A 288,358-nucleotide genomic window follows, 5' to 3' on the forward strand; every position below is an offset into this window, starting at 1 on the left:
AAATTCTTTCTGCAGTATCAGAGAAATTTTTGAAGAGGAACTAATCTTTCTTCTGGCTCTTGTAGTAAATAGGAGATCATCAGGTGAACAAGTGAGCCCAGAGAGAAAGGAAGTACAAAAGTACTGGGGGGTGCATTAGGATTAACATTTAAAGATTGGCAAATATTTGCCGTTGGACATATTTGGTTTGACCTTCTGGTTTGAAATCATTGATGCCCACAAAGACTATAGAGGGAGATACGTGGTTAGACTCCGGTCTTTTGTGCTCCTTGAGAATAATTGGTCTTTTTCCTGTGAACAATGGGGACTATTGAAGGATTTTAAGCAGAGGTTAACAAACATGTTTAAAACATCACTCTGATAGATGAATGACTTGATTAAACATTTTTAAAGATGTGTATACTGTGTATACATCTTTGTATACACAGATGTTTCCTGGGGGAAACATCTCTGTATTTGAGGAATAGCCTATATACTATATAAATTTTTTAAAATATTTTATTTATTTATCTTTAGAGGGGAAGGGAAGGAGAGAAATATCAATGTATGGTTGCCTCTCTTGAGTCCCCTGCTGGGGACTGGCCTGCAACCCAGGCATGTGCCCTGACTGGGAATAGAACCACGATCGCGTGGTTTGCAGGCCTGCGCTCAATCCACTGAGCTACACCAGCCAGGGCTAAATATTATTTTTATTTTATTAAATTAAATTTTTTTAGCATTACAAAATACACTTTAGCTTTATTGACAACAATCTCTGGTGAGCAAGTTTAAGCCATCCTGTATACCTGAGTATAATGTTATCTATGTTTTCTTTGAAATAATTTCAGGTTTTTTTCAACATTTTCTCTCTTTAACTATACAAAAAGATTTCATAATTTTTCTTTTATTATTATTCTTTTCAGAGGAGAACAAGGAGTTCTGTGGAAACTAATATCACAGAGTGATCTGATCAGGAATTTCTAACTGCAGGTCACTATGTATAGTCACAACCCAGGCATATAACTTCTTCAGTAAAAGACTTAGTTTTGCTTTAAGCAAGACCTATGCATTCTCTCTGTGCCTTTAGGTTAACATACCTTTGACCATACTCAAGAGAGAACATAACCTTAACTGTCTTGTAATCAAGATATCTTCCTCCCACCTTCACTTAATCTTTATGTCCCCACTCTGGAGGAGGAACCCCCCTCTACACTCAAGGTTCTTCTGGCTGGTCTAATAATCAAATACACATGAAATTTTAAAAATAGACATGAAATAGATTAACAAGAGAAAGTAATCAAATTTAATACATGCGTATGTGTGGGAAGCCCACATACATGAAGGAGTCAGAGGCCACGTCTGCAGGAGAGGTTCAGAGATAGAAAGGATGATAGGTGATATAAGACACCCTGAGCTAGGGATGAGGTAAGGTGCCTTGAGGATTTTAAAGGACCATCACAGGATGATAAAGAGAGCAAATGTTTTAGTACATAAAAGTTTGTCCTACCCTATAGATGCATCAGAAGAGGTCATCTCTTATAATCTCCCACTATGGGCAAGGCCCTAAGTCAAGTTCTTCCAGGTAGTCACGGGAGAAGCAAAAGTTTCTTTTGAGCTTGAGCTAAAGTTGCCTGTAGCTCAAAACAACTTGTATACCACAGAGGCACATCTTGACGTGATTCTGAACCCCCAGATTTCCCACCTCTGGACCTTCTCTGGAAATTTCACATTGCAGAAGTTGGGTGGGTATATTCTTCTCTATCTCATTAAACCAGTCTCCACCTTGAGAAAAGTTCAGTTCAGTTAAAAAGCTGTGTCTCCATGGACATGAACTAAAGGGGAGAAATGGGGGGGAAGGGGGTACATAGGGTGGAGCGGAATGAAGGGGGGAAATGGGACAACTACAATGGCATAAGCAATAAAATATATATATTTTTAAAAGCTGCGTCTCATTTCAGGAGGCAGTGATGCAGGTCGGCTTCCAAAGTTAAGCCAATGGAGCAAGCAATCATATATTTAACAAGAGACATCTCTATGGAAGCAAAAGGAAACCAGTGGTTAATCACCGGAACAGACTGTATTCTCAGTTTTCAAATTCAGCAGGCAAGCGGTCAAGCAGATTTCTAGATGTCCATCTCAAATTTTCTTCAAATGAAGTGAAGGCAGGCAGTTACAGTCTGATAGGTTCTCCTGGTCTGAAGTTTGAATATTTTTGATGATTTGTCTGCATCGGTCATGAAGATTGTCCATAGGGGAGCTATTGTGGGGATTTCTCTGAAACCTATATCAAGTTTTCCAACTTCAGCATGCATAGCCTTGAAAAAGGCACTTTTAGCTCACAATTCCAATCACAGAATGAGAAAGTGAGTTAGTTGGAGAGTTTCAGGCAAGTATTTAAGAAAACTGGAAAAATTCAGGATCCAGTCAAGTTTGTAGGTAGAAAATTAAAAACAAAAACACTTCAGAAGAAATGAATAGCATTAGAATCTAATTTCCACAAAAGTATATTATAGTTTCTATCAAAACCATTTTTCTCTCTGAAATCACCCCCATCTTTACCCAAGATAAAAAATTAAGACTAATTTATTTGCAAAATAAGTCTAGTTTCAATAAACTTGACCTGATTATTTGTATAAGTCCAGCAAGAATAGTAATTAACCACATTGGCTCTTTTAAATCTACTTTGCTGTAATTTTTCATAAAGAATCTTCAGATTGAACCTAAAAAGTCCTCTTGAAGTTAAGAAGCTAAGCCACGCAGTGAAAGAAAAATACATATGATCTCACCTATAAGTGGAACTTAATCAACAAAACAAACAAGCAAACAAAATATAATCAGAGACATTGAAATAAAGAACAAACTGACAGTAACCAGAGGGGAGGGGGAAGAAGGATAATGGGGAAAAATAGGAGAAGGGTAATCAGGGAACATATACAAAGGGCACGTGGACAAAGCCAAAGGGGTAAAACTGAGGGTGGGAAGGTTGATGGGGAAAAATGGAGACAACTGTATTTGAACAATTAAATAAATAAATAAATAAGTAAATAAAATGAGGAATAAAAGCTAAACCACATACTTGCCTTCAGAATTCACCTATGATACCTATATATTTGAGGTTACTTTCTCTCTTCTCAAGGTCGCCACTGTATCCTTAAAACTGGAAAAGCCTGTGTTCATGTTGCCTGTCACCTACCAGACCCAATAAGCGGAAACAGTGATTGAATTTTTATGGGCGCTTTATCCAGAGGGTCGGTGATCTAAAAAGATGATGGGTTCGTACCCTAGAGGACTATCTTAAATTCCATGTTAAGCCAACCCTTTTAATAAGGAGAAGAAAAATGTAAGTAAGGGGCTTGGAATTCAGGAAAAAGTTAATCAGATAAAAGCTGCAGCGTTCTTTCATCAGTGTCAAGGGCGGTGGCCTTTATCTGTGCCCTGGGTGGTGGGCATCTCACCCTGGAGCACAATGGCTTAAATACCATCTTGACTGCTTTGCAGGCCTCCTGAAGCTCACAGGTGAAACTGCTTACAGTCTCCCAGAGTCAAGGTCATACCTTCAGGTCCTAAAATATAGCTTTTTACATGCATTGATTACTAAGCTTATTAACTACAACCTGAAACTAAAATTTTTCCAACATTTGAGTCCTCCATAATCCTGAGGTTCTTTTCTCTGTGTCTCCCAGGAAGCAAACTGTTTCTTCTCTGGAGAGATGGCTGTGAACTATGTAAGCAAGGTGCCAGGCTGTTTTTCCAAGGGGATTTTGTTGGTTTACAAAGTCAATCTTAATTCCTTAAAGCTTTCAGGTCATATCTGAGTCTGTGCGTGTTCCTCCCAAATACCCAGTCAAAGCATTACATCCTGTTATAAAGAGAACAGATTCTTACTGAACTTACGCAAACAAACGCTTTGCCATGAACTTAATGTACTCAGTAACTGAGAGTTTCCAAAGTCTGGAAGAAGCCATTGGAGGAAGAGAAAAATAAACATTTAATACTGCTTACAAAAGCACAGCTATGTGCTTGAGAACAAGTGATCTTCTTATTTGAAACAAACTTTTGCAATGTTTGGAGCAAATGCAGCTTCCCAGGCACTTTGCTTGGGAAGTAACTGATCAGCACGGGAAGTGCAAATGGGCAGCAGGGTTTGGTTGTGGGAAAGAAGAGAAGCACTCATAACAAAAAGTAGGTCAAAGTGAGGTAGCAATGGTCCAATTCTTCTGTAATAAGAAATGCCCATTTTTATTCAGACATTCAGCATTTCTAAAACTAGGAAGGCAATGGCATTTCAGGTCAAAAGAAGGACAGGTCAAATGTTGACATGAGTCAAATAGGAAACGCTGTGTGCAGTTAATGTGTAGGTATATATTCTAACTTCTACATGTGGATTCTTCTGTCTCTGGTTAGAATGAGAGATTGTAATGCTTTTGGAGATCTGGTATAAATTTGATCACATCTAATGTTTTCTCTTCATTGTGGAGATTTTACTACCCTTATCGCCACTGAATTACAGCTAATCAAACTGACCACAGGTAACATTTTGCTACAGAGAGTTCAGGGCATGGCTCAATTAATGGAGATAGATTTGCAGTGCCTCCACTTAGATCCAAAGAACCCTAGAAAGCAAGCCGAGTCAACCAATGTGGGTGTGAGCCAATGATAAGTGAAAATAACCCCTTAAACCACCACAGACTACCTGGCACTGAATAGCAGCAATTGCGTTTATATTGCCTTTGTGCTTTTTGACACGATCAAAACTTCTTTTTTTTTAAGAAAAAAAAGTTTTAAATGTACTTTGAAGAACAATGAACATTCTCTCTAAAATAACTGAGGAAACATTGGGAAAGGTGTGGTACCAAATTACTGAAGGCAAACAGCATAAGTTTTTTTTCTGCTGTTGACTTTTTCATGCTTTGATTTCAATAAGTCATTTAGTTTTCCACTTTTGTCACTTAGGTTAAAAAGGTTTGATGATGTCATAGTAAACAATATTCCTGCCCTCTTCCCCTGAAATTTTAAGATACAATTACTTTTCAATGTATTCCTCTTAGGAGAGCTAATAAGTTTGGTTTACATATGTCACTAGGCATTTAAAACAAGATGATTAGGGGTAGATGAGAGCAATTGAGGTCAGAATAATCTTCACCAATTCTTTTTCATCCCCAGTATAGTGTGACATGCATTCTGAGGAACTCTTAAAAGTAGGTATTATTTTATTGATAATATAGGAGCGTAGAGAGCGCTTCCACAAAATATTTAATTTAAAATCCAGGAAAAAGAGTTTTCTTTGACCAAGGTAAATAAAATATAAAGCAGTGCAACTGACTTTAAGGAGAAGGCAAAAGGTAAGGTTATATTTAGTTTCATTTATTTTTTTGGCAAGAAATACTGTATAAATTTTGAAAATTGTTAGAATTTTAAAAAATGTTAACTTACTATGTTTTAGTTAAAGTGATGTGTGCAAATGAAAAAAACAGGGAAATACTAAATAATAACCAACAGTCTTTTGCCTCAATATTCTTCTTACCCAAGTTTGTTCCTCAGAGAACACTGTCAAATCTTTTAGCTCTTTTTAATTCATTTTCTTTTGTATGCATAGATATTGTACTACTATTATTACATGATTACACATATATACATATATATGTGTGTATATAGAGAGAGAGACTACATCTTATTGTAATAATATTGTAATAACTATGCATAAAGCCAAGTGGGTAATCGATTTATTGGGACAGTCACTTTGTAAGTTAAATAAATGTCTAATCACTATGTTGTGCACCTGAAACTAATATAGTATTGTATGTCAACTGTAATTAAAAAATAAATATATTTTTTTAAAAAGTACAATACAAACTTAGCAATTTGGTTTTAGCCATAGAACATTATTGGCAATGCGCAAGACAACTGATTTTAACTGGTGAATCGTGCCCACCTATTTGAGGTGAACTGCTGTAAATAGCACTGGAGCCTGTGCTGGAGAACCGGGGTCTCCACATTCTCCCTGTCACACCCGGGGGGAGGAAGCGCCAAGGTGAATGTGCTGGGCAACCATTCTGCTCCGCACATTGCCAACCTTGTTAAAACCACTGTTCCGCGGCCTCGGGGCTTTGCACTGAAGTCTGTCTCCTGTTTTCTATTTTAAGCATTCCCTTTCTGATATGCTAGTTTGTGTCCTTTGTATGTCTTTTTAGTAGTCGTCTGGGATTTGGCTTTGCTTTAAAGCTTAAATGTTTCCTCTTTCTACGCCTCAGCTTCATGCTAGTTAATATTTGGGAGAATCTGAATCAATACCCACAGATCTTCCACCATCCTGGGCTCCAGGATTCTGTTTTTCAAGGATGCGGATGAAACAAAAACACTGTAGGACGAAGAAAGGAAGTTGCTATCTAGTTATACAACCATGGTGTTCTTCTGTTTCAGAACAGAGAAGCAAAAACTTACCACTGAGACTCCACCATTTATCATTATTACAAACTCTAATAATAGTAATAATAATGATACTAATTTTAAAATGTAATGTGTCATTGTTCCTGTTATGTGGCTGTGATGTCTGTTTGGTTGAAGACAGATTTCTAGTTTTCCGTTCTCTTCTGAGAACTCCCCCAGGTTTTACTATGATTGTTTAACCTAGATACATCCCTTAGCTTTGTATCCTCTCCATGACTCTTCCCTGACAGTCTCTAAATCTGAGTACAAATCCTTTGGAACACATCTTTACATGCAGTGGAAAGAATGCTTTGGAGTCAGACTTGGCTTTGTACCCAGTCTCCCCCATTTACTTGCTGCGTAAACTTAAGTGAGTTACTCCCTGAGCCTCTGCTAACTCTGATGTAAAAAATTACATTGGTATTTAGAGCATAGAGCTATGGTTTGATTATATGGAATATAAGGCACGTATCACTTCGCTTTGAGTACAACAGGCTTTCCAAAACTGTTAGTTCCTACCCTGCATCCTTCTCCACCCTGTTCTTCCACTCACCACTTAGCAGGCAATTCTTAAGTTATTGGAGCAAAGGCCCCCAAATGTGTCAATTATGTGATCATAATAACATCATCATGCCCGTAACTGCTTGAACATTCATTTCCTGTGGAAATGTCTTCAAATGGTAATCTTGGTCCATCTTTATTGAGTCCCACTCATGAAACATAAGTGAACTGCTGCTGAATGGAACGATGAGAGGTGTTGTAGAAAGACCGATCGCCTGGAAGATAAGGGATCGTGGGTGGGGTGGGGGAGAGAAGCAACCTAAACCTGGGAGAGTAAATATTCCCCTCAATTCTTGTTGTGAATCTTTCTGGTATAGTGTAGAGCAAACTTCCTGAACTATCATTCCCAAATGCTTTCCTTTTGCTTCCTCTCTATGACAGAAACAAGCGAAAAACTTATAGATACATACTAAATACTTACTTGTTGAATGACTCAAATAAGTGGGTGTGATAATGATTAGCACAATGAGTGTGAAATTTTGAGACAAGACAAAACAGGCCTACATCGATGACCCACCATTTCCTACCTACTTGTTGTGGGAAATTTTGATTTAGCTACATTGCCTAAGACTCAGCTGCTCAATGTGCCAAATGGAGATAATGGTATTTATCTCATAGGACTGTGCTGAGGATTAAGATGACATGTACGAAGTCTCTAGCACATTACTCAATAATGTTTGTTACTAATACCACTTGCAACACCATTACTGCCATTACCACCACTTTCTGTTTGTGTCTCATCCCTCTTATTTCTCACAGTCGAATACAGACTCGTTCTTCTATAAAGGGATCAAAGGCCTCTGGCCCGACTTACCAAATGACCCTAGGCTGTCCTTCAGAGACCGGTGTTCCCGCACCTTGCTGACTTGTTCCAGTGGGAAAGTCCTTAGAGTCACAGCCAGCCTCCTCCTCAGCCTTCTGGGGTTACATGATCACCCCCATCTTCTTCTTTGGAGAACTGGGAAGACCCTCCAGTTCTTTCATATCCAGTGTTTGCACCGATGACATAATGAATTTTGTGGCACTTAAATACTCTCTATACCCTTCAAACTGCAGATAAAGAGAAGAAACACTGGCAGGTCTCCGGCAGGTCTGTGGAAACACTGCCCCAGTCAACATTTCCCCGGGCTATCCAAATCGGACACGTCTGGTTCATTTCGTGTGAACAGGTTGTAGTTTGTTTCAGTGACGTAGCATCTTTGTGGCTGAGCCTCATCTTCTATCACATTTATATCGGTATAAGTTCAATTTAAAAAATGGTGATATTGTAAACAGACATTTCTGAAAGCAGAGTACATTTTCTCAAAATGTGTTATCTCCCCTTGATGGCATTTTCTGTTGTTTTTAACTAAAAAAATAATGCTGGAATAAACTCTGTCTACCATTTTATAGTATAAGCCTCTTTTTCCTCTTTTTATCCTTTCCATAATTTGAGATGTTTTGTTGGTGCTGTTGACAATGCTTATGTAACCAGTTTATAACATCAGCAAGCTTCAAATAGGCACAAGCATAAAACCACTTGTGTTCCTTCTCCTTAAATGCCCCTTTTGATTTCACATGTCAAATTGTTCTTCTCTTTTGGATGAAGACTCTGGCTTTTCCAGCACTTCTTAGGAATGAATAATGTCATTTTTCAGTGAGTGGAAAGTACAACCCAGCCCGATGGAGAGTCATGAATCTCTCATCAGATTTAAATCTCCTCTCCTCCCCCAGCTCAGTCCTGCTGCAGAAAACCCCTCCCTGCTGCAGGGAGGATGGTTCTTGCTCTCTTTTCCCACCCTTTCCTCTTACTTCTTCCCCTCCATTCACCAGTCTCTCACTCTGCAAGGGTCGGGTGTAAGAGTGGGGATTGGTAATGGAGGAGTGATAAGGACACACAAATTCTTACCTGACCAGGACAGTTACAGCGGAGCCCTCTGTTGTGGCAGAATCCAAATGCTGGTTGTTTCTCCCTAAGCCACCTTGTGAGTTCTCTGAAATTCCCCTGCTGGGGAGTCCCAAGAGCAGTTTCCTGAGGTGGGCGGTGCATATCTCAGTTGGCCCCCTTTGGCACTGGTTGCCTGCCCTGGTATCTGGCAGCCACCCCACAATGACCTTATCTACTAGGGTCACTTAATTCTAGCCAATGCTTCTGGATACCTCCTTGTCAGGGTGACACAAGCTCAGACCCATCCATACAGCCCTCGTCTGGTCTGTGGGAAACATGACCTACAGCTCTGGAAGAGCAGAGCATGTTCAAACTGCCCCCTGTTTTCTCTTTGCCAAGGTTGCTCTAGTGAGCTTCTTGCCTCCAGACTCCTTGAACACGAGGCAGGCACAGGATGCTCCATTTCTCAGTTTCCCAAGGTCACCAGGTCATCCCCAATTCATTCTTCTCACGTGGCATGAGGATTTGGGGCTGGGATGGAAAGGGAAGCATCTATGTAGTGTTCCCATACGGAGAACCCTGTCTCTGAAGAAATGAATTCTCTACTGTCTCTGAATTCTCAGTTTTCAAGCCTCTTTTCATATATTTGAGATACCAATGAATTAAGGATCATGGAACTTTTTTTTAACACTTGTTAACTAATTCCGCATAGATGCTGGAAAGTCTTTTAAGTGGTATGGATCCCTGACATCGTTTATTCTCTTTGTGCAGGCTCAACTGAGAGAGAGACAACAAAAATATACTGCATATCTATATGTAACAAAATGATATGCCGGTTGGCTGTGATCTGTGTACTGTTTTCTCTTTACGTTTTTCTTTATTTTTATCGTTAATGTTATTGCAGATGTCCCATCCCCTTTTGTCCTCTTCCTCTCAGCCCCTGTCCCCCTTCCCTCTGGCCATCACCACACAGTAGTCTGTGTCCTTGGGTTACACATATTTGTTCTTTGGCTAATCCCTGTGCCTTCTTCCATTCAGTCCCCTCCTCCCCGTTCCCCTCTGACAGCTGTCAGTCAGTTCCATGTGTCCATGCCTCTGTTTCTATTTTATTCACTAGATTCCACATTAAGTGAGATCATATGGTACTTATTTTTCTCTGACTGGTTTATTTCACTTAATAATCTTTATTTTTTAATGTTTGAAGATCACCCTTTCTATTAATGTTACCATATTTGTGTGTGGGTGTCTCATCATTTTCCTTTGTAAAGGGATAAAAAAACAGTAAGTCAAGGCTTCTATACAAGCTGTAATTATCAATCAAAACACTCATTCCTGAAAAGCATAAAAATTTAAAAGTTATTTGTAATAACACTTAAAGTAGATTTGATTATAAAAATAGTAAATGCAGACTGTAGAAAATTACAAAATAGAAAATACATGATGAGAAGATTGAAATCATCAAGAATTCAAAAAATCAAAGATAACTTTTTAAAATTTTTGATGTATATTCTTCTAAATTCTACTTTCACAATATGTATGTGTTTTGTTTCTGTTAATGTGGTCATATCATTTACATGAAATTTATTCTACTTTTTAATATAATGCTATATATTATCACTAATATGTAATAATTTAGGAAATAAATATATTTTAGTGACTAAAGAAAAATATGTTACATATTTGTAATATTATATATTTGATCACATCTTTATTATTAAACATTGGTGTAGTTATTGTTACCTTAGAATATTTACCTCCAGTGACTGGATCAAAAGTCAAAGAGTTTAAACATTTTGAGCTTCTTTATTTTCTAGATTCTGCTAGCAATGTATAAGTACAAGTAGTATCAAATTCCACTAGATTGTATATTGCTTTAAAAATTATTGAATCTATTGGGGTGACACTGGCTAATAAAATGATAGGTTTTAAGTGTACAACTCTGTAACACGTCATCTGCTCACTGCATGGTGCACTCACCACCTGAAGTAAAGTCTCTTACAGGCACCACTTGTCCCCGTCCTTCGCCCTCTGTCACCTCATGCCACCCCCCTTCCCCTCTGGCAATCACCATACTCCATGTCTCTGGGGGGTTTTTCATTTTTAATCCCTTCCCTTTTCCCCCCAGGCCCCAAACATTCCTCCCCTCTGACACTTGTCACTCTCTTCTTTATATCTGTGAATCTGTTTCTATTTTGTTTAGTAGATTCCACATGTAAGTAATGTCATATGGTACTTGTCTTTCTCTGATTAGCTTATTTCACGTAACGCAATATTTTCCAGGTCCATTCCTGCTGTCACAAAAGGTAGGATTTCCTACTTTTTTCTTGTGGTCAAGTAGTATTCCATTGTGTAAAGGTACCACAGAATGTAACACAGCTTTTTTATTCACTCATCTAATGATGGGCACTTGGGCTGCTTCCAAATGTTTGCAATTACAAATAACACTGCAGTGAGCATAGGGGTGGATATATTCATTTGAATTATTGTTAAATATTTCTTGGGATATATTCCCAAAAGTGAAATCACTGGGTCAAAAGGCAGTTCCCTTTTTAATTTTTTGAGGTAACTCCATACCGTTTCCCACAGTGGATGCACCAGTCTGCATTCCCACCAACACTGCGTGAGGGTTTCCTTCTCTCCACATCCTTGCTGCCACTTGTACTTTGTTGATTTATTGATGGTAGCCATTCTGAAAGGTATGCAGTGATATTTTATTGTGGTTTTATTTTGCATTTTTCTGATGATTAGTGACATTGAGCATTATGCTAATTGATATCAAGCTATATTACAAGGCCATAGTAATCAAAACGTATGGCACTGGCATAGATGAATGGAACAGAATAGGGAGCCCAGAAATAAACCCGTGCTTCTATGGTTGATTAATACTTGACAAAGGAGGCAAAAACATACAATGGGGTAAAGAAAGTCTATTTAATAAACAGTATCAGGAAAATTGAACAGATATAGGCAAAAAAAATAAAACTAAGTCACTTCCTTACCATACATAAGAATGAACTCAAAATGAATCAAGACTTCAATGTAAGTCACAAAATCACTAAAATCCCATAAAAAAACATAAGCAGTAAAGTCTCAGGCATTTCTTGTAGCAATATTTTTTTCTGATATATCTTCCCAGGCAAGAGAAAGAAAGGGAAAAATAAACAAATAGGACTTCATCAAACAAAAAAGCTTTTGCGTAGTGAAAGAAACCATCGACAAATGAAAGATAACCCACTGAATAGGCGAATATATTCACCAATTGTACATCTGATAAGGGGTTAATTTCCAAAATTTATGAGGAACTTCTACAACTCAACACCGAGAAAACAAACAATGCAATTAAAAAATGAGCAAAGGACCTGAATAGACACTTCTCCAAAGAGGATGGATGGATGTCCTATTGCTTTTTAAATTTCAATATTTTTACACATGAAGATGGTATTTTATTATTTGTATTTTTATTTCTCTGATAATCATGGCCATTGAGTGGCTTCCATTTGCAACACATAAAAGTCTGAGCCATTTGGAATGACATTCAACCTGAAGCTTAAAATACTTCAAATGAAACATTTAATGAGACTCTTTTCTTGTAGGACAAAAATATTGTATTGACCATTACAGTGGATAACTGTGCCTGGAAATCTGGGCCAAAACCATGTTAGTTTTGGCTTCTATTCTAGTTTTCTGTGGCCTTGACTTTTTATTTACTTTATGTGTGGAAGAAAACTAAGCTACGTTCTAAACGCGATTCTGGCCATATTGTGAGCCACCTTACTAAATCAATTCCATTCGAAGTCAACCCTGTATCTCCTGTTGGCCTTTCTTTCCTTTGTCACTCTGCTGACTGCCTTTACCCCAGTGACACCAGTTCTTCCTCAAAGCGGCAGCCGACTCCAGTGTGCAGCTTTTCCAAAACTTGCAGAAAGGAATCAGCTCATCACATCTCATGGCATGGATTGCAGCCATCAGGAGGCCGCTCTGCAGAAGCTGGAGTGCCCGTCCAGGAACTCTTCTCCAAGCTCACAGCTACTCCCTGAGTCAAGTCACAAGCTCCGCTCTTTCAGAAGTTTCACCTTCCTGGAATGTTGGGGTGGTGGGTGATGTGGGTGTGAAAGTACTCACAAAGAGAAGAAAGTCTAGAGAATAATGTTTTTATTGCTCTCCAAGAAAAAAGAGGGGCACACCAGCACTGAAGGGTGGGGACTTTGAGCATTTATTGGATTATAATTGGATTAAGAAAGGGTTGGGGGTTGCTGCTGTCTCACCCTCTGGGTTGGGGCATTGCTACAACAGAGGCTGGAGTTTGTTCCATTATCTTCTGCCTGTGGCTGTAGGGAGTGGTTCATTCTGTTCTTGCTTCCACTCATTTCCAGTCCTGGGGACATAAACTCAGAAGAGTAAAGTGCCAGTCATGTTTAACAAGTTGAAGGTCATAGGCCTGCTAGGCAAATGGGGCTGACTTTATCCTTTGATGGAACACCTACAGTAAACTAAATTTCAATAATATTGATATTTTTAAAAATTTTCTCAGCCCTAAGGATATTAGCTTTTTCCTGCAGCCATCACCCTTGTGGTACCTTCCAATTCCCTTTTTACTCTTTTATTAACTAGTTAACAGTTTCATCTGTAGTTTAAAATTTGGGGACTTAATAATTTATCCTTTAAATAATTGGCAAGATTTTTCTGTTGGGAGTAGACCCTGACTGATGCACTCAGAAAAAGGTGGTAGTAGAAAATATGGACATATTCTCTTTATCAAAAATAAAGGGCCAAATGTCTACTTCAAAAAAAAAAGGACCAGAGACTTGATATGTACCTTTGAGTTAGGTTTGAATTTCATAGTTTGAGACATATAAAATAGTACAACATCAATTTAAATATATTATTCATTTATTTTTAGAAAGAGAGGAAGGGAGGGAGAAAGAGAAGGAGAGAAACGTGGATGTCAGTTGCCTTTCACATACCCCCAAATGGGGACACGGCCTGCAATCCAGGCATATGCCCTGATAGGGAATAAAACCCGCAAGTTTACAGGCTGGCACTCAACCCACTGAGCCACATCAACAAGGGCTATAACATCATTTTAAACCTGAGAAGTTGAAAAAGGCAAAAGGAAAAATTAGGATTTTTGTAGGTGTTATGGACTGCACTGTGTCCTCCCCAATTTGGGACGTTGAAGCCCTAACTCCCAATGTGATGTAGGAAGAGATAGGGCCTTTGGGTTGGAATTAGATTAGATCGAGAGGGTGAGATCTTCATGATGAGATTAGTGCCTTTTGAAGAAAAGGCACTGGAGAATTTTCCCTCCAGTCACATGAAGACACGGCCCTAAGGCAGCTCTCTGTAAACTGAGAGCGCTCACCAGAACCCAACCACTGCCGACCCTCTGATACTGGATTTCACCGCCACCAGAACTGTGAGAGAATAAATTTCTATGGCTTGAGCCACCCAGTCTATGGTATTTTGTTACAGCAGCTTAAATGGACTGTTATGATAGGACAAAACATTTCCCATTCCACTTAAAAGAAATTATTAAAATTTGATGGCATGTGAATGAAGTAATGAATGAAAACATTTTTAGGGAGAAAACCAGAGGAGAGCAAAAATTGTTCATGCTCACTGTTCACAGGAACTGTGTGGTCTAGGATGCCAGAAATCTGATTCTCACAACTGACAGTCTTTAATTTAAACACACAGTGACACTTCATTCACCTATAAAACTGATACCACTGACCTCCTGATACAGTTTTCCAGGGATAGTGTTGAATTTTCCCAGACCCAGTTCACTCTCCAATGTGAACCATCTCAGTGACTAAGATGCTATAACTTCTTGAAGAACAAACGAGAAAAAAATTCCCTGGGCTTTGGAAACCCTCAGGATCCTGGTAGGCTGAGGTAGGAGGGCAGGATTACATCATGGGTCAGGGAATGCATAATAAATACAAGAATGTAAACGTCAGGCCTGATCGCCAGTTGCTTCTCTAAAGCAAGCAAAATGCATCTTACTTACTGAAAACTTCTGTGATTATCCCTCTTAAATAAAATTGTTACCTATTTTTAAAAATCTGATCTATAAAAAAATAAAATGACTTGTGCTTCTATTTCTGTATTTGCTTATTTCTAGTAAAATAACACAAAAGAATGCTTAAAAGTGAGGGGAAAAATTTCCTGCAATCTCAGGAAGTAACCTGTCATTATTTTGTCTGTTCCCTTCAGGTTGCTTTGAAATATGTATTTACAGAATTGTAATCTCAGTGAAAACAATTTTTTTCATTTTAATGTTTTAAAAATTATTGAATAAACACTTTACATAAATATTTTAATGAACATAACATACCATAACTGTATATTATATTATATTATATTATATTATATTATACATATAGTATATGTAGTATGTATTCTATAATAATTATATACCGTAATTCAAATACTTTTGGTTAGAAAATAATGTTTTTTGCTTTTTTCTAACAGAAACAATGCTTCTATGAATATCCATGTCCGCACACCTTTTGGGTTACACTATTGTTACCAAAGACAGCAAAGACAGCCTACACTTGCAACTCATTATTGCAATGCTGAAATTAGCCAATATAAATTAACCAGATTTGCTCCTGTATTCTTCATTAGCTGAACTGGTGCTTTCTTTAATATGACCTTTGAAAAATTCTGGGGAAAGAGCAGGGGGCACTTCAGGGTGGTCCGACTTCCTGACTGCAATTTCTGACTCTGGATAGTGTCACCTGTGCCTGGTTGGAGGCCCCCGGGGTTAATGTGCTAATTTGCTGCTGTGCAAAATGAAAACGTGGCGGTGGTGGGCTCTGAAATCCGTGGACTTGCCAGCGAGGGGAGGGTGCAGGACACTAGTGGGCTCATTGTGAGAGCTCAGTGTGATTGGGAAAAGAACATGTAAACAAACAAAACCCAAGAAACCCAGGAAAGGGAGAGGGGGCCTGAAGTAAGGAAAACAAATCCAATGCCGTTTTCCCTCCGAGACTCTTGGATTTCAACCAAGATGGTGTTAAAAGAAGTGTAAGGAAGAAGACATTACTGGTTGCATTTTAGCATCTCCAACTGTATTCAGAGTCTGGAAAAAAGTGTCTTTTGTCAAGTCTAAGAAACATTACTTTTGATGCAGTATGGACTGTTTCAAACAGACATTTGACTACTTTATAATGACCTGGAATTAACAAAATCTGTTTTGGCCAGTTTATCATTAGCTCAATTTGAATCTAACTGCCAAAATGTTATTTTCACAGATTTTGTTGGTCAGCTTCAATTCTAAGTTAAATATAAACATATAAATACATTTAACTTCAATTTAGTCTTAAATATGATATACATATGGCCCACACAGACAAAAATGTCTTCCAGTTACTAAACATAGTTTTAAGATAAATTGAACTTGTCGACTAGATCGTTCCAAGAAGGGTTTCCATGGATTTTTGAAAATAAACTTAAATGTGCCCACAAAAATACAACATTATTAAGATACTCTTCCTGATCCTCCTCCTGTTTCCAAAACAAAAGTGGAAATTTAGTTTGACCTCTTGTACCATGGTGTTTTCCATGTATTCCAAAACCAAATTACATTATCTTTGCAAATAAAACACTCAATGAAACAGCTGCCGTGGAAAACCAATTTCAAATGGGGCATTCCAGAGCTCAGTGCTATCTCCAACGTCAGCATCAGATGAAACTTGACCTCTCATAGGCTGTTTGGTACTCTGACTGGCAGTACTCCAATAACCATTTATAGAACTACATATGATATATTATAACTATATATATGTAATATATATTATAATTTTCATGCCAATTAAATGAATATGTTAATAAAATACTAAGTTACATCACTTTGTTACCTAAGTGGAAGCTCCACTGAAATACAGTGTGTCAAGAGTAGGTTTACATTTGCTCACATGGACAATAATCATTAATAAATAATAATACAAAAATAAACTCTGTGTTCCACATGCTCACAGCTGTGTACACACTTTTGGCCAATGCTGTATTTTACTATGGAGAAAAACCTAACAGAAATCTTTTTTATTCAACTGACAATACAGAGAAGGTGCTTTAAGCCATCTCAGTGCACACCTGCAAACCAGAATTTGATTCACAGAGGAGAGTCCCTGTACTGTTATAACACATACTCTGTGTTGATTTCCCCTTCTCCTCCATCTTTTCTGCCACCGCAGAAAGGAGATTGTTCGCGCTCTAGCATTCACAGTGCCCTTGTGGGTGGACTGGTCAGTGATTCAGACACCTGTCCTCCTGGCCACTCTCTACTGATGTCCAGTCCAAATCCAGGGTGGAGCCATGCACACGGGCGGGATTGTATACTTTCCTCCCCCTTTTTAATGATGGGGTAAAATGGTGAGCAAGAGTGTGTCTTGTCTTTTAGGCAAACTTGGGAGAGCCATTGATTGGAGATTTCTTTTAAGATTCTAGTATCTTCCTAGAATTAGCCAGATTAGCCAGAATTAGCCAGATGATCACTATCTCATCAGACGTTAGAAAATATTACAATAGACACTCATTTAACCCATGAGAATTGAATTTAGATGATAGTGTAGCTATTCCAAGCAGCTAACACTTAAGTAACACTGTATTATGTCAAGCGGTGTCAGATAGGTCCATCCCCTTACCCTAGGTAGGGAGCATTTTTACCTCATTTTGCAGATGAGCTACTGAGGCTCAGCTTACAGAAGTTTCAATAACTTTTCCAAGGTCCACTGGGGGTGAGCATCAGGGTGGACGTGCGAACCCAGGCCATCGAGCTCGAACCTAACATGTGATGACCCTCTGTCAAAACGGAGTTTCTTAATTTTTCTGTCTGTGTTTTTCAAGAATTTAAAACTGTAGACTTTGTTTGTCGGGGCTAGTTCAGTCTCTTAAACAGAAAGCATAGTATGTCCAAGGACATTTGAAAGCTGTGTGTTCCGCAAGAGATTATTAATCTCTTAATAATGTGAGGTCATGTAAGGTCACTTAAGAAGCTGTAGCTGAGAAGAGGAATGAAGAGGCAAATGTGGTATCTGGTCTGTGACCCAGTCCAAAAGAACAGATAGAACAGCCAAAAGAACATTTTTCCCTGTTTTCTTGATAGAATAGTAACAATTGACCGGGTGCCAGGCATTGCAGTAAACACTTTCACAGTAAGGTTACATTTAATCAGCATCACCTGCAACTTATAGATGAGACGGCAGAGGCTCAGGGGGTTGTGCAGTGTGTCATGTCGTACACAGCTAACGAGCGGCATCATCAGGATTTGAACCCTGGGCTGTCTGAGTCCAGAGCCTGTGCTTTTAATCATTCCACAAAAGGTTTCCCAGTGTAGACCTGGGTGAAGGAAGAATGAGTGTAATGGGCACTTTGGCCCATGCAGACCCTGCTGCATTATAAGCTATGGGATGTCACACCCCTGGAGGGGTGCTATTTTCCATAAGGATGTTGGCAACATTGGCATGCAGGCCACCATCCCTATGTGCTTTGCAATAGTAACAGATGCCAGTGTGTTAGAGGAGGGAGGAAAGCATATACGGAACACTCCATGGTAATTCGGCCCTTTCAAAGCTTAATATATTGAAGTGAGAAGAAGAGTGTGTATAGTCCTAGATGGATGCAAAGGAGGATTAGCAGTAAAATGATAAAATCTTCTTTATTATTCCAATTTGGGGGGATTTGTCACATTCACATATTGTTAAGGAACAAGAATGATATAATAGTACTTGTTCTTTGTCAGTAATCTGTTATTTAGAGGAAATCTGGAATACAGAGGCCTTCCTTCCCAGTCCGGGAGGTTGACTAGAGGCATTCCTCAAAATGAACAGCATAAGCCTGGATCAGAGGCTGGGGCCGCCACTAACTAGGTCAACTTCCGATGTTTATTTTCAGGACATGACTAGAACCACAACGTTATGTTGTAAGCCTGGGTGGGTCACGGTTCATCTAGAACTTTCCATCCTGCAAATGTCAAAATTGCTGTGCTCAAAAATCCCAAGAGATTTAAGAATGAGTTCCCAATGAAAGCTCAGGATTTTCATGGATTAACAAGAGAGGAAGTACTCTCCAGAGAACTAAAACGCTCACATTGGATAAAGTGTGAGCAGTCTGAGACAAGCAGACGTGTGCCATTTTCTGTTTGTTTTCTTTGTGGCAAAGTGTTAAGCCTCAGTTTATAGTCAATATCCAGATTGCCTCCTTCCTAAGTCTGCCATATGAAATCATTTTCTCTTTTATCTTAAGGGGCATTATATTTTACGGAATGTGATTCATATTTTTCATAAGAAAAATTGTATTGTTTAAGATACTTTCTCTCACTTGAGTGCCTCTAAAATAAAAAATCACTACTTTTTAAAGACATTAAGATCTTTCAATGACTAACTATGTTATATTTAGTCATCACATTAATGATTAAAAATAGCTTCCAGATCATTTACTAAGTTATTTGTTGTATTCAACAACATTTACCACCTATGTACTTTAAGCCCTGAAAGAGACAGACATTTACATTTATAAGCTTGTGCTAAAATGCCTGTATTATTCTCCAAATAATACAAACTCCCTAATTCTTATCTTTGACCTTGACCAAAAGGTTTTATTGATTTATTGCTCACGACTGTGGAAATATTCTGGTTTCTGGGTTTCCTTCACTCACCCGTTTTAAGTACTTCATTTGGTCAGGAGAGATAACCTTAACAACATGAAAATACTTTGCTCAAGATGCCAACACTGGAAAAGCCAGCTCTGCACAAGCTGTCAAGTTAGATTTCATAAAGTCACAAGCGTAAGGTCCCTATATTTGCTGGGACCACCAGGAGCAACATGGAATGTTGAACTCTCTTTTGAGCTCCTGGGAAGACCTCCACATTCATCAAAGTTGACTCCTTAGAAACAAATCAGAGAGAGAGAGAGAGCAAGATGGGTACACCCTGTCCTGTAGACAAAAGGGTTACTTATGTCTAGTTGGAACTCAGGCACTCTTCGCAACTCCAATGTGGCAGGTAAAGAGGATATAAACTTTTCTTCCTATGTTTTCTGCCTTTTCTCCATTTGTAGTATCTTGCCAGGTGCATGCCATGGACATACATGGTTGTCCATGCACAGCCATGTGAAAGTCAAGCTTCTCCAGAAGAAACCCTCTCCCTCTCCCCCACTCCCTCACCAACTGCATGAGAGATGAAGATCAATAATTTTGAACATGATACATAAAAATTAAAATCAGAAGGATATCTTCTCTGGGTAAAGACTCCATAAGTTATATACATATCTAGTCACTATGTTTTATTTGTGAAATGCATATGATATTGTATATTAATAGTAATTTTAAAAAAACAGAAGAATATCAGTTTCTCATTCATTTCTTTAAAAATTAATATTAAATAAATATTTTATTATAAAAATAAAAACAATTTTGTCAATAAACTAAACTATCCTAACTAAATTTTATTTTCACATCCATTTTCATTATTTATCCACATGCAAAAATATTATACATATTATAAACAAAATGAATACTTTTATTCTATAGAGTTTATAATTTTTTATATGCAATGTTTTACCTAATTGATGAGCCATAATTTATTTGAACATTCTCATAGTTTGACATGTAAATTTTTAATGAGATTTTGCTTTAATAGATACTGCTAATACTAATAGCTTTGTGCATAAAGCTCTTTGGCTTCCTTAAAATAACTTTCCAGGAGAAAGGTTACTAAATCATTAGTGAAGATAATTTTAATTTCTTCTGATACAATTTTGAAAAGAATTTCTTCAGTTTACCACGCACCCTAGTAGTGTGTGAATATTCTGGTTTCACCACATGATAATTAATATTGCCATTTTGCAGTCATTTACCAAATTTTATTTCAGGGGTCTGCAATATATCAATGAACAAAAGCAAACCAAACATTCTGTCCTATTTAGCATGAGCTAAAATCGTGCATTTAAACATTTCAAATTTACAGTCTATTAATTTGTCATGAGGATGGATGCTTATCTCTGTGTTTATTTACAGTTTCCATTTCTTCGTGTGTGAATCTTCTGCTCCCATGTTCTAGTCAGTCTTCAAAGCAGATACCCCACAGCCACGTGGCTTCAGTGACCTAAATAAATTGCGTTCACATTTGAAGCAAGTCAGGCTCATCGACAGTCATCTCAGTTTCTTATGTTCTGATTCAGGTGCCTGGCGACCAACATTTCTAATAATGTCTCACAGCCAGTTATCATTTCCGGAGAACAGGTGCCAAAGCACTGTGATGAGGAGTGTTTGCAGCTACAGCTAACAATCACCCAGAAGAATCCATAATACCAGGTTTTCATAACCTGTTCCGTCAGCCCGTGGAACTCACCACACGTGTAGAGTGGGTTAAGTATGTGATGTGGACTTTGACAGCTTCAAAATACCCTTTTCTGCTACCTCTCCTACTTGTGCTGAGTTACTTAGCATGTTAGGCCAGCTTGAGCTATTCCTCCACTGAGTCAGAATAGAATCTGGGTGTGGCTGGTAAGAAAGAGGCAGTGCTCCAAAGGCTGCGTTGTGCAATACAGGGTCTGCGTTGACTGCCGGATGGCAACAATTCCTTGTCAGACTGAGGTTTTGCCTCAGTCGATTAGACTGTGAACACTTAAAGAGTAAGGAGTGAGTGCCCAGGGCATAGAGCTTAAAAATAGGTATGTTATATGCCATCATTTTGATGACAGGAAAAAAATGGGAGTAACTCTAGGGGCCAATATTCAAGTGAAGGGAGATGATTTTGCCCGACGCCTCTCAATCTTAAGTATCCTCAGGCTTTTATATCATTTATGAAATAGCACGTCCGTGGAAAAAATCCACTGTGGCCTCTATAATCCATTTCTTGCAGAAATGCAGTGATCATCCCCATGAAAAACCTCCTGCAAAGCCAAGGCAAGAAACCAATATTGAGAATATGAGTAGATTTTCATAGGATATTTTGGGAGTTGTGTTTACACTGGATAGCTGAACATTGTTCAGGTTTGTTTTGTTTTTAATTGGCAAAGTGGGATCTTTTAAAATGAAAATTTGATAATGTCTCTGTCCAGCTTCATAACTTAACATTTTCTGCCTTGTACCATGTCCAGTGAGTGGTGATTCTCTGCTGCCCCTCATTTCCTGGGCCTCTGCCTGTCCTTCTGGCTGGAAGGATGTCCTTTCCTTCGTTTGCTGGACAGCGCCTCATCATTCTCAAGCATAACCTCCACTGGAAATGTTTGTCTTCCTTTTCCCTACCCTACCCCCAGCTTTACTGGATATAATTGACATAACATTGTGTAAGCTTAAGGTATATAATGTGATGATTTGATATATGTGCACATTGCAAAATGATCATTACAATAAAATTAGATAACACACCCATCACCTGACACACTTACCTTTTTTTTTTTGTGGTGAGAATTTTAAAGATTTAATTTCGTAGGAACTTTCAAGTCTACAATACAGTATTACTAACTGTAGTCACCATGCTGTACCTTAGATCCTTAGAGCTTCCCCATCTTACATTGGAAGTTTGTACTTGGATCAGCATCTCCCAAACTCCCTCAACCTCAACCCTGGTAACCACTGATCTACTCTCTTTCTATGAGTTTGGCTTTTTTAGATCCCAGAAAGAAGTGAGATCATACAGTATTTATCTTTTTCTTTCCAACTTATTTTACTTGCATGTATGAAAGCATAAGCTTATTTCACTTACTTCACTTGCAGCTTATCCATGTTGTCGCAAAAGGTAAGATATACTTTCTTTTTTTTTTTCTCCTTCATTCAGTGGCTCTATAGTACTCCGTGGTGATATTCAGAAGTTGCTAATTGATGGGCATTTATCATCTTGGTCACCACCTCTCCTGGCCAGTCTCTGTAATGGAGATTCAGATTTAGTGGGCATGTAGCTGTTCCACCCAGATTGCTTGGACATCTGTTTTCTCTGGGAGGAGAAAGAGCACACTGTGAAGTGCATGTACCATGTCCTCTCTAGAGAATGTCCCTGAGGCTCCTGGAGATGATGTGTTAGCAGATGCAGAGAGCAGAAGTGCTTGGAATTTTACCCCGGGCGCCCTGCTGGCTGATAAAAAAAATGACTGTTGGGTAGAAGACTTTATGAAAGTCCGACTTCCTTCCCTCTTGTTAGAATACCTCTGAGGTGTAACTTCCTTCCCGTTGGTAGATGAGAGCAGGCAAAGCCAGTCCAGGTGCGAGACCCCTGCCTGTGATCACATCTTTGCTTAGCAGATGCCACTTCACATTAAAGCTAATTGTAAACATTCTTGGATGTTCGTGTCTGAATCCAGGACTGATGATTTATGCTTCTCTGCCTGACCCACGGAGCAGCAGAATCATTTACACACAAAAACAATTTATTCCACAAACGAATAACTGCTGGAGTAGTTCTTGTTTTACATTTTTTTCTTTTTTGCCAGGGGTAGCTGGATGGTTTTTGTTTTGTTGCAGTTAGGGGCATTTTTTTTCTTGCTTATTTCTTTCTGTAAAGTATGGCCCCGATTTGCTGGCCCACTTGCTAAAGGGAATGGTGCACCACTTTGCCGCAGGTGAACACATGACCTGAAGCTGGACCTTAGCCTAAGTGGTCTGCCCTCAGATAGATGGAGCTACACAGTTCGGAATACTGCAACAAAGATGGTCTCCTTGACCAAACTCGAACCTGGCATCTAGCAGCCTAACAATGTGGCCCTGGGATAACCCAGGCCCCTTGGGTCCCTGTCCGGAAAAGCTCAAGGCTGCCCAGTTTACCCCTTGTTCCCCGCTAACACCTGAGGATAGGCCTCAGAGCTCCCTGTCTTAGAGCATTTATTGACAAAAACAAACAAACTTACTCTTGTAAATTCTTCCTCTGTCCCTTTGAGCTGAGAATGTAGGTCCTAGAACCAAAGTCAGTCTTTTTCAAGGACTTGAAAGCCATTCCTTTGAAATGCGATCATTAGGAAGGATAGCACCCCTGTCTCCAAGTCTCTGTGGGAGGTAGGAACCTAAGCAGTGTTAGTTAGCAGGCGTAGATGGCTTAGTGGCATTGATATTGACCTCTTATCCAGTTTTTTGTGATTTCTCATCAGCCCCCACCCTCACGCACGCACACACATACCTACACTGCCAGGGCCTCAGCTCTCTTCTCTCTCTCTCTGCTCACTTCCCCTCCCTGACTACCTCTGTGCACATTAAAATAAAGCTGAGTTTACACTGAACTCTCCCCACTGCAGTGGTTATCACTAAATGAAACCCATCTTTATGCCTTTAAGTAGCGTCCAGCTTTATCTTTGAAAGCCCATCTGTAACTTGTGGACAGCAATTTGCTTTATTGTTATTTAGCGTAAACTATAAGATCCTTTGAGAGATAATCCACATTTTTGCATTCAAGTTATGGTCCTTTGCAAATAGCAAGGGTCCATGATTCCCTTAGTGTTAGATTTGTCCTGTTGCCCAAACATTATTAATCTGGTTACCTTCCATTTACGGATTTGTACAACTCTGAACCATTGGATTTAAAAATACTTTCTCTCCTACTGAGTGTGCATCAGGACCACCTTCTGATATTATTTAACAACTTGTTTTATACATGGTTTTAAGGTCTACAAATATTTCTTATTTTAAAAAACAATTGTTTTAGCGCTCATAATATGTCTGTCATTTGTCATGTAGTTACAGGATATTTAGGATGACTATTTCATCTGTAAAACCCAATATTTCTAAATGTAATAATCATAGATTTCTTTTATTTGTATATTTGTTTAGATTTTGTATATTTTTATTTGTTTAGATCAATATGTGATAAACACTATTTATAAATGGAATTAACTTAGATTTGCTTTGCCAACATAGATACTTGCATTTTGCAATACTTAATAACATGATCCAACCAGAATTTTTATGTAGCATTATGTAGGTGTATATTTTTTATTGTGTTTCATTTTGGTGTGGAGGTAAGCAGCAAAGGACGTAAGTATTGGGATTTATTATAATAACAAGTCTATTTATTGTTTACCCGGTATATGTCAGAAAATTTATGTGTTATTTAATCCTTACCACAGAACTTCAAGGTAGGCAATATAGTTCCAATTTCAGACTAAAGGAAATGAGATTCCAAAAGGCTTTGTAATATGGAATTTGAACCAAAGTCTGTGCCATTCCTAAATCTGTGCTCTTTCTACTACACTGTGCACCCTTCCGATTTATGGAAAGTTGATAGTTTGGAAAAGAAAACTGCTTTTCCTGAACTATTGCTGTCCAGGGGAATCAGCAACACTGCGACATGGATATGGAAATCTCCAACTCAAACTTCTGGGCTGTAGCTTAACAAACACAACTAAAATCATCTCAAAAATAATTTAACTAGATTCTGGGATGACATCGTGTACCCCAAATTCAGAGTTCCCAGGGCCTGTGGAGGATGTTGCAAACATGCTTTGCACGTTGAGTGTGAACACTTGTGTGCTATTTTTTCATGATATAAAGAACTTTTCCTGGGAAGTACAATGAAATTATATAAACAGAGGAGAAACAGCTGCACAAAAGGAAATTGGCAGGAAAATATAATAAAAACAAAAATACCCTCCATAAATACAAGTTAAATATTCAAACTTGTTAAATTGTAACTCCTTTATGGCTTTTATTTATCTTCTTGTCCAATTTACTGCTAGGGTGGAAATGACTCTGCTTCTTTTTTTAGTGTGTTATTATTTTGGCCTCCGCTGTGACTTCCAACTCTCTGCAGTTAAATTGCACTAACATTTCATATGCACTGTATTAGAATTTAGTATACAGTGTATAAGGCTAACTGTGACAGAGACATTTTTTCAAATCAGGAACTGGATTTTGTATCTCTGAAGACTTCTAAATTACTGCTAGAGAGGGTGTAATCTTACGGTTCTGATTATATTTAGAATCCATAGTAAAAACTCTTTTTGACTCTAAAATTAAACATAATTCTGTATGATTGTGGAACTTGTTATTTTGGCTTTGTAGAGGAAGAAAAAAGTCTTTTTCTTCCACTCATCCTAGATTCATTGACTGGGGCCCTATACATTAGCCTGGCAAAACACGGATTATTACCAAGAGAAAAACAAACAGAATTTTATTAACATGTGCATCACACATGTGCACTTGGGAGCACCTAGTGATGAGTAGCTCCAATGGATGGTTAGAATTTGTTTTATATACCAGTTTAGACTAAACAAAGGGAAAGAGGTCTGGGGAGTTGGGGCTTCAGTGTAAGGGACAAACTGTAGGAAGGTGACCAGGAAAGAACTGTAAACAAGGGCTGTTTAGCAAGTTCCATTATGCAGATTTAAGTCAGAGCCCTCTCCTCTGGGTGGGAGTCCTTCCTTCTGGGACTGGAGAGGAAGAGGCCTGTATACATGTAAATTTCCTTTTGAAGTTTTTCTGAAGTTTGCTTGTTCTCCTTGGCTTTCAGCTCTAAATAATGAATACACCAAGGAAGTATACTTTGGGCTGCATGTTTTGGGACACTTCAGTGTCTACTTGTCATGCTAATTTCTTTAGGTCTATCTTTAGTCTTTCAACATTGGGCCACAAAAAGGTTTTAGTATCCCCAATTATTTAAGAATAAATCCTTAAGTAATTAATATATATATTTTTTTCATTTGGACACAACAGTACCATTTTACAGTTTCAGATACATACAAAAGTGATCGTTAGGGAGTGATCTTAAATCATCCAGAAAATCCAAATCAGTTGTATTTTCTGACTGCCTGTAAAGCCGGAGCCCTGGAATAATAGGGCTTAATGATGGGCCCGTGACACGTGTTCAATGCTCCTTACTATAGTGTTCATGGAATAGGACATGTAGCTTTGGTTTGAGACCAAAAATACAACTGCATGCTTTTTGGCCTCTTATTTAAATAATATTTTTAAAACTTTATTGTTAATAAAGAGCTTCTGCTTAGTTTCAGAGTTCTTTATCTAGTGTTTTCTTTGTTTCTTAATGGTTTATATTTTCTTACTAGTTAATGCTGGGGAAAAAAAGCCAAAGAGCTTAAGTGATTTTCACTGTCAAGAAGGTTCTCAGTCTTATTTCTTCCAGCCCTACTTGCCTTCTTTTTCTCTTCCTCTCTCCATCCCTCTTGCTTCCTTTTTTCTTAATCCCTTTTTTCATTCCTTGCTTCATTTCTTCCCCATCCCCACATTTAAAAAATATATTTCAAATACATCGAATATTAGCATCTTTTGGCCTTTTGACCCTTCTCCCCAGGAATCAGTTTCCTCCTGCAGATTTCTCCCATTTATCTTATTTCTCATCATTCTGTTACCAAGTACATGTTCAAAACTCAAGAACTAAAAATCAGAATAAGAATACAATAGACATTGGCACTTAGCTACTGTGATATATGTAAAAAAGCATCAACGATCAATGTTAATATGATTAAAAATTAGTCAGGTCCTCTCATCTGATTACTTAAAATATTCTCATTTATCCCTGTGCTTGAAATGTTTTCTTTCCCACCCTTGATCCTATTCTACTTTTCTTGCTCTATGATGTTGGATATAAAACTATTTTAAGAATAAAACCAGGTGTTGCTGATTTCTAAATTATGAAATACGGTTACTTTGATAAGCTTTCTCATTAGCGTGGGTTCTCGAACACGCCTTGTTTGTCAGTACGAGGGCAGCAGACATCTGGGAGTCTGCAGACACGCAGGGAGAGACATTTGACAGAGTATAACGAATCATATTCCTTTTTCTTCTGTTGAGTTTCCATGGAAATTTGTGCTAATTAATTCCTGGTCTATCCATTTCAGACTGTGCTTTCTTACACTTAACAGAACATTGAAAATAATTAGAGATGAGAGGGAGAGGGAAAGGAAAGCAGTAATAAGAGAGATTAGAGGTAAATCAATTCCTGAGGGAAGACAGTGTGTGGAGTTTCATGGTATGAAGAATTTGCCAGAATTCTATTGATTTTAACAGTTGTAGTTTGCTTATTTCTTCTTTCTCAGAGTTTGAGAAATGATGTAATTTATTTCTGCTGTGTTTTATAAGGCTCCTTCAGATATATATTTTATTTCTTATTTTTCCTTTACTTATGTTTGAATTTTTTTCAATGGGATATATTTGACTTTACAAGGTTTCTGAATTCATCTGAAGATAGTTTTCTAAGCCACAGAGGAATAAATTTTGGTCATGTCAAGTTACTTTGTAGGAGGCAAGTACCTAGACACCCAACTAAGGCCTTTATGGACCTTCGAAATCTGACTTCCAATCATACGTCTTTACCAATTCACTTGCAGAAAAATGTGCTATCTGTTTGAAGAAGCAGATATAAACACAAACAGAAGATAAATTTTTAAACTCAGACTGACTAAGAAAAAGAGGTTATATTTGAACTGGGCTTTAATAGGTGACTAAAATTTCAATAAGTGTTGGTAGGTGAATATCATCCCAGTTGGAAACAATATGGACAAATTTCTGTGTGATGTTTTGGCAAGATATAAAGTTTCTGTGTCTGGTTTGTTTTCAGCATGATTTTGGAGGTGGGGTAAAGAGAGGTATTACTTAAGGTTAGTCATAAAGAGCCTTGAAAACATACTCTGACATTAAGACATTATTCTGTTGTTTCCAGAAAATCATCATATATCTAGAATGAAGAGAATAATAAGACTAAATCTGCCCTTTAATTTTTTCTTAAGCACTATCACCTTCTAAAAGACTATACAGTTTGTTTATTTTATATATTTATTATTTATTGGCTGTCTCTCTATCCACAAGAACAAGTTTTTGTCTGTTTTTTCAAATAATGTCTCCCAATGGCTAGGATGCACCTGGTACAGAGCAGATATTCAATAAACATTTAATAACTGAATGACTGGATATATGCATTAACTCTGGGAAGTTAACTCTGGTGAGAATATGAAAGACACGTTGTTGGAAGATCCTGCTTTTACGTAATCTCAAACTTAACTGGTCCCCTTACTAAGTCTTACACACACATTCCACATCATCTTTTTGCAAATCCCGCCACTTTTGCCCCGGCTATTTTCTGTGGGCCAACCCTTCTCTTCCCCTATTTGGATCTCACCTGTGAAAAGAAACGGCATGAGCACCAGAGACCGAGATCCAAATTACACTTCTTTGGCTTCCTCGGGACAGTCACCTCACTCACCTACGTGTAAATGTGCATAAATACTACTTCACAGAATTTCTGTTAGAGTAAAATGAGAAGACTTATAAAATTCCTAAGAAAGCATCCAATGTATGATAGAATCTTACTAAATGTTAGTTTCCTTAACTATCTATTCTTCAAGAACTCAAGTTTTTATCAGATCCTAAAAGTCTATTCTAATGACTAGAGCCCATAATTATTTCCCCCATTTCTGAAGTACACACTTTTTCACTCACTGAGTTTTTTTGTATTGTCGCTTGACTAACATCTGCACTGTCCTTCTGATTGTACAGAATTGTCATGCACATATTGTTTCTGAAGGTGTACCACTTCAAGGTGTTGCTACATCTGGTTCTTACAATGTCATAGAATAAAGTTTTATTTTGTAACAACTTACTCCTGATGCAGTCACTTTGCACTATACACAAAAGATTGTCTGGGTACATGCCATGATATTCCGACAAACTTGAACCTCAGAAGCTCACTGAGTTTTTATCTGAAGGACTCTGTGACAGTTGGATTGTACCATTATAAAGTTTTTTTGCATCTGTTTGCTGTCCTCATTATGTAGATTTTGGATCTTTTGGGCTATCATACAAGGATTGTGGTACTGATTTTATTCTCTCATAGATGTGGGATTGTTATGGCTTTTATTAACCAAGTCATAAAACTATTTAAATAAGAGTATTTCCCAAATTAATTCTGTCATAGGTAAGTTATTCTCCTTATTGTAGATAAGTTAGCATATGTATGTTGCTATGTAAACATGTTTGTATTATATGAATTTGTGCATTTACATATTTAATATTGCATGCTTATGATTTGCTTTTTCTTTAAATTATGAGTTCTTTTGGAACTCTATTACTTATTTTATTAATTATTTAATTTTCTGCATAATGTCCCATTTGACATGTTTTGTCATTTTCTCTTAGAAGTTGCTAGTGAAAGTCAACAAAAAATTATTTTTCTCTTACTTCAGAATCAGTATTTTAGTCCTGTACATGGAGGAAAGAACATGAAGATGAGTATGAGTGTTTATTCCAAAATATATATTTTTGGTGTTCATTTAGAATTCTATATTCATAAGTCTCATGTACTCTATTATATTTCTGGATATTTGCAGAAATTAGAGAACCAATCAAAATTTTTTCAAAGTTAAATTAGCATAAAGTGGAAATGTTTTCTCATTTTTAATAAAAGAAGAGAAATGCATCTCTGTTCTTTTTAAACCAAGTTATAAGACATAAGAGACTAAGTTTTGAAATATCTTATATGGTAGTGTTAATATCCCACTTTTTCCATTACCTTTTAATAAATCCAAATCCAAGTATTACTTTAATACTTGCATTGTATTTTTAAAACAAGGACTGTAAAAATTTCTAAGGAAGAATGATGGTTAGGTATTTTTAATCATAACAGTATGCATCTTTTGATATATATAAGTACCACTTATTTATGAAAAAGTTAATGTAAGACTACATTTGATGACATTTTATATCAAATACCTTTTAAACATTTCAAAAATGGCTGAGTACCTTAAAAAACAAATCCTGTTCATTGACCTCTGAAAATTATACATACATGTCCTCTGTGTATGCACTGGTGTGTGTATTCCCAGGTCTATCTGCGTATCTCTGTAACAAGCTTGTCTGTGGCTTTCGTCAGACCCTGCGACAAATTACAGCTTCTCTGTTTTAGGAGAAGCTGGAAAAGTTGCCAAGGTTAAACAATGTTCATACCTAATATTTAACATTTGAGATAAGAAGATTGAGATGATTAATTTATAAAGTAACTGATCAGGTGAAAGTCGACCAAACGTTTTGGATATTTATTTATGATCTCTTTGATTTTTATTTCACCTGGAAAACAACAACAACAAAAAAGCACAGAATTATAAGAAAAAGAAGTCATGTGAAATGACAAATTTCTAAACGTAAGAGAAAAAATCCTTCTTGGAAAATGAATTTCTGTTAAATCTAATCACAGCAGAGAGATCTAAGGTAGCAAAACATGTTTTCAAGTGGGTATGAATAAAATTTGACAGACTTCTTTGCAATGAGAAGAAATTAAAGATTTTTTTCAATTAATGATACAGATACCTGGAGTTACACTCATCACAACTCTCAGGAGCCATTTTTTGAGAAGATAATAACTCATTCCTGGGCATTTATGCAGCTATAAACTTAGCTATGAATTAGATATCACAGTTTTAAACAAAATTGGTATTAAAGAACTTTTAATCTTATGCTATTAAAAAGCAGACTAGACCAGATCAAAAATTCAGACTTTTAAGACCTATTTTCCACTTTCCAAGTTAGTCTGCTCTGATTTGGCAGGTGGTTAGAATGATGTGGGCCTGCTCACCTCTCTCTGTGCCTTCCTGTACCCTCCCTCCAAGAGACCTTTCCCGAGTGCTGAGTGGGTGCCGGGCATCGGGCTCACAGCTGTGCTGTATCACTATTGAACTGTTTCCCACGGTATAAAGTTTTTTCTTCACCACACCCAAAACCAACGACCATTGATTAACAAAATAAAAGAGACCCTTCAGCCCTCAGTCCAGGGCAGACAGGCCAGAAAACCTGCAAGTACAATGCATTACTGTAAGTGCTAGAAGAAAAATTGAGGGTAATTGCAGGGATTGGGGGGAACCTGGAAGAGAGAACTGTAGCCCCCAGGTAGAGGACTCAGGGACTGGGAGAGGGAGGGTCATGGCATTGACGAGTTGTCTTCTCTTAGTGAGTGATAACAGTGATTAGTTGCTAGAACATACAAAATGGTTTTCTACTTCAGGCAATTTTCACATACCATTTTTTTTTTCTGCCAGGCTTCCTGTTTTGTCCATATTCTTCACAACTTTTTCCTTCAGATTGTCCATGCCAAAGCTTAAATATCACCCATGAATAATTCCTGACTCTTTCATGAATAATGGTAAAGAAACCATTATTCATGGAACCATAATTAAGTAACGTGGAAACTATAATTAACTCTAGTAATGTAGAGGCAGTTTCTTGGCCCCACGCTGAAATGTGCATGGGTGACTGTGCCTTTAGTCACAATTGGATTTGATGTTGAGGACTCCGTTTCTCTCTCTTGTTTCTTGATGAGTCCCCTCTATGTTGTAAATGCGACTGGAGTCCTTACAAGCTTAGCGACACCACAAAGATGGGAACTTCTTCCATGTTAAAGTATCAGATTCCAATTGCCCTCACTTAGGGCTCATCTTCACAGCAGTCACTGATAGAGAAGAATGGAACCACAATCTCAACTCTACGGTGGGTAGAACAGGTTCTATGGACAAAAGTCTGCCCCAAATTTCTCGGTCTGGAAAATAAAATAGCTCACAGATCATGGAGATGCAGGCTGGATAGACCAAAACATCGGAAGTTGTCTAAACTCACTCAGAAAGGTCTTTCCTGGCACCTCCATCCTTTAATTTTCTATCTAAGCCCTTTGTGACATTTGTATCATTGATCCTGATTTGGGATTATTTCATTTAGCTATGTTTCCTGAACTAGGACATAAGCTCTGTGACAGAGAGGACTTCCTGGTGCACTGGTGCACCTCCAGGATGTAGGGTGATGTGTGCCACATGGAGAGATTCACTAAATAATAAATATTAAAAGAATAAATAAATAATTAGAATCAATAATTGTGAAGGATAACATTCTAGTACTTATGAGGTGATAGTGATATTCAAAATCATAGTCTTAACTTTTTTAAAAATTTCAAGAAAACATTGAATATCAGCCCTTTGGTTCTCTTTGTTTAGAAAGTATGTTGCCAGGCAGGCCTTACTCACTGCTAAGCACATCTGTGAATAGCATGATAAGCCTAATGAATGAAATCTTTGAGCTGATCTTAATGCACAATTAAAATGTTTTTATTACTATACCTTTCCTTTTACACATATAAATTATAAATATATTTTCATATATGTTTTTTCTGTGGTACGTTAGGCATTTGTTACTTCTCTAAAAAGCCTTAATTTTTTTGTCCGTAATGCTAGGGTCTTAATATCTACCTCACAGACTATCATGAAGATTAAATGAGATACTGTGTTTTCAAAAACTAGTACAATACTTTGCAATAGTAAGAATTTTGATATGGTCACTATCGTCAGTGTTCCTTATCTTTTGGTGTAGAATGTTCTTAAGGCAGAATTTATGCCATTGACCATAGAGGTGGCTGAATGCCCTTAGAAGCTGTCCCTGATATGAAATTACTTTCGACAAGTATAGTATATATAGAAAGTTCTTAGTACATCCTTCTATCTTTAGGTTAACAGTTTCTTTCTTTTTTAAAAAAAAAATACTGTATTGCAGAGACCATACTAACTAAAGAGAAGGGAGAAAAAAATAGGTGGGGCCATTTTCTCATAAAATATCAGAGCCAATGGCAGGTACCTGGGCCTCGTGAGCTCACTGATGTTCATGTCATTGACAGAAAGATGGAAGGAAGAAACATTAGAAATTAAACTGTTCTCCAGTAACCATCCTAAAGTCATTCTTTTCAGCTGGCTTGTAACACATTTCCCAGAGTTATTATATATTAATATATTAAACGGGCTTATCATTAAAGACATTGGCTCACATGTACAGCAGTCTAAAATATACCAGCTGAAATTTTTTAAAGAATTATTTTGAGCAGCAGAGATAGTCTGAGATTTCCAGGTCTCCTTGGGGGAAGCTTTCCCCAATTTCAGCAGGCCCACTTCTTCCCCTGAGCCAGGTGCTCTGCTATTCTTGCTCCTATAATCATGACTTAGATTTCCCCTTCTAGAACTTCCCAAGAGAAGGTACTAGAAGCAGAAGCAGAAGCAGAATGGAAGGGGAAGCTCAGCCAGTAGGGGACTGTGGGAAGTCTCTCTTTGGTTTCAATCACAGTTTACACACAATATTATATTAGTTTTGAGTATACTGTGACCACTTTGGTGACCACAGGGTGACTACTTTGTGAGTTGTATAAATGTGGGAACTCTCTTTTGAAGGGAGAACTTCATGGGATGTCAAAGCCTGGGAAGGGGAAAGATAACTGGAACCAAAGAGCCGAAGAGAAGTGAGTATTATCGAAAGTCTGGGTTCAGGGCCAAGACTTGCAGGACAAAGGTCACACCAACAGAAGCAGGTTAAAGTGTCCCAGTCTATTTCTTGGAGCAGGTTTTGTTGTTTGATTACTTACTTTTACGCAAGAAGCCGTAGGCATGTGTGTGAAATGTTTGTCGGAAGGTGTTGTTGTGTGGGTGTGTGCATTGAAAGCACCACGAGTGAGGACACTTACCCCAGCAATCGTCGAATAGGGTAAATCAGACTGAAGTGGACAGAGAGCCATTTCTATTATTTTTTTAACATTTAAAAATATTTATTTGTTTGTTTGTTTGTTTTTAGAGAGAGAGGAAGGGAGGGAGATAGACAGGGAGAAAAACAGCAAAACACAAGAGAGAGATTAACCAGTTGCCTCTCAAATGCCCCCAACTGGGAACCTGACCTGCAGTCCAGGCACATGCACTGACCAAGAATTGAACTGGTGAGCTTTTGTTTTGTGGGACAACACCCAGCCCACTGAGGCATGCCGGTCAGGGTATCTCAGTTATTAAGACCCTGATATTGGTATTACGTACTTGTTTGCTTTTCCAAATTTCGTGGATTTCCATTTTACTTTTTATTTATTTACTTCTTTCATTTCTTTTTCTGTGCTTAGCTACTCTATTACTCTATGCCTGAATGTTTGACATATGTTCCAGGGATCAACTTTGTTTTATGTTTTGTCCTGGACCATTGTCCACTCATACTATTGCCTGTTTTTCAGTTTAGCTATTTTCTCATTTTCTTTTGTCCTCATGTTTATCCAGATGCTGACTTCCTGTTCACCTGAGATGCTGGTTTCAGCCTGTAAGGTTCACCTGAGTGATGACTCACTTCCTGGATTATGGGACAGGGATGGGTGGAGTTTTCAAGCCCTGCAGTGGGCAACCCAAAGGAGTCAGGACACAGTGTGCCTAGTTCTTAAGGGAGGAACTAGAAGGAAGGAAGTGCCGAAGGGAGTAACTGCCTCCACAAATCTTTGGGTCTTACATAATTTTATCCAAATCCAGCCTGGCTGATGATTTCGTATAATCATGCACTAACCTCTTCAGTGACTTCTCTGTCACCACTCTTTCTAATTCGTCCATCCATCACAAATAAGGCCCAATGACAAAGCAAGTTATGGTGCCCCTCTAACTATATATACATAAATGTGGTGCTCCTTTAAACCTGTATGTATGCACATATATATAAATGTACATGTACAGGGTTTGGCAAAATTGGGTTTACAGTTGTGAATATGGAACATACAAAGTTTATTCTTGTATTATTCGTTAGTTATTTTCCATGTGAACAACTGTAAACCTGTTTTTGCCCCACTATGTATGAGGTCTGTGTGGAGAAAAGTCCAGCTATTGTTATGACAGTGAGAACAGTTGGTGTGACATTGATGTAAACTGGCAGTCAAGGAGAGTGGACTGGAATGTACATATGTGAATAATGACGACTTCACTGCGCTAGCCAGTGGGAGTGGTAGATGCCATTGACTAAGCCTGTGTCCTATGGCCATCGCATTCAAAATAGCTGAGTAAATAGGGCAGCAAATCTGCATCAAATTTTGCATTAAGCTTGAACATTCCTCTGCAAAAACTATTCAGATGATTCAGAAGGCCACAGCTGTGGGCAGCTGGCGATTGGCAGCTTCATCACAACAATGTGCCCACTTATGCATCATGTCCTGTGCAGAGTTTTTTGGCAAAGTATCAAATCACCCAGGTGATTCAGCCCCACAATACCCCAGATTTGGTGCCCTCTGACTTCTGGCTTTTCTTAAAATTAAAATCACCTTTGAAAGGCTGTCAATGAGATTGAGGAAAATACAATGGGGTAGCTGATAGTGACTAGGAGAACTGTGTGAGGTCCCAAGGTGCCTACTATGAAGGGCACTGAGGTGTCATTGTCCTATGTGCAGTGTTTCTTGTATCTTCTTCAATAAATGTCTCTATTTTCTGTATTATATGGCTGGATACTTAATGGATAATATATATATATATGTGTGTGTGTGTGTGTGTGTGTTTATGTATATGTGTGTATATATATTGCTCAAAGAACAAAATATTCCATATGTTTTAAACAATGTCCTTTGCTCTTTGACTTGTCATTTCAAAACATTAAGTAGGCTACAAATGAGTATATGGCTTTTATTTACCTTTCTAGCCAAATGGAAATCAAATTTAAAGAGACTATAATAGAATGAATTGCAACACCAATCTCCCAGTGCTGGTATCTCCACAATACCCGACCTCTACTGGCAGATATTTATTTTATTTCATAAGGTTTTTGTTGTCATTAGGACACACCCAGGGGGTGTAAGCCTGCAGAAGCTCATTACTTCAAGCATGCTGGCAAATAATTGTGAAGTTAATTGTGATCCTGTTTGAGAGGTACAGTGGGAACATCTTGTGCCAACTCTGATGTATACCTTGGAAGGGCTGATGAAACTCTTGTTTTCAATATTGAAATTAAATGTGTATGTTCAGTACCAGAACATTCCATGTTATTTGTTTTTGAGATAAAAGTTGTGTTTCCTAAAAATTGTGATACCGTGTGTGAACATGAGGCCATTTGAACTTTAATGGATGAACATGAAAACAAAAAAGCACCTTTATTTACTACAGTTCCAATGGTTACAAAGACCAGAAGACTGTGCCTGGAGACAGTTGAAAGAGCGAACGATAAGAACTCAAGTGCTAAAGTCCACCAGGATCCGCACAGGCCTCAGCTGCACCATTTAGTTAGTAGCTCTATGGCCAACCCTTCCACACCTTAGCTTCCTCAGCTATAAAATAGGGTTGTGAAGTAGAATGAGATCATACACACGTACTGAGCTTGATCCAAAGTGCCCAAACGGTAGTATCGTTTTTGTTTGGTTTGGCAGATACTGATTATAGAGGCAAACTACATACATCATAAATAGAAAAATAGGTGTTTTATTTCATATCTTTATTAACTTATTTGTTCATTCAAAAAACAGTCCTGGGGGCCTGTCCTATGCCCTCTGTGATGCCAAGTGTTAGTGAACATTTGGTGACAAGACAGCCCCTGCCCCAGGTAGTTTGTGACTAACATGGTCACAGGTCACAAACCATTAGATCACACTGCAAAGCAGGGCTCCTTGAGCACTGAGACCATGCATTTTCACTCAACACCCTCCCCAGCACAGAGCCCACTGTCTGAAAATATTTGTTAAAAGAAGGAAGGAAAAGGAGCAGAAAGAGAGGAGAGGGTGAGAACAACTATTAAAGACATGTTTTAAACTGCATCGAATGAACGTTTCAAATTGCCTGAGAAGGAGAGATGGTATTTGAAAGTGAGTTTTAAAAGGTGTGGTAAAGAATGAAAGAAAACTATCCCAGGTCAAGGGAATAAATGTAATGTTGAAAAATCATGAAGTAATAAAAAATTGAGGAAATGCTGTTGGAATGGAGCACAGGTTCACAGAGAGGAAAACAAAGAGTGATGGTGTTGATGCAAAATTGTGAAGATCCTCCTGGTCAATTTGGACTTCAGGAGAATGAGGTTTTCTTTTAGGTAATATATATAAACACACACACACACATATATATACATATATATATATGAATACATGTATATATATCAGAGAATATATATAAGTATATATATCAGAGAATTATTGAGTATTTTTTTAAGATTTTATTTATTCATTTTTAGAGGGGAAAGGAAGGAGAGAAGTATCAATGTATGGTTGCCTCTTGTAAGTCCCCTGCTGGGACCTGGCCTGCAACCCAGGCATGTGCCCTGACTGGGAATCGAACCGCAATCTTGTGGTTCGCAGGCCCATGCTCAATCCACTGAGCTACACCAGCCAGGGCGAATTATTGAGTATTATTAATCATTAGTTGATGTGCTAGTCATATGTCTACAGAAATTTTTAAAAATTATCCCAAGGAACTCACAGTAAATTTGGGAAGACAGTAAAGAAAAAAATACAATGATAGCAAAAGGAATAACTCTTATGACAGATGTAAAAATAGAATATTTTGGAAGGAAAAAGAACCCAGAATAAAAGCCTGTTTATCATATGTAGTGTGTTTTCATAATCTATTTGATAACGTTCTCTAAGGGAAACATTGTAAAGCTGAAACATAATGCTAATGTTACTCAGAGAAAATGCCATGTACAAAAGTTCCCCTGAAATAGGGTAATATTTTGAAATTTGTTCCCTGGCTGCTGTGGCTCAGTGGACTGAGTGCCAGCCTGTGAACCAAAGAGTCTGATTCCCACTCAGGGCACACGCCTAGGTTGCTGGCCTGGTCCTCAGTAGGGGGTATGGGAGAGGCAACTGGTTGATGTTTACCTCACACATTAATGTTTCCTTTCCTCTCTTCCCCTCTCTCTAGAAATGAATAAATAAAATCTAAAAAAAAGAAATTTGGAGGTAATGTAATATATTTGGAGCCAAAGCTATTTATAGGCTCCAGGTAAGAGACAGGGCTGGAGAGGAAGGATTTCCAGACCACACAAGGTCTTCTAAGTACTTTGCCAACAATAGAGTTCCACTAGAGAATCTTAAGCAGTGCTGTGATATGATTGAAGTGTGTCTTTCTTTTTAGAACTAACCCTTTAGAATGACTGAAGGGTGACTAAAACCAGCAGTATGAAAACAGCTTGGAATCCATATGAGAAAATATCAAGGTCTGAACTATTACAATACAATGGCAGAAGGAACAGAAAAAAATTATTAATCAGAACACACGGTGACCAATTAAATTAAAGCCTGGAGGGTGAAAGAGAGAAGTTTTCAGATAACCTGAAAACACAGCATAACCTAGTGATGCTGCTGAGAGAGAGGTGCAGGGAGTCATGCTTTTACTTGTGCTAAGTCTGGCATAAAAATGAGTTGAATGTGTCTGTGGGGCCTCCAGGTGGAAAAATAGGAAAATAGGAATCTGAAACCCAGCTCAGGGAACTGGGTTGTTGATATTGATTTAAGAGTTGTTGTCACATGGTTGTAGTTGAAACTTTTTGTTTGAATGAAATTTTCTGAAACTAACATGTAGCATGAAGAAGCTAAAATTGAAGATAGTTGTCATAGAACGTTCCATGAAAATCAAGACATATGTTTCCTCAGGTTCATTGGTTATAAAGTTGCCTTCAAGAGATCAATTTATATAGAACAAATTTATCAATAAATTTATAGGTTAAAGCCAGATATAAACTTGATATAGATAATAAGGTATTGACTAATAAAAACCATCCTAAAATCTTTGATTGCAAAGGAATCTGATGTCATTTTAATAAATGAGTTAAGTTACATGAAATAAATACACCAATGATACTGTTTTATGGCTTGGAGAGCACCCAATTACTCTCAATGAAAATAGTTCAATAAATCTCAAAAATATTAGTGATGTGGAGTCAATAAGTTCTCTCTTTTTTTAAGGCTGGTGTGTTTGATTGGTTAAAAAAACATGAATGCAAACTTCACACTTATCACATGGTAACTGCTCAATAATTATTTAACAAACCAGATCCATGAGCCTATAGTTTTTTCTTTTTAATTTTTTTAAAATTTAGGTTCAATAAGTTTTCAAACCTAGATATAGGAATGGTGAACTCAAGGTAGCTAATTTGGAGCACCAAAACATGCTTTTTTCAAAGATAGTCTTTGTTATAATAAAAAGTGTTTCTTTACAATTCAAGAGTTCTCCTAAGAAGTTGGATGGACTAAGTCTCCGCACCCCAAAGAAGTAGATTTTTCCCAGAACAGCTAGTTTTATCAGCTTTCCTGACCAATGAAAAAGTTATTACGCTTTCAAGATTTCTTTCCCCAATCATAGAATTAGATTGGAGTTGCTGGCTGTGTTTTTTGTTGAGTTCAGCTCTAGTTTTTCTTCGTGAGACATCACCTGAGAACAAGAATTATGTTGTAAGCCCTAGATTAATTTATGCCATTAGCTTTTTTCTGGTTTTTTTAGTCCTCTTGTGTCAAGATATCTTTTCATAGTTGACTTTAGCATGCTTGTTTTCATGTAAACGTGTACTTTCTCATTCAATGTCCAATACCCTGAGAGTCATCCATCATTTACTTACTCTGCCTTTTCTGACTTCGGACATTATTTCTGAGTGGTTATATGAAACATATCTCTCACAGAAAAACGTCTTTGCAGCCACCATATCATGAGCAGCATAGCAAAAAAGGGCAAGGAGACTAAAAACAAATTAAAAAATTTAATTAAAAAACCTTATGGGATCGCAGACTGGTACAACCATTATGGAAAACAGTATGGAATTTTCTCAGAAAACTAAAATTGGACTTGCCTTTTGACCCAGCAATTCCACTGCTAGGAGTATATCCTAAGAACCCTAAAACACCAATCCCAAAGAACCTATACACTCCAATGTTCATAGCAGCACAATTTACAATAGCCAAGAGTTGGAAGCAACCTAGGTGCCCGTCAGTAAATGAATGGATCAAAAAACTGTGGTACATATACATAACAGAATTTTATGCTGCAGAAAGAAAGAAGGAGCTCCTACCTTTTGCAACATCATGGAGGGAACTGGAAAGCATTATGCTAAGTGAAATAAGCCAGGTGTTGAAGGACAAATACCATATGATCTCACCTTTAACAGGAATCTAAACAACAAAACAAACAAGCAAGCAAAATATAACCAAAGGCACTGAAATAGAGAACAGGCTGACAGTGACCAGAGGGGAGAGGGGAGGGAATTTCAGGGGAAATAGGGGAGGGATTTAGAAGAACATATATAAAGGATACATTGACAGCAACTGAGAAGGGTAGAAATGGGAGGGAGGCGGGGAGCATAGGGGGGTGGGGTGGGATGGGAGTAATAGACAGAAAACTGTATTTGAAAAATAATTAAATTTTAAAAAACCCTTAAATTGTAAGGTGCATGAGTATGTTAAAACATAAAGTAATCTGTAAGTAAATAATGAGAAGACTTGATGAATGGGGTATACATGGATTTACTTTTTTGGATTTAATATTGAAGACAAACAGTAAATTAAGCATTTACGTTTGCTACCTGTATACTTCTGTATCTGTATTTCTACACAATAAGAGTTGTATTTAGAATTATTGCCCTATGATATTTAAATTCTCATCTTTGAAACAACATAATTTTGTACTCTTACTAGATTATATTTATTACAAGAAAGAAGTACCAAGTTTTTGAAAACATTTTCATAGTAGGACACAAATTAAATAGGTTCTTATATTAGTACCTTATTTAAAACAGACCACCAATTCTCCATGTATTTAGGTAGATTGCAGGGGTTTTAAATTTTTTTTTTATTTATTTTTAGAGAGGGGGAAGGGAGGGAGAAAGAGAGGGAGAGAAAGAGCAATGTGTGGTTGCCTCTTGTGCAACCCCTACTGGGGCCCTGGCCAGCAACCCCTACATGTGCCCTGACTGGGAATCAAGCCAGTGACTCTTTGGTTCTCAGCCTGGCACTCAATCCACTGAGCCACACCAGCTGGATGCTGATTGCAGTTTTATGTCATATTTACAGAACGCCCACTTAGTAAATTATGTAATAATCTTAATATATATCTATAATGTTACTACTTTAGAATGGCCATACCAACTACTTCTATTTACACCATGGACAATGCTAATATATACCAAGAATTCACTAAACAGGTCTTAATATAGCTGAATATATCACAATTTTGTAATTTGACGAATGATGTGGATATGACTCCGTTAATCCCAAAGAATCTGAGAAGCATGATGCCTGGATTGTTTTCAAATTAAAGTTGGAAACACATATGCAATCCACAATATCTTGCATTATATTTTTATCAACTAAAAGGCTCTGTTTAATGAGGAAAACAGACATAATTCTCAAAAATATAAGGAAAGGAAGAATCAACTACTATTGAAGAGTTTACCTTTTAAACACTTTATACCTGTATTGAATGCTTTTCTGAGATAAGTGTTTGGGTAAATAAAATTTAATTTGAGTCTTATTAACTGCACGGATTGACTGTTTTAGCACAAACTATTGAACCATGTTTGCTCATAGCTGGCATTCTTACCTACATATTTTGCACAGAAGAGTGCTCCGCACAATATGGTCTCAGCAATTCTGTTTATTGCCTTTCTGAGTGTTATACCAAACAATCAACAAGAGCTGTTATATTCCTATAATGAAATAGTCTGCCATAAACAATAACATATTGATTCATACTACAACATGAACCTTGAAAATGGTATGTTAAGTGAAAGCAGCCAGACATGAAAGGCCTCATATTGTGTAGGACTTAATTTATATGAAATGTTCAGAATAGCTGTGAGGGTGTGAACAAGGAGCTCTTTACTGCTCGAGTTACGAGGCCTGTTTTGAGTGACCTCCCAACGTTTTGTGACACTGTCTCTGCAGTACTTCCTCCACTACTCCTTCCACAAATACTCATCAAGTGCCTGTGTGCCGAGCGCATGCTCATTGTGGGGGATTTGTCAACGAACAGGAGAGCTCTTCCCCTGTGGAATTTATATTCCATTGGCCAAGGTTGTTTTTGCAATTTTGTCCATACGTTTATAATAGACCTTTATCACCTGAGTGAATACAAGTGTGCCTTTGTTCCTTGCAGTCTGAGAGTCTAATAAAAAATACTCTATTTCATTTCACAGGCATTATTTTAACGTTTTTCTTTTCTACAACTATCAATTCATTAAATTTGTATGACTATTCTAAAAATATCTAAATTTTACAGAACACGACATGAAGGCAAAAAAGACTTTTAAAAATTGCCTAAAGTCCATGGTACCAATAGTACTCTCTATCACTCATAGACGGTGCAACCAAGTTTCCAATGCAGATAGACTGTCTGGCTCCCACATCCATGCTTCTCCCCACTATTCTGCTTCCTGTCATGACACTTGTAGAATTCCCTTTGTGTTCTGTGTAATTACTGGTGCTCATCTTGCATCTCCTAATTCATTTTACTTCTCTTGAAGGAAGCTACCTCCTCAGTCTTTAACATATATCCCACCAGTATCTACATATCATGGGATGATGAAGTGATAATGCTACTAGCTACATTGGTTATCACTTATATCAGAAGATAGTAATTATTCTTCCTTGAAATCTTCAATCAATCATTGTAGAATCACATATTACCGTATACAGTAACATCATGATGAATCACAGTAATTGTCAGAGGATGTACATGTTCACATATCTTTTATATGCCATAAACTTTGAGTTACACGACGAATTGGCATAACACAACTAGCCTCCAGGTACTACAGTGATGGTTGTGAAAGATGCCTTACATTGTTTGTTATATAATGTTAAGAAAGTGTTCCACATTTTTCTCACCTTGCTTCACAGTAAACCTTTATGGATTTCGATACAATTCTCTTTGCATCTACTTTATGTTGTGTGGAATTGTGCAAAATGGTTGAATATCTGTAGAAACTGGAAATCTGTGTACAACATCCAGTTAACCTCACTCTACCCCCTCAATTTACAAGTGGTGGACCCTAAACTACTCGTAAACAAAATCTCATGGTCACACTAAATTACTTACAAACATTTTAAACACGATCTATCTTCTTATTTTTAACACATTGGATTTTGATATAATTCATCAAGATTCCCAAATCTACCACAGATGTGTTTGATATTTACCCAGTAGCCCCACTGGAGCAATGTTTGCTAAGAATCAAAGTTGAACTTAGCCAGTTGAAATGCACTCGTGCAAAAAAATTAAAATGTTCCAAATGCTGCAGGTGCTCTTTAAATTTATTCCCTGAGGTATGAACCTGTTACCAAGGAAACGTTCTGCAAATGTTAGTAAATCTCTCACTTGCTTTTTTCATGTCCCTGGAGTTTGCGTGGGCACTAAGCCCATTTTGCAGAGGGCTGCTCACAGCTTCCATCTCTGTTATATTTATAAAGAAATATATTACAGCCCCACAAAGAATTACACAGACTCGTCTGGGAGAAAATTCTTCTGGTTTTCTTTCTTTTTGTCCCCACCTGTTTTCTTCCCTTTTGCCCACCCCCACACAGCCTCTGGCCCCTCTCCCCTGACTTTCATCTCGCTGTTGTCTGTGTTCACGAGCTACACATATATGTTCTCTGGCTCATCTCTTCATCTTCTTTTATCCAGTCCTCCACCCTCACCTCTCTGAGATCTGTCCGTCTGTTCCATGTGTCCATGCCTCTGGTTCTGTTTTGCTCATCAGTTTAGTTTTTATTAGATTCCATATACAAGAGAAATCATATTACATTTGTCTTTCTTGGATTTATTTTGCTTAGCATGTTAGTCTCAGTGAGGAAGGATAAATGAGGATAACATTGATGAGAAAGACTTTCACGAGTTAAAAAAATTTGAAGTGATAAGATAGGAGGGAATTAGAGAAAACCAACCAGAAAAACAAGCAGTCATTGTAATGGTAACAATGTTTAGGCTATACTATAATAAATAATCTGAGTAAATGTGAACTTGAATATTGATAATTTTGAGATTAATAGATTAGAGGTCAGAGTTAAAGTTTGCCTTACAATATTACCATTTTCTGGGACAAATAAAAGAACATTGTATATTTTTATACTGTCTTTATAACCACATTGAGTGTTTACTGTGAAAACTTACTACTATCCTGTGACCCAGACTTTCAACTTCCCAACTTCAAGGCATTAATATGGCCATAAATTACGAATGTAGGGGCTACACTGAAATGTATTATTTATCTATTTTGAAAAGTTCGTTTAACTCCATCTAATACAGAGAAACATAACCATAAGACAAACTAATATGACATCCACTGGATTACTGCTTATATCCAGGCAGAATATTCATATTTAATTTTCTAAAGGATATGTAAAAAACATTTTCAATTACCATTGACATTTAATATTGTATTAGTTTGGGGTGTACACTACAGCAATTAGACATCTATATCACCCCCAAGCCCCCCTCCCAGAAAAGTTTGTTTTCTGNTTGAGTGTTTACTGTGAAAACTTACTACTATCCTGTGACCCAGACTTTCAACTTCCCAACTTCAAGGCATTAATATGGCCATAAATTACGAATGTAGGGGCTACACTGAAATGTATTATTTATCTATTTTGAAAAGTTCGTTTAACTCCATCTAATACAGAGAAACATAACCATAAGACAAACTAATATGACATCCACTGGATTACTGCTTATATCCAGGCAGAATATTCATATTTAATTTTCTAAAGGATTTGTAAAAAACATTTTCAATTACCATTGACATTTAATATTGTATTAGTTTGGGGTGTACACTACAGCAATTAGACATCTATATAACTTACAAAGTGGAGAAGTCTAGCAGCCACCTGACGCCGGGTATTGTACAGTTATCCCAATATTGTTCACTATATTCCCTACGCTGTACTTTCTAGCCCGATGACTATCGTGTAACTACCAACTTGTTCTTCGTAACCCCTTCACCTGTTTCATTCACCCTCAAGCCCCCCTCCCAGAAAAGTTTGTTTTCTGTACCAGTGAGTCTGTTTCTGTTTTGTTTGTTTATTTGGTTCTTTAGATTTTGCCTATAAGTGAAATGATACAGTATTTGTCTTTCTCTATTTGACTTGTTTCACTTGACATTGTACCTCTAGGTCTACCCACACTGTCAGAAATGCTAAGAGTTCACTGTTTGTATAGCTGCATAATACGCCGTTGTATGTACATACCACATCTCCCGTATCCAGCTGTGTATTGATGAACAATTAGGTTGGTTCCATACTCTGCTTACTGTAAATAACACTGCACTCAATATAAGGATGCATATATATTTCTGAATTAGTGTTTTGGCTTTCTTCAGGTAAATACCAACAGTTGGAATTGCTGGGCCTCTAAAGAAACTTCTAAGAAAGCTAGGCTATGAGCATACTGGCAATCCGTCATATGCTTCAGTCTCTGCAGTGAGCAACATTCGGTAATTTTCTATAAGTCTTAATTTACCAATAAAACAACCATGTATTGATTGATCACTTAACTTATATAGTACCTCTTGATGTTGAGGTTACAAAAATAAGGTTCCTACTCTAAAAATTGTGGTTCTAATGCATGCATGTAAACAGAAAAATTATAGTCATGTGGTATTAGAGATTTAAATTAGGGATGACATGTGAATTTTATATCGATCCCAATCCTCATTATGCAAATGTTAACTCCATTAACAGAGAGATTGTAAAAATATTAGTCCTGCCACATACGAAGGACGGCCTACTCGTGGTTGCCTGCATGGAGTGACGTTTAGTAGGACGAGCAAAAGGTGTGGATGGCTAAGCAGGTGTTATACTAGGTAGAAAGTCACAACTTTCAGAATTTATGACAAAGGAGAACCCTCAAATTTTTGGACTCCAACACTCTTTTTTTCACTCCTGTTTTTTCCCCACTGGAGATCACTAGATAAGATTAATGCAGCTCAGAGGTAACTGGACAACTGGTAGACCACCCCCAGGGTGCAGGTTGCCATTGGGTGGACCGACGTGGCACTAAGTGTGCCTCGTTGAGCAAGGCCCCTGATGGTACTCATCTCCTCTAAATTCTAAAATCTGATGATGAAATAGGGCAGGTATGAATGTAAAAGAAGCAAAGGGATACAACACAGTTTTGGAACATTTTGATTAAACTTAACCTGACTTTATTGTAACAGTTTCTAACTTGTCAGAATCACCTAAAAATTATTTTGTTAATTGAAAACTCTTGTGATTTATTCCAACCACAATGGCAGTTTGATGTATTTGCTGTTTTTCAGGTTTTGAAAATGTCTGCTAAGCAGAGTTTATAAACTGCAACGATATCTTAAGGACTTTTATTATAAATACATGTATATAAAAAATGAAAGTGAATTTACAGTTTCAACTTTTATATGGGACACCAAACTTACAATAAAATTATTATAAATTTAGTGAAGAATTAACACAAAGAAAGACATAAGGGTAAATAGTCAAGAACACAGAGGCACACAAATTAACCTTTAAACATTAGTTCAATTCAAATAATTTTATGTCAATTTCTCTGATTCATAGTTCTCTATAATTTTAGCAGACTCATCATTGTCGTTCAAGGCTGAGGCCAATTCCTATATTTTTCACTTATTCTGAAGATGAAGGGGTAGATTAATTATTTATAAATGTGTCCCTAGATTATGATTAGACCATGTATGATAGTTGATTTATAATATATTTTATTTTTCTTTGGAATGACATAGAGCAGAGATGCATAAAGAAATTCTATCCAACTGCTTTTAAAACTAAATATTCATGAATGAGATGAAAGTTTTAAATATGTAGTAAAAATAGTTCTATTTTTATTATTAAATAGAAATTAAAATTAAGAATGAAACATAGCCATATATTGAAAGTCAGAAAGAAATAGTAAAAGAAAATATCTAAGTTATCAAAGTTTTAGTTTATGGTTTAAATAGCACAATTAAGACAGTATTGCTACTTTGAATATATAGATTTTAAATCATAATACTGAAATAGACAAACAATGTGATGAATATTTGGACTGAAACTTAGTCATCTTGACAACCTATTTTAATTGCCCATATTTTACCTCCCTTAAATATTTGACATGTTGGGACTGTATATTCTACAGTATTAGAAGCCAGTTAAACTAGTCAAAGAAATTAAATCAATTAGCATTAGCAGTGTAAGTTGGAGGTTTTTCATATGTTGGGATGATGGAGAGACTGAGTAAAAACTCTCCTTGTCTCTCCTTTCGTGTAAAGTTGTCTGTACATCAAGCATTTCCAACCTTTTGGTCTCCAGTCAAATGTGATAGAGTTAAGTTGACAAAATAAAGCNTACTGAAATAGACAAACAATGTGATGAATATTTGGACTGAAACTTAGTCATCTTGACAACCTATTTTAATTGCCCATATTTTACCTCCCTTAAATATTTGACATGTTGGGACTGTATCTTCTACAGTATTAGAAGCCAGTTAAACTAGTCAAAGAAATTAAATCAGTTAGCATTAGCAGTGTAAGTTGGAGGTTTTTCATATGTTGGGATGATGGAGAGACTGAGTAAGAACTCTCCTTGTCTCTCCTTTCGTGTAAAGTTGTCTGTACGTCGAGCATTTCCAACCTTTTGGTCTCCAGTCAAATGTGATAGAGTTAAGTTGACAAAATAAAGCACAGAGAAGTGGAATGTGAACTTAATGTTAGCATGTAAATGAGGATGAGACCATGGCACATATTTTCTTTCTTTTTTTTTTCCTCAATTTTTTTATTTAATTATTTTTCAAGTACAGTTTTCTGTCTATTATTCCCATCCCATCCCACCCCCCATCCTCCCCCCTCCCTCCCATTTCCACCCTTCTCAGTTGTTGTCCATGTATCCTTTATATAGGTTCCTCTAAATCCCTCCCTTATTTCCCCTGAAATTCCCTCCCCTCTCCCCTCTGGTCACTGTCAGCCTGTTCTCTATTTCAGTGTCTTTGGTTATATTTTGCTTGCTTGTTTGTTTTGTTGTTTAGCTTCCTGTTAAAGGTGAGATCATATGGTATTTGTCCTTCAACACCTGGCTTATTTCACTCAGCATAATGCTTTCCAGTTCCATCCATGTTGTTGCAAAAGGTAGGAGCTCCTTCTTTCTTTCTGCAGCATAAAATTCCATTGTGTATATGTACCATAGTTTTTTGATCCATTCATTTACTGACGGGCACCTAGGTTGCTTCCAACTCTTGGCTATTGTAAATTGTGCTGCTATGAACATTGGGGTGCATAGGTTCTTTGGGATTGGTGTTTTAGGGTTCTTAGGATACAATCCCAGCAGTGGAATTGCTGGGTCAAAAGGCAAGTCCAATTTTAGTTTTCTGAGAAAATTCCATACTGTTTTCCATAATGGTTGTACCAGTCTGCAATCCCACCAACAGTGGACCAGAGTCCCCTTTTCCCCACACCCTCTCCAACATTTGTTGTTTATTGCTTTGTTTATGATAGCCATTCTCACCGGTGTAAAGTGGTATCTCATTGTAGTTTTAATTTGCATCTCTCTGATAGCTAGTGATATTGAGCATCTTTTCATGTGTCTCTGGATCCTCTGTATGTCCTCCTTGCAGAAGTGTCTGTTCAAGTCCTTTCCCCATTTTTTAATTGGGTTAGTTGTCTTCTTAGAGTGAAGTCGTGTGAGTTCTTTGTATATTTTGGAGATTAAACCTTTGTCTGAGGTATCATTGGCAAATATGTTTTCCCATACAGTTGGTTGTCTTTTTATTTTAATGCTGTTTTCTTTAGCTGCGCAGAAGCTTTTTATTTTGATGAGATCCCATTTGTTTATTCTTTCCTTTATAGTCCTTGCTCTAGGGGACATATCAGTAAAAATGTTGCTGCGTGAAATATCTGAGATTTTCCTGCCAATGTTCTCCTCTAGGACTTTAATGGTGTCATGGCTTATATTTAAGTCTTTTATCCACCTTGAATTTATTTTGGTGTATGATGTAAGTTGGTGCTTGAGTTTCATTTTTTTGCATGTAGCTGTCCCATTCAATATAGCAAAAAGAAAAATAAAATATCTGGGAATAAATCTAACCAAGGAAGTTAAAGACCTATATGCAGAAAACTACACAACACTGAAGACAGAAATCAAGGAAGACACAAACAAATGGAGACGTATACCAGGTTCATGGATTGGAAGAATTAACATCATCAAAATGTCTATACTACCCAAAGTAATTTACAGATTCAATGCAATACCTATTAAAGTACCAATGGCATATTTCACGGACATAGAACAAACACTTCAAAAATTTATATGGAACCATAAAAGACCCCGAATAGCAGCTGCAATGTTAAGAAAGAAGAACAAAGTAGGAGGGATCACAATACCGGATGTCAAACTGTATTACAAGGCCACTGTAATCAAAACAGCCTGGTACTGGCATAAAAACAGGCACATAGACCAATGGAACGGAATAGAGAACCCAGAAATAAACCCAACTCTCTACAGTCAATTAATATTCGACAAAGGGGGCAGTACCATAAAATGGGGTAAAGATAGCTTCTTCAACAAATGGTGTTGGGAGAACTGGGCACATATTTTCTTGATTTCAAAAATTAATATATATCTTCAGCAGTGCCAACCCTGTATTCACACTGCTTAAATTAGCTTAAGAGAGACTGCATTTTCAAAAAGAATCCTTCGTGAAGCTTTAATGGAATGGGAAAACAATATGAATACTTGTAGCAGATTTTCTTCTATTACAATGAAATGTCTTTTCTATTTCATACTCTTTACTCATTTTGACTTTACATTTCTTTTATAATATATTTTTCTCAAACTTTGTAGTAAAGTTGTCACTCCAGGAAGATGTTAATATGTATCATATAACTTCTGATCTCAGCAAACCAGGGCCCTCTACCTCCATTTGAAGATCGAGAGCCAGGACAAACTGAGGGTAGAGCCCTGGCTTTACTGGGTCTTAGGATCCAGAGTGTTGAGCAAAATGGCCTTACTATCTTTGGGTTCCATTTCATTACTTGTAAAATAAAAGTGTTGAGTAGGTTTGCCCTCAAAATTCTACTTAATAAAGCTGTTAAAGAGTGGAATTATATTGACATATTTTTTTCAGTTTCATACACTCTTATGCCACAATATTATTGCTCACAACCATTAGTGAAAGCAGCTTCATCATTCTAGAGACATTTACAATTCCCAAACCAATAAGAGAGAGACATCTTGTGGTTTAGGCCCAGAGTGACTTACATTTATAAGAGCATGTGTAATTTTTGAATAGCCTTATATGTGTTATGAATGTGATCTAAAATTTTATCTTACAGATAATTTAAGAAAAACTCCAGTTATTGGTATGAGTAATTTTACTTTAGACAATTCTAGGCACATGTTTGAAACTAAGGGTATGCAACACATAGCATGTTCTTGTTTGTGAATTATTTTCATATTTAATAGAAATCATTATGTACTGAATTAGTAGTTATGATGCTTATTAAAGACACCAAAAGTTATGCAATCTCAGGAAATAACTCAGAGGATAGAATAATGATAATAAAATAGACAATTGCATATTACCTTCTATATTCGGTAGTTATATTTCTGAGTCAAACCTTTTCATTAGTTAGGAAATTAAACATGTTAATAATATGTGAGCTCATTACATTGTATTGCATAAGAATATATATAACACATAGTAAAAAACACCCATGTTTATCATAAATAAAAACAATGCAACAGTTAATAAGAAACACAGTGACAATATTAAATATTATCACAATGTTACTTTTTAAAGTTTCTTTTTAGTAACTAAATTACATTGCCAATGACGTGACTAAGTCATGGACATATTTTCCCTAGATGTATGTTTTATAATACAAAATAACATCTTTTTCATTTATTCTAATATTTTGATTAGTTAACTCATGGACAACATAAAAATGATATTTCTAACCTAACCAATTCAGCAACAGAAAACAAGTTCTGATTTTTAGATTCAAATTAAATTACAAGTACATACTATCCTCTATTTATTTCTATTATTTTTCAATTCAAAAAGGAAAAAAAAACAAATGGAAAAATATTTTAATTTACTGAGTGCAGCACATCAATTTAAATTCCATAATTTCAGAAAAGATTGAGTATTGTTTAGAGATTATTGATGACCTAAAAATAGTTCTAACGTAAAGTGTGCATAAAATAAGCCCCTTTCCGTGACATATGGTTCCTGCAGATGTTATTTCCTTCCTTGCTTTGCTCCTGAATGTGGAGGAAGCCTTCCTGTTTGCTGCCCTTTAGGTTTTCATGACCTAATCAGTAGGTACTGAAAAAGATTTGTTGATAACAACGAGGAGAACAAAGAAAACACCCAGAGATAACAACAGTATCACCAGGTAGACTTGTAGTGTCCATTCTAGTGCTAAATGCAATGTAACAGATCAAAAGTACATGTCTTTCAAGCAATTTAGTAATCCATTATCAATCTTATATCAGCAATTTTTTGGCAATTCAAAATAATAAACCATGCTCTTGGATTTCCTACTCTATTTTAAATGATTTAGAAATTTGAATAAATTTACTTTCCTTCCTATTTATATTTTATTCGTTTTCTTTTAATTAGTCACAGAAAATGCAAGGTTACACTCATAGGGATAATCATTTGTAGAATACATATTTCAAGCATGGTCAATCTGTACAAAATTACTTTTCTTGGTAGAAGTACTTGTTTCAAATAAAAAGACCCTATAAATCTATAAAGACAATTATTTCTCTAACTGACCATTTAGCAGTTTTAGTCCTTTCCTGCCCCCAAGGAAACAGAATCTGACATCAATCAGAAGACTGAAAGAATAATTTTTTATGGGTGGCTTAAAAACAGAGACCTGCTTGGAAGACCAAGAGCCCTTGAGCTATGCAAGTAGACACTGTCATTTGATTTCTACCTACTGTTCATTGTTTCAAGAACAAATTCTCAGGCAACTCATTCCTCATGTCACAGAACGGACCATGAATGAGCCTTCTCTGACAGCCCAGCTTCTGGGTAACAGTGATTGAATGAAGCCTTTAGAGCAGTACACTGATGGGCAAAGAGCATCTACTGTGATAACTTGATCAGACACCACATGGGGGTCAAATAGAAGGAAAAATAGAAAACATTAAATGTTCATAGTATACTATTGTTCAGTAACTATACCTCATCCCAATTTAAGATTTCCATGGATGGGTAACTAACAATTTTGTGTATTTATTTTCCCCTTAATCTTTACTATTTTATTATCACTAAACTCCACCTTAATTGTGTAGAGGACAAAAGCTGAAATACCAGATTGAAAACAAAACAAAACAAAGCAACCCAACATTTCATTTTGAATTGCTCTCTATGGGCAAGTTAAGTAAAAGGTTTAGTCAATTGAGAGGTTTTAAGGAAAAGGCTTTCAAACAAACACAATACACTAATATAAATACACTATCGACATTATAAATACACGAGTGCCAAGTATCTTTTCTACATAGTAACACATCTTCTCTCATTCTATTCTGAGTAGAAAACTATCCTTATTGTACTTTTCCTATAATAGAATGAATATATTAAGTCTTCTCTGAATCATTTATTACTGGCTTGTAATCTAGATGTAATAGTTTCCATCAGAACAGAAATATAGTATGACTTTTGTCAAGTAAACAAGATGTCTTTGAAGATTTGCTTTTTATAAAAAATGGGACAAGAGAGGTATCTATATTATTGAAAAAAGTTAATTTTTATTGTTTTGGATGAAATTATTCATGGTTACATGATAAACACCATATACTGTACATGAGTTAATGACTGATTAGAGAGTTTGTTAGCTACAGAACTGAACAAAAGATAGTATAAGGAGAAACAAGTTGTTAAGATCATGCATAATTTTTAAATATACTTTCAGCATAATTTCCTAAAAAAATATGACATCATCTGGACAGGAAGACAGTAGACTCTGAGAGACATGTTTTAAATCCACACAAAAATAATTAACACCATAAAATAGTAATCTTTTACTTTCGGTAGTCTTTTAAGCATCTTGGCTCACTAGTAGTAAACCACTGTCTATAATATTACAGTGGTAGTACATTAAAAATGTATGGCACATTTTCTTTTCATTTTGTTTTCCACGGCTCATTATATAATAATGTTTACAGATGAGCGGGCTACCTCACACTCCCTTTTCCCCAGTACTTACTATCATATATTATCATCTATCACCATCTATCATACATTAAAATACAAATTCAAGGAATGGCCATTGTGTAACACATAAAGCTGAAAGTGAAGGATGCCAACTATTCAAGCATGTTCAAACACAGTCGTATAAAACAAAACATGTTCAAACACAGTCGTATACCCAAATCCTTTCCCGGCCTTCACGCCACAGTTCCTTACCTCTGCATTTGCAGTAATGAGCCAGGCCGAGTAAGGTCTGTGTCAGTAGCGATGCCTGAGGCACCATTGCTAAAACTACCCTGGAGAGAAACCAACGGTTAAGCAACTTAAATCATTGCATTTTTATTCGAGTTTTACTCTATAAATATAAATTATGGTTGGCTAATAGTTTTTGTAAATTTATATTACTTTATAGGGTTTTCTATAATCTTCATATTGTGAACTACCTTTTAAATACTTCGTTTAAAATTATTGCTAAGTTATACAAAGACACTTACAGTTATGTACTGAAAATAATGTCCATAGACATCTTTCATCGGTTTCTATTGATCTCATAGACAGTTTTATATTTCACTATTCTATCAACCTGAAAATCTCTCATCACCGTTTAACACTTAGAGTGCAAATAAGAATAAGAATAAAACTTAAATAAGAATAAAGCTAGTGATAAGGGATTTAAAAGGATGTTGACTGCCCTAAACATAAGCAACAGACATGAAAAAATATGGTATGCTGTCTTAAGGGAGTAGAGTAGACTTATTTGGAATTCATGGAGTAAAAATCATTTCTTGGTGAAGAGGAACTTTAAAAACATCTGAAGCTCTGCCACAGTGGGACAGGCTGACCTCAGATCAATGAGTTACCTATTGCTCTGAAAGTCCACATTCTTCTAAGACTCCTACCAGGAATGTAATGGTGAAGATTCTGACACTGAACTGAAACACCTCGCAGATTTGTAAGGATATAAATAAGAGACTGTTAAAATAAATTTAAAGAAAGAAAAATTGTGAAATTTTGAGTTAAGTCTTATCAGAAAATAGGCTTATGTATGTTCCCATGAATTGTTCTCTCTTGTGGAATTTTGTCAGCAATCCAAAACTTCATGTCTTACTCCAAACATACTAAAACCAGCATTTAGAAAAGTGTCAGGTATGTGGAAGGTTGTCTGCAAATATTTATCTAATTGATGATTGAATCATAATCTGCTGCGTTACACACCAGAATGTGGATGTTATATTTTTTTAAATGCATTAGGAATTCTGGTGTATAGGCAGGCTTCAGAACCACTATTTTTAAAATCACATTCCACCACCTTTATAATTCACTTCTTTTGCTTATAAATAAACCCTAAAAAGTACTGAGAAAACTGCCTGCGACACTGCAGAACCATCCAATGTGACTACTTTTTAGCAGCTGTCTTTCGGAAGAACTGTTTTGACAAATATTCAGTCATTCTTCAAAGGCAATCCAAGTAGCGTTTCAAAAATCTTTTGTTAATAGTTGGAGAAAAATTTGATCTGTGTAGCTTTTTTCATGTGTTGTCGAGGCAAAACAAGGCTTTGTAATTAAGAGATGACCAAATCAAATGACTGCACTCCTCATATTTCCCATTTATATTGCAAAACATAGCAAAGAATTATGGACCTCTGCCAAGAAAAGTTGAATGCCTTTGTATTTCCAATGTGAAGGAATTTATTCCATTAATAACATATGTGTGTGCATATGTATGGGTGTGTAAGAGAGAAAAAAGGAAAGTGATGAAGGCAGATTAAGCTGGAAAGTACAGAGGGAATAAGTAAGACGATCCTAGCTACTAGCTCAGGATTCCTCCGTCTTTTGGCCTGATTTCTGGGAGAAGCTTCTCCAGAATATTTTTCTGTCCCAATTATTTTCAACTCCTAGAAAGTAACATTTTATGCATGGGCTATAAGAATCTTCATCATAAAAATATACATACATCTACTTTTTAAGTATTTAAAATAGTAGGTACCTCCCTGTGGGAGTTTACTTTTATTTTCAGTACATTTTTAGAGAAAAAATTGGGGCTGGAATAAAAGTTTAATTTTAAATTTAATTAAATTAATATCATCGGTAATGTATGCTGCTTATTTATTCATGAAGAATTTATGTAACAATGAGAATAAAGTGGGATTGCTGTATTTTACCACCTTTTGTACTACATGGACAAGAAAATAAAATCAATATATCTGGTAAAGAAGGGATAAAAGTGCCGCTGGGATTATGGGTATTTCATTTGCACTCAATCAAGAAGGAAACTGTGTGTCTATAAACACTGTGTTTTCTAAAATACTGTATAAAAATGCACCAGATTGTCTTTGAGCAACAAGCTGTAATCCTTATCATTTCCAGCATCCCTTTAAAATGTCAAGGCAATGAGTTGATAAAGTTCAGAGACTCAGATATGACATGGAAACTGGAGAGAATGTCTGGGTGCGGTTAAAGGCTCTCCCATTCGGTGATCATTGAGATGGACGAGATTACCCCTGCGGTGCTGCGAGTGACACTGGCGCCCCAAACACAGAGGCAAAAAGGATCATGAAGGAGTGGGGAGAACAAGGCTGGGCTGTCAGTATGTTCCAAATGCCAGTCTTTCTCAGAATTCTAATCTTCATGACATCCCTTTCCACTGCCCTTTATTCAGATAAGGCTCAGTTACAGAAAGTCGTCTTGTCAAAATAATATGAAAAGCTGCACTAGAAATTTCTTTAATATTTCTTGAGCAGATTAGACAATTTTGGCGCATTTAAAAATATGTTGCAGTTTTTTGCAACTAAATTCTTCTCTGAATGCTCATGAAGCCACTAACCAATGATGCAAGTTAAGTTTATAGTCTGTCAGAGCTGATTGTGCTAAAAGTTTCAATACCTCTCCAAGCGTGTAACTCAGTCCAGAAGCCAAACACAGGCAATAAAAATTATCTTGTTCAATAATTACATATTCAAATTAGCAAGCAAGATGTAGCTATTATAACCGTGCTTAATAGGTGGGTATAATTCAAAAGATAAGCTTGCAATTATAAAGATGCAAAAATATTCTCTGGGTCACTAAGTCAATTCCCGACTGCTAGAGTTGATATTCCCATGAATGATGCTTGTCTTGAGTAGATTTTTAAAACAAAAATGACTTGTGGATGGAAACCATACTTATTCCCATCATGTGTTTTAATCACGCCCATTATTTTATAGTCTTTGCCTTGCCAGCATGAACGAATACTGGCCGACTATGTATAAGTCCATGCTGTATTCTTGGGATGACAGCTTTCCTTCGGTAGTTCATCATCCACCGGATGAGGAATTCAGACAATATATGCTGATAAATTCTGAGAGCTTTTGTTATTGTCTATGTCGCGCAGTATGTGCAATCTATTTTGGCATGGGAGACATGACCTCCAAGACAGACGGTAATTGATGGCGCTGGGACCACGGCACGTTTTCATTCTCAGAGTTCCTCTCTTCGAGTGCTCTCCAGTGTTGCTAGGGCACACCTGGGAATTAAACGTTGCCAATTTCTTACTTGCAATATTGAGAGTATTTTGCATTTTTAATACGGGCCAATCCCATATTCCTTCAAATCCATTTCATGGAATGTGTACTTTACAGATAAAGGAAAATTGAACTGCCACTGTTCAGTTCTCCGAAGTGACCAGCAGGTTAAGGGGTATCATGGTAAAAACAGAAAAGTATATTTTTTAAAATGGGATGAAAGGCATTCAGAAAAGATGATACTACGGAAGCAATCCCTATTTTTCTCTTAAAAGCACAACTACTTACACTGCACAGTGAGAGGGTGGTTCACAACTTGCTTTCTTCTATGAAACAGGTTGGCTTATTTTTCACATTGTTTTTCTAAAATTTCCATAATCTTCCATAAAATCCTGGCAATGCATAAACCCAGTATATGGGATATACAGATTTTAAAGCGGTAATAAGTCAAAATTCAGGTAAAGATGATCCAAATGCATCCACAGAATAAGCAGAGAGTGACTAGCTACAGCGATCCCTTAAAGAAAGGAGCTAGGAGTTGGGTGGGCTCTGCTGGTGAACAACTGGCATGGAGAACATCCAGGAAGGTTGAAAACGTTTTTAAGACCCTGGCTTTCTTGCTTCTACGGTTTCTTTCTGAAATCTATTTTAAGGAATGAAAAAAGCTTTACGTCCCAACTGTAGTTGAACTCCAATTCTAATGATTAGGAAAGACAGGAAAGGATGACACAATATATGCTAAGGTATAAGTTATCTTCAAAATCTTATATTAGGGTATCCATATATTTCAATGGTTGCGATACATAATTATTTTAAAAAGGAAAATAAATCTCATGTACTATACAAAAATTACAAACTTTCTAATGTGGCTATTTCAGAATATTTCAGAATATCCATATTAAAATTAAGTGTGGCTGGTTAGTGTGTATGAACACCTTTTTATTTCCTCTATATTAATAGTTTTCTCATTGGTTTAATTTGAAATATTAGGGCTTGACACGGGCATTGTTGAGGCACAGATTACCTCAGGATGCTGATTACAATGCAGATTTTTAGTTTGAAAGAATCTAGACAGGTTCACTAGGAGACTCACGTCCTTGTAAACATTTTGGATTCAGCCTCGTCACTGTTGCCATGTGAGTGAAGGCTGTCACATACTTCCTCAGTGTGGTAAGACACTGATAAGTGTACATACCAAAGCAAAATATCACCCTTGCAAAATAGATTTCTGCTCTTTCAGAATTCCTGCTGACAAGTTGCCTCATGGCTAGCCTTTTCACATTCCAAGTTACCGGTTTGAAAAAAGAGAGACACAAATATAAAAACCAGTGGCATCCGTGAATTTCTTTGGGGACATAGGTTCATTAGCAATCTGTTAGCTTCTGACAGAATTCACTTAATTTAAGTGATGATGGAGAACTTTTGAAACTATATAGGTAAAGTATAGAAAAATGCATTCAAGTATTTCAGAAACACATTAAGACACTGTAGTTGACCCTTACTTCGAACAACCCAATTTATCCTCCGGGGCCACAAACAACACATCTTGCTTTAATCTACCTTTGGTACAAGAATATATTCCCATGCATTTGGCTCATACATAGCAAATGAAGAAGTATATGCGCAGTCCTCAGAATAACTATGAGATGTAGTAGTAACTTTTTTCAGTTGTGGCATTTACATTTAATGGCAAACACATGATTTTTTTTTCTGACAGTGTTTTAAATTTTTATAAAGAAGTGGAATTGGGTCTTTTACTAGCAAAAAATTATTGAAAATACATTATTTTTTAAAAGTGATTCTTAAAACTACAAGTGGATAGACCAAAGTTCTACCCACTGTTTAGACCGAGAAATGTTTAACTTTACATGGCAGCTCTTGCTTAAAGTTTGAGATGGTGGTTAAAGGTCAGAAAAGATTAGCATCTCATTCAAGAATCGGCTTCTTCCTCTTAAATCTGAGTTCATCATTTTCTTAATGCTTAAGCCTTCCTCTGTTAATAATTTGGGAAACTGAATTTCCACGTAGTGAATCTGACCAACAATCGACATATCTAAAAAAGCATTATAAGGCTTAAAATAACACAACATTAATGATAAAAATAACGCCCCCCAAAAAAGGCAAAACTGAAAGGAAACAGAGTCTGGTTCATCTTAACCAAAAACTCTCTCACATATTTGGACTTAATTACATGGCACAAAAGGAGTTAATGCCCCATTGTAGTTCAAATAATTCCATGGGGTTGCTGATAAATTTTAAGTAAAAATGTTATTCAAAATTATTCACATGTAGTAAATGGCTTATATGCTAAAATCACTGATTCAGAAATATAAAAGTAGTCAACTCTCACTTTATAGAAATGACTTACTTTTATAATTAAAATCTTCCCTCCTTTACTTTTGGAACTAGGGGTTTGAAATCATATAACTTGGATGGGAAAACTTCTACTATTAAAAAAATCCTTCATATCCAAGTTTGTGTTCATTAAATTCATTTTTATCAAAATCTAAATACTATGATCCCATTGAATTTTAGAGTCCAATTCGAAGATACAAAGTCTTACTGAAGTTTGTTCAATTACATCAAAACATTAAACACAATTACATACAGACAATTAAGCAGCTACTAAAAATCTAACAAAACATGGGTATCAACTAGAACTTTTCAGTGTTCGTCAATAATTAAAATATATAGATATATAGCTAAAACATTTATTTAAACACAACAATATTTTTCCCAGTATTTTCACCTTTAATCATAGACATATAAAGTGAAGTAGGTATTTTATAGGGTATGATCTCTTAAGCCATTTGTTTTACATATCCAAAGAGAGAAATTTAATATTTTAAATAAAGTTAGTATCTAAATAATAAAATTTTGTTATATTAATCATTTAATTTAAATTTTTTGTTATTACATAAGTTGGTCTCATAGTATTTGTATGTGCAAATCTCCATTACTATTGGACAAGTTTTCCACTGAATGAACTGATTCTTTTTCTATTTTGTAGCTATAGTATAAGAAAATATTTTAAAGCTTCAAGCTAATAATTTTTATCTTTAACATTTCCCTGTTCTCTTTTTATAAAGTTTATTATGAAAAAGTCTTACTTTTGTCTGGTTTATTATCGTTGATTAAAAATGAAGGAATCCAAAGTAGTTTTCACATGTATTATTATATAACATACAAACACATTGGCAGTAATACTTCCACTTATGTGATTAACTATGAAAGAGCAGGTAAATTAATATGAAACAGAAATGTCCATTTTTACATATATATATACAGTATCCATTAAAGGAATCTTAATCTGCTTCACAACTTTGCATAGCAAATCATAATAATACCATCCCCTGTTTCATTTTAATACAATGACCATCATTTGTACACCACACACACACATACACACACACCTATGTTGAAGACACTTCTTTTTGTATTGACTGTTTGCACTTGCATGAACCCCCAAACTTAATCTGGTTGCTGATGTATATCCTCATGCCTAAGAATTTTATAGATAACCCAGTAGAAAATATTAAAAATCAAAAAGGCTAATGGGAAGCAGGCTCGGGAGATGGTGTCAATCTTCTTGGCCCGGTCGACGAAGACCTTCCTCATTTCCTCAGGGCTTTTTGGCACTCCCTGAGCAGGGTGGTTTGGGCCCCTGTGGGTCACGCCGTCTTTTGCTTGCAGACATGGTCCCATTCCATAGGCTGTGAAGCTGAACTGACTTTCCCTTACCTCATCGTCCTGTCATAGAATAACATATGAAGATACTTTCATCATCAAATTGAGCACATATAACCAATATTTCAGAGCCGTAACTTAAGCTTTATCGTGGCAAATGTCATCATTATTATAATGAAAAGATAACTTAAGCCTATAAAGATGAGTTGCTTTTCTTCCCTATTCAAGTTTTATTAATTGAATGAGCATCATATAGATATGTCTATTGAGAAATATGAAACTCTCAAATGATACATTTTAATGGAAAATCTAACCATTCTAGTATTGTCTACATATTAGAATATCTAAATAAATTGAACAAGAAAGAAATCTATTGAGATATTATGTTATATATATTCATGGACTCAAATTTTCTACATCATATGTCTAAATGAGTAAGTGATGTCATGCTGTCAAGGGGAAAATACCAGGATTATTGACTGAAGATTTATTTTTCATGGAAGCAAATTTTTCTCATTGTTAAGTCCTACAGTTTTATGCTGCTTTGTTGGAAAATACAGTTGAGGTCAATAATACTACTTGATTTTTGTTATCCTCACATAATGCTACTTCTATGTTCTACACTAAGCCATTTGGGAAACTATGAGATAGTCACCTATTCTGGTTTTATATACAATTACTTTACAAGTACATTGGCTTAGTTGAAATTAAGAATGAAATTTGGCAAAAGTTTATTTTATGTTTAAAAAATCATAAATTATTATGTTCTAAAAAGTATTCTTAATTTTCTCTTAAATGTTGCAAATTAAAGAGAGTTATCTGTGTATATACATAAAATGAAAACCTAATTTAAGAAAAATATTAATAAAAATATTAATAAAATTATGATAAATAAAAATTATTCAAGATAAGAAAATATGGCACTTATTTATAATGAAATTCAATAATAATATAATTTAACAAATTTATTTAGAATGTAACAGTAGATGGCTGCTAATTAATTAATTTTTTGCTACTAAAACTGCAAGTTTAAAAGATAACATTTTACAAATTTGTCATAGCTCACTTCTTATGGAAATAAATTTTTATGGTAATGTAAGGAATAAAAATAACTAAGTACTCAAACTCTTGGAAAATTATTCTGGGTTTGTCAAAGTAGAAGGTCAATGAACAGTATATTACAAAATATAAAAGTAAAAACTAAAATTTAAAATCGATTATAATATGAGATGATCAAAGTTAATGTAATAATGTATAAAATAGGTTTCTTGGGAATTATGAAGTAAGGCAATTTCATCTGAAACAAAAACATACAATTATTGGATTCTGGCCAACATGGAGGTGTAGATAGACACACCTCCTCACACAACCAAAAGAGGGACAATAATAATTTGAAAAACAAACAAAAAAAACCCCATAACTGACAGAAAATCGAACTGTATGGAAATCTGACAATCAAGGAGTTTAAGAAATATTCATCTAGCCCTGGCTGGCGTAGCTCAGTGGATTGAGCACGGGCCTGCGAACCAGACGATCAAGGTTCGACTCCCAGTCAGGGCACATGCCTGGGTTGCAAACCGGCTCCTTGCAGGCTAACTACCAGCAGGGGATGCACAAAAAAAGGCAACCATACATTGATGTTTCTCTCCCTCTCTCCTTCCCCTCTAAAAATAAATAAATAAATAAAATCTTTAAAAAAAAGGAAGAAAATTAAAAAAAAAAGATAACCCAGTAGAAAATATTAAAAATCAAAAAGGCTAATGGGAAGCAGGCTCGGGAGATGGTGTCAATCTTCTTGGCCCGGTCGATGAAGACCTTCCTCATTTCCTCAGGGCTTTTTGGCACTCCCTGAGCAGGGTGGTTTGGGCCCCTGTGGGTCACACCGTCTTTTGCTTGCAGACATGGTCCCATTCCATAGGGACCATGGAATGGTCCAAACCAGTAGGAGGAGCAGAGACAGGTAGCTAGGAAGAGAGGACTCATGGCAAGGCAGTGGCTGGAGGACCGAGCAGGCAAGGCTGTAGCAGATGGACCCAGCAAGGCAGTGGATTGCGGACTGGGCAGTCCCACATTCAGGCAGAGAAACCCAGAAGAACAACTGGGGAGCAGGATGGATTGCGCAACCCAGGGCCCCAGCATAGAGAAATAAAGCCTGATTGAAAACACCTGTGGGAGTTGAGGCGGCAGCAGGAGGAACTCCCAGACTCACGGGAGAGTTTGCGGGAGAGACCCACAGGGTCCTAGAATGTGCACAAACCCACCCACTGGGAATCAGTACCAAAAGAGCCCAGTGTGCTTGTGGGTAGCAGTGGAAGTGACTAAAATCCAGCAGAGAGTGGAGCAAGCATCTTTGTTCCCTCTCCAACCCCCTCTCCACATACAGTGTCACAACACAGTGACATGAGTTACCTTGCCCTGGTGAATACCTAAAGCTCCTCCCCTTACTACATAACAGGCATGTCAAAAAAAAAAAAATGGCCCAAACAAAACACCAGATCATAGCTCCAGAAAAAACACAACTAAGCAATGAAGAGATAGCCAACCTATCAGATGCACAGTTCAAAATACTGGTGATCAGGATGCTCACAGAATTGGTTGAATTAGGTCACAAATTACATGAAAAATGAAGGCTATGCTAAGTGAGATAAAGAAAAATGCTCAGGGAACCAATAGTAATAGGAAGGAAACTGAGTCTTAAATCAAAGATGTGAACCAGAAGGAAGAAAGAAATATCCAACCAGAAAAGAATGAAAAAACAAGAATTCAAAAAATGAGAAGAGGCTTAGGAACCTCCAGGACATCTTTAAACATTCCAACATCCGAGTTATAGGGGTACCAGAAAGAGAAGAGGAACAACCACAAGTGGAACACTTATTTGAACAAATAATAAAGGAGAACTTCCCCAGTCTGGCAAAGGCAATAGACTTCCACGAAATTCAGGAAGCTCAGAGAGTCCCAAAGAAGTTGGACCCAAGAAGGAACACACCAAGGCACATCATCATTACATTAGCCAAGATTCAAATGAAGGAGAGAATCCTAGAAGCAGCAAGAGATAAGAGGACAGTCACCTACAAAGGAGTTCCCATCAGACTGTCAGCTGATTTCTCAAAAGAGACCTTACAGGCAAGAAGGGGCTGGAAAGAAGTATTCCACGTCATGAAAGGCAAGGACCTACATCCAAGATTGCTCTATCCAGCAAAGCTTTCATTTAGAATGGAAAGGTAAATAAAGCACTTCTCAGATAAGGTCAAGTTCAAGGAGTTCATCATCACCAAGCCCTTATTATATGAAATGTTAATGGGGCTTATCTAAGAGAAATAAGATAAAAACTATGAACAGTAAAATGACAGCAAACTCACAACTATTAACAACCACACCTAAAACAAAAAGAAAAGCAAACTAAGCAAACAACTAGAACAGGAACAGAACCACAGAATGGAGATCACATGGAGGGTTATCAACAAGGCAGTCAGAGGGAAAGAGGGGGGAAAAGGTACAGAGAATAAGTAGCATAGAAGGTAGGTAGAAAATAGATAGGGAGAGGGTAAGAATAGTATTGGATATGTAGAAGCCAACGAACTTATATGTATGAACCATGGACTTGAACTAAAGGGGGGAATGTGGGTGGGAGGGGGAGTGCAGGGTGGAGGGGAGTGAAGGGGGGGAAATGGGACAGCTGTAATAGCACAATCAATAAAGTATATTGTAAAAGTATAATTATTGGAAAACAGCTCAACTGTAAGATGTGTAAGTAATTGAATTTGGAGGAAACACACATAACATAAGAGCTGATGATCCAAATAACATGTAACTACTGTTGTAATGTTGCAAAAAATTGGACATCCATCTTCCAGCAGTCTTCAATAAGAATGTTCATTTATTCTGGCAGTTTTTTTTTACCTTCTGTGAAAATTTTAAGGAAAATTATTGTTTGCTTTGAATTTTCTATATAATTAAAAAAGTAGATGTATTAAGAATTAAACTGTCCTTATGTAAGTACTGAAATAGTATCCTTATACTTTTGTAAATTATGCTGGTATTGCATTCCAGAAGGAAGACTTAGGTCACTGGTTTGCACACAAAATATGTACAATTTTGTGTGCAAACCAGCTGGATGCTGAAGTTTAGAATAGCCTTTAAAACCACAACCACCATGTCTTTAAAAAAATCCACCTCAAAATACAGGACAAAATATAATTTCTCAATGAGCATTTACAATGAGGTGTTGACATGTTAGTTAAACCAACTGAGAGATTGATTATAAAAAGGCTAAGATTTTAGGTTTCTGGTTATTGTGTTTATTAAAGCAGTATCTATTGACTACCTTTTCTCCCCAGTTGTACTGAGAAATAATTGATATACCTCACTGTATAAGTTCAAAGCATCCAACCTGATGGTTTGATTTACATATATTGTGAAATGATTACAGTTGGTTTCCTTAACATCCCTGCTCTCATATAGATAAATAAAAGGAAAAAATTTCTCCTTGTGATGAAAACTCTTAGGGTCAACTGACTCTCTTACCTCCTCTTCTAGACACCATACAGCCATGTTAGCTACAGTTGTCGTGTTCTGCATTACATGCCTAGTACTTATTTATCTTACAAGTTCATCACTTCTAACCACCTTCCTCCACAGACTACCTTTCTAACCACCTGTTCCGGAGAATTTATTATTTTCAAACTTTTAGAGAGCCTGATACCTCAAAACAGAAATGTTCCCCTAAAATTTACTGTATTTAGTGGACAATTGGATTTTTCTCAACTGTATCTTTCCACATCACTGACTGTGAGTAATGGGTAAACACCAGGCTGGGGCTGTTTCGGGACTGCTGACATTGACTTCTGATTGTTCCAGCATCACTTCCTTGAAAACAATGAAGTTAAGCTAAATGGAGAATGCAGAGTTGGCTTCATTCTCAGTGAAGGAGGTACCCCCGCTGGGGAAGCCATGCAGCGGTCTGAAGGTCTCTGGCCTACGTGGCCATGGTGTACAAGTTTGGTTGGAAATAAAGGCTGTGTCTTCTCTGTGTCGAGGTGACCACATACACATGCCTTGACTGTTGTTGGTGGCAGCTGTAGCTACATGTCCATGTGGGTGAAGGGCCAAAGAGGCTGTGCTCCTGAGTAACTGCCGGGCCTGCCCACTTGATGAAAATGCTGCATCTGATGTGAAGCCTGCTTCACAGGCTCCTGTAGGTCTGAGTAAGTGTTATAGTAGGTTAAAGCCCATTCTGCCTGATGGATCTGCTTGACAATTTGAACCCCAAACTTGAGCAGTGGTGACAGAAGCTGACCTGGCTCTCAGATCGTTTCAGACTCCAAAAGGTGGGAGGGAATTTCGACAAGAACATGACACTGATCAGCCCTGGGTTTGAGGCAGCAAAGGCTCTATGGGAAACGACTGGGGATCCATCTTACTACTAGAACGTGGGTGACAGTCCTATCTCTTGTTAAGTCGACAGATGGGTGATCAGTAAAACAAACTGAAAGGAACCAGGGTGATAAAACGGAGGGGAGAGTGGCTCAAGATACAGTTGATTCCTCATTTCCCATTAACTGATTATCTGTGGAACTGAAACCACTTGGGGGAAAGAGAAACAAGAGCAAGTAAAGCAAGCAGCTTCATGGCCTGTGCTCCAGATGAACACAAAAGTGCAATTGGGACTTCAAAGGACACTGCTCTTAACCTTGATGTCGCTTCTCCTAACCCGAGGCAGATGGCACTGGAAACTAGTAACTACTGAGCAGCCCTATCCAATACAACTTAAGCCACAAATAAAAGCCATCTGTGAAGTTTTAAATTTAAGTTTATGTTAGCTACAGTTTAATAAGTCAAAGGAAATAGGAACAATTACTTTTAGTGATACATTTTCTTTAATTCACTATGTCCTAAATTTATTTAAACATTTACTGAAAGTAATAATTAAAGAGATATTTTTACATTCTTTATTTCATACTAAGTCCTTGATGTCAGTGTACATTTCAACATTCCTCAACTCAGACTCCATATTTCTAGTGCTTTACAGCCACATGGGCTTGTAACTACCGCATCGAAAAGAACAACTTCAATCTAAAGAAACTTAGTCTTTATGCTTTCCAGGATCCTTAGGTTAACTGAACTAGGAGGTGATCATTTTTTTTTTTTTTTTTTTGCATGCTGCAGCATGAAAAACAACGTTTGGTATGAACACCTACTCCTAATTTGCTGCAGTGTTGCTATTCAAGAATTATTGGCAGGCATATAATCAATGACCCTCCTGGAGCAGGGAAAGCCCTGGGTGGTATGAATCCGTACTGAGGAAGGTAGCTGCCTGGTTCTCTCACTGTTATGAAATGGAACAGCCCTTTGGGGGAATAGCAAACCTGGGTTGACCATCTGATAAAAATAAAATGAGCGTGACCAAACCATATCCTCTGACCCAAACTCTGGTAGACACTATAATTAGGAGAGTCCCTCGGGCATCGGCTTCCCATGAGGCCCTCCTTCTGAGGAGGCAGGAGAGTGTATGTAATTCATGGGTACATCTGCTTTTGCAGCTGCCATGCTGGGTTGCAGTCATGGAAGGAAAAAATACCTGGGCTACTCAGAAGAAAGGCCGTGGCGAGAGGTGAACCTATTAGCTTTCTTTAGGTGGCTTTTAAGACACAGGAGAAATCTGACAGGATTCCTAAGAAAGATTTCCTGGCACATTATATTGCCCGCTGGGAGGAAGGAAATTTGTTCCAGTTCCGGCAGCTGCTTCCCTTAAGGACCCCTGTTAAATCTACTGCTTTCATCTCAGAAGTTAAATCCAGTGATGCCAGTGGGGAATGGAAACAAAGGCACTTACATGGTTGCTGAATTTACTCCATCTGTTAAGGCAGCTGAAACAAAGAACAATGACTTGAAGGCAGGATCTTCTTGCCCAGTTCTGAATGGGGCTCCAGGACTATGCTTCGGTTAAAGTTAAATATCTGGGCACAGTGAACACCGCTTTTGGGGATTACCAGATGTCAGTGTGCAATGTACAGAAATGCTGCTGGGGCACAAGAAGCCAATATTAGGGGCAAAGAGAAGCTGGTAGAGCAGAGAAGGAGGCAGAGTGATGCTGTGGTAGTAGGTACCATGGTCATAGTGAAAACTGAAGAGAGGGAAATACAGGTGGCATTGCCTTTGGCTAAATGTATAATAAAAAAGGACATGGTATGTGAAGCAATGATCTTGTCACATCTGGCTTAAACCTAATCTTGGGCTGTGGCTGGTGTAGCTCAGTGGATTGAGTGCAGGCTGTGGACCAAAGAGTCACTGGTTCAATTCCCAGTCAGGGCACATGCCTGGGTTGCGGGGCTGGTCTGCAGTGGTGGCCACATGAGAGCCAACCACACATTGATGTTTCTCTCCCTTTCTTTCTCCATCCCTTCCCCTTTCTCTAAAAATAATAAATAAATAAAATCTAAATTTAAAAATCCTAATCTTGGGCAGTTGTTTCTTAGCCTAGATGTAATGGGATATATTAAAATGAGAGCCCTTGCCTAAATCTTCTTCTGTAGTAACCATTAAACAGTGTAAGATTTTAGGCAATTAAAGGAGGCTCTCAGCTTTGATTAAGGGAATGGTGGCAATAGGGGAAAGCTAATCCTTTGTTACTTTTCTCTAGAACATTCTAGAACATTCTAAGACTTTGCCTTCTGGCCTATGTAAAACTAAATGGACCCTGAAGGCTACCTACTTGGGTTCACTGAAGAAGTAGACCCTACAGCCTCCACCATGATGGACATGGTAAAAACCATTTGGAAGTTTCAGAAGGACAGAGGAGGCTGCTATGCTTTGACAGGCTCAACTAAAGCTTTCCTCTTTACCCCAATCTAAAAGTCAAACACAGCGTGCTCCCTGTGGGGTAAACCCAGCTAAAACCTTACTGTTATCCATTAAGGAAACCCAAATTCTCCAGCATGTTGCCACAACATGCTTGGAAAAGTTTGGTCCAGATCACTGTCAAAAGTTAGTTGGTTAATGATAAACAATAGTTTTCCAATCCAAGGAGAAAGTCAAGAAAGGGTTTGGAAACTGCAGTGGCACATGTGGCTAGGTAAAGGTGGCGAACTGATCCAGAAAAAATTCAGGACCCAGTCCCCTAAGTCCAGTTTCTGGAAACAACCTAGGCAAACTAGTAGAGACAATTCACAAACAAGGGCACATTCTGTTTCTTCTGGATCCCACTGTGAGAAAAGCAGCTTATAGCACTATTTGAAATCTGAGAAATAAATTTTATTTTTCTGTGGGCCACATCGATCTACTACTAAAATACATGTGGACTGGAGTTTCTGGAGAAAGTTCAACAGAGACTCCCGAAGTTGGCTGCCAGGATTCCAGACTAGAAAACTCTCTGATGCTGCAGGCAAGTACACTCTACCTGAGTGATGGCTCCTGGCACTCTGTTAGAATCAGTTCCCCAAACTGAAGGACTCTGAAAGACGTCAGACTGTATTTAGGCTTAAGGTATCTACTACGTTGTGGGTGAAGTCAAGAAGGCATTGCAATTTAAGATCCTTGATGAAATGAAAATGGTATATCCAGAACAAATTAAGGGGAGTATCTCAGGCAAAGTACATTATATTCATGAAGAAGTAACCTATCTGACAATGAACCAGTGACAGAATCTCTGATTGAGCTACCAAAGTGGCCTAAACATCATGATTCTCTTTCCGCTGAAGAGAGGAAAAGACAGGCCACCTGGTTCACCAAGAATCTCCCACGAGGTCAGGACTGAAACCATACCTGCCGTGGAATGATAACTATAGTTGGAGAGAGCAAGGTGAGTCTGCACAATAGGCTGACTTGAGAACAGTACGTGTGGCCGTATCAAAAGAACTGGTTCTAGCTCTCAGAGCAATACCTGGATATTCAAAGACTCCTAAGGTGGGGAATTCAATTCCTTATATAAACTTCAAGGTAGAATTAAATTAGGCCATTCACTGCTCACCAAGTTGCGAGCTTAGTGGGGGACGGGAATGCCAAGGCAGGTGTCTCGGACTGGCCAGGAATGTAGCTATGGTGGCGTCAAGGCCACACAGCAATGGACAGAACTGTGACATATTCTTCTATTGCCAATGAAGCCATTGATGTGGTGAGAGTTTGCCTTGAATATTAACAAAAGAAAAAATTGCTTGAAAATTGCCTTAGGGTAAAAACTCCCAATGATAAGCACTAACACAGAGCTGACAGATGGGATACTTAGGGTCTTTGCCCGGGGCTCCCAGAAGATTTGATGGATTTTGGCAGAAACAGGCAGATAGTCCATCTCGGGCTTTGTTAACGCTACAACAAAAGCCACAGCTGAAAATACTATTAATGGCTTGGAACAAGGTATTTTGTATCAGTTTGGGCCCCTGGAATAGGTCTCATTGGACAAAGAAATACGCCAGTATTAAAACAAAAAACAAAAAAAGCAAAAAAAAACAAGAGCGCAACACAGGAAGGGCATAGCATACAAATTTCGTCCACCCACAGAGCAGTGGTTTAAACAGACATTGGAATGAGCAATCAGAACATTTATTACTAAAGGCAGGATGACAAGGACGTGACGGTTGGCTAGTTCACTCGATGAGTGTGTGTGAGAGAGTGGGTATGAGCGAGTTGAAGTAGGAATGCCTCTAGACAAGTGTCTGGTTTCGAGGGGGTGGAGGTGGCAGGGTGGGGAACAGCGCTGTGACACAACTCTGTCTTTCCCACGCACAGGTCTTTCTCTGGTGTTACCTGACATAATGGTTCTAAGTGTATGATTACATTTGCACTTTTCGGTTGTAGGATCATTGCTGCTTCTTGTTCCACATTTATTTCTTTAAACTAGGAAGCCATTCATGCCCTGTGCAAGTAAGGGAACAGAAAGTCTTGTGTGCCTGAGTAGCTGCGAAGCCTCCCAATTCAATGAAGACACCTTATCTGCTGTCTCTCTTGCCTTTTATCCTTTGAAAAAGTGAAGTCACTGACATATGAGATTAAAGCTTATGTCTGTCTTGCAAGTATGATTTTTCTCCTTGAGCCTGTAATCACAGCCACAGTGCTATACAAAGTAACTTCATATTTGGATATTGATTTTAATAGAAAATAACACATTTGGACAATTTAACCTTAACTGTCTTAGCATCGGCCCATCATAAAAAGTGGCAACAATTTGTAAAATTACCATCATTCTATGTGCGTGTGATAAAGGTAGCCCTGGCGAGCCAGTGTTGCTCGCACAGTGGTCTTCAGTAGCTCTTTGTCTTGCAGTCAGTCACTGGGGAACTTGCTGAGACCCATCCTGCTAGATTTCCACTGCAGAGATCCCTGCTCACTAGCACAGGCTATCCCCTTTCCCTGCATTTCCAACCAGGTCTTTATGCAGGTGCTGAGGAAGCTCAGTCGAGCCAGTGAAACGAAAGTTGCCCAGGGGCACAATGCAGCTGCCCTAGTCATTCTGGATTCCTAATGATGTGACATTCTTTGAATTCCTCTAACATTTTTTAATTTACATTTTAAATGTGGTGGTTTACGGAAGCATGACTTTTACATTAATATTACATTTTTATTTTATGTTTTTAAAATTTTTGTTCTTCAGTAAAGCTGTTTCTAGGTAAGGCTGTATGTAAAACTATACAACCTGTATCTCTATTAATTTTCAAATTAACTATGACGCAGGCATATGTTAGAAAATAGACTTGAATAGTTACATTACGTAATATGATTTAATGGATTATTGTCTTCAAAAGCATCTGGAATATGCTTTCATTTATGAATTCATCACCAATGGCTTTCCTATTAATTTTGGAATCGAAACAGAAACCTGTAATTTTCATAAAAACACTTTCTTCATTAAAATGTCTTGTTCAAACATGAATTTCCTGGCAAGCATAATAGGAAACAAGGTGTTGAGCAGTACTTATGTTCTAGAAAAAATAGTAATAAATTAGGTGTCTGCATTATAAAAATGTGTCTGATAGCAATTAGTTTTCAAATATTTTTATAGCCATAAATACATTTGAAGTTCCAAATTTAAAATCTGAGTCAAGATTGATATTCAAAATGAAATGTTTTACTATATAGTTAAGTGATTCCTGGCTTCATCATTTATTGCCAGGAGTCTGGATGGTCTTAAATTACTTAGCTCTCAGATTCTTGGTTTCTAGTTTCAAAAAAGAAGATTATAGCACTATCTAGCTATTTTTTTCTTTTAGAGTGAGTGAAAATATGTGAGAAACCTGAAAGTTACTCAAATTGCTGCTATTGTATCACTATTATTTTGTTCATTATAATTGTATTATTATGGAGATTACAGAATGCACAATATAAAATAAAATACAAATACGGACTTGAATCATTTTACTCTTAGGTAAATCTACAGAAATCAAACTGGCACTAATGTGCAATGAAAAACAGATCTACCCAGTTGCTTATGTTTGCAATGGCCTTGCACTTGTGTTTCCCTTAAAAATCAGCTGACAGCATGATACTTTTCACAGCACTTGGCCCTTCTAGCCCTCACTCTATTATTGTCTCCATCTATTATAGACGGGGTTGGCTACATAACTGTTAAGATTCTTTGCAAATCTGATTTCTGCAATCAAGCAGTCTTTAGCATTGTCAGTATGTTCCATGAAACAGAGCAACTACTTCAGGTTTGCCCATTCGATGAGGCACGTGGAGTGATGATACAGCTTTAGAAGCAGGATCTCCGCGGTTACACCAGATGGCAGTGTGGACCCTGGGGGCAATCAGAACATGACGGAAAGCACTGCTAAGACCTCAAAAAGGGCATGTGACTTAAAAATAAAAAACTGGCCTATTGGGTTTTTTTTGGAAATGCTCTACCTAAAGTATTAATTTTAAGCATGGTCGAAGCTTTCCTACTAGCTCATCATTAATGTTACTTTACTATATTAAAAGTGTATTGAGTTATTTTGTGACTAATTGCTTTGTAAACTCAGTGATAAAATTACTCTGTTATGTACATTTTGATAGGCAGTGATATTCTGTATTCCAAGTAGCACTCAAATATTTCTTTCAGAGAAAAATTCAGGTTTGAAAGATACTTTCAGATTGAGTTTCTAATGAACTAAAGGCCCCAAGAGCAAGGTGTTTAGACAGACATCTAGAACTTTGGACACTACATGTTAGCCAATATTTAATGTTTATAAGAATAAGGCACTTTGCAACTCAAAATATAGGTATTAATAAAAATTAAGTATTAGAATAAACTAAACATGAACTCAAAAAGGTGGCTGATTAAAAAGGTAAAATTCAAGAAATGCTTAACTTACAGACAAGTAAATCCTCCTAATATGCTTTTAGGGTAAGCCATGAAGAACGTAAAATCATTTCTTTCTTTCTACACAATTCTTTCTATAGAAGTACCTGTTTTCACTGAATTTGGGAATGAGGGAAATGTTTGTTATTAAGCATCAGTACCATGTTGTGGAACATTCTAAGTGCTTTCATTTCATTTAGAGAATTATGCCAAAGACTGATTCATGTAACATGCGCACTGCAACTAGAGATATTAGAGATGGACTGAACGCCCAAGCGCAGGTGTAGTCATTCCGTCGAATTGCTTCCTTCACCTCTACCATCGAACACAATACGCACATACGGTAAGAATTTCCTGTCCTCTTCTCAGTCCTCAAAAGTGAACAAAAAATTACCTTATGTGAGTGTGGGAGCGGTGAAGGCATGGAAATGGTCAGTGAGTGATAAAACACTAGGCACCAAAGAGCATTGGTAATGACCACATGGAGGGCTGTGAGCCACAGCAGTGACCCTAGGGTTTCTTCCTTAGCGGGAATTTTGGAGGTGTTTTTTAAATAAGGTCAAGATGTTAACTAAGTTATCCCAAAGGACATTGTGTTTAACTAGTTTTCTGTAACTTTCGGTTGCCAAATAGGAAAGTGACAGATGGAGAAAATGTTCATTGTCAGGAATTCCCAGTTACATTATTCTAAAGTGTATGGATTTTTTAAAAATTATTAACAACATGATGACTTACTTTTGTTGGGAAAAATTACCATCACTTAAAAAAATTCTAAGATAAGGTGAGATATGTGAGTGATTTAAAATTGTTTGTCTAAGCTCAGGAGTAGCCTAAAAGAAAATATTCAGTTTAATACATCTATGTATATTTCTATATTATTTAAAAATGGAAAGGTTAAAAGAATACAATTATAGATAAAGTTTAAAGTACCTTACAGTCTCAAGTCAATTGTTAATATAAAATTCTTTAAAATCTAGCTCCTAAGAAAACCTTGCATTTATTATCAATGACATATTGAATTAGTTATGAATTAGCCAAGTTTATGCTTGGTGTATTGAATTTGGATTCAGAAATGGCTCAGAGATTACTGACTGGAAAATGTAAGCTTAAAAATGAAGGTTTTAGATGAAATACTACGCAAATTCAATGCATGTATTTTAGGGGATTGATGAGAAATCAATGAAATAATTTTAAATTATCCATATATCTAGCATATTATGCTAATTTACTTCAGTGCTAACTCACATTCATGGAGTGACATAATGTAATGGACAGCATAAGTAAAAAGCACTACTATAAATCTATTTTACTCAACTTTGAGATGGAAGTCCCTACAATGCATATAAAACTAGATTAACTAAGATTCTATTACTTTGTTGAATTTTTTTAAACATGTATTCACAGGTACTATAGCTTTTTAAAATAGCTGTGTTGAACCTAAACTCTAAATAATTTGCAGAAAATAATTAACTTCTTACATTTTTTCTTTTATTTGAGAGGATAATATTTCTAACCCTTGTATATCAGAATCACTGAAATAAATAGACATTGTTTGAAATTATTTGGCAACTACTTGTCTTCAGGTGTGTGCCAAAGAAATTTGTAGGAAATATTTCTCTACTGAAAGAACATCCTATACTCTAGAATCAGCATAAACTGCCCTGGAATGAAAATTTTATTATGTAATTTAGTGTACATGGGGGCCACACTGTTTTCAACTGTGGGGCCTCATCCCCTCAACCAAAATAGTGCCCATGTACATTTGTATTTGTCCTAAGACTGCAAAACTGACAAAATGCACAAAACAGAAAATCAATTATTTGTCATTCTTAGAAATTACCTTGAGTTACCTTGAGTTTACTTTTTGAAGTAAATACATAAGTAAATAAAATAATGTTCTTGTACATAGTCAAAAGACAGTAAATAATATCTTTTTAAAAAGATCTATCATGCCTCACAAAATATAAACCTGATAGTTATTTTCAAAATATAGAACAGGCCATGCTTATTTCATCTGCATATATACATAACAATTGATATACAACTAGTAGGAAGATGGGGTACTAGAATACTGTATAAATGTTTTCTCTCAGCAAACCATTGCATCATTACATTATATGGCAACTCAGAAGAGAAACTAAATGAAATGCATTAAAGCAATCATATATCATCTGTATCTCTTAAATCACACGTGTTCAGAAATATTTTGGCGTGTTTTAATAACCCTCCAGAACTAATGTAATGATATCATACACGGGAAGAGCAACTTCCACCCCAAATGCTTTCATGCCATGCATACACCCACACCTACTCAGCCCTGGGGAGAAGCAGCCATGGCAAGATGCAGCAGGTAAGGTGCACACAGCAGGCTCTGACAGTGTGGGGTGGGGAAACCTGCACACCAGAGCAAACTTTTGTTCCTTCATGGTAGACAGCAGACTCAGTTGGGCCTTCATAGATGAACAAGTGAGGTAGAATAGATTGTCGACAATGCCGAAGCCAATGCTGAACCAAGTTAAAACTTTTCTAGGAATAATATTTGCATCACTAGAAGGCCCCCTGTTGCTATGAGATTATTGTATTTTTTTGCCTATTCCATCAAATCAGAGTTCTAAAAAACAAACAGACAAGCAAAAACTCAGGTAAACCAATAGGTAGTGCCCACGGAAAGAAAGGGCACTGGGTGGACACAGACTCGTTTTGGTTATGTCGATTTAACATCTGGATTGATCAGGCTGTATTCAAATGTAGGGGTTTTTTAAAATGATGAATTTGGTTAGCCCAGAGAGTTATTAGGTTGAGGAAAATACTCTTTAAAAAAGTTAAAATGACTAACCCCCAAATTTCACGATGATTACTACAAAAATAAATGGGATGTTTTTAATTTTTAACGAATGTATGTGCAAATCATTCTGCTTTTAAAATAAGCCAGTATTGACTGTTACTGAGGTAAATTTGATTTTTCAGCAGAGCTCTTTTTGCATTGTTTTTTAAAGCAATATTTCATGAAATACATATCTTTTATACTAAAGTTCCTGTAAGTATTTACTGTTTGGTTACTGAAATTCTCAATATATACCTCTCCCAAAGAGGCTGCTATATGTGATTATGCTAACTCAATACAACTTAAAGTGTTTAAGTTTACAGTTAAGGTAATTGAGTAAAGGCAACGGATCATATAAAAAATGTTAAGGGATAAAAAATGAAAGAGAAGTGGCTAGCTATATTGGGAACAAATATGCAATTTTAGCAGAAAAGAGAAGTAGTTGAGGCATTATATATTATAAGACAAGTGCTTTAAAATAATACTGGGTCGAGACATCTACTATAAAATTAAGATTTCTTTAAAATTCATCTAATACTATGTCTCTTGTCTATTCATCTAACATTATGTCTATTCTTAAGTGAGGATGGTGGCAGAATTACCTATGGCGGGGTGGGGGGGCCTGTTAAATACACTTTATCCCAGAGATTTTATCTAGTGGACTGGACTATTTGTATATGACTTCCTAGGCTAAATTCTTGGCTTTGGTAGCTTTAAATCTGATCACTGAATTTGGACATGTGTCCTTGTGATCATTTTCTAATCAAACATTTCAAAGGACATCATTACAAAACCAAAATTATTAATTTACTATAAAGAATCTCAACACATTTGAATAGTCAGCATGGGTACTAAAGATACATAGGCTATCTGAAACTTTTTATTTTTGCCTTATTTTTAGATTTCTATTTTCTGGCAAGAGGGGCTGCTTTTAGAACTTTTTGTATAAATAAATTTCCCATTTATTTCAAAGCATTCTTCCACTGAGACTGTAATAAGATATATGTACTGTTTCTGTTTAATATATATTAAAGATCCTTTTTATCAATCAAATAACTTGGTTGCTAAGATGGAGAATATGTAAATATCCTTTTACTAAGTGAGAGAAGACAAATGGTGCTGTTAGAGAAAGAGGTTATTCTTAGCTGAAGGGGACGGTGGTTATTTGGCTCCAAATAAAAGTGAGGGGCTGTGTTTCCCCACCAAACACTGCCGGGTGCAGAATATGCTCTCTGCACTTTTGCTGACGATCGCATTCCTCTACTTAGAGTTAAGAAAGTGAATTTACCGTGTCTGAGAAACGGTAAAACTTCTCCAGTGCAAAAGCTTCTGTCTGTGGGAAGGTAAAGTGGACCAAGAGGCATTGAGAAACCAGAGAATCAAGGCAATTTGTACATGATTAAATATAACTGCACAAGTGGTTTTTATTGCATATACCGTTTTAGCAATCATGTGCATGGATAATCGATTTTCATATATGCGTGGTATCCACTCCCCAAAGTATGAAATTCACCCAAAAAAAGCTGGATTTAAACGCTTTTCTTAACTAAATCTTAATTGCAATATTTACTGCCTGAGTATTTCAAATAGTGATTAGAAAATAATAAGATATTACTATTTTTTCATTTCTGCATTTTCCTAGAGTGCCAATCATTAGAAAAATTAATCCTGCTGTCTTTTGTGGAGGTAAACAAGTGATAAATCTGAATAAAGAGCTGCTGTAGTAAGGATAATTTTTTTAAAGCGGGAACCACAATTGAACCAGTAAGCCTGTAGTCCGTTAGGTTCTGCTCTGGACACGGTAGCTGTGGGGCGTGCGGTGGGAGGAGAAAATGTCAAAGCTCTCAGCCCCCATTTGGACACCATTTGTGCCATACTTCTCATTTCTAGGGTTTGTAGCACATGGTTGATAAATCCTAAATTGTAGAAAGGAAGGGAAAGGCAGGGAAATGAAAGTAAATGTGAAAGAGCAAAACAAAATTATAGGGGAAACAAGTATTGCCTTACATATGATTAATGAAATTTGAAGGAAAATTTGTCTCCATCAGTCATTAAGGGAAAAGAAAGACAAGAGCTCCAGCCCTGTGATACAGAATTTTTTTGTCTTGTTACAGTGTTTCAGCCAGTTCCAGATCTCAAGAAAGGAAGGGAAACAAATGGGAGGGAAAAGGAGAGAAAGGGAGAATGAGGAAGAATGAGGCAAGTATAAGAGAACCAGCCAACACAGTGGGGTCAGTGGAAGGAGACTAAAAAAAAAGTTAATCTTCCATGAAAACATGTTTTAATGTACAAATTACATGCTTTTTTTCATAAAAATTTGATCAAATGCCAGATTTGACATTGTTTTCTGCCCAGTGCACTACCCAAAGTACCTCTGTGCTGATATTCTTTCCACACTGCATGGAACTGGGCATTTATTGGAACAGGTGATGACTCTGGGAATCAATTAGACGTGACTGCATAAGTTATTGCTTTAGAAAATGATGAATACTGAGTAGGCGCACCACTGAAGATCATGGCTTCATACTTTAAAAAGGTTTTATGAATCTCTAAATCAAAGTCAGTAAATCAGAAATCAGAAAGAATCATTTAAAAATTAAATCCTTACAAATGCACACTGTATGAATTTTGATATTACTCAATTGCTTAAGAATTCATTTGCTTTCAACATATCAGCTGGCCCATTCACATTAAAAAAAGTAAAGTCACAGATATGCTGGTCCATAGAAACTCTTCCTTACAGGAAAAAAAAAAGGTTGATTAAAACTTTGCACATGTAAAAAGAGATGACATGACAAATCTCAACAGAGAGGAACAATCCCATTCTGTACATCTAAATCCAGCAACTTCCTGTGACCTCCCAAAGATGCTCCAAGTAACAGTTCTGGGTTCCATTTATTGGATAATAGCAAGACAAAAGTAATGCCTTATTGTGTTTGCATGGGAATTCAGAGGAAATGTCTCGGAAACATGAAGGTGTGCATAAAAAAGAGACCACACAGTTTTATGTGAACATCAAAGAGTAAATAAAATAGGTAATAGTTGATGGAGACAAAGGAATCAGTTCAAAAAAAGAAACAACTTTAATGGCTATACTTGATGACTTACGTCAAGTAAAGCCATCAGAAACACCCGAACACTGAAAATAAGAAATGATACATTTTTTGTTAATGGAAGGAAAGAATAATGTCATTCAAAAAAAACACACTAGAAAAAAGTTGGTAAAGCTCACATGCCTAAATATGCTGCATAAAGTATGGCTAGATGTTGTCATTTTCTTCCTGAAGCTATTTTTGACCATTGAAGTTTCAGTGACAAAACCAAAGAAACATCCTGTCATTTACTCCCCAGTCTCCACTTCCTCTCCACGCATCCAATTAAATAGAACATACACTTTTTGGTGAAAGTTGGTATCCCAGTGAGCCCAATGCATTTAATCGCTTACCTTATTCTTTCTCTTTCGTCGAAATCGCAGAAGTTCTTTGTGTTGTCTTGATACAAAATTTACAGCTGCATATTCCAGAAGTGCTGAAAACACAAAAAGGAGGCACACTGCCATCCAAATGTCAATGGCTTTGACATATGAAACCTGGCCGAAAGACACAGAGTGAGCAAATTGACTTGTGTTGTTACTTTTATTGAGGATTAAACTGAACATCTGACTCTAAATTATACCATTTACATACCAGCCTGGAAAAAAAATGACACCAACTTTTTTTTTAATTAAGAATTTTTCAGCAATAATTTTGCAAGTTTTATATATTAGTCATACATTAAAGTGTATGTTCTGGCTAATTTTTTGAGAGAGGTACTATACCATACACATGATGAAAGAAAAAAAATAAGATGAAATATAACTTTACCTTTAGGTTAGGATAGTATAATGCCTGAAAAGTGAAGTCACATTAAAATACACCTTCAGCCCTGGCTGGTGTGGCTCAGTGGATTGAGTGCTGGCCCGCAACCCAAAAGGTCGCTGGTTTTAATTCCCAGTCAGGGCACATGGCTGGGTTGCAGGCCACGTCCCCAGTTGGGAGTGTGCAAGAGGAAAGCAATAGCTGTTATCTCACACACTGATGTTTCTCTCCCTTTTCCTCCCTCCCTTCCCCTCTCTGAAAATAAATAAATAAAATCTTAAAAAATAAAATAAAATACACCTTCATGGTAGCATAATGCTTGAAAAAGTATTAAGTAAGATTGAAATATATATAATGCTGTTTACCTTTTTAGCTCTATATTTTCTTTATTAAAAATGGTTTCTTTTGAAATAATTTTAACTTATAGTTGTCAGAAGCACAGTAAACAGAACTCCCACATCTGTAGTTAACATTTGGTTACATTTGTGTATTTCTATATCTCTATCTCTAATATTGTGTCTATATACATCTATATCTATAATTTTCTCCCTGAACTACTGGAGTCTAATATGCAGACGTGAAGCCCCATTACCCCTAAATGTTCATGTATTTTCTAAAAGAAAAGAATACTCTTCTAACATGACCCTAATACGTCCAACAAAACCAGGAAATTCACATTGATCTAAAACACTACCATCTAATCCTAAAACTCATTCCCATTTCACCAATTGCTTCAATAATGCTCCTTTTAGCAGAAAAACATTTTCCTTTTGGTCTAAGAGTTAATCTGTGGTAGAATCACATGCTGCATTTCCTCATCTTCTCTGTTTAGTCCCCAATGTGGAACTTTGTTCAGTCTTCCCTGGCCATTTGTGACCCTGATAGTTTGGATTAGTGCAGACCAGTTATGTTTTAACCTTTCTCACTTTTGGTTTATGAGATATTTCCTCATTGTAGACTCACACAAGGGGCCTTTAATGAGAACAGCGATGCCCTGTTCTTCCCAATGGGTCGCACAGGAGGCACTCAGTGTTGATCAGCTGGCTAAGGTATTATTGTCCATTAAATTTCTCTACCACGAAGCTACTACGTTTCCCTCGTGTGGAGATGACTTGAAGCCACGTAAAAAATCCTTTTACTCTTTAAACATTCACCGTCTAGACGTTGATGATACTTTCCTGAACCAATTATTACAATGATGACATAAATAATGATTTTCTGATTCCATTATTCTATCTATATTCATTGGTTAGCATTATATATAGTAAGGGAAGTGTCTCTCATATTTGTTTACTCATGTATTTATTTACTATGAACTAACAATTTTGCTCAGTGGGTTACACTATGTTGATGTTCACATTGTCTAGACTGGGTCAGCAGGAGCTCCTAGAAATCAGTCCACGCGTTTCCTTTTGGCAAGTCTCCACCACAATCTGAGTACACCCTTACTTGCTGGCATGAGGTGTTCCAGCTTATCTTGCATGTTTCCTGTCCCAGTTCTGGACGGTGCCCTTTCTCTGTGAATCCTTTATTTAGTGAAGAACAGTTTTTAGAAACCAAGATCTGGGCACTGGCTGTGCTCACTGCTTCCTGGATGTCACTGTTTCTAGGCCCTCTTAGTAACTAGAGCCAGAAATTATATGTACAGGGATGGAAAAACATAGGTTTAGAGTAGTAATAAGTAATACAATAACTAATAAATAATAATAAAAGAATAAACTGTCTCACATATAACTGTAAATCTACTTTTGTCCACCCTGTGTATGTGTGTGTGTGTGTGTGTATACACATATATATCACAATATAGGGTCTGGCAAAAGTAACACCCACTTCAGTGTGGTTGGTAGGGCAATAATATGGGTGTAATAATTTATGGTTTTAATTTGAATATTTCACTTGAAATGTCATATGCTGTACTTGAATGTGATATTGTTATGTTACAGAATTACATGCTTATGATTTTGTAATAGAATATTTTGTAATAAAAAGGGCTTTATTTGTGGCAGACCCTGTATGTATAACATACATAACACTATATATTTTATAATATATGCAATTATACATTTTATATTATTATACACTCTATTACATATACAAGCATATCTATCATCTACATATCTGTATTTTAAACATGAATTGTCACTGGTTATTTCAAGTTCCAATTCAATAGCACAGAGTTCATTCTGCATGTACATTCTACCTTTTACTCTTTCCATGTATCTAACACTTTCCTCACAGTGAAAAAGTTGGCTCCCATATATTTTATTATAAACCCTGGAAGTAACTAATATCTTAATTCTGCTGGCCAGCCCCAGCCTGAGCCTCATGGGTCCCCACCGCCTCATTGGTTCTGGCCTGACACCTGAAAGCCCCGCTGGCGGCCCTGGTCACGATCATCAGTCACCACGACTCCCGGACTCTGGGCCTGCCAGTCCCAGGCAGCCTCCTTGACCCTGACCACCACCTGAGCTACAGATCTTGCTGCATTCTGTCACCTTGAAGGTAAGGAAGAGGACAGAAAAAAAGGAAAATAATAGAGAACTTTAAATGCTTTATTCTGAGAAATTAAAAAAAAGGGAAGAGCGAAAAGCAGAGCCAGACCCCCATTTCCTAGAGACAGATTCATACAGACCTAAGTCCTTCAGAGAGAGCAGTTAAGTAACTTTTAACAAATTGCTCTAATCTTGGTCTCAGGCTAATTGGACAGTGATTTGCTGTACATGGATATTGTTCAAGGATAAAAAAAATTTCTTTTGAGTTTTAGTGTTATTTCCTATTGTATATGTCATTTCCTGTGTATTATACAGCTGAAGTGTTATACTTTGCGAGCATTATCAGTAAAATCATTACCTTTTGTGGAATAGGCATGAGATCATTGATTCTATTTTGTACTTTAGGCTTGCCAATTAGATGTGGGAAAATCTCGTCTGTCAAGTATTAGAAATAATAATAACAGATATTTATGAGACCTATTTTTTTAGTTTTTCCTAGGAAATGGACAGTTATCTAGAAGTTTGCTTTCCCGCTGGTAGAAATAAATATCCCTTTCCCAAGAAGATGTAGTCCCAGGAGAACAGAAAGGCAGGCACAGGCAAAGATGCACCACCTCCTTTTCTGGACCAATGTGTAGCTACTTTAAGGAACAAACGTCACACTTTGAAAATCGGACTATCTCAATGCTGTTTCTATCTTCTGTATTTTTTTCCTTTCTCATCATCTTTAATATTTGGTGAAGCTATTTTTGTCAAATGTCAGCCTGTGGGGATCGTGATCAAATTCAGGTTGTGGTTTAAAAGGGGAAGTGGCTCAATATTGGGGGAAGCTTATGGTGGAGGGAGAAGAAAACCCAGGAAGGAAACATCTCCCCACCACCTTTCCCGGGTCTCAGGCTAGGCTTCGCCCCCGTCTGTTCCAAATCCCATGACACCTGCGTCTACCCGAATGTGTTACAGTGTAACTGCTTACTTCTTGTTTTACCTCTGTTGAAACTGTTAACCCTTTGAAGGCAGGTGGCATCTCTATTTTATTTCCCATGACCAGAGTGCTTGGCATGCATATACATATTTGCTGAGTAAGTGGATAGATAAATGAAGACATAAAATGTTAAAATGCGGGGGAAGAATGAATCATAGGTGATGATTTATAGAAAGGGTCACTTTCTGGAGTAACGCTTTGTTCATGCCTTGGGTTGGAGTGATATTCCTTTAAAAAGAGGGCACTTCCTGACACCTCCAATGAGATAACTTACGTATGAAATATGCCAACAAAGTGGCTCTCTGCAGCGCCTCCTCTATCTTAAGCTTGGCTTCTGCTCATCAGAACGTCCTCTACTGAGCAAAGAGAAGCACACCTTCACTTTATTCAAGTGCTATGCTACGGGTCCATCTGTTTGTAAAGTATAAATTTACATCTCGTAAGTTCTGCAGTTGCCTTCATATACATACAGTCCTGGTGCCGCCTCAAGCCACACCATTCCTGGAAGAATATGACTCATTAAGGACGCATGCACTCTTACCAACCTGAGTGTATAATAACATGAATCAGAGATTAAATTGGAAATTTAATTTCCAAATTAATCCAATGAATGTTTTCAATGATGACAGACACATGCAAACATCCCTTGGGTCTGCCAGGGTTCTGTTCACTGTGAGCAGTTCCCAATCATTGAGGCTTAAAGCCTACTTTCTTCATTCTCTCCTCTTATCCCTTTCACCTATGTCAACTTTTTCTCCTCTCCCACCCTCCCTGATCCTAGATGTACAGCAAACTCCGGACCTGGGTAGTCTGGCACTCTCGGCTCAGTGACTGAATAAAGACAACAGTTTTCAATCCAACACATTCATCACATACTCATGAGCTATAACCCACTCCCCATGTGATTCAGAATTATCACCTTCTTTCCATCCCCTACCGCCTGCTCTCTTTCCTTTGGGGCTGTTTCACTCTGATTCAGCTCATCCTTCTGAACCACCTTGCCCGCAGTCCCATGGTCCACTGTGCTGCTGGAACCCTAAGTCTGTTTTGAGCAACAATCTCTCCTCAATATTACCCCTTAAATACACATCCAAAATATGTTTCATGGTGTATAAATCTGTTCATGGTTGGATCTCAACTTACCTTTCTTACTACGTGCGTTCATTCACTTTTTCTCATTCAACATTTACTGAACAGCATTAATGAACCCAAGTTCTGTTCTTAGTGTTGTAGTTACAGAGATGAGTAAGATAGACAAGATCTGTGGTTAACTATTGACCTTGACCCATTGTGCACACATTATTTATTTACGTACTTCTCTCCTTTAAGTTAATGTATCCTATGAGCTCAAACAAGGGTCAGGTCGTATTCATCTTTGTATTTCTAGGACCTAGCGTGGCGCTTGGCCCTTCCATAATGTTGCTTTGATTGAACCATGTGGAGTGGTTTGTAATCACTGGCCATTTATTATAGAGAAGTCATTCTAACAGCTAACATACCAGAGAATGTTCTTAGTGATGTCCATAGAACGGCTTAATGTTTTGAGTAGTAGCCCAAAAGTAACACTTTTAACCCTCACAATTAATGGGGAACTTATTCTCATTTTAGAGATGTGGAGACTGAGGCACAATAAAATACCTTGTCACATAGCTGCCATTAGAGACTGAATATGTCCTTTCAGGCATTAGATTTCAGCAACGGAATTTCAAAAGGACAGATTAGTGCTCTTATAAAAAGGACCCCAGAGAGTTGCCTCATCCACCCCACCATGAGCAAACACAGCTGGAAGACCCCTCATCTGTTCATCATGAAGGGGCCCTCACCATACCAGGCACCGAATCTGCCAGTGCCTTCATCTTGGACTTCTCAGGTTCCAGGGCTGTGAGAAATAAACTTCCGCGGTCTAGAAGCCATTCAGTCTGTGGTATTCCGCTGCAGCAGCCTGGGCTAAGACAGCTACCGAGTTGCAAAGCTAAAACTTGAATACAACTAATGTGGCTCCAGAGCCCACGAACTTGACTACTATTCTATATCATCTAGTTATTAGGCTCTTTTTATTTATGCTATCACTATAAATTTACAACTATGAACATATTTAAGTAAGAACAAATTTCTGGATCTTAACATTCAAGCCTCTTCAACTTTCATCTGATAGTTAAAAGTGAAGTCAGTATACAAAACACCTATTGTAAAGTCCTCTATACTTTTGGGGAGTTTGATTTTTTTTTAAGATTTTATTCATTTATCTTTAGAGGGAAAGGGAAGGAGAGAAGGAGAGAAATATCAATATGTGGTTGCCTCTCGTGGGTCCCCTGCTGGGAACTGGCCTGCAACCCAGGCATGTGCCCTGACTGGGAATCAAACTGCGATCATGTGGTCCACAGGCCAGCGCTCAATCCACTGAGCTACGCCAGCCAGGGCCTATACTTTTTGGTTTTGATTCTAAAAAACCAACCTCCTAGCAGACAGTAAAGCAACGGGATAGGAGCATTGTATTTACCACACAAAACCAAACTGGTTACTCTGGGGGAAAACATTAGATCAGGGAAATATTTTATCCTCTGAAGAACAATGAAAGCCTCCTCGACACTATTCCTACCTAGATTACAATGAAGTGTTTTTGTGAGCTAGGAGACGACTGCCTACTTGTCATGTGATAATTCAGGAAGAGATCAGCCTGGTAAACTATCTGAGTATGCAGAGTTAGATTACTGCAAGGCCTTATCTGTTTCATTCTAAAAATCTTTTATAATGCAGGAAAAGGAATATAAGCATCATATTCTGTATATTTCTTATATCATTTTATTTTTTAATGCATTCATTCTATTTTGCCAACTTATTTATCATTAAGAAATAGAGAAAGCTTGCTTCTTGTGTTCCAAGTAAATATATGTATATAATTGGATGTTATTATTATCATCCTGACTATAAGGCTAGAATCAAATCACCTGACGCTGGGAAGTGGCCATGCTTGGGGAGCCTGCCTGAGCTTGAATTTGTCTGTATCCGCCTTCCCAGTGATGCAAGGGAGTAGGCAGAGGAGGATTCAAGGTAGGATATAATGCAATAACAAACTCCCAAAATCTCACTGACCTGAAACAAGAAAAGAGACTCCATGTCCCCTTTGAGTTTAATGATTACTCTGGACTGTTACTGTCATTATCAGCCTCACCGTGACCTCAGTTGGAAAATTGGCAAGGCCCACAGCAGGGGAAAACCAAGGTACTAATGGGCCTCATGTTTAGTAATAAATATTCCAGACTGCACAAAGCACAGGTCACTGCTCAAAATTCATTGATTACAACTGCTCACTGTCAGCCCCAATGACAACAGAGCAAAGAAGTGGAACCCCGCCCCACACCTGAAAGACAGAGAGAGCCAGCTGAGGGAGTGGAAGGGGCAGGTACTGCCCTTCGTGCTTCTGAAACACGCCCTACAGGCACCGAACTGAGGACGGTGCGAGTTACAGTCTGATCACTGCTTACAACATCTGGGTGGATATCTAAAGCAGCTTTGTTAAAGAGCAAAACTCGCTGCTTTACAGAAGCTGTTAATTATTAGAGTGTGACACTGAAGCTGTTAATTAGTCGAGTGTGACATAGAAAAAGAAACCTCCCTGATCCTCAGTCCAAAATTTCCTCTCACCATAGTGTCAGGTCAAAGTTCAGTAAGATCAACTGGCAGGAAGCACAAAAACTAGAGTCCAGGCCGAGGACCCCAGAGGCTATTTTATTTTGTGCTCTCCGATTCACAGGGATACACACATTGCCTATATCTCAGGTAATCTTTCACCACTAAATTTACTTTTACACTAGTTTTTGATGAGATTAGTGAGTAGCAATAGTTTCAGATTATACTCTTACAAGTACTTGGGGCAGGCTGTGTTGGAAGTATGGCCCCATGTGCTGCAGCGGAGAGGCCTGCCGAGATGCAGGCCTTTACCCTCCACCCTCCACACAGACGTGGTCAACAGTTCTGCTTCCTAGAACCGATAATGTCCTGTACTACAGCCCATAGAAGGCAAAGCACTGAGGAGTCCATAGTTCTTACATTATACCCCAGACTATACATTATAGTAAATTCTGCTTACTAAATTATAAATTACAAGTGGGACCACTATTAATCAATCCAGGAATAGAAATTTAAACTGCATTGACAAGCAGCACAACTTAAAGTTAAGAATAAGAAATTGATTAAACCAGAACCTGGACAATAACATTGTGATAACTATGTATGGTGCAGGTGGATCCTAGGCTTAGGGGGATCACTTCATAGAGTATATAAATGTCTAACCACTATGCTGTACACCTGAAATTAATATCATATTGAATGTCAACTGTAATTGAAAATGAAGAAATGAAACCTGGAGTTTGGATCTCACGTTTCGGGTAAACCTACCTGTAGGCACTCTGAGAGGTAAATTTTTGACGAATCACCTGAGAGTGATTATTTTGTCTGTTCTTTTCTCAGTCCAAATGTGTTTTTATTTTGGAAAAAGGTATAAAAAATCACCGTGCATTTCTTTCAATTAGCTAAAACGGCACGTCGAATAGGGCGATTTGTTCTTCCACTACTGGCATTCAGTCCTAGTGGGTTCTCCCAGTCCCTGAGAATCGGGAAATAAACGGTGTGGCATAATTCCAGCTGTGGGGTGATCGAGTGATTCACGTACACAGCTCAGTGCTTTTTCTCTGAGATAGGCAGAAAATGTTCCTGCTGCATCATGATTTTTGTCCTAGAGGGTTCCTTTCAGATCACACCGGCTATTCATTAATCTTTGGTTTTGTAAAATGCCAATTGTAGTACCCTGAATCCTACCTTTCTCGCTGGTATAAAACCTGAAGAAGAATTTTGCATTTTGTAACGCTTCTAGGTAAAATTAAATTAGTTTGAAATCATGTTGATCTTCATTTAAGACCGAAAGCAAGAGAAACAAAGGAATAAGAACAAAGGCCAAGACTAATGTTTTAAAAGCAGGTGCGGAAGCGGAGTAAAGCTGATGATACCAATAACGCTGAACAGCCGAGGACTGTTTCTCTGGGGTGCCAGTCAGCGACTCCCGCAGCGCAGGGTGCTGGGAGCTTCGGCGTTCGTCACCCTGGAGACACAGCGCAGTCCCACTGACTGCGTTCCTGCCGCCACATTCATGCCGACTGTGATCCTCCCCACCCTTAGTACATGAAGGGTGCTTAGAACACAATATTTATTTTCCACCTTTGGTTTTTATTGGGGAAAATAAAAGGTAACAGAGAATCATAATTGCAGAGCCGGATTATTTCCAAAATGATAAACCTCACTAATCCCTCCAACCATCCGATAAGAAAAGTGCAGCACGAAAGGCTGAGGTATTTGGAAAGGTCACCCGGTTATCTCTGATTTCTGCCGCAGCTATGGGAGTTTTACCATTGTCTGCTTTATAGGACGTGAACCAGGTTTCGCACTTAGATGAAACTGTAAAATGTAGACGTCAGTGGAAATGCTTCTTAAGTACGTGCCGTTAGTTACTGACATTTCTTAATATATTGATTTTTTTTTTTTACTGCTCAGTGAAGGTTGAATTGTATTTGTCACTTCTCATTTTTTTGCATTTTTATTGGGTGCTTTGTGTTTCTGTAACATCATCTTCATTGTAATAATATACTTTCTTATTCTCTATTCTCTGAAGTCTAAGACTTTTTCTTTCATTTCAAACAGGAATCATAAAGAGAGAAAGCCTGTTAGGTGCTTTCCACACTGATGTTTGGGCTGCATTCGTTATTGCTCTGGTGGAGGGGAAGTTTTACATCCATATTATCTGTCAGGAGGATTTGTGGTGTGGTCCTAGGATATATATGAATGTGGGAAAAGGAGGGTAAGACATTATTCAGGTAAAAATATCTCAAGGTTACATATACATCTTTTATTTTTAAGTTTAGTTTGAGGCCAAAGCCATTGTGTCATTTCAAAAGTATTTTAAGCTCTGTGATTGATTACATACTTTTTCATAATTATGCCTTCAAATTTAAGAAATTATGCAGTGTTTCTGTGTCTACATGAGCTACAGAGGACCTGCTTGATAATTGCTAATTTTCAGTTTAATGGGAATAGTGAGCCCAATAAATGTAGGTTCTAAAGTCACAGGTAGAACTAGAAACGTTTACCAATTTCTAGTCTTGTATTATAGGATCCACCTATGCTTAGGAATTATCTGTTTAAAAAGCGCTAATAAGACTCAATGATATTCATATGCATTATTTCTTATGATTTTAACAAAAAGTGCATGAATAAACAATTCTTCTATTTTCTATGCATCTTTCTTTCTCTCTCTTTTCCCTAAGTGAATGCAATACAGAACCAAATTATTACCATAACAACTTCAATGAAAATTTTTTCAAAATTAAATCTATTGTTTATATTAAAAATTCTCTTATAAAGTTAAAATTTACTTATTAAATACTTTGTCACATTAATGAATTTAAAATGAACTCAGTGGCATCATATTTGCACTAAATTTGATTGAAGTAATTTTAGTCAACTATGTTTTGAATAAACATTAGAATCTTGTATTTAAATGGTGAGAACCAAACACTATTAAGAGTAATACTTATTAATTGCTGCATTAATAAGAAAACCTATTGCTCTACAACTCCTCTCTCCCAATTTTCATCATTGTTAATATTTACAACTTACTCGCCTGTAAAATTGCAGGGTATTTTTTTGAGAACAATATTAACATATATTTTGAGAACTAATTAGATAAAAACAGTGAATAGAAGTCCTTCATTTATCTTCCCTTTTTTAATGTAATGTCACTTTATAGGCCTTTGTGTGCTCATACAATCATACTACTCCAGTGAAAAATAACATTCAATTTATATATTCTAACAGTTGTAATTACTTCTAGAGGTGGTATCTTTACAAACAATAAAAACTTAATCTGAAAGCTATCTTTATGTTTTCTAAGAACCAATGTTTTTATTATGCTGTAAGTTAAATATATGTCATTTTTTTATTCTTTTCCATTAATTGGTGATTCTCAGGGGAAAAATAGGTTTCTGTGTAAACAAAGAATAATTTCAGTTTTCACATTCTTTTTAGAGAAATTAATAAAATGACATACTCTTGCTTTTCAAGTTAAGTATCTTTTAAAAATCTCAGTACTAAGTAAATGTGGGAGCCCACCAGGCCGCAGGGGACCACGGACAGAGCCCCCACTGTGAAAACAGTGGCGGGACTTGGTTTCTGGTCCCTGGAGCCGGCGGGTATCTTGACATCTTCCGGACCTTCTCCTTCTCAGCCTTGAAGGCAGGAACAAGGTCTTGGCATGTGCGTCATGTTCCAGGAAAGTGATAGTCATGAGGACACTGCTATCTGTGGGCAAATGTTCTCAGGATGTGAGAACATCTTGCCCTCTTGATAGCCTTCAGGGAATGTACAAACTTTTGTAAAACAGCATTGTTCTCAGGCCACTGTAGTTCTGCATATAAGCCAGCAGTTCCTTGAATAAATTTGCCATTTGCCAGTAAAGAGCACTTGGACCTCTCCATTCTTTTAATTAAGTCCATCGCCTCACCTCGCGAACACCTTGCTGCCGCGGGCGGCGGCAAGTAAATGTTTAAAAGCTTGCCTTGTCTTTAAATATCTGCATGATATTTACTCAATAGACACACACTGTGTACTGAGTTAGGCTCTGAGGATAGAAGTATGGACAAGACAGTCTATCCTTGCAAAAAGCTATTCCTTGTGGGGTTCACAGACAAATTGAATGGAAGAAAAAGTGAGAGGAAATCATTTAGGATTAGCAGCCTTTGGTACAGAATTTGCGATTTTCATCAGCTCCTGACTTCTGTGCAATATTTCATTGATTAGCTGCCTTTGAAATTTCCCATGTTTCTTTTTGCGTAGTGATGTGTAGCTGCGTGTGGAATGAGATGGCCACGGTGGTGGGGCAGGATGGGAGGGACCACATAGACTCTTCCCTCCTCCCTTTCTCCATCCCTTCTTCCCCTCTTGTTTTCCTTAGTATTTGCAAAGATGACAGAGTGTGGTCTAAGGAAGGAGCCAGAAAGTTTTAGCAAATTACAGTCCCTGAGGCAGACAAGATTATTTATCGGCCATCCCCTTTTCCTCCCTTCCTCTCCTAGGGTTTCCTGTGGGTGGAATACAGTCTACCATCCTGGTATGACTTAGGAATGAGAACAGAAGTGACTGTATGCCACATTTGAGCAAAAACCTTGCATGTTACAGCTCGCCTTCTTGCTTTCCTGCACTCTTCCACAGAAAAAAAGCATGCTACCAGGACCTGGAGTCCCCAAAAGGGAAGACCCAGGGAGCAGGCCTGAATCCACTCCACAGCCCAGATCTGAGCCATCCTAAGGCAGCCAATCTCAGACAAGCCCAGAAGAGGCATAGGCAATGCACAGGCCTCTAAGAAAGAATAAATGTGATAAGCCTTTGAGATTTGGAGATTATTTGTTATATAGAATAAGTGCAATATAACTTCATGAAACAGTGATTCCTAATATATTAAGAATCTCATATAATATTGTATTCAGAGACAGGGTTTTGATAAACTTGGAATCTAGAAATTCTCCCAGCCTTGCCAAGTTCCTGTCTAGGTGAGCGTGAATAAGTGTGTGTGAATATGTGTGTGCATGTATCTGTCTATTTAACATCCTGATATAATAGGCTTGAAGCTCATTTCTAAAAGACTAAAACATTGTGTACATGGTGATACTCGTGTGTTTTTTTAGAATGAGATGAAAGAAAACACTCACCAAAGCTAGATCTTAGCTGGCCTCTATGAACAGAATGAATAAAGGAATGGGAGATGGTCTCTAATAGGAAATACCAGATCTTTGGAAGCAGAAAAGAAAGAGTAAGGTGTTTGTAATATTGCAGAATATCCATGACCTTCCCAGAGTTCCATAATGAAGGTTCTTCCTAGAACCCATTGTTTCTAAATGAAAATTAGACTTTGTCCCTTCTCTTTATTTTGTTTGTTTCTACTACTCCCCATACTTAATAAAGAATACAATTCCCTCAGTGCCAAGATCTTCATAAGGTATTAGTACAAATCAAATTTATACTAAAAATCATTAAATTATTATTACTCTCTCCTCTTTTACCCTGATTTAAAAATCCTCCTTGGAAAGATTACCTTTACACTTCTTAAAAATACCACAAAATGTTGGGATATCAAAGTTTGGGAGAAAGTTTTGCGGTGAGTAGGTGTCACCTTTGACTAAATTGTCTGACTTTAGTCTGGCAATTCGGTATATGGGGGAGAGATGGTCATGGGGGAAGAACGGAGAGAGGACACTTTGAATGTTTTGGTTCAATTCTAACTAAAGAAGAAGAGAGGGCCAACCACAAATGCATTTTTTTCTCCTCTTTATGGGCTTTATTTTACTCTTAGGAAAATTACTTTTGGTCTGCTTCCCTACCCAGCTAACATTTACTCCCTGAAGTCTGAGGCCTACATATCCCTCTTCAGAAATTCAGAGGTTTTGACTTTTTGACGATGCTGCATGATTATCTAAACAACTCAGAGTTAACAGGTTCAACAACAGATCAGTTTCCTTCCTCAGACTGCCCCATCAGTAACTATCACAACTACTTGCCCAGTTTCTCACCCAAATGCCACCCTTCACTCCTGCCTTTCCCTTAATCTGCAGTGTCCCGTTCAGAAGCAGATCCTGACTGTTTCACCTCCCAATTCACCCGCCTCTCACAAAGCATCTACCTCTTTCTGTATCTACCTGCCATGACCTACCTCTGTTGCTCCCAGTCTCACCGTGATGCCATCATCATGAGGTCAGAGAGGTCACTCCTTTTGTGAAAATCCTTCCAACATCCACTCCAAATAAACCTCATCCCTAACAAGGTCTATAGAAACCTCCATGCCATGGCTCTACAATCACCACCATTTTTTTCTCACTTACTCAAAGTACACAACTTTGAAAAGTTGCTAACAAGAGAATGCACTGTCACCCTCTTCGGGCCTCTGACGCAGGCACTGTAGAAATGCCAAATAGTTTCAAGTTCCAAGGAGTGAATCCCAGGAGTCTTCTTGCTCTGGGCTATTACCTGCTTAATTCATCATGACACCATAGAGGCCATTATCAGAGAGGACTCTCGGCTCTGCAGTTCCCAAGGTGCTGGCTGAAGTACATTCATTGAGAGTGTCTACTCTGAGTCCTTCATTTCCTACAGGAGATACATTGGCACAGAGATTGGATAAAATACTAAGCAGTTATAAATTAACGATGTATTGTTTCTTCTTCCTATGCCTGAGAATCCCGATTGTTTTCCTGAATTTAGTTTGTTTTCCTACTTCCTAGATTTTGTCAGTAGGACAAGTGTGGTAAGTCTCTCAGGCATCTGAGGGCTCTTTTGGGAGGATGAGGACAGCAAATCTTAAAGTGCATGGGTTCAGACATCTGTTCTTACATGCGAATGTGAGACCCTTGTACATTGCCTTCCTAGTCCTTCCCTTACCCCATCACAGAATCAGAATTTTCAAGAAATTTTCTATTCTTGCCCTGCCTGGGGTACCTCAGTGGACTGAGCGTGAACTGTGGACCAAATGGTCACCGATTTGATTCCCAGTCAGGACACATGCATGGGTTGCAGGCCAGGTCCCCCGTGGGGGCCATGTGAGAGGCAACCACACATTGATGTTTCTCTCCCACTCTTTCTCCTTCCCTTCCTCTCTCTAAAAATAAGTAAGTAAGTAAGTAAATAAATAAATAAATAAAAAATTTTTTACTCTTTTGAATGACTTCATCTAATAGGTTAATTCTTATTTATTCTGGTTATTCACTGTCTGCCTTCCTGAATTCTAATACATGAATACACTCCACCTTCTGTTCCTTAACTCTCACAAAGCCTAAAATAATATGGTCACTGCATCTTAAGACATTACCTTGATAATCAAACCTTTTTTGTAGCTCAGAATGAAGTGTTACCACATTTCCAGTGGTCACGTCCCTGTCTCTATGATTTGAGAGATGGAGAAGCTTTCTACACATTTATGTACATAATTGAACTCATAGTTAAATTTTTATTCTTTCCCTGAGATCACAGTGAAATAAACCCCTTTTTAAAAAACTTTTCTTATTTTTTGGGAAAAAGTTTAAAGCCATCCCAAACTCTTCTTTCCTTTAAAAACAAAAAGCAAGCTTGTGTCTTCATTTGTCTTTTTAAAACTTACTGCCTTTTAAATTTCTGCTTCCTCACTGTCAGCCTGTTCTTAATTTCAGTGAGGAAGCAGAAACTTAAAAAGCAGTAAGTTTTAAAAAATGAATGAAGACACAAGCTTGCTTTTTTTCTGACAATGACCAGGGGGAGAGGGGAATTTCAGGGGAAAAGGGGAAGGGTTTGCAAGAACAAGAATAAAGGACACATGGACAATAACAAGGGGGAGAGTGGAAATAAAAGGGAGGTGGGGAGGGCTGGAAGGGTGGGCTGGAGTGGGAGTAAAAGGTCAAAAACTGTACTTGAACAACAATTAAAATGAAAAAGACTAAAAATAAATAAATAAATAAATGTCTGCTTCCTCCACCCAAACCTCATGATCTCCCAACTCTGCCTTAATCTCTGGATCTAAATGCCTTGATACTGTGCCTCTTAGAAGCTGAAATACTGAAACATAAAATATTTTGTGCTCTTCTGGTTGATAACTTATGCAAAAATGAGCTTTAATTTCTGTATAGTTCATGAAGAAAATCAGTGAGTAAACTGGAAATTTCCCCTAAATATTGACCATAGAACTGTATTATTATTCAGAGCCCTTCAGACATTTAGACATATACCGGGGTAGGCAAAAGTAGGTTTACAGTTGCTTGTGTAGCAAAGACGCGCGGGTTGTGAGCGGGTTGTGATTATTACAACAGCTGTATCAATACTCAAAAGAATGCCACAGTGCAACTCGAAACCTACTTTGCCTACTCCTGTATAGATAAACATTGAAAGGAATTAGTTTAATCTTATAGGCAGATTTATAATTTTCATTTGGACAATATTTTATAAAACACTAGTTGATATCCATCCTTTTAAAAATACAACTACTTAAACATAAACTTCATTTTGAGAGACTATTGTTAAGTCTTAGGAAGGCAGAATGAGCATTGTTTTTTTTCCTAAGATTTTATTTATTTATCTTTAGAGAGGAAGGGAAGGAGAGAAGGAGAGAAATATCAATGTATGGTTGCCTCTCATGAGTTCCCTGCTGGGAACTGGCCTGCAACCCAGGCATATGCCCTGACTGGGAATCGAACCACAATCGTGTGGTTCGCAGGCCTGCACTCAATCCACTGAGCTACACCAGCCAGAGCCACATTGTTAAATATCAAGTTCTTCCTATGTTAAATAATACTTTTAGGAATAAAACGTCCTGTCATCATATTTTATTGATTTGGACATTTTAATCTCATAAATTCAAACATAGAATGTAATCCATATTAAGGGTTAAGGGAGCTATGATTGTACATTTATAATTTAGTTGGCATGGCAACTGGATTGCATCAAATGCACAAAAATAGCAGATATAATCTTATTATATTTATATTATTGCAATGAAAATAGTGAAGATTGTTGGAAGTTAGACAGGATTACTTAGATAGTAGAAATTTCTTCCTTAGAAGTCATTGAGAAGAGGGAAATAACATTCTATGGCTATGTTGCTAAATGGATGAAAAAAGCTACTGTTTTTATTTCAGCATATTTTGTGGAAAAAGATAGGGTCTTTTACAAACCTCATCATTTCTTTTAGTTCTGGCAGTTCAGCATGGACTACAATGAGCTGTCTTTTTTGTTGACCTGCGATAACTTAAAAGCCAAAAATTACATCACATCCCCAAATGGTATATCTAATCAGGGTGCAGCAGTACTTTGGCATTCTTATACAATGCTTGGGAAAGTGTAACTTATCAATGTCTCTGATGGGAAGTTTGGCAATACACACCAATGCTTACAGACACCAGAGCGGCAGTCCCAGTTCTAAAAATTTACACTAGGAAAATAATACAAAACATATGTAAAACTGTACCTGTGTGTATGTATATGTGTGTGTACATGTACATATACATATACACACAGATGTGTGTAAATATCCCTATATAACATTCATTATATAATAAATGAACATTCATTCATAAATGTTCATTATTGGGTATCACACAACAGAATGTAAATGCACCATAATACCCTCACCACTCAAAGTTACTGTGTAGATTTACTTAACATACATGTTTTATAAGTTTCTAAATGTATACAAATCTATACATACAAATTCTATAGTGTATAAGGGTATTATTGATTAGTTAAATAATTGAGGGTCATAACACGAGCTGCAAATAGAAGATATCATTGGTTTGAAGAATTTTTTCCTTCCTCTACTTTTGTATTTTACAAATTTTTTGCCTTGATTATATATTACTCGAAAATCAGTAATGAATAATAAGTACTGTTTAAAAAGATCTGACAAAACTATCAATGATATAATATGTATGACATATGTGTAAATATTTGGGCAAATGCATGCATGTGTTCATTTCGTGCACTTACCTTTGGGAGGGAAGCTCGTGATCCCGAACTCTGTGTGGTCATAGTCAGCACAGTGGTTATTCCCAGAGCCACCCTGGCTGGAGCGGCATCCATGTTGATCCAGAATGAAACCCAGGACAGAATAACAATCAGGAGACTGGGAATGTACATCTGGATCAGATAGTATCCCATTTGTCGTTCCAGATGGAATCGCACTTCTATGCACGTGAACTTTCCTGATTGGTTGTAAAATAAATTCAGCAATTGGTGAAAGGAGATTTTTGTTATGGCATCAAGTGTCATAATTTTGCTTTGATAATTCTGTCCTAAAATTTTTATGACAACAAAAAGGGATCCTAAATCATTTCTGTAAATTTGTTTCTAAAAATATTTTCTTATTTTTCGGCTAGCATCTAGAAGCAACATGAGAATGTACTGTTAAGGAAAATAGTGTGTATTCTTATTTCTTCACACTTGATTAGCACTTCATATTTGTCAAACTACTCAGAGATCTATTATTTCACTTGATTCTAACAATTACCTCTGAGACCGATAGGAGAAATTACTCAGTGACTGTTTTTTTTTCTTTCTTCATTGACTGTTTCTGGTGCTGTTAATTATTTATTTAGAGGCAGGTATTATTTGTTTTGGGGCCTTTACATTTCCTTTAAAGTCAATGCTACAGGATAACTATGAACAGTTTCTTAAATGCAATTTCTGTAAGTTATTTTATGCATTAATAACTTGGAATATTAGGAAAACATGTTATTTCCCGTGAGCAATTTTGAACATAACTTAAAAGCACACTTACTGAAAAGAAACTTGAGGTACAATTATTCTATATACTTATGCTTTTGTGACTCCTAGTAATTAATAGAGTCATAAATTATGATTTAATAAGACATTTCATTGATATTTCTGCTTATCCCCTGGCTTTGTTCCCTTCTCTGTTACCATGTTACCTCTCTTTGTTTATCTGAATCACCTAACTCTTGGTTTTATTCTCTCCTTATTCAAACTATCTTGAGAAGGATAAAGTCAGGGAGTTAATATGCTGATCTGTCTTTATGGAACATTCTCTAACTAATTATGAGAGAAAGAATCAAAAGGCACACCTGGGAAAAGAGTTTATTGCTAGTACATAGTGTGACCTGAGCCACGTGCTACTGTAATGCATGGGCCAGGCTGCGCAATAAACGGGCGGGTGAGATTTCAGAGCTTAAAAGTCTTAACAGTTTCATTAACTCTTAGAAAGTTGGATTGCACACTGAAGTGCCTAGTAACATATATGCAAGTTACCAATTTATCAGATACATGCAGAATGCTTAACCATTCTTGAAGAATACTTTAGATTTTACCTTTTTTACCTTTTATTTGCTTTTAATTTTTATTGTATTTTTCCATTACCATTTAACACCCTTATACCCCCCCCTCCCCACAGCAATCATCACACTGTTATCCATGTCCATGAGTCCTTTTTGTGGGATCCCTCCACTCCCTAACCTCTCCACCCAAAAGTTGCTATCCTGTTCTCCACCTATGCACCTATGCACCCAGTACAATACAATGCACATTGTATTGTACTGGGAGGTTCTAGCCAGAATAATGAAGCAAACAACTAAACAAAAGACTTTTTCGACTGAAAGAGAAGCAGTATAACTATCTTCATAAGCAGAAGACATTATCTTGCATATAGAAAACCCTTAAGAATGCACTGGAGGTTAAAACATGCTACCACAAGGATGAACCTCAAAAACATTATGCTAAGGGAAAGAAGCCAGTCACAAAGACCACATACAGTTCTATTTACATGGAACACCCAATAAATATAAAGCTGTGAAGACAGCTTTATAAAGCTGCTTAGTGGTTGCCTAGGGTTGCCAGGACTGCTAATGGAAGTCAGGTTTATTTTTTTTCAGTTGATAAAATGTTCCAAAATTACAAAGATGATTGCAGGGCTCTGCAAATATACTAAAAACCATTCGGCTGTATCCTTTAAACAAACAAATCTTACAGTATGTAGATTATATCTCAATAAAGTTGATTTTTTAAATCATTCTTCAGTTATAAGGTGAATGAGATATGAGGATATAATGTTTAACATGGTGGCTATAGTTGGTAATACTGTACTGTATCACTGAAACTTGCTAGAAGTCTAGAACTTAGATGATCTCACACACATGAAAGTTAAAAGTGTGAGGTGATGAATATGCTGATGAACTAAGTAGGAGGAATCATTTCACAGTGTGTATATATATCAAATCACACATTGTACACTAAATTTTATGTTAATTGCCCCTCAAGAAAATTGGGGGGAAGCATTCTTGCCAATACAGATCTAAAAAAAAAATTTCCATTTACAGCAAACCTGTTCTCCCTCTTCCTCTTAGAGGGTGGGCTTTAGTATTTTCACATGCACAGACATATTTCCCCTGTTCAAATCTACTCTTTATTATTTTACTTAACAAACATTTTTGAGCTTCTGCGTACCGCAACAGACGCCAGAAATACAGAAATGAAGAGATACAATCCTTAGCTTTATAAACTTATGGTAATGAGATAAACAGACAATATATACCAGTAAGTAAACATGTACATTGAAGATATAATTTCAGATAGTGAAAGCAGGAAGAGGAAGGGGAGTGGATTTGAGTATTTAACATGTGCTTATAATAAAGAGTCATTTGAAGAGCTGATATTTGAGCAGCCGTAAAGTATGTGAGAGGATTAAGTTTGGGATAATTTGGGGAAAGAGGCTTATGTATGGAAGAAAAAGCAAGTACAAAGGACCTGAAGGAGGAATGAGTACAGTGAAGATGAGAAAGCAAGCCACTGTGGCCAGATTACAGAGCAGGGCAGAGAGAGACAGAGAGGGCTTTGGAGAGACGGGCAAGAAACACCACCAAGTTTGTGGCTCTTCATTTTGGCAGCCTGGAGAAACTAATCTGTGGCCTGAAACCAGCTTTAGAGACTTCTTAACATTTCTCTGAAAGTTCTTTATCATTGCACCTACACCTATAGAGTTGAGCAAGGACACTGGTATTAACCCACCCACTTTTCACTTTGTGTTGAGATGTTAAATTTGGACTCTCTAGTAAATTAATATCTACCCCCCCCACCTTGAAGAAATGTGGTAAGGGGTGAGAAAATGTCAGTGACTTTTTCACCAGAGACTGTGAATTGATTAAGGAGATGAAAAGATTTGAGGCTTTGTACAGTAAAAGGTCAGGTCACAGTTCTGGGAAGCTCTGAGCCCAAGAGGAACCAGTTAATATAATAAAATGATAGAGATAGCAACTCACACTAGCAGGAGGCCATGCACTAACCACACTGGAGTGATGCCTCTGCTGAAGACAGTTTAACAGAATTTGTAGGAATATGTTAGATAGTTAGAATAGATACTATGGGACTAACCGGTGCCAGTTGAGAGAAGTAAACAAATCTCAGGAATGTGCAACTGTCATATTAAATCTTCCAGCCCTTGATGTGAGTAACTACATTCAACATCTATCCTCAAAAGCAAGAGAATACCGTGTCAGTGTGAACAGCAGATGCTTAAATAGCAACACCTTAAAATGCAAAAAAAATGTGGCCAAATGTTTAAGCAACTGATCTCCTAAAAAATAAAAAAGCAATTTCTTTCATTTTGTGAGCAAATACCATGTTTACTGCCCAAGAAGTGTTAAAAAGTACATTTTATTTCTCACATATAAATTAATGAAATTTTTTGAAACACCATTACTATGTAATTATGGGCTATTCACACACACACACACACACACACACACACGCAAAAATTAAATACAATTAAACACCAAGCATTTATTTGGTTCCATACAAACCAATTATATAATAATATTCAATTAGTCAAAGCATCTATAAATTTCCATTTTCTGCTCTATTACTATGAAAAACATTATGCTACAGTGAAAATAATTAACCTAACACTACAATTAAGTAACAACTGACTACCATAAAAACCCGAATTGTAAGTGCACTGAAGAACACTCGAGCCCTACCTGTGTTGTAATGTTTAGTGCAGTATCGTAAATCTTTCTCCTCTTTCAACAGAAACTGGGGCAGCGTGAGTTCTTCTGCCACTTGTACAGGTGCCTCATCTTGCCATTCAAAAATGAGATCATTCATTGTGTATCCAACTAGGCAAAACATAAGTAAGATATTGATAGCATTAAAGGACATTCAAAGAAGTGAAAAACACATACACTCCTTGCACATTTTACCTGGGATAGGAAGACCAAACACTGCCATCTTAACTCTGTCAATTGAACTATACCATCCCACAATGCTATCTCACAAAAGTTTTCTGAAATCTGTTCATGTGGAACATTCATCAGATAAGGTAATAAAATGTAGTAAGCTACTAATGCATGTAGACATCTTAAAGGACATGCATACAAGTATACATTCTTTTCTTGGTATAGGCAACTGCAGGGTTAATTTGACAATTCATTTTGGTTCTACTCCATTGGATTTCTCCTCACCCTCTCTCAAATTATCCATGACTCTTTCAACAAAAACTGAAATTGTTGCTGGTTAGGAACGACCTCAACTGGAACATCTGTGGGGGTAAAGTACCAGAGCTGATACCTTTCTTGATTAAATAATTAATTATTGTAGTTTATGGTATCTGCTTTTATGTCCCAAGCCCCAAAATGAACAAAACAATATTTTTAAGCAGAAATGTTCACTGTTCAGGAAAAATCAGAGTAAAAAGAAAATCCATATCGAATAGTTTGTGGAGGCAGAAACTCTTGCACTATTAGTAAGTTCAGAATAGCACTAACTCATGTATTTTGCAATAAGTATCTTTCAGCAAATTAACGTTAATATTTCTATTGGAGAAGAACCTAAGAAAAGCAGAACTTTAGCTCTCTCTTCCTTCTGAGTGAGAACCTGCTGAATGTACACTGGAAAGCTGCTGCAGAAAGAGACCCAGAGCGGATGGAACGTGTGTGGGAAGCATTGTTACCATGCACAACCGGCGTGGAGGTGGAGAGAGAGAGGAAGCAGGTCTGGCCTCTGAACTAAGCCAAGTGGTCAGGCAAAGGAAGCAGAAGCTCTCGGTCCAAGAAGCAACAAACAAGGGAAGCCGTCCCCAGCAAATTTCCCTGTGGCTTATATTGTAAGGGAGAGGCTGTGAGAGTGATTAGAATCAGCTGGACTGAACACATTAGGCTGAACAGAGCAACGGGTAGGAAAGGAAGCCGATCACCCTTCCCCCTCCTGCCATAGCTGGGAAAGAACCTCCCCAAAAGAGCAGACTCGATCTAGCTGTGGTGGGAATGACTGACCTCAGAGACCCAACCACACCCATCTGACTCTTGGGTGTGCTAGCAGCGGCCACCCCAATGGCAATGGGGATGGTAGTAGTAAGGGCGTCAGTGATTAGAGGACCTCCTTATTAGACTGTCTGGGATTCTGCTGTCCAAGTCCATAGCAGCAGTACCATCAGCTTAACTAACAGCTCATTATGGAGCAAGCACTGTTTTGGTAGAGTTTGTCAAGTCATCCAGGCTACAGGGGGGACGTCTGAACTCTGGTTCCAGACAGATATGGAAGCTATGGGATCTGCAAGACCACTGGACTTAGCACAGCAAGGCCTTGTGCTGGACTTGCTTATACTGAGATACATTCATTGAACCCCTCAGTTAATGATTTGGTCTCTAATTATAGAAGGTTTTCACTTTTGCTCATAAGTCCTTAGATAACAATATATCAATATATCCATTATAAATACCATTTTAGCTAGAGAGAAAAACAGATGCACATTTCTCAAGGATCAAAAGATAGTGAAACAGGCACCACTTTGTTTCCAGGTAAGACATGTAATTTATCCCTCCATACCTGCCGTCACTAATAACAAAATATGGAAAGTTTGGTCTCAAGTTATAGATAAATGGAGAAAGGAACTGAAACCTTGTTTTGTTTTCACATTCTCAATTTTTCTTAGGATCTTCTATGAAAAGAAACCAGCTCCCTGAAATTCCTTCAAAGGCAAGCTTTCATTAGTCTCTAATCTAAGTTATAGGTAGCATATTTAGCTTGCTGTTGAGTTAAATAATCACCCACACAAAGTGATTTAGGTACGGGCATTCCATAATCAGGCAATGCTTCCTCATTATGGTCCATAAAATATATAAATTTGAAATCAGAAGAAAAATAATAAGATGACATATTTAAGGGATAATTCTTCTGAGTATTTTACTAGATATCTAAGGAAAGTAACTAAATGGGAATTTTGCCTCAATAAACCTTCAAAAAATTAGTACTCTTCTGCGCAGCTCAAAGTGTTTTAGCATCCTTATGCTTTTGGTTGACAGACTTTTACACAAGCCTGAGAGTGTTAAGAACAGACTGGCTAATGAGATCAGTGTTGTGAGTTGAATTGCCTTGTGCTGTTATAAGGTTCACAATAACAAAAAAACTTTATGAAGGGAACAGAGGCCTTAACACTCACTTCAGCCAGAAATCTGATATGGGTGCCACAGTGAAACATGTAAACAAATGGCTCGATGCAACCAAATATTTGTTTCTTCAACAATTATTTATGGAGCCCCCACTGTATGTAAAGCATCCTGTGCAGCTTCGGGGAACATGAGGTTGTGACCAGGTAGAAAATAAGTGATATGGGAGAGGTACAAAGCAGTGTATGCCTTCAGAAGGGGGATCTTTGGCACCCACTGAGGCCTCATTTGATTTGGACCTTGAGGAAAGGCAGGACCTGTACATAGAATGTGAGAGGTGAGGCCCTCAGGTGAAGGCGTGGTATAATCAATCCACTGAAAGAAACTGCAGACTCCCAAGGTTTATAACAGGTATAGCAATAGTCATTTGTCGAGAGCCAGTTTGCATAAAGGAGCCTATGGGGTGAAAACATAAATTCATGTAAGATTGTGCAACGTTTAAATTCTAGGCTGAAAACTTGTCTTTAAAATTGTTCGTGGCAATGATCAACAACTGAACCTCTTGAGCCACAGAGCGACGTGACCAAAAAATGGGCGTTAGAGACATTATTCTAACAGGGCCCTTTCATAGAATATCACACGATCTAAAAAGCCTTCATAATCATAGAGACATAATTTACTTTTTCCACTGTGTTGACATTTGCCCAGATGGTAAAAAAACAAACAATGGTGGGTAAAAGTTTTAGTGCTTTTGCATAATTAGAGGTCATGGTGCTTATTGTATTTTTTACTGCCATATATCACAGCAAGAACAATGCCCTTTTATTTAAGAATGTTCTTGATTCCCAATGGATAATTTTATCACATTTTGGCCATTATATAAATAATTTTCTACTATCCTGAGGGTGAAAATGGGAAGTACATAGCAAACATGTCAGAAGCATACTGTAATGTGATAATACTTTTAAGGAAAAGCACTGGTGTGATTGATTGGCAGGTTAAATCAGCTGGTTTTCCTTGAAACACCATTATTGCTTGAAAAAATTCTGTTTGGCAAAACTGTGGTTATTATGATTAGGTATATGGCAGGCCATTTTCTTAAAAATAAGGGAAGTGAGTGAACCAATCATGCCCAGGTTAACAACTGCCGATATTTGTCATCAATGACAGACTTTATGGTTTGAAGCCATAATTAGAAATTTGAAAAAGTTATAACCTCCATACTTAAAGATTTCTTGATGAGCTTCCTTGGTGACATTAACATACGTAACCTCTCGATGTGGTACAATGATGTGTCAATGTTTAGAAAATTGGAATAACTCATTAAAACACGATTTTCTAAATGACCAACGCATGATGGTAAAAAATCATAATAAGTAAAAGATCCTTTCAAAGTGCAAAATAGAGACATGGACTTTAATTCACAAGAGTATGAAGAGTTTGTTGATATGGTTTCCAATTTCACACTGCAACTAATCTTTAAGCAACTACCACCTGCAGAAACTAAAGAAAAGATTTGTGTGTGCATTTGGGTTTTTTTTTTTTGCATATTATAGGATTTCCTTGTCTTAAAGGCTGAATAGCTTTCCATTGCATGTATGCACAGTTTCTTTATCCACCAGTCTGTCGATGGGCCCGTGGGTTGTCTCTGCCCCGTGGCCATAGTGAACAGTGCTGCAGTGAGCCCAGGAAAACTAATGACCCTGATCTGTTCGTTCTTTCAAACATCCAGAAGTGGAATTACGGGGTCATTTAGTAATCCTACTTTTAATTTTTGCAACAACATGGATAAACCATAAGGATATTTTGCTAAGTGAAATAAGCCAGTCACAGAAAGATGAATATCGTGTGATTTCATTTCTATGAGGTATCAAAGGAGTCAAATTCACAGAATTAGAGAGTGGAATGGTGGTTGCCAGGAGCTACAGGGGAAAGAAATGAGAATTACTAATTTTATTAGTAATTGGCATAGCATTTTATTCAAACAAGATGAGGAAGCCCTAGAGATCTGCTGTACAACCATGCGCTTACAGTCAGCATCACTCACATATAACACTAAAAATGGTTGGGGGTAGATCTCATGCCAAATGTTCTTAACACAATAAGATTAATTTATTTTTTAAGAAGGTTTATATCCCTGGCTGGTGTGGTTCATTGGATTGAGTGCTGGCCTGAGAACCAAAGGGTTGTTGGTTCGATTCCCAGTCAGGGCACATGCTGGGTTGTGGGCCAGGTCCCCAGTGAGGGGCACACAAGAGGCAACCACACACTGATATTTCTCTCCCTTTCTCTCTCCCTTCCCCTCTCTCTAAGTAAATAAAATCTTTTTTTTAAAGTTTATAAATCAGAGCAAAAAAATCTGGAAGGAAATTTCTTAACCAATTTATTAAATTAGGATCCTAATTTACTGAAATACTACCTCTTATTTATATTCCTAATGGACCACTACCAATTGACATTTTTCATCAAAATTAAAAATTAAATACGTATGTAAGGGAAAAGAAAAAATTAAATAATTTTTTTGTCTCCAGTCTAAGTCACTGACAACTAGCTATGCCACAGTCTTTGCTAATCTCTCATGTCATTTGAGTAGGCTTCTCTGACGATCTTATAAAATTTTTGTCCTCCAATTGGTCTACAAGCTGCCCTTCCCTTTTTATTTTTTCCCATAGAACTCATCTATGCCTGACATCATATATATTGATCAAGTTTTGTTTGTTGTCTACATAGCTTCCTAGAATTTAAACTTCATGAAAACAGAGACCATTCTGTTTAAGTCGCTAGCATGTTTTCCAGCAACTAAAATGGCATGTGTCTTGTAGCAGGGGCTCGAATACTTGAATTAGACACAGAGAAGGGAAAAGGGTGTGCGTGTATGTGTGTGTGTGTGTGTAAAGAATTTACTTTAGGGTAGACTGAGATGCCAGCAGGAGGTGCAGGTGTTGATGCTGACAAGTCTGAACACTGACATACATATTGAAACTTGTTGGAATCATGGACCTATAGATTTCAAATGAGGCCAGGGTTGAAGATAGACGTTTGAAAGTCATCTACCTACAGGTTATTTTAGAATTACAGATTATCTGAGACTATTAAGAGCCATAATACATACAGAAAGAAGAAAGTTATAGGAAGAATTTTGGAGGATGCCTTGGAAATACAAAGGTAGTTAACAGAAAAGTAACAAACGAAATAGGAAATTTAAGAAGACACATTTCCACTAAATGTAAGTGAGAATTTTCTAGAAGAATTGTGTGACAGTGGAATGGATATGATATTCCCCTCAAGCAGAGTCCGGGAACGCATTTGCCAAGAATGTTATAAGAAACACGGGGTCGTTGTACTAGTTAAAGTAGACAAAATCCAAAGCCCTGTCCAAGACACTGGTTTTCCAGTGTAACAGAACATAGGCTACAAATCTGTCCAATTAAAGTGCATTAGAAAAATGAATAAGAAACATTTGGTACTGTTATGAAAACAGAAAGACTGATCAAAGAAATCACACATAAAGTTCAGAAAGAGATCTAAGTATGTATAAACATTTTTTAAGTGCCACCATTCTGGTGGTAGAACATATAATGGACCACAGTAGTATGGATGTCTGCAGGGCTGAACAATAAAATATAGATGTAATTTCAAGAGATGTACAAAGGCAGCTGGAGCTTGAACTTCCTAAATGGTATCTTAGTAGCTACTGTAGAGTGGTCAATGCCAGAATGCTACCCACTGTTCAGCACTTGGTAGCAACATTGATACCATGAGGAGAAGCAGCAACATGGCTGTGATAGCCTTATAGACTTTGCTTCAAGATGCCCATGGACCCAGTCACTGTTTCATAACACTATGCGGCAGAGGGTTTCCTGCAGAATTTATAATATGGAACTTGTCAGCCTTGGTGTATGGAGAGCTTGAAATAGATTTATTTAGAATCTTTAAAAATATATGTACAATTTCTTGCATGTAAGCATATTAGAAAATACACTCTTGATACATATATTTAAATAATTAATCATAACTTGAAGCAGAAAATGGGTTAAATAGATATGCAATTAATATGCTGTAGAAGTTTGCAATCAAAAGGAAAGAATTGTCATTTTTTTCTTGGGATCTTTCTGGCCCTCTGGGAAAAAACAGCATGCAAATTCCCAATCACTCACTTCCCCCTCATGTCATTAGATAAGAAAATAGTTTTTTTTAACTCTAATTAAACATACAATATGGGAGGGGCACTTGTCTATAAGATATCAGAAGATGGAACTTTATAACCATTTAAAAAATTAATACGTTATTAGAGAATTGCAAATTAAAACAAGATACCACTGTAAACCTATTGGTATGGCCAAAATCCAGAACACTGACTACACCACATAATAATAAGAATGTGGAGCAAAAGAACTCTTTCACTGCTGGTGTGAATGCAAAAATGTCAGTCACTTTGGAAAACAGTTTGCCAATGTCTTACAAAAGTAAATGTAAACTTACCTTAAGATTCAGTAATTGTTCTTTAGTACTAACCCAAATGCATTGAAAACACATCCACACAAAAACCTGAACACAATATTGTAGCAGTTTTACGCATAATTGCTAAAACTTATCCAAGATGTCCTTCAGTAGGTGAATGAATAAACTGTGGCCCATCCAGACAGTGAAGTATTGTCCAGTGTTGAAAAGAAATGAGCTAGCAAGCCATGTAAGGACATGGGGAAAACTTACGTGCATATCACTGAGTGACAGAAGCCAATCTGAAAATGCTACATACCGACTTCAACTACATGACATTAGAGAAAAAATGGGCAAAGCTGTGGAGGTAGTAAAAAAATCTAAGATTATCAGGGGCTTGGGGAGGAGGGAAGAAAAATAGGCAGAACACAAAGGATATTTAGGACAGCAAAACTATTTTGTAGGATACTAAACTGGGATATGCCTCGTATATTTGTCAAAACTCAGAGAATGTACACCACCAAGAGTGAACTGTAACGTAGGTGCATAGATTTTAATAAACAGCAGAGCGTGTGGGATACTGATGCTGAGAGAGGCTGTGCATGTGTGCGAGAGCAGAGCCGTGAAGGGAAAAACTGTGTACTTTTTTATCAATTTCGCTATGAAACTAAAACTGCTGTAAAACATAATGTCTATTTAACAAAACAAATCTCAGCAGTAAAGACATGCAAATATTACAAATGAGGGAAAATCTCATTATTGCAATGGGACGCTGGAATTAATTTTTCTGATCCATTAATTTAACAAATAATTACTAAGCGCCTGGTCCATATAAGTACACATGTAAAAGGTACTGGAACCACAAAATGACCTGGCCCCAGTCGAGATGCTCGGAGAACAGTGGACGCTGACACCGCAGCAGATAGATGGACAGACAGACTATGAAGTTTGACAGACCAACAGAGAGGTCTGTGAGAGAGCAGGAGAGCCCTCACTAACCTGAAGGACAAGGGCAGGGGGAGGATCCGATAAAGTCTCCCCAAGGGCTGACTGCAGGGGTGAGTAGCAATGGTTCAGGTGTAGCAGGGCTGAAGTAAATATTTACTATGTTCAGATGTAGAAAATAAAGGGGCACTTGTTTCCTGCTGTTTGTAACTGTATCTAAATATGACACCTCCATTCCATCTGATTAAGGGGGACTTGAGAGACAGCAACTCGAATGGACCACTTAAAGATGACAGTCTCTTTCTAGGAATTTAGTCTTAAGAGAAAATTTTCAGTCTTTCAGGACTTCTTTTTTTCCCTTCTCCTAGTCAAGAAATTACTTAGTTAAATGTAAATCACATTGTTGAATTTGCACACTTGCCATCAGCTTTCTTATGAAAGGTGATTTGGTGCCTAATTCTTTTTTTAATATATTTTATTGATTATGCCATTACAGTTGTTCTATTCCCCCCCTTCATTCCCCTCCACCCTGCACGCCCCCTCCCCTACCATTCCCCTCCTTTAGTTCATGTCCATGTATCGTCAGTTCTTTAGCTTCTACATTTCCCATACTATTCCTGCCCTCCCCCTGTCTGTTTTCTACCTACCATTTATGCTACTTTTTCTCTGTACCTTTTCCCCCACTTTCCTCCTCCCACTCCCCTGTTGCTAACCCTCCATGGGATTGGTTCTGCTCCTGATCTAGCTGTCCTCTTAGTTTGCTTTTGTTTTAGGTNGGGTCCAACTTCTTTGGGACTCTCTGAGCTTCCTGGATTTCCTGGAAGTCTATTTCCTTTGCCAGACTGGGGAAGTTCTCCTTTATTATTTGTTCAAATAAGTTTTCCACTCGTGGCTGTTTCTTTTCCCCTTCTGGTACCCCTATAGTTCGGATGTTGGAATGTTTAAAGATGTCCTGAAGGTTCCTAAGCCTCTCCTCATTTTTTTGAATTCTCATTTCTTCATTCCTTTCTGGTGAGATGTTTCGTTCTTCCTTCTGGTCCATTCCATTGATTTGAGTCCCAGTTTCCTTTTCATCACTATTTGTTTCCTGGACATCTCCCTTCATTTCAATCAGTTTAGCCTTCATATGTTCCTCTAATTTGTGGCTAAAATCAACCAATTCTGTGAGCATCCTGATCACCAGTGTTTTGAACTGTGCATCTGAAAGGCTGGCTATTTCTTGGTCACTTAGAATTATAGGCTCTGGGGCTTTGAGCTGTTTTTGAGTCATAATGTTTGATCTGTTCACACCTGTTATGTTTGAGGGGCGGAGCCTTAGGTGTTCACCAGGGCGGGGCGACCCAGTTGCTGGGTGTGACACTGTATGTGGGGGCGAGGTCAGAGAGGGAAAAAAATGGTGCTGTGCTCCGTTCCACTCTCTCTCAGATTTCTGTCCCCTCTGCAGCTTCCCACAAGCAAATTGGGTTCTCTGGTGCTGGTTCCCAGGTGTGTGGGCCTGTGTACCCTCCAGGACCCTGTGGGTCTCTCCAATGAACTCTCTGTGAGCCTGGGAGCCTCTCCTGGCACCTCGACCGAGAAAGTCTTTCCAGTAATTCCCGTCGCTGGGGCCCTAGCCTGAGCGGTCTGCCTCACTGTTTGCTCCTTTGCTTGGTTTATCTGCATGCGGATGTGTGACCACAGTCAGCCAGCTGCCCTGCGCCCTCACTGGGTCCGCCCACCACCACCCCACGTCTGGGATCCGCCACCGCCTCCATTCCTGGGTCGGTCGGACCCAAGGATCTTTCCTGTGTGACCCTGCTCTGCTGCTGATTCTGCCCCTCTTACCGGTCTGGATGAATGGTTCATTGTTGTCGGACTTCCGTATAGTTCAATTTTCTGTGTTTTGGCTGCATTTTTGTTTACTAAAACTTTGTTGTCTTCAAACTTGGTTGTGGGAGAAGGCACAGTGTTTCCATCTATGCCCCTCCATCTTGGTGGAAGTCCTGGTGCCTAATTCTTAAGTAAATATGAACTTTTATCTCTTTAAGCAGCATTTGTTTCAGAATTTACAGTCCTTTATAGAATACTGCCCTGAGATGATCATTTGGTATATGCAACTGTTGGGGGAGTATTTGCATATCATGCTATGAAAAACAAGTTTTTATTTAGAGCAAATGACGTTTTTTCTGAATTAATCTTTTTTGACATCAAGTTTTCTTGGAAAAGTGCATAACAGAAAATTTGCAAGCAATTAAGTGACATTTGGCTTGTTTCCATCCCATTTTCTGCTTCAAAGAGAAAATTGGTTAAATTAATTTTAAATAAGCCTATTTTTAAAAATATTTTTTTATTTATTTTTAGAGAGAGTGGACGAGAAGGAGAAAGAGTGGGAGAGAAACATCAATGTGTGGTTGCCTCTCATGTGTCCCCTACTGGGAACCTGGCCATCAACCCAGGCATGTGCCCTGCCTGGGAATCAAACCAGCAACCCTTTGCTTCACAGGCCTGCACTCAATCCACTGAGCTACACCAGCCAGTGCATAAATGAGCTTAATTTTTAAATCCAACTCTGTAATCCAAGCAACACTTTTGGAATTACATTTGTTGAAGACAAAATACCTAATGTCTTTTAAATCTTATTGTAAAGTCTCTCTTAAGTTCACTTAAAAAGTTCAAAGTTGAAAATAAGTATTTATTTGTAATGGAGCTGAATGAAATATTCATTGAAACTCATCATTGAGGTAAAAACTATGTCCTTTGTAAATAAGAAAACTATGGGGTTGTAGTATTCTTGGAATTAGTGGTGATACATATGATTTATTTTATATTCATAAACTCTTACATTCTACCAATTGATGATAAGCTATAGCTATTAAAATTTATGTTTTTAATGTAAACACAGAGTAACTACAGTATAATTTTTTGTGTGTGACAAAGCTGATGTTGAATTAAAATTATATCTCATGATGTCACAATATGTTTTCTCTATTTACTGCTTATCATTAGTTAAACTTTTTTTAAAGTTTGACTATTTGAAAAACTATTTGTAAATCAAATTATATGTTCTGCAATGGTATTGAACTTTTGGTAATTGGTTCTTTAAATATGGTTGCATTGGTTCAAAGTGAGTTGAAAATATTTAATCAAATATTTCAAATTATTTAAATTATTTCAAATTATTTAAATTATAAAATAATCAAATTATTTTATGAGTGGAGCACTAAAATTTTAGATTCTAAAGCTTTTTAGCAATAGGATTCATGAAAATTAAGTTTCTAAACAGGAACACATTAAAGTGTCAAATAATGCATTTATTTTTTTAAATTTGAGAACTGTGCTTTGGAATACCTTAGCTGAAGGAAAGATTATATTAATGGACTGCTTGCCTTTAATTGGATAACTAATATTGAAATGAAACAAAATGAAGATGGCATATTTCCGAGCATCTAAATTAAGTAAAGAATTTTAAAAAGATTTCCTTTCTCCTAATCAAGAAGTCTCTTGGTTAAATGTAAATTGAACCAAATACTGTTTATTCTGTTTAGGAAATTTTTCCTAAATAGAAGCAACAAATTTGACGGAGTTTTGTCCTATAAACATATTCATTCCTAAAAGGTACTCTTATTCAAGACAAAGACAGTATCTGTAAAAATATATGGGCTAAAATAAGTTGCCTATTTCAATAAAAAAGTAAAGCCAAATTCTGAAATTATCAAGTATATTACCTATATTAACTATGTAGAGATTATTTTCTCAATAAAAATATTTATAGTCTACACGCAGGATCAACTAACAGTGTCAAAAATTTCAAATGCAAAAATTAAATAATTAACAATTAATAATTATGGAAAGACAGAAAAGATTACAACAAAGATAGAGATGTGCTATAGTCTTCAGTAAGAGGACTCATCATTGTAAAAATGCTATTGTTCCACAATTGGTCTACACTTCAATGCAATTTAAATAAATTGTAAAAGTCTATGCATAGCAATGGCATATTCCGAAAAGTAAGAAGTCAAAGAGCAGACCTGCCCCACAGAGGACAAAACACACGAATAAAGTTATGGTGTTTAGACGATCTCAGGTACGGAGCTTCTGCAACAATTAGACAAATGGTTCAGAACAGAGCCCAGAATCAGGCCCATATATGGACATGTAATTGATTTGAAAAATGACATTTCAAATCAATATGGAACCATATTTAATAAATAATAATAGGAAAAATTTCTATCCACTTAGAAAAAGAGTTTTACAGAAAAATACAATCTACTTGTATTTAAAATCTACTTGTAAATACAACCAGTAGTATAAAATTCCTGGGTCAAATACATATTTTTGTTATTTTGGATATATGGCAGGCATAATTTATAACATTATATACACTTACCTATTTACAACCCTTTAGTTTGAAAGGGATCATAAAGTTGAAATATCAAGGATATATACAAAATAACACATATAAATAAAAATAAAAAGATAACCTCACATAAAATCAGAGAAAGCTTACACAGGAAACGGATGGGAGAAATGTTCACTAAGTGTGCAGAGCAAAGAATGCCGGACCTCAGGGAGGTAAGTTACAGTGGGTTACAATTTCACATTCATCGGATTTGAAAAAACCTTTACATCTTAAGCAAAATGGCCATGTTAACAGGTTTTACATGAAATATTTTATTAAAGATTTTTATTTTTATTTATTTATCTTTAGAGAGGAAAGAAAGAAGAGAAGAAGAGAAATATCAGTGTATGGTTGCCTCGTGTGAGTCCCCTGCTGGGAACTGGCCCGCAACCCAGGCATGTGCCCTGACTGGGAATCGAACCGCAATCATGTGGTTCATAGGCCCACGCTCAATCCACTGAGCTACACCAGCCAGGGCTACATAAAATATTTTTAATTATCTGTATTTTATGTTTGAAATGCCTTTTATATTTTAATCATAGTGTGTTTATACACACACAGAATCAGAGAAAAGGGGTCATGAAGCAAACTCGAGAGTGGATAACAGTGAAGAGAATTTTAAATTGAGGGTAATGAATGTTTTTTTTGTTTGTTTTTCAGTTTTAGTACAAGCATGTTGATTTTTGGAGACATCATTCAAATGCATTGTATTATCATTTTCAAAAATCAAATGATCTTTGGTCGTTTAAAAAATAGCTTTAAGACTACAAAAGAAAAAAGGAGCTATTGTTAAGTACTTTAAATCACACTATAAGATAAATACTAGTTCAAAGGGAGAATGTGGGCTGAAAAATTATTTAAGTTTAAAATGAATTTTAAGATTTATTAATTGAGTCTATAAGTTATAGACTCACATTTAGTTTGTAACTGAACTAGAATTGTATTTGACTGAGTTCTCTCAATTGGAAGAGAAAGGGGCGCTGTGGAGAGAGACAGATTTCTGGCTTTGACCCAGCTCGCAAATGCTTGTTTTCAACTAGCAGCTGGAATTTTAAAAACAAAAGGAAGAAAATGCTCAAACTTGGTTTATGCTTGTTGATTATTTCCAGAAGAAATATTACTCAAGTAAATTTTATTGACCTGACAAAAAGCAACTGGTATGTCAAAATGTATTTAATTAAAATATTTTTATTCTTAACTTGTACATTTAATTTGGACAATCTTACCATAATACAGGTTGTTATATGTGGTTTCATTTACATTGCAGACCTGCTAAACTATCTTCGTGTGATTGCACTTTCTCTAAAACTCCGTAGTACAACTAACCCAAACTTCTATTCTACTAGTTCTTTGGGTACATTTCTTTTAAGACCTAACACATTATTACAGACCACAGATTTAACCTTTTTCCCTCTTTCTCTTAGGATAATGGTGGAAATATAATTTGTGACTTAACTGCTCTTCAGTGTAATGACAATTATACTGAAAAAATTGTTCATATTTCTCAAAATTTCATAAAATTACTACATACTGATTTAAAATTCTTGCGAGAAATCTCAACTAAAATCAGAAGAGCATCCGATCATGAACCCATTTTAATGAGGCAGAGGTGTATGGTCGGATGGATTTCTGCCCTAGGAGAGGTTATAAGACAGCTCTGAGTGCCTCTTTGGAATAAACTTCGCCTTGTAGAAAAACCCAGGCCATCAGACGACTGGAGGTCCAGCTATGCTCGCATTTATGAAATAACTAATTTCACAGACCTGAACTATAACAAACAGAATCTAGGAGCCAATACGAGTTTGGCAGTGTCTACAAGTTGTGCAATCTTTTGCATAGAGAATAGGAAGGCACCATCATAATGTTTTGACTGGTCCCAGGGTTTTTGATGCCTGATGTTTCAGCATAATGAATCATTTAGAAGCACCAAGCCACACTAATCCCAGGAAGAAAGTCCTGCATAATATGAGCAAGATGACCCACTTCACATTTTTATTTCCAGAAGTATTTGAAGAATATCATTGTGAAAGAGCAGAAATTTTAACCTAAATATCAGAGAATTAAATTATAAATTTATCTTCACAGTGAAATATTATAAAATGTCTATCACTGTAATACATTCATTAAAATGCCCAAGAGAAGATGATTAGCTCAGAGAAAAGACCACTCACTTTGAATTATTCCTATATTACTTTAGAGAATTAATATTTATTAAATAACTCAATTGTGCTGTAATTCCCACTACCAGGATATTCTTCTTTGTGTTCTAATTCACAGTTTACTAACTAAATGCTGATCATTTCAGGTCAAAGTGAAAAACTAACTCTAGAACAGAAAGTTTTTGCACTCAAAGACTATATATCACAGCTAATATTTTAACAGAAATAACAGAAATGGTGACTATAAGAATGTTGAGGATGAAGGTCTGATCACAAATGAGAATGTTAACTACATCCACAGCGATTTTTACCCTTCGCAGATACAGCCCATCGGCTGCAAAATAGCATTGCTTGGAAAATTTATGAAACTAGTGGTGACCTAGGAAAAAAGTCACTATTTCTAGAAAATATTGTAACTTCTGTTGACAGTGTTGTTGTATTATAGTAACATATAAAGGGGGTATTGCAGAAAACCCTCACATTGATAGATTCATTATAGTTATTATCATTATTTTAAATCCTCTTTACTACTGCCAACTGCTAACAATTTGATAGTTTTTTTTCTTTTCTTTCCTTTTTTTTTTTCAGATCTGCATCTGGACTTTTCTTCCTACCCTGATTCAGACTCAGAGAAACCAACAACTTGCTAGGAACCAGCTACTACCTGTGGGCACATGGTGAAGAAAGAAGTCACTTGAGACTCTGAGATCCTGGAAACCTCACTAGGCCTTCTACTAATGATGGAGACTTTAGAACCTCCTGGAATGCGAGCAGCAACCATACTTACCACACAAGCAAGAGTCCATTGGGACGAAACTGTGACCACAGCTGCCTCAGAGGAAAAGGTGCATAGTTAGCATCCATGGCCCCTGTCATCACCATTCACAGCTCCCGAGTTTTGACCTCAGTATTACATTAAAATACTATTACACTCCAGCTCACCAATTTATTGATATAAACTCTCTAATCACTCTCTTATGTGCCTTTAAAAAACATATTATTTTCTCCAAACTTTCGTTAATTATTTTTCCTATTTTAATTTTCTTGTTTCCTAGTTGATTTGCTTTCTTCTTAATTTTCACTACAGATAATGTATCCCATTATTTTTGCTTACTGGTTTGGGTGTTTTTTCTCTTGACCCTTTCTGTAAACATACCATGTGGTCTAGATGGTATGTTTCTAACTTTACATGTCAGACTTGTGGTTTTGTATATTTAAAGAATTTCCTGAGTCCGAGAGCTGAGGGAACATTTGCTGTCATCTAATGCAGCTCAATTATCTTACAAAAGAGAAAACTGAGTCTCTGAAAAATGAATGGACCTCCCTAGTTTATGGAGTTTCTTAATGAAGAATTTAAAGTTCGACTGCATTTCCCTGAATGTATTTTCTCACAATGGAGCACACAGTTCAAGGAATTACTGAGACTGGACACCAGGGCCATTTCCAGGAAAGGGGATGCCTAAATGTCAAGAGAACATCCTCTGGAAAGGTCCTTTGGCACAGGATGCAAATGTGAGCATTAGGGAAACTGGGGTTACTTGGGGCATTAATTAAGGAAGAAGGAAAACGGTGACAGCTCTGAGCAGTAAATAACAAAAGGATCACAGAAAACAAGGCATGATCTTATCACCAAGTATGCTGGAACATTAAGGTAAACTATAGTGTTTTCAGCCAGATATTAGAGGAATTCTGATGTTATCCTTACAAACCAGGATCTCCAAATATCATTAATGATAATATGTTTAAGTGACTTGTAACGGATTTAAGTAGTAATTTAACTGTTTTCAGGAGTAATCAATCAGAAGGAATACTGCGAGTGCCTGCTGCTGAATTGTCTCTGGCCTGCCCTCTCAGGAGTGCACAAAGGGATGTTGTTCATTTCTCCAGATGATTAACTAGGAAAGATACGGGTCATTGGGTTAAAAGTATGGACTGAGTCTGTCTAGCAAGATGATATTTAACTGAGGCAAAGGCAAAATACTTTGCACTGAGTCAAGCGAACCAACTGGGTAAACAGGAAACGGGGTACAGAGAACTTAGTTGTAATGCTTATCTAACTACATGTGGTCTCAGTCAAGAGTTTTGCAGCCACCTCTAATGTATGTGGTCTTAGGGCGCAAATCCCAGAATGATTGGCACTGTCACCGGGAGGGGGTGACCTACTCTGCATGTCCTGGTTTAGGCTGATTCATAGAGACATCCAGAGGGTAGAACCCAAGCAGAGGAGGGAACCCTGAAGTCTTTTCAACATGAAAAAACAAGTGAAATTACTGGGTGTATTAAACTTGTAGAGCTTACTTAAGAATACCAGAGTCACAATTTATAAATATTTGGAAATCATCAGATAGATTTCAAAATGACAGATGCTTGCTCTAAGTTTGTGAGCTATTAATTCATAAGGGTTTCCTCTATTTATTTCTTAGTTGTGTGACTTTGGAAGTCACTTCATCTTTCTAAACCTTAATTTGCTGATAATATTTTGCTGATAATTTACTGAAATAAGACCTATTGCATTATGTTGCAGTTATGATTAAATAAGATACTATGTGTAATGGATATAAAACTACAGTGATAGCACCTTTTCATGAGACTTGTAACTACATTATGTTTTTATTATATAGCCATATAATTAGAATATTTTATAATTGGCAAAAATTCAACCTACAAAGATGTAGACAGGTTGGGAGAGAATGGTCATGGTGTTAAGCAGGCTGAAATATTTAATGTTTAAGTGGGGACTGATTTTATAAGGAACTAGTACATTAGTGATTATTTTTGTCTTGTGAAACTTTCTTTCTAATCAACACTGTAACTACAAAGGCTTAAGTAATACATACCCAGGAAACAAGAACGGTCTGTATCCCTGCCTAGCCAAGTAAAAGGCATGGTATTATTTTGAATGATGTCTACATTGTTTAAATTGTGAAAGAGCTTGAATAACAGTAGAGGCGATCAGGAAATCATCATTGCCTTAACTAGTGTTAGCATAAATTCCACAGTAACCAGCCTGACTCAAATCAGATGTGGTCTTGAAATGAATCTGAAAAATTAAAAGGCAAAAACCTCCCATCTGTCTTCAGATATTTTTATCCAAAACCCCATTAAAACATATTTTGAGAGATTCTTTAAATTTTTGTCATCACTTTTTCCCTTCAAATTGACCTGTAAAATATTTTTCTGTAATTTCAAGGATTGAGGCTGTTCTTTGTGGGAGAGGAATCCTCTCTTCTGCTGACTGTTTCCTTATACAGGGACTGGCACAAATAACGCCCCTATTTTCATTACAAAATCTTTTATTACAAAATCATAAGCGTGGAATTCTGTAATATAGTATCACACTCAAGCATACCATATGACATTTTAGGTGAAATGTTCAAATTAAAGCTGGATTATTACGCCCATATCATTACTCTGCCAACCACTCAAGCAGGCATTACTTCTGTCGGGCCCCATATTTTCCTTTCCAATCTAAGTCATTAAATCTTCTTTAACGTTCTCCCATTGGTGATGTTTTCCTCTTTTGTTACCTACATTCCTCTTTAGAGATGAAATGTGTCATTTGACCCTTAATAAGTATGGTTATACTTTATGTATATCCTATGTGATCTTTGTATTTTAATAGACAAAAGTTTTATTATGACTGTAAAAATTATTATTCTATTCTTTTATGATTGAAATATCCTCTGGGGTTTTTATTTAACCTGGAGGAAAATTGCTTATTTGGAAATTTACCTTACAGCACAGATTAAAGGCTAAAAATAAATCCTCAGGTTTTTTCTTCCCTCTATTTCTGCACATCGATGGGCACTGTTAACTCCTTAGGGAGATAGTCTAAGTCATAATACAGTGTTTCCTTCCCTTGTGTATTAGCTATTTATGAAGCAACCCAGCAATGTAGTTTGAGTAAAACTGTGATATTAATGAAAATTTGTCTTTTGAAAAAACAGCCTTCCATTATATGCATTCAGCCAATTAAAAAAAAACCATGCAGTGGATCCTAAACTTCAGTAAACTAATAACAGCGTACTCCTAAGAAGGATGGTTAGTAGTGATCACTTTAACATTTAGTTTATCTTCTCTAGAGACGTCACTCGGTTTTATGTATTACCAGTAACAACTGCACATAAAAAAATTACATAGTGCTTTTTTAAGATCAAATAAAGAGTCCTGTGAAAAGCATGGCTTCATTTCAGGATTCTCTCTGTAGCCTATATGAGTTAATATTTTTATTGATATTTTATTAGGTGATGTGAATTTTGAGGATGCAAGTTGTCATGGTAATTGGCCTGTATTTTCTGGCTGAAACAGAGAGCAAAAAAAAATCAGTTTTAGCAGAAAAGAAAAATAAATGAAACTAAGACAATTTCTGTACACCCCAAAGCAAGCACTAACTTACTTATTCCAGAATTCTTTTGTGAGGTTGAATAAAGAATGTTTTAGACAAGAGGAATAAAGGGTATGTTGAAATTCTAACATTTATGAAAGTGGTCTAGTAAAGCTTTGTTGAGACGAGGATAAAGCACGTTACAGGCCAGGCCATTAGATTTGATCAGGGAAATGTCTGAAATTAAAACATATAACTTGAGCCACACTCTCCCCTTCGGCTCCAGTAGAATTCTCGGTGATCGGCCTGAGTTTTCTAGTTTAAGTTTCAGTTTTACTGTGGTTGTTTCATCTTGATTTTAAATGGCAGCAGAATAAATCATTATGCTAAACACCATTTGAATTGAAGTTAATACATTTTTATTTATACTTAAATATGGAAAAAAAGTAGTTTTCTGCTTTTGATTTCAGTGCAAGTGCTGTATGACTCTACTCCATGAGTAAACTAGATCATTCATGTTGTTATAATGTCACAAGGGCTTCTTACTGTCTTCTTCTTTTTTACTCTTTCTTTCTGTTCCCCAATTTCTTTTAAACTCAGTGATGCTGTCTTTCTCTTGCTCTTTGGTTCATTTTAAATCTTCAGAAATCTCATTTGTCTTCATGTCTCCAGACAATATTTCTAAACTTACCTCTCTACATTTATACAACCATTTCTAATTCAAGCCTATTCCAAAACATCGCAAAATTTGAAAGACATTTCTAAGTAAATATGTATTTTCACAAGAAACGCAGCTTTTTTAAGCAGAACTCAGCTTCTGCACTACTTTCTCCATGAGTCGCCTGCCCTCTTCTAAGTCATATGAATGAAGCAACATTCAATCCTCATGATTGAGAGAAATCTTGGGAAACTCATGCAATCCATTGAAAAAATCTTCCAAAAGTCTTCTCTGTTTTCCCCATTATTGTCTGGGTCTTTGAATTTTTCATTAGTTTATGATGAATTTAGCTATCTAGAAACATTTCTTCTCATTCTCTTATTCAAATCCAGTTTTTGCCTGAGATTCTTTTCTTTGCCAGATCAGTGGATATGGCTGAAAGAGAGAGTTGTTCAGGATTCTATTTTGCTGCTTTTAATCTAATGTGTCTACTATTATTCCCATCTCTTCATTTTGTATTTTTTATATGCAATCTGATTTTATTTCTCTTTAAAGAGTTTCTCCAGAGGTGTGTCTAGGTTCTTAGACTTTTCAAAGCACCAGATTTGTGTTTTTATGTGATTCTTTGAATTCTCTGTTATTCCCTTTTGGTCTTGAATATAATGCCTAGCTAAATAGTTCTTTGGTACAAAAAAACTGCTTTAGCAGTATCTCAAAATTTTTGAAACTTAGTGCTTTTATTGTCATTTAGTACCAGGTTTTTTATTTCTTCTTTAAACAGTCATTTAGTATATGATGTTAGTTTTCAGGCATATTGTTGTATAGTAATGTATAATAATTTATGTAAATATATAGTAATTTCTAGTGATTTTACATTGTTATTGGTTACATTGCATTTTAGCCAGAGATCACATTTCATCATGTGTTGATTCTCAGCTTCCTTTATGGTTTCAGTAATTTTTATAAATGTTCTTGTTTGCTAAAACAAAGGAAACTGAGTCTTCTCTCCGTTTACAAATTAATTAATTGTTCTGTTCAAATATTTCTACTTGTACTTTCAAGTTACTGATTCACCTATTTTTTTAAAGATTTTATTTCTTTATCTTCAGAGGGGAAAGGAAGGAAAAAGAAGTAGGGAAATATCAATGTATGGTTGCCTCTCGTGAGTCCCCTGCTGGGAACTGGCCTGCAACCCAGGCATGTGCCCTGACTGGGAATCGAACCACGATCGTGTGGTTCGCCGGCCCGCACTCAATCCATTGAGCTACACCAGCCAGGGCTGATTCACCTATTTTTTTTAATCATAGTTCTACCAGCTTTTGTTTCTTGTCCTTGAAAGTAGATGGAAAACATTTTAATAATCATTAGAGTTTTTTTATACCAACATGTTAACCAAGTGTTTTGGTCTTATGACGTTTTCCTATAATTTATTTGTTTCTAATATTGAAATTATTATCATGGATGTTTTCAGACACGTTTCTCTCTGATATGCATTTTTCTATCTTCCCACCCTCCAAGTTTTTTGCATGGTGTTTTTCATAAAGTGTTTAGTTGACAACCTATTGCTGTGTGAATATTTGTATTTAGTTATGACAATATTAAAGTTATTTTTGCTCTCTTCCTGTGTTTTATATATGCTGTATTTTTATTTGTTTTCTTTTTCTCCTTCCTCACATTCCATTTGATGAGTCTGTATTTTTTAGTTCTTGTTTGGAAGTTATTTATTCTACTTTTATTCTTTGATGTTATCCTTAGCTCATACTCTTTTTGTTTCGCTCATCAATTTCTGCCACAGAACCTGTCTTCCTCTGATTGTCTCTGCTTACCCTTCTCAGTAACTTTCTTACAGTAGGGATTTATATCATCCGGGGTTTCAAATCTAAGTCATGAATGTGCACTTTTAGGAGTGAGTGTTACTGCCAATCTTACAAAGCTATTTTCTAAGTAAATTGCGAAGTGTATTCACTCATCATTATCACTCTCTTCTTTGTGCTAACAGTGTGGCATTAACATATGCTTATCATCTTTAATGGAATTATTATATTTGCATAAAATAACTCCAAAATTAGTCCTTAAAGTCCTTCAAAACATGGACTTTGGGGCTTAATATATTGTTGCATCACCCAATATATTACGTGGAATATATTAATATTTGATAGAAATTTTTCAATTGATGTTTAAATGAATGAACATTCCCCAGGTCACTTAGAACAATCCTGACTGTTGACATGTACTTATTGAACATTTATTAAATTAAAGAAAGTTGGATAATCATAGGCCATTAAAACCTTTGCCTTTAAATTAAATTATATTTTCTTCTTGCTTGTTCTCGTGCTTCTCAAACCAATTTATTTTCTTTTTCTCCTTTGCAGTCAGAATTCATCCAACAATAAGCACTAGGTTCCTTATAGCTCTTGTGTCCCGGTAGATTAAACTCTTTTAAATCTTTTACTTGTCATTTTAAGCCATTATTTAAAAACAAAAAAGATGTGGATAATTGCTCTGAGTTTAGGGAAAACACCTTGAAGAATTTGACCTCACTAGCTTCGACTAATTTTAGTGTCTACTAAAGGAATTTAATAAATACTATCACTACTGTGAGCTAACTTAAATTCTAAGGAGAGGGCAGAAAGTACTTAAAGACTGAAATATGCAAGGGACACCTGAGACAATCTCTTCATTCCTGATAAAGGAATTAAGAAACAAAGGGGAGGGGCAAGAGGCTCTGTCTTCCCTAGTGGAGTTTCTAATTAAATGGGAAATATCCTGGGAAAGCGAGAAAAAATGAAAGGTCTTGCTCTGTCAACACTGAGTTCTGCAAAATAACCGGGACTCTTTCCTCACTCTAAAAAAATAGTCCAGTGGCCAGGCCATCAGTCAGGTGCTGTTTTCTTTCTCATTTTTCTTTCATAACTAACGTTCATGGGATAACAGATTTTATTCACTACTCCACTTTCTCATTATGCGTTTTTTTAAACTTTGCAATCCAGACTTGACCTTCATTATTCTAATCACATTTGTTTTTGTCATCAATAGCAATAGCTTTTTCTTTAAAAAAAAAGATCTTATTTATCTTTAGAGAGAGGGAAAGGAAGAAGGGGGAAAGAAACATCAGTACTTAAGAGATTGATCAGTTTCCTCTCGTGTACCCTCAGCTGGGCACCTGACCTGCAACCCAGGCGTGTGCCCTGACTGGGAATCGAACTGATGACTTTTCAGTTCACAGGCCGGCACTCAATCCACTGAGCTACACCAGCCAGAGTGCTTTTTCTTCCTTGAGATTTTATTTTTCAATTACAGTTGATATGCAATATTATATTAGTTTCAGGTACAAAGCATAGCAGTGGGATATTTATATAACTTAGGAAGTGATCCTCCCAATAAGTCTAGTACCCACCTGGCACCATATATTGTCATCACAATACTATTGACTATGCTCTGCTCTTTTTTCAATCAGCTTTTTAGAAACATTTCACAACATTTGATACTGTTAAACAGATTGCCTCAACAACCTCTTCTCTTTTGAGATTGAATGCTATTGATTTTAATTTGCCATCTATGATGACCTCTTAGCTAAAATTCTTTTCCAACACTCTCCAAATATGTAGACATTTCTTACGGTACTTTTTTCTCAGTATCTGTTTTCCTCTCTAAATTCTATCTTTCAGAAATTTCATCTTATTTGAAGCACTTTCTATATGGCTTCCAATAGTGTACCCCTGGTTCTAACTCCTCCTTTTGGCTTTGCACCTAAATTTCCCAAACCTCAAATGTATTAGGATTAGATTTGTCAGTATTCCCTTCAGCATTTACTTCTTATCCTAGGTGTTCTTTCTTCGTCAGTATTTCCAACACGATTCTGCTTATCTCAGCTCCTTAGCTCTGACTCGTCGGTACCCAGAGCCTTTACAACCACTTTGTATGGAAGCAAATGAAGGGTGGCAGAATGTGCCACCCCCAAACATGGCCCCCCTGCATAAACACCATTTTGAGTTAAAGGCACTTGAAAAACAGCAGATGCAAGAAGGGCATTCTAATCTCCTTTTTTCTTCCTGAAAAGAAAAGATAAAAACTTGCATGCAGAAGATGTGCTCCCTGTACCAAGAAAAAGAAACATTCTTCAAAGGGGAAGTAAAGTCGAGAGAACTGTGTACATTGAGACCTTGTTAAAATAACTCTCATCTTCCTTTCCCCCTCCCACATAGTTTAGTTATCTTTCCACATTTGCTTCTCTTTGTTAAACCTAAACCTATAAAAGCATTTAGGTTTTGCCACTACTTTGAGTCTTCCTTTCCTTCTGAGGATTCCCATGTTACATAAAACTTATATTAAACAGCCATGTATTCTTTTTTCCTGTCAATCTGTCTTGTCTGTTTAATATTGAGGCCCAGCCAAAAAAAAGTTTAAGAGGATAAAGATAAAATTTTGCCTCCCTTACAACATCAACCTCTAATGTTTCTACCTTCTACATCATTCTGCTTTGACCCTGTTTTTATTCTTTTTGGTTGGAATATTATGAAACTTTTAAATTTATTTTTATTTTTCAATTAGGGTTTACATTCAACATTATTTTGTATTAGTTTCAGGTGCACAGCAATCACATAGTTTATAAAGTGTCCCCCCCCCGCCCTCACATATTTTCAGTACCCACCTGGCACCATACATAGTTACTGCAATATTATTAACTATATTCCCTATGCTATAGTTTACCTCCTCATGACTATTTTGTAACTTCCAATTTGTACTTCTCAATCTCTTTACCTTTTTCACCCAGTCCCCCAGTGCCCCTCCCTTCTAACAACCAGCAGTCTGTTCTCTTCATCCATACATTTGTTTCTGTTTTGTTTACTGATTTATATTGCTTTTTATATTATACATGTAAGTGAAATCATGGCATTTGTCTTTCTCTGACTGACTTATTTCACTGAGCATAATACCCTCTAGGTCTATCCATGCTGTTGCAAATGGTAAGATTTCATTCCTTTTTATGGCTGAGTAGTATTCCCGTGTGTGTGTGTGTGTGTGTGTGTGTGTATCACCACTTTTTTGTCCACTTGTCTACTGATGGGCACTTAGGTTGCTTCTGTTCCTTGGCTACTATAAACAACATTGCAATGAACGTAGGAGTGTATCCATTCTCTTGAATTCGTGTTTTGGGTTTCTTTGGATATGTACCCAGAAGTGGTATCGCTATACAACATCATCACTTTAATCAAAGAAATACACATTAAACCACAATGAGACATCACCTTACACCTGTCAGCATGGCTGTCATCAATAAATCAACAAACAACCAGTGTTGACAAGGATGTGGAGAAAAAGGCATGCTTGTGCACTGCTGGTGGGAATGCAGACTGGTTTAGCTACTGTGGAAAACAGAATGGACATGCCCCAGAAAATTAAAAATGGAATCGTCTTGTGAAACCTTCCCACATAAGCTTGGTTCGTTTGGCTGAATGACTCTTTAAGAGCGTGATATTAACTAAATCATACTCTTGCTCCTAAATCTTGATCTGCTCCTTACTGCCTATGGGATAATAGCCAGCATCCCTGGTTTAGTAATAGGACACCAGTTCGCCTTAGACTATTTGGCATATCATTTTTTCTCAATATCTTCCCAAGATACAAAATCAACATGCCCTCAAACTGCCTTCATGATATGGATTAAAAAATCTACATTGCTGGGAATCTTGCTGTCCCTCTCTATTTTTATTGCTACATAGCTCATATAATCTAGTACTTTATCCATGGGTATCCTAATATTTAAAAATTATTTATAAAAGTAATACATTTAAATTTAACAAAAAGGAAGTTATTATCAGATAGATAGCTCCAGCTTCTCAGTTGAAGAAAAACCAACGTAGAATGGCCACAATCCCCCATGTAGTAGGCACGCCACCTAGTGACAGCTCCACCATACTACAAACCTTGCCTCTGAGGCCAGCATCCGCCTACAAATTTTCCTCAAGGAATATATCAAAAGAAACTTTTTAGATATAACAGCACCATAAGAAAAATATTCAATGATACTTACTTCTTCATGGCATTAAACATGCAACTAATTAATTTAGAGTTGATCATGTAAATAAGTTCAGAGAAACAGAGGAACCTGAAGCTTTTATGTGTTGACACTAATCAGTGATGCATTTGGATCCACTTTGAAAGAAGAAACTGAAGCTTGGATAAATCTGTGACAAAGTCTGAGAAAATTTTTTTCCCTAAGATAACATGTACAACATACCCAGCAGCGCCTACTCTGAACAAATATTAGCTGAGGAGTGGCATAATGGTTCAGAGTAAGCGTAGACTTTGGAGCCAGAGGGTTGGCTGTGGCAACCTTCACGAACTGGAGCCCTACGCGCAATTGCTCAAAACGGGCACTTCACGTCTGCAGACATGGCGATAACCACATCTTCACTGTATGAGACACAATGCAAGCAAACTATCTGGTCTATAGCAGGCACTCAGTAAAAGGTGAGAGTTCGTTTTTAAGGATTACTGTCCTTTTGACCTTTGATCATTTATATAGAGAATAAAGCTCCTTTTTAGGCTTAAAAACCATTATGCCTAGGTCCTCAATTTCCTTATTATGGTATAGAGTGCACGCGCTGATAAACACTTCACCGGGTGACTTTCTACACCTGGTGAAAGATACCAGGCTCATTTAGTCAATGTCGGACAAAACAACTGCAAAACAAGTTATCTATAGACTACCTTCAAAGCCACCTAACTCTACTGGAGTTTTAAAACCAGGTGAAGCGAGCTGTTCGTACTTACAGCTCTCCAGCTGCATCATGCATGTTTGCACATCCATCGGGAAGTTCTTGAGGTCCATTGGGCAGGAAAGGGTTAACGTCAATCTGAAGAAATTCAAACCAATTATTCTTAAAAGAAACGTATGGTGCCGTGTAACTGTTCTATTGTTCAAGGTACAATTGGAAAGCAACATTGCTAGTATTGGTACTGACAAACATCTATTCAAATAAAATCTGCCCCGAATTGGGTGTTACTTACTCTGAAATAGCTGTACCTTTACACACAAAGCTGTTTGGGGGGGAGGGAAGCTGTATGTTTAAAATTTTGACCCCCATTTAGTTGTTTCTTTGTTTGTCTATGTATCTATTTATTTTTTCCTTTATAGTAGACTGCAGATGTCTAAAAGAAGCCTGTATTTCCAGGAGCGACTCTCAAAAAATTTAATACCAAATGCCAAAGACACACTTTCCCCAAATCGCACGCACAGCGTACCTCAGGAGGCGAGTATATCCCGGGGACTGGAGTTCTGAACGTGGAAAAGTGGGGTACAGAGAAGCCACACTGCACGACAACTCTCAGTCATCTTTGTAACCGCGTTAAAGACGTTGTCGATGAATAATACCCAGCAGTGTTCAGCAGAGGAGCAAACCCTGAATCTGGAGAACTTGAACCGTCTTAGAGTGGGGTCAGCTATTGTGGGCTGAGGGCACATCACCAGGTCTTATCAGGGTCACATAACAACCCTCTAGAACATGCGTGACACTGTTCCATGCTTCCCAAACAAACTGCTGATCTGGCCTCACACAAAGTGACTCAGAGGGTGTATGCCAGCATCTCCCCCCCGCCCCAGGAAGTGTTGGCACACTGGCGTTTCAGATTATTCATCATTCCTGAATTTTTTTAATAGGGAAAGTTTATTACCAGGATATCTTCAGGGATTACCAAGAATTTGTAGTTTCTGGACCTGAGAAAAAAGAGGCCCAGATCCAAACAAACCCTAGTTTATCCAAACCAAGTTCTTTTCTGAGAACTCTCCAGCCAGCCCCTTTTATTGAAAGCACTCCCAGTGAAGTTCCGTGTAGTAATGAGCATCCTAGGCGGATTTGTTTACTCAAACTTTGTTACCAGGGGCAGATTACTTCGCCTCACTATGTTTCCGTGTTCACATCTCTAAAATGAAGGAATATCAGTATCTATTCTGGAGAGCAATGTGTTAGATAAAACCTGTCAGATGCTTAGGTAAGTACTGGACACACAGTAAACACTCACTAATTATTAGTTACTAAGGGTTCCCAGTACATTCTACCACTCTCAGCATTCCCCATCTTTCCCTCCCCCAAATTATGCAGGAGGGGCACAAACATGACAACTAAATCACATACAAAAACAATTTAAGATTGAACAACCACAAAAATCATCAGCTCTAGTAAGTGTAACCACTCTCTTCAAAATGGCCTTTCTATACAGACCGTGCACTTAGTCATAGTGGTGTATGTTCTACTGTGAGATCCAATTAACCTTGTTTGAGAGACATCAGTGAACAGACATGCGAAGTTGCTGATGTTCAGGAGACCCAGGAGGATCATTTAATAATTCACTCAAGTCAGAGTCCATAACACATTAAAACAATTCATAGAGCTCTAGCTTCAAAAGCAATTTTCTCCTGGCTCAGGTAGTTTAAGTGAGCCTGTGAGCATGATCTTGCAGAGTTGCAAAGTTCTTTCTAAAGAGGCAATCGTAACATCAGTGGGACACAATGTTCTCTGTCATGTGAAAGGGTTTACTAGAGGTGTGAGCACAAGTACATTTTGAGTGTGTGCACACATTAATTGTCCAGACATCCAAGGCCCTCTGATCAGCCAGTTCCAAATGTTGTCTTGGAGAATTAATTCTCTGACCTTTTGTATGGAAGTAAATTGCATTCTTAGAATCTCTTCCAGGCTCTCACCATGTATGTGATGTCAAATTTATTCCTGGCTATGTTTCTGGTCCAAATGAGAGATATTACATAATTCTTTTAAAAAGAAGATGCTTAAAGGAATTATTTGGGAAAGAAAAACACTGTAGAACTAATCATCGATCATATCCTGAAAAACATTTATTTATTGACACTTTTTTGTTTAAGGCAGGACACAGTTGCTTCTTTAACAGCATATGAATAAAAAATATGTGTCAATTTGGTGGGTGTGATATTGAATTTCTCCATCAAAACATTACATATAAATTGTAATTTGTCCTGACCACATCAAAAGGAAATGAAATCAAAAGGCAATTAATCACATTCTATTGTTTTAGAAATGACTCTCTTCTTGTGTCAAGAGGACAGTAAGTTCTCTTTCTGAGACAAGACACATAAACAGGATATGGCGTTTTTTTATTTTGTTCTAGGAAGTCTTGGCTTAGTAAAGAAATAATGTTAAAAAAAGATGACTATATTCTATGACAGTTGGCCTCATGAAGGGTGAGGTATTATCTATTTTTGAGCAAGCATTGCCTAGACTATGGTGTCTATCTCAACCATTAATTGAATTATTTTAAAAAGTCTTCTCATTCCTTTTTATCCTCTTTATAAAAATGAGAATTTTAATTGGACCTAATATTTCTTTTTTTTTAAAGATTTTATTTATTTATTTATCTTTAGAGGGGAAGGAGAGAGGGAGAGAAACATCAATGTATGGTTGCCTTTTGTGCATCCCCTGCTGGTAGTTAGCCTGCAAGGAACCGGCCTGCAACCCAGGCATGTGCCCTGACTGGGAATCGAACCGCGATCGTTTGGTTTGCAGGCCCGCGCTCAATCCACTGAGCTACGCCAGCCAGGGCTTGGACCCTAATATTTCTAAACTCAGTGTTATAAGGACAATTGTTTCACTAATTTTTATCTCTGTTCTATAATATCATAACAGCTAACACATCTGTTGTGCTTACTATATAGCAGGCACAGTTTTAAATACTGTGTGTGCATATACTTATTTCTTACTACAAATTTATAATATAGGTAAACTATATTATCTCTATTTTAGAGATGAAGAAACTGAGAGGTTAACTCCCCGGTATTCCAAAGCAGACACTGGTAGAGTTGGATTTGCAACCCTGGGGATCCGGCTCTCAATTTTATGCCCCTAACCTTCAAGTAAACTGCTTTCAAAGGAGGGGTTGAGCAAAAAGGACTCATGGACATGGACAACAGTGGGTGATTGTGAGGGGGAGAGGGTTATAAGGGGACTAAATAGTAAAGGAAAAAAATACAATAAAAATTAGATCAAAAAAAGAAAAAAACCACAAAAGCACAGGGGCCTTATTCATGAAAAGGGGCTCTGAAATTAATGTAACTCCTTTTTAAATGCTATGTTTTTCTAATAACAAATAAACATTTTATACATTATTAGTTATTAAGTTTAAAGTAAAATAAACACAAATAATTCTTCCAAAAGAAATTAGAAAAATGTAATGAAAATTTTAGAAAATATTAGGTATTTTCCCATTAGGTTTTATATATTTACCTGAGTTATTTGGCAGTTTATTGTGAGTGACTCTACAAAGAGTGCCCTCAGCAGAAATTAGATCGTTTCCATCTAATTAGAAATTAGACAGAAGAAGGAAGAAGGAAGAAACACAAGAAAGAAGACTAGAACTAGTGTTATAATTTTGAGTTTTGTTGTCATCTGTTTGCAGAGACGATCATAAAGCTTATCGACCTATCACCAATGCGCTCTCAATATTGCTGATGTTCCCTTTAGGAAGCTGATACAAACTATGACCTCTTCAAGTTCCAGCCAAGATGGAGGCGTAGGTAGAGACCCTCTGCTTCCTCGCACAACCAAAAGTAGGTAGCAACCAATCTGAAATCAATACACAACCAAAAGCGCCACAAAATCAAACTACATGGAACTCTGACAACAAAGGAATTAAAGAAAAAGTCAGCCAGAACAACCAGACCGGCAGTACCACAGCGCAGCAAGGAGGGTTGCCCCACCCGGGTGAATACCTGAGGCTTCACCCCCTTACAGCCTATCAGCTGTGCCAAGACAAAGAAATATGGCCTAAATGGAAGAACAGAGTGAAGCCTCAGAAAGAGAGCTAAGTGAGGAGGAGATCGCCAACCTATCTGATGGAGAATTTAAAGCCCTGGTAACCAAAATGCTCACAGATCTAATTGAGCTTGGTCAAAAAATATAAAAACAAATGAAGGATACCCAAAGTGAAATAAAGCAGAATGTTCAGGAAACCAACAGTGAAAGGAAGGAAACCAGAACTCAAAGCAATGATTTGGAACAAAAGGGAAAAATAAACATCCATCCAGAACAAAATGAAGAAACAAGGATTCAAAAAAAGTGAAAGACTCTCACAAACCTCTGGGACAACCTGAAACATTCCAACATCCGAATTATGGGCTGCCAGAAGGAGAAGAGGAAAACCAAGAAACTGAAAACTTATTTGAACAAATAATGAAGGGGACCTTCCCCAATCTGGTGAAGGAAACAGACTTCCAGGAAGTCCAAAAAGCCCAGAGAGTCCCAAAGAAATTGGAACCAGAGAGGGCCACACCAAGACACATCATCATTAAGTTACCCAAGATTTAAGACAAAGAAAATTCTAGAAGAAGCCTGAGGAAAGGAGAGAGTTATCTACAAAGGACTATCAGATGATTTCTCAAAGAAACCTTGCAGGCAAAAAGGGGTTGGAAAGAAGTATTATTCCAAGTCATGAAAGGCAAGGACCAACATCCAAGATTGCTCTATTCAGCAAAGCTTTCATTTAGAATGGAAGGACAGATAAAGTGCTTCTCAGATAAGGTCAAGTTAAAAGAGTTCATCATCACCACGCCATTATTATATGAAATGTTAAAGGGACTTAACTAAGAAAAAGAAGATCAAAAATATGAACAGTAAAATAACAACAAACTCACAACTATCAACAAATGAACCTAAAAAAAAAGAAAAACAATGAAAACAAAAACTAACCAAACAACCAGAACAGGAACAGAATCAGAGAAATGGACATCACCTGGAGGGATTTCAGTGGAGAGTGGGAAGGGAGGAATGAGGGGGAAAAGCTACAGGGAAGAAGAAGCATGGTTAATAGGCATAAGGTAGACAGGGAGAGATAAAAATGGGATGGGAAACAGAGGACTCAAAGAACTTATATGTACAACCTATGGATGTGAACTAAAGAGGGAGAATACTGGAGGTTTGGGGGGTGCAGGGCAGAGGGGGTATAGAGGGGGAATTGGAAAAATTGTAACAGCATAATCAATAAAAAATATAAATATTTAAAGAAAAAACAAAAAAACTATGACCTCCAGAAAAATATACAGAATTACACACAAGCAGAATTCTCCACATCACATAAATTTTTTGGCATTATAAATTGATTTCCCTTGAATAAACAGCATCTTAAAAAGTATCTATTGGAATAAGTTGGCTTTTTCTATTTAAAAATTAATGGCCTGTCTCTGGTACTGGCATAAGAACAGACACATAGACCAATGGAACAGAATAGAGAGCCCAGAAATAAACTCATGTTTCTATGGTCAATTAATATTCAACGAAGGGGGAAGAAGCATAAATGGAGTAAAAATAGCCTCCTCAACAAATAGTGTTGGGAGATCTGGACAGCTACATGCTAAAAAAAAAAAAAAAGAAACTCAACAACCAATTTACACCATACACGAAAATAAACTCAAGATGGATAAAAGACTTAAATATAAGTCATGACACCATAAAAGTCCTAGAGGAGAACATAGGCAGGAAAATCTCAGATATCCCATGCAGCAATATTTTCACCAATATCTCCCCTAGAGCAAGGGACATAAAGGAAAGAACAAACAAATGGGACTTCATCAAAATAAAAAGCTTCTTCATGGCTAAAGCAAATATCAGCAAAATGAACAGGGAACCAAGTGCATGGGAAAATATATTTACCAATGATACCTCAGACAAGGATCTGATCTCCCTCGTCTGAGAAGTCACATGACTCCACCCCAGGAAGACAAAAAACCCAATTAAAAAATGGGCAAAGGACCTGAACAGACATTTCTCCAGTTACAGAGGGCCTAGAGACACATGAAAGGATGCTCACCGTCACTAGCCATCAGAGAGATGCACATTAAAACCAGAATGAGATACCACTTCACACCCATCAGAACTGCCACCCTTAACAAATCAAACAAGTGGTGGTGAGGTGGTTGAGAAAAGGAAACCCAAGAACACTGATGGTGGGAATGCAGACCGGTGCAGCCGGTGGAAAACAGTATGGAATTTCCTCAAAAAACTAAAAATGAAATTGCCTTTTGACCCAGCAGTGGAACTGCTGGAATTATACCTTAAGAACCCTGAAACACCAATTCAAAAGAACCTATGCACCCCAATGTTCATAGCAGCATAATTTACAATAGCCAAGTGCTGGAAGCAACCTAAGTGCCAGCCAGTAAATGAGTGGATCAAAAAGCTGTGGTACATTTACACAATGGAACACTACGCAGCAGAAAGAAATAAGAATCTCCTACCCTCCACGATAGCGTGGAACGATCTGGAGAGCATTATGCTAAGTGAAATAAGTGGGGAAGTGAAAGATAAATATCACATGAACTCACCTGTAAATGGAACTTAATCAACAAAATAAACAAAGAAGCCGAATATAACCAGACACATTGAAATAAAGAACAAACTGACAGTAAACAGAGGCAGGGGGTAGGGAACAATCAGGGAAAGAAGGGGAAGGGTCATCAAGGAACATGTATAAATGACCCAAGGACAAAGTCAAAGAGGGGAAGAATTGAGGGTGGGAGTTGGGGGGCGGGGGGCAGGAAGTGGTGGCAAGATAACAGAGACGACTGTACTTGAACAACAATAATGAATAGTATAGGAAATCGAGAAGCCAAAGAACTTCTATGCATGACCCATGAACATGAACTAGGGGGTGGGACTGCTGGAGGGAATGGGGGTACTGGGCAGAGGAGGGCAAAGGGGGAAAATTGGGACAACTGTAAATATATTTTTAAAAATAGATAAATAAATAATAAAAATAAATAAAATAAAAAGTAAAGGCCTATCAAGGTTCAAAAAAACAAACACATTGTACAAGTAACCTTTAATGGTTTCCACAACTGAATTTCAAGGAAAGAATGATTATATTTAGCTTAAATAAAAGTTGAAATTGCATTATGACAACTCATTGAGCACAGTAGCAGTTTTGCTATAAAATTTCCTCCTGTGACTTGATGTTTAATGCAATAATACTTCTGTAATATAAGCAGTAAAGTTGGTGGTATTGCTTTAAATCACCAGTATGAGTAAGGTAAGCATTAGAGCAGATTTAACTGTATGATGGGCCTCCATTATCTTGATCTGAGGATGTTACCATTCCAATTTTTAAGTAATAAAACTGAGGCTTACATAGGTCAGTAACCCTGCGAGAGTCCATACAGGACTAATTTTGGGATTCTGGAACAGATCAGAATTTAAGGGTTTTTTGTTTTGTTTTGTTTTGTTTTAGTTTTGGTTTAATTTTTTTGTTCGTTTGTTTCCTTTTCAGAAAGATAAACAACGCCAGTGTCTATCGTATGCCTGGCACTATGCTGGGTGCTTTACCTGTATTATTTCAGGCTCAAGAATTATCATGCATGTAAGAAAAACAAACCTTTCATAAGAAGAGACTTGCCCCAGACCATAACTAAGTTGTAGAGGCTTGACCTGGGATGGGAGACACCCCTCCCGGACCCCATCTGCCCCTTGGTGCATCTCTTGCTGGGTGTACCAAGTCCACAAGACCTTGACTATTCTTTTTGCTTTGTTATTTCTCAGGGATGTTAATGCAGCTGCTAATCTGGAGAGATTAGGACAAAGGACAAAGAGAAGTCTTGCTTGTATTTTGCTATAAAAGTAGGGGACTCCCCAAACTCAGTGTTTCATAGCTGTGACACAGACCTACGGTGTGTGTTATATCCCTCTGGACCTGTCGCACGGCTCCAGGGAGACTTGAGGACAAGGGAGAAGTAAGGCGAATACACCGATGCTTGTGCTGCTTGCTGGCAGTGAGTGAGAAACGCCTTTGTCTCTGACCCAGGGATCTTGTGTCCTCAGTCGGCACCCATTAAATAAGTAATAGGCTAACTTTCTAAGCAGAGTAAAATCAATACCAGACTTGACAATCTGGAGTCATTGCCTGGCTCCAAAGCCCTCATTTAAAAAGTACCTAATTTGAAAATTAACAATATAATTCATGTATATCATTTAAAAGTTTAAACAGCTGCATAAAGCACATAAAAAACAACTGAACCTTTGCCCCACCCATCTCTTACTGCCAGTTCTAGCTCCTTACAGGCAGCCTTTTCTTTAGATATTTGTCTACGATTTATGTTCATAGGGCTAAATTGCTACTATATAATGCTTGATTTTTTAAATTTGCAATATTGTCTATTACTTTTCTGTAAGAAAAAAATAGAATTTATCTTAATACCACACTCTATGCATACTGAAATCTCAACTATACTCAAAAGTTAATTATGTAAACACATCATTAAATTAATATTTGTTGTTTACATGTTATGAACATGTAGTTATGGTTTATGATTAAGCTTAGTAGGTTTCTGTAATTACAGCTTGTGCATAACATTTTGCTCTTCCTATTGTTAATAATTGTCCCACTTTTGCAATCATTTCAGTTTTTATTCCCTACTATGACTTCCAATTCTACAAACTCCTCTCAGAGCTGGAAAGGCCCTCTCAATAGTTAAACACAGCAGTTCACCTGGCAATTTCTTGTTTTACATAATAAGTCACTCTCTCTCTTTCTGTTTTTCTTTCTAGTCATATATTAGATGTGTATTGATGTTCTGATTTCCATATCATTTCTGTCCTATTTTCTACTTCTTTGTATTTCGATTCTACTTCTTACAAGTCCTCTTCACTTCATCTTAAAATATTTTACTATTTTTCCCCCACTTTGGTTTACTGTTTGCTCCTATGATGGTCTGAATGACTTCATTTTCCTTTCCTAGAAGTACCTTATCTCATGCATCAAGTTATCTCATCTGCCCAAAGATTTTTTTTCACGATCTCTTCTCTTTCTCTTGAATCATTCTTTTCTTTTTGTTTCTTTGATTTTCTTCTCTTTTCTTGCTTTCCTCTGTGTAATTTTTTGTTTCTTTGTTTATTTGTTTGTTTGGCTTCTGCTTCTCTTTGATTATTGTTAATATTATAGCATGTCCTAAAATGTCTTTTTACATATAAGAATGAAACACGAAAATCTTTTTGGAGCTCAATTAGTAGCAGGTGGTTCATTGAGTGATGGTCTTATCTGTGGGATGATAACATGGTGGCCCAGAAGATTCATTGGTGATTCCCCAAATGTCAATACCTGTAGATTTTTTTCTGTTGGACAATTTAGTTTCTCCAGAGGTGTATTCTTCTGACTACTGCTCAGTAGAAGTTTATGTCTGGCTTTCAGCGTTTTAAGGAGAACATGGGTATGGCCATTAACTATACCTTGTGTAATCCCCATTTTTTTTTTGTATATAGGTCTTATTACAGACTCAGCTGTGCCTGGAGTGCTACTCCTGAAGCTATTGGCACAACCTCTCTAAGGTTTTCTGTCCTGCTTTTTGCCCCAGTCAGAAGGCAAAAAATGGCCCCTCGTCTAAAGGATGTAAGCGAAAATATTAGGAATAGAAGGCTCACTGCTGTTCCTACAAAATAGAAATCAATTCTCATTCTTTGATCTCTTTTTTAGCCTCTATTTTCTGAAGTCCTAGTTGCCACAAATTTCTAAAAGTGTGAGGATATTATTATCTTCCTTTTTGGTCCCCCCATATTGGCTTGGGTGTCAGCTGTCGCTGTTAAGTCCGTTTTCGCAAGTGCAGTCATTTTCAAGCTTCCTCAGGTCCATTGTCATCGTTCATCTGTCACTCTCTTCTTTTTCATTACTTTCACCCTCCTGAACATTAATGCCATTTTATTCCTTATTAAGTTTATTCCTTTGCTTTCGTAGGTAGAAGGAGAAAGTACAGATAAATGGACAAGTTAATACATCAGGTTTGCCAGGACAGTCTGCTTTCTTCTTTAAATAAGCAGGAAAGCCAGATCTCCCACAAAATAGCACAGATGCTCCATTTGTAAACTGAATGAGAGTTTTTTTCTAGCACAATTTTTTAAACAAAGAAACTGTTTGCCAATTGAAGATTTCAAAGTACTGTGAGATTTCCAAAAACAACTCATAAAAAAACAAGTTTAGTCTTTGATCGTGTGAGCCAGGATATAGCAAACAAAAATTAGCAGCTGAGAGACATCATCCTGTTTCATCTGAATTCATAACTAAAAGAAAAAAGGCAATTCTGAATTACTCCATAACTTTCCTTAAAGTATTAGAAGAAATATGAGCAATTCATAACGGATGGAACCATGTTCCAATTCCAATAAGGCTTGATAAAAACAACTAAATATCTATAATCCTATAGGACATACATGCACACACACACACACACACATACACACACACAGACACACGCATTGTATTTCAATTCTATCTATGGAAATATTCACATTATAACTGCCAAATGATTAACCCATGCTATCTGGTGATATATTCTTATAGCCAAAATCTGTCTGAAATAAAACAGTACCTTATAATTAAAATAAACCATGTCTTTCACAAAGTTAATTTTCAAATCATCAGGGAAAAAATTTAACTTGCTCGGTTTGCACCCGGTCATGGACCCCCTGATATCTATCATGAACCCACAACAAAGAGGGGTCAAGGATCATGACCTCAGGTTTGGAGCTTCCATCATTAAATACATGTATTGAATTCCTAAGCAGTGCCTAAGTCTTTCTGAAGAATCCAAATAATATGAAGTCACATATAGTAAAATCTAAAGTCCACCTTTATTCCTACCCAAATTCAACTGCTCGTTTTAACCCATAGTTGGTCATTTTCTCCCGGTGGTTGGGCATACTTCTTAACTTCGTGCATGGCCTCACAGAGATGTGTGTTTTTACATTCATGGGTACACTTACATATGTAGAGTGTTTCAAGTAAAAATAAACATAAACTATTTTCCTTGCACTTGAATTTATTTTGGAGGCCATCTCTTATGAATAAACTTAGGTCTATCTCATGCAGAATATTTCATGATATGGGATTATTATCGTGTTCTGCTTAGTTCTTATTAATGAATATTTAGGTGTCTCTTTTGTTGTTGCTATTTCTGTGGTTTGGGGTTAGTGTTAAATAACTATAATAATAATAAGCATTATAATTATAATTATAATAAATAACTGTGACATAAATAAGATCTTTTCTAAGAAGCTCAGGAAATCTAAAATAAATACATACACCTGAAAAATAATTTATGGAAAATGAACCCCAGACAAGCAAATGTAAACATTTCTTCACCTATAAATATTTAAAGGAGTATACATACATAAAATGTAATCACAATGTATTATTTGGCCACCATTCAATTTGCCTTTAAACCACCCACCCACCTGGGCCACTTGTTAAAAAAAGTGGATTTACAAGAATTATTCATACAGTTTCTGAATCTAAAACTTGGATCTGCTATTGCTGATTAGACATATTTGGTATATTAAAGGCATTTGAGTGGAACAATGAAAGCAGTTAATCAAAAATTTCAAAACACTCACTAACAACAAAAAAATCTATTTTTCATTAAAATTGGGAATTTAACTCTATGACTCACCGTATTGAATAAAGAACATTTCCATTCTTGAAAATTCTTAGCAGTTTGTTGTCCGTGGTAACTTCATGAAAGTTGGCACCCTTCTCATTAGCAAAGAACAGGTCAGGTTTCCAAATGGAGTCCAACATGGAAGGGTCCAGGTCCAAAGAGTCATCAGGGTACTCACTGTATGCGAGGCGCGGGTCGTTCCATTTCTGACGGAGAAAGATATTCACCCTGTAGTCCTGCAATAAAAAAAGAAAAGGGGGGAAAGTCTAATGCTTTAAAAGGTTTTGAATCTTGCCCTGGCTGGTGCAGCTCAGTGGACTGAGCATGGGCCTGCAAACCAAAGCCTCAATGGTTTGATTCCCAGTCAGGGCACAGGCCTGGGTTGCAGGCCAGGTCCCCAGTAGGGGGTGCACTAGAGGCAACCACACATTGACATTTCACTCCCCCTCTTTCTCCCTCCTTTCCCCTCTTTCTAAAATTAAATAAATAAAACCTTTTAAAAATTAAATTAAAAGGTTTTTATCTTATGTGCTATTTTGCAGGCTTCTCTGAATTGTGGCAAAGGCCCCTGACAACCTGTGAGCCTTCCCTGCCACAGTCATCACTCATCACCACTGACAAGAGCCATTTTATTTGAGGCTTTCCCCGTGTTTTCAGTGGTCTGTGCGCCTCCAGAGGAAAGGCCACAGAAGAGCACAGTTTTATCACGCTTCTATTTTGTGATTCCGTTCAAATTTACTCTCCTGGTTTGTCAGAATAAAATATTGGATTGCTCTTAGACACTCAGAGTAAAATATTTTCAGCTTTGCAGTCATTTTCTACAACCATTTTTAGTAGATATCTGACAGCATTTGAAGTGTTTTTAGTGAAATTTTCTTGAAAACCATCTACCTTATTAAAATGACCATATATACATACATGCATATATAGCATATCAATTCTAATATAGCATATTAATTCTATGAAATAGGTGACTTGGAAAATAACAGGTGATTTCAGAGTAATAAAAAAATAATAAAGGAGCATTATTACCAGTAATTCTTTAGGAAGATTTAGCTCATGAGATTTCTGAATCAGACCTTTCATAGTTAAGTTGAAAAGGGCGAGTCAATGGCTCAGTCAAATTCTTGTTCACAAATTCTGGACTAATGTATAAAATGACAAGATAAATAGCCTCCTATATGTGTGGCATTTATACACAGTATATGGATATAAGTATTACCTATGACTATAAACACAATATTTCCCCTTAGAATTTTGAAATGAGCAAATAAACATGTAGATTTCATTACAACATGAGTAATGTGAACATTTTTGTAAAGTTTCATTTGCATGGAAAATAGGCTGGAGATATTCAAAGGAAGTGAACACCAGTATTGATCTATGTTTTTTGTTCCTTGAATACCAAATTGTCAATTATCAAAATATAGTAACCAAGCAATCACAAACAATACTTTCACAATATCATACCCAGTAAATGGCCTATCTTGCAGGTAGGTCTAATTCAGAGCGTTTGTGAATGTAACAAATCTGTACGTTACCTTAGTCATTTTTTGTGCACTGAGTCCTCTGTCCTCTAACTGTAACTGAGGTTACACACCAGCTGATATACTTTCTGTTTGCCAGGTGCCCCACGCAGTCTCAAAAGTACCCATGCAGCAGAGTTCACTTCAGCGTCTTCACCAGAAAGCTTACGATAATGTGGAAATCTCACTGGCCGTAAGGATCTGCAGAAGCTATGAATGTGAATGTATGAACGCACTCCTACCAGATGAAGATGGGTCATACTCGCTTAGCCTAGAGTGTGGACTACTATGAACTACCATGAAGCACACCTCCCTGGTGGCCAGTTCATATGTCCCTCATCATTCCACCGTCTGTACCTGAGTCCTGACCACCACCAAGAGAATGGGTGATTGGACTACAGTCAGTTTCTCTCTGCCTTACTCATAGGAGACAGTTAAAGCAAGTCAAGTTAGAGCGATACCGGCCATAAAAAAAATCACTGAGTAGTACAGAATTTACTTTTGGACTGATTCTAAAATATAGATTTAAAAATTGAAATACTTTTGTGCTGTAACTTAACAAATTAATTTGTTAACTGAGAATACTCTGTAGGTGTCCCACACTGTGAGGCTTAAATAAAAGTACTTTTTTTAAAAAAGTGCTTTTAAGCTTCAGTGTGTGTAATAAACCCTGGCTGAATGTCCTTATCCTTGTTTTCTTGGCTTAGTGACAAACTTTACAAACACAATCTCAGATCTCCAGGAACATTCTTTGCTCAAAAAGTGAGTTAAAAAAGACATCAAGTGCCCTTCAGCTTCTGTTTCTAAATCACATAAGGAAAAAAATCAACTGTCACCTGTCGACCAAGGCCAAGTGTTAACCGACATCCATCATGCTCTTTCTGTCAATAACCAAAAATACCTGTTTCCTAACACATTTAAGTGTTTGATATAGGGCCAAAGTCCAAAGCGAAATTCTAAAATAACCATCTCCTGAAAAACCAGAAACTTTGGTTTTGACACTCATCACAGTTTGGATTTTGACCTGCCTGCAAATGAACATTATGCTGAGAAGCTTCCCTATCATGCACCAAATTTAGCATTTCAAAAATAATTTTTAAGGCTGATTCCTCATAGCCAAAGCATCCCATTTATACCCAGCAACAATTATATTATTTTTGAATCTGGATCATTTTTGAAAATGTGCGAAGGGTAAATAAAATGAAGTAAAATGAAATAACACCACCCTGAAATAAATCCTTGTGACTTGATTTGAAATAACTTGAATATAATAGAAGATCATGGACTGAAGAGGAAACAGCTTTGCAAAACAAAGACTGATCGGTATGTATGCAACATGTGCAAAAATATTTTATTTGTTTCATTTATTTTTTAAATATATTTTATTGATTATGCCATTACAGTTGTCCTATTCCTCCCCTTCATTCCCTTGCACCCTGTACACCCCCTCTCCCACCATTCCCCCCCCTTTAGTTTGTGTCCATGTGTCACAAGTTCTTTAGATTCTGTATTTCCCATACTATTCCTGCCCTCCCCCCTATCTATTTTCTACCTACCATCTATGCTACTTATTCTCTGTACCTTCTCCCCGCTTCTCCTCCTCCCACTCCCCTGTTGCTAACCCTCCATGTGATCTCCATTTCTATGGTTCCACTCCTGATCTAGCTGTCCTCTTAGTTTGCTTTTGTTTTAGGTGTGGTCGTTAATAACTGTGAGTTTGCTGTCCTTTCACTGTTCAAATTATTTGTCTTCTTTTTCTTAGATAAGTCCCTTTAGCATTTCATATAATAAGGGCTTGGTGATGATGAGCTCCTTGAACTTGACCTTATCTGAGAAGCACTTTATCTGTCCTTCCATTCTAAATGAAAGCTTTGCTGGATAGAGCAATCTTGGATGTAGGTCTTTGGATTTCATGACTTGGAATACTTCTTTCCAGTCCCTTCTTGCCTGTAAGGTCTCTTTTGAGAAATCCGCTGACAGTCTGATGGGAACTCCTCTGTAGGTGACTGCCCCCTTATCTCTTGCTGCTTCTAGGATTCTCTCCTTCATTTGAATCTTGGCTAATGTAATGATGATGTGCCTTGGTGTGTTCCTTCTTGGGTCCAACTTCTTTGGGACTCTCTGAGCTTCCTGGATTTCCTGGAAGTCTATTTCCTTTGCAAGACTGGGGAAAATTCTCCTTTATTATTTGTTCAAATAAGTTTTCCACTCATGGCTGTTTCTTTTTCCCTTCTAGTACCCCTATAATTTGGATGTTGGAACGTTTAAAGATGTCCTGAAGGTCCTAAGCCTCTCCTCATTTTTTTGAATTCTTGTTTCTTCCTTCTTTTCTGTTTGGTCATTTTTTTCTTCCTTCTGGCCCACTCCATTGATCTGAGTCCCAGTTTCCTTTCCATCACTATTGGTTTCCTGTGCATTTCCCTTCATTTCAATCAGTTTAGCCTTCATATGTTCCTCTAATTTGTGACTAAAATCAACTAGTTCTGTGAGCATCCTGATCACCAGTATTTTGAACTGTGCATCTGAAAGGCTGGCTATTTCTTGGTCACTTAGAATTATAGGCTCTGGGGCTTTGAGCTGTTCTTGAGTCATAATGTTTGGTCTATTTGCACCTGTTATGTTTGAGGGGCGGAGCCTTAGGTGTTCACCAGGGCCAGGTGACCCAGTCACTGGGTTGTGACCGCTCTCTCTAAGATTTCCGTCCCCTCTGTGGCTTCCCACAAGCAAATTGGGCCCCTCTGGTGCTGGTTCCTGGGTGTGTGGGCCTGCGTACTCTCCAGGACTCTGGGGGTCTCTCCAACGAACTCTCTGTGGGCCTGGGAGCCTCTCCCAGCCCCTTGACCCCGAGAAAGTCTTTCCAGTGGTGTTTTCAGGCTCTAATTCCCACTGAGGCCCTAGCCTGAGTGGTCTGTCTCACTGTTTACTTCTTCACTTGGTTTATCTGCGCGTGAATGTGTGACCACAGTCAGCCAGGTTGGCTATTTCTTGGTCACTTAGAGTTATCAGAGCTCTGCGCCCTCACTGGGTCTGCCCGTCGCCACCCCATACCTGGGATCCACCAACCACCTCCTCTTCCACTCCTGGGTCTCCTCTTCCACTCCTGGGTTGGTTGGACCAAATGGTCTTTCCAGCCTGACCCCACTCTGCAGCTGACTCCACCCCTCTTACCGGTCTGGCTGAGTGGTTTGTTGTTGTCGGACTTTCGTACAGTTCAATTTTCACTGTTTTGGCTGCATTTTTGTTTCTAAAACTTAGCTGTCTTTTTATTTATTTATTTATTTATCTTTAATGGGGAAGGAGAGAGGGAGAGAAACATCAATGTATGGTTGCCTTTTGTGCATCCCCTGCTGGTAGTTAGCCTGCAAGGAACCAGCCTGCAACCCAGGTATGTGCCCTGACTGGGAATCGAACCGCGATTGTCTGGTTCGCAGGCCCGCGCTCAATCCACTGAGCTACGCCAGCCAGGACTAGCTGTCTTTAAATTTAGTTGTGGGAGGGGGCACAGTGTTTCCCCCTACGCCTCCATCTTGGCCGAAAGTCCAAGTACTGCCTGAGGTCCCGGTATCAGAAACCACAAAAATATTTTCAATGGAAAGTTTATGTAGCACAGTTATATGTGAGTAAAAAATACAGTAATAAATGTGAGATAATATTGAGAGTGAAATCAATGTTTATAGTTCCCATTTCTAAAATCTAGACATATATTGAATTCATTCATAAACCTCAAAATGTAGTTGAATTGATGCTTGTATGGAATCATAAAATTTTAGGACAAAGATATCAATGACCTCTGGAATCATAAGATAAAACATTTGTATTGTTTTTAAGCCACTGTATTTGTGGCAATTTGCTACAGCAGCAATAGGAAACTGATATATTTTCTTTTTGAATGTATTTGGGCACATTACCATTCTCATTGTTTGAAGTGTGTAGAACAGAATTTTTTTGTTAGTCCCTGTAGAAGGTGAAACCATGAAGAAAACCATCCCTGACATTTTAGCCAAACAGGAAAATAACTCAAAATTCTTCCTATCTGAAGGTACTGGCTAACTTCAGAATTGATCAGAAAATAACTTTTTTTCTCAAAGAAATAAGGGTAAAGTGCAAACTCCCTGACAATCATTTTGCTGGTTTTCTACTTAATTTTTATTGTTGACACTATTAGAGCTGGCCCCTTCCCCCCCCCCTTTGCCCACCTCCACCCAGCTCCTGCCACCCCCAATCATCCCCACACTGCTGTCTGTGCCTGTGGACACTGCATGTATGTTCTTTGGATGGTTTCATTTTCCAAGATTCTCTAATTCCAAAGTACTGCACAACACAGGGCCCCATGCACCCCAGAGTTCAGAATACTAATAGGCAGTGGTGGAATAACTGCTCCTAATGTCTTCACCGTAATACCCCCCGTGTTGCCTGCACCATCTGCTCTCTGAACCCACCACGGGGAGCGTGGTCTTCTGAGGCTGCTGATTCCAAAATAATGGCCCACTGGGCAAGTGCCTCTCAGTTCTTAGTTACTAAGCCAACAGGGAAAAAAGGGCATTTTATAAGAACAATTTAGGAGCTCATAATAGTTATTTCCAATCTCCCTTTAGCTTCTTCGCTATCCATGAGTTTAATTATTCTCTAGAAAATGGCAGAATCTTTTTAAAATTATGAAGATTTTTTAAAAGAAAATCTAGTGATGTACCAATTCTGGGAATAAAGATATGAATCCTCAAGAAGTATAATAGATTCTGGAAAATTGTAGAAAATGAAATATAAGCAAAATTCCTCCCTGTTTTTAGAATTATAGAGGGTTTTTTTTTCTTGTAACAGTATTGAAAGAAAATATTCTTAAAATTCATGTAATTTATCAGGATTGGTCAGAATAGAAGTGTGTTGAGTTGATGAAATACTGGTAACACTCTCTGTGTCCCATTCAGTAACCTCTGTTTAAATATAAGATTTATTTTAGTCCTTTCAGGCTGCTGTAACAAAATACCGTAGACCGGGTGCCTTATAGACAACAAGCATTTACCACTCACTGTTCTGGAGGCTGGAAATCTGAGATTAGGGTGCCAATAGGGGGTGAGGGTCCACTCTTGGGTGGGTGGCAGACTTCTGATTATATTGTCTCATGGCAGAAGGTGATAGGGATTCTATGGGGTCTCTTTAAAAGACCACGAATCCCATTCATGAGGGCCCTAACCCTCATGACTGAAGGACTTTCCAAAGGTTCCACCTACTAGTACCATGACCTTTGGGAAAGGTAGGATTTCAACGTATGGATTTGGGGCAAGAGCACAGATAAACAATAGCAAAACTGAAAATTAAAGCAGTGGCAAAAACAATGAAAACTACACAGCTGACTCTGGAGCAATGCAGGAGTATGGAGTGCCAACCCCAGGACCTGAATATTCAGACATAATCTTTACTGCCCCCGAACTTAACTGCAGAGAGTCCTTTGCATCTGTAGCTGCTGCATCCAAAGAGTCAAGTAACCGCATGTTAAAAGTAGTATTTTCCATCTGTGGCTAGGAATCCAGTTTGGAAACAGTGGTTGGAAATGTGTTGAATCCACCATGAGAAACCAGGATGGAAGGGCCAAATCTACTAAAAAATAAAACCCTAAGTAGACCCATGCACTTCAAGCCCTGTTGTTCGAGGGTCAGCTCTGTTCTGTTCAGAACACTGTCTAGGGCTGCCTCTCCAAGGTAACAATTTCTGCAGAAGAAAACTTAGTTACTGAACTACCATCCCAGAAGTCAGTAAAGATTGTTCCAAATAATATAGTTTATTCAGTTTGGCTATGCCTGGATTTTGAAGTGAAGACCTGAGCAGAGCCAGAACTTCCAGTAAGTACTTCTTTTCTTTGAAAAATAGTAATGTATGTGGCTCTTTGGTTGTAAAGTAACGAGTTAATGTGCTCATAGCTCCCTCCACCACACACCACTTGCCTGGAGGCATCCTCTGGCCTCCAGCATTCACTTCTTGCATTCTTACTCAGTTCCTCTTGCAAACACAGAGAATGGGACTCCCTACCCTTAGGTGTGGTTTATAAATAGTGACTTCCTTCCAAAGAGGACAGCATGACAAAAGGGAAGAGAGAAGCTTTACAGAGGAGACGCATGAAAGGTACCACCTCAGCCAGGGGATCAGGGATCAAAGTCAGCATCAGCGAAAAGTCACATTGGTGGCCTGCGCCCTATGCACAATGCCCTGAGAAGTGTGCCTCAACTCTGCGGTCCTCCGTAGCCCCCACACACCCATCACTGCAGTCCGAGTATATGTCCGATCTTCGGCCTTCTCACACACCATGCTTGGCAGCCCAGTAGAACATGCTCTCTCCTGCAGAGCAAGATGTGCCAACAAGCCGATTAATGAGAGGTGGGAGAGAACACAGTTTCCTGCCTCATATTTCTGCCCAAATAAGTTCCTAAACTTTTATATTTTAACAAGTAGGCAGAGAAAGTTTATGTTTCTTCTGGTTTAGGCAACATAGACTTGGGAATTCTGTTACCACTACTTCCACTGATGACTCAAAAGTTATAGCAACACTTCCATTTAATAAAAATCATTCCCACTTGTTTGAATTTGCATGTTAAAGTGAGTATAACCATTTACACATAGCACTTATTAATTGGCAATGTGAATATTTAATTGCATGTGGGCAACGATCCCTTTGTTATTATTATTTATTTGGGGGGACTTCCATTAAATAACACTACTGAAATACATCACTTAGATTATAAAAAGATAAAAAGTGTTTTGGGAAGTTAACTATTACTTTAGTCTTTGGAACATGTGATTTTCAATATCTCCTCAAATCAGACAGGAAATTCTAAGAACCCGCTAATAGGAAGGAAACTTTTCTGAGAATAGCTGAAAGACACCTCACACTTTACTGGATGGATAATAGTACCAAAAATTAATTTTCTGAAGATCTTCCAACTAGTGTGTTTGCTGGATTGTCTGATGTAAGCTGTGTTACATTTTATCATATGTGGTTTTTTTTAAGTTTGGTCCAATATATACATATAACACTTACCATTAGTGACATGTAGAACCTTAACAATATTGTGTGACCATCACCTCTATCTAGTATCCAGCTCATTTCATCACCTCGAAAGAAAACCCCATGCTTATTGGATTGCCACTCCCTTCCCTCCAGCCATGGTCATCTCTAATCTGCTTCCTACCTCTCTATATTTGCCTGCTCTGAATACTTTATATTAATCAAATCATACAATATGTGGCTTTTTGTATCTGGCTTCTTATACTTCCAAGCATTATATTTCCAAGGTTTATTTTACATATGTTTTTAAATTGTATTTAAGGACATAGAGATCACCTATTTAATTTACAAAATGTGAAAGGTCTCATTATGAGAATTATAAATGCAAGTTGGTATTTTAAAGACAAATATTTTTAGAAGTGAATGCCATATATACAATAATATGTAAAATCAAAATCCACAATCAACATGGAAGATAAAATTAACAACTATTGTGAATTGAATGACGACTACTAACTTTCAGACATGAAGCTACATGCCTTAAACATAATTTGGAATTGAAAAAATGCTGATTAAAATTTGCCTTGCTTGCAAGTTTGCAGGGATACACCTAGGCTTAACCACTTCATCTCACATTACAGGTGTTTTTTATGATAGCAAAATCTGACGCTGTCGGAGCATATCTACCTGCTTCCCACCAAGCAGGTCCTATTTTGCTCCCACAGGTAATTTGGCACCAGTGCTACACAACTGACTAACAAAGAAAGATTATTCTGAGCCTACAAACAGTAAATACTGCCAAAGTAAATAAATTATGCAAACTAGGTTTCTTACCTTAAAAGTGTTTCCAGTTGAAATTTTTAGTTATATGCCTATATATTTTTTAATTATACACCTGCACCTATTATTTTGTGATAATCTTTATACTTCTCTTCACAATTTTAATGAACTATCAATACTCAGCAGCTTGGATTTGAGAAAAAGACATGGTTTAATAAATAAAGACAAAGGAATAGATGTCATCAGCAAAGAATTTTTGTTTCATTTGTTTTTACATTAGTCCTCAGTAGAGAATTGCTTGTGTAAAGAAATTATTCCAATAGACATTTTTAGTATTTTCAAATATTCTCAACACCAAGGTTTGTCATAACAGTTTTACATTTTAATTGATATTTGAATTTCCTGTGGTTTTTCTAAGAAACCCCTTTTAGTTGTTTGGCAATCTTTTTTTTTTTTAGTTTTAATCTTTAAAAAAAGATTTTATTTATTTATCTTTAGAGGGGAAGGGCAGGAGAGAGGAAGAGAAATATCAATGTATGGTTGCCTCTGGTGTGTCCCCTGCTGGGAACTGGCCTGCAACCCAGGCATGTGCCCTGACTGGGAATCGAACTGTGATCCCTTAGTTCTCAGGCCCATGCTCGATCCACTGAGCTACACCAGCCAGGGCTGTTGGGCAATCTTTTGATTCATGAAAGCTTATATTGGATATTGCTTACTATGAAATATTAGAGGTTGAATATTAAAAGAAAAAACTTCCATTTGGAAAACTTTTAGTGAATTAAATATTATATGTTGAAGATGAAATTAAATTGTATTTAGAATGAATTTTCCTTCTGAGCAACTCAGATAATTTTTAATTAGTCATTTGTTGATCTGGAGATTGGCCAAGAAGCCATGTAGAAGCTATTAACTGCACTTCAATTCTGTAAAGGAATTAACTTCTTTTAGAAACAATTATAGCATATTGAAGCCTCATTTAGGATAATTCTTGAGAGTAATAGATGGAATATTTGCTTCTTCTATATCAAGTGAAATAACCATTTTAAAATCTACAATTTATGCTCAAGTAAATTACCTGAATAGTACATATGCAACACACCAAAGTCAGAATTAAAAAGAAACTATAATCAACCACTAGATAATTTGCTTCTTGGGTAGACAACAAAAATTTTAATATTTCTATATTTACAGACATTTGGGATTATGCATCCATGTTTTAAAGTATTTGGAGCTTAATTCCTGGACGTCCAGCCAAGATGGAGGCATAGGTGGAAACACGGTGCCTCCTCGTACAACAAGTTTAAAGACAACAAAGTTTTAGTAACAAAAACACAACCAAAACACAGAAAATTGAACTATATGGAAGTCCAACAACAACGAACCGTTCAGCCAGACCGGTAAGAGGAGCGGAGCCAACGACTGGCGGAGGGGGGTCCCGCAGGAACACTCTGCCAGACCAACCCAGGTGCATGGGTGGTGGTTGGCAGATCCCAGGTGTGGGGTTACGACAGGCGGACCCAGTGAGGGCGTAAGGCGGCAGGCTGACTGTGGTCACACTTTGCCTTATTCACACATAGTTAAACCAGGCAAAGGAGTGAGCAGTCAGACAGACCTCGCAGGCCCCAGCAGTGGGAAACAGCGGAGTAGACTGCCATTGCCCCTCTTTGACCCCGCCCCCACATACAGCATCACAACCCAGCAACTGGGTCATGCTGCCCTGGTGAACACCTAGGGCTCTGCCCCTCATACATAACAGGCAAGAACAGACCAAACATCATGGCTCAAGAAGAACTCAAGCCCCAGAGCCGATAAGTCTAAGAGACCAAGAAATAGCCAACCTCTCAGATACACAGTTCAAAATACTGGTGATCAGGATGCTCACAGAACTAGTTGATTTTAGTCATAAATTAGATGAAAAAATGAAGGCTAAACTAGTTGAAATGAAGGGAAATGCACAGGAAACCAACAGTGATGGAAAGGAAACTGGGACTCAAGTCAAGGGAATGGACCAGAAGGAAGAAAAAAATGACCAAACAGAAAAGAAGGAAGAAACAAGAATTCAAAAAAAAGAGGAGATGCTTAGGAACAAACCTCCAGGACATCTTTAAACATTTCAACATCCAAATTATAGGGGCACCAGAAGGGGAAAAGGAACAGCCACGAGTGGAAAACTTATTTGAACAAATAATAAAGGAGAACTTCCCCAGTCTGGCAAAGGAAATAGACTTCCAGGAAATCCAGGAAGCTCAGAGAGTCCCAAAGAAGTTGGACCCAAGAAGGAACACACCAAGGCACATCATCATTACATTAGCCAAGATTCAAATGAAGGAGAGAATCCTAGAAGCAGCAAGGGATAAGGGGACAGTCACCTACAGAGGAGTTCCCATCAGACTGTCAGCAGATTTCTCAAAAGAGACCTTACAGGCAAGAAGGGGCTGGAAAGAAGTATTCCAAGTCATGAAATCCAAAGACCTACATCCAAGATTGCTCTATCCAGCAAAGCTTTCATTTAGAATGGAAAGGCAGATAAAGCACTTCTCAGATAAGGTCAAATTCAAGGAGTTCATCATCACCAAGCCCTTATTATATGAAATGTTAAAGGGGCTTATCTAAGAAAAATAAGATAAAAAATATGAACAGTGAAAGGACAGCAAACTCACAGTTATTAACAACCACACCTAAAACAAAAGCAAACTAAGAGGACAGCTAGATCAGGAGTGGAACCATAAAAATGGAGATCACATGGAGGGTTAGCAACAGGGGAATGGGAGGAGGAGAGGGGGAGAAGGTACAGAGAATAAGTAGCATAGATGGTAGGTAGAAAATAGATAGGGGGGAGGGCAAGAATAGTATGGGAAATACAGAATCTAAAGAACTTGTGACACATGGACATAAACTAACGGGGGGAGAATGGTGGGGGAGGGGGAGTGCAGGGTGGAGGGGAATGAAGGGGGGAAATAGGATGACTGTAATGTAATCAATAAAATATATTTTTAAAAAAAGAAAGAAAGAAAGAACTATTAATATAAAAAACTATGAATAATGACTTCTTTCAGTAAAAGGAGTACAGAAATCACCTAGCTATCCCTACCCAAATTCCTGGTAGAGTAACATGGTTGTACTTTTAAGCCATTATAGTGTTAATGTTGTTTTAATTTGCCTGTTAATTCACAGAGAGTTTACACGTAAAGTGCAAACAAATGCATTTTATATATAGTTTTAGTGAAGCGTCTGCTTGAATCACTTGCCCATTAAAACTTTCTTTCACTGTTAAATTGTTAGAGTTCTTTCTGTATTCTACATACACATCCCTTGCTAAATATGAGAACTGTGAACTTTTTGCCATGACATATAGTTTGTGTTTTCCTCCTATTAGCAACATCTTTCACAGAGCAAAAGTTTTTGATTATAATAAAGTTTACTTCATCAATTATTTATTTTGTAAAGTGTGTTTTTTGTGTTATTTCTAAGAATTCTTTGCCTCACTTAAGGCCACTAAAATTTCCTCTCATGCTTTATTCTTCTAAAAATTTTGTAATTGTAGGTTTCAGGTTTAGCATGAGTTAATTTTTGATAAGCTACAAGCAGATGTTTAGGATAACTTTTCTTTTGTATGAATAACATTGTGTCAGACTGTTTTTGAGAAGACTATATTTCCTTATTTGGCTACTATTAAGTTTTAATATTGAGTGATGCAAGTCTTCTAAATTGGTTCTTTCTTTTCATAATTATTTTGACAATTTAAATTTATTTTCCAAAAAAAAAATTTATTTTCCTTTTTTATGAATTAGAGAGTTGGCTTATCTACATCTAAAATACTCTTGCTAATATTATTATTGAAAATGCATTAAAACTATAGATAAATTTGAAAAAAACTGACATCTAAGCCATGTTGAATTATCCAACTCATAAATAATGTGACTCTCTGTTGTCTCTTTGATTTATTTCATTGGCATTTTATAGTTTTCAGCCTATAGATCCAACATATATTTTACAAGATGTATATACCTATTTTATTTTATGTGAAAAAATTTATTTTCATATTGAAATGGGATAATATTGAGCATGCCTATGATTTTACAATGTCTAAATTCAAGAAATAATTTAGTAAATTATAAGCATAGATAATATATTTGACAAACTGTCTTTGTAAAATATTTCTCAAACTAAGACATTAAATACATGTAGTTCTTTTGAATATATTTGGGCTGAAATACTTACACATTTCAATTAAAAAATTGTGACTGAGGTTATCTTTCCTTTAGCAAACACTTCTCTCGGTTTACCAAGTACTATAGAATGAATATTATATCAGTGATAAATATTTTGGTGTATTATGACTCAGTTCATGATGTCAACACTTTTTAATTTAGTAATCGTAAAATTCAACTTTGAAGATTTAGTATAATTTTATGAAAAAGGTCTTAAAACTAAAAGTAATAACACCATGTAAGAAAAACAATGCATTCTCTATAGAAAATGTCCGTGGTGCAGTATGAGAAACATGCCCAGCTAAGGCACTGTTTAAGAAATATAACTATTTGCCAAGACAATTATTCTGCTTCTGTTTGTTTTTAATGATTACATAATTCACATTGAAAAGTTGAGGTTTTCTGCTTGAACACATTCATATCAGTATATATTATTTTTATTGCTTTATAAGGAATTTTATTGTATTAGTGCAAACAGGTTAAACATAAACATTTAGTAGATTATAGTATAATCAAACTAATTTGTCAGTCAAAAGTAAGAATTTTTAAAAATAAAACTTACTTGTTTTATTCGCAAATTTTTCTTATTTGGAAGATAGATTACACGGTCACCCTAGCTTGAAGTGTAAGAGGAAGCCCATTATATTATGACTCTGGGGAAGCTGGCTGCCCAGTTCCCCAAATATCCAAATGCCCATTTGATCAATTGTAAGTTGTAAGTACAATGAGCCTTTATTTGACATGCCCAGGTTCAAAGAGAGGGGAAATAAAAGCAATTCCACCTTTTGACGAGAGGAGTCAGAAAACCACATTTCAAAGAGTGTGCAAAGACGTATGGGATGACCTACAACAGGGACCTGTGCAGAAGATCTGGCATCAGGGCAGTGGATGGAAAGTCGTGATGAAAAAAGACCAAACGGGCCAGGCGCTCATACGTGGGGAAGGTTGGTCTGCATTGGTCTCCAAATGCCCATCTCCTAGAGATACTACTTATTGCTTTAAGTCGTAGTATTTTCTTAGTGGTAAAATAATTTTTAAATATTATTAAAGAAAATGTATAAATTAGTCAGACATACTCTATTAAAAAAGTAGTTTGACTTCTTTCTTCTGACTAGACACTTTTCTCACAAGGAAAAGCATCACATAAAGTATTTCAAATAACAGACTCTTTTGGTCCCTTTATACCCTAAAAATCATAAATAGTTCATTATTATGGGCTATGCAGGAAAAAACCTAGGGAGGGCAATACAACAAGGTATTATATACTTTGGATCAACAAAGTATTACTATAAAACTACCAGAATGATACCTTATTACGGTGCAGACTCTCGGAAGAACAGGTCCAAAACTACACAAAGTAAGGTATTATTCGTTCATCTCTGAGTTATACTCAGCTTTGAACTCAAATAAATAGAAATTTCCTTTTCTCAGCGCACACCATAATTGGCATTAGCTAGAAATTTCCCAGCATGGTTTTTGTAGCAGTAAGGTTTTCAAAAAACCAACACACATGATAAAACATAATATAACTCAACAGTTGTGTTTTTCATAGGAAGAAACTATTTTTTTTTCAGTTTAAGAGACGTTCTTCACTAGGAAACTGACAAGCCAAAATTGAATCAGTAGTTCAACATTTGCCTGTATATTAATCATCAGGAGAGTGCCTAAGCCATTTGGGACCAAGAGAATGTATCGTTCAGTGTTTTTAATGTGAGTTATTTTGAGACATGAGTTGAAGAGCAAGAACACTAAAGCTCACTTGGGGTATCGAATTGGTCAGAGTGAATGAAGTTTTATGAATTAAGAATATATCTCACAATAATTGCAGTAACAAAAATTGTCAAGGGCAAACAATTTAGCTCTAATGAGAAATAGAAGGCCCGGGAGGGACAGAGCACAAACATGTATTGCATCCTGAATCTAATAGCCACTAGGTTTTTGTAAGGCAAGATACTACTAAATTCATGTAGAATGAATATAAAAATGTAAACTATCTCTCTATTTTGTTTGACATGTTTACTTTTCTCTCTCTATGTGGAAAACAGAAGGAATGTAGACATAAATCAAGACTTGAAAGGTAAGTTGCAAGTTGTAAAGTCTCCATGATTACAGCAAATGTCAGATCTTAAAAATTGACTCTTGGCATTTCATCAGCCTTTCCAGAAGGACACAAATTCCAATTGCTAGAAGATTATACATATATAATATGTTTTAAATAAAAAAGTGTATGTATTTAAGGTCTACAACATGATCTCATATAGTGTCAAACTAATTAACATATCCCCTCACACAGTTACCTTTTATTGTAATGAGAGCACCTAAAATCTACTATCTTAGCCTATTTCCAGTGTTGGCTCCAGAACTCTTTGCTAATTGTCATCATGCCTGTACCCTAGATCTCTAGACTTCACTCATCCCACACAACTGCAATTCTGTACCTTTGACCGGTATCTCCCCATTTTCCCCACCTGCCTACCCCTGGTAACCGCCATTCTACTTTCTGCTTCTGTGAGTTCAATTTATACTTTTCTTTGAGATTCTACACAAAAGTGAGATCATGCAATGTTTGTCTTTCTGTGTCTGGATTATTCCACTGAAAGCTAACAATCTCAGTGTGATGTGTTTCATCATACGGGAGTCCTTCCTGGCTTTGCCACTGCCTGCAGTTCCTGAGGTCACGGTAGCCCTGAGGTTCTTCTCCTCAGCACTGTCAGTGAAGGCCCCATTTTCTGTGACCAGTTTCATGTTGTTGAAGGACTAAATATATTTGGTAAACGATGCGCGTCCGGTAGCTCATGCTGGCTCAGCTGCCGTGAGGGTTTCCTGGTTCCCAGATTGCAGGGTGTTCGTGGAGCCTCCTGATTTCTCATCTTCCCGCTTCAGGCAGGGGCAGCAGCCTTGCTGACAAGCCAAATCTGTAGTACAACTTTCCTTCTTCTAGTGATTTTGTAAACATCTGATTCCCAGTAGTAGGTCGCTTTTTGTGGAGTAGTTTCGGTTAGAGCCACTGAACGCCAGCTGTAGCAGTGCCTGTCACCAGCGCTAAGCCGCAGGAATGAGAGCCATGGACTGTTCAATGGGCCTGTGAAGACCATGGGTATGTCAGTCCCAAAGGAGAGGCCACTAGGAGTGCATGGCAACTGTAGCGACATCAACTGGCGTTTTACCCATGACCATCTAAAATGCAGTATATGATTTTTCAGACCAAGTGCTAAAAAGCCAGTGAAATATAATGTCATAGGCATAGAGGGGTGGGTGGCCTGCTTTTATCTCTACTGGGAGTTAAAAAATATGTATATATCCAGTTCAGAAATTTAAATTCTTAGGTTAAGGCATGGCTGGAAAGCCAGGGATTTGCCATGATTTCTTTGAGAGTATCTTATCTCCTGTAGCTCCATGGGTGGGTTTTGTAGGGTTGAAAGTTGGATTCAAAGGATGTACCTCTGGGTTACTAAACTGGAAAGCGCATTATATTCACTCTCTTGCAGGGTAATGTATGTGAAGGTTAGGATCTTGTCTTGGGAAAGCGTGAAACTTGAAGTATTAGAATGATAAAACTGGGAGGGTTTGAAAAACTCCAAACATCTGTAACTGGCATAGGGTTTTTGAAAATATTACCCCCAAGCCCCATCTGGATTTATGGGGGTAGAGCTGGTAGGGGACAGAGGCCTGGTATCTGGGCCCTGGGCATCTCTCTGCTGGAAGCTTCACTAATTAGGTTGATCTTCAAGTTCTTGGTGAAGTTTTCAGTTCTTAAAAGTGTTTCCAGTTCTCAAAAGAATTTCATGATGAATTTTCCCCTCAGGAATCTATCTAAGGCACAGTTTCTTCTTGCTAAAAATTACAATTTTACAGCCTTAACAAGGAAAAAAGAAGCTTATCTATTACTTATCTATCATCTATTGATCTAATTTTGAGTAAAATTTACCTTTCAGAACATTCCCCTGGCTCAGCCATGATAGTAATGTCATATGTATTATATATATATCACATCAGTTTGTTGCCACTGGACCAGGCTTAGGGAATGAACTCCATGGGGAATATTTCGAGAACAAGTTTACCAACTAGTTAACAGGTATGATACAGTGATGGTTATATGATTAAAATGAAAATATTAATATCATCACAGGAGAGAATAGGAAATAAATCTGACCCTGTGCCAAACATGGAAAATAGATTTGAAACAAATCTGAATGTATTTGCAGTCAGTATAGGTGGGTGTGTATGGAAGGGGCACTCACATAAAGTTTGAAAAATAACATCTTATAAAAAAGAAAATACACACGTATTAATAAAGAGGGAGTATACTATAGTCTGAAGTACACACTTAATAATTTTGCAAATAGCTAGGGGGCATAAAAATATGTGCCTTTTTTCCAAGAATATGCAATGTTTCTGCCCCATTTTCTCCTATTGTTCTATATGCTACCAGGCAGTGAGGACAGAAATACCAGCCTTAGGCAAGTGTACTAAGGAGTGGACCTATAAATATGTACTCCGGAGAGTACCTTCTCAGTGAGGGTAATATTGTTCCCAAGAGAGCAAAAATTAGTTCTTGATAGGTGAAAAAAAATCTTACTCTTTTTATGTATAATTCAGATATTCAGAGTTTATAAACAGATACGCACTATATAGGAAGCATTGAAATTTCATGGGGAGGGGACCTGGCTGGTGTGGCTTAGTGGATCGAGTGCCAGCTTGCAAACCAAATGGTGACCAGTTCGATTCCCAGTCAGAGCACATGCCCGGGTTGCAGGCCAGATCCCCAGTAGGAGGCACGTGAGAGGCAACCACACACTGATGCTGCCCTCCCATTCTCCCTCCCTTCCCCTCTGTCTAAAAATAAATAAATAAAAACTTTTAAAAAATATCCTGGGGAGGGCAGTTAGGGAAAAAGATGTCTACATCTAAACAGTGGAACAACTGTAATAGCATAAACAATAAAATATCTTTTTTTAAAAACCATGTCTAAAGAGACTCCTTAGATAGACATAAAGAGAAGAAAATGATTGCGAAACATTGCCTTAGAGAAAACTAAAGCAAAAAAGGAACGCAGAGCATATTCATTTCTCTTAGTATCTGCTGTCAAGTTTTGATTAATCATATTTAATTTTATAGTTCATGGGTGAGGAATAGCAATTATCTTTAGAGCAAGTTAAAATATGATAAAGAGTGAAATATATTTGGAATCAAAATTTTCAGCCTTTTCAGTAGCTGCTTCTGGGATATGTATGTAATAAGCATAGAATACCAGGTACATTAAAATTGTAAATGAGCATTAAAAGGCTGAATAGAAACCCCAGGAAGACCCTACTGAGGACAAGAAATGACTCTAGAAATAAGAAAACCAGTGAAAGAACCACCTAAAGCAAACAAAATGATTTCCACCAAAGAAAAGGATTACATTTTTTCTGCTCAGAGAGGGATCTGGCTGTTCTCATTACTTGGGGGCAGGGCTGAGGTGGGGTGAGGGGACAGCCACACACCAGGCCAGAGGATCCCTGCTGGTCTGGAAGTGAAACGCCGTTACAGCCTCAAACCAGCAGAGGATGGAAGCGACTCCAGTGAAGAGCGGAGATGAGAATTCAGTTACAGAAAAGTAGAGAGGAATTCTTCACTAATTCTATTGATAAAAGCCTGTAGAGAGAAGAATCCCAGTAAGGCCGGGAAGACTTAATGGAAATCCAAGAACTCCCAAATGTCTTCCCTACCCTAAGAGGAAAAGAAAGACTTCATTACCATCTAAACATAAATTGAATAGGTTTCATAGATACAGGTTGCCCAGGACTTACCTGTGAATATTAGTGGTTTATCAGCTTAATGTTGATATATACTATAAGCTAATTTTTGTTAATTAAACCTAAATATACCTTTGTGGTAGGATTATTTCAGGCTTCAGCTAGACTCTAGAGTGTTGGCAATATTCCAAGAAACTACTAAAGAGAATTTTTAAAAGGTGCACCATAATAGGTACATGCTAATAAATGTTTCCTCGTGCTCTCCCATAAAACAGTTTGTTATCAAGCCTCTATGATGAGATTGAGGAAAAAATAAATTTTCTCATATATTTAAAACCAAAATTTAAGGTACTAAACTCATTTACATATCATTTATATACATATATGTGTGTGTGTGCGCGCGTATCATTATCAAGTAGGAATTTTCCGCTTTCTAATTGACTCCCTAAGCAACAACAATGGCTCATTTCTCCTTCGACTGTGTCTCTTCTGTTTGGTAAGGCACTGGAGGCACAGCCCCAGGTCGCTGTCAGTCCGGCTTGTGTGAGCCCATCTGAAGCATAGTTGGCTTATTTGGTAGATAGGCTGCTGGTTTTATCACAGCAACAGAAATGTGCCATCTAACTGGTCAAGAGAACTGTCAGCATTGACTTTCACTCATTTGTCTGTTAGAGATTCAGCATCACAGCTGAAGAGCTATTTGCAATTTAAATCGATTGCCAAGTACTTAACACTAATCGACACGTTAAATCCATGACTAAGTAAAAAATTATGACTAATGTCAATCATCTTAAAGAACACGATTCCCCATGTTGCTGCCCATTTTGCCTTTAGAGGTTAAAATGACATTTTGGAGTGTATTCTCTGAGAAAATGAAATTCTCTTGAGAAAAAGGTGCAAGATGACAAATCCCACGGAGATGAATGCCGTGGCTAGGAGCTATTCACTAGAATCAGATCATTTCTGTGTCATGTTGGGCGGCCAACAAAAGCACTTAATTGCTCCAGGAACAGCAGGTGCTATTCCCTGTCGTCCTCTTGAAGAGAACCACGTGTACTTGATAGTCACTTCGCTGTACTCTTTAGCTTTACAGACGGCACAGAGAGAGGGTTAAATTAAGTGACACATGTCTTTGACCCTACAGTCTTCCTCAGTTTACCCTTACAATCTTCCTCATTCTTCCCAACTCAAATATTTCAAATACCTAAGCAAAATACAATTAACCTTTCAATCCACTTAGCTAGATGAACAGAAAGTTCTACATTGACACGTGGTCCAATGAAGAAGAGAAGATGCAGAGGTATGTGGCTGATGACTCCCCGCTCCTCATACCCTGTTCTTCCTGTTGTCATTAGCACCTGTTTCCCCCTGGTATTTTCCCCCCATAGAATTGGAAACGTGCTTTTACACATCATGTTTGTTTTAATGACATCACAACACAACTAAACAATTGTACTCTTTGTGCAACTCTTGGTAAGAAATTGTACCTGTGTGAACAGGACCTGCAGACAGTCTTCTTTGGGAGACAGTGACTATAAAAAATGGTCCTGTGGATGACCGCACCAGCAGAGGTTTATACGCCTTTCCCAGGGGGTCACCAGGACATGTAACCTTCATGCACACCTATCTTTCTCCAGCCTTTCCCATAAATACACCCTCTTTCTCATGCATGCTTATAAAGGGTACTCCAGAACACATTCAGGCAGCCAGTCACCAGTTACTCATGCTTGAAATGAAAACTCTTTCAGACCAATGTCATTGCTATATTTGGCTAGGCTTTACCTATTACTAAAAGGAAGAAAAATAAGACAGTCAAGCTAAGATCTTAACAGACATAATCTTAATGTCAAATGGATAGCAGCATGCGTCAATGAAGGCTATTCTAAAAGGAAGTGAACTAGTATGTACCTAATCATATGCTACATTAACATTATTGAATATAGAAATATGAAGTACGCAATAATAGCCCTTGAATACTATTATGACACTCATAAAGTGAATGTGCCTTTACAAGAACTTAACTCATTGGCAATAAATAAAATGGACCAGCTGATGTTTAAGAAAGGTTACAAAAGGACAGAAAAAATGAACTTTCTTTTAAAACATACACATTTCCTTCCAAGTGTCATGAAAAAATTACTGTGAAACCTAGTTGATAAGCTGAAATAATTGCATCTTAATATTTTTATTTTAAATATCATTCTTCAATCATCATAAGCACTTATGTAATAGGAGCTCTAATTTCTTACCATAGAAAATTCTCCATGCAAATTTTTAACATTTTTAATGAATTTATCTCTCTGTCAACTCAGCTGAAAAAGCAAGAGTTTTTTGAGGAAAGATTATAAAATCACATGTGAAGATCTGATTTAAAAAGCCAAATTTATTTGGGCAAAATTAGCCAACATCAATAAGATTGTACAATTAAATATTTCACTCATATTTTAGAGACTGTAGCACTAATTTAAGACAGAGCCAGGCTCAGATCATATGGGAAAGCAGAAAAAAACAGTTTATCCAGTTCTGTAAAGGACATAGTAGCAAAATTCCCTTCTTGGAAAAAATATTCTCATTTAACCAGAATATGCACGTGCGTGTGTGCACATGGGTGTGCATTCCACAATACACACTTAAGAGCAACTTTCTGCTATGAATTATCCTAGCTGTTCATGTGTGGTGATGAACATATCAGAGTGGATTCCTGCTCTATGAAGCCCATACTCAAAAAAATTTAAATAAATGCCCACAAATTTAAACGAAATATTTTTTAAAGATAGAATGTAAAAGTAAAGTCGATTAAAATGATAGAATATCAATGAACTCGAGTTGATAAATCAGTACAAGTAGTTAAACACCATCCTAACACATCCAAACCAGGTAGTATTTAGGAAAGCTTATCATCATCATAGTGTGTGTCTATCATTATTTGTGTGGAAAATTGAAAAACTGAACAGTTTGGCAATTTTGTGAGCTCAAAGCAGGCCCTTGGGGACTCTTGCCCAACCCCACAACACATCTCTGTGTACAGACACCTGCAAATCTCTTATACCAAAATACCTCACCTTTGTTTTGTTTTTATTTTGGAAAAAATTACTTTATTCTAGGGGAACTGGTGAAATGCAATGACTCAATGAGTAAATATTGACATAAGCACATAGCAGAGCAATTCCCTAAGTTGTATTTGTAACAACACAGGGAACCATCTGTGTTCTGAAGATAGGAGATTCAGCCAATGTTTCCATTTTTAAATACTGCTATGTATAAACACCCAAACTACAACGTGCATATATATGAGCTTTAAAAAAGCCCACCTTATACATGCTTTCATCCTGGAACGTAAGCCACACCCACAACTCATCACAGGGCTGCAGGAGTCTGTTCACTGAACAGTCACTTGGTGTGGAGATCTTAAGCTTCCCCTCACAGAAGCAACAAAAGGCTCATGAGCACCTTTGGTCACCACAAGTTCAAAAGGCAGGATGGGTGCACCTGTCGCCAAGGCCACAGTGCAGAACAGGAAAGAGAATGACTCTAATGATGGTAAGCCAACTTTATTTAATTGTTTTTAAAAGCTATGGTTTCCAATAGTTGTTCCATGGTTTTCTGCTTAAGAAGAATATGAACTTGGAATAATGGAGGTTGAACAAGCCCTCAGAGAATCTCATTATATATAATTACACACAACTCAAATGTGGAAACATTGGGAGATTTAGACATTCCATAATATTTATAGAAAAAAAATTTGATGACTGTATGTCCAGAATAATAAAACTGAATTCAAGTGAGAATGGTTGGCACTACATTAAGGTAGAGAAACATTGGGAAAGGATGAGTATAAGTTAGGGAATTTGAGTTTAAATTATTAAAAGTACACAAAAATAGTTTTTAATTAATTTATTTAATTCTTGTTCAAGCACAGTTTTCTGTCTTTTACTCCCACTCCAGCTCACCCCCTGCAGTGCTCCCCACCTCTCTCCCATTTCCACCTGCCTTAGTTTTTGTCCATGTGTCCTTTGTACTTGTTCCTATAAACCCTTCTTTCCCTTTTCCCCTGAAATTCCCTCCCCTCTCTCCTCTGGTCCTATCAGCCTGTTCCCTAGTCAGTGTCTTTGGTTATATTTTGCTAGCTTGTTTGCTTGTTGTTTAAGTTCCTGTTAAAGATGAGATCATATGGTATTTGTCTTTCACCACCTGGCTTATTTCACTCAGCATAATGCTTTCCAGTTCCATCCATGCTGTTGCAAAAGATAGGAGCTCATTCTTTCTTTCTGCTGCATAGAATTCCATTGTGTAAATGTACCATAGTTTTTGGATCCATTCATCTACTGATAGGTACCTAGGTTGCTTCCAGAACTTGGCTATTGTAAATTGTGATGCTATGAACATTAAGGTGTATAGGTTCTTTTGGATTGGTGTTTTAGAGTTCTTAGGGTATAATCCTAGCAGTGGAATTGCTGGGTCAAAAGGCAGATTTATTTTTAGTTTTCTTAGAAAATTCCATACTGTTTTCCACAGTGGTTGTACCAGTCTGCAATACCACCAGTTGTACCAGTCTGCATTTATTTATTAAAATAAATAACAATTTATTTTAATTGTTGTATATGAATAACAATTAAAATAAATAAATTAAAAACTATTTTTGTGTATTTTTAATAGTTTAAACTCAAATTTCCTAACTTAAACTCATCCTCTCCCAATGTTTCTCTACCTTAATGTAGCACCAACCATTAAATAGTGAACTAGGGCCCCCTTTTCTCCACAACCTCTCCAACACTGGTTTGTTGCTTTGGTTATGATGGCCATTCTGACTGGTATAAACAAAAATATTTTTTTAATTTAATTTATTTATTTATCTTTAGAGGGGAAGGAGAGAGGGAGAGAAACATTAATGTATGGTTGCCTTTCATGCATCCCCTACTGGGAGTTGGCCTGCAGGGAACCAGCCTGCAACCCAGGCATGTGCCCTGACTGGGAATTGAACCGAGATCCTCTGGTCTTCAGGCCTGTGCTCAATCCACTGAGCTACACCAGCCAGGGCTAACAAAAATATTTTTAAATTGTAGTGCAAGAGGATACAAAATATTTTAAATTTTGAATTACTTAATTTTCAAAAAAGAGCTAAAGAAAAAATATCTACCAGAGAAACTTTCTCAAGAATCAAATAATTCCCTCAAATGGGACTAATGTTTAGCTTTTACATGGAGAAAGATATAATAGATTAGCAACCAGACCAGCAAAGTGAGCTTAATATATTTGGTCAGTAAAAACATTAAAGGCACTTAGGAATTTTGTTAGGCAGATATGTATGAATTTTAAAAAATATTTAGTTTTATTTAAGGTATAAGTTCTCAGATATAAAGGTATTTGTTAATTATTATAGATCATTTGAAATTCTATCCTCTTAATCTTAATAACTATCTTCAATGAATTAGCTTATTGGTATTATAAAAACAAATGTAAACTGTTTTTGTGTAAGACATGAGAATATATTAATGCTTTTATAGAAATTAAACAATATTGTGGCAAATAAAACAATGACAAAGTTTAGTGTGTAGAGCTGTGATGGTGGAAACTATAAATGAATGAATGACATTGACTTAATCAGGTGGTAGCAAAATATTTCATGATTCTTGAGAGAGAAACATACTAAGTTCTGATTTTCTCTACATAGATTCCTACACAGAGGGATACTACAGTGGAGCTGATCTATCTGATCCCGTTAAAATTTATACAAATACTGAATCTGATTATAAAAGAAGGAATGTCATGTGTTTAACAGTTTGGAAGGCTAAAAAGAAAGATACCAAGGTGGACATAGTTGATTTTATAATGCTTAGTTTATTTTATAATAACCTCTGGAGTGGTTGATTATTGTTTCTTGAGGCTGCTTATGACTCTGAAAAGGAGAGTAATAGATTCAAAAATGATTTAAAAGAAAATCCATTATGATGGAGTATGTAAGAATGGAAAGAATTTCTACAAGAGAAGGGAAGAAATAAAATTGAGGGTCGCCGTGAGAGTGTGCTTGCAACATTCTGCTCTTTGTATAACATATTTTATGGAAAAAGTCTGTCCAGCTCTCAGCAAAGCAGCAGCTGGTGGACCCGGGGCCTGCAAGGCAGCAGCAGGCAGACTCAGTGAGGTGGCAGATTGTGGAGGGGCGCGGCACACAAGGCAGCTGGTGGATCGGACAGACCAACAATTGTGTGCAGATAAACCAGGCAAAACTGGGGAGGGAGACAGACTGCACAAACCAAGGCCCCTGTGAGGGCAAATAAAGCCTCAAAACACCCATTGAAAAGACCTGTGGGGGGTTGAGGTGCCAGGAGGAACTCCCAGCCTCACAGGAGAGTTCATTAGAGAGACCTACAGGGTCTTAGAATGTACAAAAGCCCAACCACCCAGTAATCAGCACCAGAAGGGCCCAGTTTACTTTTGGGAAGCAGGGGAAGTGACTGAAATCAGCAGAGAGCAAAGCAAATGCCATTGTTCCCTCTCAGATCCCTGACCCACATAAAGCATCACAACTTAGTGACTGGGCTGCCCCACCCTGGTGAACACCTAAGGCTCCACCCCTCACTACGTAACAGGCATGTCAAGACAAAAAAAGAAGTCCCAAACAAAAGAGCAGCTCAAAGGTCCAGAAAAAAATACAACTAATTGACAAAGAGATAACCAACCTATCGGCTGCACAGTTCAAAACACTGAACTGTGATTACAATACACAGAGAATTGGTTGAATTTGGTCACAAATTACATGAAAAATTAAGGCTATGCTAAGTGAAATAAAAGAAAGTGTATAAGGAACCAAAAGTGATGGGAAGGAAACTGAGACTCAAATCAACAGTATGGACCAGAAGGAAGAGAGAAACATCCAACCAGAAAAGAATGAAGACACAAGAATTCAAAAAAAATGAGGAGAGGCTTAAGAACCTCCAGAACATCTTTAAATGTTCTCACATGTAAATTATAGGGGTACCAGAAGAAGAAGAGGAAGAGCAACAACTGGAAAAGTTATTTGAACAAATAATAAAGGAGAAATTCCCCAATCTGGCAAAGGAAATAGACTTCCACGAAGTCCAGGAGTCCCAAAGAAGTTGGACCCAAGGAAGCACACATCAAGCCACATCATAATTCCACTACCCAAGATTAAAGATAAGGACAGAATCTTAAAACCAGCAAAAGAAAAGGAGACAGTTACCTACAAAGGTATACCCATTGAACTGTTGGCTGATTTCTCAAAAGAAACCTTGCTGTCAAGAAGTATTCAAAGTCAGGAAAGGCAAGGACCTACATCCAAGATTACTCTGTCCAGCAAAGCTTTCATTGAGAATGGAAGGGCAGACAAAGTGCTTCCCAGATAAGGTCAAGATAAAGGAGTTCATCATCACCAAATCCTTATTATATGAAAGATTAAAGGAACTTATCTAAGAAAAAAGAAGATAAAAAACAAGTACAGTAAAATGACGGCAAGCTCACAGTTAGTAATAGCCACATCTAAAACAAAAACAAAAAGAAACTAAGCAAACACTAGAACAGGAACAGAACCACAGAAATGGAGATCACATGGAGGGTTAACAACAGGGGAATGAGAAGGAGAGAGGGGAGAAGGTACAGAGAATAAGTAGCATAGATGGTAGGTAGAAAATAGACAGAGGGAGATTAAGAATAGTATGGGAAAAGTAGAAGCTAAAGAACTTGTAAGTATGACACATGGGCATGAATTAAAGGAGGGGAAGATGGGTGGGAGAGGGTGTGCAGGGTGGAAGGGAGTGAAGGGGGAAATGAGACAACTGTAATAGTATAATCAATAAACTATGTTTAAAAAGAAAAGAAAAGAACAAGTCTGTCCAAATTGATTAAAGATGAGAAATTCAGCCAGTGTAGTCATCCCATAAGTTGTGTTTTAGAATCAATAGAGGTTATAGCTGTTTAGGGGTAGACTAGTGAAAGCCATAAAAAGCAAAGGCCCTCAGGAACCTGACAATCTTTCTGATATTAATAAAGAACTCTGGCCCTATCTTCTCTTGTTTTCAAGGCCCTCTGCCCCAACAAGCCTAAGTCAGGCTGTAAACCTTTCTGACTATTGCCGTTGAAAGTGTTTTGTGGAAATGATCTTGCAAAAGAGAAAGCATAAACGTATTTTCAGGTTTTCAAGATTGTGTGGTATATATAGTAGAAATGAAAATGAGAAAGTTATCATGGCTCGAAACACAATTTGGGAAGGCTAATTAGGAAAAAAAGCCAGCAGAGATTCCCTTATCTTTAATTTGATTTCTAGTGGGTATATACAAATGCCAGGAACAAATTGGCCAGATATTCAAACAGAATCCAGAATATATCAAAAGTCTGAAACAGAACTATAATCACTTCAGGGTCAGAATTGCATCAGAACTACACTGTGCTTATCCAGGCAAATTGTATGCATTTTCTCTGTGTTTACAGAAACACATACATTTAAGTTAATATAATACAGTTAAGATAATTCTATGTAATGCCCAAATATGTGAGGTCAGTCTTCTCCACTGTTACTTTTATTGTTTGAATAGAACCACAGAGTTGCCACTAAATGACTGCATTATGTGCACACAATGAAAAGAACATTTTTTAAATGGTATGTAAATAAAGTCTCCTCCTGTTGACATATATCCTCTACACACACACACAAACTCTACACACACATTCATACAATAACTTGCATATTAGATTACTTTTTCTTAGAAATTTGCTTTCATATCATTCTGAGGTATATAAAATGAGCACAGGTCTCTGCTTAATGGTTCTGGAAGCTAAAAATCTCTTGAAATACTTTATATCTTATTTTAGCTAAAAATCAACTTTGAAAATTAATGCAAATTATACTTGTTAAACTTAGGGATGAAGTATGATTCTAAGTAATTTAAGAACCACCATAAATAGTTTCGATTTTAACACATTGCCTGCTAACAGATATTCAGTGGCTCACGAATCTGTGTCTGCACTTTATTTTAGCTAAAGTGCACAGTAAAAGCAACGGGGCAAAGAAGAGACACAATATAATCTTCAGAGAGAGTTATAAAACTCAAAACAGAACAAATGTGGTCTGTAATGATCATTTTTGGCTTTAATAATTACGTTAAATGTTCTCGGTTACATAGTAATGAAGTCTCTTCAGTGAGTTTAGTTAAATGAAGGCATCCACTACATTTTGCAAATTCTATATTCACTTGGAAAAGTAATCAAGTAGAATACTTAAATAATACTATGAACACATTTAAGTATATAAAATAATTACACATGAAATTTTTTATTCATTATGTCTGGTTATTGAAAAGCATTGAAAAGCAGAAAATAATTTATGTGATAGACTTGTTTTTGAGATTTAGTATTCAATTACTGAATGTGAAAAAACCAATCTTGTTTTCACTCACATATATTCCATAATATACCACCTCTAAATGAAACATTATTACCTGCAGTTGGGTGTAAATTTAATTATACCATTAATTTTATCTTTTAAAATTCCATTAAATTAATTTTGGCTTTAAATGAAATAACATTGGCAGAAAATTGCCATTAATTTGGCTAGTACTTACTTTGGTATGGAAGTTGTTACAAAGTAAACATGCTTACCATGGTCGTCTCAGCGATAGAGCCAAAGCTGTTTATGAATATGTTGCATGTGACATTGACCGGAGGGCCTGAAAAAGAGATGACAATGTAAGGGCGATTTAGGGCACTCATCTAAAATATTTTTAAATCATTTCAAGCTTCTCATTAATCGTTGTTTTAAAAATAATATTTTTAATACATGTATACACACAGATGCTTAACATGGAAGACAATCATTCTGTAAAATCATCTGGATTATATATCTCAAGTTCATGGTCTCTGAACAGTGATGCTGGCCAGTCATTAACCTCTTCCAGTCTGTTTCCATGATGTAAATGTCTCTAATGGCCCTATAAATTTGGTAAGTAGATTTAGATGGTCCAACATTGGGTGTTTTCCCTCCATGCATGGGCCGTATTTTCCTGGTGCTTTGCATGTCCGTTACTTTTTTTTGAAAATTGGACACTTTACAAAATATGTGTCAACTCTGGAAACCACACCTCCTGCTTCCAACCCACAGTTTTTTGTCATTACTAGAGTTTCTTATGGTTATTTCTTGTTTAATGACTTACCTGGACTACTAATATTGTAGAGCCTGTACTTCCCTAACGTGTGCGGCCACTGAAGTCTCTGCTTGGTAAGTTTACTGCTCAACAAGTGATTGTTGAGATGGGAGATGTCCTCAACAACTCGAACCAATGTCTCCCACCTTTTGTCAAGGGACTCTGTGTTTGCTCGGGGCATGTCTTTGATATTCAATATGTGTATATATAGATATATAAGTGTGTGTGTACATATATAGGGTGTATATGTGTGTATAAATGTGTACATATACATATATGTACACATATATACACATGCATGTGTACATGCGTGTGTGTTCTCTTTTTCAACAGAAAGAAAGGTCATTGGATTCTGTCACCAAACCTCAATTCCAAATTTTAAATTGATACCAATATTAATACATATATATATATATATATTTCATGTGTATAAAAATTGTTTTATTTTTAAAGAATTTTAAAACCATATTAGAGTGTGAAGCACTTTGGAAATAAAAGCCACTGTTCTAAAGCTAGTCTTGCCCCAGATCACGGAACCTTTTGACGTGATACCGAGGTATTAGGAATTTACTTGATGAACACAAGGGAGCCATTGCAGGTCGCTGATCGTTGGAGCGTGGTGAACCAACACAACACGGTGAGTGGCCAAATAGATGGCAAGGCTTAGAAACAGAGTAATAGTTAGGAGTTTATTGTAATAGCGCAAATGGGAAATAGAATGGCTCTGACAGAAAGCAGAGACAGTGGAGAGATGTTACCAAGAAAGAAATGGATACAGTACTGTCATGTTTATAAAGCACTGTGTTCTACACTTGAAGCTCTGGTCTGTGTCGAATCAGGGCAGCGACACAGGTAGAAAGAGCAGTCTTTCTACCCTAGCTATTGATGTGTATATTCACAAATTTTGTAGAAAATGCAGCTGGGAGAAGATTGTAAATCTTCTATTGTCATTACAGAGAGCACCTGTTTCAGCAGTCCTTGGCCAATCTGCTACTTTTCCATGCCAGTGCAAAAGCTGTTACAGCCATCTAATGCACTGCTATGTTTAGCAACAGAGCAAATAACTGCTATAACATCCATATGGCAAATTATGCTTTTAAATTGTTCATTACATTAACCATCGTTGGCCTTAAAAGCAGATGACAGTAGTTGCAGATGTTTTAGCAGCATGTTTTCTTTTAGATGTTTCTTAAAGAAATAGAATGAGACTTTTAAGTTCAGAGATGGATAAAGGCAAAATAGCAAAGCCTTAGCAGTTATATTATTGCTATTCATATTGGGGAAAATTCTTCAGGCGGATCTAGAGCAAACAAAGAGACAAACAGTAACCCACATGTTTATGAAAATGACTCTAAGTAATTTTTGACATGATGGTGTATTAGTTAAAGCCTCACACTCTTTAAAGACAGGGGATGTAATTGGAAAGTTAATTCTTAAAAATGTTTGGTGAGTTCTTTTTATTTTGGATAAATGTATATTTTATGTAGTCATGTCGCAAAGAGAGATATTTTTTAAATTACCAAAAGCATATATAATGACTTTAAGTCCAGATTTTAAATTACTTGCTAGCTACTCCAAAAAGGTTTAAAAATATGGTATCAAAATTATGCTTCCCCATCAGTTAATGCTTCTCCTTTCTCTTCCCCTCCCACTCCCTTTACAGGACAACAGCCACTCAGTGGAGTGGGGTAGGAGAGGCTTCCACACTGCAGATGGCTGCGGGAGGGTGATAACCCGCAGCAGGATGAGAAGGGATCTGTGGAAAAGGTTTACATGGCACAGGATGTCGGAGCCAGAGTGAGGGAGAAGAGTTTGCCACAGTGGGGCGGCCTGGTGTGGGTTATGAGAACCAGAGAAGGGCATCCTGGCCTGGGAGTCAGAGGCTGAACAGGACCTGAGGGCATCAGTGCAGGAGAGGCAGTGCCTGTAGACAAGGGAGGTTCATTACATGTTGATCAAATATAGAATTATATTAAGGATAATGAGAGGCAGGGTTCTTACTGTCAGATGAGGAAGTTCAACTATGGAAACTCGGAAACTAGACTAAACTTATGGAATTGGAAATATCAAAGTGAACTCATGGTTTTCGATAGAGAAATAAATACATCTATGTAAATTTATATGTTTATATATACAAATATACATATATGTGTGTTTGTAGCTATACATGTGTATTTATGCATATATGTATATTTATAAAGATATATCTTACCAAACATCTACTTAATCAACTAATCAAAGTAAACATCACCAGTTATGCTAAAAAAATTAAGCTGGTCCACCATCTGATAAGATGCAATCAGAACATAGCATCACTTCTGTGATATATCTCTTGAGACATATTACCTAAACCGAGTCACGAGGAAACATTAGACTAATATGAACTGAGCTACACTCTGTTAAATCAAGGGATCATAAGATTTTGTAGATGCCCAGGTTCTAACAGTCATAGAAAGAATGAGCTTCTGATTCAGACTGAAGGAGGCAATGATAATGACAAATAACATATAAGATGTGATTCTAAACTAGGTCATTTTACTGTGAGGCCATTATTCAGAAAACTGATAAAATTCGAATGGCAGTACACAAACTGGGTGGCGGCACTATATCCATGTTACACCAACTTGCTTGTTTCAATAGTTAGATGGTGGTTATTTGGGAGAATGTTCTTATTTGTATGATACACTCAAGTATTGGGCCATCGGGTCAGCAACTTATTTTCAAAGAGTTTGAGGAAAAAAATAGCTATGTGCTATATTTGCAAACCTGTTGGTTTCAGATTGCTTTGAAATGAAAAAAGAAATAACTATTACAGAAAAACACATTAAAAGTTATAATAAAATAAAACCAAAAATTACAGAAAACAGAATCTAAATCTGTGACTATTTCAGGTGAACATCTACAATTTTAGAAAGACTTATTACTGAAGGGATTGTTCTTAGTAAAATGATACTATATGATGTAAAAATGCAAGTAGGAAATACACCTTTAAAAAAATAATGATGAATTTTATTCAAGAATAACAGCATCTGGATGGATGCATAGAAATAGTTAAAATTATAAAGGAAATGCTAACACTTTCCTTAAAAAATACAAGGCAGGAAATGAGTATTAGATACACAGGCCATTCTGGGAATAGAATGTATTCCGCAGAAATGGCTATTTTAAACCTAAACTTGTGAGGTGGGAGAAAGAGGTTAATATAGAGAACGATTACAAATGAAAAGACAGAAACTACAAAGACAGTGGGAAAGCAAACAGTGTTATTTCTAGATAAAGAGTGTGGTCATTAAAAACAGAATTTTTAAAATATGCAGTCAGTGTTTGGGAGGAAGACATAATCAGGTCTTTTGCTGAGAAGGGCTTTCTGCCTGGATCCAAATTAGACTCAAGGGTTATCAAAGAGCAACCGAGGGCCCAAATAATAGGGTCAAAGAACAGACATAAAACCCAGAGAAAGCTGGTGAAGTAGTCTAGTGAAATAATATTTTATCATCTATGGATATACTATGGATATATAGGTTTCTAATTCTAATGACTCCTAGAAGGGGAACTGAAGAATTTTCTTTCTCTCTAAAGACATAAAAATTATATTACCAGATAAAAATGAGACCAAACATCTCACACCAAAGGGGAATGGGAGGGTATTCATGATCAGTTTAACGACAAAATATAAAAGAAAGAAAACAGAGCAAAGCTAAAAATAAATGTAGGTGAGGACTACATGGAGAAGGGAGCTAATGTGCTAAGAATGACCTAGAGTTCTTGACTTTTTTGTCTCACATATTTTGCTGAGCATGATATTCCCAAGATCCATCTATATTGTCACAGATGGCCATAATTCATTTTTTCTTATGGCTGTGTGGTATCCCACTGTGTATACATATCACAGCTTCTTTATCCAGCTGTCTATTGATGGACAGTTAGGTTGCTTCCATACCTTGACTATTGTAAGTAATCTGCAATGAACATAGGAGTGCAGAGATTTTTGCAAATAAATGTTTTAAATTTTTTTCAGGTAGAAATAGGCAGATAATAAGTCAGACAGGAAAAGTCAAGGAACACATGAGTTCACTCATACAGGAGATGTAAAACTGAAAGCAACAAATGAACAAATAAGGCAAGGAAAGACACAAAAACACAAAAAACTTGGTGGTGACCAAAAGGAAGGGTTGTGGACAGTAGTGAAGGATCGAGAGGGTGACATATACAGTGACCGAAGATTTGATTCTGGGTGGTGGGCATGTAATGCAGAATACAGATGATGTATCATAGAATTTGTACATTTGAAGCCTATACAATTTTATTAACCAATGTCACCCCAATGAATTTAATAATAAAAAGGAATGCCCTAGAGAGACACAAATCTTAGGATTCCCTATAGGAGAGGAAGTGGGGAGTTGGAAGGGCCTAGGGAGAAACCGCAGGCACCGGTCTCAGAAAGCTCCCTGATCCCCGTCCATATTCCTGTAGAGCAGGGTCGTCTGGGATTCAGCCTTATGGAATCTTTGGAGCAATGGCAATAACTTTGTCGTTAGTTTTGCAAACATAGTTTATCAAGGCGGTTGGAAATAGTGTGGTTCTGTTCATTAGTGCTGACCTTTTAATCGTCTTCTAGTTCCAGCTTTATTGAGCTATAATCGACATACAACATCGTGCAGGTTTAAGGCGCACAATGTGTAGATTTGACATGCTTACATAACACAATATAATTGCCACCATAGCATTAGCTAACACCTCTATCACTGCACACAATCACTAATCTATTTTTTGTAGTGACAACATTTAATCTACACTTTTGGCAACTTCCAAGTATATGGTACAATATTGCTAACTGTAGTCACAGTGTAATGCATTAGATTCTCAGAACTTATTCATCTTTGGTTTGTAATAAATAAGCTTTAAAAAACAGGAGAAACAACATTTTTCACTGGGAAAAACAGAGTCCTTGACAGTACTTCAAAACTAAAGCCTTCTCTGTTTTGACATCTGGAGAACCTCAGGCCAAAGCTTAGTCAACACTCGGTGCTCACTGACAGCCGTGCTCTGCCCAGGGCAAAGATGGCTCTGTCCAGTTTTCCTTTCCAGAGTGAGAAAGAGCAGAAAACCACCTTCCTACACACACACGCATGCATATACCACACAGAGCAGACTCAACTTGTCTCAGCACCCAGGCAAATCAACGCAGTCCTTCCTGAACTACAGAACGTTTTCCTCACATATTGGAAAAGTAGAGGCTTAAAGAGAGTGGAGATAAATAAACATAACTGGTCCTGCAGGAAGAAAAGAGAAATTGTGCAGAAAGGAAAAACAGAAGAGATGCAAGGGAAGAACAGAGATGTTAAATCAGCAGTCTGTTTAGTGCAAAGGAACTTCACTATGCCTGGTTTGTAGAAGGTCTAGAGAGCCATCAGGCAGATTTCACCAGAAAGAACCAAATCTACTTTTGGAGTGTTGGCCTCAGGAAGTGAGACTGCACAAGGATTGTCGAGACAGGGAGCTGCTGCTGCTTTTCATCACTAATATTTTTAGACAATTTTACATTTGCCAAGGTCGGGTACATGGTTCTTACTATTGTCATAAATAAAATAAGTAGTTGCACACACAAAACATCACCTGCCTAGCCACCTATGATACCACCTCCATGACCTCACATCTGACAAGAACGGTTTAGGATAAAGAAGACTTGAAGAGACCATAATCTGATCACAGAATTAAAATGCCCCTAAACATGCAGAAAGGATACACATGACACCACATAATGTCCAAGAGGAAATTAGAAGACAAATCCCAACATTCTCCTTAAATCTAGAGGGAATAAGCAAGAGAGAAGGGGATGAGTGGGAGTGTGTTAGGTGGAGATAATAGAAGAAATCAGATTTTTTTAAAGAGAGAATTGTTTTGCAAATGACACAATGCCAGAATAAGCAATACTTTTATCAAAGACAAATGTCTGTAGGAGAAAACTACTGCGGACTTCCACCAAGATGGAGGCATAGGTGGAAACACTGTGCCTTCTCCCACAACCAAGTTTGACTACAACAAAAGTTTTGGAGAACTAGGACACACCCAAAGACCAGGACACGGAATTATACGGAAGTCCAACAGCTACGAACCGTTCAACGGGGACGGTAAGAGAGGCGGAACCAGCAGCGGAGCTGGGTCGGGCAGGACAGATCCCCCGACCTAGGCGCTAGGCGCACGGGCAGCCCAAAGCCAGTCGGGGTGTGGGGCAGACTGACCAAGGTCGCACATTCGCTCATAGTGAGAAGGACCACGCAGGCCCCAGGGGACGAACCCAGTGGTGGAGGGCTAACAGTGGTGGCACACTCGAGTGCAGTGGAACGAAACGCGTGGGCCTGGTGACAGTGGTGGCTGCGGTGCCGGTCGCGGCGGCAGACGGGAAGCCATTGTCCCTCTTTGACCCCGCCCCCACATACAGCGTCACACTCCCAGCGACTGAGTTGCCCTGCTCTGGTGAAAACCTAGGGCTCCGATCCTGCTACTTAACCGGCACAAACAGCCCAAAAGATGGCGCAAGAGGAACTCAAATTCCCAGAGCCAATAACTCTAAGTGACCAACAGATTGACAGCCTCTCAGAAGCCCAATTTAAGACACTATTTATCAGGATGCTCACAGAATTGGTAGATTACAGTCACAAATTAGAGGAACACATGAAGGCTAAACTAATTGAAATGAAGGGAGATGTCCAGGAAACCAATAGCGATGGAAAGGAAACTGGGACTCAAATCAATGGAATGGACCAGAAGGAAGAACGAAACATCCAACCAGAGAAGAATGAAGAAATGAGAATTCAAAAAAATGAGGAGAGGCTTAGGAACCTCCAGGACATCTTTAAACGTTCCAACATCCGAATTATAGGGGTACTAGAAGGGGGAAAGAAACAGCCATGAGTGGAACACTTATTTGAACAAATAATAAAGGAGAACTTCCCCAGTCTGGGAAAGGAAATAGACTTCCAGGAAATCCAGGAAGCTCAGAGAGTCCCAAAGAAGTTGGACCCAAGAAGGAACACACCAAGGCACATCATAATTACATTAGCCAAGATTCAAATTAAGGAGAGAATCCTAGAAGCATCAAGGGATAAGGGGACAGTCACCTACAAAGGAGTACCCATCAGACTGTCAGCGGATTTCTCAAAAGGGACCTTACAGGCAAGAAGGGGCTGGAAAGAAGTATTCCAAGTCATGAAATCCAAAGACCTACAGCCAAGATTGCTCTATCCAGCAAAACTTTCATTTAGAATGGAAGGACAGATAAAGTGCTTCTCAGATAAGGTCAAATTCAAGGAGTTCATCATCACCAAGCCCTTATTATATGAAATGCTAAAAGGACTTATATAAGAAAAAGATGATGAAAAATATTAACAGTGAAAGGACAGCAAACACACAGTTATTAACAACCACACCTAAAACAAAAGCAAACCAAGAGGACAGCTAGATCAGGAGTGGAACCATAGAAATGAAGAACACATGAAGGGTTAGCAACAGGGGGGTGGGAGGAGGAGAAGGGGGGAGAAGGCACAGAAAATAGCATAGATGGTAGGTAGAAAATAGATAGGGGGGAGGGCGAGAATAGTGGGGGAAATATAGAATCTAAAGAATTTGAGACACGTGGTTATAAACTAAGGGGGGGAGAATGGTGGGGGAGGGAGTGTAGGGGTCGAGGGGAATGAAGAGGGGAATAGAACAACTGTAATGGTATAATCAATAAAATACATTTAAAAAAGAAAACTACTTTCTCTCAATTTGTAAAAGATCTTCATAATGCTGGAGTTCTCATTTCTATTCGAATATGATACCCCTTAAAACTGCCCTATTTCCTTACAGTTTGCATTTAGTGTTTTTCTTCTTTGCAGTTTAAAATATTAATGGTCAACATCCTTAAAAACAAATGAATAAATGCAATCCACATTTTAAATGTTAAACTCATTTTTAAGCTGAAACCATTTATAATTTTCTACTCATAAATTATCAACAAATTTTACTCCTGTTTTTTCTCCTGCTACCTATTCTTAGTATTCAGTAGTCCTCTCAAGTTAATTCTTATACCACTGTTAAACAATTATATTTTTATCCCATAAGAATAAATTCAGAAAAATAAAGAATTACTGTAGAACATATTTTTTTCTTTCACTTCTAGGAGTGAAAATAGCTTAACTGAATCTTGCATAATATGTATGTATTCTTATAAGTAATTATTCTTAAGTAAATAAAACATTATTCAAGAGATATTAAATAAGCAGTGGCCTGAACATAGCTTTCTAATCTTGTACCATAGATTAAATCACAGGACACATTATCATTCTGGGATATCCCCATGCAGCTTGTATGTTATCATTACACCAAACAGAAAGATAATAAAGAGCACTTGATTGATAATTATATTCTTTCCTATAAATTTAGATAAAACATTTGGTAGGCAGAATAATTTCTTAGATGTCATCGGTGGCTTTTAAGTATGCAGACCTTTTTCCAGTACATAAATTCAACAACTATTTGATTCTTCACAGTGTAGAAAGTCCTACTTTGGGGGATTTGAAATATAGGGTGGTTTATTGTCAGCTCTAAAGAAGCTTTCAGCCCTGGTTGGTGTAGCTCAGTGGATTGAACATGGGCCTGCGAACCACATGATCGCGGTTCGATTCCCAGTCAGGGCACATGCCTGGGTTGCAGACCAGTTCCCAGCAGGGGACTCATGAGAGGCAACCATACATTGATATTTCTCTCCTTCCCTTCCCCTCTAAAGATAAATAAATAAAATCTTTTTTTAAAAAAAAGCTTTCACTCCAGTTAGTGAGACTATTCCATTGTAGTTCGTGAGAAATATATATATGTGTGTGTGTGTGTGTGTGTATATGTATATATATATATATATATATATATATATATATATATATATATATATATATACATACACATAGATTCTGAAATAAGCATCAGAATTTTTAGTAGAATCCATCTTAAAACTGTATCTTGTTTAATTGTATTTAAAACACATTCCATATATAGTAGTAAGTAGAACAATTACCTTTAAAATTGGGTCTGATCCTTGCATCATATCCTGACGTCCTCCCCATTAATTTGTCCAGAAAGTCAGAGGGTGACATTGGAGCACTTCGAGATCTCGCGCTATCTGTTTCCTTTGTTGCGACCAAACTACATGTGAAAACAAAACAAAACAAAACAAAAAAACCCATAGATTTTACCAAAATAAAGGTCTTCCTGACAGCTGTTACTTGCAAATACAAAATTAATATGCTAAGCAAAAGTAGCTCTGTCTGGGAAAAAAAAGAAAAGCTCTACACGATACACAGTGACTGTGATCACAATGGCAGACAGGTCGGTATTCACAGGTTTGCCATCAGTGTTTATAATGAATGTTTCACAAGTGTTTAGTCCAAGGGTCAGAGGTACATTGTTTTCTGTTAAGTCTGGGAACAAAGACAAATGATTAGGCTTTCAGAATTTGCATGTCCCTAAACTTGATTTCTTTCCCCCCGCCCAAACTTGATTTCTGATTGCAGTTTTTTAACCATGAGTATCCTTAATGATTCAGGCTGAAGAAAACGTGAAAGTTCAGCTGTGAAATACAATTCTTATTACTTTTATTGAGGGGAAAACGTCACCCTTAGATTCTGTGAATTGTTTAAAACAATATAAAACTTCTGTCTGACCGATTAAACAGTCATGTTCTTTTCTTCGATTAGAGCGTCTCCTCTATTGTTAACACACCCAACTAAATCTTCCTGCTCTCGCCCCATCATTCATGTCTAGCACGTTGTGTTCAGATCTAACCTTTGTTCATCAAAACTGAGAAATTACCAAAAGTGTGGTATATGCACCTGGATATTGTACAATGAGAACCTGTTGTCCAGGGAAGGTAAAGGGCTACTGTATGTTTTCTTCCAAGGAGTTTCCTTTTACCCAGCGGCTGATCCTAGAAGCCTGTAAGTATGCCTGCACCCCGACCCAGCTCCTCCTTCATCTAGGTTGGTCCACAGAAGGCCTGCTTGCTAATAGGAAATGCCTCTTTTCATCCAGAGTGTTGCTTAGGGAAGTGAAGCAGACTTTCTGAGCACACGTGTGTTTGAAACTGGTATCTTCAAACGGATTGATGTTACTCCTGCAGACTGGCATTCACCGCATCCTCCAGCTCTGTCCCTCATCTGGGGGCGTGGCCAAGCCCTACCCTTTGTGGTTACCACCCGATCTCAGCAGTATCAAGTTATTAGATCCCTCCGGCCAGAATGTTTTTATGTAGTTTAAGAATGGATTATATTTATTTGTTTTTCTTTTTTTTATTGAATGTATTGAGGTATCATTTGTTAACAAAATTATTTAGTTTCAGGTCGGAATTTCTAGTAAACAGTGACAATGGGACTGAGAGTTATCAGCATTAAATTGTCTACCACACATACGGAGTCAGTGGTTCAGAGGCACAACTTCAAAATTCAGTGTCAATAATAATGTGAAAGCAATATTTCTGAAAGCACAGTATTACAGTTAACAGCACTTACTAACTGTTGCGCTATTCTAGAGGTTCTGCCTAGTTCTGGACATTCTAAGTCGCTTACCTTCCCAGTGACTCTCACGCTGTCTGTCTTGCTTTCTCCCTGAACAGAAGCGTCTCCTGTCCCTATTCTGTTGGTTCCCTATTACCTCGTGACACTTCAGCTCGGATTATTACTAGTCCGTCGATCTCTCTGCTGTTGTGATCTCTGGAAAGTTTACTTTAATGTAAAATGAAAATCATCATCCTCAAAAGAACAAAAGAAAAAGCCCACTATCTTCTTGCTATAACTGTAGAACTTCCCTCTACCATCCAGTTTTAAGTAACATTTACTTGTCCTCTTCATAAGCATTTGCTCGTTTTCCATGCTCCAAGGACACAGGGCATTGACGGGCTCTCATAGCTCCGTATTGCTGCTTCTACACAATTCTCTCTATTTCCTTGGCAAAAGCCTTCCTTTCAGTTATCAGGAGGAAAAACCTATATTCTCCTAGCAGCAAAGAAGTCGACTAGCTGGATCTAAATGAATGATAGTCTTCCCCCCGCCTATTGAAAATCGTAGATAACTAATGCCTGCTGAACTGGCAGTGGCTCGCATTTTGTACTGGAGCAGGGAGATTATTATAGATTCTCCGGAGTCCCACATGCAGCGACACTCGTCCTCATAAGTGAGAAGTGGGGGTGTATTTGACAATAGACGGAAGAGGGAAGGCCATGTGCCCACAGACACAGAGAGCAGAGTGACTTGGTCACAGCCGAGAAATGCCTGCCGTGGACAGAGAGTGAAAGCGGAAGAAACAGATTCTTCCTCAGAACCTCTGCTGCCAGCGTGGTCCTCTTCCTCTCACCTTGTTTCGGCCCCAGTGACCTGATTTCAGACCGCTGCATCCCAGAACTGTGAGGGAATACGTTGTTGCTGTTTTAAGCTGCCTCGTTGGGGTAATTTGCCACAGCAGTCATAGAAAACAAATACAAGCCTTCCATTGAGTTTTTCCTTTTAGCTATTCTCATGTCAACCACAGAAGTGCTCTTTTGTTCTTTTATTTTTTAATTCTATCTCTTTGTTGGTATTTTGTACTTAGTGAGATATTATTGTCATATTTTCTTTGTAGTCCTTTGGACATGGTTTCCTTTAGTTCTTTGAATGTATTAAGAAATGACTTGCTTAAATTCTTTGTCTAGTAATTCCTAAGGCTTTGCTTTCCTCTATTAGAAATAAAGAAAACTTGCTATTGCTCTCTTTTTTCTTATGTATGAATCATACCTTTTGGGGTTTGAATGTCTCATAAGTTTTTATTGAAGCCTGGACATTTTAAATAATAAAACAGAAGTGGCAATTCTGCAAATTATATTGTCCCTTTCCCCTAGGGTGTGTGGCTGTTGTTGCTGTCTGGTTCCTTTAAATTACGTTTTCTGAACTAATTATGTGAAGTCTACATTAGTTATCATATACCATCACAGGAATACCTGTTCAGTGAGCTTAGAGATCAGCGGATAAATGGACAGGGCTTTTCTTAAACTCCTAGAACCAGTAAGTCTCCCAGTGTTTTCTGGGGGTTCTGTGTCTGTGGGGTCATGCCTCAACATAATGTCTTTCTAATATATAAAAGTACCCTTTCTCGTGGCAAAGGCAGATAAATATCTGCTGAATGTTGAAATAATGAATTTTGAATTCCTGTGCAATTTATTAGGTGCAAAGCACTGTGATAAGGTATGTAGAACACAATCGGAACCTTTAAAGTGTCCACAGTTCAATGGATTATCCCATCTGAGCTTGTGTGCAGGAGCCCAGGGTGCAGGAGCTGGAAAGTGAGATCACAGTAAAGGGGATGATTGGCCGGCTCCCTTCCTTCTACTGCTGTGAACAGATACTTTGTGTTTTAGGAGAGAAATTCACCACAACCTCTACAGAATGATGCCTATGAAAAATAAGAAAATTCTGAACAGAGAACCATTCCAATTCTCTTTACTAGTGATGTTCCCTTCAATGACAGAAGAGCCATCTCGCAGCTTCTGGAAACTGGTTTTATAAATTCTAAAGATCCACAATTTTCACTCAAAAAGAACTGTCAGCAAAACAACATTGAGTCATTGCCTAAAAAGCATTTCTACATTGTCTGTCCCTTCTTTTTCTAAAAGGGATGGAGGCTGCGCGTACAGAAAAGCTTTCCGTTACCTACAGCTCTTTCTCTGGTGTATTTCCAGAACTTCCTTCCTATGACAGTATTACCTGAGATTAGCACCAAGTGAACATCACTCAACTGTCTTTGGAGATTTGTATGCATTTGAGAGAGCTCAGAGTAACTAATACATGGTATGAGGCTCTCTGTAATTCCAATTAGGAATCTAGTCCAATTTTTAAATAGTCCCCATCATCTGTATAGAGTCAAACACATGCTTTTAAGTTGTTTTAAAAAATGAGGATAGTGGGAGGCAGTGAGAAGAAATGAAAGATTAATGTAGAATGGATTTTAGATAAGAAAAGACCATCAAGTCCATTTTTTATCTAAACCTCATAGTTTCAACAAAACTGTCATATTTGTAGCGAGTTACTAAGGTTGCTAGCAAATTACTCATGATCACTACTTTTGAAAGAAGCAGCTTTGAATTTTTAAAGTATTTTATTTATGAAAAATCTCAAAATCTGTGATAATTTGCCTGCCTCCCACATTTAGCTTTTCCTTTCTGTGCTATCCCAAGTACTGAATTTCCTGTTAACTTTTACCATGTGGGGGAATCCATATATTCTCATCAATGAGCATTGTTTTCACTCACGTATTTTATATATTTTTATTTTTATTAAAGACATGCTACTTGAAAGTTCAGACGCTGAAAGACTGGCAAAAACCTGTGTTCTTAAGCATTGAAATCTAACATTAAAATTCATCAAACAGAAAAATAAGCCCCTTCTTCACACCTCATCCCTCTTCAATGAGACAAGGAGGTCAAATAAATCCACTTTTGGAGGACAGAGATGGCCACCATATATAGATGCTTTTAAGATACATGTAATATGATCATTGTATGTATTTACCTCTGCTAAATGTACCTTGAAATCGAGAGAAAATGTGATAGCTGTAGCTGGAAACATAATGTGAGCTTGAGAAGTCTTGGCACATGGGGTCCCAGGTCTCCACGCACCTACTCTGATGAGTCAGTCAATTTGCACAGAAGAAAGGCGACCTTTGGGGAGTAAATCAGTGCCCTGACCCCTGAGGCAGAGAGGGCTGGGGTTTGATGGAGAAAAGACAGTTTTACCATGTGGTCTATAGCTCCATAAACCAGCCAATCATAGGGTTACAGTTCCTTGTGGGGGGAAAAAGTCTGTTATTATAATTTGGAATTTCTGAGCTGTAGGAACACCAGCAATTGATATTTTTAGCCCTAGTTTGAAAAATAAAACACATAATGGAAAAAAGGAATACCTTTCCCTTTATTTTTTTAATGGTTTCAGTCTCCTTAAGGAGAACTAAAGAGAAAGAAACTGGGATGTCTGGGAAGATCTGAAGTTTTGAGCAATTCACACTGGAGCACACTGCCTTAGAAAAGGAACCGTTTGCCGCGAAGGTGCACCATTGAAGCAGGCTTCAAGGTGATTGTGTGATATTATTTTAAAAGGAGGCCCAAGTGGAAGAATATAAAGGGACTACTCTACAATGTCTCTGGAGACTCAGAAAAACAACTAAAAATTAACCAAAAATCTTCAGGGTACTAGGAATTAATTTTTGCTACTGTGAGCAATGTGCTAATGAGATATGATGGCCATTTTATAAAGTGATCTCATTTCCACCTGAAAGCTGATGGATGTAGTGTAAACCCTGACACGTTTCTTTTTCTTTTGTAATGCAAGTGCCTGGCTTCAGCTGCAGTTGCTGAGGCATCCATTTCAAAGAGGAACCCACTTCAAAGACTGTCTTGAATGAACACATTGCCAGCCACACAACTAGATAAAGAGGCTCCTTTGTTTTAGAGACTTGCTTGATTTCAGTAACTGACCATTTGGGCTACTTGTTTGTTTTCTCTTCCTGTGCTTTAAAATCCTCCTCTTATGTTTTAAATTCACTAATAAATAGTGAGCCCGCCAAACCCTCACCCTCAACCCCAATAAAAGCAGAACCCAGGCCCCTTCTTTCTCTCCCTTCCCCCTTTCTCCCTGTGACCTCACTGTGTGGCCCCAGGTGTACTACATACTTTCCAGATCTCATAAGTAATAAACCAGTATCTTTTCAAAGTTTCCTCAAGCTTATTGTTGAAAGGCATCTTGCAATCACAGCAAGAACCAAAAGTGTTGGTCCCGTTGGTTTAAGGAAGAGAAGGCGACCGTGGGAAGCTCTCTGGGGCCCCGGTGAGTGCTCCCAGGCACACCTGGCTGACAGCATTACTGTGAATAGACCCAGACCTGCACAATGCATGAGAACTGGGCTACTTTAATTAAGCTAACAATAAAAATGATAATTGCTTCTTGGTCTCCCAGGCACAGGATTCATATACATGATAGAATTTAACAGTCATAAATATATAATTGCCTATGTATTACAGATGAAGAAACTAAGGTATAGAAGGTTTTGTGTTTGTTTGTTTGGTTGATTGGTTGGTTTTTGGCCAGGCCATTCAGAAACTAAATATATAAGCCAATATTTTAAATCAAATTAAACTTTCCACAGAAAACAACCAAACAAGTTTTTTTTTTAATCTGTGCATTAGAGAGGTAAAAACAGTGAAACATATGGCTAAAAACTAAAGAAAAAAATCTCACAGAAGTGAGTCAAGTATTCAGACCTGCATTTCCTTTAGAAATAGTATTAAACTCCACAGTAGCTGAGTGGTTAACAATCTGTGTACACATTTTGAGAGCTTTATGGATTTAAGGGGATAAAAGTTGTCATCGAGGACTCACCAAAGGAGTGAACTCCTCTGAGTTGGTTTGAAATCACAAATAATTGCAACTATTGAGTAAGAATGACTCAGAAATATAGAAGGCTGAGGAGGAAGCTAAGCCTAGCTTGGAATCATCTCAGTTTTAAAAACTAGAATAAAAAAATTACAGATTGTGAGCACCCTCTTGCTCCAATAAATGCAAACATAAACCAAACTCCTGCTGTCACTGCACAAACCTGTTCATTCTTCATTGTTTTTGAACTTGGTTAATGGCAGCTCCATCTTTCCATTTCTCAGGATGACAGTCTTTCATAATCTTTGACTCCTCTTTTTTATTTCACATATTATATCCATCTGGTTGGCCCCACCTTCTAATTTGGATCCATGATCCAATGACATCTTATCACATTCCCTTCAGCTTCTCTGGTCCAGCCCACCACTACCCACTACCTTTGCCTGCAATGTGCATTGGTCCTCTATTCATCTAACTCACTTCTCTTTACCTTTATGATCTAGGTTTGAACATCATTTTCTCAGGGAGCCTAGCTACTCTCTCTGATTTTTAAAATCCTTCTAAAATATTTCTCAAGTTTATAATGTCATTGGTAGCACTTGTTTCAATTGCAACTGTCATTTTTTAGTAGAATCAATCAATGCCTCCTACTTAGGATATTTTATTTAAGCATAAATCATGAATGTTCATTTGTTTTAGTCACCCTAGAAGCAATCTACATCACCCAGAGTAATTAATGAATAAATACCTTAGAAATGAATTAACTAAGTATAATGATGGAGAGCTCCACCATCAGAATATGACCCTCCAAGTCTAGCAATAACCAGGCTTAGGGTGTATGTTTAACACTCCAGTGCCTGTCTCTCTCTCTTTCTGTCCTAAGTTAGGAGAGATGCTAAATGAATATGCAGGGCAGGTGACAGAGCAAATTTTTAGAAATAAGGAAAAGTCAAGATATAAAAATCTGAGAGTATAACTTAAATCATCAAAGTTATGTATGTCAGAAAACCATGATTTAAGGGCAGAACTGGGGAATTATAAACTGGACTGTCATGGTACCTTTTTAACTAGTGATGTTTACATTCAGTGCTTCCGAGAATTAATGTGATCAGAGGTATCGGTGCTCAGTGCATGCTAGTTGTCAGGGATAAATTACATGTTGTTTCTGTGTTCATACATGAAGGTTAATGTAGGGCTAGGTGGGGGACGGGTAAGGAAAGGAACCCTCCATTAAGTAGTAAAAATAGATAACAAAGGATTGGCTAGTGTAGTCATCTGAGGTTTCTTAATGCTAATCTTTATTCGATCTTTTTGTTTTATCTACAAAATATATTCTTATCATAAAAACCACTCATTTTTACTAAACACTTTAAAAATGCAGCGCTGAAAATTCAAGGTGATTGTTATAATTTCTGGGAAAACCTCTATTAACTTCAATGCAAGCTGTCTATGCTCATAGGTAAAAGTTTACCTTATAGTTTTGGCATCAACTTATATCTATTGAAAGAACTCAAAGGTCACCGTGTAGCTAATTAACTCACTGACTTGTAGCTTCTTGAGGACATTTCTTTTAAAGAAAACTAATTAAGTTTTTCAGATAGTTTGAAAATAATTTGCAATAGACTGAATAGTTCCTACTGCGCGTTGAGCGTGGGAGACAATTAAATGGAAGTCACTCTGGTGCCGTGGTTGAGGCCTCAGATGGAGAGCCAGGGGGCTTACACCTTGTTCCAGTTTTGTCACGAGCTGGTTGCTTCGCCTTGGGAAAGCCAGTATAAAAATGGAGATGAAGAGTGGCGCGCATTTGTCACAAGTAACTTTAGCAAATCAAATGGCAATTACACATGTGTTTCAGAAAATGCCAGGCTCTTATGCCAGTGTTGAGATTTTTTGCATTCAATGCCATGCCTTTTTTGACCAGGAATGTTTTTACGTGAAGGAAAGAGAAATTCACTCACGCTAATTTATGCCGAAGGGCCTGGGTGGGTATAGTAGCACCTCATGAAATCCAAGTGTAGAAAACGTAGACGAGCATCAAGAAAGACTAAGCACCATAGAAGGAAAAAAAAGTCCAATTACCCAGTTTATGGATTCAACTTCGGTTGAAACCACCTTAGCAAGAGAGGTTGAAAGTCACAGTGTCGGTGTGTGTTTGGAGGGGCCTCACTTGTTCACTGCTTTTTCTTAAATACCTTCTACCCAGGACATTCAGTTTTTCAGAATTCAATTACTACATAATATTTAAAGCAAAAAATGAAAAAAAGGAACCACTTCATAAGCCTTTGAAATATGCACAAAGCTTGTTTAAAAAACTCTTACTTTAGCCCTGGCTGGTGTAGCTCAGTGGATTGAGCGCAGGCTTGTGAACCAAAGCATCTCCAGTTTGATTCCCAGTCAGGGCACGTGCCTGGGTTGCGGGCTGTATCTCCAGTATGGGGTGTGCTAGAGGCAACCACACACTGATGTTTCACTCCCTATCTGTCTCCCTCCCTTCCCCGTCTCTCTAAAATAAATAAATAAAATCTTTTAAAAAACTCTTACTTTAATACATGTGCATTGTACAAAATACATCATAAAAATACAGTAAAATGCAAAGGGAAAGCACCTTAATCCACCACCCAGAGACGAGTGATACAGAAGCCGGCCTTTCACTTACAACTTTAACGGTTGTGGATATTTACAATGGCGACAACGAAAACCCCTACAGCAAAACTAGTGCTACTTTAATCTGAACTCTCTCCTTTCTATTTCCAATTAATTGGGCTTGCATCAATGCCTACTAATAAAATGAATTTTATAGAAATGAATTCATCTCCAAGTCAATAAGACTTAGAACATAAAAACATGCCATTTTTAAACACCAATCTCTGGAGTCTCTGAACCTGAAAAGCGATGTACACAGAATATTAAAATGGAGTCATAATAAATTTTTTTTCTAAACAATATTGACCTTGCAGAGCACTGACCTGGATTATGGTAGATATTCCCATTTGTGTGACTACAAATATTTATGTTAATGTCACCTTTCGATGTTCTCGTTTAAGGTTAGTCAAGACAAGTTGGACTTTTTTCTTCCTGTTGGGCAGGAAGGTCCACAGTGTCTGACCATCACATCCCTCTAAGGAGAGAGAAATCACACAGAACAGAGGCAGGCATGAAACAATAAAGAAAAAAAGAGTTTATAACTGGAAGTGGTAAGCAAAGGTAAATATAGCAATGAGTTACAATACTACTTAGTTTCCCTGCAGTGAAAATTACACTAGACAGCAAGGTGTTTATGGGACTAATTCTTTTTAAAATTTAAGAAAGAAAAGAGGTCAGTAAAATGTATCCCTTGGTATTAACAGCACACTTAAAGCTACTGTTCCTCTAAGGTCACTCACTCCGACTCCTTCCCTCTTCTCCCTGTGCCCACTGCTTCCTCCCCTGCCTTCTACCTTCCTCCTTCATATATGCCTCCATTATTTGGGGGGAAAATGTTTACAGTTTTCCAGAAAAATAAAAGGATTTTAAAATTTTGCAGACTATAGGAGTTACCTCCTGTGGAAGTTAGAGCATATATTTTCCTTTAATCACACATAACAAAACCCCTAGAACACAGTGCTTTGTAGGAAGAGGCTAGCCAATTTCAAGATGCAAAAGAAAAGGGTTCAGAGGTCAGAGTACAAGATGTATGCCAACACACCAAACTTGGTGCTCAGGGATGAGAACAAAGAGTAACATTTGAAAAGTGGGTCTCATTTTTCTATTTTTGATTAAAATATTAATAAGAAATTCTTACTGTGATTTGAATAGAATGGATCACGTTTCAGCTTTTTAAAAAAAAATTTATCATTATTCAGTTACTCTTGTCCCCCTTTCTCCCTCATTACTCTCCCCTGCCCCGCCACATTTCAACTTTTGAAGAATGAGTGATCATTCCCTTTTCTCCTTTAGAATAGCCGAGTTGCAGAGCTCAGTTGGTAAAATAAGCAATTCATTTGACGGATAATATGGGTTCTACCTTTAGCTTAGCCACATAAATTAGTGCAGCCAGAATAAAGATCAGGTCTCAAGGCTTCATTCTCCTCCCAGGCAGAGTGACGGGAGCATCTGTTGCAGTGGAGGCTGAACTGAACCACCCAAGAGATTAGGAGCAGAGCCCCGCCCAGGTGCCAGAAGCAATGTCCACAGGGCCCTGTGCTTTGTAACTGTTCAGCCATGTCTTCCTCATTGCGCCTTTATCACAGATGATGACTCTGCTTCAAAGAGATAACTGAGCATTCAACTGCTGAATGATAAAGCTCTATTCCTGTATCTATAGCTTGCCATATTCTGCATCTATTCTAACCTCCTATCCAATCCCAGAGAAAGACTGAGCATACTCTTCTAGTGCAAAAATGACCCGTCAAGTACTGCTCTTTAAATCTTATTTTGTCTTTTATCAGTGGCTTTGCCCTTCCTCTTCAGCACCTCTCTTGTCTCCTCCTAAGCATTTCCTAATTAATTGACTTCTTTCCTCCAGGCTGGAAACGAGCTTAAATTCTATTACATTTTAAAGACAAAACTAAACAAAACAATCAAGAACTGCGGATCTCAACCTTGTCCACCATTACTTGTCCTTCTAGTAGCCCCTTGGGGGAAAAAATCTATATTTTAACTTTTTCTTTAACTCATTGTTCAATGATATTATAACATATTTGTACATGGGTTTTTATACCAAAAATGCACTTGAGAAAGCTACTAATGATCTTCCATATTTCTTTCTGTTTTAATGGCATCTGACATTACTGATCATTCTTTTAGTTCCAAAACTCTTCTGTTAGGTTCTGAGCCATCTCCTCTCTATTTTTTCCACTACCTCTTATTATCCTCACCCTTTAGAGGTCAGTGTTCTTAAAATAGTGCTTTCCAAATCTAAATGTGCTTATGAATTATCTGCAGGGCTTGATAAAATTCAGATTTGGAATTCGAAGTCTGAACTTCTTTTTTTTAATTGAATTTATTGAGCATTTCTAATGACCTCCCAGGTGATGGTTATTTGCTGGTTAAAGGGCCACATTTTGAGTAGCAATGCCCTACATGTGCAGACTGCAGTGATTATAGGTGCACTATGTGATCCGTAGCTCAGCCAGCCATGTGTGAAATGGGGCCTGGGGAAGAAGCTACAGCCCATGTTTGTTTGTTTTATCCCAGGGGGGATGAAACATCCAGGTGTGCTCCCAACATTCAATGTGGAGGGTTCTGAAAAAATTAAAAGTGGAACGGCCCTATGAACTAGCAATTCCACTTCTGGAAATATATCTGAGAACTCAAAACACTATTTTGAAATAACATATGCACTCCAAAGTTCATTGCAACATTATTTACAATAACCAACATAGGGAACCAACCCAAGTGCCCATCAATAGATGAGTGGATAAAGATATGATACATAAACACAATGGAATACTACTTAGTCATAAAAAAAGAATGAAATCTTACCTTTTGCAACTGCATGAATGGGCCTAGAGGGTATTATGCTAAGTGCAATAAGTCAGACAGAGAAAGATAAATACCATATAATTTCACTTATATGTGGAATCTAAAGAATACAACAAACAAATAGGATAGAAACAGACTCATAGATACAGAGAGCAGACTGAGAGTTGTCAGAGGAGTGGGAGGTTGGGGGTCTGGGTAAAAAGGTGAAAGAATTAAAAAGTACAAATCGGTAGTTATAGGGTAGTCATTGAGGTATAAATTATAACATACAGAATGTACTCAATAATATTGTGATAATATGTATGGTGCCAGGTGGTTACTGGAAATATGGAGGGGAACACTTGGCAAAGTGTGTAATTGTCTGACCACTATGCTGTACACATAAATGAACACAAAGCAATATTGAACGTAGGAATTCCAGCCAAGATGGGGGCATAGGTAGATACACTTTGCCTCCTTGCACAACCAAAAGAAAGACAACAAATTTAAAAACAAAAATACAACCAGAACTGCCAGAAAATCAAACTGTGTGAAAGTCCAACAACCAAGGAGCTCAAGAATAAATATTCATCCACACCAGTAGGAGGGGCAGAGACAGGCAGCTGGGGTGGAAAGGATAGCAGATGGAGGACTGGGTAGTCCTACATTTGTGTGCAGACAAACCAGGAGGAACAACTGGGAAGTGAGACAGCGAGACCATGCAACCCAGAGTTCCAATGTGGGGAAATAAAGCCTCAAAACTTCTAGCTGTAAAAACCTGTGGGGTACATATGCTGTCTACAAGAGACCCACCTCAGAACAAAAGACTTACACAGACTGAAAATGAAGGGCTGGAAACAAATATTCCAAGCAAACAAACAAGAAAAAAAAAGCCTGGGTAGCAATACTCATATCAGACAAAATATTCAAAAAAGAGCCATAAAAAAAGACTCACAAGGTCACTTCATAATACTGAAGGGAAGAATCCATCAAGAAGACATAAACATTGCAAATATATATGCACCCAACATAGGAGCACCCAAATACATAAAGAAAATCTTGGAAGACTTTAAGAAAGATATTGACAGCAACACAATTATAGTAGGGGATTTTAACACCCCACTGTCAAAAATGGACAGATCTTCCAAACAAAATATCAACAAAGATATTGTGGCATTAAACAACGCCCTAGATGAAATGGACTTAACTGATACATATAGAGCCCTTCATCCCAAAGAAGCTAAATACACATTCTTTTCAAATGCACATGGAACATTTTCAAAGATAGACCACATGATAGGACACAAAACCAGTCTCAACAAATTCAAGAAAATTAAAATCATATCAAGCATTTTCTCCAAACACAAGAGACTGAAACTAGAAACCAACCTCGAGAAAAAAACCCCAAACATCCAAACTCATGGAGCTTGAATAGCATGGTATTAAACAATGAATAGGTCAAGAATGAAATTAAGAAAGAAATCACAAAGTTTCTGAAAACAAATGCAAATGAATTCACGACAATCTAAAACTTACGGGACACAGTGAAGGCAGTCCTGAGAGGGAAGTTCATAGCGATACAGGCCTACCTAAAAAAGATAGAAACATTTGAAACTAACAACCTAACCCTATGCCTACAAGAACTCAAGGAACAACAACAGAGGCAGCCCAGAGCAAGGAGAAGGAAGGAAATAATCAAGATCAGAGCAGAATTAAGTGACATAGAGACAAAAGACACAATTCTAAGGACCAATGAATCTAGGAGCTGGTTCTTTGAAAAGATAACAAAATTGACAAGGCTTTAAGCAGGCTCATCAAGAAAAAAAAAAGAGAGGACCTGAATAAACACAATCAGAAATGAAAGAGAAGAGATTACAACTGATACCACAGAAATACAAAGGATTGTAAGAAATTACTATGAAGAACTGTATGCCAAGAAATTTGAAAACCTAGGTGAAATGGACAAATTTCTTGAAAAATATAATCTTCCAAAACTCAATGAAGAAGAAGCAGAAAGCTTGAACAGACCAATAACAGCTGATAAAATTGAAGCAGTAATCAAAAAACTCCCAAACACAAAGGCCCTGGACTGGATGGTTTTACAGGAGAATTTTACAAGGTGTTTAATGATGAGCTAACCCCTATCCTTCACAGACTATTCCAAAAAATCCAAAATGATGGAAAACTCCAAAACTCTTTTTATGAAGCCAGCATCAGCCTAGTCCCAAAACCCGATAAAGACATAACAAAGAAATAAAACTTTAGGACAATATTGCTGATGAATATAGATGCTAAAATCCTCAACAAAATACTGGTAAACCACATCCAGCAATACGTTAAAGAGATCATACAACATAATATTGGAAGTCCTAACCACAGCAATCAGACAAGAAAAGGAAATAAAAGGCATTCAAATTGGAAAGGAGGAAGCAAAACTCTTTTTTGCAGATGACATGATATTGTACATACATGTCTAAAATCCTATAGACTCCACCAAAAAACTGTCTACCTAATAAGTGAATTTGGCAAAATAGAGGGACACAAATCAATATCCAAACAGTCAATTTTTCTACACCAGCAATGAAACAACAGAAACAGAAATCTGAGGAAAAAATCCCATTTGGTATAATAAAAAGAAAAATAAAATACCTAGAAATAAACCTAACCAAAGAAGTAAGAGACCTATACTCAGAAAACTACACAACACTGAAGAAAGAAATCAAGGAAGACACAAACAAATGGAAGCATGTACCATGCTCATGGATTGAGAGAATTAACATCATCAAAATGCCCATACTACCCAAAGCAATTTATAGATTCAATGCAATGCCTATTAAAGTACCAATGACATATTTCACAGATACAGAAAAAACATTTCAGAAATTTATACGGAACCATAAATGACCCCAAATAACTGTAGCAGGTCTGAGAAAGAAGAACAAAGTAGGAGGGATCACAATACCTGATATCAAACTGTATTACAAGACAACTATAATCAAAAAAGTCTGGTACTGGCATAAGAACAGACACATAGATCAATGGAACGGAACAGAAAGCCCAGAAATAAACCCAAGTCTCTATGGTCAATTAATATTTGACAAGGGGGAAGAAGCATAAAATGGAGTGAATACAGCCTCTTCAACAAATGGTGTTGGGAGATCTGGACAGCTATATGCAAAAAAAGTAACTCAATCACCAACTTACACCATACACAAAAATAAATTTAAGGTGGATACAAGACTTTAATATAAGTCGTGACACCATAAAAGTCCTAGAGGAAAACATTGGCAGGAAAGTCTCAAACATTCTATGCAGCAACACCTTCACTGAGATGTCCCCTAAAGCAAGGGACATAAAGGAAAGAATAAACAAATGGGACCTCATCAAATTAAAAACCTTCTGCATGGCTAAAGAAAACAGCATTAAAATGAAAAGAGAACCAACTATAGGAAAAACATATTTGCCAATGATACCTTGTACAAAGGTTTGACCTCCAAAATATATAAAGAACTCACATGACTCCACTCCAGAAAGACAAACAATCCAATTTAAAAATGGGGGAAAGCCTTGAATAGACATTTCTCCAAAGAAGATATACAGACAGCCCAGAGGCATATAAAAATATGCTCAGCATCACTAGCCATCATAGAGATGCAAATTAAAACCACAATGAGATACCATGTCACACCAGTGAGAATGGCCATCATAAACAAATCAACAAACAGGTGTTGGAGAGGATGTAGAGAAAAGGGAACCCAGTACACTGTTGGTGTGAATGCAAACTGGTGCAACCACTATGGAAAACAGTTTGGAATTTCCTCAGAAAACTCAAAATGGAACTGCCTTTTGACCCAGCAATTCCACTGCTGGGATTATATCCTAACAACTCTGAAACACCAATCCAAAAAAACCTATGCACCCCAATGTTTATAGCAGCACAATTTACAATAGCCAAGTGCTGGAAGTAGCCTAAGTGCCCATCAGTGAATGAGTGGATCAAAAAACTATGGTATATTTACACAATGGAATATTACACAACAGAGAGAAATAAGGAGCTCCTACACTTTGCAACAACATGGATGGAACTGGAGAGCATTATGCTAAGTGAAATAAGCCAGGCAGTGAGAAAGAAATAACATATCATCTCACCTTTAACTGGAACCTAATCAACAAAAGAAAAAAGCAAGCAAAATATAACCAGAAACATTGAAATTAAGAACAATCTGACAGTAACCAAGAGGGGAGGTGGGAAGGGACAATGTGTGGGAAAGGGTTTTCAGGAAATACTATGAAGGACACATGGACAAAACCAAGGGGGGCAGAATCAGGGGAGGGAGGTGAGTTTGGCTGGGGTGGGGGAGAGTGGTGGAGGGTAAATGCAGACAACTGTGATTGAACAACAATAAAATAGTTTCAAGAAATTTTTTAAAAGAACTGAAAAGTGCGTGATTAACATGTGATCCCATTAATACAAATTTAGCTATGAAAACACACAAAACTATTTCCCTGAAATTCCGTGAGTCATAGTCACTAAGACACTAAGTAAAGAATTTGTTTAAAAACATCCTGCAGAAATTTGTTAAGGAAACCACAATTTGAGCAAATTGTGGAATATAAATACAACTATTTTTTAGTGAAAATAACTGGAATGAAGGAGGTTAAGATACAATCACACAGAGAGTAGGCATGATGAAGAGGAGATCAAAGTACAGGGAAGATTACACTTTATGTAGACACAAACATGTTTATTGCACATGAGCAAAAACTGACATTCGTTAATGGTAATAAGGATGACTGGCCATCACAATCCTGTTAGATCTCTAGAGCAGTGTTCACAATGATATCAGTGGAGTTCTAGACTGTTTCTTCAGTGGAAAGATGTTTGTTACAGACTGAATGTGTTCCCCCCAAATTGGTATGTTGAGGCTCTAACCTTTCATTGTGAATACATTTAGGAACCTTGGGAGGTGGCTAATGAGGGCCTGAAGGTATAACCTGTATTATAAAAGGAGCCAGAAAGAACACCCTCATCAGAAGGCAAGTCAGCTGACACCTTGATCTTGGACTTCCCAGGTTCTGGAGCTGAGAAATAAAATTCTGTTCCTTAAGCCACCGCCCCCCGCCCCCGGATAAAAACCTGTGGGGGTTGTGATGGTGGGAGAAACTCCTAGACTCACAGGAGGGTTCATTGGAGGGACCCACGGGGTCTTAGTACACAAGCCCACCCACCTGGGAATCAGCACCAGAAGAGACCAACGTGCTTGTGGGTGGCTGGGGAAGTGACTAAAAGCTGCCAAGAGCTAAGCAAGTGGCACTGTTTCCTTTTGGATCCCTACCCCACATACAGTGCTACAGTGCAGTGTCGTGGGTTGCCCTGCCCTGGTAAATACCTAAGACTCTGTTCCTTACTATGTAATAGATGCACCAAAACAAACAAACAAAAAAATATGGCCCAAATGAAAGAACAGATCAAAGCTCTAGAAATAGAACTAAGTGAAGAGCAGAGAGACAACCTACCAGATGCAGAGTTCAAAACACTAGTAATCAGGTTGCTCACAGAAATGATTGAGTGTGGTTGCAAAATACAGGAAGAAGTGAAGGCTATGTAAAGTGAAATAAAGCAAAATACACAGGGAACCAACAGTGAAGGGAAGGAAACCAGGACTCAAATCAATGACTTGGAATAGAAGGAAGAAGTAAATATTCAACCAGAACAGAATGAAGAACGAATTCAAAAAAATGAGGAAAAACTTAGGAACCTCTGAGACAACTTTAAACATCCCAACATTGGAATCATAGGGGTGTCAGAAGGAGAAGAAAAAAAAAACAAGAAATTGAAATTTATTTGAACAAATAATGAAGAAGAACTTCTCCAGTCTGGTGAAGGAGATAGACTTCCAGGAAGTCCAGGAAGCTCAGAGAGACCCAAGGAAGCACACATAAGGTACATCATAATTGCATTACCTAAGATTAAAGATAAGAACAGAATCTTAAAAGCAGCAAGATAAAAGGAGGCAGTTACCTACAAAGGAATTCCCATAAGTCTATCAGCTAATTTCTCAAAAGAAACCTTTCAGGCAAGAAGGGGCTGGAAAGAAGCATTCCAAGTCATAAAAGGCAAGGACCTGCATCCAAGATTACTCTATCCAGCAAAGCTATCACTTAGAATGGAAGGGCAGATAAAGTGCTTCCCAGATAAGGTCAAATTAAAGGAGTTCAACACCACCAAGCCCTTATTACAAGAAAGGTTAAAGAGACTTATCTAAGAAAAAGAAGAAGATCAAAACCATGAATGGTAAAATGATAACAAACTCACAACTATTAACAACTGAACCTAAAAAAGAAAAACAAAACCAAAAATGAACTAAGCAAACAACTAGAACAGGATCAGAATCACAGAAATGGAGACCACATGGAGAGCTATCAGCAGGGAGGGGAAGGGAAGGAGAATGGGGAAAAAGTTACAGGGAATAAGAAGCATAAATGGTAGGTACAAAATAGACAGGGGACAGTTAAGAATAGTATGGGAATTGGAGAAGCCAAAGAACTTACATCTATGACCCATGGACATGAACTAAGGTGGGGGCGTGCAGAATACAGGTGGGAGGAGTGTGCAGTGCAGAGGGGAATAAAGGGGAGAAAAAATGGGACAATGTAATAGCATAATCAATAAAATATATTTTTCAAAAAAGTAAAAAAGTATTGAATGTAAACTCTAATTGAAAAAAGATAAAAATAAAAACATAAAAAATGAGTTGATCCAATAATTCTCCTAAAAGGTCACAATGGCCAGCTTTGGGTAGTCTACCAACTATTTAATTGTTTACAAAATTGTTAGAAAATAAGATCTGTATAAAAAGTTTAAAAGAATAGAAAAAGAAAAAATAAATATAATAAAATAAGACATGTTTTGATGAAAAATTCAAACATGATCTGCAAACTCTAAAACAAGAAGATTATTCTTTCTTGTAGCTTTGCCATTATTGTTTGTTTACTTAGTTCTTACTATTACTAGTTATTATTAACTATCTTATGATTAATTCTAATTCTGAGACAAATTCTACCTCTGAAAGAGGAATTTATAGAAATATTTTGAGCCAAGTTACAGGACCATTCCTGTAATAACTACAGAGTTATAATTAAAGTATCTGTCCCTGGCTGGTGTAGCTCAGTGGATTGAGTGTGGGCCTGTGAGCCAAAGGATCACAGTTCGATTCCCAGTCAAGGCACATGCCTGGGCTGCAGTCCAGTTTCCAGCAGGGAATGCACCAGAGGCAACCATACATTGATATTTCTCTCCCTCTCTCCTTCCCTTCCCCTCTAAAGACAAATATGTTTTTTAAAAATCTTAAATAAATAAATTAAGTATTTGCTTATAAGTTTTACCCATATTCCACTCTGAAAGGCAGCATAATTCCTTCATATCTCTGCCAGTTTATTATTGTAGCCAGTTCAATGGTTATTACCATTAGAATACGATTTTAAACAATTGGAATTCCTTCAACTGAAATTGATCGTGACCATTTCCTAAGTATAGTATAGGCCTATCTCATTCTTTTGCACAGAGCATTTTCTTTGTATCTTACTTCTGCCCATGGGACAAGCATTTTGGAAGATCCAGCACAAGTACCAAACCTTCTGGATAGCTTCCTGATCTCACATTCCCTAAACATGGCTGTTAGTGGTCTTTTTTTGTTTTGTTTTGTTTTGTTTTGATTTTTTGTCACTTAGCTCTTTGTATTTTCTTCCCCACTAGACTCTAAGTTTCATGTTGGGAAAGATGGCAGTTTCCCAATGATTCATAGCCAAATTGTACCCAGCATAAATATTTGTGCACAGAATTTGGTAAATAAATCTTTTTGAATTGCTTAACATTTCATTTGAACCACACACTGTTGGTTGATTGAGTTGCCTCATTACGTGGTCAAGGGAGAGAAAAATTGTATACAAGAAAAAATATTTTATAAGCTGCTTGCTGAATCTTCAGCACAAACTGCTTGAGGCATTGACTAGAAAACTGGGCCATGATCCTTCTATACTTGGGAAAATGTATTGGTATTTAGAGACACAAAGGGAAGAAAAGTATATTATATATCCATAAACATATATAATACATATATAAATATAAACATATGCATATATATTATGTATACCATAATACTTTAAAATGGTACAGAATCCTGCTACTGTATGTAAGTTTTATATATTCTATGCATAAATTTTACATATTCTGAGTGTAAGAAATCATTATAATAGTAAAAGTTTATTCTTTGAAGTATATTTATGTTTATTATCTTACATAAGAATAAAGAGCTAGCATTAAAGGGGGTTTTCCCCAAAAGCAATAAATGCTATTGGAAAATGTTTTTCTTAGACTCTGAAGTAAGCCAAGAAAACATTTTATTTGTGATTATCATGAAGTCTGAAATTCATACATTACCTTTTGATACAATATACTGTAATTCATTCATATAGCTAGCCTGTGCTGTTATCAAAATGTAAAGATAAAAAATAAAATTGTTAATTTAAATAATTTTTGTTAGTTTAAACAAAAAAAATTGGGCAGTTCCCCTACTTTTAAAATTTGTTCCTCAAGCTCCTCACAATCATTCCTTATCTACATTTCAAAGAAAGCTAGACACTGGAGTTTTGTTCTTTATTTCATCAATTTGAGTCCTAGAACCCAAAAGACATAGAAGAATTGCTTCAAAAAAGGGCAAAATCTGAGCAAAGTGCGAAACTTAAAAAACTTTACTAATAAGAAATTCAGATTTCTTATGTATGTTTATCCAATTTTCTAAGTGGTGTTTATTAAAAGAACTCTCCTTTTTGATATTTCCCCTTTTAAAATTACATTTTTTATATCAGCCATATTCTGGTAATGAATACATCTAATTGTATGATAGTAGATAATATTTTTGTTTGATGTTTTTGCCTTAATAAAACTTACTTACTAAAAAGTAAAAATCATGCCAAGATAAAATAACTAAAATAAAATCTGTGGGCTTATAATAACAATCTAAGAGAATATGAGAAATGTTTATGATAATATTGCACTGATCAAATTTTGTAGTAGTAATAGCAACAGAAATTCCCAAACTTTGCTGGCTGGAGTATAAGTAGATACAACTACTTCGGAAAACTTGCAATATCTACTAAAGCTAAACCCATGCAGCATCTACCAAACCACCCCTTAATCCAACCAATTCTGTTCCAAAGAAAGACTTGGGCCCAACCCATACAGTCCTCACAATGAATGTATTCACAAGAAGATATGTTCAACTATGTTCATTGCAGCACTAGCCAAAAACAAAAAATTCTCAAATATTCCATAATAGAACAATGGATAAATCATGCTGTCTTTATATAATGGAATACCATTTAGTGATGATAATAAACAAGATATTGCTACATGCAACAATATGGATAAATCACATAAACATAATGTTCAGAAAAACAAAACAAACTCACATGAGTATTTCTATAAAGTTCAAAAGCAGGAAAAATATATATTGTTACAAAAGTCAGGATAGTGATTATCTTTGGGCAAAGTAGTGCCTGGGAAACAATATGGTGGTGGGAGGGGGCAAGGAGAGGGTTTCTGTGAGATGTTTTTACATGATGTTTTACCTTTGTGAAACTTTATATGGAACTTGTTATTGTGCACTTTTCTGTATGTACATTATATCTCCATTAAAAAAATTAAAAATCTTTTAAAACCTACCTAAAAAGTTTGTACTCATAAATTATTTAACTATAAATATTGATGGTTTCTAGATGTTTTTGCCTCTGAATTTCCCTGGAGAGAATATTTTTAAACTAAAAATATATATTTATGAAATAATACTAACTACTTTTTTACTTTATTTTTTTCCTTTACATATTTCCTTTTTGCTCAATTCATTACAAATAGACTTGAACAAAGAATAGTTCCCATAAAGACATTTATTTTTCAAAATATTTCCAGTAGAGGGAGCTTCACTTTCTTTACTATAGATAATTTTCTTTCAAGGGCCATCACTGAAAATAAAATATTTAATTTTTTACATATGATTAAAGCTTATCATACAGTGACAAGCTACTCTCATCTGAAATTAGTCTAAGATAGATAAAGAATAATTCTATCCAATTTATGAAAGAAGAAAGAAAAACTTGATGAAGAATACATGTATCGCATAAACTTCTACATTGGGTAGTCTTTTTCCAGGGATTATATTTGGGGATTATTTATAAAAACATTTTTGACTAAAAGTATTTCATATTAATGAAGATAATGCTTATAACCATGATTATAAATTTGAACTACAACTCACAGGAGAATTTCAATAAAACCAGACAAAAATCAGAGACTCTAGTGATGAAGATTACTATATATCTAAGTATACATTATAACAATATGGTAAAGTGCCTTTTTACAAATTTGCCCACATTGATCAAAATATTTTAGTCATTGACATTAAGCTTCCCAAATGTGAATATCTATCAACTAAGCTATTATGATTTCTTGAAAAAACAAACATGCATGCTATCATCTAAAATACTAAAAACAATTACAGTAAAATGACTAGTTTATCTTATAAACTCCTTCCCATGAAATTTTCATAAATGTAAAAAAGCTCTACACTCTTTGTTCTGATCACTACATATAAAATTAGTGATAATTGTAAAGTTAAAAAATTTTCTAAGTCTTATTAGGACATTGTCACTGAAGATATTCTGCTTTACAATGGTTCAACCCCTTAAGGAAAAAATAATTTCAGAAATATAATAACCTTCACATCTAGTTCCTGTTATTGCAGACATATCAAACTAACATAGCTTTCTGTAAGGTAATTTTTATGAAATACACTGTGTTTTCTTCTAAGGTAACCAAAGATGAAAAATTGACCTAGGAACCCAGAAGAGAATATTTACATACTTCAAATAAAAATAGTATATACATAGCTTAGTTACTCTAATTATTTGATTTTAATGCTCTTAAAAAGCTTGTGGGCCATAATATGGAAATTATAATAGTAAGATGAAATATATATTGATAATTCAAAAAACTATATGAGCAGTATCTTGCTTACATATTGATTAATTAATAATAGTAGTTAAATTATCTGATCTTTTATGTAGTCTCTCTATTCCCCTTTAAATTACTTTTTAATGAGGCCTACCAAATATTACTGGACATGATAAGACAATTACATGTCATAGGGCAATAGTATGGTCCTATAGATTTTTAATTGCTTTCTCCAAAAATATTATTCTTGATATATAACATATCTAGTGATTTATTTATGATTACCTGAACTAAACTCATTAGAAAATAATACTTGCAAGGTCTTAAATTTTTACTCATTTAACTCAACCTCTGGGTATATCAATCACGTTCAGAATTTTTCTGATTAGTAATATTTATGTTCTAATATTTTTTTGCCTTTTAAAATGTTAATAATGTTCCATTTTTTATTACTAAATATTTTTAATTCCCCAAAAGAGAGTAACATTCACAACTTATAATTCACTTAGAAAAGGGGAGCTCTAATAGAAATTTGAGAAGGAAAAACTTGACTTTGGAAATAACTTTTCCAGGGTAATTTTTAGCTGCTGTTAATATAAGATACCAGTTACTAAAATGATTAATTCCTGAAAATAGAGCAAAGTTACATGTTTTCAGAGGACGCAACAGATAGACTGCTAGATACCTTTAGACAGAATACAATACGGTTCAAGGGATGCTTTCGGCAAGTCAATTTCTAATTCCATTCTTGATCTCATCAATAACAAGCGGTTGCAACGTAGTGCACAGGCTTTAATGGGTTCTCCAGGTGTTAAATAGAAGTGGACTCACCTGAGTAGCAGTGCTGCTTCCCAGATATAAAATCCCGAAACTAATGTCCGAAAGTGTCTCACGTGGGCCATGATACGGAGAGATATTCACGATCCTGAAATTAGTCTCATCCAAGGCATGGGGGGACGAGAAAGCCAGGAATGAAAATGTGCAATCTAACTCCGTGGGCTGGTGGAGACAAACGCCTGGAAAGCTTCAGCACCATAGACAGCTCCCCGCGGTCGGCGGAGGCCCTGTCTTTCAAACCCTCGAAATTCCCTTTCGACCCCTTCTCTGAGCATTAATGAGGGACATTCACAGGGTTACAAATGTGCAGGTGATTTACACAGTGAAAGCGGAATGATGGGTGAGATGAAATGTATGAAGTGCCTAGGTTCTGAGCAACAGTTCACTGGAGCCCTAGCGGCAAAGGAAGAATGCTTGTCCTTCCTTGACTCAGACCCACGTTTGGAGAAAGAACAGCAGCGACAGCGGTAACGAAGATGCTTCTTCACCTGCTCCAAGCGCCGCCGGCCCGAATCCCACTCTCCCACTCTCCACCTTTGGGTAAAACCCGCGACAGCTAGCGCGGCAAAGGGAAACGGGGCGGGGCCTGACGGTTCCGCCTCGCCAGCAAATCACAGCCGCACAGCGGGACAGAGTGACTGGCCACTCACATCGGGAGGCGGGGCTTAGACACGGCCCTTTAAAAAAGCAGCGAGTAACTGATGCAAAGACTGTACAGAGACTGGAGTAAATTGAGGGAAGGAAGCTCCCAGGGCTAAACCTAGGAGAGTCAGCGGCTTTTTTGGATTAGGTAACAGAATCGCTTTGAAGGGACCCTCCATTGTTTGCTTCTGGAGAAAGGTACAAATTAGTAATTAAAGGTCTTTTCGAGCTTTGCGCAGTGGCAGTATCGTAGCCAATGAGGTTTATCCGAGGCGCGATTATTGCTAATTAAAGGTCTTTTCGGATGTGACCCCCTAGGTTTTGACCTTACACTGAAATTCGGTAAGAATAAGCACTAAGCCCATGGAAAGGGCTAAAGAAGAGCAGAGAACGAGGTTGCATGGGCAGCCACGGACCGGAGAACCAGCTGCTTCCAGAATCCTCTCATAATCCTCGCCGGCTCTGGCCACGAAACTCGAGTGAGTTTCACTCAGTCTCAGTCGTAATTAGGATTCTAAAACGATGAGAGTGGGGAGTCTAAAGATATGGCTGCTTAGAGGCAGAAGATAGCCATCATTTCTTCTTATACATTTTTCATATTTTAGTAGTAAGTTCGAGTAAGAAGGACAACTAGTTCATATGCTACGCCTTCTGTGAAGCATCTCTCAATCCTATCTTCATCGCCCTCCATGATCATTTACATGCGTGTGTGTGTTGGAAGACTGGGAAGAAAAATTGTGTGTGTGTGCTTATTCATGTATCTCAACATACTGGAATTTTTCAAAGTTAAAACCTATTCTGATAGACCTTTACAGTGTTTTTTATGACTATCAACAAGTATCCAAATGTTCTTGTTCACTCCTTGAATCTTAGCTTTAAAACTGCCACCGATATTATTCCGAAAGCCCTACTTTAATCTCTTAACTTTCTCAATGATCAAACTACATGACAAGAATGTCTTCTTACTGTTTCTCACAATTTCTTCTTAATTAAGTTTCAACAGCAATCGACACATTAATTATCCTGCAATCTCTATTTAACTGGAAGAGTAAAAGCCATTACTTTTCAAAGCTCTCGAATGTGGAAAATTCTTTTCTTCACTCTTTAACAGACAAGCTTATTTACCTTCAATGAAAATAAAGCATTTTTGGATGCACTTACATATATTTATTACTGTACCTGTTTCCTTTCACAGCTTTGTTTTCTGATTTAAATCACAAACTTCCAAAATCCCATAAGAAATGTAACTGATTCTGCTCATGAATAGTTGCATCTTGAGAAAGTTCATACAGTTTCAATTAACTCTTTTTTTAGAGTCTTTTAAAATCTCACAAAGTACATATGCTTTTTAGTTAGTCATTCTTTGAATAGCATTAATTAATTTTAAAACTACACAATCAAAAACAAAAACTTACTCTATTTCATGAAGGCCTGGATTCCTTGCCTAGTTTCACCACTAACTGGATATTTTTGAAAAAGTGATCAACTTTTAAAAATAGTTTTACTTAGTATATCTTTAAAACATGTATTGAAAGAAATGAATTAAATGACCTCTGAGATTCATCTTCTGGCCCAAAGAAGATAACCAATTGATGCATGTTTACTTAAGTGAGCAAATTTATGGATGATATTTAAAGTTCCATGTTTACACTAATCCAGATAGTTATGTTAAATGGTAGATTAACAGGCCAGATGATTTAGCTATTTCTTCTCATTAACAAAAAAGCATAGGAATGTTATACTTTACCAAATTAAAATATACCTAATCAGTTTCTTAGATATAAATGTTATATGAGAAGATGACTAGAAGCCCCATATTACTCATTTTTCATAGCACAATGATTATTTTCTTCAAATTACTTGTGACAAGCTATCATTCTCCTAATTTATTCGACTTCACTACAGTGAGGATAATGCCCATTGTTTAGCATAGCACCTAGCATATAACAGTTACTTAATATTTGTTGCATGCATTAATAACCTGCATTAGAAACACCACACATGTAGTTAATCAATGAACTCGGTACAATGCATTGGGTACTAATTAACTTTGGATAAATAAAATAGAAATTAATCAAAGAGTCGTTTGTGGTGCCTTATTTATTTTAGTTAACATTTAATGATGAACTTTTCAGGGTTCATTGTCAATGGATTTTCAAATCATTTCTTTTTAATTTCTAGAAGGTGAAAATTTTTATGCATCTACATATTTGTGGTATCTATTTTTGTAAATTTTACTGTTGAGAATAATAGTCCTGATTGGATGGGTAGATGAATGAATGTGTTTTTAGAAAGACAACTAGTCTGTAGATGCCGACTAACGGACTAGGTCATTCATGTAAAATTAAGCTAGGTTCTGATATGGCCAAATCTCCGCTCTCCTCATGGCCTTTGTTATTTCTTCCTTGCACTAATGGATTATATTTCACATTGTATAAGACACAGGACTTCAGAACTGACTGAGAAATATTAATTTCCATCATATTTAATGCTCTCCTTTTACAGAAAAAGTAATGGTAGCCCAAAGGGGTTAAGTGATAGTTAAAACCCCTTATATTCAGCTTGAAGGTATCAAACTTGAATTTAGTGCTTTGGTATTGTATAGTATTTTGTCTACTATTATGGAACTATCTCTAATGGTATATTTCTACCATTGTCTCAAAATACATGCATATTGTCTAAACTACGTGAAAGTAGATTAATTTCAACCTAACAATAAAGGTGTTTCCATATGTTCAGTTGTTACTACCAATGATATTAAACAGATAATATTTTGTACATGCTAAATGATTTGCTATTTATAGAAGGTGTGTTTACTTTTTAAAATCAGTGCAGTAATAGTCTACTGAGAGTTAATCAGATTCAATAGCACTGAGTCATTCTAACCATCTCATCAAAAGCTTACGTATCAATCAAAATGCCAGTTTGAAAACTTACAAAAAATAATGTCACTCTGGAATAATGAGAGTATTAACATATTTGCATTAACATTCTGGAAGATTGAAAATTTTAATTTAGGGAATCAATCAGAAAGTCACTTGTTCAATATAAATCAGGTAGAGAAGAATTAATCCTGTGGCAATGATAGATATTATCATCAAGTTCATGAGCCTTGTGAATTTACATTTTGTACAGGGATCTACCTGCTGAATAGACTACAACATTCATGACATCGAGCCAATCAGCTGACCCTCTTTGGGGAATAGTGACAGAACTATCCAATAATTTGTCTCCATTTCCTTGTTCAGGCAACAAAATTTCTTACATGAACCTCAGCAACAGCCCCCTGCTTGCTTTCCTCACCCCATGATTAATCCTCCATTGGGAATATTAAGGGATTTTTGTTTATTTTAATAAATCAGGTAATGCCACTTCTTTTTATTAATTTTACTGGGGTGACATTGATTAGTAAGATTATATAGATTTCAAGTGTACATTTCTATGATGATACGTGGTCTGTATAATGTATCATGTGCCCACTACCTCAAGTCAAATCATCTTCTGTCACCAGATATATTTCTCTTTTACCCTTTGCTACCCTCACCCCCCCTTCCCTCTGACAACCACCATGCTGTTGTCTGTGTCTATGAGCTTTTGTTTGTTGTTTTTCTTGTTTATTCATTTGTTGCTTTCAGTTTTATGTCCCATATATGAGTGAAATCATATGGTTTTTAACTTCTTTTGTCTGACTTATTTCTCTCAGCATGATATTCTCAAGGTCCATCCATGTTGTCCCGAATGGCAGTCCTTTGTCTTTTCCTATGGCTGAGTGGTATTCCATTGTATATTCACCACATCTTCTTTATCCAGTCATCTAGGGAACGAAAAGATGCTCAGTTTCACTGGCTATTAGGGAAAAAGCAAATCAAAACTACAATGAGATACTTCCTCACACCTGTTAGAATGGTTATTACCAACAGGACAAGTAATAGCTTGTGTTGGAGAGGTTGTAGGCCAAGCTTCATTCACTGCTGGTGGGAATGTAAACTGGTACAGCCACTTTGGAAAACATAAGATGCCACTTCTATTCCTAAAACCCTTCAGTACCTTGCTACTGCAACAGATTACAATCCACATTCCTCTCCACAGCTGAGAAGGCTCTGCTCTCCCATTGACAATCTCCTCAGCCTCATTGATCACTTATCTCTCTTTTTCCCACTATATACCAGTCACATGAGCTATTTCTTATTTCATGATTTCTCTGCTCTTCCTCTTGGACTTCCTAAGTCTAGATTTTTTCCAACATTCATTCTCTCTCTCTCTCCTTTCTTTTCTCTCTCAAAATTTTTTTCTATTTCCCATTAAATCAGCATTTATTTCTTTCATAGATTAAATTAAATTTGAAGTCTGCTTTTGTCTGTAGGCACTGGCAATGTGCATCTTGTATGCCTAGCACAGTGCCAGGTACATGGTGATCAAGAAATATTTGTTAAATGAATGAACAAATGCATTCCCTGCTCTATGGTTCTCCCTTTTCTAGATTCCATCCTTACTATTCTTCTTTAACCCACTCTTTCCTCAAAATTGTTTGGATCTCTAGATTATAGTGTTCTCTCCAGGCCAAAAATATTCTTTGGCCATCTACAAAGTAACCTGTGAGTTCATATGTGTCCTGTCATTTCACCCAGAGAATGACTTATTTATAAGTAAGATTAATATCTTCCACTATATTATGATTTTTATTATTTTAACTCTCAGACTGTCATTTGTTTCTCCAAATGGTGGTAATAATTTGCCATAATTCCCTCAATAGTGGAATATTTGAAGAACTTGACTATTTCATTCTTTCTCTCAATGTTTTATATCAAGTTGCCACGAATTGTACAAGTACCCCCAAATTATTTTCTCAAACACTTTATTCATCAACAAATACAGAGTTTATAATATGCACTGTTTTAGGCACTTCTTGGAATACACATCTGAATAGGAAAAAAAAAATCTTGTCCTGGAGGAACTATCTATGTAATATGTAAGATATACACAAATATCTACAGTATCTCATAGAATGCAAATATTGATGGAAGCAAAGAAAAGTGCTACAGGGAGTCAAAGGCATTACTTCAAAATGGAAAGCATGAGAAGATTGAAAAATGCTCATAGGGTAGGAGATATTTAACAAAGCTTTGGAATCAGTCCACGGTTCATTTGTAGACTTTGACTATATAGAAGTTGTAGCAGAAAACTTTGTAGGAGGAGGAGGGTAAAAAGTCCTCGAAAGCATAGAAGCAGAAAAAAAAGCGGGGTTTGGAGTGGTAACATTTAATGTAGTGAATTTTTACCCAGGGTAATGAATTTGCCTTCATGTAATAGTGACGGAACTGATGAATGGTCTACATGTCTATCCAGCCTGTTTTAAACCAAAGAACATTTTTCATATTAAACAGACACTATTGAACAGATGCTCCTGAATTGGGTGCTCGAAAGAAATGAAACAGAGCTTCGGTGCCATGTAGGCAAACAAGTGTTTCACAGGAGCAGTTTCACCAAAATCTGTGGTTACCAGATTCTGCTTATCTGCAAAGCATTTCTTCTCAGTTATTTTCTGGATGTTTTTGAAATTCTAATTATCTGGAATATTTAATATGCAGTTTCTCTTTCTAATACCCTGAAGGAAAAATGTTAGTAGAGTAAATGTTTTAAAAAGATACATTTTAATACCCTATAGATTTTTTATTGTATTCTAGAAATATGATTTAATATGAGAAATGTATTTATTTTCTGAGACACAAGAAAGTTTAAAAAACTACAAGATCCCCAAAAAATGTTTTTAGCGTTGAATACAACTGGCTTGAATTTTGTTGGTCCCAACATTGGCACTTAATCTTTTTGCTACCTTAGGCAAAGTTCTTGTTCTAACTTAAGCTGTAGTTGCTTATTTATAAAATAAAAGTTATAATCTATTTCATATCTTTTCTTTAGCTTTTCAATTTCTCCAAAAATATCTGGTTTCTTTAGAATTCCTCTTGACACTTCCATTGTTAGTAACTGAAAACCTTGTAACTCTTACTACTTGATTTTACCCACTTATACAACTTTTTAATATTTACTTTTAACATAATAGCTTTATTGATGTATAATTAAACTTCTACCATAAAAATTTACTCTGTAAAAGTGTACGTTTTAGTGGTTTTCAAGGTACATTCATGTCAATGAGCAGCCATTCCCAGTGTCCGATGTTAGAACATCTGAAGCACATACATGCACACACAGTCCACACCCACTTACAGCCGTTTCTTTTCCCCCCCATCTCCAGGCTCTGGGAACCAATCATCTATATTCTGTCTCCATGGACTGGCCTTTTCTGGACATTATATATAAATGGAATCATATGATATGTGAGCTTTTATTTAAAGCTTTTATTTCCAGAGAGAGGGGAAGAGAGGGAGAAAGAGAGGGAGAGAAACGTCAATGTGTGGTTGCCTCTCCTGTGCCCTCTACTAGGGACCTGGCCTGAAACCCAGGCATGTGTGCTGACTGGGAATTGAACTGGTGACCCTTTGGTTCACAGGCTAGTGCTTGATCCACTGAGCCACACCAGCCAGGGCCAATATGTGAGCTTTGGGGACTAACTTTTTTCATTAGCATGATGTTTTTCAGATTTGGTGTAGTACATTGACCCTGACTTTTTAAGTTAGTTTTATGTCTAGCAAACCTAAGTGCTAGCTTTTAAAAAATTTAATGCACTGTATTTTTTAGAGCAGCTTTAGGTTCACAACACCACTGAGCAGAAGGTACAGAGATTTTCTTTACACCCCTTGCCCCCTACACATGCACAGCCTCCCCTGCTATCAGCATCCTCAGACTGGTACATTGTTGTAGTCGACAAGCCTACATTTCAACACCATTGTTATTGCCCAAAGTCCATAGTTTACATTAGGCTTCACATTTGGTGAAAATCTCATGGGTTTGGATAAATGCATATGGACATGTACCCACCATTACAGTATCATACAAAATCAATTCACTGCCCTAAAAATTCTTTGTACTCTGCCTATTCATCCCTCCTTTCCTGACTCTAAATCCTGGGCAGCCACTGACTTCTGACTGTCTATAGTTTTGCCTTTTCCAGAATGTCATATGGCTAGAATCCTACAGTATATAGTTTTATTAGATTGGCTTCTTCACTTAGTAATAGTCATTTACAGTTGTTCCATGTGTTTTTATGGCTTGATAACTCATTTCTTTTTACCACTGAATAGTATTCTATGATCTGAATGTACTATATTTGTCCATTCACCTAACATTTCAATTTCATTGATTTATACTCTAATTTTTAGTATTGTTTTTTGTTTTACTTACTTTTGATTTAATTTGTGTTTATCTTGCTAGTTTCCTAAGCAGGAAGCTTATAGTACTAATTTTAGATCTTTCTTCTTTTTAATACATTAATTCAATGTATAATTTTCTCTATAAACACTGTTTTTGCTTCATCTCATAATTTTTTATTGTTTTTTACTTAGTTCAAAATATTTTTAATTTCTCTTGGCATTTTTTGACCCACGTGCTATTTAGAAATATGTTAATTTCCATGTATTGGGGATTTTCTAGCTATCTTTCTATTACTGAGTTTTTGTTTAATTCCATTGTGTTATGAGAGCAGATATTATATGATTTGTATTATTTTAAATTTGTTAAGATGTGTTTTATGGCCCAGAATGTGATCTATCTTAGAGATTCCTCCCTGTGAACTGCTAATGTTGAATAAAATAGTCTATAGATGTCCATTTTATCAGTTACTTTATGGTATTGTTGAGTTCAATTGTGTCCTTACTAATTTTCTCCCTGCCGAATCTATCCATTTCTAACAGAAGTGTATTGAAGTCTCTAACTATAACAGTGTATTTCAGTTGTAATAGTGAAACTTTCACAGATAGGCCTTCGTGCCGGTGAGGGGTGGGAGGTGGGGAAGCATTTCAGGGACCTTTTCCCCTCCCCCTGCTGGAAGCAGAGCTGATTTTTCTCTAATAGTCACCATAAGAACCTGGTAGTGTGGCCCCTCCTATGACTCTGGCTCCCCCAGAGCTTCTATTTCAGGCATCCGCTCAGAGCCTCTCGCAGCTCATCATTTCCAGTTCAGGTTTCCCTTCCCCGCTGCTGGTTCCCGTGATCATCTCAGCTGGCGGGCTTCTGCTCTTGTAGGTTTTGATTCTCTGTATTTGCCTGTTCTGTCTCTTCAGTTTGCGGGTCAGTGTGTTGCCCTTCGAACTCACCTCTCTCTTAACACAGCTCTAGTAAGAGTTTGATTTTTTTGTTGCCCAGCTTTTTACTTATTGTAAAGATGGAGTTGCAACTTCCAATTGCCTTATCTGCTTGGAACCAAAAACTTGAAGTTTGTTAGAGTTTTGTTTCAAGGAATGTTCAAAGCCTAACCTGATCTTAGATTCTGGGGCTTTTCAAAGCTTTGAGAATTTCCTGGCCTTTATAATTACTGCACATTTTGATCCATAAAGAGGATGTTGCTTGAGCCTAAATCATATTTGCTTTAAGATGTAGGCATTTCAAGAAGACAGTAGGGCTTCTGTATGTGTTCGGGTACAAGGGGGATAAACCTAATTTTAAAGTTAAGTCGTATAAGTGAAATGATTAACTTTATTTCAGTTCCTCAATGTAGTTAAGTAATCCTTAGCTCTTTCTTGCTTAAAAACTTATATTTGTTTTTTGCCTCTAAATGGAATATTTGACTCTCTTCATGGTTGACGCCTCTGGCCCTTTATGCCTCAGAGTACAAACTCCGTGGAAAAGACTGCCCTGGTCCATCCTATGTAAGGCAGACCCTATACCTGTTGCTTTCTATCACGTCCCCCACTTTATTTACTGCCTGGGTAATGTTTTTTTGTTTGTTTTTTTTTATGTGTGTATTCATTTATTTTCTGTCTCTCCTTCCCTAGGGTAAGCTCCAAAAAGTAAATTCCCCTTACAGCTTTCCACTTGTGCTTCTCTGTGTCCTAAGATGCAAGAAAGATGGAGTGAAAAATACAAAGATGAAACGGGGGCAGGGAGAGAAAGAGAGAAGAAGTGCATGTTTCTCTCTAATGAGGGAAAACAGATCAGAAACAACGTTTGTGCTGACTGATGGAGATGAGGATGGCAAAACTGGCCACATTCCTGTCAGAGGCCATGGGGTGCTCAACGTTCTCAGTTGGCGATAATTGAGGCAAATGTTAGCACCAAGTTCAGCCCCTGGGTCAGATGTTTGAATCTGTGACAGCGGCAGATGCAGTTTGTCTCCAGTGGGTACTGGTAACACAGCTGATATTTGGAGGATAGCAGTAATTGGGATATTCAGTGAGCAAAAGAAGAAAGGGAAAGTGCTGAAATGCATGCAGTAGTCATGGAGACAACTAGCTGCTTGGTGCGTTGGGTATGACACTTCCAGGAACCTCACAAAATCATCGGCGAAGAAATTGAAAAAGGCTGAGTTTCCTGAAGAATAAATAAAATCAAGCGTCGTCAGACAATTTTTACTCTGTTCATTTGTTTTTAATCTTCTCTCATTGCAAGACTAATGAGCCCTCGGAAGCAAAGTTTTCCTCCTGCAAATAATTAATTTTATTTATTTGTCACTTTGACAGAGAAGTCAGGAAACAACTGCAAAAAATCACCACCTGTATCTGAGGGTTTTCTGTACACAAGAAAGTAGAAAAATCAAAAGCAAGTACTTCTCTTTTCTTAGCCATATGATTTAGGAAAATAATAGAGATTTCAGAATACTTAAATTATTTTTCCAAACAAATTGAATTCAAAGCCAAGGTCTCCAATGCTTAAGCAAGAAAAAAATCATAGAAAATATTTATTCTACCACTTTCCCAAATGTCCCCCTATTCCAATCACGTTACCTGATTTCCCCCCAATGGGAAGAATATACAAACCCTTTACTTGAGTATCTTAACTCTCCTGCAGTGTAGAGTGAAATTTGTAGCAATCCAAACTCAGCCTTAGCTGTGAGTGTTGACATGGCTTTTGCTGTCTCCTCCCCTAACCAGTGGCCTGCGAGTGGTTACCTGCATTCTTTGTACACCAGCTTTTCACACTTGTGCGAAAGAGTCTCAATTTGGTCCCAGACTTTCAAAAATGAATGCTGAGTAGGTCCATCTTAGTCAGTACTCTTGATTTTTTGCTCCTTACTTTATGTAAATATTTGTGGAAAGTAATGCTGTGAGGTGTTTTCTTGTGTCTTATTCTAATCTATAGCATATAGAAGGTATTCCTTCTCACACTAACATTAATGTGGTTAGTATGACCCACCATTTCCCTCCACAGTTAATTACTTCAATAATACTTGAAGTTCATGTATAGTACCTTTACAGCTTAGGATCCCATGAAATTGAACCATAATTTTTCATCTAAGTATTATAGCCTGCACCTAAGTTGTATCAAAATTGCATATTTTCTTAGAACATTTAGAAGCTGACAAAACCTTAAAAAAATTTCTGAATATACTTTATGTTTATAGATGAATATTAAAATCGAATTTATTGTTAAATCTTGACATTTATCCAAGAGCAGCTTCAGTTTAGAAAAAGCTAAAGGGCATTACTGAAATTAGAAATGAGATTTAAGGGTCAAAAACAAAGATGATGTTTTCTATATTTCTCAGTCATTTTCTTTTTCCCATTGCTGTTCTGGGTAAAACAGGTTCATATTATTGTTATTATTTGGATTGTCTCCAATTGATGATATTATGTTTTATATTCTTATAAAACTGACTGCAAGAATAGGTTTTTCTATATCTAGAAAATGAGTGTTACGTTTATAAATCTATAAAGAGGACCTAAAAACTTATATTTGTATTCAAAAGATTTCACAAATTATATATATATAGCAGTACTTCAATATTCACTTTTTTGACTATACTCACAGTAAAATATGAATCTTCATGCTTCTTTAACTTTTACTCAAAATCTTTACTGAAAGATATTCACATATAAATGCTTTCAACTTTTAGAACAAATATAGTAACACTATAATTGTGAATGAGGACAAGACAGTATGACTATCAAAACAAATAAGTGAATTACTACTTATGTGCATAGCCACATTTCTTAGGACATGAGACGTAGTCACAATACAAATTTAAATAAGTGATCATATACCATTTTAGAGCTATTTCAGCCTGAGGACTGTGCTGTAAGGGCACTTACAGCAACAACTTCCTTAACAATCTGAAAGAAGTGTCATATTTTTTTCTCCTCGGTCAAAAGGAAGTGTTGGCTCTGAAAAGAAATATAAAACACAAACTGAAAAATGTGGCCTGTGGGCCTTGCTTCCGGAGTCGGAAGTTGGACAGCTTCTATCGTCCCAGTAAGAGCAGTACCTGCCTGAGAGGCCTTGACTCGAGCGGAGGTTTCAACACAGCCAGTCCTCACGCTGGGTAGAGCGCTGCGTGGCAGCAAGCCAGCGTCTCCTCCCCCTCGATGGACCGCGCCACTCCCAGGACCTGTGTTCGGGTTAACTGGAGCCCAAAAAAGTGTTCACATAAGCACCAGGCTTTAGTTATTGTCCCTAAACCATACAGTAAGTGTGCTGCCTGCTTGATGGGCCTTTTGCCCAAACCTCTTGATGGTGCCCAGGGCTGTCCCTCATTTAAACAACTGGGTCACAAATTTCAAACCAGTTGAATTGTCCCAAACCGCTGGAAATGCAGCCCTAACCCATGTACCCCCCTACTATAAATTTGATTAGGTCTTTCCAGACTTTTACTCTATGAGACATGTCTTCTTCAAGATATTGTTTTCACATTCTCAGAGAATAATTATTGACCGGGAAAAATGTTCACGGCTATTTGTTAAATAGAAAATATAAGCCACAAAAGTATGTGTTTAGACGGAATGTTTGTATCACCCCACACACCCTCCGCAACACATACCCCCGACCATCAAAATTCACATGTTGAAACCCTAACCTTTGCTGTGGTTATTTTGGAGGTGGGGCTTTTGGGAGGTCATTGGGTTTAGATGAAGTCTTAAGGAAAGGACACCTTATAAGAAGAGGAAGACAGAGCAGAGCTCTCTCCTTGCGTTACAGTGGAATAAGCCTCAGAGGAGAAATAAAGGCACAAAGGAGGGAAGGCCTTGAAATTCTGTATCCTCTCCTCTATCTGGGAAAGAAAGCATTTGAAACTGTGCTTTCATCCCAAGGCCTGAAGGGCCCATAGTGCCCAAGGGAAGAAGACCATTATCATCTTTGGGGGTTTACACCACTCTCCCCTAAAGCTAGCACCACCTTTACTTGTCAATAACTATGCAACTTCTTTCCTCCTTTACCCCTTTTCTGCCAACTATATAAGTCCTCAGGACAAAGGGCTTAGGGGGCTTGGCACTCTTGGCTCTCTGGCCTCCCGGCCCAGCCACCTGGCCTCTGGCCACGAGCACATTTGCCACCCCAGCCTTCACCAGCCTTCACCTATGCTTGCCACCCTGGCTTTTGGCCACCCTCACTTTCACCTACCTTACCCTGCTTCGCCCTGAACCTGTATCTTTCAGCCCTGCACTCCCACCTTTACTAGGCCTGTTCTCGTCCGTGAGAACATATCACCATTAAACCCTGCTTACACACTAATAAATTTGTTGATCTGCAATTCTTTAGAGCATTGGCGAAAGAACCAGGTCTCTCCCATTAACACTTCCACCATGTGAGGTCACAGCAAGATGGAGGCCATCTACAAGCCGGGAAGAGGGTCCTCACCAGGAGCTGCATTTGCCGGCACCTTAATTTGGGACGTGGCAGTCTTTAGAACAGTGAGAAATAAATTTTTAAGCAACCTAATCTATACTATTTTGTCATGGCAGTTTAAGCTGATTAATGCATAGTGTGTTCCCATGTTCTTCCAGTATTTTTGGCACGAATCTTTATTTAGGATGCCTGGATTAGAACTGCCTTTAAACCCCAGTAGCTTAATCCACTATTGCTCTGTGTGACTGAGTTTAAATTATTTCTCTAGAATGTTTTTTAAAAATAAGATAACTATATCTTTAAGGTTTATTTTATGTTAGAATTTAATATAAAATGAGGGCATTTACATCATGGTTGGAAGCATCATAACCTTAACATGTACTAGATAAGCTATAACAATAAGAGCAAACGTTAATGGTGTGTGTTTGGGGCACCCAGTAAAAATTCCACACCCTTTATCTGATGTATTTGCCAAGAACTCACGAGGAAGTCTCCAACATTGTCTCCAGGGTAATGAAGAGGACATTGAAACTTAGAGATGTTAAAAACAAGGCAACAGGACCAAAATGGAGTTGTTTATGCTGAACTCACCAAACTGAGATGTAATTACTGTTTGTGCTTCAAGGAAAACATAAACCATCCAATCAGCAATCACCTAATCGGCATTAGTTAGGTCATCTTTCTGGAGGACCATGACATCCCCTAAAAGAAAGAAACCTTACGGTAACCAACCCGCTCTTTTGCCAAGTATAACTTCCTCATTCCCACTCCCTTCTGACTGTAAGTTTTTCACTTCGTATAGCTCCTTGGAGCTCCTTTCTATCAGCTACATTGGATGCTGCCCAATTCATGAATCATTGAATAAAGTCAATAATGTCTTTAAAATGTATTCAGTTGAATTTTTTAACAGAGAGATTATGTAACTTGTTTATGGTCAAACAGCAGAGAGCAGATATGACTCAGCCTTGTGCCTGTCAGACTCCAAAGACCATATTCAACTCACATCGCACTGACTTTTGTGTGTGGAATGTTAATGAGACTGTATCCATCTCCGAATGATGGAGTGAGGAAGATAACCTGCTTTCTTGTTGCTTTGGACATCGTGTGTTGCCTTACATCTGGATCTATTTTAGAGTTTAATTTTTCTTTCTGTTTTAAAATGGTATTCATTGTTTATGACAGCCTATAGCTAGTTAGTCAAGCTATAAGAACTATGCTTCTAATAAATTTCAAGTGGGTGTTTTGCTGGCTTTGGCTAGCCAATCATAAATACATTTGACTGGTTTAAGGAGCTCTGAGAATTAGTTTGAGTCCATCACCAAAAAGAAGAAAACAATAAAATGAAATTACCTTCTGAAGCCCCAAGGTGCTTCACTTCATTCCCAGCTTAGAATGTCATATAGGCCAATTTTCCCTTCCTGTCTTTGAACCCCTCATGTGTCTGAGGTCTCTGACTCTCATAAGTGGGGTTCTCATACACATGTATATAATTAAACTTGGTTATTTTCTCCTGCTAATCTGTCCATGTCTATTTGATTTTTAGGCCAGCTGAAAGAACCTTGAGGGGAGAAGAACCTTGAGGGGAGAGTTTCTTCCTCTCCTACACATGTCATAAAGAAATGACTGCTTGTTTGCTAAGTCCTCTTATAGTGGCCCTGCACGCACTTTTGGGTGTTACAGTGGGTGTCTGTAAGTTCTACAAGAATTTCCTTATACCTCTCATACCTAAATTTTTCAGACAAAAGGTTTGGATATTAGTAGAGGGTGATAGGGGCCAGGGAGCGGGAGGTAGAGGTCCCGGTATAGCTGATGGAAAGGGATTTGGGTTTTGCATCGGACAGACCCAGGGTGGGATCCCAGCATGTCCATCTCTCTCTGTGTGCGGTGGCAGAAAGCTTAGCAATATTGTCTCCTGATGTTAGTAGAAGGCAGAACGTGTAAGTGATGAACTTGTTTGCTTAGTTAAGGAGATTTCTAAGCAAAGTGTTGAAGGTACAACCTCGTTTCTTTCTTCTGCTTACGGTAAAATACATAAGAGAGAAATGAGGTAAATTGTTAAGCTAAAGGGAGCAAGTTCAGCTTTTTTGAACTTCTCATCATATTCATGCGGCAAAAGATGCTAAAATTCACACATCACTTCTGAAATCCTGGCACCGAGAAAAAGCTGAAGATGTGACTTTATTAAAACTTCAGGGGGGAAAAACAGAGTATTCATCCACACGAAGGTCCCTTTGAAGGGACTGAGGGTGTGCCTCAGAGATCCTCTTCATCCAACTGCAGACCCTCCAGGACGTGTGGTGGCATTGACCAATATCCAGCTCAGCATGAGGTTAAAACGGAGAGAGGATTAATCTGGAAAGATCTGTGGGGCTGGATTTTGTCAAGTGGAGTTAACTCCGCTGAAATCCATGGGAGATCTACAAAGTTTTGAGAAGTTGATTTCAAAGAAAAAACTGTTTATTGGAATGAGAAGGACAGAGGGTACAAAATGAAAAGAAGTTGCCAGATTGCCAATATTCAACTGGTAGAAATCAGACTGATAAAATCATTCCGTTTCCGAAGTGTATCACCTTCCTTACAAAAGAAAGAACCCAGAGTGTGGAGCTCAGTGACATGGAGGTTTATTCCCAGATCTTGAAAACAAACAAAGAAATGCCACATACTTGCTCAGCTGTATTTCAGATCTGCTGGACCAGGGGCCCCTCCGTATTTCTGAACACCCCCCATTTTTTACTAGGATTATTGAAGGACGGCAGAATATGCCACCCCAAAATATGCCTCTTTGGCATAAAGACCATTTTGAACGGATTATTTTGATAAACTGCAGACACAGAGGAGAAGCTCTAAAAATAGAGTAGAAGTCACCCTTTTATAAAGGAAATCTATGTTTATAAAGGAAATTTACTTTAGAAAGGGAGCCAGTACCAGGAAGAGACCTGTTGTCTGAGAGAACTTCTTCACCAGAGAGATTCATCTGAGTGGCGAGGCAAACTTCCGTTACCAAACATTCCCACCACCCACTTTCCCATGAATTGCCTCACCTTCCCTCAACGTCTTTTTCTTTTTTTTCATCTTCAGCTGAAGATGACATTCAAGGTGACAGCTTGGGCTATTTCAGACAGTTATTTCATTTTCTTGGGTATCTCCTGTGTGTATATGAGGTATACATGTTAGTAAAATGTATGTTTTCTCTTGTTCAACCTATCTTTTATTACAGGGGGAAATTTCAGCAAAGAAATAAGAAGGGCAGAGGAAAATTATTTTCCCTTTTACTTGGTCCGAAGCTGTTCTCCGCTGTTGCTGTCACCATGTCATGGTGTTGCCCTGGATGTTGATGGCTTTCTTTTTAGTTTTGCAGGGGCACAAGTAAAGAATCATGCCCTGGGAACTGCACCGAACAGATTGCAACCTGGAGTCTCATCTGTGAGGACCTTATTTAGATGGCAAGATTTTGGACTTTGGGCTTAAGGAATGAGTGACACCCTGAGAACCTTGGGAAGCAGTACACGTATGGTGCCTGTGGGATCAACCTGAATTATCAGGGGCCAGAGAACAGACTATGGGGACAGACCCTAAGGTGGCTCTCCATGATTCTTTCATCCTGGTGTACACTCCCTTGCAGGATTCCTGTCCATTAGTTATGGGCATGACCTTTGAAAGCATAGGCGATGTCAACTTCTATACTTACCTTACAGTCTTACATAGCAAGGGTGATGGGAGGTCACTGCTGTGACTCCATTATAATATACCTGTGTTCCTGGCCTTGCAGAAACAAGCTACCGTGTGGCAAGAAATGGAGGTTTCAAGAACTGTGGATGGCTTCTAGCTGCTGAGGTAGGTAGACACCAGGAAGAAATTGAAGTATTCGTCCTGCAGTCATAGAGAAATAAACTCTGACAATTACTCGAGGGGTTTCAGATACAGATTTTCCCCCACTTTAGCCTCTGATAAGACCATAGCCCCGACCAATACCTGATTTCAGCCGATGAAACCTAGAGCAGAAGAGCCAGTTAAGCCACACCTTGCCTCCTGACCTACAGAAACCGTGAAATAATAAATGGCAGTTGTTTTAAGCTGCTGTGTTTGTAAGTATTTGCTACACAGCATGGAAACCTAATACAGGAGTGGTGGAAGGAGGAATGCCTCATCACTTTGGAAGGAACATCTTAGACCCCAGGAGGTAAGAAGAGAGAACATTACATTTTTCTAACTACCCAAGGAGGCTTCTCATGAAGAAAAATGCCCTGATACACTCTGTGATGGTTAATTTTGTGTGTCAATCTGACTGGGCTACTCAGGTAACATTAAACATTGTTTCTGGATATGTCTGTGAAGGTATCTCTGGAAGCTATTGTTATTTGAATGGGCAAACAGAATATGGAAGATTACCCTCATAGGTGGGCATTGTCCAATCTGAGTAGCACAAAAGGTTGCTAAAGGTTGAAGTCACTTTCTGTGCTTGAGCCACAACATCATCCATCATCTCTTGATATTGGTCATTAGTGATACTGGTCCTCTAGCCTTTGCATTTGGATTGAGAGTCACGCCATTGGCTCCCCTGGTTCTCAGGCCTTGGGCTTGACCTGGAACTATACCTCTGAATCACCTGGGTTTTCAGGCTGGAGATGACAGACTGTGGGACTTCTCAGCTTCCATAAGTATGTAAGCCAATCTCTCATAGTAGAACTCTTCTTATATGTTCTGGGTTTTTGTTTGTTCGTTTGTTTGTTTGTTTTTGGAGGGGTTTGGAGAATACTGATACGGGCTCTCAAAAATTGTTGCCAGCATCTTCAATTTTATTGACTGCTGCATCTACAGTTTAACACCAGATGGCTCAAACATAATTTGACCACCAATCTGATTGATAATTCTATTGAAACAGCAGAAGGTGGATTTGGCTCCTCTACATCCCATGCAAAACAATTGTCATCACCTCTGAATGTCTTTCCAAACGTCATTATTATCACAGTTGGAACTCAGTCATTTCATGAGACAGATGGACATGGAAAACAGGATAGGTTGGACTGACTGCTCTCAATTAGTCCCTTCAAAAACAATGACCAGACTCAATTATTGAAAATAAATAGGAAATCCTAACAGGTATCAGCAAATCTGGAAGCCATGGTGGGAGCTCTGTCAAATCAGACCCCCTGAAAGATGTAGACCCCACAAAGGAGAGGGATCCCAACAGTTGTTAAAAACTCTCTAATTCTGGGGTCATAATTTGTGCCCTATGGCCACACTCCTTATATGGAAGTCAGCTGTTGACTTGCCTTCCACCCAAATATATGTTTACTTGCACTTAAATGGTGATTATTCACGCATTTCAAAGTGTTTGGGGGTACATTACCAGGAGATCCAGTAGCCATAAGACAGCTACAGAGATCTCTCCCAAATGTGGCTGCCTTTGTTTGCTCAGGGCAACTTCCTGGTCGTGCAACTAACTGCCTTGTTAATCAGGCACACCTGGTGGGCGGTTCCTCTATAATGGGAACTATCCATTTAGAAATGGTGATACAGAATATGCGCTCACTTCAGTTGAAGTCATCAATCAAGTCATGTGTGCCTTGGGAAGCATTCATGCCAGCCTCAACTCGCTGGCTGGGATTTCCTTAGACTTTATCCTTAAGAGGCAGGGAATAGTCTATATAATTAAAAATATAACCTACTGGATTAATGCACTGGTCCATTTCAATGCACAAACTTGAGAAAACTACCTGGCTTTTTGTGGCAGACTGTATTGGTGTATGAGATTTGTTCTGCTGGGACCTTGAAAGACATGATTGATGTTAGTATTGCAGGTTGAACACATCTAGTTGTTTGGAGTCCTATTGATAGCAGCCTTTATTAAATGCCATATAAGAAAAATGAGGGGCTTTGGTCAGAGTTTTTGAGAGTAAACAGGGGAGTGGCATGATTTCATAAGAAAATTTTGTAGAAACCAAGATGATATTGAAAGGAGAGGTAGATATTTGGGAAGACAATTCTCTGTAGATCCTTCATGTCTCCATGTCTTACAAGCAAAGGCACTGACTATTGTTGTTCTGAACTCTTTTCAGGGATGTTCACGTAGAGACAGTATAACCACTGGAGCAAAGAGGGTGCACACTTGCTGCATCTATTAAAGATGCAGGTTCCCTAAACTCAGGGTCTCCCTCCTGTGGAATACAATCTACTATGTGCTCAAGTGCCATCTGGCCGTCTTTGTGCCATGATATGAGAGTGAGGACTCAGAGAACAAGAACAAAATATCTGTTGATACTCTGACAACTGCTACTGGGGTAAATAACAAGCCATCGTTTGTTTCTGACTCAGGAGTCTTACATCTTCTAGAAGCTAGCCTCTGGGACATTGTGGCAGGCAGTCTAACTTGTTAACTTGAAAGTAGGGTAAACTCTGACCTTTCATGACAAGGTAATAAGTGCTACTTATGAGCCAAGACAGAAGAAAATGTTATGCATGCTCTGTTTCCCCATCCTCTTTTTAAATTTCTACCAGCAATGAAAGGAACTGTCTTCCATGAGTCAGTTCATGAAAGACCACCCTCTCCATAATAAGAGCAACTGGCAATTCCATTGATGAGAGATAAAACTTTTGCAGTGTACTAATTCACTAAATTTTGGGATTTATTTGTCACAGTGGTGGCAAGTAGGTATAATTTGACCAAGAATGACAGACTAACAAATACCAGTGGCTATACAGCACACCTATGAGCCCTTCTGAAAATATGTGTGGAAACCAGCTAGATATAAGTGCTTAAGGCAATCCATCATAATAGTCAGAAGAAGAGGTAATTCCTTCTCTTCGGCTACCAAGTCATAAGCTGCAATTTCAAGGCCAAAAAAATCCCACAGCCCCCCAATTTTTCCTGGAGTTTGGCATCTTGCCCCAGTTAGATCCCCAAGCATTTTTCTAGAACATGATGAAAAATGAAAGACCTGCTTATCTATCATTGTTTGTGTTTCTCCTAAAAAATGCTGTTCCTGCTGATCTACTTTATGTGCTGTCTGGGCATTGACCTTTGTTCATTTATTACTTAATGGATCTTTAGAATTACTCTATGCAACATAGAAAGAGAGCTGGCTGAGGGTGCTGCTGCAACTAATTACAGACTGATGTGGCAATTTATCAGTGGCAAGCAATAGACTAATCAGTGGTAAGCAACAATATTTCAGGTCGAATTGCTGGATAACTGTGTTATTATGTGACAAATATTTAGTAAGATCACCACCTGCCATTATAAGGAAAAGCAAACCAAGATTTTACTGGGCCTGTAGATCTTGGGAAAATTGAGTCTAAAATTTAAACCCTTGGTGTCATTGGCATTATTTTTTTTTTTGCCTTTAGAATAGAACTCTAAGAAATAAATTCGTTTGCGCAGAAATTACTGTTTAGATAGCTAATAAGGGGAGAGAATGGAGACATTGTGCAATTTGGCAAGATTGGACAAATCTATAGACAACAAAGACAAGACTAGGCAACAAATACCTTAAGATTTTCAATTAATTGCCCTGGCTGGCATAGCTCAATGGATTGAGCACCGGCCTGTGAACCAGAGGATCACGGTTCGATTCCCAGTCAGGACACATGCCTGGGTTGCAGGCCAGTTCCCAGCATGGGATGCAGGAGAGGCAACCATACATTGACATTTCTCTCCCTCTCTCCTTCCCTTCCTCTCTAAAGATAAATAAATTTTAAAAATCTTTTTAAAAAAGATTTTTCAATTAATAGAAGTGATTCAGTTCTAAAGCCAAAACAAGATAAGGGTTATCTTTCTTTTTTTTAAGTCTATTGTTTTGATGGTATCAGGGGAGCCACCATTAAATTGAGAGTGAAGTGTAAAGGGGAGATGAACCAAGAAATAAGACAGACCACCATTATTTCTAAGAAAGCACTTTGGGACGGTTCCTGGCACCTAGTACTGGCTAGAAGCAAAAATCTTTCCAAGTTGTAAGGAATTTTATTACCAAAGAAACCAAATCCCTGGGACAGAAAGCCTTTAACCCTTGTTCCTTAAACTACAATCAGATCCCAAAACTTCCTGAGCAGAAAGCAGGTTGCCAAATCTCCACCGCCATCGCAGAGTGCGAGGCACTGATATCCGCCTCTCCTGTGACTGCACAGGACCATGAACTGGGGCAGGCGATGTGGAGCACGAGCAAGCTTTCCAGAGCACAGTGTTATTCTGGGTCGTTAGTTTCAGAGAGCAAAATCGGGGTCTAGTCAAATCATTCCACTGCTGCCTGTGCGGGTCTTCATGTGAGCGTGTTCACGTGCGCCCCGACAAGTGTTTTCCTTCTCATTCTTTCCTTCTCTGAATGTTCAGATGCATTTTGTTATGGGCGCCTTGTCTCTGCTCTGTAACTGTACGATGGATGAGTGAGGGGTTAAGAACATATGTGTATAATCATCTTCTAGTAAAACGGACACAGGACGTGGACAATGTACCATATGACAGCAAGTTTCCGGATCTTCAGCCCAGAGCAGAGGTCGCAGAAGCTTCAGGGGTTGTCAAAACCAAAGTCTAGAAGCAGTCTGACTGCCCGAATCATCACGTGGAGGAAAGCAAGATCCACATAAAACAATTCGTGAGAAATATAATTCTATTATGTTAAACCACTGAAATTAGACATTTCTTACAGTTTTAGCATGACCCTAAGCTAATGATTCTCAAACTTATATTCATTTAACCCCTAAAAAGCCGTTTTTCTAATCACTTCCCTCCAATTAAATTGTAGCACCATAGATATCATCTATATCTGTTTGTGTTCCCTGTTGTATATCTGCTTTATACATATTCACCCTTTCCTGGCCCAGAACCAATTTTGTCCCCTTGGGGGCGCTATTGCTCCAGTTGAGAATGCATGCCTTATTCCTGCTCACCTCTCCCACCTCAAAACAAAAGAATTGTTTGTGAAAGAGGCTGTTGTGAGAGGCTACCAGGAAAAGCAAGGTAAACAAGGGTAACCTTTGTTGTGCCTTTAAGTCCGTGCTTCCTCCATTGATAAGAATTTCAGGTGACTCAGAGTCATCCTCTGCCAGATACAGACAGAGAGGCACCTGACCAATGGAGATTTCCTGTACAAATGTAAATTTCCTCCACAAAAAGGAGCAACTTCTACTTTTGCTTTTGGAGCTTCCTTTTGTCTGCAGATTCTCAAAACCCATCAGCTCAGAATAATTCTTGCGCCAAAGAGGCACTTTTTTTTAGGTAACATTCTGCTCCCCTTCAAACATAGGGTAGTTGATTGCTAAAGGTGCATGAATTCATGACATGGTGGGTCTAACAGTAACCAGTACTCACTGGACAATTTCAATCCCCATAGTCATTTATGTTCATAACCAGACACTCAGTCTCCACTCAGGTCCCAAATCCAGAAGTGATACTACAGTGGCATACAGCTCTCTGCTGAAGGTGGGAAGTCTTATTCCCAAACCCTAGTGTACTGGGCTGTGACTCTCTTATTGGAGTATTCCCAGGACTCTACACAATGTCCTTTTCTACAGCAGGGTTAGCACACTACGCACGGGCCAAATCTGACTCAGGGCTTCTGACTGTAATTAAAATTTTGTTGGAACTCAGCCATAGCATTTGTTTATGCATTGCCTAGGACTGCATCTCCACTACAGTCAGGGAGTTAAGTAGTTCTGTGATAATGGCAGGACGCAATAGTTGCACCACATCAGCAGAGTTTGGTAGTTGCAATGGAGACCCTGTGACCCTCAAAGTGTAAAATATACACCACCTGGCTATTTGCAAAAAGAGTTTGCTGACTCCTGCTCTAAAGCATCGTTAGATCTGCGAGATGCTATGACCCAAGTGGCAGAGCTGTCTGTACCACAGCCTACATCTGATGCTGAGCTTTCTGCTCTGGATGCCACTTGACATTGGCAACCTCCTAAGTCGTATGATAAATGGATCAGAGCAATAGTCCTCATCATGGGTTGTGTCCTTCCAAAAATCCAAAAATGTGCCTCTACCAAGCACTGTGCCTCTTTCTTGGTGGCAGAAATTTCCAGTATCCTGGCATGCACTGTATCATTAAGTTTCATGAAAGGCAGGCTCTTTGCTCTAGCAAGCCATCAGCTTAATAAGGTACACCGAGTATTTACTGCTTCTTGCTTACTACATTCTCAACCAAAAAGTCAAAGAGATGTTTCATAGAATTTTAAAATAATCAAGGCCCCTGGGGACTATACTGTGATGGAAAGTAGCAGAGTTAACACAGTCCTAGGGCAAGATCGTGCACTTCTTACTGCCCGTCTCAGTGAATGTCTTTGAGTATCTTTCCTGACAGGGAATGAAATGAAATGCATTTCCTAGATTAATAGCAACTGTATTAATTATCTGTTGCTGCTGTGACTAATTACCAACAACTCAGCGGCTTGAAAAAAACACAAATTTGTCATCTGACAATTCTGCAGAGCAGAGACCTGGCTGGGCTAGGATTAAGATGTCGGGTGGGGGCATTCTTTTCAGGAGGTATTAGGAGAGATTGGGTTTCCCTGCCTTCTTCAGTTGCTAGATTCTGCCCACTTTCCTTGGCACACAGTGCCCTCCCTCCACACGCAGAGCCAGCAGTGCTGGGCCGAGTCTGTCTTACACCGCCGCCTCTCTCTCTCTCTCTCTTCACTCCTCTGCTTTTGAGGACCCTTGTAACTACATTGGACCTACCTGAATGATTCAAGATAGTCTCCCCATTTTAAAGTCAGCTGATTAGGAACCTTAATTTTCCTATGCCATGTAACCTACCATCCTCACAGGCGCTAGGGATTAGAACACGGACCTGTTTGTAGGGCCCCAATTGTGCCTACCACAAATACATGCCAAGGGCAAAGTCTATTTTGATCTCTCTGCTCTGGGAAATATACCACATCTGGTGCAGCAGATGTGAGAATGGATGTGCCATTTGGTTAAATACATGACACTCCACTGTCATCTGTGGTGGTCTATCTAAATTTTTCTTCAGGTTGTTATGGGGTAAATTCTATGAAGATATAAATGAGGATCACAAAACTTAATTTTTTTCAAGTCTACAGGTTTGGCATCAATTTCTACCATTTGACCTGAAATGTAGTAGTCTTTCTGATTTACTGTTCTGGCAAGAAGTGAGCATATCAGAAATTTCTGCTTATTCCTTTCTATTGTGCAACAATGGTTCTTATTTCACAGAACAGGAAACCAGTGTGAGGGTCCTGTCGGCTGTGAAGTATATTCATGTTAGCATACTCAGGGGGTATACAAAGGACCGCAGAGGGGATGGATGGAGCTGTTGGGCTGTAGATGAAATGAGTCCAGGACTCTAACATATGGCATCGGAACTCTCAACCCACGGTGACAGATGGGTTAAGGTGATGTGTTGTTTTCTCTTGCTGAACCTAGCTCAGACTTTATTTCCAAAAGCTCTAGGAAGATCTGCAAATTTCTTTCTACAGTATACAGTCACTTTAAATATTGAATACAGGCCATATGGGGACAGGCCGAGGGAATGGCTCCTGTATACAGACTTTAATGTTAGGCTTCTTCACACTAAGGACCTGATTTGCCCTTCAAACTCTGCTAATGAAAGTTCTGAGAACGAGGTGCACCTGCCTTGTCGAGAGATATTTCTCTATGCAAGAATTAGTGATACAGAATACATTGTCAATTATGCCCATTGTATTGTGGTAGGCAAAAGTCCAAATCTGGTCCCAAATCTGGCCCCCTGGTGGATTCACTTTTGTACAATTCTGTCCCCTTGAATGTAGGCAGAACCTACATCAATGTGAATATAATGGGACTTTATTCTTGTGATTAGATTATGAATCAGTTAACTTCAAGTTAACCCAAAGGGAGATTCTCCGGGTGGTCTTGATCTCTCCAGGTGAGCTGGAACCTTGCTGAAATCAGAGAAACTGGAAGTATGCAAGGGTCTATGGAGAACCTGAGGGCAGACTCTGTGAGCAAAGAACAAGCCCTGGCCAAACAGCAAGCAAGAAAAAGGGACCTCAGTCCTACTCTGGCGAGGAATGAAATTCTGCCAAAACCCAAATGAGACTGGACAAGGACCCTGCACCAAACTGAGTACCCAGGCCTGGCAAGCACCTTGATTTCCATCTGCAAGACCCTGAGTGAAAGACCTAAATAATCAATGCAATGGACTCACAATAAAGAAAAATAAACTGTCTTGTGTTTAAACACTAAGTTTGTGGTAATTTGCTATGCAGCAATAGAAAACTCATGCAGCTTTTATATATTTAGCAAGTATTTATAATATTCCCTTCAGTGAACTAAACATATGTTATAAACATTTTTGTTAAAATTAACCAAAATGGGTCTGGCCCTCTGTGTTGTTCTTTTTTCTTTGGTGGGGGGGGAGGGTTGTGAGTGTGATATTTTAATTACTTTTCTATTAATAGACCATATCAGTGGCTATTTTTCAGATGTTTATAGAAACAAAATAAACAACAAGGAAAAATTCACTTATCTGTCTCTGAAAGTTCATTATAAAAAGAAACCGTCCTTTGGAAATTGCAATGCCGATAGAATACCAGCAAAATAAAACAAACAAAACCAGAATTTTGAGTTTTCTGTTAAGGTCCATCAATCAGACCACATGGTGTAAAACATGGAGGTGTTCTAGAAACTCAAAAATATGAAGTATTGATCACCAAGTATTTATCCCTTGCAGGGAGAGGGAGAACCTTGACGACAGATGACATCATGACCATTCCCTGCAGGCAACACGCAGTGACAGAAGTTTACCGAGTGAACGGAAGTTAAAGGAGTCTGATGCATTTTTTGCTTCTTTAGCAGTTTTGTCTATTCATTAGAATTTAATAACTCAGGAAAATTTCACTTTTTCACAGTATAACTAATTGCTGTACATTTTGAATGTTATGGGTTTCATTCTGAAGTAGTGTCTTTTTAAAACACTGAAACATTTCAATACTTTCATTTGTATGTAGTTATTTGATTTTTGTTCTCTCTATACAATGCAATTTTCTGTCTTTATATGATATATATTATTATTTTAGAATTTTAACTAGAATGCATTTTGTTAATTTCAAAAAACACATTGTGCATGCTCTTATTATATAATGTAACTCTACAAAATAATATGGAATGTCATCATTGAGACCATATTTTGCATATCCAAAGCTGTTTTTTATTTTGGTTAGATTAGAAAATATTTTGGTTGGTGATGTTTCAGTGCTTTCCTTCAGTTACATGACTTGGATATCAGGGCATTCATTTGGACAAAAACCTCATTGAGGAGTTGAAACTACCACACTCAACCATTTCCCTTGTTCCCATGAAAGTCTATAAAAAAACAAATTGAGAAATAAAGTCATCACAGACTTAATGTCACTGAACACAAAACACTGTTCAATATTAAATATTTTGGTTGGAAGTCTGTTAACTGGAACATTTATTCAGAGAGGAACTTTGCTAAAGTCAAATAATTTGATTGTAATCATTATCGTTCAAAGGCTTTTGTTTAAAAAAATCTTTCTAAGTCCTGCTATTGTTAATCTTCTCAGTGAAACACTGATCACAGGGTTTGTAAATAAAATACCCTGTTGTTCAAGATGTTAGACAAAAAAATGCACAAATTCCACAGGTAGAAATTAAATAAGATATTCCATCATTTTAACATTATTGGTTATCTTGTAACTAAAAGTTATTTATCACTCAGTCAGATATATTTCCTTTTTATGTATTAATAAAATAAATAACACAAAAGTACAGAGAAAGGGAATTATATTTTTCTAATAACAGCTATTTTGCACTTTGATATTTGAGCTATTATTCTCATAAAATGTAAATAGAGATAAATATATTTTAAAATAAGAATTTTTAAACATTAATATTATTCTAAATGACATATTATTACTCTGCAATACTTCACAAACTATTGAACAGCTACAACTGAGTAAAGGTAAAAGCAAAAACAAAATGTCAGTAGATGCCACTCTTTCATGTTATAAATTTCTAATTACTCAACTTCATCATAAAAACTTTAACTTTTTTTAAAATTTATCTTTAGAGGGGAAGGGAAGGAGAGAGGGAGAGAAATATCAATGTATGGTTGCCTCTCATGCGTCCCCTGCTGGGAACTGGCCTGCAACCCAGGCATGTGCCCTGACTGGGAATCGAACCGCAATCGTCTGCTTCACAGGCCTGCGCTCAATCCACTGAGCTATACCAGCCAGGCCAAAACTTTAACTTTTATAGCTTTATCTCTTATAGCTATACATAAAAACATTTTCTATAAGAATGAGTGCTATAATTTTCATGATAGCAAAATTTTGGTTATGTTCATGAAATACTCATTGGGACCCTCTATTATAAAGACCAAAATATTTTTGTTTTTTCAATATGTGTTCTTAACTTCACATTTACAGTGTGATTGAGAATTGTAAACATATATCCATCTATGTATAATGATTACCAACATGTTGACTAAACCACAAGAGCAGGCTAGGGTGGGGCTGCCAAGTCATGTTGGGGCAGAGCTTCATGAACCTGTCACCAAACTCAAGGGATTTGCAAGGGAAAAGCAAGACAGGCTGTCACGAGGTAGCTTTATTCACTTGCAGCAAGTAAAGGAGACAGAGAATTAGCATCCACAACTCTACATTCTGGAAGGGAGGCTTAGCTATTGCTTATATACACTATCTGGGCAATTAGAGGTTGATCTCTTCTTTGCAATTGTCCACATTTAGCCAGTTGAGTTCCTGTCAGCTCCTCCTATTTACAGCTGCATCTGCAAAACACTGTGGTACATTTTATTGGGAAGAAATAACGTTTAGAACTGCCCAGACCTTGAGACCCTTGTCCTATCTCCCACTTAATACCCTGAGTGCAAGGCCCTGTTCTCTGTTATCCAGGGGCTATGAGATCTATTGTTTCAGCTACCCATGGGGAACTGTCAACACAGGGTGGAAGTGAAAGTCGTTGCATTAGATGATCAAAGAGTTGTTCTTGGGAAATCTACACTGTAAGCTAAAAACTAAGGAGTAACCCACACGCAGTGGCCCTGCCTAGACAAAATGGGCTACCTTGATTGCCCATGAAGTGTCTGTACGCAGAGTGTTGGCCACCATATTTTGATTCATCTTCAGTAATAAATATGCTCAAGAGGTGGCAGTTCCCCGATAGAAACCAAACTTCTTTGTTCCTGGGGCCACTTAGGCCAGGCCAGATCCTGCCTGCAACACCTGCTTTGAGTTTTCATTTCATTTCCCTCCTTCTAGTTGAAGCCCTCATTTTTCTCGTGCTCAAAAATGTTTTAAAAAGTAAAAAGTCCTAATACTAATTGTTGCTGTAACGACCTTCTCCATAAACTAGAATCTAAGTTGACCTGTGAAAAATAACCTTGCTCAATGCTTAACTTCAATATCAGCTCATAAAAATCAGTCGAGACATAGAGAAAACATTAAATTGGGTCACAGGAATTAATTCTTGGAGTTGCTAAGGAATAAGTGATGCAGCCATTGTGATAAGCCTCATCATTCTGCTTGTGATGACCTTGGACATTTATGCTTTTTTTTTAGGGATTTGAATGTTTTTAATTTTCAGATGTTTGGGATGTCTTTTAGCTACAGAAAGAAGAGAGACTAGGTTTATTTTTTAAATTTGTCCAAATAATGATAACTGATCATTGATGCATTAATTACATTGTGACAATAAAAATGTATTTCCATGAAGTGCTCTTTTCTCACTCTTCTTATAGGATAGACATCTGGGAATTTTTTAACAAGAAACATGTTTAACACAGTACATTTCTCCTGGAATTTAAATGAAGATTTATTTTAAGTAAGTTGGATAATACATCATATACATTTATATGAACTGTACTATATTCAGTGTTACTCTGGGCCACACATTATAACAAGGAAGGAACTTTTTATAAACCATATCTTTTAATATCATAACAGCATTAAAATGATATTTGGCTACTTAAGCATTCCCCAAATGCACACGCCAACACTGGACATGACTTGATAATTTAAGAAAGATCACACACACACACATACACACACACACACACCCCTTATGATCCCTTTGATTTTTTTTAGATAAACTTGTGAACTACTCAAATTTGAGAAGTGAAATGAAATTTTTTTCTTTGAAATATATAAGAAAAAGGAAATATAAACCCATTTGGATTACTATGTGTTTAACCTGAGAATAACACATAAAAGTGAATCAGATAAATATATATTGACATACAGATATATATGGGTATATATATACACATTGCTGAAATCTGAGTGTGGGTGAGTGTGGATGCTGGAAGCCACATGGTGACATGGGCAAATGTAAGTATGCACCCTTTTGCAAGCTTTACCTCCAGGAAAGATTGGGGGGAAAAATCTCAAGAAAGCTTCGTGCAGGTTGCTGTCTGGGGAGTAAAATATTGTCCACAGCCAATAATCCACCTATCTCAACTTCTACATTTGCCCTATAAAAGCAAACCCTTCATATGTAAAGTCATCAAAACCTGGTGCCTCAGGGCACAGATAGGAATTCACTATAGTTTTGAAGGAAGAACAAGAAGGGAAAAAAAGCCTAACCCTTGGAAAGGGAGAATGCCCAAGAAACCCAGCATTACCTGTGGAAGAGAGGCAGGGATATTATTGAAGGCATTTACAGTACCTGCCTAGGACTGCAGCTTTAAGCAAAATTTCAGAGAATGACCCCTCCCCTCCAGGTTCCTCTCCATGGTTAACACCATGTTCACAGATTCAAGTAAAAATCTAAGTGAAATATAGCTGGGAGGGATGCAAGAGAGATCCCGCCTGTTAGGGTAGTCAGTGACATGGGCTGTGGAAGAAATCACTCAGAGAAGAAAGTGTAGAGAATGAAGTTTTCACTCACTCTCCAAGAAAGGAGAGGGGGATAGTATGGGGAAATACACCAGTTTGAGGGGTGGGGGCTTTGAGCTTTTATTAGATTATAATTGGATTAAGAAAGTATGGGGGGGGGGGGTTGCTACTGTGTGGCTCCAGGGCCTTTGGGGCATTGTAACACCAGGCTGGAATCTGTTCCATTGTTATCCTCTGACTACAGTTGTAGGGAGTGGTTCGTTCTGTTCTTGCTTCCACTCATTTCCAGTCCTGGGGACATAAACTCAGGAAAGTAAAGTGGCGGTCAAGTTTAACAAGGTCACAGGCCTGCTTTGCAAATAGTGCCACAGAGCAAATGGGGCTGACTGTATCCTTTCACGGTTTGGTGAGCAGCAAGAAGTAAAGACTAAAATACGAAATTTCATATGGAAAAAAGAGTAAAGTTAAAATTGATCATGACAGTAAATCCACATTAAATCCTATTCAGCCAACACAGGATACGGTCCTTGCAGGATCTTTCCTATAGACTCTTCCTTAACTCCTCAATTTTATACGGTGCACAGAAACAGTATTGGAAGAACAGACGCACTGTTTTAGCTGAGAAACAAAAGGGAAAACAGTAAAGCAGGGCAATTCATGACGTTTCCTCAAGAGGAAACCAAGTGACCAATTTCCCTTTGTGATTTTGTTTTTCAGAAGTCAGTAGAGGGCCAATTTCTCTAAATGTTAAGTAAAATTCTTTTGTTTTATTTATAGGCCCTATGACATCTGTCATATGTCCTGACACTCTTACCTAACCTCTCCCTGGAAACCAACTGTTCCGTGCCTCCAACAACCTTCAGACACTTTGCTTCTCCCAGCTACTGTCACCCTCAGACTTCTCACTGAGAAACATTCATTCCTCTTTGTGACATCACACCCACTAACTAAATGGGGTGGCCTGGGGGGTTGACTTTAAAATATGCTCTCCTGTTGGTCTATTCCTGGATTTCCCTGAGGACATCGTGATCATAATCAGGTCATAGATAATTTAAACATCTATTTACCTGTACTTTTAAGAAAAGTTGAAGGTCTAAGTAATCATACTTCTAGTCATAAATTACACTGATTTTCCAATATTATTTGGTCTGAACCTGTCAGTTTAAGTTTTTTATTTATTGATTTGAAAGACAGAGACAGAAACATTAATTTGTTCCACTTATTAATGCATTCATTGATTAATTCTTCTATGTGCCCTGACCAGGGATCAAAACTGTAACTTTGCCATATTGGGCCGATGCTCTAGAAAACTGAGCTACTTGGCCAGGGCCTGAACCTTTCCATTTAATACTGAACCCTCCAAATGACTACTCACACTTACATCAACACAAACCAGAACCAAAAGAAGTACTAAAATCAATAAGATGAAAACCTAATGGAGAAATTTACTCTTCCTGTAGTACATTATTCTGCAAGTTAAAAAAAAAATGTGTTTATCCAAAGGCAGAGCTATAGATTTGTTCAGAATCTCAGGAGTAGAAATCTAATAATTATTCCCTACCTCCCTGTGGTACCCAATCCAAATATTTATCTTTAGTATACAGTGAAACTGATTGTTTTACAGCTATGAATCTGTTTTCTTTTTGCAACTTTTATATTCGAGTCATTTCTTTGCTTTCTTCTGGGAAAATCAATAAAGACCTTAACTGGGACCCCTAAGACTCTTACATTTCCCTATTTTATTTCTATCTTATATATTGACCACCTTTTGTTCTACTCTACATTTCACTTGAGCTTTATAACTGACTCCATCTATCTACTTATTGTTTTATCTCTAATACTTTTTGAATAGAAGTAAACATTTTGTCCAAGTAAAGAGATTTCTTATGACATAATTTAACCCAAGGAGGTAAAATCACACTGCTGAAAAACTGTAATAATTCAGAATTTTCCCAGGTTAGTAACTAAGAGATACACACAGATGATTCCTGGGTCTCACTGACTAGAAAATGAAATCCCAAGTCTATTTATTTTCATTTGCTGCACCTCAAATTAGCACAAACTTTGTTTGCATATATGTTAATCCAAAAGGTTATTGCTAGGAGATAATTAAGATGGGCATCGTCATCAGAATGCTACATAGATATGATATACATTGCCATATATATGCGCTATCTAAAAATAACATAATATTTAGGTAAACAAAACAAATAAATATTTTAATTTAGATTCACATCTAATTTGGACATACACAGCATGATTCTGTTATTTGGTGGAAGGAGTATACAATAGTGTATGTCATAGGTTGTGTCAGACTGATATGAAGTATATTGTGGATATTTAATGTAGATTAAACATTTGACCAAACTTTGCTTAATGGTGTGGAAGGTACGTAATTACTGCTGTAGTGGATCTATGTGGGAAATAACTGTTTATATATGTGTGTCTGTGTCTGCATACATGCTCATTTGTAGTTAAATTTTAAAAGAACTTCCAAGCAACAAGAGAAGTCACAGGGAGGTTCTTAATCAAGGGTTTTAATTTTTACATGGAGTTCTAAGCATGCAATGAAAAAAGGAATAGGTAAATAAACACAGTAGATAGCCAGACTCATAGTTATGGTGACAATCTGAAGATCAGACCCAATAGAAATCATTCTATTGATTGTTCAACTGATAAATTAGTTCAACTGATAAATTAATTCATAGTTATTCTTTTTAACCACTGAGATTTAGCTATGGTAGAAGTAAATGTTAAATATCAAAATTTTTTACATATTTCAAACTGTGAAGAAAAATTCAAATTGTATATAAACTTCAAATAAACTGTTGAAATGTATCTGCCACCAAGGAATTTAACAAACTCGATGTAAGTAGAAGACAATGTCTTTTTTTAACTCTACTGACAGCAGTAGTTAATTAATTAATTAAAATGTCCCTAGAGATCAATCATGAGCAGCTTAACTTCTAAAAATGTCATGGAAGACTTCTGGTTTTATTTCCAACATTTAAACAGCCTGGTAGTTGTCACACACAATCTTTCAACAAGAAAAAGAAACTGAAATCAATAAGTTTGTTTAGACCAATCAGAGAATTGAAATTACAGGACAAATTGTCACCTGAATTCTAGAGACAGGCTATTACAAAAGGTCACATTTAGGATCTACATACTTGTAGAACTTGCTAAAGCTATAAGCTGATAGGAACACTATAAAGGTAATTTTGATGAACTCAGGGGGCTGCGTGTGGACTGGCCAGAGAGTAAGAAAGCCCTCATAGTGGTGCCATTTTATGGGTCTCTTGCAGTTCGGTGGGTGTCACTGCCAGAAACACCACCAAGTTCTCTGGGTGAAGAGCCAAGAGAGATATCCTCATGGTTCTTTGAAGGAGGTAGGGAAAAAGGAACTATTTTCAAATAATCCCAGAGCATCCTTAAAATAATTGCCTATTTTCCAAAGGAAAATTCTTTATCAGAGCTTTATTTCACTTGCGAGTAGAGCAATTACCCAACTCTAGCCACTTCTAGCCTTCCTGTCTCATTTAAAGAGATAAGAGAACTAAAAAAACACTTGTACAGATCACAGACTATGGACAAAGACCCACTAAAACACTCAAAGTTTATCACAACTTTAGATTGCTTCCCTCCTATGTCTTAACACTACATCAGTAGGGTTCCAGTATATCAGCAGTAGTTACTGCTATGAGAACCAAAAGGCACAGACTTTATAAACAAAAGTGTCATTGGGAAAAGCCTAGTGCAGCAAGGGACACGAAAACAAGGTAGCTAGAGAGAGTTGACACCTCCGACACCTAGAGCTATAGCAAATATTAGACAAAGCTCGATTCAAAGCAAATTAACATAAAACTTGACACCAAAGACCTATTAATCTTTGTTCCTCTTATCTGGTGGATCAAATCCACCCCTAAAAAAAATTACAATTCATGTTACAAATCACGAGAAGCAGTTTAAAGAGACAAAGCAAGTATCACAACCAGACTCAGATATGACACAGATTTGGGAATTATGAGACAGAGAATTTAAATTAAACGTGATTAATATGATAAGGGCTCCAACGGGAAAAGCAAACACCATGCAAGAAAAGATAGGTAATGTAAGAAGAGACATGGAAATTGTAAGAAAGCATTCTTCACATGCTAGTAATAAAAAAATAAATACACACTGACAGAAATAAAGAATGCTTTTGATGGCATCATCAGTAGACTGGACACGGGCAAGGACAGAATCAGTGAGGTTGAAAATATGCCAATAGAAACTTCAATAACTGAAAAGAGAATGAAAGAAACAGAACAGAATATGCAGTAACTGTGGAGCAATTACAAAAATCATAACATATCTGGAGTGGAAATAGCAAAAGCAAAAAGTGAAAGAAGAGCACAAGAAATATTTGAAGTAATGACTGAGAATTTTCAAAAATTAATGAGATGCATTAAGAAATAAACTATCTCAAAACCAAGAAAAAATTAATGAGAGAAAAAAATTACATAGCCAACCAAACACCATGCAACATATATAGATATATCATACTCAAACTGCAGAAAACCCAAGAAAAGAGAAAATCTTAAAAGAAGTAGTGGTAGGAGAGGACCACCCACCACCATCTTACATATAGAGAAACAAAGGGAAGGATTACAGTGCACTTTTCATCAGAATTTATAAAAGCAAGAATGAAGTGAAATATTTAAACTCTTGAAGAAAAAGAACTCACCAATATATAAGCTTATATCAAGTAAAATTATCCTTCAAACACAAAGGAGAAATAAAGGTTTTCCCAGAACCTCTGCCATGCACACACACAATGAAGAGACTTGTCATCAGCAAACCCACCTTGCAAAAAATATTAAAATAAGTTCTTTGGAGAGAAAGAAAATTATATAGGTCAGAAGCTCAGATCTGCAAAAACAAGAATGAGTTTTGGAAAAAGGTGACATTTTTTTGTCTATTTTTGTCATTTCTATTTTTTTATTTATCATTAATTGGCTACAAATTAACTTTAATTTAAGTACTAATAAAAATAGATTGGGTGATTATGCTACATGGATAAGTGAAATGAGTAACAACAATGTCATCAGGAAAGGGAGGAAAAATTGAGGGTACTTTGTAAGATACGTGTACTACATGTGAATTGGTCTAGCATTGTTTTAGATTAGTTGTAAATGTATAGTGTAAATGATGAAGCAAAACCTAAAAAAAATTCTCAAAGAAGAATGCTATTCCAACAGAAAATGGATCAAGCAATGAAGTGCTTAACTAAAACTCAAGAAAACAGAAAAAAATGGGGGAAAAACTAACAAAGAACAAGTACAATGAATAGGAAATAGCTACAAATATAAAAGATGTTAATTCAACTACATTAATTTTATATCAATTCAATACACCCATTAAAAGAAAAGATTGTCAGAGTGGACAAAGCATAATTTAGAATAAAAATTTTCAGGGATAGAGATGCATGTTAACAATGCTCAGTGATATCAGAAGACATAACAATTCTCAATATGCGTGCATCTAACAACAGTGTCAAAATATATGAGGCAAAAACAGAGAAATGGACAAATGCACCATTATAATTGTAGATTTCACTGTTCTTCCTTCAGTAACTGATAGGTCCAGGAGGCGCAATGTCAATAAGTTGACCTAAACAGCACTACTAATCAATTAAATCTAATTGACATTTTTAGAATATTCTATCCAATCACAGGAGGATACATATTCTGCTCAGGCTCCCATTGAACATTCACTAAGCTAGACAACTTTCTGGGTCATAAACACCATTTAATAAATTTAAAATAATAAAAGTGTACAAAATATATTCTCAGACCACTAAAAATTAAGCTAGAAATAGCAAAATAGAAAAGTAGCTGGGATAGTTCCAAATATTTTGAGAGAAAACATTTTTGCAATAGCTCCAAAAAGTACTTAGGTTTAAATATAACAAAATATATACAAGATCTATGTGTGGAGCACTATGAAGCTCTGATGAAAGAAATCAAATAATAAGTTTAAAAAAGATAGCTATTTCATAGATACTGATAAACAGACTAAAATTTTAAGGAAAGGGCACAGATCTAGACTAACCCAGAACATCTAGAAGAACACTATTCTACCTGCTTCACTATAAAGCTACAGCAATAAAAAGGATGTGGTATTGGTGACAGAATATACACAGGAATGAGACAAAATATAGAGCCCAGACACAGACTGATACAAATATACTCACCAATTTTTGTCAACGTAATGAGGACAATTCAGTGGAGGAAAAGATTACCTTTTCAACAAATGGTTCTGGAAATATTGGACATTCAAAGCCACAAATCTTACAAGGTTCACAAATATTAACTCAAAATAGATCATAGAAATAAATATGAAACATGGAACCATAAAACTTCTAGAAGAAAACAGAGAATGATGTCTCGGTGATTTAGCAACAAAATTTCAGATTCATAATGCATAAAATGTATTAATGCATAATGCATAATAAACAAAAATGACACACTAGACTTTATTAAAATTAAAGACCTATTCTGTGGGAAATACTAAAGAGAATGAAAAAGTAGTCACAGACTGGGAAAAATTTTGTGCAAAACTCATATATAATACCTGATCTAAAATATACAAATCACCTTTAATTTTTTATTTAAATATTGTTCAAGTACAGTTTTCTGTCTTTTACTCCCATCGCAGCCCACCGCCCCCCCCACAGTGCTCCCCACCTCCCTCCCATTTCCACCCCCCTTAATTTTTGTCCATGTGTCCTTTATACTTGTTCCTGTAAATCCCTCCCTTTTCCCCTGAAATTCCCTCCCCTCTCCCCTCTGGTCCCTGCCAGCCTGTTCTCTATTTCAGTGTCTTTGGTTACATTTTGCTTGCTTGTTTGTTTTGTTGTTTAGGTTCCTGTTAAAGGTTTAAAATTTAACAATAATAATACAAACAATTCAATTCACAAAAATGGAAAAGATCTAAACAGACGCTTCATCAAAGAAAATGCACAGATGGCACATAAGCAGTGAAAAAAGTTTCTCAACATCAGATCATTAGAAAAATTCAAATTAAAACAAGATACTGCTGCAACCCGTTATGTTAATGTTTCAATATTTGTTTGTTAACCCATCAGAGGTTGCAATAAAAAAATTACATCATAGGTTGCATGTATCCAAGAGATACATACACATGTTACAACCAAACTGATAGCTTAAATGTTATAGCTTAACATTAGTCGTGTACAAACACACATCTGATCATAACCTCAAACCTATGCACCTTATATATACAACAGTATTTGAGAAAACAGTTTGTGTCTCAGATTAGCCACAACCTCCACATTGTGAAAAATGTACTTCGTAATGTAAGACGATACTTATAGGAGTGTATGGGAGCTCTCTGCACTATATTTGCAATTTTTCTATAAATGAAAAACTGTTCTAAAAAAGCTTATTAAAAAACTATTAAAATATTATGGTAATCACGTGTCTTTCATATATTCATACCTCCAAGGCTAAGAAATACGGAATTAATTAAATGGTTCTTTTGTTAAATACAAAACGAAAGGCAACACCTCACAGTAAGATATGGGAGGTTTAAACTATGTAGCTTTCCCTTTAAAAATGGTTCAACTCATCATTCTCTGACAATTTGTTTTACATTATACAATCTGAAAAGGAAATCAAACGCACCTCTTACACTTACACCAAAATTAGGAAGCCATGGTGGAGGAAGTGGCTATTCAGTTTGCTATGCAAAGGTTTGTGCTCCTGAAAACCAGAGAAGTGAACCAGACAAGATAAAGATGCTAAACAAAAACTGATAACAAAAGTTACTTTAGAAGGCTTAGGGAAAAAACAATTATTGAGAGAAATCCATAATATTTTCTGTTTTTCTTGCTTGCTGAAAGAGAATGGAAGCAAAATATTAAGGTAAAGATGTTTCTGATGATTTGGAATCACAATAGAAACACTGCCACCGTGTGGTGATGGCCAGAGAAAAAGTGGGGTGGGAGTGGGCAGAGATGGGCAAAGGGGGGAAAATGAGGACCTCTGTAACATTGTCAACAATAAAAACAAAGCTTAAAAAAAAAAACACTGCTTCAAATAAACATTACCGAAAATCAGCTTCTCTTGAAATCCATTTGTTTAAAGAATTATTTCCTGTTCAATTTTTTTTGAAAAGCATCTTTTATAGATCATTAAACAGAATAAACTGGAAATTTTTAAAAAACATGTTGTATTTAAAAATAATAATTATTATTTATTAAGTATATATAATATGGTAGACATTGCCCTAAATACTCAATTTGAGTTATCTCATTTAACTACTCAAGACCACTCTAAGAGGTAAGAAATTACTGTTTTATTTCCATTAAAATAACAAAAAAAAATGCAAAGCTATGAGAATTTTTTGTTTTTATTTTTTTGATGTTGTTTTTAACATGATTTTGATGGCTTTACTTTGGATATTTGTGCTTAATGTTGTTAATAGTACATAATTTCTTTCTTCTGTTCATCAGCATTTCAGTGAATTTGGGGGCTTTTTAAAAATATATTTTATTGATTATGCTGTTGCAGTTGTCTCTTGTTCCCCCCTTCAGGGGAGGAAACAGTAGAGGGGAGTGAAGGGAGGAAAGCTATGAAGATTTAATCAACTCATCTAATAAGCATAAAATCTGTATTTGAACCCAGCAATAAAGCTTCAGGCTGATGCCCACTTTGAAACATTGGATTTTAGTTACAGGTAATCAGGACTGCTAAGGCTACAGAAAAGTTTTTCTCAACCCAAAGAGGATGTAACATTTGCAAATATTTATGTACCGACCTAAATATACAAAGCAAATATTAACAGACTAAAAGGGTAAAAAGACGGTAATGCATATAGTAGGGAACTTCAATATCATACTTTTAAAATCAATAAGAAAACATTAATAACACATTAAGCCAGATAGACTAAATCAACATTTACAGAATGTTTTATCCCAAAGCAGTAGAATATACATTCTTCTCAAGTACATATGGAATATTCTTCAGGATTGATTATATGTTAAGCCACAAAACAGGTTTTAAAAACTTTAAGAAGATTGAAATCATACCCATTCCAATCACAATTATATAAAACCAGAAATTAATTATGAGAAGAAAATGTGTGATTAGACAACACACTATTGAACAACCAATTGGTTAAATAAGATATCAAGAGAGAAATTAAAAACTATGTTGAGACTAATGAAAATGGAAGAATAACATATCAAAATTTAAGGGATTCAGCTAAAGACATTCTAAGGGGGGAGTTCATAGTGATAAATGCCTACATTAAGAAATTGAATTAATAGAACTAGGAACTGCTTTTCTTAAATAAAATGGATGACAATTCTGATAATCAAAACCACATTTAGGTATCACCAAATACCTGCTGGTATATGCATTATAAAAAAGAAAAGAAATAAGAAACGCTTAGCATGATAGAGTCAAGGTCTATCCACACTGTCACAAATGGCGGTACTTCTTTTCTTATGGCTAGTATTCCATTGTATATATGGACCACATTTTCTTCATCCAGTCTTCTACTGAAGGGCATTTTGGTTGTTTCTATGTCTTGGCCACCATGAATAATGCTGCAATGAACATAGGAGTACATATATCTTTGCAAATAAATGTTTTCAAATTTTTCAGGTAGATACCCAGAAGAGGGATTGTTGGGTAACATGGTAACTCTATCCTTAATTTTCTGTGGAACCTCTATACTGTTTTTCATAGTGGCTGTACAAGTTTACATTCCCACTAGCAGTGAATGAGGATTCCTTTTTCTCCACATATAAAAGACATGCACCCCTATGTTCATTGCAGCATTGTTTGAAATAGCCAAGATATGAAATGGAATGGATAATAAGATGTCATATATATATTATTTATTTTTTAATTTATTCTTTATTGTATTCTGTATTATTTCTTTGAATAAGCATTCTGATCCTTTCTCTCCTTCTTCTGGGACTTCCATCATGTGTATACCAATGTCTTTTTTTTTTTTTTGATGTCCTATAAGTGCTTTGCTTTTTTAGTTCTTTGTTATTTTTTATTTCCCCTTTGACTAAATAATTAGCAATGACCCATCTTCAAATCCATTGCTACCTCCTTCTGCTTGATCTAGCTGAGGTACTTCCTGAACGACCTGGTACCATTGGGCCATGTTCAGATCTTGAGATAGTAGGAGCAGAACTCAGCAGGCTTGCATCTCCTTATGATTTAGTCATTTGATGGATCAGTGGGACATATCACCCTTTATGAACAGTGCTGCCACCTCCAGTAAAGGCTCCTAATCTCCTGTAGCTGGGTTAGATTTTGCAGAATTTGCTACTGCCTTTTAAGGCAGATCAGTTAGCTAGTTACCTGGATATTGAATAAGAATCATACTCGTCTCAGGGTTTTATTGCCAAAGCAGGTAGATTGAACGGTCTACCTGTGCATAATGGTGGATGCGTTTTGGATCAGCCAACAAGTCTTCGAAGTCACTACTCTGAATGAATCAGCACACATGCGTCATGGCTCAAGAGCAGGTGCTGGAGCACCTTACTGTTTCTAGTTGAGCTTTTTCATTTTCTGTCCTTTGTCCAGAGAGAGCTAACTCTTCTTGTGGGTTTTTTTTTTTTGTCTGTATCTGCTTATGGTTCTGTGTCAAAAACTTTCTAGCACCCAGTTTAGGATATACTTGAGAGATTAAAAGAAACCCCAAGGACGTCACTGTGTTGCCATTCCTCAGATCTAGAGGTCTCCAGCCAATCTGTCTTCTTGTAATTTAGCTTAGTTTTTTTTCCATTGAATTATTTCCAGAGTACTTAGTTGTATTTAGAGGGACTAAGCAGGAAAAACTGAACCTATACCACCTTGTTTCAGAAACTAAATTGACCACAGGTATTGAATAATGTTCTTCATTAAAAATGTAATCAAGCATAAGCACTTTTTGAGTAATACCTCAAGAAACAATTAAAATTATTTATTTATTATGTAAAGATATATTTACCATTATTTACTATATAAATAATTAAGCTGCATCTCATAGGAGGTATTAACATTTGTGAAGTACACAAATATGCTCTTGAATATTTTCAGTCTGACAAGTCTAGAGAGGAGAGTAATGTACAAAAGAGAAAATAAAATTAAACATTTTGCTCTAGGGAGGTATATGGTAAGTATCATAAAAGAGATTTAAAATAACATAATTAGTGAAAGATCATATATGCCCAGACAACAGCGTAGTGTTGGCCAGGGAGAAGGGAAGTCAGGGCTGGGTGGAGGTAGGCATAGTAGGGAAAATGAGGACATCTGTATGAGTGTCAACAATAAAAATAAAGTTAAAAAATAACAAGATTTGCCCTGGCCAGTGTACTCAGTTGGTTGGAGCATCATCCCATACATCAAAAAGCTGAGGGTTCAATTCCCAGTTAGGTCACATAACTAGGTTGTAGGTTTGATCCCCAGTTGAGACACATACGAAGGCAACCAGTAGATGTTTCTCTCCCAACTGATGATTGACATTTCTGTCTGTCTGTCTGTCTCTCTCTCTCTCCCCCTCTCCCTCTTTTTCCTCCTCTCTCTCTCTGTCTTCCTGCCTCTCTCTCTCTCTCCCCCCTTCTCTCTCCCTCCCTTCCTTCTTCTCTTTCTAAAAGTAATGGAAAAATGTAATCTGGTAAGTACTTTTTAAAAATAACATAACTTTGCTATAAATATAAATATGTTTATATACATATGCATATATTATATATCTTAGGTAATGTTATCAAGTAACTTGTATATGCATATCATGTATATCTATATTATATGTATCTCAAGTAATATTATCAAATAATTTATCACTTGAGAGTAAAAGGTGGTATTATTTATGCCAATTCAACATGTGTAAATTGGGGCAACTCTAGCAATCTGAAGTACATCATCACTTTACTTATAAGACTCCCTGGTTTTAACTATTGCACAAATGTTCACACAGGAATATATTTACAGAATAATATAATGAATCCTTATTCACCTATCATCTAAGTTTAGTAACTATAACTCTCTGGCCTGTCTTCATTATTCTGTACACTTCCAATATTCCTCCTCCCTACCAATCTTCAAGAGCAAACTCTAGACAATTTCTCAAGTCACTCCAATTGATCAAAGCACTAATCAATTTTATTGCATTCTTTTCTCTTTTCTTTTCACCAGACCTTGGCATAACCACCCCATCCACATGTTACATTTTGTTTTACTTCTAATGGTTCAATTTTGTCAGAAGACAAATCCTTAGTGATTAGTCCTGCCCATTGACCAGCTCAGAATAAGGAGCCAGACCATCCATGACCCAGCCCTACCTGCCTTCTTCTCTGGACAAATGTTTCCATAATGGCGGCTTCATAAGTACTGTCATTGAAGCCCTGTTGAATACAAGGAACATGCTCCTGCTACACTGGCTTGGAGTTTTTCTGTCATTTTCTGGACATACCTGGGCTGAGCGCTCCCAGTATCACAGTCCTCCAGAAGTGGTGATTCCCTTGAAAGTCACAGACCCTGGCCTCAGCATGAAGTTTCCAGGCTGGCTCTCTTACAGCCTGCATTTTGGGGGTGAGAGGCACATTGTCCACATGAAGGTCAAGAAGCATTTGCTGTCCAGACACCTCCCAGTGTTCACCTACAGCGACCAAGGTGCCCTCCTAGAGGACCAGCCTTTCGTCCAGAATGACTGCTACTATCATGGTTATGTGGAGGGGGACCCAGAATCCCTGGTGGCCCTCAGTACCTGTTTTGGTGGATTTCGAGGATTGTTACAGATAAATGACATTGCTTATGAAATTAAACCCATGATTTTTTCTACCAAATTTGAACATCTGGTATATAAAATGAACAGTGAGAAGACTCAATTCCCAACCATGAAATCTGACTTTATGCAAGAGGAAATTGTACAACAATTTGAGTTTCAAGAGGTTAGTAATTCTATTCTGAAGCAAAGTTCTTATGAGGAGGGCATCTGGTCCCACAGGTACTTTGTTGAAATAGTAGTCGTCGTTGACAACACTCTGTATCTTGAATGTAAAAAGAATGTCTCATCAGTGCAGGAAGATTTATATGTTATGGTAAACATAGTGGATTCCATTTATGAGATACTGGGCCTTAAGGTTTTATTGTTTGGCATGGAAGTGTGGACTCAAACAAACCCCATTGAAGTAGATGATATAAAGAAATCTCTGAAGTTTTTTGGCCATTGGAAGGCTGCCAACCTTTCTCCCCGCCTGCCACATGATACTGCACATCTTCTTATGCATAAGACATTAAGAGGAATGAGTGGCTTAGGCTATGTTTCAGGAATGTGTATACCAACCCATAGTTGTGCAATTATTACTTTTACAAGAAAACCCTTGAGCCTTATTGGAATTGCAATGGCCCATCATTTAGGTCATAATTTGGGTATGTATCATGATCGTTATTTGTGTACATGTGGAAGATATAAGTGTATAATGCATTATGAGAATCCCCCAATAACTAAATTCAGCAATTGTAGTTTAGGTCTTTTTTGGAATCATACTATAGGGAGAACAAAATGTTTGCTCTACAATATATACACAAAGGACATATTTAACCGGAAGCGCTGTGGGAATGGTGTTGTTGAAGACGAAGAGGAGTGTGACTGTGGACCTTTGCAGCAATGTGCAAAAGATGCCTGCTGTCTGTCAAACTGCACTCTGAGCTTTGGGTCTAACTGTGCGTATGGGCTTTGTTGCAAGGACTGCCAGTTCTTACCATCAGGGGAAGTGTGTAGAAAGGAGGTCAATGAATGTGATCTCCCAGAATGGTGCAATGGAACGTCCCATATGTGTCCAGATGATGTATACGTGGAAGATGGAATTCCCTGTAAAGAAGGTGCCTACTGCTATGAGAAGAGATGTAATGACCGCAATACACAGTGTAAGCAGATTTTTGGCCAAGAGGCAAAGAATGCAGATCACAATTGCTACAAAAAAATAAACACTCGAGGTGAGCGTTTTGGTAACTGTGGTACCCAAAACTTTTCATATGTCCAATGTAACATGTCAGACGTCCTGTGTGGGAGGATTCAGTGTGAGAACGTAAGAGAAATTCCCCTTCTAACAGACCATTCTACTGTGCACTGGACTCAATACAACGGCATTAACTGTTGGGGTACCGACTACCACATTGGGATGACCATACCTGACATAGGTGAAGTGAAAGATGGCACAGAGTGTGGTGAAGAACACGTCTGCATCCATAAGAAGTGTGTCCATATATCTCACTTGGATAGTAATTGTTCACCCTTGTTCTGTCATCAGAGGGGAATCTGCAACAATAAACATCACTGTCATTGCAACTACCTGTGGGACCCTCCCAACTGCATAATAATAGGCCATGGAGGTAGTATTGACAGTGGCCCACCCCCCAGGAGAAAGAAGCTAAAGAAGATTTACGTGATAATGTTTTCACTTCTTTGGTTGTTAATTTTATTATGTTGTCTTTTTTTTCTTTGTATGAAGAGAACACCTAAAAAAAAAAAGCCAAATGTTCAGTCTCAACCTCAAGTAGACAAGGTGGTTGAAACACAAGCATCAAAATCAGTAAAGAACATTCCAGTTCAACCAGGGAAACCCCCTGAAAAGCATCCAGTTCCACAGACGACACCCTCACAACCTGTTCTGACTCAACCTGCAAAACAGGAGCAAAAACTTTAGCCAACCGAACATGTCACTGTCTGAAGTCAACAAGAGAAACAAAAACAATCCATATCAAAAAATGTATCTAAATGGGTAGCCATTAAAAATGGATATTCCTAGAATGTTTCTACTTCATTATTTTAAACAATTAGAAAGTTTATTACCTAAAATGGGTTTCTTTGTATTTTCTGGAAAGGCTGTGGCACATGGATAGTGTACCAGTTTTTAAGGTGCTACTTCTCAGCTTAGAGTCCCTTTCCATTTTGTTCTCTAGTCAGAACCACATTTCTGCTGGACCAGCACTCTTCCTCTAGGGCTCTGCAGCAGGGAGAGTGAGTGGGAATGAGTTTGGGAATCTGGGAGATCTGTTTGTTTCCTGTAGGTCAATGTTACCTCAATAATGAATTTTACACTGACAGTTATACTTAGGTTCAGTACATTTTTTCTTTTACTTTTATTTTTATTTTATTTTCCAATTTTTTTATTTAATTATTTTTCAAGTACAGTTTTCTATTACTCCCATCCCATCCCACCCCTGTGCTCCCCCCTCCCTCCCATTTCCACCCTTCTCAGTTGTTGTCCATGTATTCTTTATATATGTTCCTCTAAATCCCTCCCCTATTTCCCCTGAAATTCCCACCCTTCTCCCCTCTGATCACTGTCAGCCTGTTCTCTATTTCAGTGTCTTTGGTTATATTTTGCTTGCTTCATTGTTTTGTTGTTTAGCTTCCTGTTAAAGATGAGATCATATGGTATTTGTCCTTCAACACCTGGCTTATTTCACTCAGCATAATGCTTTCCAGTTCCATCCATGATGTTGCAAAAGGTAGGAGCTCCTTCTTTCTTTCTGCGGAATAGAATTCCATTGTGTATATGTACCATAGTTTTTTGATCCATTCAATTACTGACCAGCACCTAGGTTGCTTCCAACTCTTGGCTATTGTAAATTGTGCTGCTATGAACATTGGGGTGCATATGTTCTTTGGGATTGGTGTTTTAGGGTTCTTAGCATACAATCCCAGCAGTGGAATTGCTGGGTCAAAAGGCAAGTCCAATTTTAGTTTTCTGAGAAAATTCCATACTGTTTTCCATAATGGTTGTACCAGTCTGCAATCCCACCAACAGTGGACCAGAGTCCCCTTTTCCCCACACCCTCTCCAACATTTGTTGTTTATTGCTTTGTTTATAATAGCCATTCNGGTGTCACAGCTTATATTTAAGTCTTTTATCCACCTTAAATTTATTTTGGTGTATGATTTAAGTTGGTGCTCGTGTTTCATTTTTTTGCATGTAGTTGTCCAGTTCTCCCAACACCATTTGTTGAAGAGGCTATCTTTACCCCATTTTATGTTACTGCCCCCTTTGTCAAATATTAATTGACTGTAGAAAGTTGGGTTTATTTCTGGGCTCTCTATTCTGTTCCATTGGTCTATGTGCCTGTTTTTATGCCAGTACCAGGCTGTTTTGATTACAGTGGCCTTGTAATACAGTTTGATATCAGGTATTGTGATCCCTCCTACTTTGTTCTTCTTTCTTAACATTACAGCTGCTATTCAGGGTCTTTTATGATTCCATATAAATTTTTGAAGTGTTTGTTCTTTGTCTATGAAATATGCCATTGGTACTTTAATAGGTATTGCATTGAATCTGTAAATTGCTTTGGGTAGTATGGACATTTTGATGATGTTAATTCTTCCAATCCGTGAACACGGTATATGTTTCCATTTGTATGTGTCTTCCTTGATTTCTTTCTTCAGTGTTATGTAGTTTTCTGCATACAGGTCTTTTACCTCCTTGGTTAGATTTATTCCCAGATATTTTATTTTTGTTTTTGCTATATGGGATGGGATTTTTTTCTTGATTTCTGCTTCTGCTGATTCATTGTTAGTACACAAAAACGCCCTTGATTTCTGGATATTGGCTTTGTATCCCGCTGTTTTGCCAAATTCATTTATTAGTTCAAGCAGTTTTTTGGTAGAGTCTATAGGATTTTCCACGTACACTATCATGTCATCTGCAAAAAATGACAGTTTTGTTTCCTCCTTTCCAATTTGAATGCCTTTATTTCCTTTTCTTGTCTGATCGCTGAGGCTAAAACTTCCAATACTATATTAAATAGAAGTGGTGAAAGTGGACAACCTTGTCTTGTTCCTGATCTTAGTGGAAAAGCTTTTAGTTTCTGCCCATTGAGTATGATGTTAGCTGTAGGTCTTTAATATATGGACTTTATTATATTGAGGAATGCTCCCTCTATTCCCACTTTGCTGAGTACCTTTATCATAAATGGGTGTTGTACCTTATCAAAAGCTTTTTCTGCATCTATTGATATGACCATGTGGTTTTTGTCTTTGCTTTTGTTTATGTGGTGTATTACATCAATACATTTTTCTTAAATTCTCTCCAGATCAACCTCACTGTCAGCCAGAGAAATACCAGCATAGCTGTCTGATGTGTTACTTTCAGAGTTCTGAGTCCTCTTTGAGTTCTCTACCAACACTCCAACCTTCTGCACCAGCTTAGCAGTGCCTACTGTCAGAGCTCTGAGTCTCAGATCCATGGGGCCAGCCCTGCAGTCCTCTAGGTCTGTATAACCCTAACCTCTCTTTCCCTTGCTCCTCGGCTCCATGAATTAAATCACCCTCTTACACTTAGTATTTCATGGTTCTCTCTGTGTGGGCTGAGCTTGATCCTTAATTTACAGTCAGAATGAACACATCACAGGGAATAATCATTCTTGTTCTAGGGAGAAAATGTACTAACAATTCACATTGTTTTCCCTACTCCGTAATTTTTCGGTCTTCAAAATCATGTCCTCCACAACTCTCTGACACTTTTAAAATATAAATTTTAAAAATTTATTTGACTTTGCATAGTTGTTTTCAGAAAAATCACTTATCAGTTCGTGGCACAATGTCTCCCTTGTTTTGCTCTTCAGTAGCTATTTACCCAGGTCCTGATGTTTAATTTCATCCCTCTAAAATCACAACGTGGTTTCTCTTTTCTATCTGAACTGGGACTTATAGTACTGATCCCGGTATAATGAAAACAGGAAGGAGGAAGCATCAAAAAGTGTTTGTCTAAGTTTTCCCTCACCACTGTCCTTCACCATCTTGAGAAACTTACTTGAATTCATAGCAAGTTTCCAACAAAATAAGAAAAGACAGCATGATGATAGCAGTTGTTTTCTTTGGTTATAAAATGAGGTAAAGAAGATACTTCCAATTCTGGGTAGGTCTTAGAAGATGAGTGACTTTTCTGAAAACAACAACGATGCAAAGTCAAAGACATTTTTAAAATTTATATTTTAAAAGTATCAAAGAGCTTTGGAGGACGTGAAGATTTTAAGACTTAAAAATTACTAAGAAGGGAAAACAATGTGAATTGTTCGTACTTTTTCCCCCTGTAATGAAAATGATTGTTCCCTAGGATGTGTTAATTCTGACTATAAATTAAGGATCAAGCTCAGCCCACACAGGGAGCCCCTGTTAAAGAAAGAGAAACCTGACAATCTCTTAATGTACAGAAAAGACTTAGATTGACATTAGTCACATAAGGGCCTCAAATTCAAAACGAGTTTTCCCTACACATTTGTTGAGTTTAGGTCCTCTTTGGGAGGCTGGTAAGATAAGCTGAAAGTTCTCAAGGCAGAAATATCTACAATCTGGGGTACTTAGAAAGCAAAGGCCCAAGTACAGAATGAGACTTGTCTCAAAGATATGTACTGTCTTCCCTTTAAAACATCTGCCTGCTTTTGAAGGGGCTTGGAATATATATTAGAGAATTGAGTTTTCAAGATTTCAGTAGCCATATGTAATCACCCATTGCTTTCAGAGCTGAGAAAATAGAAGCACATGGGCTCTCAGTAGAAAGTCCATTTAGGTACATGTATTTTACTAAAATTACACTATTTTCTTGCCAAACTCAATTTCTAGTTGTACTAAAGTTGTCACTCAATCTATTTTCATAGGAAAAATGGAAATTTCTTCAGTCAAATTTCTTATGTCTGCCCTGAACTGTTATAGTTCTTTATATAGCACATCTATCAAACAATAAAAACTTATCTCACATATTGAGAAAAAAGTATGGCCAATAATAAGAAAGCAACAACAACAAATATAATAAAAGAGAAGCTACAAACCATCTAAAAGATGATTCAGAGAGTGTAAAAGAAGATAATGAACAAAAAATCACTGTGATTACTCTTAGAAAACAAGGGGAAATGAACAAACTATGTGAAACAGGGTAAATTCTTTTTACCAGAAAATTAACATTTATGCAAAGTTGTAAAATACATATTCTAGAGATTAAAAATAACATATCTAAATTCAAGAAAACAGTAAGCAGTTTGAACTATAGACTGCACTGTGCAATTAACTGGATTAATTAATTGGAAGAAAAGTTGGTGACAAATATCAATTATTGACAGACATTTTAAAAACTTTAAAAATGAAATATTATATGTGGAATGTATGAATAAAACTAAAATCATTAGAGTCCCAGTAGAGCAGGAGAAAAAGAATTAAAAAGAAGTAATAAAAAACATATAATGGCTGAGATGTCCCAAAAGTATGTAAGCATATTGTCCAACAGCTTCAGGAAATGAATTTCAAGTGGGATAAACACAGAGACACACACCTAATAATATATAGTAAAACAGGTGAAAACCAGAGACGCTGAGAAATCTTAAGAGCAGTCAGAGACAAAATATCCATACCTTAAAAAGAATGAAATAAGATAGATGGCAGGCCTCAATAAAATAACTGAATGCAGAAGACAATGGAATAATGTATCTACTTAATACATATAATCACCAAACTAGAATTCTTTAGTTTGTGAAAATTACTTTAAAAAATGAAGGAGAGTAAAACATTCCTTAGGCAAAAAAAAATTTATGCCACCAGGTCAGCACTCAAAGAAATAGTAATGTTTGTTTTTTTAATCAGGAGAAACATTTTATCAGAATGAAAAATCCATTTGCAAGAAGGTGTAAATTATACAAGAAAGAGTAACTATGTGGGTAAAATAACTAAAATTAACCCTTCAAAACAATACTAGTAGTATATTATAGATTGTAAGCATATACAGAACAAAATGCAAACATTTATTACAAAAGCTGGGAAGCATGTAAATAGAATTAAAATGTCTAAGTTTCTATTAGTACTGGGAAGAGAGGTAAATTAATGATATGGATTATAGTACTTAGTGTTGAAGATGCATGTTACAATCTCTAAAGAAGCCATTAAAATAATAAAATTATGTAAATAAGAGAAACTGATTGAAGGGGAAAAGACATAATAAATACTATTTGATTACTATAAATTTAGGCAAGTGAGGAGGAAAATAAACATAATGCAGATATGTGAAAATAGAAAAAAAATTTACTATGGTAGATGTAAGGCCTAAGTAAAATGAATTGCATTAACCAAGTAAAAGACTGACATATTTCAGAGTAAATAAAGTACAAACTTTAGCATTATATTATTTATTGGAAATGCTATTTTTGTTTTTGCTTTTTTTTTGGAAACCATTTAAAAATAAAGACAAGGAGTGTAAAAACTTGAAAGAGAATTCTTTCTGTGCATATATTAAACCAATTAAGTTAGTATAATTCTTTTAATAAAAGAATAATTTTTAAATTATTTTAATAATGAACTTTAAGATAGAAGCATTTAGTAGAAATAATTAGAAATATTTTGTAATGATAAAAAGGCAAATATCAGGAAGGTAAGACAATCCCAAATGTGTATGCATTCACTAATGTAATTTCAAATATATAGGGAAAAATACAGAAATAGACATCTACAATCACTAAGAGGGAGAATTTTAAACCAATTCTCTTAATAGTAATAGAAAGAATAGACAATAAATCCTGAAGGAAAAGATTTTCAGTACATAATTAAGAAAACTGACTTAATAGATATATAAAGAAAGGGAATACTAAACCCAAAAGTGATGAAGTTTACTTTAGTTCATCTGCTTATAGACTATTACCGATGTCTACCTTATAGTGGGTCAGAAGGAAAGACCCCCCCAAAATTTAGATGATTTTAATCAAGAAGTATATATTATCTAAATTCTACATAATCAAGCTAGAAAATAGCATTAAAGGTAACTAGAAAAACTCCCAATTGCCTGGTATGATTCTGACTCTGGTACCACTTCTGACAATCAGCTAAAATTCTGCACCAAACTCCAGTGTGTATTGGGAGAGGGTGTGGAGGAGGGGATTTCCTCATATAGCCAAGCAATTAATTCTTTTACACAAAATGGTTGTCCAACAATTCAACTCAATTTAACACTATTTGGAAATAGCATCAGATCCCACAGGTTAAGGGCTCAGCCCTGAAAGACTGTCCACCCCCCAACCCAACTTGTCACTTGTGCTTCTGACCAACCAGTTATAGATCACAGGTTCCAATGGCCCAGTCCTCCTTTAGCCTGACTAATTTGCTAGAGCAACTCACAAAACATAGAGAAATATTTTACTTACTGCATTACCAGTGTATTATACAAAGCTTTAACTCTGGAATAGCCAGATGAAAGAGATGCATAGGGCAAGGTTTGTGGGAATGGGCATGGAGCTTCCACAGCCTCTTCAGGCAGATCACTCTCCCTGCACCTCCACATGTTCACCAACCCAGAAACTGCCCAAACCCCATCTTTCGGAGTATTATGAAGACTTCATTACCTACACATGACATTAAATCATTCAGTCATTGGTGACTGCAGCCCCTCTCCTCCATGGAGGTGGGGACAAGATGAGACAGAAATTCCAACCCCTCTAATCGTACAGTTATCTCTGCTGTCCCGATCCGTAGGTCATTGCTCAGTCACCTGATTGTTCTTGAAAACAAAAGACAACCTGATCGTTCTTGAAAATTCCAAGGGTTTTAGAAGCTCTGTGCCAGAAACTAGGATGCAGACCAAATACATGTTTCTTATTATAAAACATAATTTTATAGGACTTCTGCCAAGATGGAGGCATAGGTGGAAACACTGTGCCTTCTCCCACAACCAAGTTTGAATACAACAAAGGTTTAGTAAACAAAGACACAGCCAAAGAACAGAAAATTGAACTATACGGAAGTCCGACGACAACGAACTGTACTACCGGACTGGTAAGAGGGGTGGAGCCAGCAGCAGAGCAGGTTAGGGCAGGAAAGATCCCCCGACCCAGGCACACAGGCAGCGTGGGCCCGGCCAGTGTGCGGGGCAGACTGACCACGGTAGCACATTCACGCACAGTGAGATGGACTGCACAGGCCCCAGCGGGCGAACCCAGTGGCGGAGGGCTCACTGCGGTCGCACATTCGCTCGTGGGGAGACCAAGCGCATGGGCCCCGGTGGCGGTGGCAGCTGCGGCAGAGGTGGCAGACCAGACTGCCCTGGCTCCTCTCTGACCCCGCCCCCACATACAGCGTCACAACCCAGCGACTGAGTTGCCCTGCTCTGGTGAAAACCTAGGGCTCCGATCCTGCTATGGAACAGGCATGAACAGCCCAAAAGATGGCTCAAGAAGAACTCAAAGCCCCAGAGCCGATAACTCTCAGCAACCAGGAAATAGCCAGCCTCTCAGATGCACAGTTCAAAACACTGGTGATCAGGATGCTCACAGAACTGGTTGATTATAGTCACAAATTAGAGGAACATATGAAGGCTAAACTAATTGAAATGAAGGGAAATGTCCAGGAAACCAATAGTGATGGAAAGGAAACTGGGACTCAAATCAATGGACTGGACCAGAAGGAAGAACGAAACATCCAACCAGAAAAGAATGAAGAAATGAGAATTCAAAAAAATGAGGAGAGGCTTAGGAACCTCCAGGACATCTTTAAATGTTCCAACATCCGAATTATAGGGGTACCAGAAGGGGGAAAGAAACAGCCACTAGTGGAAAACTTATTTGAACAAATAATAAATGAGAACTTCCCCAGTCTGGCAAAGAAAATAGACTTCCAGGAAATCCAGGAAGCTCAGAGAGTCCCAAAGAAGTTGGACCCAAGAAGGAACACACTAAGGCACATCATAATTACATTAGCCAAGATTAAAATGAAGGGGAGAATCCTAGAAGCAGCAAGGGATAAGGGGACAGTCACCTACAAAGGAGTACCCATCAGACTGTCAGCTGATTTCTCAAAAGAGACCTTACAGGCAAGAAGGGGATAGAAAGAAGTATTCCAAGTCATGAAATCAAAGACCTACACCCAAGATTGTTTTATCCAGCAAAGTTTTCATTTAGAATGGAAGGACAGATAAAGTGCTTCTCAGATAAGGTCAAGTTCAAGGAGTTCATCATCACCAAGCCCTTATTATATGAAATGCTAAAGGGACTTATATAAGAAAAAGAAGATGAAAAATATGAACAGTGAAAGGACAGCAAACTCACAGTTATTAACAACCACACCTAAAACAAAAGCAAACCAAGAGGACAGCTAGATCAGGAGTGGAACCATAGAAATGAAGAACGCATGGAGGGTTAGCAACAGGGGAGTGGGAAGAGGAGAAGGGGGGAGAAGGTACAGAAAATACCATAGACAGTAGGTAGAAAATAGATAGGGGGGAGGGCAAGAATAGTGGGGGAAATATAGAATCTAAAGAACTTGAGACACGTGGTTATAAACTAACGGGGGGAGAACGGTGGGGGGTGTGTGGGTGAAGGGAATGAGGGGGGAATAGAACAACTGTAATGGTATAATCAATAAAATATATATATTAAATAAATAAATAAATAAAACATAATTTTATAATATTAAACTTGGAAATAAAAGAATATATTTCCAAATATTCTACATGTCAAGGAACAATCAAAATGAAAACTAGAAAAAATTTTGAACTGAAATACAAGTAATGACAATGACAATACAAGTAATGACAGGTTAATTATATAATAGTCAAGTTCTAAGGAAAACCTATAGTCATATACAGCTATGTTTTGGTGTATATTTTCCCAAAAAGCGAAAGACTCTCGGCTGGGGTGGCTCAGTTGTTTGGAGCATCACCCCATGCAGATTTCAAGCTGGATAAATGCAAAGAAAATCATACTCATGTACATTATAGTCAAACTGGTAAAAAACAAAAATAAAGGAGATGAAGTGTGAAGACTGAACAGGAATTAGTCAGGCAACGGTAATGAGAGATCAAGAAAAATTGTATCAGGGAGAGTGTACATGTTTAAGGCCCACAGCAAGGAGTTCTAGAAATTAAAATTAATTCTTCAGGGTGAAATGGAAAGTTAGAACAGTAAGAGGGAAGGTTAGAGCAAGAAACAGAGAGAGAACCTTTTCAGCACATTCAGTGAGGGAAATGGGAAACAAAATCATATCCAATGTAACATGATCATATTTGCCTCTGTAAAAACTTACTAAGGTTAAAATATGTCAAATACACTGGAGAATAGATTGGATGGAGTCAGGAAAAGGCTATTCCAGTAGTTAAGGCATAAGAAAACGTTGTACAGAACTTGAGATGGGGCAGTAAGATGGGAAGTTACAGACAAATCTACAAAAGCTATATAGGAGCTAGAAAACATAGGACTTGACAGATGTTTAGATGGAAAGGAGAATGGAGTACATAGTGACTGATAGAACTGTGTAACTCTTCCAAGTTTGCTTACCCAGCCACATGTCACTCTCATTACCTTTGGCCAAGCAGAATGAGTGTCTTCATGTACAATTGTGATCATACCATGTCCCTGCTGAAAGCTCCTTAGTGATTTCCATCATACCTCTGCTTGGGGAAAATAGCTACCAAATGCCTAGGAAGAAAATGAACAAAACACTGCTAAGAGGAATTAAACAAGGCATTGCTAAATAAAGTATCAACATATTCACCAAATAAAAGAACAAATTTTGTTTAAATGCCAATTATACCTAGATTATTGTATACATTAAATATCATTCCAATAATATTTTAACCATAAAGGGTTATTTCATTATCTTTTTAAATTGGAGAAGCTTAAACTAATGTTAAAACTCTGAATATGAAAAAGAATCTTGGTGTCTTAAGAAAAACACCATAGAGAGGGGGTTCATGCTACCAGATGGCCAGACCTATTATGGAACTACAGAAAGTAAGATAATGGGATACTGACAAATAAAATAAAATAGGTGTTTGTGTACACAGCCCCAGAGGGAAAACACTGAGACTGAAAATTTAGCTTTATAAGTGGAGGTCAGGGAAAGAACAAAGAAAGAAGGCTGGCCACCCAAGCCTGGTAATTAGTAGAGTTAATTAAGGAAAATTTACATATGAGCATATCTTGGGCAGCTGCAAGATGAAATGAATCCTTGTGCTGCTGGCAAGTGTCAAAGAATTTCATAGTATAAATGGAGGGACAGGCAGAGTAGTCACGGATACCTAATGCTACCGGATATGGGAAATGACTTCACTTGCTTGACCACGTCAGAACAACAACCTGTTCCAGGAAGCAGCACACAACCAGAGTCATGGGGGGAGTGCTGATTCGTGTCAGAATGACACGATTACAATCAAATAGTCTCTAAGGGGCAGCTGCAGAAGGCAACCCCCCTTCTGGCCTGGGTCTGGCTTGTGGAACAGACAGCAGTTACCTCATGGAAGAGTTTCTCCTCCACAAGGAGCCCAATGTTCTTTTGAATAATTTGTGCTGGGATACATCTTTATTTCTACATCACACTTGTTGATTTCATATTGACGTGTCAAAGGCTAATCAAAAAAGCTGTTGAAAGAAAACATAGGAGTACAACTTTCTGATAGGACAGACAGATCTTCAAATCCATGTGAAAAAGACAAGCAGCCTAACAGAAGCCTAGAAAAGAACTGGAACGGTCATTTCTGAAGAGAGGCTATCTAATGGCTGGTAAACTTATAAAAGGATGTGCAAAGTACTAGTAATGAGGGAAATGCAAACTTCACCAAGTCTTGTACTATTTTCCTTTCAGGAAGAGATCTATGACTCAGTCATCTTGCCTTCAAGGGGAGAAACCCTCAGCTTAGTATCTACTCTGTGAACACTACCTAGCTTGTGGCTACTGGACCTATGGCCAAAAGAATAAAATCTGGTTAATATGACACTTAATAACATTCTCAATGATCCTGTGCCTCCTTTCATTTGTACCATTCAACTCTCTTATCTGGAAACACTATAATATATTTGTATAACCCTTCAATTTGTTACTACATGAGCAGTATGGTTCTTAAAATCTTAACTTTTTGTATAATATTTTGTTCACTTAGAATGACTTTTCTTATCTTTTTGAAATCCTTCCCATCTTTCAAAAGGTATTATAGGGCAGTAAAGAGGATAAAAATAGGAGGCCCCCAGCTTATATCCCTCATAGTGTCATTAATTAGTCAGCCATCTACAAGCAATATATTCCTATAAAAGAATCCAGACAGTAACTTGCAAAACCCCAGTGGAGTCCAAGACCAAGAAGGGATGTTTTGAGAATATTTCTGTGCCCACATGACAGTCTCATGGACAGTGATCCCAGCTACAAACCCATAAATACCCCTGCCCCCTTGGAGACTGGGCTATAGCTCAGCTTGGTCTTGGTCCTAACACCAGCAGCCTTCTCCAAGAGACCAGAGCAGAGTCGATCTGTCTGTGTATTTGGAAGCTAGCCTATAGACCCTTATCTTGAAGCAGCCCTGTAACTGTCTCCAGACTCTCTTAGCTGTGGTCTGGTAGCAGTATTGCCTTTCAAATGACCTTCCAGAAATCATGCCTGACCAGGCCCTCAGTGGATGCCCTGCAGACCTCAGCTCAACTGTTGATCTGGAAGAAACCCTATAACCTGGTTCTTGCTTGCCAGGGAGCCACTGAGAGACATACCTGTCCATGCCCCTGGAGACAGACCTGCAAATCTTCACAAGACTGCATATTTTGATCACTGCTTCAATTTCATCTGCTGTTATTAGTCTGTTCAGGCTTTCTACTTCTTCTTCATTGAGTTTTGGAAGATTATATTTTTCTAGAAATTTGCCCATTTCACCTAGGTTTTCAAATTTCTTGGCATACAGCTAGGCATAGTAATTCCTTACAATCCCTTCTATTTCTGTGGTATCAGTTGTAATCTCTCCTCTTTCATTTCTTATTGTGTTTACTTGTGTCCTCTCTCTTCTTTTCTTGATGAGCCTGCTCAAAGCCTTGTCGATTTTGTTTATGTTTTTAAAAAACCAGCTCCTAGATTCATTGATCCTTAGAATTGTGCTTTTAGTCTCTATGTCATTTAATTCTGCTCTGATCTTGGTTATTTCCTTCCTTCTACTTGCTCTGGGCTGTCCTTGTTGTTGTTTTCCTGGTTCTTGCAGGCGTAGGATTAGGTTGTTTGTTTGAAATGTTTCTATTTTCTTCAGGTAAGCCTGTATTGCTATGAACTTCCCTCTCAGGACTGCCTTCACCATGTCCCATAAGTTTTGGATTGTTGTGAGTTCATTTTCATTTGTTTCCAGAACTTTTTGAATTCTTCCCTAATTTCATTATTGACCCATTCATTGTTTAATAGCATACCATTCAGTCTCCATGATTTTGGGTGTTTGGGGTTTTTTCTTTGGGGTTGGTTTCTAATTTTAGTCCCTTGTGGTCAGAGAAAATGCTTGGTATGATTTCAATTTTCTTGAATTTGTTGAGGCTCGTTTTGTGTCCTATCATGTGGTCTATCTTTGAAAAATATACAAACTTACACGACTTCACTCTAAGAAGGCAACTAACCCAATTAAAAAATGGGGAAAGGACTTGAACAAATACTTCTCCAAGGAGGACTTACAGAGGATTCAGAGACACATGAAGAGACGCTCAATATCACTTGCTATCAGAGAGATGCAAATTAAAACCACAATGAGATACCACTTTACACCGGTGAGAATGGCTATTATAAACAAAGCAATAAACAACAAATGTTGGAGAGGGTGTGGGGAAAAGAGGACTCTAGTCCACTGTTGGTGGGATTGCAGACTGGTACAACCATTATGGAAAACAGTATGGAATTTTCTCAGAAAACTAAAATTGGACTTGCCTTTTGACCCAGCAATTCCACTGCTGGGATTGTATGCTAAGAACCCTAAAACACCAATCCCAAAGAACATATGCACCCCAATATTCATAGTAGCACAATTTACAATAGCCAAGAGTTGAAAGCAACCTAGGTGCCCGTCAGTAAATGAATGGATCAAAAAACTATGGTACATATACACAATGGAATTTTATGCTGCAGAAAGAAAGAAGGAGCTCCTACCTTTTGCAACATCATGGATGGAACTGGAAAGCATTATGCTGAGTGAAATAAGCCAGGTGTTGAAGGACAAATACCATATGATCTCACCTTTAACAGGAAGCTAAACAACAAAACAATGAAGCAAGCAAAATATAACCAAAGACACTGAAATAGAGAACAAATGTTGTTTGTTCTCTATTTTTCACTGACAGTGACCAGAGGGGAGAGGGGAGGGAATTTCAGGGGAAATCGGGGAGGGATTTAGAGGAACAAATATAAAGGATACATGGACAACAACTAAGAAGGGTGGAAATGAGAGGGAGGGGGAGAGCACGGTGGGGGGATCAGATGGGAGTAATAGACAGAAAACTATACTTGAAAAATAAATAATTTTTTTAAAAGACTACATATTTTGAATGGCTCTCTTACTCATCTCTGAGCCCTCCCAGCTGCAATCCAGAAGCATGTATGCCTACCAAGAAACCTACTTGGATATATGCTCATCCATGCTCCCAGAGGCACACCCACCAACCATGGTGGGTCTGACTTGGGATCTTGAAGATGCCCTGTGATTCAAACGTAGCCCTTTTTAGCTGTACTTCCTCTCAGCTGTGGTCTAAGAGCAGCCCTGCTGACCCAGGAACCTATTGGGAGACAACACACACCAGTGTCCCTGGTGGCATCCTTGACAACCTCTGTTCATCTGTGAATAGTGAAGTGCTCTATAACCTAGCTATAGGCCATCTTAGCCCTCTCAGTATGAGCAAAGTTTTGCTCACCCAAGTACCCATACAGTAACATGGTGAGATGCCCTCTAGGGATAGGCAGAAGTTATATCCATCTGACACCTGGTAACCGGACCACCATTGCAAACACAACTACCTGTGAACTGTGAAATGGATTCTGCCCCAGTGTCAGCTCTACTAAGATCCTAGAGGAAGCACTGTTCAATAAGGGACAAGGCAGGACCCGTACATGCCCAATTTTCTAGGAATAGGAACCCCAATCATGGAACCCACTGCAAACTTAGCAGCAGCCACGTGATGCAGCTCAAACCCCACCTGACTATGATTCTAGAGGCAATACCAGCAGCCCAGAGACCTGACAGGTAAAGGTTATGAGCCGCCAAAACCAGTCTGTTAGGGCTGAAAAGTACCTTTATTCTTTCAAATGCACAGACATCAGTACATATATAGTTTACACATACCATGAGAGTCAGGCAAACAAGCACCACTGAAGGAAATTAATAAACTTCTAGTAACTTACCCCAAATAAACAGAGACCTAAGAATTTCCTGACATAAGTTCAAAATAATCATATTAAAGAAGCTCAATGAGATACCCCCCAAAAATAGACAATTAAATGAGATAAAGAAAGCAAAACATAAACAAAATGAGTTTAATAAAGAAATAGAAATCACCCTGACTGATCTGGTTCAGCACACTGAAGGTCAGCCTGCAAGGCAAAAGGTTGCTTGTTTAATTCCTGGTCAAGGCACATGCCTGGGTTGGAGGCTAGGTCCCCAGTTGGGGGTGTGCAAGAGGCAACCAATTAATGTCTCTCTCCCTCTGTTTCTCCCTTCCTTCCCCTCTCTCTAAATAAATAAATAAATAAATATTTTTTAAAATAAAAGAAATAGAAACCATAAAAAAGAACCAAACAGAAATCCTGGAGCTAAAGAGTACAATGAAAAAAACCAAAAATTCAGTAGAGCTTAAGCAGCAAACTTAATCATGAAAAAGATAATTAGCCAGTTAGTGAAACAAAAGGGAAAAAATGAAAAAGTAAAAAAAAAAAATAAGAGTGAAGACAGTATATAGAAACTTTGGGACAAAATATACACTATGAGAGACTCAGAAAGAGAAGAGAGAGATAGGAGCAGAAAGTTTATTTAAGGAAATAATGGCTGGAGCTTCCCATATTTTGGAAGGGATATAATCATTCATTTTCATGACATTTCAAAAGACCCCAAATGAGATCAACCCAAAGGTTATCCACAGACACATTATAATCAACTTGTTAAAAGTCAGAAACAAAGGGAGAATTTTGAAAGAAGTGACTCATCACATGCAAGAAACATCCCCCATACGTTATTTGCAGATGCTAAGCAGAAATATTGCAGGGACCAGGGAGTGGAATGATTTATTAAAAGTGCTGAAAGGAAAAACTGCCAACCATGAATACTATACCTGGCAAAACTGTCCTTCAGAAATGAAGAAGAGATAACCACACTCCTAAAAATTAAGAGCTGAGGGAGTTTATCATCACTGAAACTGCTTTACAAATAATGCTAAAAGGAATTCTTCAAGTTGAAACAAAAGGATGCTAAATAATCTAGGTAACAACCAAAACATATAAAATTATAATGCTTTTATATGTATTATAATACTGGTAACAAAAAAATATATACTCAAATTTAAAATATTTTAATCTGTAATGGTGAACTATGAATCACTCTTAACTATTAGAAGAGTTAAAGGATCAAAGTATAAAAATAACTACAGCTATAATAACACTGTGTTTTTACACCTGGAGAATATCTTTCATATTCTTAGGAGAGAAAAAGTAATATTTTGTGGGGGAAAAATACTTTAGAGAACATGCAAAATAATCTCATTAAATAGGAACTTCAAGCCCTGGCTCGTGTAGCTCAGTGGATTGAGTGCGGGCCTGCAAACCTGAGTATTGCGGTTCGATTTCCAGTCAGGGCAATCGAATCGCAAGACTTCCTGTGTTTACCATATGAAAATGTGTTTTGTATATTGATGGTGATCTTTTTAAGTACCTAAGTAACCCCCTCAACTGCTGACACTTTACTTATAGCAAAATGTAGCTACTTATCAGGAACAATCCAAGACACAAGGTTTTACCTCTTTGTATGAGGTTCTTACTCTGGCCCAAAGTTAATAAACTAAAATATATATTGCACAATTTCTGTGATTGCCCCAAATAAATAAACAACTTAAACTTTAGAGACTCAACAAATCAATGAAAAACATAGTCTTAAATTAAGAAAGTTTTCAAGTACCTATTGGTCACCAAAACAAAATCCATACAATAACTAATATATCTTTTATACCTGAGTAAAGACTTATAAGCAAGATGAAGTGAACAATCTATTACAAAAAGAAAACCACATAACTCAATAAGTTAGTTAAATTAATGCTTAGTGTATTCTTCTAATTAAGACTAGAGCATATAGAAAATTGAATAGAGCCAAATTTTTCTCATAATGCATATGCTAGTCTCATATATTTATCCCTCTTACCCTTCTAATAGTTAGGTAAATGAATGTTACTACAAAACTTTCAAATTAAAACCTTCACAGTCAGAAAAAAAATTGGAATCTAGTTGTAATCAAAACTATGGAAAAATGAGAAAATTCAATGAGGGGAAAAATGAAAAAATATAACAATGAAACAAGTACAGGCCTGTACTTATTACAATGGAAGGGTAATGGAAAGACACTGGTAGATGAAACTGGCAAACTATAACAGAGGAAACCTCCACTCCGACCCACAGTAAATAATTTCAAGGATACCAGATAACTTAAGCTCGTTTCTGTGGTTTATCCCAGCCAACCTGCTAAATGTAGACTGCCCAGATTAGCATTTTTATCTACTAGTCAATTTATCAATTAAATTTATTCCCACTCTTTATTAACTTCTCTCTTTTTCTAAATTTTTTGTTTGTCTCTCCTTGCTGACAATTTAATACTGTTCTGCCTTAGAGATAAAGCAGGTTTGAGCAGATTTAATGTCTCTGAGATATACTTTGTGGGGAAAGTATATATTGATGTCTGATTTCTTCCAAGGTTTTCAGAGTGGAGGCAAATAGTTTTCTGGATCTTCAAGTGTTCTATAACATGATTCAAGGTCAAGAAAATAATCTGGAAACAGGATGGTGACATGAGTGAAAGTACTGAAACTGAAATGTTTAAACTGTGTGTAGGGAGCACACAGGGTGAGGGTAGGGAAGCCAGTTGGATTTAGCCATATGTTAAATAGAAACTATAAGTCAGCTTGGATGGAGGTGGTGAAGCCACAGTGGGGAGGAACTTCAGCCAGTAGCGTACTGTGCAGAACTGAGAAAGTCTTTTTGCTAATTAACTAAATCTAAAACTCCATTAAATGAGAGACAAAGGGGAGGGGAATGTATTTCCCTTTGCTATATAAGGTATCAAAATAAAATTCTTGTTCATAAAGGTGTGACATACAACCTATAAGTAGGCCCATAGTTAGAAAAAATCATCAAGACCACTAATTTTTCTGCTAATAAGTCATTCAAGGTTATCTATAACACAAAGAAGCACCCTGTATTTGTGCATGCATGAACACACACACAAAACAGGATTTTTTCTTGCTAAGCATTAATATCTTGTTGAGGATCCCCTCCCTTTAATATATCATATTCTGTTCTATTTTATTTCATTTAGATCCACCAAAATGTATTTTTAATAGATTGTTGCACTTGCACTTGGGAAAACACTGATTTAGGCCATGAATGAGAATGAGGGAGAGGTGGTAATTAGGATGCAAATATTGATGAATTTGAAGACATTGTAAGAAGAAAGTATTTATACAAGATGAAAAGAAAGTTTGACAGTGTAATTTGAAGATATTCTACTATTTATGGCATTATTACAATAAGAATGTTGTTATATTCTTACAGGGGGGTTGGTCTCTAGCATCATCAAATACAATAATGTACTGAGGACAAAAATATATTCTAGCTCAAAGGGTTGGGGGTTTTTGGTCATCTATTTTCTTCTTATTACTTGATCCTAAACTGAAGTCTAAGGAATAAATTCTATCAAAGATTTACATCGGTTTAGTCAATTCTCAACAGTGCAATACTATTCATTAACAATCCCCCTACACTACAATACTCAACACTCTAGAACAAGTATAGAGCAAATATAGATCAATAGAGACATAAAGACTACATTAGGATATTAGGATTTTATTCATAATCAGAGATGCTTGTTCTCAAAGATTTCACCTAGTCATCTTTGGTTATTTTTGTGTCCTTGGCATTTTGTGAATATGATTTCTGCACTTTAGGACTCGAGAAGTACCCAAGTAAACCTGGTGTTCCTGTCATCTTAAAGATGAAGATAATTTTTAGCTCAAAATAAGCCTTTTCTCCTATCTGCAACCTGATAGCAAAGTTTAATACAAATACCAACTCCTGTATTAAACAAGGCCAGTGAGGGGATTACTGGTTTAACCGCTTAAACCATCAGTATTGAAAGTCAGCTGTGAAATCAACAACAGCTTAGAATTTCAGCGTAGTGCTCTGTACGTTAATGAAGAAAACAGAAATTCAGAATGTAAAAAACTTACGGACAAGGGACAAATTATTAAAGTATAATAATGTTTGAAATAAATATCTGTTCATAGCGTCAGCCTTCAGGCTGGGATGTCAAGATATCTCATTCTAATTATGATGATTTCTTCTTTTTAAGCATTCTCCTAAACATAGTCTGATATTTTTCCTAGTAGCATTAGCAGTGTGTTGTAGAAGTGAAAGGACCAATTTGTTTTGGGTTGAGGAGTTGGGAAAATAGTGTTTGAATTAATGGGCTACAGAGGAAGGTTACATAAGAATGGGGGAGAGAGACAATGTGTTACTGAACAAAATGTGGAATAAATGGCAAGAACAGTTATTTGTCCTGAAACAAATCAGTGATTATGGCAAGGCTGAAATATGAAAGGTTAATATACAAAAGCTGGTCGCTTTAAACAACTGGAATTTGAAATTTTAAAAATGCCACTTGTATTGTTAGCACCTCAAAATGAAATTCTCGTACATAATTCTAACTTCAAATATACACCATCTTTTAAACCAAGGTAAAACATGAAATAAGTAATGAATTATCATAATAAAAAGAAAGCCACTTAGTTAACTAAAGTTGAACAAACAAATCCTCTTACATTTTAAGGCTAGAGCATATAGAAAACTTCTAAGACCTAAAATTTTTTATAATCAATATCAATATTTTCTTAAATTTATCTCTCCTTCCCTGCATAATAACAAGGTAATTCAATGTTGCTATCCAGCCATTAAATTAAACCAAATAGATTGTCATGGTTTTAACTGTGTCCCCAAAATTCATATGTTAAGTCCACCTCCAAGTACCTCAGAAAATGTTATTACTTGAGAATAAGGTTATTGCAGAGATAATTAGTTAGGATTAGTTAATACCAGAATAGGGTGGGCCCTAAATTCAGTATGACTGGTGTCCTATTTAAAGAGGCAAATTTGGGCAGGGGAAGAGAATCATGTGAAACCTGAATTACAGTGCACAGGGCAAGGAGCTACAGGAAGCCAGGAGAGAAACCTACATTCTGGGCAGACCCAGGCGCAGGGAGGAAACAAGCAGACCCAGTAAGGCCCAACCTTAGAGATAGCCAACCTATCAGATGCAGTTCAAAATACTGGTGATCAGAATGCTCACAGAACTGGTTGATTTTGGTCACAAATTAGATGAAAAAGATGAAGGCTACACCAAGTGAAATGAAGGAAAATGCACAGGGAACCAATAGTGATGGAAAGAAAACTGGGACTCAAGTCAATGAGAAGAGTCCCAGAAAACTGGGACTCAAATCAAATCAACTCAAACCAACCAGAAGAGAATGAAGAAATGAATTCAAAAACATGAGGAGGCTTGGGAACCTCCAGGACATCTTTAAACATTCCAACATCTGAATTATAGGGGTACCAGAAGGGGAAGAGGAACAGCAACAAGTGGAAAACTTATTTGAACAAATAATAAAGGAGAACTTCCCTGGTCTGGCAAAAGGAAATAGACTTCCAGGAAGTCCAGGAAACTCAAAGAATCCCAAAGAAGGTGGATCCAAGGAGGAAACCAAGGTACATTATAATTACATAACCCAAGATTAAAATGAAGGAGAGAATCCTAGAAGCAGCAGAGATAAGGAGACAGTAACCTACACAGGAGTTCACGTCAGACTGTCAGCTGATTTCTCCAAAGAAACCTTGCAGGCAAGAAGGGGCTGGACAGAAGTATTCCAACTCATGAAAGGCAAGGACCTACAACCAAAATTGCTCTGTCCAGTAAAGCTTTCATCTCGAATGGAAGGGCAGATAAAGTGCTTCTCAGATAAGCTCAAGTTAAAGGAGTTCGTCATCACCAAGCCCTTATTATATGAAATGTTAAAGGAACTTATCTAAGAAAAAGAAGATAAAAAAATACAAACAGAGAAAGGACAACAAACTCACAGTTATTAACAACCACATCTAAAACAAAAGCAAGCTAAGTGGACAGCTAGATCAAGAGCAGAGCCACAGAAATGGAGAACACAAGAAGGGTTAGCAACAGGGGAATGAGATGAGAAGAGACAGGGAGAAGGTTCAGAGAATAAGTAGCATAGATGGTGGGGAGGAAATAGACGGGAGGGCAAGAGTAGTCTGGGAAATGTAGAAGCTAAAGAACTTATGACACATGGACATGAACTAAAGTAGGGGCATGTGGGGGGAGGGCATTTGCAGGGTGGAGGGGAATGAAGGGGGGGAAATGGGACAACTGTAATGGCATAATCAATAAAATATATTTTTTAAAATAAATAAATAAAATAAAATTGATAGGAAAGCCCATTCTACAAGTAAACAATTGAAGCTAAGGCCCCAGTCAAGATGGTGACATAGATAAAGGCAGTACTCACATCCCCTCACAACTACATCAAAAATACAACTAATATGGCCTTGTACAGATGTGGATAAAAGGGAACCCTAGTGCACCCTTGGTGGGAATACAGATTGGTGCAGCCACTGTAGGAAACAGTATGGAATTTCCTCACAAAATTAAAAATGGAACTGCCTTTTGACCCAGTGATTCCCTGCTGGAATTATACTCTAAGAATCCTGAAGCACCAATTCAAAAGAACTTAAGCACCCCTATGTTCATAGGGCTCACTATTTACAATAGCCAAGTGCTGGAAACCGCTTAAGTGCTCATCAATAAAGAGTGGATCAAGAAACTGTGGTACATTTACACAATGGACTACTACACAGCAGAAAGAAAGAACTCATACCTTTTGCAACAGCATGGATGGAACTAGAGAATATTATGTAAGTGAAATATGCCAGTCAGTGAAAGACAAATACCATGTGATCTTACATATAAGAAGAATCTAATGAACAAAATAAACTAATGAGCAAAATAGAACCAGAGGCAAGGAAACATGAAACAGACTGATGGTGAACAGAGGGGATTTCCGAGAGGCATAATGGTGGAAGGAAGGTATCAAAGAACCTTGTATGAATGGTATCAAAGAACATGTATGGATGACCCACGAACATGGACATCAATGTGGGGATTGACTTCAGGAGTAGGGGTTGGGCTGGATGGAGGAGAGCAAAGTGTGTTGGGGGGACAGGATTGGGACAACTGTAATACAATAGCAATAAAAAATTTAAAAATACATTAAACTATGGAACATCTGTCATTCAGAACCACCTGAAATCTAGCTGAATGGAATTCATACAACTAAGGATATAAAAAAGAAGCCTCATGAGACTGGTAGGAGGGGTAGAGACATTGAACAGATTGGTCTCATACCTACATATGGTGCATAACAATTGGGAAGAATATCTCAACTGTGGACATCACCCCTGAAAAGTGAAGGGTCCAGACCCATACCAGGTCCCCTATCTAGCCTAGGATTCCAGTGTTGGGAAGAGAAGTTCCCCTAACTTATGGTTGTAAAAACCAGAGGAGATTGTGGCTGAGTGAGGCAGAGGGCTTCTGGAGTCCCAGAAAGTTCCTCTCAAAGGACCTGAGACTTACTTGAACTTACTCTCTCTAAATTCCAGAGCTGAGGCAGCAGCTCAAAAGGCCCAGGAATATACAGGGAGGAACTGAAGTATCTGACATCACAGTGAGAACTAGCAGGGCAGCTTTCTCTCAGAAGTCCTGACAGAGGCCATTATTCCTTTTCTGAGCCCTTCTCCCACAGACCTGGCACACAGGTGCCATGTCTGAGTCTTCGTCTACCTGGCTATCACTCTTCACCCTACCCTGTGATTCTCTGAGACCCCACTCCAACAAGGAGTTTCAGGCCCACCCAAACTGTTCCCAGTGGCTTTTCTATACAAATAACCAGCCTTGGCTCATGCTTCAGACTTCCCTAAAATCTCTCAGACAAACAACATTTGACATTGGCATGCCCCATACCTCTTGCTAAGTGGCCCCAGACCCAGAGAAAAGAGCAAGAACATGAAAACTATTTTAAAAAATGACAGAAAACTTCCTTAACTTGGTGAAAGAAATAGACATATGAGTCCAGGAAGCACAGAGAAACCTAAACAAGATGACCCCAAAAAGGCCCACACCAAGACACATCATAAGTAAAATGCAAAAGGTTAAAGACAAAGAGAGAATCTTAAAAACAACAAGAGAAAAGCAGTTACTTACCTTCAAGGGAGCTCCCATAAACTGTCACCCGATTTCTCAACAGAAACTTTTCAGGTCAGAAGAGATTGGCAAGAAATACTCAAAGTAATGAAAATAAGGGACTTACAACCAATATTACTCAGCAAAGCTCCCATTTAGAATTGAAGGACACCTAAACAGTTTCCCAGATATGAAGAAGCTAAATGAGTTCAGCACCACCAAACTAGTACTACATGAAATGTTAAAGCATCTCCAAGAAAAAGAAGAAAAGAAAAAAAGATTTTAAAAAATTAACAATAAAGTGGCAATAAACATATCTATCAACAAGCAAATTTTTAAGAACAAAATAAACAAAGAAGCAGAACAAGGAAAAAAGCTCATACAGAGAACATTTTTTTCTACCTTGTTTTCCAAATGGCTGATTCAAGTCTCTGCTTCATCATGACTGCTTTGAATTCCTACTAGTGTAGTTTTCATTTTAGATATTCTTACTTCCCACTGGTTTTTATTCATACTTTCTATGTCCTTTGTCATGCTGATATAGTTTCCAATAAGTTCCTTGAGCATTCTCACAACAATTTATTTGAACTCTATGTCTGATAAACTGCTTTCATCAATTTTTTTCTGGGTATTCCATTTTTGGGGGGGGATTATTTCTTTGCCTCCCCATTTTAACTGTCTCTTTTGTTTCTATGTATTAGATAGATACACTTTGACTCTCTGTCTTTGTGAGGTGCCCTAGTGCGATAAGAGTCCTGTGAGATGCAGTTGATGCAGTCACTTTGATGTCCTGAGCTGAATGCTCTAGAAATGTCCCTTGTGTGGGTTATGTGGGCTCTCCTATTGTATTTGGGTCTTGATTTTTGTTAATGGGATCTCCCCTCCAGCTGGCTGACTGAGAGGCTCAATCCCAATGACAGCTTCTACACTGTTCTACAGGGGTTGACAGAAAAAAACAAAACAACACACACAAAACAAGCAATCCCCCCAATATCAGCAAAATCAATGACAAAAGAGCAAAGAATGAGAAAAGAGAGATAGAATAGTAAAATGTAAAAAAGAACACAAGAAGACCAAAGGAAAGAAAAATAATTATGAGAGGAGAGAAGGAAGAGAAACAATAAAAGTAAAGAATGGAAAGAGGAAAATGGCCAAAAAAAAAAAAGAACATTGTAAGAGAAAGAATAAAAATAAGAAAAAGAAAGAAGAAAAATAGAATAAGAAAAAAATAGTAAAATGAGAGATATGAAAGAAAAATGGAGAAGAAGAAAACTTAGGAAAAAAGAAAAATATTAAAAGGCTATGAAAAAGAACAAAGTGGAATTGGTCTAAGCAGAGTTTAGTGCATGCCTGCTGGGTTTTCCCTTTGGATACAGCTCTGACGTTGCCTGAATCTGGTGTAAGCCAATGTCAGACATTGACCCTGTCTAGCCCTCGGCAGCCTGTTTGAAGCTACAGGTGATCCACAGTCTGTGGCCATCCCCTCCAGGCTTGACTGTACATGGAATGGGCCTAGCTATGCTTCTAGGTCTGCTTTTACCAGCACAGGGGCCCAGGGATAGATCAGCAAATGTGCCGAGGATCCACCTTTACCAGCTTCTGCCTGTCAGTCTTAGTCACTGACCCAACTGTTTCTGAGAGGGTTTCTGGTAGAACTGAGAGGACAGGATGTCTGGATCTCTCATGGGGGAGGAAGTGCTGTTCAGACTTCAGGGAAGATGGCAGGTGTCTTCTTCTACCCAGGAACCACACAACTGAGTCTGACTCCAGAACCCAGAGTTTGGGTCTTTTGGAAACCAGAAGAGTATTTCCATGGCTCTCCCATGAGGGGGAAGCACTAGCTCGGATCCCAGGAAAGTGTATGGAATGGCCACACCCTAAAGCCAGTCTCTGATGCTTCATGATTCTGCCTATATTTCTGTCTCTTCATCAGGGGTTAAGATGCAGGTTGGAGGAAAAATGAAATTAAAAGATGCCGGGTGGGGTGAGCAGGATTCCAGAGGGTAGGAACAAGCAGTATCCCAGAGAGTGGAGTAATTGTTTTTCCCATTTTCCCTCTCAAGAAAATGGCTGCTGCAGTACTGGGTGATGTCCCAGCACAGGGATCCCAGCAACCACCCCCTCCCACCCTTCCCCGGTGCTCCCTGCTCCAGACTCTCCTCAGGCAACTCCAGCCACACCACCCTCTCTTTGCCAGACCCCAAGGTGAATGGCTGCAAATGAAAAACCTGTGCTTTGGACCCTTAAAAACAAAATAGTGGCTTTGTCTCCAGAGGTCCTGTCTGTCCCGGAAAGACAGAAGCCCCGTGGCCTTTCACCACTGGATGCTATGTGGGCAGCTGATTCCAGCTCTGGCACTCCAACAAAAGAAGCCCAGTCTGGGGTCCAGGCTTCACTCCTCTCAGGTGGAAGCTCCCACAGCCATGCCTTAAGCTCAGCCTGCCACCCCTGGGAATGGGCCGGCCCCTTTTGCACCTCTACTCTTCCTACTGGTCCCAAGGTGGTTTCTTCTCATCCTTGGTTAAGTCTCCCCTTCAGGTAATCTTCCATTGGTTACTTCAGGTAGCTGTTTTGTTTTGTTTTGTTTTGTTTTTACTTCTAGTTTGGTTCTGGGAGGAGCTGTGAGAAAGATCCTCCTACTCTGCCACCATCTTGAGACCCTCCCCCCAACAAAGAACATATTGATGGTTGCCAGATGGGAGGGGGTTAGGTGGAAAAAGCAAAGGAATTAAAAGGTACAAATTGGTAGTAACAAAACAACCATTGAGATATAAAATACAACACAGTGACTATAATCAATAATATTCTAATAACTTTGTATGGTGTCATATGAGTACAAGATTTATTGGGATGATTACCTAGTAAGTTATATAAGGTCTAATCACTGAGATGTACACCTGAAACTAATATAATATTGTATGCCAACTGCAATTGAAAAATAAAAATGGTTTCAAAATAATAATGGAAGAAAAAGAAAATTGAAAGAAAAAACTATATATTATTTATACCAAGTCAATATGTATAGAGACTCCCTCTTAAAACATATGTTTACCTTTCTATTAAAACTCTTTATTTTATATATTTATTGTGAAATTATTCACACATATTCAGGTATTTAAAGAACAGTATCATTAATTACTATGTGCCATTCATCTAGTGTGGCACACTAGAGAAGAGATGAGAAGAGATGCAATAACCGCGAAGAACAGTGTAGAAACATTTTCGGCAAAGTGGCCAAGAGTGCCAATCAGAGTTGCTACACCAAAATGAACACCCGTGGTGACCGATTTGGGAACTGCGGTATCCACGGCTCTGAATATGTGCAGTGTAACATGTCCGATGTCCTGTGTGGGAGGGTTCAGTGTGAGGACGTGACAGAAATTCCCCTGCTGAGAGATCACTCTACTGTGCATTGGACTCGCTTCAATGGCGTCACCTGCTGGGGTACCGACTACCACTTGGGGATGACCATTCCTGACATTGGTGATGTGAAAGATGGTACCGAGTGCGGTGCAGAGCACGTGTGCATCAAAAGGAAGTGCGTCCATCTGTCCCTCCTGGTAACTGGGTGTTCACCTGAGACCTGCAATATGAACGGGGTCTGCAACAACAGAAACAACTGCCACTGCAACCGCGAGTGGGACCCTCCCACCTGCCAGCAAAAGGGTTATGGGGGAAGTATCGACAGTGGCCCTCCTGGGAGAGAAAGTGACAAACTGGGGGGGAAAACGATGTACCTGCCACGGCTTGGGCTGATTTCGTTCTTGTATCATGCTTGTTAATTTCAGGTTTTATTAGATTCAAAAGAATACATTACAATGAAGAGCCAATGTTCCATCTTCAACTGAAACAGAGCAAAATGTTCCACTTGCACCTGAGTAAGGAGCGTGAAATGTCAGGCCTTTACCCAAGGAAGAAGAGCAAAATGTTCAATTTCCCCAAAGGATGAACAGCAAAATGTTCTGACTGCATCATAGAAAGAAAAGCAACAATTTGTAGTTTCAAAAAAGAAACCGAATCTTATCAAATTTCCCATATACTAAGTTTTAGTCTCCTTGCTGCAGAAATGTTACAGAATTGTGTCACAGACCATTGACATAATCCCTAAGATAATTTATTATTTGGGATCGTAAAACATTTGCCATTAAACAATTAGCTAAATATGCTAATTCCTAGAGTATTTCTACTTTGTATTATTTTAAATCATTTTAGTGTTCAGTTGTTCATGGAATTAGTCTCATTGTGTTTGTGAGCAAATGTACGGTTACTGGGTAATGTGTATTTGTGTGATTTTAATTTGCTGTCTCAATCCTAACCATCCTTCCCATCTGTACTCTGCCTTGTCCCAAACGGAAACACACACATCAAATTCCTTCTTTGCCAGTCCTCCCCTTATGAGCTTCTGCAATAGTGGGCAACTAAAGGGAGACTGGAAACCTGGAAATTTTTTTATTACTATTCATGCCAGTCTTGCCTCATTAACAGCTCTCACCTTTCACAAACAGTAACTTTCAATCCACACATTACTACAATGTATAATATAGAGGTGGGCAAAAGTAGGTTTGCAGCTGTGAGTATGTGAAACACAGAGTTTATTATTTTATTAATCATTAATTATTGTATTATTTTCCATATGAACTACTGTAAGGCTACTTTTGCCCCATCTATACAATATGTATTGTATGGGGTTCACAACAATTTTTCCAAAGTCACAATTGCTTAATTTAAGAGCTTTGTGGCAGGCTGAAGAGCTAATCTGAGATTTCTTAGAAGCATAGTTTCCTAAAATCATGGTGTATTTTGGACACAGGACATAGGAAAATGAGACTGATCTCAAGTATCTGTAGTGTCTCCTCATAACACACTTATCTGATTGTGATGTTGCATATGGCAAACAGTTGGAGAGTTGGATTATGAACTTCTAGATGATAGATATGAATCACCCATAACATGGGAAAACACAGTCACATAAAATCACAATTGAAAGTCTAGCAGGCCCATGCCTGAGCAACACAAGAGAAGGAGAATTCACCCAAGATTTACTAAAAATTCACCTCACAAAAAAATTAAAATAAAAACTCATCACACCTATTCATGACCTAAGGCAATCAGCTTCTCATACAGAAGAAAGAGAGGGAACTTTATAAAGAAGCCACCTGGAGCTCTGACTAGTGTAGCTCAGTGGATTGAGCAGGGGCTGCAAGCCACAAGGTCACTGGTTTGATTCCCAGTGAGGGCACATGCCTGCATTGTGGGCCAGGTCCCCAAGTGGGGACACACAAGAGGCAAACATTGATGTTTCTCTCCCTCTCTTTCTCCCTCCCTTCCCCTCTCTCTAAAAATAAATAAAATCTTTTTTAAAAGTAGTCAAAAATTTTTTAAAAGGAAGCCAACTGGAGCTTTTTTAGTTGCTTATATATGATTTCCTACATACAATTAACCAGTTGATGTGGTTAAAATGTATGACTTGTTAGTAAGAAGAAAAAGAAAAAGAAAGAAAAAGAAACTATAATATGAAGGTGATCCAGATGGTGAAGCAACAGTATATTAAAAAAGTAATTGTGATTAATACATTTTAAAATAGAATAAGTATACAAAATGTGTGAAAAACTATAGAATATCTTCAGTGAGTCAGAATATACAAAAGTATTAACTGAACATTTTTAAACTAAAATATGAAAATTATAAAAACTCAGTCAATGGTTTGAACAGTAATTTGAGCATGGCAAAATACAAAATCATTTATCTGGAAAGCAGTACAATGGAAAAATTCCCACACTGATTGATGTACACAAAAAAATAAAAGCATAAATATTGAGCTTTAGAAATTACAGAATATACAAATGCTCTAACATCCCTAGTAAAGGAGAATTACAGAAAGTGAAAAGAAAGAAGAGAGTAAAAATACATTCTACACATTTGTTGGTAATTTTTGTAAAGAAAAAAGATGTCAACAAATATTTCTCAGAGGCACAAATATTATTTCTCTCTCATGTTTTCTTCATTTTCTTCTAATTGTGAGATCCTTAATAACCTGTCAAATTGGTTTACATTTTTTCTACCTGCTGAAATTTTCTGGTGACCTCTTCTACTAAGTGTTTTGTTTTGGTTGTTATAATATTCAGCTCAAGAATTTCCATTTGGGTCTATGCATGTATGTATGTGTGTATGTATGCAGGTATTTAAGATTTTGTGTTTTTATTGATATTCCGAGTAGCTTTCCGTACAGCTAGGATTTGGTTAGTCTTACTGAGCCAGTAAGACTTCAGTCCTTTGTTCATAAATGATCATTGTGATTTGGGAATGTCTCAAGTCTGCCAAACACAACACTTCCATTGATTGGGTGCACTTCAGCACAGGTCATAGACTTCTAGGTGCACAACGGTGAGTAAGATCCAGGAGGAGTCATGTGGACTGTGTCATCCCTTGGTCTCTTTGTTAAATTTGTGGTGGTCTTCCATTAGCTTGTTGCTATTAGGTTCATGAAGTTAGCCCACTCTCAAATGGTTGGTACAAAAATTATTATTTTCAACAACATTCTTTAAATGTCCCCATTATGTATACCAAATAAAATCAGTTTACTCACACAGAGCTCTTTCTATGACACAGACTTCCCCAAACAGCACATCTGTGCCACTGCATAAGAGCTCTAGACAGTATAACTTTTCATCACAGTGACATGCCCACTCTACAGGTTGATGTAGGAGAAAGGCAATAGACCGTGGTTCTCTTAGGTTGCCCTTCCTGGCATGAAACAGTCACTGTACAAATAAGATGGACCGAGTAAAACTGGGGTCTCAGTATTTGAGACCTGTTGTGCCTTGGGCAGAACTCTCACTCTGAGTGACAGCTGTTCCCGTGTAATACAGAACTCCCAGAACAGGTTCTAGGGAAGCAGTGGGTAAGTGTGAGGTCTGTACTTGTTGGATGAATGACAGGGATATGTTAGTAATTTAGAGCTGAACGAACCCCCTCTGTCTTGACCACATCAGTACAGAAAAGAGAATGTAACACTGACCTGGGAATGGGATTATGTCATGAACCAAATGCCGCACTTTCTTGCTGCTTTCACCAATTTTAGAAGGCACAATTTGGACAACTGTTTCTCCAGTTTTGTTTATCAGTATTTAATGGTATACCTTAGAACAATTTCCAGAGACATTAATTTTAAAAAATATCAGTAAATTGGTTCTTCTTAAGGAGAGGGTCTACTAGCTCCACACACAAATCAGTCTAGAACTCCCACTCACCTGACTGAAGAAGAAAATACTACTAACACTCAGTCATATTATAAAGTTATAGAAATTAAGCTAGTGGAGAATAACTAGTCATATTCAATAGAGAGGTCAAGTCATATTCAACAGTAGCTTCTAATGGTCAATTAGTATCCATGTGAAAATGATGTATCTCTATCTTACACTGCACACTAAGACAGCGACTGAACCAAAAGCCTAAATAAAGGGACCCTTGAAATTTCCCTGGCTTCTCGGGCAGTACCCAGGAGGTACTAGCCAGGAGGCCTCAGCCGGAGGGGTGAGGCATTTGCAGCCAGGAGCAGGACCTGGCAGAGAGCAGTCTGCAAGGCACCTGCTCAGTTACCGGGCAATGTGGCCTCACTTAAGCAGAAACTCAAACTGTCTTTGCTACAGCCCCTGGCCTTCCGAAGGCGTGGACTGGCTGCACACCATGCCCTCAAGTGCTCTAAACTCAGACCTCCTTCCTGATGGGCCATGGGTGTGGCTGGGTGCCCAGGCTGCTCTCGCAGATTCCATTGCCACTCCCAGCCCCATCTACCCTGGCTGCCCTTCCTGTCTCCCACCCTCAGCTCGCACCCAGTGGTCTGGACAGGCTGTCTATTGGTATCCTAACCACTACGTAGGTGTTTAAGCATTAGAAAAACCTTAATGTTGTTTTTGCAAGTTCAGCACAGTCTGAGCTTTCTGAATCACTTGAACCCAGTGCCCCCAACAAAGTGGATCTCATCACATTTTGTGTCTACACTCAGGCTCTTGATGGTCTCATTCTCTTTTACAGCTTCATTTACCATCCTATAGGTTAATAACATGCACCTTGTTCCAGGACTCTTCCCCTGAACTCCAGTTTCCTATGTGCATCTGTAATAGACATCACTACTTGTGCAGCCAACAGGTATCTGATATTTACTCTCCTAACTCGGCTCTTTTTCTGAACACCAGCACCCAAGCCTCAACACCAAAGCACACACACACACACACACACACACAACATCTTCCCCCTTCCCATCTTTTTAATTAATGGTGCCCTTTCCAGATTATTTCAGTTGTCTCCTTATTCTCTTTCTCTCTCTATTTTCATAATAACAGCCATAAAGCATCCATTAAAATCCAGATCAACTTTATTACAACTCTTATTATTGAGGATGTCATCTTACTGAGAATAAGCACATAGTAGTCAGCCTCTTACAAGTGTATTATCAGAACCTGCAAAGTCTGGCTCCATAATTCGTCACAGACCTGGATCCCAGGTCTCTCATCTCTGCTCCGTGTGTGGCTGCTCAAAAAAAAACCCAACTTGCTCCTACTTGGAGCCTTTGCCACCTTGAGATTTTCGCTTCAGAGAGCAGCCTTTTCTACCCACACTATTTACAATGTAATACCCTTAACTCTCCTTACTACACTTTTCTGCTTGATTTTCTTAGTAGCATGATCCCCATCTGACCTATTTATTATATGTTCCTATCTCAATTTTGCTTAGTTTCTGTTTTCCTCGGTAAACTGTTAATCTAACTTGTTGGCATAAGCTTGCTCATAGTTGTCACTTATGATCTTATGTAGTTCTGTAGTATCAGTTATAATATCTCCTCTTTTATTCAAATTTTGTTTGAGTTTCTTCTCTTTTTCTTAATCTAGTAGCTAATGGCTTATCAGTTTTATCTTTGTGAAAAACCAGCGCTTAGTTTTGTTATCTTTTCTGTTGTGTTTTTTATCTCTTTCATTTATTTCTGCTCTGATATTTATTATACCTTTCTTTCTGCAACCCTTGGCTTAATTTCTTTTTTTTCCTAATACCTTGAGCTGTAAATTTAGGTTTTTTGAGATCTACCTTTTTTCTTAACATGTTCATCTATCGCAAAGGACTTCCCTCTTGGAATTGCTCATAACATCCCACAGATTGGGATACATTGTGTTTCCATTTTCATTTCTTGAGATTTTCAAAAAATTTCTCTTATGATTTTTTCACTGGTCCATTGGTTGTTCTGAAGGATATTGTTTAGTTTCCATCTATATGTAGATTTGCTAGCCTTCCCCTTGCTGTTGTTTCTAGTTTTATACAAGTTTGGTCAGACAAGGTAGTTAATGTGATTTCAATCCTCCTATATTTGCTAAGACTTGCTTTGTGCTCTATCATACGATCTTTCTTGAAGAATGTCTCTTTGCACTTGAGAAGAATATGTATACAGCTGCTATTGGAATGACTGCTGTATGTTTGCCTATTAGGTCCTCTTCCTCTAAAGGGTTCAATTCCAACATTTCCTTGATGAATTTCTGCTTGGGTGATTAATCAATTTCTGAAGGTGGAATATTGAATTATTTTACTTTTACTATAGCATTCTCTCTTTCTCCCTCCAGTTTTGTTAGTATTTCCTTAATATGTTTAAGTGTTCTTATGCTTAGTGCACATAAATTTGATTGTTATGTATTTCTAATGTATTGATCCCTTTAGCATTATATTATGACCTTCTTGGATCCCAGTTACAACTTTTGGCTAAAGTCTATTTTGTCCTCTATAAGTATGGCTATCCCTACTGGGGTTTTTTTTTTTGAGGGGTGGGGGTTCCAGTTGTATGGACAATCTTCTTCCATCCTTCTACTTTCAAACTACATGTACTTTTGAAGCCAAAATAAGTCTGTTATAGACAGCATACAGTTGGATTTAGTTTTTCTTTTTAATCAGCCAGTGTGCTTTTTGATTGGTGATGTTAGTCCATTTAAATACAGACTGGTAATTTATACAATAAGTGTTTAGCATTGCCATCTTATTGGTTGCTTCTATGTGATTTGCGTTGCTATTGTTTCTTTTTCACTTGGCCTCTAGCTACCTTTTAAATCTATTGTTTCCCTCAATACTATCCTCCGTTTCTCCTATTTTTTTTAAGTTTCATGAATCTTTTACTCTGGATTTTGCTTTCTGGTTACCATGAAGATGACAGAAAAGATCTCATAGATAAAACAGTTCATTTTCTGCTGATAGAGACTTATCTTTGATAAAAAGGTAGCATTCTTTCCTCTCTTTTTATATCTTTGATGTTACGATTACTTTTTATGTTGTATATTTGTTTACAAATTATACTAACTGTAGACATTTTGATACTCTCTTTCTTTAACCTTTATTGTTAAGCGATGAATACACCATCCTATTACACACTTGGAGTTTTCTAAATCTGACTACATGTATTTTCACCATTGTCAAGGTGTTGTATATTTTTGTATTTTATGTCAATACTTCAAGTGTTTTCATTTCAGCTTAAAGAGCTCTTTAAGCAAACCTTGGCAGTCACGTCTAGTGATAAATTCCTTCAGCTTTTGCTCATCTAAGAAAGTCTCTATTTACCCTTCAAATCTGAAGAATTCATTTAACTGGTTGAGTTTATCAACTGGCAATTTTTATATTTTAGCACTTTCAATATGTCAGTACATTATAAACCCAATGACAGCATAATGAGGGTTCCTTTCTACGTTACCCTTTTTTTCCTGGCGGTCTTTACAATTCTTTATCTTTGATTTTGATAGTGTTTCATTAAAATGTGTATTGGGGAAGGCCTTTTATCATAGGGTGATATCTACTTGAACTTGGATGTCCAATCACCCCTAGATATTGAAAGTTTCAGCAATTAGTCCTTGCACTCAATTTATTACTCCATCCACCCTCTCCTCCGCAACCACAATTATTTGGCATTCTTCCTTTTGATTGAGTCTCATATGTAGGCTTTTTTTTCTTGCTCACTTTAACTTCTCTTTCTCTTTTTTTTAAGTGTATATGTAGTCTCATATGTAGGCTTTTTTTTCTTGCTGACTTTAACTTCTCTTTCTCTTTTTTTTTAAGTGTATTTTATTGATTATACCATTACAGTTGTTCTATTCCCCCCCTTCATTCCCCTCCACCCGCACACTCCCTCCCCCACCATTCTCCACCCCTTAGTTTATAACCACATGTCTCAAGTTCTTTAGATTCTATATTTCCCCTACTATTCTTGCCCTCCCCCTATCTATTTTCTACCTACTGTCTATGCTATTTTCTGTACCTTCTCCCCCCTTCTCCTCCTCCCACTCCCCTTTTGCTAACCCTCCATGTGTTCTTCATTTCTATGGTTCCACTCCTGATCTAGCTGTCCTCTAGGTTTGCTTTTGTTTTAGGTGTGATTGTTAATAAGTGTGAGTTTGCTGTCCTTTCACTGTTCATATTTTTCATCTTCTTTTTCTTATATAAGTCCCTTTAACATTTCATGTAATAAGGGCTTGGTGATGATGAACTCTTGAACTTGACCTTATCTGAGAAGCACTTTATCTGTCCTTCCATTCTAAATGAAAGTTTTGCTGGATAAAGCAATCTTGGCTGTAGGTCTTTGGATTTCATGACTTGGAATACTTCTTTGCAGCCCCTTCTTGCCTGGAAAGTCTCTTTTGAGAAATCCGCTGACAGTCTGTTGGGTACTCCTTTGTAGGTGACTGTCCCTTTTTCTCTTGCTGCTTCTAGGATTCTCTCCATTTCAGTCTTGGCTAATGTAATTATGATGTGCCTTGGTGTGTTCCTTCTTTGGTCCAACTTCTTTGGGACTCTCTGAGCTGCCTGGATTTCCTGGAAATCTATCTCCTTTGCCAGACTGGGGAAGTTCTCCTTTATTATTTGTTCAAATAAGTTTTCCACTTGTGGCTGTTTCTTTCCCCCTTCTGGTACCCCTATAATTCAGATGTTGGAACGTTTAAAGATGTCCTGGAGGTTCCTAAGCCTCTCCTCATCTTTTTGAATTCTCATTTCTTCATTCTTTTCTGGTTGGATGTTTTGTTCTTCCTTCTGATACACTCCATTGATTTGAGTCCCAGTTTCCTTTCCATCACTAGTGGTTTCCTGTGCATTTCCCTTCATTTCAATTAGTTTAGCCTTCATATGTTCCTCTAATTTGTGACTATCATCAACCAGTTCTGTGAGCATCCTGATAAACAGTGTCCTGAACTGTGGTTCTGAGAGGTTGGCAATTTCTCAGTTGCTGAGAGTTATCGGCTCTGGGACTTTGAGTTCTTCTTGCGCCACCTTTTGGGCTGTTCGTGCCTATTATGTAGCAGGATTGGAGCCCTAGGTCTTCAGAGCAGGGCAACTCAGTTGCTGGGTTGTGACGCTGTATGTGGGGGCAGGGTCAACGAGGAATAATGGCGTCCATCTGCCGTCTCCTGCCGCGGCCCCCACAGGTGCGGCAGCTGCCACCATGACCAGGCCCACGCATTTCGTCCCACTGCACGCAAGTGTGCCACCACCGTCAGCCCTCGCCCCCTGGGGCCTGCATGGTCCATCTCCCTGTGCGCGAATGTGCGACCGTGGTCAGTCTGCCCCACACCCTGACTGGGTCCGGGCTATCTGCGCGCCTGGGTCTGGGGATGTTTTCTCCCCGACCCTGCTCTGCTATGGCTCCGCCCCTCTTACCATCCCCGTTGAATGGTTAGGGGTTGTCGGACTTCCTTATAATTCAATTTTCTGTTTTGTGGCTGTGTCTTTGTTTTCCAAACCTTTGTTGTATTCAAACTTGGTTGTGGGAGAAGGCACAGTGTTTCCACTTATGCCTCCATCTTGGCAGAAGTCCTCTAGGGTCTCTTTCTCTTTTAATTGTTGTTAATAAGAAAAATTTAATTAAATAAGTTCAAAATCTAATTGGCTTTATTAAATAACCACTGAATCAGGAAGCTTCTCATCTAGCAAGCAGAAAGATATTCCAGTACCTTATACAAGAGGCAAACTTTTTATACAAAGGAACATGGAACAAGGCAATCCACAGCAAGGGAAAAATAAAAGTTCACTGGAGGATAATTAAAGTTCAAGTGGTAATGGCTTTTTGTTGCCTGAGCTGTGACATTTCTATGGGTTAGGTTTATCATTGGAAAAAAGGAAATCTTCCTTCCTCTTGCTGGGGCAGTAAAGTAGTTGCACTTCCTATCTGGGAATTCCAGGTGGTCTCTCCTTGTTGGGCTCTGTAACTGAGTCTCTGTTCAGTGAGAGGGCATAAACAGTGTCCTCACAAGGCTTTCTGACTCCAATTTTAGTTGAGGTCCCCTTACTATATTTCAAAATCATCATCTTCTTGGTCATTTTTCCTCCCTTTCACCTGCTCAGCTCTACTACAGAAGCTCTGTATTGTATTCTTTAAACTTATTCATTAAATTCCTCAACTCCAAATTTTCAGTTTGGTTCTTTGTTATAGTTTTCTATCATTCTTGTACTAACCTACTCCATTCATTGATCTATTGCTTGGCTTTATTGAACTGTCTTTCTTCTCATGTGTGACATTTTCAGTAAGCTACATAGCATTATTCCATGTCTCTGGTCTCTGGTGTTAGAGAATTACTGGTGTCTTTTGGTGATCCAATATTTCCTAGAGATTTTTTAAATGCTTGTACTTCTGCATAGCTGATTTTGCATTTGAAATGCCTTCACCTGTTCTCTTCAGACAGGGTAGATGCATTGCTGTAGTTTCTCTGGGGACCCTGGGTTTATGATGGGTAGATCTGCTCCACTCTTTCTGGGTCCCTTTGTGGAAGAATTCCGAACTTTTCTTTTCTCTTCTTCCTATAACTCACAAAGTTTCAAAAACATCTATTTTTCTTTAAAAAGGTGTCATTGAACATTCAGTGGCTGTTTTTGCCTTGCCCACAGACCATGGAATACTTTTCTGAGGCCACTCCAACTACTCAACTTGCTCTTACTGCCACCCAAAAGGGCACACACAGGGTGCCCACCACAGAGTCAGAGAAGGGATTTGGATTTAGCAATGGGGCCTTTGGGTGGGCCTACAGTCCACAAGAGATCCTCCAGTGGGGTGTTCACAGGGACCAGGAAAAGACTTGCTACTGAAGTCTTGAAGCCACGGCAAAAAACACTTTCCTTTCATGCTCAGTGGTACCCTCGAAAATCAGGGCACTGCTACACAAGGTTTCTCCAGCACGACCCCTACATAGGCACTCATTGCCTTCAATCTCTACCCCCAGAAAGGTCACTTCTTGGAACTCTTCTGCAGGGATAATCACTGCTATTGCTTCCAGACAAACTAGCTTCCACACAAGCTATTGCTTCCCATACGATGTCACCCTGGGGACAGGGGTAGCTCTTGCATTTTCCACTGCCTCTAAACTTGTCCTTACCCAACTCAAGTGGTGTGCTAGAATCTCCTTTCTGGCTGGCTGTGTTTCTACAAATTCTCTCTCCCCTGTGTGTCTTCCCAGGTCAGTACTCTCCAGACTTTTTTTCTTGACAAAAACAAGTGGAGGTGGGGCTGATCCACCAACTCCCTTGGATCCACAGTCCTTACCAAGATTTTGTTTATCTTCTAATCCACTGATGGGCAAGAGTCCTCCAGGTCCAGAATGAGACAGACCTTTAACTGGTTGCCTTGGTATTTAGAATTAAGGCATTTTTTGCTAAGCAGTTAATTCTAGAATGAGGAGGAACTGTAACTTGCTATCATGGTATTTAGAATGGGGAAAGTCTTCTTAATAAGCAGTTAAATCTAGAACATAATCAAGAGAGAGATGAAAGGGAAGTAATGTTTTCTTTGTCATGTAAAGTTCCTTGTTCATGGAAATCAGTGATATAAACTATCTGTGACAAGACCATAGCTAGAAAAGACCACAGGAACTATTCATTTTACTGCTGGTAAGTAACTCAAGAGTTTAGCTATAAAAGAGAAATACTAGTATTTGTGTATACAGGAATGTACACGCACACAGACATACACATCAGCACAAGCATGCCATGATTCCTTGCCAATTTTTTAGATCTTAAGGAGGATCTGTTTCTTAAGGCTTATCTATCCTATTTAACTTACTTGAGATCCACAAAACTGGGTATTTAATGGGTTATTGCCCACAGCTTGAAAACTACTGGATTTGGATGCATACAGGTGTGAGAGAAGAGATGGTCATTCAGGTATAGACATTCTTGAATTTAATGATGCTGTGGGGAAATTATAAAGAATTTACAAAAGATAGAAATTTTTTCACAAAACTAAAAATGGATCTACCTTTTAACCCAGCAGTTTCACTGCTAGGATTATAACCTAAGAACCCTGAAACACCAATCCAAAAGAACCTATGCACCCCAATGTTCATAGTAGCACAATTTACAATAGCCAAGTGTTGGAAGCTACTTAGGTGCCCATCAGTAAATGAATGGATCAAAAAACTATGGAGTTCTATGCAGCAGAAAGAAAGAAGGAGCTCCTACCTTTGTGACAGCATGGGTGGAACTGGAAAACATTAATCTAAGAGAAATAAGCTAGGCAATGAAAGACAAGTACCATATAATCTCATCTTTAATGGAAATGTAAACAACAAAACAAACAAACTAGCAAAATATAACCAAAGACACTAATAGAGAACAGGCTGAGAGTGACCAGAGGGGACAGGAAAGAAAATTTCAGAGGAAAAAGGGAAGGGTTTACAGGAACAAGTATGAAGGGCACATATACAAAAACTAGGGGGGTGGTGAAAACAGGAGGGAGGGATGGGGGGTGGGCTGGGATGTGTGTAAAAGGCAGAAAACTGTATTTGAACAATTAAAATTTAAAAGATAAATAAATGAATTTTAAAAATAGAATTTACAAAAGGTGATGCATGGCAGTCCACTGGGAAGTTTCTATACTATTATGGCACTAACCATGTTATTCATAAAAATGTTATATTCTCTCAGGAGGTGTGTCTCTTTAGTCCTTTCATAAAACAATAGTATGAAGACAAACATAGTCTGGCTTGTATATTTTTGGAGTTTGTTTTCCTATTACCTGCTTGTAAACTGAGGTATTAGGAATAAATTTTGACTGAATTATTTTGGTTACAGTCACCATAATAGCACTATACTATCCATAAATAATTCCTTTGCATCACAAAAACGATTCATACTCCATAATAATTACCAAATACACATCACGACAGACACAGAGAGCCAATCAGAATTTTATCATTCTACTCACTATTTAGAGGTGGTGTTCTCAAAGATTTCCTTTAAGGATCTCACTCTCTTCTTCTGGGATCTTTGCATTTTGTGAAATATTCCTCCTTTTTACTTCTGGAAAAGTGCCCACCCACCCTAGGATCTCAGGTCACTTCAATGATGAGGATAGTGTTCAGCCTGAAAGAAGTCCCCTGCCAACTTTCTGCAAAAATAAAGCAAAAACATAGAAAATGGCAGATCCTTCTTAAACACGCCAAATATGAAAACACCTTGGTTTTATCATTTAAACTACCACTATTGAAATTCACTGATGAAAACTTCTGAAAACAAAGACAATAGATACTCAGCTGAGTGTCCTATATATTCGTGAGGAAATGTAGAAAATCAGAAACAATGTGAGCAACAAAGTACGAATTCCTAAAGGCGTAATGAGGTCCAGATAAATATCGGGTCATGATTCCCTTCTTCTGGCTGAAGCAGCAGGCTGTCTCATCCCATTTGATAGTTTCCACATCTTATGCATTCATTTCCCTAGAGACTCTGTGTGAGTTTTCCCCACAGCAGCTTTGGCAGTCAGTTGTAAGAGTGGCAAAAGCAGGAAAAGCACTAATTTACTTTGGGTTGAGTATTTTAGTCAACAGCATTGGAATCTATGGAGTCTAGACTTAGGCTATAGTGGTAAAGAGTAAAATAAAGGGAATATAAGAAGTGTGAATAAATGATAAGAAGAATTATTTCTGTCCTCTATAAATGTGAGGAGTATCCCTGGCTGGTGTGGCTCAGTGGATTGAGTGCCAGCCTGCCCAACAAAGGGTTGACAGTTCCATTTCCAGTAAGGGCACATGCCTAGATTGCGGGCCAGGTCCTCAGTAGGGGACACGTGACAGGCAACCACATATTGATGTTTCTTTCCCTCTCTTTCTCCCTCCGTTTTGTTCTTCAAAAAGTAAAAAAAAAAGAAACTTCTTCAAAAAATCCATGAGTAATTTTTGATTAAGAATGAACATTGTGATTAACTATTTAATATATAAAAGGACAAAAGACAGCAAGAATAAATGTTTGATTACTGTTTGAATAAATGTTGACAGCAAGAATAAATGTTTGACTAAATCTTTGAATAAATGTTGACTAAATGTTTGCCATAGATCAATTAGCAAGTTGGTTGCAAATGAGTGGTAAAACTGAAATCAGCTGGGTGTTGAATGGGGTGTCCACATGCCCACTAAACCCAGTATGCAGGTAAAGATATTGGTGGATAATGTGTTAACAAATCAGATGCCCGGTTCTTTGAGGTTTGAGGTTTGGGCAGGACTGATTAGGACTTGGTGTAACAGAAAGAAAGGTCAGTAGTGGTGTAATGAGATGGCCACCAGTTGAGTGGTTTGGAAGTGACTTTGGTAATCAAAGCAAACCGAGACCAGATATCTGGTCTGAGTGACACCTGAAGATTCTGAGAATGGAAGTGCTTCTCTCTGCTGTGCTTCCCATGCTGTTGGGCCCAATGTTTGACAGGTAGGTTTAGTAGAATCAAGTGGAATAAGGAGCTTTTCATAAAGGAGAGGGAGAGAAGATTGCTGTTGCTTTCCTAAAAGGAAGATTCCATAAACGACAGGAAAATGATTACTGAGAAAAGAGGTTAAGGAATATAGAATAAAGATAATAATAACAATAATAAAGAACTAAACAGAAATGAGTACAGGGTCTAGGAGATGATAGGTCCTTAATCAACCACCTGTCATTTTTATAGTACACATCAGGAGAAGTGGATTCGATCAGCCCATTTTAGGTCTCTCATAGAAGACTTCATTTTTCTGTGGGTTTTTTTTCAATTATGTCAATGGTTCTAACTTTAAATAATCGTACTTTCATGATAGAAGACTGTATGTTGATAGATAAATAAAAATGAGTATTTTTGATGTAAATATTAAATGTAGTTTTACAAATTCCTAATCTGTACTGTTGCCCCAACCACTCTGTCCAAATTTGAACTTCATACAATTTAATTTTCTAGACCTGTGTTCATTTATGTGTCTTGGGTAGCTATTCCTGGCTCTGCACATTGTGTCTTTTTCTTAACACCTTTACTCGAAGAAGAAAACAGCAAGTTGAATTGCCAGCCAGGCACTGGGCTAGTATCAGATTTCATTGTAACAAATATGAGAGGAGACACTCCCAAAATGGAATTATCTTGTGGACAGTGGACCCCTTAAAGTACAGCCTTCCCTGCTGTGTGGGTGTTCTAGGAACCCATCTTTACCAGTGTGCCAGCTGGCATCGTTGTGAGAGACTGCATTTGACTTCAGTAATTTTCTCTTTGAAGAGTCCTTCAACATGTTTGCTCCTTTCATGAAGGGTGCTTCATGAGCACACGTGCCCATACCATACTAGGTGTTCAGCAGTTTTTGACCAAAAGAGCATGACCCCTATGTCCCACCTTCCCTATTCGCATCATCGTGCCCCAAGTGACTTTTTTTTTGTTTTTCTGAATAAAAGAAGTCCTCAGAGAGAAACATTGTGCCAATGTGGAAGAGGTGAAACCAAAAACAGCAGAGGCACTGAAAGGCATCCAAACCCATGAGTTTCAAAGCTCTTTTGAGCAGTGGGAAAAACATCTCAGTAGGGGCATTGCAAACAGTGGAGAGTACTTTGGAGGTGGCTGAAGTTTAAACATGTAAGAAAAAATAAACAATTTTTAAAACACATTCCAGGTTTTTTGGGGTCTACCCTCATATGTGATAATACATTTGTATTATTAAGAGAGCTTTTTGTTTTTATTTTTCATAGAAGATATGTATATGTATTTGTATTTATAAAATAAATGCACTTTAAGGTTGAACTTGGGAAACAGTTACCCTGCAATCTTAGAAATGTGGAAACCTTGAGGCCTTCACCACGGAAAGACAACATATTACCTTCCCGTGTGCTGCCCTACCTCCTTTAGGGTTTATTCATTTCTGAAGCTGCTTTATTTTGCCTTCAGGACACTCCTGCCTCCAAGTGTTACTCTACCAACCAGTCTGATTCTTTTATTTCATAATGTTAGGGCTTTAAGATTTTTTCTCCTTAAGAGTATAATCAAATATAGATTTCAGCCCACAGATTGTGACCTCCAGCCAAGAGAGAGGAGTAGGTAGACTCACTGTGCCTCCTTTCACAATCAAAAAAAGGACAACAGCAAATTTAAAAACAAGAACTGCCAGAAAATGAACTATGTGGAAGTCCTACAACCAAAAAGTTAGAAAAGAAACATTTGTCTACACTTGTAGGAAAGGCAGAGAGAGAGTCAGCCAGGTGGATAAGATTTGTGTCAAGGTGGCAGCTGAAGGACCACGGCAGGTAAAGTAGTGGCTGGCGGACTCAGGGTGGTGGTAAATTGTAGACTGGGCAATCCAACATTCAGGTGCAGATAAACTGGGAGGAACAACTGGAAAGCAAGATTGACCTTGCAACCTAGGGCTCCAGTAAAGGGGAAAAAGAGCCTCAAACCTCTGATTAAAAACATCTATGAGGGTTGACTCATCAGTGTGAGAAACTCCCAACCTCCCAGGAGAGTTTGTTAGAGAGACCCACAGGTTTGTGTATGTCCTAGAACATATACAAACCCACCCACCCAGGAATCAGGACCAGAATGGACTAATTTGCTTGTGGGTAGTGGGGAAAGTGGCTGAAAACTAGCAGAGAGCAAGCAGCATTGTTTCCTCACACAGTGTGACAACACAGTGGCATGGGTTGCCCCACCCTGGTGAACACCTAAGGCTCCACCCCTCATATGTAACAGGCACAAACAGACCAAAACATTATGGCTCAAGAAGAAGAACAGCTCAAAGCCCCAGAGCCAATACTTCTAAGTGACCAAGAGATAGCCAAACTATCAGATGCACAGTTCAAAATACTGGTGATCAGGATGCTGACAGAATTGATTGAACATGGGCTAAAATTAAATGAAAAAAATGAAGGCTATGATAAGTAAAATAAAAGAAAATGTACAGGGAACCA

At 37.5% G+C, this 288,358-nt stretch overlaps 2 protein-coding genes and 1 pseudogene across 2 annotated transcripts; 2 read left to right on the plus strand and 1 right to left on the minus strand.

Annotated features, from left to right (window-relative positions):
* Positions 1–60,479: 60,479 nt before the first annotated feature.
* GLRA3 (glycine receptor alpha 3) lies at positions 60,480–201,241 on the minus strand. The gene is made up of 9 exons (XM_037042165.1): positions 200,728–201,241; positions 177,074–177,201; positions 167,480–167,547; positions 138,628–138,851; positions 126,951–127,033; positions 100,864–101,001; positions 96,866–97,080; positions 79,432–79,575; positions 60,480–60,957 (listed from the first exon to the last, which is right to left on the minus strand). The coding sequence occupies exons 1-9, from the start codon at positions 200,796–200,798 to the stop codon at positions 60,679–60,681; spliced, it is 1,350 nt and encodes a 449-aa protein (XP_036898060.1). The 5' UTR covers positions 200,799–201,241; the 3' UTR covers positions 60,480–60,678.
* A 361-nt stretch (positions 201,242–201,602) lies between these two features.
* LOC118984652 (uncharacterized) lies at positions 201,603–201,732 on the plus strand (annotated as a pseudogene).
* A 41,464-nt stretch (positions 201,733–243,196) lies between these two features.
* ADAM29 (ADAM metallopeptidase domain 29) lies at positions 243,197–245,578 on the plus strand. Its single transcript, XM_037042754.1, has one exon. The coding sequence runs from the start codon at positions 243,197–243,199 to the stop codon at positions 245,576–245,578; it is 2,382 nt and encodes a 793-aa protein (XP_036898649.1).
* Positions 245,579–288,358: the final 42,780 nt, after the last annotated feature.

The sequence above is a fragment of the Sturnira hondurensis genome, unplaced genomic scaffold, assembly GCF_014824575.4.
Source record: "Sturnira hondurensis isolate 20B ecotype Veracruz unplaced genomic scaffold, ASM1482457v3 Scaffold0003693, whole genome shotgun sequence".
Taxonomy (NCBI): domain Eukaryota; kingdom Metazoa; phylum Chordata; class Mammalia; order Chiroptera; family Phyllostomidae; genus Sturnira; species Sturnira hondurensis.

Excerpts from the sequence above, each read along its gene's own strand:
- GLRA3 (XM_037042165.1), bottom strand. The coding sequence starts at position 200,798 with ATGGCCCACGTGAGACACTTTCGGACATTAGTTTCGGGATTTTATATC. Across the intron at positions 101,002-126,950 it reads CATGATGCAGCTGGAGAGCT|TTGGATACACAATGAATGAT; the intron begins GTAAGTACGAAC and ends TGTTTTGCCTAG. Across the intron at positions 79,576-96,865 it reads CACGAGCTTCCCTCCCAAAG|GTTTCATATGTCAAAGCCAT; the intron begins GTAAGTGCACGA and ends TCTTTCGGCCAG.
- ADAM29 (XM_037042754.1), top strand. The coding sequence starts at position 243,197 with ATGACCCAGCCCTACCTGCCTTCTTCTCTGGACAAATGTTTCCATAAT.